Below are 288,358 nucleotides of genomic sequence, written 5' to 3'. Positions count from 1 at the left end.
CCTTTTTAGGGTGTAATATAGAAACGGTGCCCAAAATATATGTGCCAAAAATCGCTAACCCCCCCCTTTCGACCTGCCAAAATTCGCTTGACCCCCCTTTGACATGCCTGCCTAAAACTGTTTCCCACCCCCCCCCCCCCCTTTGGCCTGCCAAAAAATCTTCGCCCCCGCCCCACCATAATTCACCACCCCGGAGTTCACATCAGTATTAAATTGGTTTACAGATTATTTGTACAATAGGAAACAATATGTATATTACAATTCATGTAAATCCAGCTATATGAGCATTTCGTTTGGTGTACCTCAGGGGTCGATTTTAGGCCCATTACTATTCATACTGTATGTTAATGATATTGTAAATACTACCTCTGTTCTAGAATTTGTTTTGTTTGCAGACGACACTACTATTACCTATTCACACCCAGATATTATATCTAAATTTGATCTCATTAACAAGGAACTAGAAGAGGTCAATAATTGGTTTAAAGCAAATAAGCTGTCTGTAAATGCAAGCAAGACAAATTACATGCTACTCGGTACAAGTCGTAAAACATGTATTTATAATGATATTGTTAACATTGTATTGGATAACACGAATTTGGAAAGAGTTAAAAATACAAAATTTCTTGGAGTAACTATTGACGAGAACCTGACATGGAAAAATCATATCGATAACATTGCAAAAAACATGTCTAAGGGTATAGGAATCATTAACAAAATTAAACATTTCGTACCTGAGCATATTCTATATTCATTATATTGTAAACTGATACTACCTTATGTTAATTACGGTATTATAGCATGGGGCAGCACTTGTAAAACATACTTAGATAAACTTTTCAAGCTGCAAAAGAGGGTACTTCGAATTGTATCAAATAGTCATTACCTAAGTCATTCCGCTCCTCTGTTTCAGAACTATAAAGTACTTAATGTCTACGATACCTATGATCTTGAATTAAGTACTTTTATGTATAAACATTTTACAAATTAACTTCCAGAAGCATTTCAAAAGTATTTTGTAAGGCAGAGTACTCTGCACAAGTACCACACGAGAAATAATGAAGATTACCAGGTTTCTAAATCTAAAACGAATTTTGCTCATAAAACCTTAAAAACCGCGGGCCCAATTAAGTGGAATTCACTTGAGAAACATGTAAAGAATATAAAGACGATCAAGCATTTCAAAACCAAAGTGAAAGATAATATTATTCTTAATTACATTTAGTATTTTATCTAATTTCCTTGTACGGCTTAAAGTAATTTAATTGTGTACCGTATTATCTGTAATATAGTTAATGTAGTATTGAATTTATCACGGTAATTTTTTTGCATATTCTTGATCACAAAACAGGCTTTTTTTTTTGGTTTTTGTTAAATGAGGGTAAATGAGGGGGGGTGGTTGTGACATTTTTGCGGTATCTTTTGTTGTTGTTGTTATTTTGAAACTTTTTGTTGTTGTTAGGACAGGGGGTTCTTAATACAGGCCATCCGGCCTTCCGAGAACCTCCTCATTCAATGTATGTGTTTAATTGTTGTGCTGTTATATTTTATATTTGAATATTTGAATGAAATATTGCACCACTCTTGAGTTATGTTGTGAAGAGGACTGAAACAACAACACTTCTGTAAAACGTACATAACTCATTAACAACAATAATAAATCAAGCAAGTTTTTAAGTATAATGATATGTAGAATGAACTTTTGCAAAACTTACAGTTGTTACAATTCATTTTATAGCATTAATGTACGATCTTTTTTCAGAATATACCTTTTTTTTTAAAACCCGATTGTAATACTTACACATGTTCCAACTTACATCTATATGAGCAAACTGTCAAATTCGCCCTATTTGTAGTAAAACGGGATGGTTTCTGTTGGTCCGACTGTGGAGCGTAACCAAACTGGCTGCGTAGGAGACTAACTCTGAGGCCGTACTTGGCGTCCTTATTCAAAAAGTGATTCGAGTGATAGAGGTGAAGTTTATAATGTTGTTTCTTTGCAAATTTCCACTGTTTTTCGCGTCCAAATCTATTGGGAACTTTCATAATGATTGCATATTAACTATTTTATCATTTTTGAAGAAAAAAGACAAATCTAAAAATTTAAAAAGATTTAAGGGATGGGTTTATATGTGTGTAAATGGAGGAGAAATGGGAGGATTTTGGCATGTTTGCTGTGATTGTTTGCCTAGCAATATTGATCACAAGTACACAATTGATGGTGCATATCAAGGACCAAACTCTATAGTTTTATATTTGAGCACGATCACTTCTGTAAGGTCATGGGAAATTATGTAAATCGGCTTTTATATTTGATGTTGCATATCGGCTCACGCACTTTTTTTTGTACCCAGTATTTCACAAAGTCCCTGTACTCTGATGACCCTATGACTTTTTGCTGGTATGTTGAGCACTTTAAACAATTAATTATAGTACTTACCTCCTACTTTAGGAACATGCGTATGCCTTAATGTATGTCGACCATGTCAACAACCCAGTGTAGTTTTACATGGTTGGAAAAGTCTATTTCCTTTCGCTATTTTGCCAATCATAATTCATAAATTGTCCAACTTTTTGACAAAAAGAGTTTTGCAACTATTCCGCCAGCAAGGAAACACAAATTTATGTGTATCCAGTGCGTCCTTTACGTTTAAATAGTTCAGTTTATTGTCAAGTTGTGCTTCTATACGCCATATTTACGAAATTGATGATACGAGCTGATACGGAATTTTTGAACCCAAATTTCTTGAAATATACATTACCTTTTTAACTTCTCGCCACGAAATTGGATTCATAAGAAGGTCAAATACAAGCCTTCCATTATGGCTGGTATCATCATCTCGATTGGTGTCTTGTGTTAGTATTATTCCATATTTTGCTGGTAGAAGTTCAATGAAACCCTCCATAATTCACGACTACTGTCACTTGTGTTATAAACTCGATGTGTTTACTATATTGTCGCTCGGGTCCGCGACTAATCGCAGTGACCGGTCTATCATTAGCTATTCTATACACTTTTCAATAGCCTTATTGTGATGTGTGGGAGTTTTAAAAGCCGAGCCATGAACAAAATATAATGCGAGCACCGGGGGCATCAACTTTAGAGGTGACGGTATGTGCCTGTCAATATATGCCCTCTTTTGAAGCCGACTATACCCGATGACCAGGCACCTTCAGTTTTCAAAATATTATACCCAATGACCCCTTTTTCATTTTGATTGTACATAATGACCCTTTTTTTTAAATAAAAAAACCCAACGTTTTGTACTGATATGCGCCTACTTCGCGACGCTTGTAGGCACATATACCCATCAATTCTAAAGTTGAGTGCCCAGGGCGAGCGCATACTGCGGGCCAATGAACAATGAGATAGTGGCTTTTCTGATATCGGTTTGAGGAACTGTTGAAGTATAAATCAGCCAACGAGTAGGTGTGTCCAAATTGCACATCTTGAATTGAGACCAAGACATGCTGTTATTTCAATTGTTATACCGTTCCGGTTGGTTTATTACCTACCATTGCCTACGAGATGCAGTTCTAAGGTGACAGAGGGACAGGTCTGCAATTCGATTCCACAACCATTCATACCTTTCATCTGTTTTATTGTATTATCGTGCGAATTGCTCCGTGGTATCTTACGGGTACCTGAATTTTATTTGAATGAAGATGACTCTGTCATGCTCGACGTCATATTGCATAATTTCTATACAGTATATGCAATAAACCAACCAGAACAGTATAACAATTGAAATAATAGGCAGTTCTAAGATAGGTTAAGAAGAATATAACGTCACAATTCTGTATTATTATTCAAGGTTGTAACGTGTGTCTATGCTGTCATGTAGGCCTACCTGGCAACAGACACGCCCCAGTACAAACAGATGAAATTTGTAGAAAAGCGTGATTATGACAAAAACATTAAAAATGATACTTTGAGGTATTGTTTTTTTAATTTTTGTATGGCAGATCATACATACACATGTGCTGCGGTCAAAAAGGTAAAAATTTTGTTTTTGACCCCTGACTCACCTGTCATTCCAAACAACCCCTTAAAGCCATATTATAACATTTCCATACAAAATAGATTAGTATTTATTTGCCACAAAATGTCTGGGAGACTGTGGTATGATATTGTGTCGTGCATTTTTAATGATTAAAACATCCCACCTATTTAGATACCTTACCCAGCAAACACAAAAATTATAAAGTTATATTTTGGCTTTTGGTTTAGGTAAAAACGTTTTAATAACATTAAAATGTCGGGTTATATAAAGGTCATGAAAACGTTTTAAAATGTTTTGTATGAAAACACACTACAACAATATTTCTAAAATGTGTTCAAAATGGTATTGTAAACTACTTTTGCAAATATTTTTTGCCAAATATTTTCTCAACCCCCAAATAACATTCTGTTTAGAATGTTTTGAATCAAGTTTTCAACAATGTTTTGGAATGTTATTAAAACATTTTTATACCCTTTATATAACCCGACATTTAAACGATTTCTGTAAAACATTTTGTGTTTGCTGGGCAGTAGATTATGTTTTTTAATGTTTAAATATTTTATACCCTTAATATACCCTTTATATAACCCGACATTTAAACGTTTTCTGACAACCTGTTATAACCTTTTTGCGAATGATGTCGAAAACGTTTTGTGTTTGCTGGGTATATAGGTCCCAAAGAGCAAGAAAAGTCTTGATGGAAAAATCTGAGGTGTGGCAGAGGGCGGCCATCTTGGTTTTTAAAATGGCCGCCGTTTTGATATTCATTTTTAATATAACCTGCGTTGCGAATATCCTATAAGCATAAACATTGTGCCAGCTTGCTATGGAAACAATAAGACTGGCAGCCATCTTGATTTTCAAAATGGCTGCAATTTTAACATTTTTTTGAATTTATTTAGCTTTGTGGGAACTTGAGAGACCTGCTACTTCTCTAATGCAAATGCACCTCATCATAGTCACCGACTCACCGTACTTTTGCCAGTGTCATTCTATGAAATGGCTTTTAGTTGATCTTGTGAATGTGATTGGAGATAAACTATACTGCAACACATTTGGCAGCAGGTATCAGCTTGTTTGGCATAATTGCTTTTGTACCAATTTGCCCAAACAAATTCTTCCTTGTTGCTCCTGCATTTGCTCGTTTGGTAAAAGAAGCAGAGACTGTTGCTGGTATAACCACACCGATAAAGCAAACAACACCATGTACACATCACTGACAGCCAGAATGGAGTCAAGTGACTCTATAAGTGGAGTAAACTAGCACTGACTCTCCAAAGGAGTCACCTGATTATCACAGGAGAGTCAGTTGACTCTACCTGCGGGGTCAATTGACTCTACATTCAGAGTCGTCGACGGAGTCAAGAAACTTATGACACTTCAAGGGAGTCAGACTCTGTAATTGCTTGGCTCTTGACACCAAGGAATGTATATTCTCCCATTCCAAGGGGATAGTGGTAAAGCCAAATTTTTTTCCATCGTGTCGTCTGACAATCGCTAAAACTCAGAGTATTAAAAGATTCTTAGGTCTATACTTTGAATTTTTATCTTGATGCACATCTATGTGTATCTATCATGAAAGTTCATCTGTGTTGGGAATCAAATAAATGAAGAATTGAACTTTTGTTCACAACACATAAAGTTGCTCACCTGAAATTTTCGGTTGTAGTAATAACAACCGAAAATTTCAGGTGAGCAAATATGTGTTGTGAACAAAAGTTCAATTCTTCATTTATCTATATGTATCATTATTTTGTCTTTTTCGGACAGTCGGAGTGACCCTGTAATGGAGTCATGGTGACTCTATTAATGGAGTCTGGGTTACTCTAGGAGCAGAGTCCAGCCACTACGCGACTCTATGTCTAAAATGACTCTATATTGGGAGTCAAATGACTCCTGTGTAGAGTCAATAACAGTGACTCTTCAGCGGAGTCAAGAAATTTATGACTCTTCAATGGAGTCAAATGGAGTCATTTTAGACATAGAGTCGCAGAGTGGCGTACCCAAAGAGGGGGGGGGTTGGGGAGGGGCATATTCACCCCAGTCAGAACTCTTGCCCCCCCCTGTTGCCCCCCCCCAGAAAAAACCCAAAATTACTAAAATATCCACTTTTTACGGTAATTTTGCGCAAACTTTGTTGATTTGCCCCCCCGAAAAAAATTTCCTGGCGCCGACACTGATTCTACATTCTGTATTAATACCACAGCAAATGTTGCCATGACTCTCAAGGTTTATTAACCAGAAACATATATCCTCGCCCTGGCCATTAGCTAGCTGATTAGACGCTACCCAAAAGACTGAAAAGATACCCGTGTTGCAGTCATCGATGGTATGGCAGAGGTTTAGCAGTCATATGGTAGAGCACTCATAAATAGTGGATTTCCTCACAAGGCAAAGCCAATTCTACATTGTATTTAATAATACCACAGTAAATGGTGTCACGTCTCTCAAGGTGTATGCACTTTCACAGCTTGTTATAGCAGAAAGACCATATGAAGCATTTATTTACAAGTTGTATTTGCCTCACACAGATTTAACAAATGTAGCAAATGTTAGGTGGTGGCTCTTGAATAGAAAGGCAGGCGCACTCACTCAGAGGGTCTGCTGCCAACTAAATCTTCACTTGTACCAGCTGTCATGAGAGCGCACTATTTGCTACTACCATGACCCGCAGCATTATGGCTGGGATGCTCAGGCGGCGGATGACATGATCGAGCCGGCAACTCGTGAAACCGCCCGACCGTATGGCATTTTCCATATACTCGGTTAGTTTTGTGGGGTTCATTATCGAACCCCAACGGTTTTAGCTTGTATTTATATTATTTATCAACATAGGCCTATTTGTTTGTGATATTTCAAGCGTTTTAAAATTTCAAAATAATCCCATTCAATAACACGGTTGACGATGAAAATTTACTGAATTTAGGGAATGCACGTCATACACCACCTGGGGATGCTTGATGGAAATTCTGCAGTAATGACCACTATCGCTGCAGGTGCCGAAGAAATTGACCGAACTGTACCGAGCTTTATGGCTGTTCTATTGAGTCAGATGAATGTGAGAATAAGAAAATGTGTTCCTATGAGATGATAATTGTAATGAACTATAATGTGTATGTATATGAATGGGATTAGTTACCATAATACTGTTTTAAGAGACTTACTTGATAAAGCATTATAAAACAAGTTCAGTATTAGAGAAGTGTTCAGTCGGAGTAACTTGCACAAATGACTGAAGTTGCAAAGTGTAAGTAGAATGCCTTTTCAGTTCATTAGTAGTCAATAAGCATTTGAGCACTTTATACAACATTCAGAGCCAGAGGCATTGTTATAAATAGACCATAAATGGCCGCCATTTTAAAATTCCAGATGCCTGTTTATCTCATTGTTCCTCTCGTAATCTGGCATAATGTTTTTTGAACTTGTTGGTATTGATAATGTGGGTATTGTCGCTAAAATGAGACTCATAGGATATTCACAACTCCAGTTATAGTAAAAAATGTTAAAATGGCAGCCATTTTGAAAATAAAGATTGCTGCCAGTCTTATTGTTCCCCTAGCAAGCTGGCTCCATGTTTGTTGGACTCATATGTATTGTAAATGATGTGGGTATTGCCACCAAAATTAGCCTCATAGGATATTCGAAAATCAAGATGGCCGCCCTCTGCCACACCTCAGATTTTTCCATCAAGACTTTTCTTATAAGGTATTTAGATAAAGTGGGATGTTTTAATCATTTAAATCCCACGGCTGACCACAGTCCCCCGGAAACTACAGCACCAATTGTCTTGATTTTTGCAGGGTATGTTAGTTTAATAAAGTACAATATAGTCATGTAAAAAACAGAAAAGCAGTACCACTACAAACCGTCGGTCGCAACACATAGTGGCGTACGTGAAGGACAAAATACGTCTCCGAGCAAACCGTTTTTGAAGGATCTGCTACTAGTAACGGGGTCTATACTTCTCCACTGTTATCTCTCAGTGGCTCGATTCCATTTGAAATTGAAGTTTAAGGTTCAAACTATTAAACTGTGTCTTTAATGGTTAACAAGGAATAACTGTTATAGGATAATAGTTAGCTCTAAAGCTATACGCCACTATGTGAAACGGAAAATTTGGACAATCACTCTACGCCACTATGTGTTGCGACCGACGAAACAACAGCTGGGTTTATAATTCATATTAAATAAAAGCCGTACCAATACATAAAACAGCCGGGTATATGGTGACTTTATTAGATTTCGTTTTTAATTAGTAATGAAAAATATTTTATTCACTCTTACAGGGTGGTATCGTGTTATGCTAATCTATCATGTCTATTGTTATGCCAAGTTTGCTTTTCATCGATTGAGGACATTTCGAATAAAGTCAATAAATATGGCAAAAAAAAAACATGCGGTTTTCAAACGTGCAACACCGTGTAGTGAAATGTTATAAAATCTGTGTTTATATTTTAAAATAGCTCTACCATTTATTGGTATCGAGCACTGTATAGCTGTCTGTGATACTTCTACTTCTTAATATTGTGAATATTATATATTGTCAACATTTAATTTCAGTTATGTAAAATGTTAGGATGGATAACATGCAAATTTCTGATATAATTGTTACAGCTTAAATTATATATAATGGGGTCTGGTAACTCGCCTTATTTCTAAACATGCCAATATGGTGAAACTAGATATTAGACCAAAGTGATAATAATAATAATAATAATAATAATAAAATACATTTATAAAGCGCTATAAACGCAGTTTCAAAGCGCTGTACATTAAAATAACAAAATAAGTTTTACAAATATCAAAAATAATATAACAATTTATAAAACACTATGAACCAGCACAGAAAACTTATTTAAAAATACCCTTTAAAATCAACAATTTATGCACACAAATATACTACTAGTGATCATTGGTAATGTAACCTTACGCAAAACATAATATTTCAGACGCACGACATGTTATGGCGAAAATTATTTGAACAAAATATCCTTTAAAAACAACAGTTTATGCACACAAATGTAACAGTAATGTAACCTTAAACAAAACATATTTCAGACACACGGCAAATAATGTTATGGCGACAAATTATTTGAACAAAAACGTTTTCAATTTAGATTTAAAACTGCCAACCGATGAAGCACCCCGGATTGTCTTTGGGATGTTGTTCCACAATCGGGGTGCTGCGACGGCGAGGGCCCGATCACCGTACTTGGTCTTGGTGCGAGGCCCGGGCCTGAAGAGGAGCTGCGAAGAACTGCGAAGGACTTGATCATTTTGCGTTCCAGACGTCGCTTAACCCGTTTTGCTAACACAACTCCAAGATCTTTGGCAGAATCAGATGCTTTGATATTGGCATCACCAATACATACTGGAGGAAGAGAAGAAGCTGTTCTGTGTTGAGAATGAAAATGCACAATTTCAGTCTTCGCATCGTTCAACATAAGCTTGTTGGTGATAGCCCAAGCTCTTACATCGGCGACACACATTTCAAGTTTATTGACAGCCTCAGAATGTTCACATGATTTCAGGACCATATACACCTGTGTATCATCGGCGTAGATAACATGTTGGATACCACTATGCGCACTTATAACATCACTTAATGGTCCAGTATACAAGATGAAATCCAGAGGACCCTTAACCGATCCTTGAGGAGTACCCCAAGGAAGGGGAAATGTGTCAGAGAGAACTTTGTCCAATACAACAGCTTGAACGCGGTCTTGTAAGTATGACATGAACCAGTTCAGCACTGTTCCTTCTAATCCGTATCTGCTCTGCAAACGTTCGAAGAATATAGAATGGTAAATGGTATCAAATGCCGCTGAGTAGTCTAGCAACACTAACACCGCTTCATTGCCAGCATCAACAGCTAGTAGCAGATCATTCATCACGCGAAGCAGCGCGGTTTCCGTGGAGTGATATTGACGGTACGCCGATTGTGCTGTCGAGAAAAGTTCATTTTCTTGCAGGTAGGTTTTTAGCTGGGATGCTACCACTTTCTCTAGAACTTTAAAGGTGAACATTAAATTTGCCACTGGTCTGTAGTTGTTGAGATCATTTATGGGAAGGTTCTGTTTCTTGATGCACGGTTTTACGTGTGCCGTTTTGTAAATTGATGGCACAACCCCCGATTTCAAAGAACCATTTATGATCTGCGTAATGTATATGGCAGTAATACGTCAATGCAGTCTTTCAGTAGAAATGTCGGTACCGGATCCAAGTCACATGTTGTTGACGCAGATTCTTTGATTATCTTCAGGACAGTCTCTTCCGATACCTGAGAAAACTCTGTAAAATGGCTGCTGCAGCTCTCTGGAATGTCAACACTGATCTTAGGTGGAACGGTTGCATTGAGAGTGTCACTTATTGACTTCACCTTGTCATGGAAAAAAGACACCAAAGTTGTTAGCCAGGGTTTTGGCACAGGTGTGCTCAGGCAACGTTTGTGCAGAGTTGGGAGAACAGAGCTTATTTACACTACGGAAGAGATCTTTGTCATCACTCTCCGAAATTTCAGTCTGGTAATGCCGACATTTGGATTGTTCAATAAGATCTTTATATGTCTTGCATTGTTCCTCATAAAGTTGCTTGTCAATTTCGAGATTGGACTTGATCATTTTGCGTTCCAGACGTCGCTTAACCCGTTTTGCTTCACGAACTTCTTCCGAGTACCATGGTGCGTTTGGTCTCAGTGTAACGTTTTTGGTCTTTTCAGGGGCATGATTATCGAGTAGTTCACGGAGCACCAGGTTAAACTGCTCAGCCAATGCAGATGTATTAGAAGCAGTAGCCAAAGCAAGCGGAGATGATCGAATGTCGTCTTTAAACTGATCAATGTTAATGTCGCGTAGTTTGCGATAAGTCACGCTCTTTCTTGAGGTTGATGGACGAGGAAAGTCAAGCACTGCAAATAATGCAACATGATCCGAGGGTTGACCTTGGAGCTGCTTAGTAGCACAAACAGGGTTTGTGCTACTAGCAACCTTGCGAGTGATTAGGAGATCTAAGGTGTGACCGCCCTTATGAGTAGGTCCTTGGATATGCTGATGGAGATTAGCAGAATCCAGAATGTCTAAAAAAGATATCGCTTCCCTATCGGTATGGTCATCAACATGGACATTGAAGTCCCCAGTCATAATGAAATGACTACATATTGTCATTGTTTCCTCCAATAAAGACGAGAAGTCGCGTAAGAACATTCCAGATGTTAGTTTATTCTCGGTGGAAGGCGGAGGCCTGTATATGGCAAACAGACTCAACACAGATGAATTGTAGGTCACCGAAAGGTCCATATGCTCAAAACTGTTGAACTGTATCGCATCATTCAATGTCACCTTCAAAGCACTTCGGTAAATCACACAAACACCTCGGGCGAGGTACATGGCAGTGTTGGTAGTCTGGCAATGTCGAATTTAAATCTGCAATGATAGTATCATCATAACCATTTCCCCATAACCAAGATTCGGTGATGACAAGGATGTCCAGATCTTTGTCCATGATCAGATCGCATATGGATGTCATTTTCTCGTTCATAGAGCGTGCATTCCAAACACCGATTTGAAGTTTGGGCGCTATTACTGGCTGCTTATGTTTTGATACATGACTATTTGGGCGTGAAACCTCAACCTTGATTACATTAGGTTGCTGGTTATGTTCAATGGGTATTGCATGGGGTTTAATTGAGATACACTTCTAGTCATAGATTTGTATTGAGATGAACGCCGAGTTACGAGATAAGAGGCCGTGTGTCTTGAACTCGCCACCCTTAGCGTTACATGACAAATATTATGAATTTTTACACCAACCGGGTTTCTAGTTAGATTATCTCGACAATCATCAAGACTAAACTAGCAAAAGTATACATTTTTGGAAAGCTGAAGGCATAAGCAATTCAAATATATACATTTCAACTCATTATACAGGGTGACCTGCAAGTTATACAGGGTGGAATAAAAAAGATTTTGATAAAAAATGGGTCACTCAATGCATTGCTTATTACCAGCTTACAGTAATAAACTGGAAGTAAACAACATTCATTTGGTTAGAGGATATGGAGAGCCAACTGACTTTGGAAGAAACCAAAATCGCAGCTGTGTGGTAATCTAGGAATATAGGGTGTCCCAAAGTATGTTAGATTTTTTTACAATTAAACATATTTTGAACCTAAACATTTTCCCCCTAAACCATACAGAAAAAATATGTCCATATTTAGATTCCTCGTCAAATTTCCCTTCAGAAAATCTATACTATACTTTGACTATGATAGGATAAGTAATTAAAATTTTACAGTAACTTTTAGATTTTGAAGACATCTGCATTACTTACTACAGTGTTTAATATGACAACGGGTAGTTTTGTATGGAAAAGTTTGTATTTTCTAGACTAAACCAATCATAAATTATTAAAACAATTAGTAGAATTGTTTAGCTGTAAGGCCATGAGTGTTTTAGATGCTAAATAGAGTCCAAATCCAATTTACAGCCTTTACAGAAGCAGATTACGCACTAAAAATACCAATCCCATAGAGTTTGTGTGTACCACATCCCCCACCACCACATCCCCACCACCGCCACCCTGCCCCTTCTGAATCCTATGAAGCACAGTGTCAGTATTAAAAAGGTTCAAGTATTTCTTTTTACAGGGTTGAAAGTGCATTCTATTTAGCAATAAAATGAGACCACAAGCATGACAATGCCTTCTTGCTTGACAGAGATATCATCATTTGTTTTGAGTCGACTTTGGCAAAATGTAACGTCGCCACCTTGTTTGGTGGCGAGCTCAAGACACACGACCAAGATGCAAAATTGTTATGTCAGATGTTCGGCCAATCAGATGTTGTCGCCAGACGGTTTGTTTAGTGACGGAGGAGCACAAAACGACTGGAACCAAGACTCTCATACTGCAGTTACTGTCCGTTTTCCTATACACAATACACAGTGCTCTCACCATTGACGCGCGACCTTTACAAATAGTGTATGTTTAGAAGTATAGGCATTTGCCTAGTTAACATCACTGTGTGAAAAATAAACGGCCAATATTTAAAGTATTCTCCAAACTTCTAGCAAATATGTTTCTCTAACATGACCTAAAATTACAGCTAGGTTGGATGTTCAGAAATAGTCGCACTTTGGTAAAATATGAGTGAGGGCAAGGCATAGTAGCTAGCTCATAGCTAGCCAACTCCCCGTGTTAATTGAATGGAGATTTGACCGAAAATATTGGTAACGGACCGCTCACTTCTGAAGGATGCCACAAAAAAACAGTACAAGCTACATTTAAAGTATTCTATGAAATTCTAGAAAATATAGTTTTGTAGCATGTCCTAAATTTTAGCTAATTTAGGTGTTTGGAAGTATTCGCACTTTTGTGTTTTAGGAAGGATATGTAAACGACAGATAACACCAAAAAATATGAAGAAATTATTTCCAAACCATGTTAAGTCAACAATCATTATGTTGCTCATTTTCAAGAATACTGGTTAACAATAAGCAGACCATTGTCTCATTTCGTGAACAAAGGCCAACATACCATTGTTACCTTGCGTTTCCTTTATAATCGGTTACCCAACTGAAACTATCATACCAGCTCATTGCGATACCGCACAGGTAAAACAGACACATGTGCACAACCAGAGAAGATCTGATTTAATCAGTTGAGCTGTTTTCAATGAGTGTTATCTTGGTTTAATAGCTTTTAGTGGGGTTTAAGTCCTGCAAAGGTCGTGGTGAATTCTACTGTAGACATGACTGCATTATGTATCTTGATTTTATATACGCCATTTTATTTTTAATTTAGTGAAAATGAAAACTGAAAAGATAGACACGACGAGTGTTAGGACAGACAGAAAGAAACCAGCTGTTACAACAATTACAAACGCTAGCTGATTGATAAATTTTAATCTAGAATTAAAAATGTCGGCGTAGACCCTCTAAAATTAAATATGGACAATAACAGAATATCGCGTTGTTTATTTATTTTGGCAACGTTTATATGTTTTTCCCCGAGAAGACGAATGGTGTATTCTATAGGTTTCAAGATAGTATTATTTACTAAAAATTCAATAAATTATTGTTACTGCGGAAAGACATCTCAACGCGTGTATATTACTTACCTAAAACGTCTCATGTAGTCTGAGATTATATTCCGTTTTGTGTTGTTATTATTCAAAATTGTTGATTTTTATTATTGGCCACAATTTAAACATAATTTCACTCAATAAAATGGTGAACTAAATTTGAACAACTCTCGTAGCTCCTCGTATAGCCTTGAAGGAACGTTAACGCTGGAGGTTCGATGCTAATTTGCAAGTTAGGGTTGAGGGGGTCGTGCGGGGATATCTAGCCTATTAGTTCGAGAGGGTCATTATTCCGAAAAGCGCTAGTTGTTATAGTTTCGTCAATTTACGTTAAAATTAGAGTTAAAATTAGGGTCAGGGTTATGTTCAGTGGGGTCACTAGGGGGGGAGGGAGGGAAAATATTTCTCTTGACTCCCAATTAAATAAATTCATGACCCATTCCTTCCGAAGAAAATGACAGCCCCTAAGTTTCCTATCATCACGTGCAAAAATTATTAAATAACATCATTGGCAGCTACGCAGTTCTGACCTTAATGCCCGTAAGAATCCCATTTCGTCATCAATATGGCCAATTGCCACGCCCATTTAGCACGGAAATAATGAAATATATATTTTTTAATCACCTATATCTAGTTTTTCCGTCGTTAACATTTTTTCCCGTAATGGAAAACCCAAATAAAGAGTTTATGATTCGGGTCAAATTAGTTTGCTCTTTGCAATCAATGCCACTATTTAGCAAGAACAATTTCCTTGCAACCTGTCATTTTCGCCTATACTTTTGCGTGTGGAGTTTGTGTACATCCGGGTACCTTACATCGTTTAACACGGTATGGCGACTTGTAGCAGGTGGTGTATGACGTGCATTCCCTAAATTCAGTAAATTTTCATCGTCAACCGTGTAATTGAATGGGATTATTTTGAAATTTTAAAACGCTTGAAATATCACAAACAAATAGGCCTATGTTGATAAATAATATAAATACAAGCTAAAACCGTTGGGGTTCGATAATGAACCCCACAAAACTAACCGAGTATATGGAAAAAGCCATACGGCCGGGCGGTTTCACGAGTTGCCGGCTCGATCATGTCATCCGCCGCCTGACTTGTAGATGTCACGTACGCATTTATAAAAGCGCATTTATATATATATAATTTGCAAACATTGTGGGATAAATAGGACAAAAAATTTACAAATGGGGACGAAACTTTGGCTTTGCCAGCCCCACCTACCCCAACCGCGACACACACCCCTAAACACGCACCAACACCCCCCCCACACACACACCCCCCACATACTAAAAGGCTGTCTATGCTGCTGCTCCCCGGGGCTTATAATTATTGCCCCTAATGAATGGGGCAAAACTTTATAAATGGAATCAGAAGTACAAATCTTATTTGGTGGAAACATCTTAATTAGCAGCAACGATATAACAAACTAGAGTCTGATCAGTACTAAAATAAATTAAGCCCCGAGCGATGTGATTTTGAATTTATTTTCTACCCCTTTTTAACACATTTAATGGTAATTTAATATGCGTTAAGTTACACACCTGACGTTGTGAGAGTATTAATGATACCCCGTGATGAGTGTATACCAAAGATCTTTTAGTAAAGCTAGATCAGAATTAGTGTACATGTTCACGTAACCTCCTTCAGCTCATTTGCATAGAATTGGATACCAGGATCGTATTCTGATTCGTTGAACGTCTAATTAGCAAAATTTTGGATACCACCATAATTGGGTTTGCCTAATTAATTATTTATAACGATAACGTTGTTTACATCATGACGTCATTAGAGCTTGTCACTCGTCTGATTGACACGAAAAACATGTGCACTTTTCTTTCCATTAATGTTATATCGTGAAACACCATATAGCGGAGGTATTTTTTTTATTTAAGGAAAATATTCCTGGCGATGACCCCATGTTGATAATGGCTAAATATGCTGTATTAGTTCTGGAAAGGTTCCGGCAGGGGCTATTTTAACGTGCCTCCTGGCACGTTCGTGCAGTGATAATAGAAATCCGTGCAGTGAGAAATAAAAATCCGTGCTTGAAATAGTTCTATACTAGTTTCAGCCCGAAAAATGACTAAGAAATTAAAGAAGTTCCTCCACAAAGCAAGTCTGATCTAGTCGGGAAATCCTATATTGTATAGTTTGTGGCGATCAGTCAAACATTCAATTGGCAGGGGAAATCAAGAACAACGCCTCTGGTAACGCCCTCTCCTCCCAATTTTTTGGTCACCGTGGTGCAAAGCCACTGGACGAGAAAATCCGCGACAGGCGTGGGGACAGCTTCATATACCGGACAGAAATGGTCCAGAATTGCCCTGTGCATCTTCTTTTTTAGACCATTAAACACCTTAATTTGGGGCAAAATAGTGTAATGTTGCAAATTACCACAACATATCACCTTTGTTTGCACTAAAATAGTGTAAAATGGAAAGGTTTTGCGCGCTTCGTGCGCAATTGAATATATGAATACAAAAACCACCTAAGTCCATACGTTGGCCAAATTGAGTTAAGCATGGGAAATTGTTGCTATACATAGGCCTGTCATATGCATGAAAGAACAACTCAAATTCATCCTCTGTGTCTATTGGGCATGTGAAAAATAGCATGTATGAAAGAATCACCCAATTCCATGATTTGAGTCTTGTAACACATTGATTGAAATCCAGTATGTATAAAAGTCCACTTGTAACACATTCATTGCTAGAGAATGACTTTTGAACAAAAAATGGGTTTAATAAAGGAAAGTGTGTGGTTTATATTACATGGCAGAATGCTTATCAACATTATACATACCTGTGTGCTTTATTTTGTATTATCTTACTAGTGGTAATCTCATTCTAACATTGTTGTCTTTGTATATGATTCAAAAAACCACCTAAGTCCAAAATTTAAAATGAACCCCACGAAGTCCCTGAAATGCTAATCGTCATACCTAATACAGGTTAATCCACTCATTTGCACGTAAAACTTACCATATTGACCAGGTAAATCTAACTGAAGGAATTAAAATGATACACAGGTTTTTCTCTCAAAATAACTTCGCATGGACTTAGGTGGCTTTTGTATTCATGTATTCAATTGTCCCAATAAAACAGAACAAGAATTATGACCATCAGGAACATTTTCATCGCCACTCACCCCTGATATGCCACCGGGGACACCAATAAAAAAAAGCAAGTGCGCAGCCTATACGGCATACAGATCTGGTAACGGGGGCAACGGGACTTTTTATAATCAAAATTTACAATACTTATGGCCAAATTAATGTGAAAAAGGTTAAAAGCGCGGCTTTTCTCCACATGCTCAAGGAAACCTTTAAAGACCATATAATAACCCTTAAACTTGTATGAGTCATTTTACGGCGATACCCATTTTAACTCTTTGTCCACGAGGCACCATAATTTGAATGAGAGCACACAATGTGAAATAAGGACACCAGATCTTAAACTGGCTTTAACTTAAATCAAGGCTATTTTTTTTTGCGTTCTTTCAATTCCTGTTTTCGGTTCAAACTAACTTTTTAATATTACTTTTAAGTCCTTCATACCTCACCAATTCCCTGTAATGTGTCCAACTTGTACTGGATATTTTGTAATTCACACCACTTCAATTTGCACACATTCCTTTCGACATTTGAAAAACCCGCCCATATATTTCTTTTATAGAGAATGAACATTTTTAATGTACTGGTAAATAGGAAAATAACAACAAATGTTTCCACCAGGGACAATAAAACTTTGGGTGCTCCATTTTACTTCAGTGCCAATAGAAAATGGCAGTTGTTCCAAATAGTATAATAGTATAGTGTGCTGGCATTCAAAGTTTAGATGTCTCGTGGACAAGCATTAAAATTGGGTATCGCTGTAAAATGTGTCATAAAAACAGAACGGCAAGTGCTAATTACTTCGTTTTTTCACACAAGGCCACTAATGAATATATCATGTGTTTTAAATCCTAAAAGTTCAATCTGGTTATAAAATAAAGATGAATTCTTTGCACTATTGCACTTTTGGACTCACCCTGTATATTGCTTGTAGAAAATAAACACCATGTTTATGTACTGAACATCTACTGTTGAGCACTATAGCAGAGTGTGTTTAATCTTTTGTAATGAATTTGTATGCAACTTTTTATGCAATTTGCCGACAACTTATGCACCTTTGCATCACTTAAGTTGCAGAAATTTTATCACATTCACATTGTGAGACTTAACGCTACCCAGCAAACACAAAACGTTTTCGACATCATTCGCAAAAGGTTATAAAAGGTTGTCAGAAAACGTTTAAATGTCGGGTTATATAAAGGGTACATTAATGGTATAAAACGTTTTCATAACATTAGATAACATTTGTTGGTAATTTACTGCACAGCAAACACAAATGTTTTACAGAAAACATTTAAATGTCTGGTTATACAAAGGGTATAAAAATGTTTTAAGAACATTCCAAAAACACTTTTGAAAACTTACTACAAATCATTCTAAACAGAATGTTATTTTGGGGTTGAAAAAACATTTTGCAAAAAATGTTTGCCCAAAATATTTACAATAACGTTTTTAAAATGTTTTCACGACCTTTATATAACCGACATTTAAATGTTATTAAAACGTTTTGTAAAAAACATTTTAAGAACATTTCTGTGTTTGCTGGGTGCAAATATTTTAACATAATGTTATTTAAGTGTTGACAAAATATTTGGCCAAAATGTTTGCAAAAATAGTTTACAATGACATTTCGAAAACATTTTTAAAATATTGCTGTAGTGTGTTTTCATACAAAACGTTTTAAAACGATTTCATGTCCTTTATATAACCCGACATTTTAATGTTATTAAAACGTTTTTACCTAAACCAAAACCCAAAATATAACTTATTTAAAACGTTTTAAAAACGTTTTTGTGTTTGCTGGGTACTGTGCGACAGGTTAAAAGATGGTAGGGACACGTGTCCATTTCATTCAACATTTAATAAAGAGGTTCTGTGTACTTTTATGGAGTTTTCAATAATGACAATTCAATTAAATGGAATTATATTTTAAATGAAACCTATTACCTTTCTATGTAAATCAAAAGGAGTTTTATATTATTATTATATTTTACAGATATTAATTTGTGCAATTGTAGGCACCTGTGCGCATTTTATTCATTTTTGCAGAGATTGTATTCGTTTTTGCATATCAATACCATCAATACCATAAACTTAATAACATTCATGATCCTAGTGTGTACTTTCATGCAGCTGTAGGTAATTAAAAATGAAATTAATTAGTGAAATATATTAGTGAACCAGACATGAATCAATTTTCAACTTTAAGTGCATATCATTAGATTGATAAACTTTACTTCGGGGACTGTTAATGTCAAAATGTAATTTTTTAATATAACTTGTCATAAAATTTGTATTATATCGCAAATTTCAATTTGGTATGTCTGAGTGATGTGCTCTTAGCTCTCAGCCCTTAACGTCAAAAATGAGTCAGTAAAATGCGTGATTGTAACGCGTGATTGGTAAATATTTACAGAACTCAAGGGGAGACAGCCCCCTCTGCAGCAACCCCTTCCCCTAAAGTTTGTCTCCGCTAGCTTATCTTTTAGATTTTACGTTTGCTAACGTGCAGTGACTTTTTTCTTCTAAAATAGCCCCTGGGTTCCGGCGATGGTCCGCCATTGTTTTTCTTCAGATTTTGAGGTCATTTAGTATACTTGCTTACCAGTCGTTTTCATTATCCTATCTACAGTTTGCACATTGAAATGTGAACTTCGACGTACGTGATGCGAAAAATTCTTGCCGTACTAAAAAAAACCCGGCTTTTCGCCAGCCCATAGGGCTGGTATCTAATTCTGAGATGGGATTTGTGTACACTAAAGATTAGCTAAGATTATAGCCTTCTTCTATTGATGAATTTTTTTTTTTACTTCTTGTGGTGGAAATGTTTTTGATGTCTGCTAATTCGATTTGCAAGGAAAAGAAAGTATGTTTTGCCGTTTCAACGAACGAAAACGATTGAGTATTGCCAAAGTTATGTTTGAATTAATTATGACTTAAAAAGTTATCATAGGTTAGGCCTACACATATAAACATAAACTTGTTCAGCAATCAGCATATCAAAAAATGACATGGTCAACAATAATAGTAGGGAATGATCACTGGAACGAGGTCATATCAGTGGACTACTGAGCATAGCATGATGTTTGGTTGCTGTGAGTGCATAATTGATATGTTGATAACAGATCTAATAATGTTGTAGAATCAAAATCTTCATTATATGGCCCACATTCAAGTCAAAGTAATTATCTATCTCTATACTGTATCGATTTATGGATAAAATTGACTCAAAATGTTATTGATGATATTATTGTTATCTTTTACATCAGTTTTGTCTTTTCAACGGGAAAAATCCGATGCAAAATAAAGTTTTAGGGGCTAGCTATAATATTGAACAATATATCCCATATTTTGACATGCACTTATAGAAAATAAATAAATTATTGTCTTGCTTTATAAATTATAAATACTGTAAAATGACACATAACTAAAGTGAGGCCACTTTCTATCTTTTTTATTTGATTCATAAAATAATATAAAATCATTTTAAAATAAAATGTGCATGTAAGTTGAGTTTACATAGTGAACTGCAGTGTATTTCTTGATTTTAATAATAAGCATGGGTAAAAAGCAGTAAAGACAAAAATACAGAACAATTTGGAGTAATGAATTAAAGAGTTGACAGGAGTTATAGGAGTTAATGCTTTTTGCTGTTTCAGTGTGCATGTTCTCACCATTGATGGTTTGGTGAACTGTAAACATGGATGTAAGCGTGATCCTAAAAAATGCCTTTCACGGTGACCCAAACTATTTACAAGACCTCTTCTGCATTGAGGCTGGCCTTCCCTTTATTTTATTCATTTTTCAGCCGCGACGGTTACGTTCTCGGTATACCGATAACCAGTTCTTGTGTATATTAGAATTTTGTGGTGTATACTGGACAAGAGTACTGATCTTTTGGTCATTATCCCAGAGTCTGCATCCTTAATGCAGTATATTCACAGCAACAGTTACAGCCTTCGTTATAATCATAGGAGAAGAATCTGTATCCTAAATATTCCAAAAGCTTCCAGATTCGTTCCCATTCCGAATAACGTACTGGACCCTCCATGCCTGGTATTGGAAGTGGGTTATGCATGTGGAATTCAACGGCGAGTTGATAAGGCAATGCATCCTCAATGGCAAAGCCAGATAGTATTTCATATTCATAACGTTCAATATCCATTTTTAATACATCGAGATGCTGATGTCCAAGTTTTTTCATTATAGTTTTTACGGTGTAAAACTGTCCAGGGGTTTCTTGGTTTTCTGGTTTCATTACCAGCTGTGACATCGGTCTTGATTTCACCTCATCTTTACCGCCAATGCACCAAGGGTAGAAAGTAACTCCTTTTGGAATTTGAATTTTACCCGCATCTCCTACAGTGCAATCAAAAGTAAACACTTTGCATTGGAAACTTTCAATCATTTCGGTCTCAAAATCAAACTCCAAATTTGAGCCCAAAGAGTACACAATGCAACTCCCTGTTTTAATCGCATCAACGCAAATATATTTACCGCCATTTCCCGAACCGCCGATACGTTTCACGTTGTTGCAAGTAGTTTTTAAATCAATGTATTTAGATTTAAATGCATGTCGTAGGAATGTTTCAGCTTCTGATCCAATTTCAACGCAGTTATGATGTTGAATCGCTGATAAATCAGCAGGAAGGTGTTTATTCCAGAGTTGTTCAGTATTATCTGCAAATCTTGCTGCAAAATGACCTTGATCTTTTCTAGGAGTATTAGAAAGAAATGACAAGTATATAAACCATATAAAAAGTGCTGATATTGAAAATATTCCAAAGACAAAACCACGCTTGTTAATATTCATAACATGAATAGCCATGATGCATGCGATTTTCGACAACTATATACATGTAGCTCTGTATACTATTAATAGGATGCCCACTCTCAATACAGTTTCCACTAGAACGATTTTTCATTTACTGTGTGCGTGCACTCACACACGTATAGAGAGTTCCCGTGTTTTCAAGCGGAACGGACTACAATAGTGTTTATAACGTGATTCGAACAGGAGGGTGAAAGTGCATATAGGAACAATGCCAAAAACTACGTCACGCCGGTCACGCTATTGTTCGACTTAAAGTACATCATTCGCCATTTTGTAAATATTAACGCATGATAGTTGCTTTGAAGTTTCCACCGGATAGTCTGTGGATAGCGCAAGAGCATGCTTTGACCATGCGCAAAAAAATGAATATCATGAAGATGTTTAAGATTGATTCTTAGATGTTTCAAAAATTACCGTCATATTGCATAGATTCATCAAAGAATGGTTTGAAGTACTAACCTTATTTAGTAATTTTAAAAAATCGGGAGAATTTTACAAAATCAATGATTTTACCTGCCGGTATTACAACTCGTGAAACACATTAGTGATGTGCCTGGGTGACCTAATCTACTAACCTCCCGACTAACCTTTAACGTTTCCTCTATGAACTCTAACCCTCCTGCAATATGGCGCCTATTGTCTAGAGTTCAAGGGCGTAAACCACCAAATAACTTCTCCATTGAAAAGCACGTAGAAATCCACTTTTTTAAGCGGCGTTTTCTACCAGGCGTGACAATTTTTTTCACTTTTTAACGTCATCCCTGTATTAATTAAGGATTGAAATTTCATTTAAGCTTCAATTTTGGGGAACTTTATAGATTCAGTTTTTTATTAAAAAATGTTGAAAAGCGACGCCGCTATTTCAACGCCAAAACTAGCATTAAAACTTGTTCCGTTAGCAGTAATTCGGACAGGGCCTACTTTTCTTGTGAAATCGATTTGTATAATTTCTTATCTATTTTAGTCATAAATAGGTTAGCATCTTTCATTTAAATCAGAACATGCCAACCTCACGAAGAACATGGTCCCTAAGGACACCGCATTGTCTCCAGTAGCCATATACTTTTAACCGGAACTCATCACCATTGCACCTTTCGCGCAGTGATTTGGTGTCATGCGCCCTTGAACCGCACAAGAGGTTTGAATTTTTTTAACTTTTCTCTATTTTTGGAAACAATAAACCATTCTTAGAAAAAGTGTCACTTCTTTAATTCATACATTACACCAATCTCCTATAAGGGTTCTCTAAACAATTTTTGATACATTGAAAAAACCGCCATTTTGGGTACTTTTGAGCAATTACAGATATAAACAGAGTTTAAAGCAGGTTTGATCGATCTTTAAATACAATAATGACGTCATAATAGTTAAACTTAAACAACATTGAGTCAAATAACTTAAGTTGCACATTACATAAGCAAAATGCACAAAGGTTTCTGAACCCCCCCCATAACAAGCATCATCTCATTGCACGAGTATATGCCAAGGTCGGAAACGTTAGGGGTAGGGGTATAAAGACACGACACCTCCCCACCCTTGAGTGTTTATTTTCTCCCAATGTCTGATAATATTACAATATCTTTAATCAAAGAAACTCATCACAAACTTGATAAATGAATTTCCTCCAGAGAAATGAAAACAGCCGCATTGCAAATAATATCGCCATATACTGACCAAATTTCGTTAAAATTGAGAGGAAAAAAGACACGTCCCCTTAAAACGCTATTGATAAGGCAGTTGGGGGTACTTGGATACCTTTGATGGGATAAATGTTTCCAAGAGTATCTTATAAACACATTTCATGTTCTACATTTTTCAGTTATTATACCATTTTCTTAAACAAAAATTTTAAAAGTTGAATAGTTATTCGATTTTAAGCTCAAAATGGTATATCTGAACAAACATGGCCGCCATTGCCAGCTTTGGTACCAAACCCTGTTTCCAGCGAATTTTCCAGAAATTTATACTCTAAAATCTTGTTTGAAAGCTTCATGATTATATAATAGAATATTCTCATTTCAAAATAAATCAGTTTCAGGGGAAATCTTTCTTTAATAACTTTAAATTCCAAATTTTATAGCTCATTCCACCATTTTTATAACATGCTTTCAAGGGCGTAAACCACCAAATAACTTCTCCATTGAAAAGCACGTAGAAATCCACTTTTTTAAGCGGCGTTTTCTACCAGGCGTGACAATTTTTTCACTTTTTAACGTCATCCCTGTATTAATTAAGGACTGAAATTTCATTTAAGCTTCAATTTTGGGGAACTTTATAGATTCAGTTTTTTATTAAAAAATGTTGAAAAACGACGCCGCTATTTCAACGCCAAAACTAGCATTAAAACTTGTTCCGTTAGCAGTAATTCGGACAGGGCCTACTTTTCTTGTGAAATCGATTTGTATAATTTCTTATCTATTTTAGTCATAAATAGGTTAGCATCTTTCATTTAAATCAGAACATGCCAACCTCACGAAGAACATGGTCCCTAAGGACACCGCATTGTCTCCAGTAGCCATATACTTTTAACCGGAACTCATCACCACCATTGCACCTTTCGCGCAGTGATTTGGTGTCATGCGCCCTTAAACTACACCACATTTCGCCATAATACATTCTAGAAACGCTTGCTGTTAGAATAAGACAAATTTTAATGCTAATTTATTGCACATTCTAGGGAAGCGTGGTTACCTTTTTAAAATAACCGAGTGAGAGGGTTTTCAAGAAAATATTTTTCCTGTCAAAACTGAAGCATCCTCTGTATAAAAGAAAATATGAATATTAACTGCACATCATATATGTGCAGAGCAGTGCACATGCACTCCCTCTGTACCTCTCACAAAAATGTAATTAATCAACTGTTTTTCTTGGAATTCTCTCAGCAAAATTATATTGATATAGAGAGCTAATAGCCTGGAACAGTTTTATCATACTTGGAGATACCAGTCATCTCTTCTTTTGGTGGAATATTTGATTTGATTTGATTTTGTTCTAAATCCAAAGTGTACTGCTGACCTTGCTGGACTTGGACTTGGCTACAGGCATATTATATTACTTGGCTACAGGCATATTATATGCTAGGCTATGCCCTGGGCTACATGTATACATCAACTCATTGTGTGTACGTGTTCCCATAAGGTCAACTCCAAGGTCTTCTTCAACCTAGTTCAGGATTTATACATGCAATATGGCTGAAAAGGATAATACAGATGATAAAAACTTCTACGCTGTGGCTGTTGGGGAGACAATCGGTATTTTTGATAATTGGCCTGATGCTAAAGAAAGTACCAACAAATTTAGTGGCAATCGTCACAAAGGATTTTACACTTTGGAGGAAGCCAAAGCTTGGCTTCAAGAACTGAATATTAAAGACATAACACTTCATTTTAGTGATGACAATGATGGTACCGATACAATCAATGACAATGAAGATGATACCGAAGAGTCCAAGTCTGAGCTTGATGCTGATATTGTCAACGATAGTGTTGTATGCGATTCCACCCAATTTTCGTGCGTGCAGTGTAAGGAGCCAGATCACATGCTCATGCTGAAATGTGACAATTGTGCATCTTGGCTTCACTTTGAGTGCACAAGTCTGCCAGCATATCATTTGTCCATTTTACGGAATACGTCACAAACATTCCGGTGTTCAAACTGTGTGTCTGTAGACAAGGAAATATCGTCTCATCTACAAGGTATCAAATCTAGACATATTGATCAGCCAGCTGATATAAACCCCAACGTGGATACGGCAGATGACTTGCCTCTGTCTGGTGGTAATACTGATCATTCATTATGTATGAGAGCGATTCGTGATCTAGAAACTAACTTAGTGGAAAGGTTGCTGAGAGCAGAAAAAGACTGCTACAATGCTAAGTTGTTAACTCTGAAAGCCGATATAGCCAACCTTCAATCTGAAAATGAATCGTTGAAGAAAGAAGTAGCATCGCTCCAGCCGAATGAAACTGTTAATGACAAGATACATCAGCTACGAACTGATATGGAGAGATCTTTTAAGGATCGACAAGGACAATGGAAGACTGCTATGGATGCGCTCAAGCAGGAACTTGATATCAACGCTAAGCATGCGCATCGTAATGACAACATCCTCCTTGAGAAGGAGCGTCAAATTGGCACATTGCAAGAGGCTTTAAGAGACAAAGAGACCCAGCTGATTCAAGTGCAAGACGAGGTCTATGAAGCTAAACGCACACAGGTTGTCATTGACACTTCTGACTTTACTCCTGTTACTTCTCGATCTAAGTCAAAGGCTGCTCAACAGTACTCGTCTCCACCAAAATTTGCTCCTCCAGGTGTAACAAATGTCTGTACACAAACACCTTCAACTACAATCCATCTGCTCCGCCCATGTCATTGCATGATACTCCTCTGGCATCTTCTGTGCCTAGTACACCATCGGTTTCCGGACCTCATTACAACCAAGATCATGTTAATGAGCCATTATCTAGACACGTGCCGGAACCTCCTCCTACTACTGATTTGCCGCAAGTCTCCCTAAATCATCATATGACTGAATCTGCCATACCTCCTCTTTCACCGAACCCGCATTCATCTTCTCAACACCAATACACTCGTATGAAACGCAAATCTGTCATGGTGATTGGCAATTCTCACCTTTCTGGATTGGATCCTGAACGCTTAATGTCAGAAGCAACTACTTCCAAGATACCCGCATATACAATCCCAGAAGCTGCTCAATGCCTCCTTAACCTGGAAATTATGCCGGACGTTGTTGTTATCCATTTGATAACAAATGATATCAAGCATTTGAAACCTCCGGAATGTGCAGATAGACTATACTCTTTAGTACGTTTTCATGCTAGTAAACACAAGGAGACCTCTTTCATCATTAGTCTGGGCCTGCCCAGAGTTGATCAGTCTAATTTGGCTGTCTTGACGGAGATTACAAATGCCATTCTCAAAGGCATAATTCTGAATGACACCAGTATGAACAATATCCACTTTTGTGATCATACAAACTTTATGCAAAACGGGAAGCCACGTATGCACTTACTAAATAACTCTGATGGATACCATCTTTCGGATAACGGTACCCGCTTGTTAGCAGGCAACATGAGAGGAAAGATTCGGTCAGTTTTACAACTACCGTCGCCACGAGGTCACAGGTTTAGACGTCGAAGGGATGCAGCTCGAAGATAAATGTGAGCTAGTTAATATAGACACTTCATGACCTGTGACTGTGACTTATTATTAATATCGCTATGGCTAATTTAAATACCTCTCTTAACATTGGTGCTTGGAATATTGACAGTCTACATACTTCGATTGCCAATGTCCGTACTTCTAAACTTGACTTTGATCCTGTGGTAAAATTGCTTAGTAGTTTTGATATCTTTTGTTTATCCGAAACTCATTGTTATCCATCAGATATTTTAAATTTGGAGGGATATCATTTTGTGCAGAATTTTAGACCAAAATCACCTCGTGCTCCACGTCCTTTTGGTGGTTTAGCTATTGGTATAAAATTAAGTCTTGTGAAAGGTGTGACATTTATGAAGTCTACACCTTCAGAGTTTATGTGGTTTAAACTAAATAGAAATTTTTCAATATTGATGTGGACATCTATATATGTGCTGCCTATGTTAGCCCTTCCACATCATCTTTCACATCAAAGAGAGAAGATATTTTTGAGCTAATTGAAAGTGATATTGTAAAATATTCAAATCTTGGGAAGTGTTTAATCTTTGGTGATTTTAATGCAAGAACATCTACAGAGGCTGATTATATTGTTAATGATTCCTCCAAGTTCATTAATCTTAATCAAGATTATGTTAGTGATGTACCTCTTTTTCGCAGGAGTTGTGATACTAAGCCAGTTGATACTCATGGTAAGGCTCTTCTTCAATTATGTCAAAGCAGTAACATGCGTATTGTTAATGGTCGTAAGCTAGGTGACTTAGAAGGTAATTTTACCTGTTTCAATCATCGTGGATCACCAAGCATAATTGATTATCTTTTGTGTGATCAAAATTTGTTTGATGCTATTGACATATTTCAAGTTCATGATATAAATCCATACTCTATTAACTGTATGATTTCTTGTAATATTAAAGTAAGTTGGAGTGTATGTGCAGATCTATCTGCTGATGATTTTCCATTGAAAGAAACTCCTGCCATGTATTTGTGGAATGAAAAAAGTGCTGATTTGTGGAAGGCAGCGTTGTATGATCCTAAGGTTCAATCTGTTGTAAATAAATATATTAATGATCCTATGATTGGTCATGATAATGTTGATTACTCTGTTACCAAATGTTATGATCTTTTTAAAGAAATAGGAAATCATGCAGGTCTTAGAAAGAAGAAGCCGGGTAGAAATTCTCGCACAAAAAAGGCTAAGCATAAGAAATGGTATGATGCTGATTGTAAAACATTGTATAAACAAATACAGTCATTAGCTAGATGTATTAGGAAGTATCCAATTGACTTGAATTTAATTCATCAATTTCGCATCATGAAAAAGCGCTATAAAAGGCTTCTCAATAGTAAAAGGTCTACTTTTCGGACTAAAGTTTTTGATATGCTGGATAATGTTCAGACTAATGATCCAAAGGCTATTTGGGATATTTATAATGATCTCTGTGAAAAAAATAAACCTTCTGACAAAAATCCTATTTCAGCTAAACAATGGTGGGAGCACTTCTTTAATCTTATGAACAGAAATCTGCCCGTGTCTGATGATAATTTTGACCGTGTTATTAATTCTTTTTATGACTCTCATTTTATGTCTCAACATGAGCTGGATTTTGATATCACAGTCAATGAAGTTATTAAAGCTGGGCTCAAGTTAAAAAATAAAAAGGCTCCTGGGTTAGATGGTATTAGGAATGAAATGCTTAAGAATGGCGTTGATATACTTGCACCTGCATTAGCTCGTCTTTTTAATTCTATTTATAAAAGTGGCACTTTCCTTCTTCCTGGAGAACTAGTACTTTAACTGTAATACATAAGAAAGGTGCTAAAGATATTGCAAAGAATTACAGGGGCATTGCTGTCTCAAGCAACTTATGTAAACTGTTTTGTTTAATTTTACATGAACGGTTAGTTAATTTTTGTACATTGCATAATATTATTCCACCTGCTCAAATTGGTTTCCGAAAGGGGTCACGTACCAGTGATCACGTTTTAGTTCTCAAGACTATGATTGACAAGTATATTACAAAAGCCGGTAAATCTTATCTATATGTTTGTTTTGTTGATTTTTCGGCAGCATTCGACACTGTTTGGCGTAAAGCACTTTTATATAAATTATATAATTCTGGTATTGATGGACTTTTTCTTAAAATAATTCGTAGTATGTATGAGCATGTCTCATTTGTTATTAAGTATAATGATAAAGTAACAAATGCTTTTCAAACTTCTGTTGGTGTTAAACAAGGATGTATCCTTAGTCCAATGTTTTTAATCTCTTTTGAGTGATCTTCCAGACATCTTTGATAATCATTGTGATCCAGTTCAACTTAATAACTCTAATTTGAATTGTTTGATGTATGCTGATGATTTAGTCATTATTTCACAGAGCGCTAAGGGTTTGCAATGTGCTCTTGATAGACTTTCTAATTAAAAAAAAAATGGAAACTTATGGTAAATACTGATAAATCAAAGGTAATGATATTTAATAAGAGTGGTCGTATTATGTGTAATCATGCTTTTAAGTTTGGTGACTTATTACTTCAAATTGTTGATGAATATAGTTATCTTGGTATTGTTTTTACACCATCTGGGTCATTTACTAAAGCAATGATAAAACTTAAGGAAAAGGCTTCTAAAGCATTTTTCAAAATTAGAAATAATTTATATAATTCTTCTGTTTAAAAATGTAGTTTCCAATTATTTTACTCACTTATTCAACCAATTCTAGCCTATGGATGTGAGGTTTGGGCACCTTATATGCTAAAGAACTTAAAGGATGATAATTTTATTCAATTATGTGATAAATTACCTAGTGAAATTCTACATGTTAAAGTATGTAAGCTTATTTTAGGTGTCCACCGAAAGACTACAAATCATGCTGTAAGGGGTGACTTAGGTAGTTTTCCTCTTTTGATTTTTATGCTTAACCTTTCGGTTAAATACTGGTGGCATTTGAATGATTTATGTATGCAAAATAGTTATAGTAACAAACTAGTTATTGATGCTCTTGTTGAAAACAGAAAACTGTCTAATAATAGCAACAGTTTTACATGGTCACTTGGTATTAAAAAGGTTCTTTCTGTTATCAATAGGGATGATATTTGGGACAAACCCAATGCGTGTAGTTCATCTAGTATTTCTAAAACTATTACCACTGGTCTAGAACTTTTATATAATACTCAGTGGAAATTTGTTACTTCAAATTCTCAACCTAAACTGAGGACTTATTGTACTTTTAAACAACAATTTTGTAAAGAAAATTATACTGTTATGTTTAATCGTAAACGTAGATTAGCATTCACTAACCTTAGAATTAGTTGCCATTCTCTTAGAATTGAGTCAGGTCGACATACCTCGCCAAAAACTTTAATTGAAGACAGACTTTGTGTTCATTGTGACGCAAATAAGATTGAAGATGAATATCATTTTGTTATGGAGTGTGGTCTATACAATGAACAACGTTTGCACTTCCTTTCTAACATGAATAAGATGTTACACTGTAATGATATGTCATTGAATGACATATTCTTGTTAATTATGGGTGCTTCAGATTATGATGTTCTGAAAATAGTAACCAATTTCGTTCAATCATGTTTTGATGTTAGATCTGGTAAAGTATGAGTATTTCTTGAGATATTTACTTCTTATAGTTTATATAGGTCTATTGTACAAGTTTGTGTTATTGTCTTAATTGTTGATTATACCATAATGTTTGGTGATTGTCAATAAACTCTTCTTCTTTTTTTTATAACGATTCGTGATACCCAATTGTGGCACATTTGATGTCGTTTAAGAAGCAGAGAATTTTATTTCAATTTTATATACGCCAAAATATTTTTATAATTGAGCAAGAATAATGTTAGTAAAAACGTTGAAAATCCTATGTGAATATTACATTAGACCCGGCAAAAGATTACTGTTTCGTTTTTATGGTAATCTAATCTTTTATTTCCTGAAAAAACATTTGGGGTCTAAAATGTATTTTTTATGTAGTTGATAAACATCGAACGTGTATACAAGAAAATGGTAGGTTTTCCTCTATAGTATTTTACTGACCATGGAAATGTACTGAGACACAAGCACATGTCAAAATCGATATAATGTATTGTCCATACAGACGCCCAGTTATCATGTTTATTTTTGGATTTTTTTTGTATAAAACACGCAGTTAAACAATAATTGAGCGCTAATAATACACATAAATGTTTTTAGGCAAATAAAATTCCAAAATATGGTACGTTTTCTGCCTTTGTTTGTCACGTGGTAGGCCTATGTTGAAGTTGCGATTATATCTTCAAATAAGTTTCAAATGAATTTCAAGAAGACAAGTGGCCGAGTGGTCTAAGGCGCTGGGTTCATAGAGTGTCCAAAGCAGTCCGCCGCCGTGAGTTCGAACCCCGCCACCGCCAAACTTTAATGAAGTAAAATTAAAATTAAAATTAAAATTTTACTTTAAAAAAATTTCATATTGGGGAAATGTGACTGGCAGAATTTATGTATGGCGTGGAGTGGTGTGGAGTTAAACTACATCTTTCGGTGTGTTACGTAATACTACGATGCCTATCCCATTATATCGATCCCTCAGTGATTCGAACCGCCGTATTCCTCATTCCTTTGATTTGGTCAATGACCCTATTGGTGCTACATTCTACAAAATAACATTTGCTAATTATTGCGCGAGTGTTGGTATTCTGAAAATTGTAAACGGAGTTTAGGTTTCCCTCCAAGATGGCGGGTAACCCAAAACACGGGAACTCTCTATTGTCTATGGAGAAACTGATCGATACAAGAAATCCCAGGCCTGTTAAATGGCGTACATACTTGTTTTGATCCAAATGTAGGCCTATATCAGGGTGTTTCAAGAAATTCCTGATTCCACCAGAAAACATTAACCAAACTTTTTCCTGTTTGGTCAGTAAATAGAGAGGACCTTCCTTCATGAAGAGATCAACTTTTTAATGAAAAATTTAATGAGATGAGAACTACAACAGGTTGAAGTGACACCATTCCGTGCATCAGGTGTTCAAACGCAATTATCTCCGAATTTGGAGTGAATCAGACAAGCAAACTTACATACTCATAAAATTTAACTATTTTTGCAGACAAAATGTACAGGATGTTAAGAAATTTAAGAATGTTTAAGCCTACCGCGGCCCATCTCAAATCATGGACTTCCCGTACACTTCTCACTACCATGTCCATTTCATATGCTATCCATCATCATGTGATCATGGCTTCCATGCACACACAAGTGTATTGCTCAATGTAGTAAAGATAAACCTTTGAGTTGGAGCAAATTTCTCAAAATTGGTAGTGATGCCATGATGAAATATAATAATTTTTGAAGATAAAATGTGCTAACCTTAAAAGATTGAACAATGTTTAAGACTACCGCTATTCATTTGAAATAATGCAGTTATTGTTCATCTCCTCTATGGAGATATTTTCCATGGCGGCCATCTATGATCATGCTTGAGGTTTCACCAAACAAACCATGGGTTTTGAGGTCTTATATTTTTTGTTGTATGTCAACAAAATCGATTAAATTTTCAGGATGATCTTATTTTCATGTTGTTATAAGCAAATATAATGTTCCAGATAACGCTAGTTAATAAATACATTAAGAAAAAGTACCTTAAAGTTGCACTTTCTGTTAGTATTCCTTTTTGGACTTTAACTTTTTAACTTGTTCTAGCAGCCCTATATAAAACCGTGACACTCGAAAGGCCATATCTCTGGAATGAAACGTCCGATTAAGATTATTTAAACGCCAAAATGTTTCTTTCATCAATTCCCAGCCAATAAGTTAGGTCTGAATCAATTTAAAAGTACTTCAATTTTTAGTGGACATGCCTACTATTAACTACTGACCGCGTAATGAACTTCCAATTGTAATTCAAACTAATCGACGTTGAATAGTAGGGAATGACATGACGTTATGCCTGATTATGCTTCGTATCATCAATGATAATAATTATATATTATAATAATTAATTATTATTATTGATTTAATGTGATAATAATTTAAAATAATAATAATAATTTAAATTAAAATAAAAACAATTTTAACAATTTTATTAAATACAAATTTCACATTTTTAATTAAATTTGTTTTTTTAAACTCAACTCATGCAGAACCCCGTGCAGCACATGGTGCAGAACGGAGACCATGACCTCGACATTCAATAAAGCGTGCAGGCCTTACACCTGTTGAGGATTTCCCGCCTTTTCATTCATTCAGGAGCACCGTATGCATCCCTGTTCACATCAATACAGATATACAGTCTGTCCTGACCCACCACCACATAAAGTTCAGAGGCAAAAGCTTCCTTAATAACAATATGGTATGAGTTTATCTTTATCACAATGAATACTCTCTAAAACACTATCAACATGTACATGATAACAGCAGTTTGAGTTCATTTCATGCGGTGCAAAAAGCCACAATAGGTGGAAAAATTAATATGTGTGAGCCTTTCAAGTGCCAAGACTATTATGTGCCTACAATGATAGTATGGTAATCGAAGTTCCCTGCTACAATACTCGGTGTATACGAACAATATTTAACTAGAGCGGTTACCGCACCATAGCTGAACCATGGACCTTCTACTGTCACACGTTTCAAATATTTTTTTCTTTCATATAACATCACGATTTTGTTTTCTTTTTGAGATATATAATGTAGAAAAGACCCAAAATTTGAATATTGACCTGGGTCATATGAGTGCCACACCTGGTGGAGAAAATATTTTTATTAGGGGTTATACCTTATTCAAGTTCAAGTTCAACTTTATTTGTTTTCATTTCATTTCACATCAATGTTAAAACTGGGGGCTTCAAAAAGCTTATGGTTTGCATTTAATTATTTATTTATTTATTTATTTATTTATTTATTTATTTATTTATTTATTTATTTATTTATTTATTTATTTATTTATTTATTTATTTATTTAATTATCAATTAATTAATCAATCTTTGGGTTTTGAAAAAAGACCCAAAATAGAAATATTGAAAAGGGCCCAAAATAGGTCGTCTTCTGGGGAGTGTCACCCCCGGTTGGGAAAATAATTTTAATATATACTTCACTTCTTTCTCTTTCATTTTACACCACTCAGGGGATTATACCTTCTTGGCATTTGAAGATACGAAAAGGACCCAAAACATGTATATTTACCCAGGTCTTATGAGGAATGTCACCCCGATGGGGAAATGATTTTATTATAGTCTTTACTTTGTTCTCTTTTTTTTGACACCACCCGCGGGTCATACCTTCTTGGCATTTCGAGATATGAAAAGGACCTAAAATATGAATAGGCCTATTGACCAAAGTCTTTGAGGAGTGTCACCCCCGGTTGGGAAATTAATTATATTAATATATTAAGAATATTAATTATATTCTTTACTTTTTTCTCTTTCATTTGACACCACTTGGGGGGGGGGGCATTTGGAGATATGAAAAGGACCCATATGAATATTGTCCCGGGTCTTATGATGAGTGGCACCCCGGGTGTGAAAATATTTCTATTATATTCTTTACGTTCTCCTCTTTCATATGACCCCACTCGTTTGGTCATACCTTCGTTACTTTAGAGATATGTCCATTTCAGACAAAAAGCAAGGATTATTAAATCAGGATGTGACACTCCGTAATTTGCATGTGTCCAATTCATATGTTAATAGCATATTGTTATTAAAATGATGGCCTGACCTGGCCAGAGGGCGTTAATATAATAGACGTTTGATCAAGGGACAGAGTAGTTTCCGTTTGTATCGGCTACCGAACGAAACATAATTATTATGCTCATTCCGACCAGACTAGCTTTGCCAGGCAGGGTAGGCCATGACGAATAGGCCTATGTGCCGAACGTACATTTTAAAGTATTTGCATAACTCTTTTGCATGAAACTGTAATTGTCATCTAAAACAAACAAAACAATATTTTAAATTACCCTATTTTACTACGGTCAATTAAGATGGCGGTAATTTACCGACTCACAACACCGACATGAATACAAGTTTTAGTATTATTTAATAATATTATTTCCTCTATCGTTTGATGTACAATGGTACAGGTCGGGGGGCAAAATAGTTTTGTACTTAATATGAGGGTGGGGGTTATAACAGTTTTAGGTCCATTAACTTGTGAGACCGGGGGTCAACAAAGTTTTGGGTTCACGAAGAGGGGATAGGGGGTTAAAATTTGAAACACGAAAAAATATATTGTCCCCCCACCAAAGTATTTCTGAACACTCCCTAAACAAAGTTTGAAATTGAATACCTGAGTAGAAGAAGGGCCCAACTCCATCAAAACTGTTTTTGAGATATTAAGAAAAAACTTAATATTTGGAAAAGTTTTATAGACAGAACGGTTTCATCTTCAGGGGACCTTTAATACATGAACATACAATAGTACATACATTCGAAATTATATTTGATGTTTCCATGGCAGCGGTACAGGTCTTAATACGAGTTGGAGTTGGGCCCTTCTTCCACTAATATACTGCAAGTGCCAGTTCTGTGTTATAAATAGCTACAGAAATTACGTAATCACCATTAATTGCACAAGTAGAACTCATGTAATATGTTAGCAAGAAAATTTATTGCAGTGAAAAGCAGATTTCATGGATGAACAAAATTCCTCTTTAACCCTATATTTGTGGAAGAAGGGCCCAACTCCATGGAGTTGGGCCTTTCTTCCATGAAAACCATGATTAAGTGTACGTGAAAGACTATTTAGAGAGTGGATTTTGGCTCATCTTTCACACACAAGGAAGATCAGTCTGCTGGCAATAAAATGCTGGGTCTAACTCATTTTTGTAAAAAATTGGAGTTGGGCCCTTCTTCCACTCAGGTATTCAATTGTAATTGTTTAATGTAGGCTACTCCCTAACAGAATACGTTTATACGCACGCTGGCGAAGTGACGTACTTAAATCGGATTAACTGCCATAACAATAGATGAATACAATTTTGACTATATCGCCCGCACTCACGTTCATGCGGTAGGACCTACCGATGCATTATGAACCATAGATGTCAAAGAAATGCTAATCACTTGCACCTGTAAGATTAGTCTCTTTGAAAAGAGCGGTATGAACCAACGCACTGAATGGTCTATTGTTCTATTGTGTCCGATTTGAGCGCTGACATATTGGAAAATGTTGCCAATCAATATTCATGAGAGTGTACATTCAACGTCCAATTTTCGAAATTGGGTGACTTGTGCTTGGCAGGTGTAAAATACATCTGACTGGGCGTTTTAAATACGTAACGCATAAAGGCATTGGCATCATCGAATGGCTGCCTATAGTGCTGTTAGTGTTAGGCCTATGTGTGTGTGTGGGCGGGGGGGCTGTGTTTAGTTTCTATAATAATTATTATAAGGCCTACATTTATTTGTCATTCATTTCTTTTCCTTTCTCTGTACTTGCTAAAGTATCACCCCCTCTTCTTATCTCCCTTCCGTTCTCCATCCCCTCTTACGTTTTGTCCCCTCTCATTCCTATCATTTTCCTTACCTTTCTATTTATTTACGTCTATTTATTTATTTTTCTTTATTTCTTCCTCTTTCTCTCTTCCTCCAGTCCCCTCTCATTCTTCATATCCCCTCCTCCACCCTTATCCCCTCCCAAGACCTCTCACAGAAGAGCTGCCCCCCTTCAGTACGCCACTGATTATGACATTCTCCTTCTTAAAATAAAATAAAATAAAATCTCAATTTGTAAAACAACTTTTATATAGGCTTATACCGGTATACTTATTATATGTTACATGTATACGTAGCTCCCGGGACGTAGCTATTTAATACCATTATAGACATGGCAGCCATGATGTGTAATCATCAGCAGGCGCATTCAATTTATTTAAATGAAGCACCTAATGTCAGTGGGGTGACAACGAACTATGCATTAGCGGCTAATGTGTGCCTTTTGTGTTTACGGCTACTCATGCACACCCTTGGGTTTATGTATAACAATAGGTACTTTTCATTCCATTAAGCGCTTTCACGCGACTTGCATTTGATCACTTATTGACAGTAGCCTGCTAGGTAAAGCGTTAATACACTGTCGGGTCAGCTTACCGATTTAATGGTGGAAGCCCTTTGTCCCAAACAAAAGGTACCTTTCGATGAATAGCTTGTCAGATTTCAAATCGGCACAAGGTTTCAATGCGTTACGTAATCTATTTCCTCTCCATCTTATAATAGCTCCATGGTATAAACGGTACACACCGACATCGCCCGGTTAATAATTACATAAGTACATAATAAGTACAGCCAGAGACACTGAAATGAATACACGGGATCGATACACGTAAATGTGCTATGCACGATTGATATTCAGACGATAAATATTTTGATACCGGGGTGGAAAATGATGAATATCTCCCGTAAATGATTTCGTATAAAGAAACCAGATCTGGTTCCTTGCACTTGAACATATATGTTCAACATGTATTATCGTCGTTAGGTTGCGCTTTGAAAAACCAGCGTGCGTCTTGAGCTGAAAAAGTGACCAAAATCATCAGATTTTATATAGCGCAGCGTAGAACCTCGTGGAGGTAGTCTCGGGCCAGACTGTATGTGGCTATCACGAACATACAGGATCGACGAGCGTCAGACCGACTGACACAAACTGACTGTGTAGAAGACTATCGTAAAGGCAGTTAAAAGCATATGACAATGGCGTATGTATGCTCGCTGACCGAACAACCGTACAGAGGTCAGTCACAGGCTAATATGTCATTAGCCTTAGTCGGATGTCCTTCAGCCTATTATGTGTTTTATAAACAGGTGGGAACACCCATTCGTGGCTGTGGATTCACCCTACCATGGCATTTTCTGCCATGAAGATATCGGGGCGATGTCACTGTGCGGTATTGTATTCAATCTATTATATGATTGAAGACAAGTGTACAGACGGCTTGACGTGAGCCTATGATTTTTTTTCTGGGGTCTTGTGGTGTACGATGGTTATCATCGATGTTGAAGTGCCTATAATAGTTCAATGTCAGAAAATGAGCCAATAAACGTGATGAATAAAAGTTAATAAAGATCGGATTTTTGGATTATTAGTGGCGGTATACAATTAAATGTCAAAATTACGGTGCTATTCTACTTTTCAACAAGAATTCATACTGGCAGGCTACACCAATAAGTGTATTAGTGCAGATTGATATTTTTCGGGATTTCCACAGGGAGGAAGCACATGGCAAATACTATTGCCGCGGGCGCCATTTTGGAAGGTCACGTGAAGTGTCAAATGATTTTTTTGACTTCAAATACTTACTGTATTTCATATCTTATGCTTGTCGTATATTTCCTTTGTATTATCGATAGTTAGTCTTAATTTTGACATTATTATACTATATCAACAAGACATTCCCTTATCAAATCAAAAGACTTTCTTTCAGAAACAAATCACTGTGGCCTGATGGGATCATAGTAGTTGACCCACTTCCGCCCGGTCTAACCTTGCTTGGGGGCGCTTTTTACTATCTTCGACAGGTTCGATTCGCTAAATTTACGACACCTTTATGTGGTGACCTCAATCACATGGGCTGAGTAAGAGTTGATGTGAATTATTCATAACCGATCGATACCTTACCTCACTTTGTTGTGAGCAAGCCAACAACATTTGCCATAGGTTTGCGTGGCTAAACAAAAGCCGTGAATTTAGTGTCACCCCCCTGCCAAAAGGTTAGTTAGTAAGCTAGTAAGCTAGTAACATACACTGATATATAGGCCAGTAAATCTAGCACTTTTGGGGGCCAACTAAGGAACTAATTGCAACAGAATTTTTTTCACCACAATGCATTTCCTTGAGGTCCCCAAAGTACCATATTAAAAGTCCCAAAATATCCAAGTATGGGAAAGGTGCCTAATTTGCATAAATCCAAAATGGCCGCTAAAATTTCAGAAAAATCTAAATTTTGATATACCTCTACTTCTAGATGACCTATTACAATGATTTAACATTCTAGGAAGGGGTTTTTGGACACATCGAGTCCAATGTGATATGTTACAAAATGTTTACACAACAGGATCATTAGCATATTTTCAAAATGGCCGCCAAAATGTAAATTATCTGTATTTTACACATGAAACACATCATTTCGTATTGTAGAATAGCTTGCAACAACTGCAACATTGTTTTTTTCACCACAATAATCATTTGAGAACCCTTGAATACTATACTAATAGTACCAAAGTATCCAAGTATCAAAACAGATGATTAATTTGCATAAATCCAAGATGGCCGCCTGCCAAATTTCAGAAAATGTAGACTTTGACATACCTTCACTTCTGGACTATTACACTGATTTAACTTTTTAGGAATGGGTTTGTGGACATAACCCAACCATTCTTATGGAATAGGATATAAACTGACCATAGAGAATGATCACTAGCATATTTCCAAAATGGCCATACGCCTATTTACACAACCATATCACTATGTACAACTACACTTGGAACAAATCAACAGTTTCTTTCAGCTGAATGCAATGTATTTGAGTTCCCTGAACAACATTCTAAAAGTTCTCAAATATATATAGAAAAGTATGGGAAAGATTTATTTGCATAAATCCAATAAATGTACCCAAGATGGCCACCAAAATTACACAATCACAAAGAACACAATCTCATTGTTGGATCGTTACTCTTCCCACGCAAGAAAATCCATAAGTTAACTTGGAATTCTCCCACTGGAAGGACTGTCAACCAAATTGACCATACCTTTATCAACCGGAAATAGCGTAACTCCTTAAAAGACGTTAGAGTGTACAGAAGAACTGATGTTGGAAGTGACCATAACCTGGCAATTACTACCAGTAAACTGCTGGAGAGTGATGTTTTGACATGCTTTAAAAATAAAATCGGTGGAAGGTTTAGTTCCATACTTTAGCTGAATTAGATGCTAATACTGAGGTTGATGAAGAGTGGAATGTATTTGTTGATACCGTAAATAGAGCATCAGTAGAACACCTTGGATTCAGAATGAAGAAGGCAGACTTGATCTCAACCGAGACAAAGGAGCTTATTGACAAGAGATGAACTTGCACATCTATGGCATCCCAAGGAAGATCATCAACATCATAATTAACTCTTATCATGCCACAACATATGCGGTCAAATCAGAGGGCTCCCTTTCCAAATTCTTCAGTATAGTCACTGGCGTAAGACAGACAGGGTGATATTTGGTCACCATGTTCTGCTTTTTGGCCTTGCCATCGACTTTGTATAGAAAGCAAGAAAAGTATAACCATAGATGAACTCCTGGATGGGGCAGCTTTAATTAGCATGAGGCCGCATTGATATGTAAATAGCGTATTGTTATTTAAATTTGCGCCCAGACGTATTGAGGGCGACAGTCATGTTATCCAGACGGAGAATGCTGCATATGCCGGGCATGTCAATTTGCTGAGTGAAGGCTGATAATCTCCTTTCTGTATAGGTAATAAGCTAGTATATTTCGTGTACCAGTTGGTTATAACAAAAAATTAGTATCATATTAAATATATTAACTGTATAAACTTTGAAATTTACATGAATTTGAAGAGCAGAGCTTCGAAATGTAGCTAAGTCAGGTGATGTGAAATTCTGCTGCGTGACCCCTCTGCGTGGTAGAATTATATTCATAAAACATTGAATTTAACAGATATCATGGGTAGCCAACCACGATTTATCAGCATTTAAAATATATGTTAATTAACAAAGATAAATAATAAAGAGTACAAATGGCAATTAACTAGTAAACAAGCCTGAAATCTTAAAATGTTGCCACGTGATTTCCCGAGCACATGATATGTTAACATGTGACCACTATTCAGATTTACCGTAAATATTTGGAGTATGCTTGCACATCATGCACATACACTGTGCATTTCTTTACTTCCGTATAAAATCAATAATTCATGCTGGGAGCCAAGTAACATTGTCTGCTCAGAGCAGAGTGGTATTTTATTTTACTTGAGAGCATAATAGAAATACATAAAGACGAATAAGGCGCCATGATGGAAGGTCAGGTCGGGTATCAAAGGTTATTATAACTTAAATACTACTTGTATTTCCCACCTTGCCTCTGTCACATATTTCCTTCATATTATTGACAGCAAGTCCTAGTTTTGACATTGCTATTGCAAAATGTCATTTCATATCAAATTAGTAGACTTTCTTTGAAAAAACATATCACTGGTGCCTGATGGGAATACCCGTCCGCCATTTCATTAAACTGGATCGTTTTCGCCTGTTTTGTGCCCAGATGTATTGGGGGCGCGCTATACTCTCATTGAACAGGCAAAGTTCGCAAAACTAACAACGTTGTTATTTGCCAAACTCAATTAACATGATCCAAGGGTCGAACATGAATTATTCATAACGAGCTATAACGGATCGATAACTGGCCTCACTTTCTAGCTAGTAAACCAGCTGAATTTTTCATAGATTTTGCGTTGCTAATAGAACAACCGTGAATTTAGTGTCACCCCCTTGGTATAACCCTTCTACCTTCTGCTTGAAGTTTAGCTGATAAGATGCATCAGTAGTTCACATCAATACAAATATACAGTCTGTCTTGACCCACCACCACTTAATAACAATATGGTATGAGTTTATCTTTATCACAATGAATACTCTCTAAAACACTATCAACATGTATATGATAACAGCAGTTTGAGTTCATTTCATGCATAGCCTATACGCTGGCGAAGTTACGTAATTTATCGGATTAATTACCATAGCAATAGGTGAAAACAATTTTGAACATATCGCGCTTCACTACAAGCAGGTTACACTCATCACCTGTGTATGTCTGCAATCATAGATTGAAAACAATACTGGTCTTTTCAAAGATACTAATCTTACAGGTGCAAGTGATCAGCATGATATGGTTCAATGCAGAGGTACCGCGTGAACGTATCAGTGCAGCGCGGTATATTCAAAAATTGTTTTCACCTATTGCTATGGTAGTTAATCCGATTATTACATAACTTCGCCAGCGTATAAGTGTGGTGCAAAAAGCCACAATAGGTGGAAAAATTAGTGTGAGCCTTTCAAGTGCCAAGACTATTATGTGCCTACAATGATAGTATGGTAATCGAAGTTCCCTGCTACAATTCAGTATCGAAGTTACGTAATGTTACTATGTCAACGGGATCACGCGCTAGAGTAATGAACCACGATCGAAATGATCACCACATAAAGTATAAGGCACTCGAAGGCATACCAAAGTAGCGTGATCCGGTAACCAAGAGAATTACGTAACCACTTCGATGCTGAATACTCGGTGTATACGAACAATATTTAACTAGAGCGGTTACCGCACCATAGCTGAACCATGGACCTTCTACTGTCACACGTTTCAGATTTTTTTTTCTTTCATATAACATCACGATTTTGTTTTCTTTTTGAGATATATAATGTAGAAAAGACCCAAAATTTGAATATTGACCTGGGTCATATGAGTGCCACACCTGGTGGAGAAAATATTTTTATTAGGGGTTATACCTTATTCAAGTTCAAGTTCAACTTTATTTGTTTTCATTTCATTTCACATCAATGTTAAAACTGGGGGTTTCAAAAAGCTTATGGTTTGAATTAATTAATTAATTAATTAATTAATTAATTAATTAATTAATTAATTAATTAATTAATTAAATAAATTATTAATTAATTAATTAATCTTTGGGTTTTGAAAAAGACCCAAAATAGAAATATTGAAAAGGGCCCAAAATAGGAATATTGGTCTTCTGGGGAGTGTCACCCCCGGTTGGGAAAATAATTTGAATATATACTTCACTTCTTTCTCTTTCATTTTACACCACTCAGGGGATTATACCTTCTTGGCATTTGAAGATACGAAAAGGACCCAAAACATGTATATTTACCCAGGTCTTATGAGGAATGTCACCCCCGGTGGGGAAATGATTTTTATTATAGTCTTTACTTTGTTCTCTTTCTTTTGACACCACCCGCGGGTCATACCTTCTTGGCATTTCGAGATATGAAAAGGACCTAAAATATGAATAGGCCTATTGACCAAAGTCTTTGAGGAGTGTCACCCCCGGTTGGGAAATTAATTTTATTATATTCTTCACTTTTTTCTCTTTCATTTGACACCACTTGGGGGGGGGGCATTTGGAGATATGAAAAGGACCCATATGAATATTGTCCCGGGTCTTATGATGAGTGGCACCCCGGGTGTGAATATATTTCTATTATATTCTTTATGTTCTCCTCTTTCATATGACCCCACTCGTTTGGTCATACCTTCGTTTAGAGATATGTCCATTTCAGACCAAAAGGTTAGTTAGTAAGCTAGTAACATACACTGATATAGGCTGATACCATTTCATGGTTCAGCAATAATGCGAGAAAAGAATTAGGTATCATTCACTGTTGCTGTTGTCATTCAGCTTTATGTGGCTGTAAATCAGCGTGTGTATAGTGAATATATACCGTATTTTGAGTATACCGTATACGGTATGCCTTGTATATAATACCGAAACTCTTGCTGTTTATAGTGAAATACAGTTACCACACAAATAATATACCGACTAACATTGCAATGACCCAGAGGTTACACGGGGAATGTCTAAATATTGTGGCGCGAGCTATAAACAGTCCATTCAACAGTATGATCATGGCGGCGAACATGTACGTACTGAACTTCTGTAACTCTTGGGGTGAGAAGCGTTCCGAATGTCCTACTCGCATCCTACGCATCATGAAGAAGCTGCTACTTCCGGTAATACAGCACAATGATCCTCATGTGTTTTTGCGTCGTCGTCGATCGGCTGAGTATTCGTGACCTTTCTGATGAAGTTTCTCCACTCATGTCGATATCTTGTACTTTGGTGTAACAGCTGTAAATTGACATTTTGATTAACGAAATAATCCCATCTGTCCACCTGAGTCTATGTCTTCCTCTGCTTCTTTTCCCCACTTTTCCGAACATCACTTTCTCGAGATTGATTCCTTCTCGCCTGGCAACATGTCCAAAATATTGAAGCTTCTGTTTCATCACTGAGTTGACGAGTGAGACTTTCTCTCCTATTTCATGCCGAACACTCTCATTTGTCCTTTTGGCGGTCCATGGTTTTCTCCAGCACCACATCTCAAACGCTTCAATAATCCTTCTCTGATCTGCCGCATTGATCACCCATCACATGCATATGTTGCGATCGGGAAAATCAGAGACGAGTCTAATCTCTTTAACTTGCTGATCCTTCTGTCCTTCCATAACCTGTGCATTGTGCACATTGATGTTTTTGCCATTGCTATGCGACGTCTGAGAGCATCCGCCTTGATTTGAAATCATGGATCCAGGAAGTTGAACTGTTCGATAACCTCAATTGCATATACATTAAACAGATGAGGAGACAAAATGCATCATTGTCTCACCCCTTGCTCGATTTTGAACCAGGAACTGTCACCACATGTTGATATTGATTCCTGATCGTCACAGAGGGTCTTTTTATCTTTTCAGTTTCCGTAAGTCTATTGTTCAGATACGAAAACGCAAGTGATTCAGTAAGTTTACTGTAATCTGACTTCATTGTTAACTTTGAAGTACCAATCAGCTTATTTCAATAGAGGCAGATGAGTCAGATGCCTATGTCAATAACAGCGGGAGAGACATGACCGATGTTTTTAATGGTCTAGCGCCCTCTCGTCTTTGCATTGCTAAATTGATCTATATTAATGTGCACATTATCATTCGGATTGGCATGCATTTTGTCAAATTAATTTGACAAAATGCATGCCAATCCGAATGATAATGTGCACTTTTTTCTGTAAAAACGTTGAAAATAAGCCCTTCAATCACAAAAGGGCCGCTTATGAGCCTGTCGCGCCCCATTGCACTTGTGCAGGGCCACAGTGTCGCCCTTCCCTCGTATCAATGTCTATCTCCCTATTTTGCTTCCTCCTGCCCCCCCCCCCCCATGATCAGGCTCCCCGGTCCCTACCCTCTCCTCTCGAGCTTTCTCTTTCTAGCCTTTCCGTCTCTCCCTCTCCTCTCTTTCTTCCTCACCCCCCACTCTCACTTGTTCAGTCTCAATTATCTCCTCCTCCCTCCCCTTCCTTGCGAAATTTATCAGTATGACTAAAAATAAGCTCTGCAAAAATAAACATTTAAAATAAACCTGAGTCATGCATATAGGCCCAACCAATTATCAGATTAGCTTGCCATTGGTACGAATGAATAGAATACATTATCTTTGCTCCAATGCAATTCTTTTGTATTGCATTTCAATATAAAACATGATAAAACATGATTACCAAATCACCACTTGTACGCGCCTCATTGGGAGATATTTGACTATTTCAGACGCTCGTTTCATCGCCAATAAGAAAGACTTTTGCTTATAACTTGGCAACATGGTTAGTATCTATTTCAATGCAAGACAATTTTTACGAGCCACTTACGTCTAGGCGTAAGTGCATATACACCAAACACAAGTCAATTGAAGCCGTACAATTTACCGCGAATTTAGGACCGTAAAATGTAGACTCTTCTTTTGTCTAGATTAGCACCCAACCGCACATCTCAAGGTTTTATGTAAAAAATCAATCTAACTTACCAAAACGAAAACTGAAATTCACGAGCTTCAAATTTTCAGTAACTAACAAAAGGCTGAATAAAAGATTGGCCACACCTGGGAGACTACCACTTCAGAATAACAATGACTTACAAAAACGGATACGGTTACGGAAACAGAAACTGAAAAGATAAAACGACGGTAAGTGTCCTAAGCTGTTCTACCACATGTTTTGGGAAGCCCATTGATACTGAGTGAGGTGTCCCACATTTTTTGATGTTGAACAGTATCAAACGCTTTTAGTCAATGAAGCACATGTATGTAGACTGGACGGTTGAATTCAATATTTCTGATGTTTGCTATTTGTTCTCTTGTGCTCCTGCCTTCCACAAAACCTCTGCTCTGTGGGAATCTCACGACGCATGTAGCTTTGCTCCAAAGCCAACCTATTTTCCATCCAATTGAAAGAAAAAATGAAAAACCATGCCATATGCCCTCTGACACTAATAGTAAAGACCCTGGCGGCTCGGTGAGTGGGCTTTCGCGGTTGGTGGGTTTGTAGACCAATATCTTAGGGAGACAGTGATCATAGTCTTTACTGCACAGTGGCCATATACTTGTTGGTGACTTTAATGTAGCTTGCCAATAGTGAAGCTTGCCTTCGGCAAGCTCTGTACCATGTACATGTACTGCTGGGAGTGGTATTAATTTTTTACAGAATGGTCTAAACCAGGCAGGGATTATATACATTTTCTTTAAAAATACCCGTCACTTGCTTGGGTTTATTTTACTTGGGGATCACTGGATCTTCTAAGGTACTGCGAGGGCTCTGATCAATTCAGACTCTTTCTGACCGTAGGAAAAATCACAGTGTTAAATTTGCTCAGTCTCTGCCAAAATGTGATCGTACGACCAATCTCATTCCCCCTACAAGGCGTTCTATGCATGGCAGAGAATTGCGCAATTCAAATTCCATCACTCGTTTACCTTGTAGAACTGAGCGGTTCAGAAAGAGTCCAATTCCACACTTCATCAACTTACTTAATGCTTAAAATTGATGTTTTGTTTCACCCATTGATGCAGTTTAACAATTTGATGCAATTTAATTTAATTATTTTGATGTGACAATTTTTATGGTATGGGTATGACAGTGAATATGAGTGTATTGAGTGACTTGGTGTGTATGCATATTATTTAGGGTGACTGTGTTTGGAAGTTCATGTAAGAGGTGCGCTCAAGAGTGAGTGGGGGTGTGTTTGTGAGGATAAGTGTGGATATAAGATTAGTTAAGGGGTTTGCTCTCATAATTATGTGCAATATAATTTTTGTGTTTCTTTTATGCTTTTTTGATGCTTATTTGATTTGGTGTGTGGCGAGTATTATTTGGGGTCACTGTGTTTGGGAGTAAGAGGTGTGCTTAGGGGTGGGTGTGTGTGAGTGTGGTGTGATGGGGTGAGTGTGGAGATAAGCTTTTATAATTATGTGCAATATAATTCTGAATATTATATGTTTTTCTTATGTTTATTTCTTGTAATATGTATTTTAATAACTTTTATGTATAATAATAGTAAATAATTTTTTGATGTTTTAATATATTGTAAAAAGTGACGCAATTTGGCTATTTGCCACGATGTTATTTTCAATAAATATGAAATGAAATGAAATGAAATGAAATGAAATGATCAAGAGCTAGACGCATGTACTGTTTGATCCTCTCAACCACTAATAGTAATGTACAGCATAATCTTCCTTGCATGGGAGATTATGGCCCTTTGTTTTTGCATTCTCTTGTGTCACCCTTTTTGGGGAGTGGTAGGAATATTGATCTGGTCCAGTCTATCGGCCAGCTCTTGTCTTTCCACAGAAGATTGCATAATTTGTGCATCACATCCACTCCTTCGTGTGTTCATATAGTGCAAATATCATCGATATTATGTGCGGTGCATACAAATACGGCTAGTGTTGATAGTGAGCAAGTTTCCGGATAATTTCTGACCGGATAGAAATTATACAGTAATGTACCGCACTACAGGGCGTCCCAGAAAAAAACTGCTTCAATTTTATTAATTTAACTTCTTTTTCTCTCATTCTTGCACCACATATTTTAGACAGATATATATTTAAAAGTAATAATCATGTAACAATATTGGGTATATTGATTTAATTCCAAATTTCAATATTGGGAATAGCTGCTCTGAACCCGATTAATTAAAGTTCTTTTTGGACCAAACTGTAGTTGTGGGAGGACAAGATTCAGCTATCATCTCAATTTTGACCAAATACCTCCTACTTTTTAACCTATTGGAATTTTTCGAACAGTACACTTTTTTGATACACCCGTAAACATTTTCAAACAAAATAGATTAGCATTTCTTTGACATAAAATGTTAGCTTTTACTGTCAACTATATCCCCTTTTATTTTTGAGCCGAACAACTACGGCAAAGCAAAGAAAATTGGAATTTACTACCAGCGCACATGTCGCTAATACGTACCACTCCTTCGGTCATGTTGTGGTACGACCCTTTGTTGTGTATATCACCGTCCCGCACGCCGTGTACGTACTGTGTGTTATGAACATCGTGTATGCGTTCGACTAATAATTCCATCGTAATAATAAAGCGCCGGTTCCGGCGTCTTATTCAAAATCTCGGATTTTGACAAAACTACAGCACCTAGAGTCTTGATTTTTGCAGGGTATATTGGTTTAATAAAGTACAATTTAATCGTGTAAAAAGGAATTTTAAAAGAGGGCGTTTTCCTCAGCAAATGTTATAATATGGCTTTAAATATCGGTCGTGTGAGGTTCATCAGGTCTGGACAGTCAGTGCCTGCCACCTGAGCCTGGCTGCACCGTGCACTGACATCATGCAAATAACCCGAATGGTCGTGATGGTACGAGTAACTTATTGTCAGGCGATAAACAAATAAACTTACAAATAAGAGACGTCAACAAAATGGACTTTGACCTGATACCACTGTTTGATGACTGTGTATAAGATCTGATAATGGGTTAGGTGCAATCAAAACGTTCTGCATGATCATAATATCCGCCTTTTTCGACTTTAACACTATATAAAACACTCGCAATTAAGTCGTATACAGAAAGTAATGAATGACCTGAAGACTGTCAGGAAACCTTTCGAATGACCCAGTATTATGCAATTAAAATAGCACAACTCTAACAATATCGCGTGCAATATTGTCGGTCATTGCCATCATGTGTGCTGATGAGAATATCATTATTTGACAAATCTCTGCTACGGATTGAATTCAGTTACTTTTCTTCTATATTTGTTGCTGTTAAAACTTGAGGTAAGTTAATTAAATCATTTATAAGCTCTCCATATGGATTATAGTGACGGAGGCCTTTTTACATATTAATGCCACTGGATTTTATTAGTGTAATTTAAAGATGGAAAAATCTAATGGCAAAACCATTCTGTTTGAAACGTTTCCTGATCATAAACCATATCATTTAATATTTTAGAAATTCCCTATCGTCTATGTTCTAATACTAAATAATACTATATATAATATATACTATATATATTTGTAATCTTCGGATATACGTGTAATCATATAAATGAAGGAAATTATACTTTCAGAAATCAAAATCCAAGACGCTGAATCTATAATGTATAGGCTATCCAGCTGATTACCTATAAAGGGCCATACAGACTCCGAGTACATGTAGGGCCATACAGACTCCAAGTAATTGACGTATTATTTTGATCATATCCTATTCCCATTATATTTCCAGTAATGTTTAACTTCTAACGAATGCCCGATGACGTAAAATCGATAAATATGTTAAGTAAAATGTCTGGTGAAAGTATAATATCGATTTTACGTCATCAAGTATTCGTTAGAAGTTAAACAATGGAACGGGAATAGATTAAATAACGACGACATGTTACATTAAATATTCTGCATCAACCAAAAATTCTGTAGCGGCCTTAACGCTATAAAGTACTGAAGCGGTTCAATTATTTGAGTTCCAGGTATTATCTGTTAGCAATAGTACTCGTATACGCGGATTTATGGTTTCTCTACCAGAAGTCAATTTGTGTCAAAATTTCTGCAATATGCGTATTTTTGCATATTAACAAAGGAGATGTACAATCTCCAAAATGCGTATATATGGAATACGTCTATTACATTGTAGGGAGGAATTTCGGCACAAATTGACTTCCGGTAGAGAAACCCTAAATCTTGCAAGTGGGTCCCTTATCATGCTTATTAGGATAATAAGGAATAGTCTGCAATAACTGCTTTGTTACCAGGTAACACAGTGAAACGGGTCAATACCCAATGAATCCTATTGCTTGTGACCTATTTTGCTCCCGGGATTTTGCTGTGTTTTCTATAGGTAACCAAATGTCCTAGATAGGGCAAAATTTTCTGTTTTGACCCATGTGTTGCCCAAATGTTGACCTTCGACCTTTTTCCTCATAAGTCCGGAACGATAAGCCGTAGCTAGGTCAAACTATACATTTTTTTGAATCCTTAAACCTGAGGAATATATTTTGGAATAAGTTTTAACGTCGAAATTTGACCCCTGTATAAACTTTGACCTCGTAATTCTGGGGTTGTACAAATGCCTAACATTGGCTAACGTACTATTTTCTAATAAGTGACCCACAAGGAGGATGTCAATTCTGTTGCGTGTATGACCACACTTGTGGCACCAGAATTGATTAATCTCTAGTAGTACTAATATATTTTCGACACAGACAGCATGTTTTCTGCTCATTACAGTGAATATATTCTGGGTCGTTGGTGAGCAGTGTTTGCACTCAAATATTGAGACAAATAAAGCTGACACACAAGTGGAATGACATGGGTTCTATAAACATGATAAAGGCGATCCTATAGGTTTGATATGTTTGACCATGTTCGTGTTTACATATTATTGGCCTTAACTCAACAACACTTATGAAACCATTGTCGTATTTCTTATGAGATCAATGTATTGATAGAGGTATCCGTGTTCTATAAGCTGCATATCCTATCAACGACTGCTTTACCTTGTTTAGGATTTTCAAAAGAAGTACCTGCATGTGCAACCATGACTGTTTCAAAATAGCCCGCCAAAGTCATGCAAGTAACTCCGAGGTCATGCATTGAATTGGTTTGAATGAGGAATATTACGGGACTCGGAACCAGCGCCTTTTTTTAGAAGTCACACATGCATGAGTAACGTGGAAAACCTCTATTATAGTGTTTTAATCAAATGCTAAAATTGGAAGCGCCTGCCTTCACACTCAACATTATTTAAACGTTCAACATACTCGAGCGTAAACCTTGTAATGTTATGAATTATTCTAATTCAAGATCTACAATTAATGTATCATATCAATGCACATTTTGATATTTAATTTCAGATTGTCGAATACAGATAGCACTATGTCGACGGACATTACCAATCTTAGGCGAGTTCTCCTATGGACCATTCCCCGCAGTATCTCCACAGCATTCGAGCGATGCGTTGCAGGGTTGGACAACGTTGCCATCATTCACGAACCATACACCACAGCATACTACTTCGGTCCAGATCGCCAGTACCTGCAGACCCCGTTCCTCCCCGTTGAATATGGCTACAGCTATCAGAATATTAAAGATCAGCTTGAAGGAGACCATAAAGACAAACAACTAGTGTTTTGCAAAGACCATGCGTACAGTCTCGACAAGCGTTATGATAAGATCCCAAGTGGTTTCACTCATACCATTCTGATCCGAGATCCTGCTAAAAGTATGTCTTCCTTCTACGATGTATGTACAATGCCTGTGTGTCTCAACTATGGTCTCTTAAGACATGTCCTACCAGAAGGTTACGCTTTTAAAGAGCTCTATGAGCTGTATGAGTACATTAAGAACAACTTAGGACAAGAACCAACCATAATGGATGCAGATGATCTCATCCAGTATCCAGAACAAATGGTGAGACGTTACTGTGATGCGATTGGTGTTGAATTCACGAACGCCATGCTGGATTGGGATCCATCCACCAGCGTTACTACCACGTGGTCTAGTACCATGAAGCTACTCAAGCAAGTCGGTGTGTATGAGAAGGCTCTTAGTAGCAATGGATTTACCCCAAGGAAGCCGAAGGTCTTGGATTTGTCATCGTTGCCCGAAGATGTCCAAATTGCTGTCAAAATCTGCCAGCCATATTATGACAAACTATATGAGAAGAGGATTGTTCCTGAAAACAGGGAGACTGAAGTATAGACACTATAGTGTGCTAGCGCCCGGGGGATACTAAAGTTTGGTTTTGGTAGGGGTGTGCCGCTGAGAATTTGAAAGCAGACCCATCAATATAGAAAGTCAAAATTTTCGGCTGAATTTAATCCAAATTGTCTTAGTTTTTAAAAAATTTCCCCTAAATTTTGCTAGATTGAGGCAAAATTGGGCTATTTTCTGAAAAAATTGAGAAAATTTCGAAAATGGACCCATCCTTATGTACCAAAATTTGCTTAGAAAAAGGGGTCATTGATATACCAAAAGGCCAAAAATGCTACCAACATTTGCTGCACATATCTGTATTGAGTACCCCACCCCCGGGACTATAACTTATGAGAACAGCTTAGGTTGTCAATGAAAAGTCATTGGATGGCAACCATATGCTTTTCATCTAAGTAAACCGAGATCAGACTCCCAAATTTACCATCCCAAATCAAAGCTATTATTGACAAAAATACTTTTAAATATGCCATAAAAAACACCTTGCCAGAAGTGCGTTAACCCAAGAGTCAGCTGCATTTGTGTAACCTGTTCCTTTCTGTCCTTTTGCTTGTTTTGTCCTCCGTCCCAGGCACCGTCTTGTCTTTATGTAGGACCCCATTGGAAATAAGTTTACACATTTGCAGCTAGACTTTATGGGTTATCCTGGCATTTTGGCTTTTTGGTGTCTTTGCTTGTATCCATGTATTTCATATATGCTTAATTTGTGATAATTTGTGATTGATTATATTTATTGTTCTTGTCGATTTTGCCTAATAAATATGAATGAATGAATGAATGAATGCGCATTAGAAAACTCTAGCGAGTTAGGCAGGCCTGATTATTGTCAAAAAACAATTTCATTTTCCTTTTTTTTTTACTTTTTACCATTGAAAACATGAATACCGCGACCGCGATTTGCAGTTATGCTTAAACAGGTGATTTGTATACCTCCACAGTATAAAATAAAGAACTCAAGATTTAAATCATATGTTTTGTATCTTTGAATTAATACCTTGTGTCACAGTAGCATTATGCGCAATATTACAAGAAAAGTGGGCACCCATATAATGTGTCTCGTCGAGTTGAGAGTATAACGCCATGTTGGATTTCACAGTTACAGATTCGAACCAAGATGCGTTGTCTGTCTTACAAATAGTCAATCACTTGTTCGGATATGTCATTTCAATATCGGGATGATCTTTTTTGTTATTTACACTTGAATGTTCACCCTATTGGTATGTAGATTTTCACCATGTTCACCTTGTTGTTTTGGTGTCTATAGTTTTGTTTTTGATAGATTTTGCTTCTCAAGATCACCAAACTTGTAGCAGTCAAGTTAGCTCAATCGATAAGGCGTTCGACTATGGTGCGAGAGGTTGCGAGTTCGAACCCTGGTGGTGCCTAGTATGCTCTCGTGGAAAAATTGAGTTAGCTTGAAATTCCCTTGGACAAGGAACTCACTGCTAATTTGTCTCGTTGTAACCCGTACGAATCTCGGGGAGCTGATCCTGGTTGCGATGGTTATTTGTGGAATGTCTAGGGTGTGCGCTCTTGAAGCAGCGAAGCCCCTGAATTGTTGTTTAATGGTTTATGGAATGATGTGGGGCCATAGTGGTCAGCGACAACCTGTAAAGTGTGCTGAGGCTTGTGGATCAACGTCTAGGCGTTGTGCCTGTGCGTAGCGCACTATAAATCACTGCGCTTTTTTTTCTTTTTTTCTTCTTTTTTTTGCGTCTCATACTTGAAAGAACCAATGTTTAATTGCAATATTTCGATACTACAAACCAAAACTGGCTGCTATGATGTACGAGATTGGGCTACGAGTATATATTTTACCAAGTTGGCGATAGGAATTTGCTTCATTTTGCATTATGCATGACTTTCTTGTGATGACCTTGACTTGGAAAAGGTTAGACAGATATGAAATGTGCTGGATATGTTCAAGGATGAAAATTGCTGTGGGAATAATCAACGAAATCTGGCGAATGACTCATTTTCAGTCCAGATTGAGAGTATAATAGTACGATGTCCCATCGACGCCAAAAAAAAAAATTCAAAAAAAAAAAAAAAAATTAAAAAAAAAAAAAAAAATATTTTCAAAAAAAAAAAAAAATTCAATATTGGATTAAGTAATTAGTCTTTTTGATTATAATGTGCTTGTAACTAACAGCAAACAATGCATTGCGAATAAATTACAGCATTCCCACTGCTTGTCAATGCAAAATTATGAAATGTGATCTTCATCTATGGCGTTGTCTTTTAAAGGATGTCTCCGGCAATCACAACATTATGCCTTATACGATAGAAAATTAATTATCAAGAACGAATCACGTGGTTTTATTCGAAACAAACTCATATTGACCATAAAAACGAATTAATACAGCAGTCTCTCAACACGCGATATTCAAAATTCCCGGGCGCCGAGATTGTCCAGTGTAATGACGTCCTAGTAATACAATGAAGGCTGGCAACAATTGAGCACAAGTGACCATGACGTCATTGCACTAGACAATTTCGGCGCGGGAATTTTGATTATCGCGTGTTGAGAGCCGGCTTTATTTATTCGTTTTTATGGTCAATTGATATGAGTTTGTTTGAAATAAAACCATGGGATTCTTGCTTGATCATGTTGATAATAATGTTTTTCTAACATAAGGCATAATGTTGCGATCGATTGCCGTAGACATCCTTTAAGACGGTTCTTGTTTGGGGACAACCGGTATTTTACTTCCGCATTTAGAAGATGAGTGCTTGTAAAATGTCAGAGATTGGCTCCGATATGTTATGATATAGACTTTAAAGTTACGTAATGAATACAATTGATTAGATTGTCTCGATTCTCGCTTGGGGTGTGAAAGGTTCCCTGTTCAATTCCCAGTATTAAAAGCGGGATAGAATTTGTGTCTTTTTCTTTGTCCATTTTTAACCCAAATTGTTTACTTTCATGTGTAAATGTACATATTGCACTGTGAAATATATTTTATGTCCATTTTCTGAAACGGTACTGCATATGCATGGGTGCAAAAAAAACCTAGAATGTACGTCGGAAATCGCTTCGTCGGGGAAACTCTTTCTTATTTACATTCAAAGGATTTTAATAAATAAATAAATAAATCTAAATATATTGGTTTATTTCTCGATCGATTGATTGATCGTTTGTTTGATTTACTCGCACAAGTCCGCGAAATGTTGCAAATTTGGGCTAAAAACTCTTTTTTTTCATGCTAAAAGTGAAGATGCAGAAGGCAATTATTGTTTATTTTTACTTCTTTTATGATTTAAGGGGTCCTGACACCGCGTCCCTTCCCGCCCCGCTTCCGCCGCCTATTCAGACAAATACCCAAAATGAGTCGTCCTGTACAAGTCTATGGATACTAGTTTTTGCCCCTTATCTCAAGAACGTCAAATATCGACTATTCAGTGCCAGAAGTGGGTAGTGCAATAGCTGCCCCGTGAACATTTAGCAATTTCCACCGCAACAGTCACCATGTCAATTTGTTTGTCATGGAGGGACAGTATCTTTTCTAGATGCTACATCTGTTATCAGGTTAGAAACATCTCTGGAATACAACAATTGCGCAAAATAACACATTGTTGCCGATTTGATTTGCTGACTAGCTATTCATCGAGAGGTACCTCTTGTTCAGGACAGAAGGGTTCCGTCATTAAATCGGTAACTGGCCCGACAGGTTACTGTCAAGTGATCAAAAGAAAGTCACGTGAAAGCGCCCACTTGAGCGAGAGGTAGCTTTTGTTCTCATACAGCCCACGGGTGTGATTTAGTCTTCGCCAGCACACAAAGGCACACTTTACCGTCGATGTACAGTTATTTACCGCCCACCTTAATTTAGGCGCCTTATTTAAATAAATTGAATAGAGTTGCTGATCGATTATCCGTAACGTGACGTGGCTGCCAGATATAGGTCCATGTATATCTGTGTCACTTTCTATCAATTAACTATTTCGAAGTATAATCTTGTTATCATGGTTATGGTTATAGACCTATTTAATAAAGTCAAACGGGTTTCTTAATATCACAAATATCCATTTTAAAATCCCGGGGCAAGTGGGGAGTGAAGCAGGGGTCGAAAAGAGGAGAAGCGGATGGGCGATCGAGATTGGAGGGGAGGGGAGGAAAACAAAAAGAAAAAGAAAGAAAAAGGGGAGGGAAAAGGGGAGAAGGAGGGCGATGGAGTGATGGGCCCCTAAAGTGTAGGCATAAGATAGAATAAGTGCAGAGAAAGGAAAAGAAAGGAATGGATAAAGAAAATAATTATTAATTATTATCATAGAAACTAAACACATAACAGCACTAGGCAGCCATTAAATAATGCAAAAACCTTTATGCTTTACGTAATATTAAAACACCCAGTCAGATGTATTTCACATCTGCCAAACACAAGTCACCCAATTTCGAAAACTGGACGTTGAATGTACACTCTCATGAATATTGATCGGCAACATTTTCCAATATGTCAGCGCTCTAATCAGCCACAATAGAACAATAAACCCTGCAGTGCGATCGCAGCCAGAGTGCGAGTGCCTTTAAAGGGAATTGTTTTCTGGTTTCATTCCCATTTTCGTGCATGTCTACCCCTGATCGAATCACAATGATCTCATTTCTGATAGCGACCGAGGTTCAATAACCTCCATTCAACAAGCATAGCTCAAAAAGTTGACCTCAAGTTATGGGGGATGAGTTAGTGTACCCAACACACTCGAAGGTTGTTTTGTGCATGCAGAGTTCTATGGGTTAGAGAACTTTGCACTGGTATATAGTGTTGGGTAATGGGTTAATGTTTAACCAGCTTGGTATTGAACTTTGTTCATGTTGCTGGCTCGCTCGCCAGCTCGGTCGACCCTGTCTTCAGGCAGATTTCAACAATATATAGCTTTTAATCAAATAAAAGATATACATGTACCTTGCCTTGTTCCGTACGAGGTAAATCATACAACAGCATTGCACCCAACCTGAACACAACTTAAGGGACGTTTTACAGGCATGCAGCTTTGATGTGATGTAAGAAGAAGAAGAGATCTATACATCCGGGTCATGAGCAAATGAATTTGTAGTGTCATATACTTGACATCATTTCATTTTGAAAGTTGATTTCCTCTATAAAGGTAAGCCTAGCCATGCACCAGAGACTTTATTGCACAATATTATAATTACGACATTATAATTTGATAACTAAATTTTGACATTTTAGATAGCTAAGATGCTGTTTGCGTATAGTTGCACGTATCTTCGTATTAATATACAAAGTTTGTGACATAAAAATAAATACTTCCATAAATGAGAGAAATTCTTCAATTAGAAACTTTTTTATTAACGACATTTTTTTCCGGTATGACCGTACATGTGCGAAGATCATAATTCTCCATTTTTCCGACGGATGAATTCGTAGACTAGCCTTAGACTACGGCAATATTTACCGTGGTCAATAGGGCTATCAATGGATGACCATATTTTGATCACCACATTTCACACCGGTATTTAGCTGTATTTGTGAGCTGTTCCAATAACGGGATAATTATATACATATTCCTGAAAGTATAATAATATATCTTTTATTTCCATGCACTATTTACCGGGGCTAGGGGCAATTTCACGAAAACTTTAAACGCGAATAATTTCAAATGTCCTGGTCGGTACCTAAAATAAGCAGGTATATGGATTATGATAATTGGTTTTCTAAACCCGGGCTCCAAACAATTGCAGTTGAAAACGTAACTTCGTATGCGATAGCCTGAGCCTATCCATATCAGGATATACACAATAAAATTTCACTTAATTTTGAAAATGTGGCCAACGTATAGTAAAAATCATTAAACTCCAAAAGCGAGGTACTGCTCGATGCACAAAAGATCGAATCCCCTGGGTAAATGTGATTTTATTGTAAGCTACTGTATAAGACTAGAAGCTACTAGACTAGGTTTTTCCCTTTGAAACCTTTGAACTGAGGTTTGAAAAAAACATTATTTCACATACTTTATTTAATGTGTTTGCTTTTCCGTATAGCATGAACTATATTGGTGTACAGTGAGTTTTAATACAAGTGGTGAACACATTACTATCAGACTTGACCTTTTGAATAAGGTCGCAAAATCACACACAATGTTCATGTTCCACTCAGGTGGTGGATGACATGATCGAGCCGGCAACTTGTGAAACCGCCCGGCCGTATGGCATTTTCAATATACTTGGTTAGTTTTGTGGGGTTCATTATCGAACCCCAACGGTTTTAGCTTGTATTTATATTACTTATTAACATAGGCCCATTTGTTTGTGATATTTCAAGCGTTTTAAAATTTCAAAATAATCCCATTCAATTACACGGTTGACGATGAAAATTTACTGAATTTAGAGAATGCAATGCGGCCACCACCTGGTTCCACTAGTTCTATATCGGCCAATCATTGCACTGGATGACTCCCGGGGGATGACTGTACATGCAGCTACAGTCAAATTATTGAAACCAGTGTCGTCATTGTGGGGGTGGGTGGGGTGGTGGTTATGATGTTTATAACTACCCCCTCCCTCCATGAGTTGTTAACACAACCCCTGAAATGCAAACACAAAATGTCACCGAAAGAACTCAGTGCTCAAACATAAAGAGTTATGAGTATATAAAATGAATTTATTTTCTCAGCAAAATCAACGAATATAAATCTTCAATATGCAATGCGACTTTAAAAAAATATATATACATATGGGCATACATGTCTACAAGCTCTTACTTACATACATGTATTGCAATGATTGGCTCCGTGAAAAAACGGCTTCCCAATAATTAATTAGCTTAGTCTGGGCCTAATGAACAAAACATTTGAAGCCTAACAGTAATGGTAATGGTATATGATGTTCAAATAAAGCTTCGTTTACGTCAGCATATACGCAAATGAGCTTTATGGTCCAATGAACCACTGTTGGGTCTGTCGTAGCCGCTGTATGCCTACATGTACATCAATAGTGTGCAGCCCGGGGTGGACGGTACCATTGGGGAGGCAAATAGGTCAAGTATACCATTGCATTGAGGCCTATTGACCTTGATCCATTTTGCTGTGTTACCTAGGTAACGAAACATCCAAGATGGTGCAATCCTATCCTTTATATCATTTATTTGAATCGATTTATCAAAACGAACATTTTGACACCTCTTTGGCAAAACGGCGGAGCACTTTGATGTTTTTGACCCCACATAGAGCCAAAAACGTGACCTTTGACCTTTTCGGCTATAACTCAAGAACGGTACGTCCTATATAGGTCAAACTATACATTTTCTGAATCCTTGTGAGTAGAGAAATACACGAATGGTTTTAACACAATTTGAGTAACTTTGAAATTTGACCCTTTGCAAAGTTCGATGACCTTTTCCCGCCAAAAGCTACTCCGGTTCAATTGCTATCATGCATTTTTGTGTAGCTCATGATGTTAACTACCTATGGTAAAAGTGCAGCTTTGCCCCCCCCCCCCAAGTGGTACCGTCCAAAATGAGCTCACACATACCGTAACCACACGCTAAAAAACATACTTTACAGTGGGTTGTACTGACACACCCATCGGATTTAGACTAGTAGCATATTGCTCAATAACATAAATACACTTTTGGAATTATTTGTCATAGTTTTGTTTACCTGTGTTACGAGTCGTACTTGACTCAGGCCTAAATCACCTTTTACCCGAACTCATACGAATGCATAACACAAATACACTGTTTGATTAAGCTAACAAAATCTAAGTCTTTAATCATTTTAATTGAAAACAAAGTATGATTGGTACATATAACAACAATATTGCATATACAATATATAAAATCACACAATCAGTTTTATTCTATCAGTACTTAACCAGCGGTCTTCTTGTTGGTGATCCTAGAGTTCTTGCAATGTTCTGGACGACTGATGTAATATATCCCTATTCACTTGTCCTGCGAAAATCAGCGAAGTCCATTGTACACTTGCGTTTATAAATATCCTTGCGTATGAAATCCTCACACGAAAATGATGCTGCTTTCTCCTATTACTTATCTTCTTGCGCTGCTTTCTCCAAAATATATCTCCTTGCGTTGCTTTCTCCAAAAATAGTGTTTCTTTCACCAATCACTCTTTCTCCAGGGAACAGGCTTCTTTAATACCGTACTGCTCCGCTGTATATGGCAGAAGTGTGGTTTTCATAAACCCAGCAAACTCTAGCAATTCGACAGAAGAACTTTAATCCTTTGATGAGGAAGAGCATATTTATGTGCTCGCAATCTCCTTCGTTGCTGTATTAAAATAGCTCAATTATTGGCTATATAAACTGGTTATCAGGCCTATGTCATTGCTAGCTGCAGTATAATTATTTGAAATTGGATTCTAAATCACGACGAATGGGCACACTGAAATCTTTATGCAAATCGAGAATGAGATTTTTGTGTTGAAACATGCCAAATAAAGCATTATTCTGTGCATGGTGGGCAAAGTTTCCCATCTCTTTCCTAAGCCATGCAAACAATCCTGTCGAAATGGTATCCATGTCTGGCTGCCCCCTTAGCCCGGGTGCCCGAGGTGCGACCCTACCAGAGCGCATAGGAGTTACGCCACTGGCAGTATTCAGTGAGAGCTCCTCTAGCTCCTTACACTTTGTCCTAACATTAACGGTGGGGATATTGTGCCCTCCCATACATTTGATAAAGTTGCTACTCTATATTATGATTACCACCAGCCTTGTCCCTTTAAAAACAATAGGCCATATTATAGACAAAATGCTATAACCTGATTTGCTCTTTTGTATATTTTGTTTTAGATTGGACTGGCTTTTGCAACAACAATGTCACGACGCACCATCAACCAAAGACGGGTGATGCTTTGGACCATTCCCCGCAGCATCTCCACAGCCTTTGAGCGCTGCATAAGTGGTCTTGATGATGTTGCCGTCATCCATGAACCATACACAACAGCTTACTACTTCGGACCAGATCGTCAGTACCTCCAGACCCCATTCCTCCCCGTTGAATTCGGCTATAGTTACCAAAACATCAGAGAGAAATTAGAAGGAGAGTATGCAGACAAGCAACTGGTTTTCTGCAAAGATCACGCGTACAGCCTGGATGGACGCTACGACAAAATCCCCCAAGGTTTCACCCACACCATTCTGATCCGTGCACCAGCAAAAAGCATGTCATCGTTCTACGAAATCTGCACTTCTCCTATTCTTCTCAACTACGGACTCTTGAAACGTGTCATGCCTGAAGGATACGCCTTCAAACAGCTTTATGAGTTGTACGAACATATCAAGACACATTATGGACAAGAGCCTACAATTATTGATGCCGATGATTTGATAGAATACCCAGAGCAGATGGTGAGACGCTACTGTGAAGCCATCGGGGTAGAATTCAAAGATTCCATGTTAGATTGGGACCCTACTGTCAATGTCACGCGTACTTGGTCCAGTACCATGAAGCTCTTACAACATGTCGGTGTCTACGAGAAGGCGTTGAGGAGTGACGGCTTCCATGCTAGTAGACCTAAAGTTGTGGACACCTCGGCACTTCCGGAAGATGTCAAGGATGCTATCAAAGTTTGCCAGCCTTATTATGATAAGCTTTACGAGAATAGATTGATACCTGAAGATAGAGAAACTGAGGTGTAATATTGTAATAGGTGACTTGTACATGTATAGATTGGGCATGACAACATCTTGTCTCTCTTTAATTTTCAGCATTCATTATTTAATCATGACAATAATCATGATCATGAAACTACACTCTCAATTCAGCAATTAATGACGAGGCTAGCGCAATGTAATAGCACAGGTCATGCCTACGTAGCGGCGTTTGTGCATTTTGTAAATACATGGCAACATAATAAAGTAAAGCAATCGTTACGGAGCATGATGGGCAACGGTGGCGCAACGGTCTAACAGACTCTGCCGCAGCAATATTACCTACATGGTGCAGGTGGAGTCTAGTTCATTGGCATTGATAGAGAGATGGGCACTCCCGCACTCCGGCCGGCCTTTGAACATACATATTTCCCCCTCTATCTTTACAGTTCACAGAGCTGCGATGTAAATGGAGTGCATTGTGCATGTGCCACACAACAATTACTAGCATTCCAAGTACTTGTCAATGTAAAATTATGAAACATGATCTTCATCCCGTGGCGTTGTCTTTTGACATTTTTTGTTTAGATTCTTGACATAAGACATAACCCAGTAGGCCTACGTACATGGCGTGCGGGCAGTCGTGACATATCAAAAGAACCGACACGACTCACGTTCTAATGAGTAGTTCGCATTGGCGACATTATGCGCTGGTATTAAATAGCGATATTCTTTGTATTGCCTCGTATGTTTGGACTCAAATTAACAAAGGACATATATGACAGTGAAAACTAACATTTTTACAAAAAATACAATTCTGTTTCTTATGGAAATCATCATAATATGGCTTTAACTTTGATATGACCTTGATGGTTTTTATTACTTACATGTATTTTCTAAACCATTGCATTGGAATCATTCCAATACCACACCACGAAATCATTAATTTTCTAATTTATGAAGAAGTATTTTACGGTCGATTGTATCAAACGCTTTTGATAAGTCTAAGAAAATTCCAATTGTTGTTTTATTTTTTTCCACTGCTGTATTAATTTTATCCACCGGCTGTAATATAGGGTAGAGTGATTGGATCGAAATCCAAATTGTTTCGTGAGTATCTATATTAGTTAACATATTTATCAAATACTTTCTAAAATCTGAAAAACATGGTAAAAGTGACACTGGTCTATAATCTTGATAATTGGAGCAGACACCGGCGTCTTGTTATTGCTACAACATGTACACAAAATGTTCTGAAAATGATATGCATATTAAATAAGTGACCAGAAATTTGACCCTTTCTTAACATGTTTTACCTGATATTTATATTGCTATATAGGCCCTATGGTTAATGGATTGATGGATGTATTTTAACCCTTGGTATGGTTTTGGTGTGTCACGTGTGTGTTGTTATTATCATGGTTATTGTATGTTCAAACGAGCTATTAAAACCAAATGGAATTCTTATTCAGTAGTCATGGTAGTTCTTGTTTCCTTAAAGAATGTATATATTATTTTCGTCATAATATTATCTGCCATAAGTTGGCAAATTTGCCCGAGCATTCTATTCCGTGTCCGCATGATGCAGTCATGTCTACAGTAGAATTCGCCACGACCTTTGCAGGACTTAACCCCCATTAAAAGCTATTAAACCAATATAACACTCATTGAAAACAGCTCAACTGATTAAATCAGATCTTCTCTGGTTGAATCCACACTACACATGTTTCTATTTTACCTGTGCGGTATTGCAATGACCCGGTATTATAGTTTCAGTTGGGAAACCGATTATAAAGCAAACGCAAGGTAACAATACTATGTGTGCCTTTGTTCACGAAATGACACAATAGTCTGCTTATTGTTAACCGGCATTCTTGAAAATGAGAAACATAATGGTTGTTGACTTAACACGGTTTGGAAATAATTTCTTCATATTTTCTGGTGTTATCTGTCGTTTACATATCCTTCCTAAAACACAATTTCCTAAATTAGCTCAAAATTTAGGACATGTTACAAAACTATATTTTCTAGAATTTCAGAGAATACTTTAAACATTGGCTGGTTATTTTTCACACAGTGACGTTAACTAGGCAATGTCCTGGGGGCACTTCCATAACGGATATGCATCATGTGCCTCGGGATTGACCCCCTATTTCATACCGGCTTGTACCTAATGACCCTCTTTTTGTGTTATTGTCCTACCTAATACCCAATGACCCCCTTTAAAAAAAATCAGGTACTCAATGACCCCCCATTTTCTATTTCCTGCTACCCAATGACCCCCTTTTTATTCCCAAAGTTTAGGTGGTATTTGTGTTCTCCTCGTCGAGAAATAATGGGATTTTTCAAATTCAATCATCCATTTGCTTCCAATTGTTAATTGATTCAAGTTCCCAAGGTGGCCAGGTTTCTTTTTCGCAGTTTTGGCAGTTATAAATGTGTACTCAATGACACCTTTTTGGCAATCTTGCACCCAATGACCCTCATTTTACAGTTTGTTACCCCAATGGCCCCCTTTATTTAAAGTTTCGTACCGAATGACCCCATTTTTATTCAGGTTGTGTACTCACATGACCCCATATTTTTGTAATTGTACATTTGACCTGAAAGCCCCCTACTTTTAACATAGCCGAGGCACATCCCTGCCATTTCAGATAGAGAGTGCCTCCCCGGGGGGCAATGTCCTATTACCTATAACATACACTAAAACACCAAAGTACGAATATGTCCAAACACCTAAATCCCGGGGGGCACTTCAATTTGAAATGGATATAAGTGTAGGGCTGGCACTTTCGCACCAAGGGGCATTCGGTGAGAGCAAAATGTAAAAAATATGGGGTCATTGGGTGAGAGCATGATTTTTGGCATTCGGTGAGAGCAAAATGTAAACAATATGGGGTCATTGGGTGAGAACATGACCTTTTTTTTTTATTGGAATCTTTGGGTGAGAACCAAAACAGTGCCACAGAAACGAATTTCCGAGTTCTAAATGGCTTCAAATGTCTTTGTTTTTTCAAAATAAGTAACAAAATCAGTGATAAATGTTGCTGTTCAAATTGAACTTGTAAGGGTCTTTGGGTGACAGATCAAATGGAAAAATAGGGTGTCTTCGGGTGACAGAGGCGTGTCAGAGCATGTGTTCGTAAAAAAATATGGGGTCTTTGGGTGAGAGCGATGCTGAAAAGGGGGGTCTTAACAGCCCTACATACGCGTCACCTCCAAAGTTGGAGTGCCCCCCCCCCCCGGACCTAAATTAGCTAAAAATTTAGGACATGTTACAAAACAATATTTTCTAGAATTTCAGAGAATACTTTAAATATTGGCCGGTTATTTTTCACACAGTGACGTTTCATAGGCAAAATCCTATACTTCTAACATACACTATTTGTAGAGGTCACGCGTCAATGGTGAGAGCACTGTGTATTGTGTATAGGAAAACTGCAGTATGGATGATGGCAAAAGTTTATAGTTAAGGCTTTTTGTCATTTTTTACCCAAATATTACACATTTTAATAATAATAATGATAAAAAATAATTATAATAATGGAAGATATGACATTCAATACATTATTGTGTGATAATACCTGATCTTAGCAGGCGGAGCACAAAGATCTGAGCTTGTGAACAAGTTGTAAATAAGATAAATACGTTGACTAATTAATTATTCATACCTACCATGAACGGTTGGAATACAATACATGAAAAAGAAAGCACTTTTCGGCACCACACGGTAGAGCAGGTTATGAATATTAATGAGGTGTCGGGTTTTCTATCACCCGCGTGTGGCAAATTTGTGTAAGACTGTCTTACATGTTACTAGAGCTAGCTTCCGGGGGGGGGGGGGTACTTCAATTTGAAATGGATATAGGTGTAGGGCTGGCGCTTTCGCACTAAGGGGCATTCGGTGAGAGCAAAATGTAAAAAATATGGGGTCATTGTGAGCTATTGTGTGAGAGCTTGATTTTGGGCATTCGGACGGTGAGAGCAAAATGTAAAAAATATGAGGTCATATTTGGGTGAGAACATTTTTTTAAATGGAATCTTTGGGTGAGAGCCGAAACAGCGCCACAGAAACCTCGAAAATCGAATTTCTAGTTCTAAATGGCTTCAAATTTCTTTGTTTGTTCAAAATAAGTGACAAAATCAGTGATAAATGAAAGTTGCTGTTCAAATTGAACTTGTAAGGGTCTTTGGGTGACAGATCAAATGAAAAAATATAGGGGTCTTCGGGTGAACATGTGTTCGTAAAACAATATGGGGTCTTTGGGTGACAGCGACGCTGAAAAAGGGGGTCTATAACACGGGCTATAACAGCCCTACATACGCGTCACCTCCAAAGTTGGAGTCCCCCCCCCGGAGCTGATTTTGTCACTTATTTTGAAAAAACAAAGAAATTTGAGGCGATTTACAACTAGAAATTCGATTTCGAGGTTTCTGTGGCGCTGTTTCGGCTCACCCAAAGATCAAACATTAAATAAACAAACAGACAAATAAGCACATTGAAAAACAAATTGAAAAACAAATAGATTATGTAAATGTTAGAGTTACTGACAAAAAAGAATGAACTTGGAATTGCTTATTCCAAAAGTAAATCAATCAATAAATAAACAAACCAAAATATCTCAAATATTAAAATTAAAGTAATAATGTCAACTTAGATTTTTTTTAAATAGCACTTTGTAAACAAGTTAAAATCCTCTTTTGAAAAAATGCTTCTTTTATTTATTTATTTATTTATTTATTTATTTATTTATTTATTTATTTATTTATTTATTTATTTATTTCAAATATTAAAATTAAAGTAATAATGTCAACTTAGATTTTTAAAATAGCACTTTGTAAACAAGTTGAAATCCTCTTTTGACATGCTCGGTGCTTCTTTTATTTATTTATTTATTTATTTATTTATTTATTAAATTTAAAGGTGCTAAATGATCCTGTAAAAAGTTAATTCTCTTTTGGCGGGCCAAGAAGGGAGGGGGGGCAAGCGATTTTGGCGAGCCGTTTACCCCCCTAACTCATAATTATTGCACAACCCCTTAGAAGGACGTGTGTCAAAAATCGCTTTCCCTAGCCAAAATTGCTTGCCCCCTCGCGATTAGCCAAAAAATTCTAGCACCCCAATTTTACCCTCCCATAAGTTCGGATGTTTGATGATTAGTTGATTAACTTAACAGTGTCGTAGTGACGGGGGCAGAGGGGGGCAATGGCCAAGTGAGTAAGCCGCCTAGAAACGAAAATCTATTAATCGTGTGATTGATTTATGGCGTAGGCCTATTTGATTGGCTTCATTAATTGATTATTTTAATAATCAAAAACTTAAAAGTTTTTGACCAGGTGAGTGGTTGGGGAGCGTTCATAAATACTTTGGTTGGGGGAGGGGGTGGAAAATATTGGGGGGATCAAAAAAATTTTGGGTCTTAAAAAGGGGGGATCAAAAAAAATTCAGTACTTAATAGGGGGGTCAAAAAAATTTGAGGGTAAAATTCCGGGGTAAAATGTACGAGAAGGTATATACATTCCCAAAAAATTTGCCCGCTACGCGCGCATGAATGTTGAGTATTGAATTTTGTAATCTCAAGCTACAAATCAACAAAATGTGCGCACTTTACAATTGAATATACCTGAGTGGAAGAAGGGCCCAACTCCAATTTTTTACAAAAATGAGTTAGACCCAGCATTTTATTGCCAGCAGATTGTTCTTCCTTATGTGTGAAAGATGAGCCAAAATCCAATCTCTAAATAGTCTTCCACATACACTTAATCATATTTTTATGGAAGAAAGGCCCAACTCCATGGAGTTGGGCCCTTTTTCCACACATATTGGGTTAAAGAGGAATTTTGTTCATCCATGAAATCTGCTTTTCACTACAATGAACTTTCTTGATAACATATGCTTCTACTTGTGCAATTAATGGATATAATTACCAAATTTTTAAAGCTATTTATAACACATCTGCTTACGGAACTGCCACTTGCAGTATATCAGTGGAAGAAGGGCCCAACTCCAGCTCGTAATAAGACCTGTACCGTTGCCATGGAAACAACATTTATAATTTTGATTCTATGTAATATTGTATGTTCATGTATTAAAGGTCCTCTGAAGATGAATACATTCTGTCTATGAAACTTTTCCAAATATTAAGTTTTTTCTTAATATCTCAAAAACAGTTTTGATGGAGTTGGGCCCTTCTTCCACTCAGGTATTCAATTTGGGTGTATCACTACTATGACTCAAGTGAGTAATAACTCCAAACGGTAATTTTAGCTAAGAGTTAATGACCATAGGGGTAGATCCCCAAATATTTTGATAGGGGGATGGTCCATACAATCATCCCCCCAATGTTGATGCCTGTATATGGGTTTCTAACCAAAATTAACCCCATATTTGGTCATTTTAAACTAAAAAGTGCCAATTTTGTTGCGCTTCGCGCAAATTAATTCCAGTTTTGTGCTATAGTTCACAAGTTTAGCTTCAACATGGCAAATATTTTTGCCCGCTTCACGCGCATTTGTACCATGAACTTATTTTGTCGGCAAAAGGTGCTGGATTCACTGGACTTTTGATTGATTGATCGTTTGGGTCGATGGTTTATTGACTGGTGATTCAGTGTGTGTGTAAGTTTCATCTATTGATAGGGATTTTTTTAAATTAATTGATTATATGATTGATTGATGATTGATTGATTGATTGATGATTGATTGATCAAGTACGTTATTGTTTTAAAGTTCGAATAAATAAAAGCTAATAAATATATAAATATAGGCCTATAAGTAAAGCAATAAACCAGGGTTGATCCTTAATTTCTCGTTTGTTTAATTCAAAACTAATCATTAATGATTTATACCGACAATAAAGTTAGCTAAACTTCCGCTAATACAGCTTTTGTATAGCCAAAGAATTCAATTAATTTGTGGTATATTCACGAAACACGGTGCATGACGTCACTTCATTAATATTAATAACCTACTATACGTGGTGCGAAAACTTGCTTCCCCGAAAAACAACATGGCGACTTCCATGGCAAAACACGGGCTCACAATTGCCGTTAATTTACGCCAAAATGCTCATCACATTGGATGTTTACAGGTGGGTACAACATAAAGCCACTATTGAGCACCTTTTGCCACGTATGGGAATCCTCAGTATTTTAGTAGGGCATGCATTATTCAAAATTATCTGTACAACGCGCAACGTTCATGACGTTGGTTTAGACAGAGAAGATGTAATAAAGAGGAGGTTGATCAAGCTATCCTCAAACAAAATATGTGTGAGACCGTTACACTCAAAGTAAATGATGAATCACCCTATTTAGCTGCTTAACAATAGAATACCACAATAGGGTTTGAACCCGGGATGGGTGTGATACACAAGTTGCAGCTAACTGCTTTTAGGGGTAGGTCAGTGTGTGCATGTCATCTAGTCCGAATAATCAGACCCAGAACAAAATATTAATTTCTGACATGATCGTGTACTGGGTCTGAACTGTTTCCATATGAAATCTTGATGGCAAATTGGACAATAGAAGCACATGGTTCTACGTGACAGCTTTTTAATCCCTATTCATGTTACGTGAATCACGCTATTGTGGACCATCCTTCTGATACTTGAGTGTTTGGACACGCGGAACGGTTTTTTGTCTACCTCTCTGTTTGTAAACAAACCAGGAGGTCGAAATCGTCCTCCTCGCCGAATACTAAAGTCAGCGTAATAGTACGGCACTGCATGTCATCATGCTATACATAGGTATCACAGGGAAACCTCAGTTAACACATTTGTTAGTCAGTCAAAATGGCCTAAACCGGCAATACAAATTTACATTGAAATTAAAAAGAAGCTTTTTAAGAAGGAAACCTTCATAAATATGTTGTCTATACTTCACTTGACCCAAATATATGATTTTTTTTTGGTTATGAGTGACTTGCACATGGAATTTTAGAGAGATTTTGATAGCAGTTCCATTAAAAAAGGTGCTATCGTCATGAGACTAAGATCTAGAAACACCCCCGAAATGCTTTTTTTGTGAATTTTGCTAGCTGAATCTTTTTGTTTATTTTCAATCTTTGACTAGATTTAACTTTTCTACGGAAAGTGCTATGACAAAAAGGTTTTCAGTGTTGGCTTTCTTTACTCAAGGGCTTTAATTTGATATATAAAATGATGCAGTTTGATGGCAAATTTGAATTCACCTGGGATACCTACTATACACAGCATGCATGCAGACCCTGTCATCTTGTCAGATTTCAGATAAAATATGACTGAAGTTCTACGGCAAATTATAATTTTTGCTACTTGTTGCCACTTTCAGACTCTATTATAAAGAATGTTATCAATTATCAGAATATCTTTATTAGGTTGGCAGGAAATGACAGGAAAATATATAAAATAATAAAATAGAAATGATCAACAATCATCACCTCTCTAAAAAAATCCTAAAAATTTCTTCTTTAGAAATTTATATCAACAAAAAGCGGTGGATTTGGGGGGAAATTTTACAGCACTCGATTTCTTTCTTGTATTACCCACATGTGGTATCCCATCCAAGCAGCAGGTCCTTAACACACACGTTTCATACTTTTTAACAAATTCTTTATAGAAACATGGGAAATATTTTCAATTCTGAAGTGAAAATTGGTCAACCATGGGCGGTCACACACATAACATCATAGGATATTTCAAGTGGATGTCTAACTACTTGAGAATAAAGGACTATGAATAGATGCGACAGGATTACCTACGGGATTATCTCAAGGATATAATTCCGTTGACCCTCCTCTTTATTACATCTTCTCTGGTTTAGAGTAGTCCGAATAATCAGACTAGCCTAGACTCGCTTGCCAGTCCTATATACGCCGTACCTATGTATATTGAGGACTGGCTTACGCCATTTTGGATGTCAATGGGAAATACACACTTAACGATTTGCGCCGGTTAGAAACTTGAAAAAAATCTTTAAAATGTCATCAATTTTTTAATGTACCGTACTGACGCGAGTATAGTCCCACCTTCGAGTAAACCTTTTTGTAAGTTATTTATTTTTTCGGCTTTGGAGTGTCCCAGGACCTAGACCTAAATACTAGGATCATTCATGGTTGACCTAAAAAAAAAAAAAAAAAAAAATTCAAGATGTTTTGTATTTTTTAATATGAAAATTGATACTTGGTATTCATGTCATAATCTATTAATGATTTCAAAATGCATTCAAATTCAATGCATTTTGAAATCATTAATAGACTATGACATGAATACAAATTATCAATTTTCATATTAATAATACAAAATATCTTGAAATTTTTTTTTTTTTTTTTTTTTTTTGGTCAACCATGAATGATCCTAACATTTAGGTCTAGGTCTAAAGACACTACAAAACCGAAAAAAATAAAAAACTTAAAATTTTTTTTTTTTTTTTTAATTGAGTATAGTCCCACCCCCAATTTTGAAAAATGTTCACCCAAAAAGCGGGGTGGGACTATACTGCGTCATCTGGTATATAAAAGTGGTACCAACCGTATTGTGCTTGCTAATTTAAGACTCGGTTGAAACAAAATTAAGGATCGAAAGCATTTTAGTGTCCAAAAGGCAAAATTATCGTCAAAGTTCTGCGAAATCGGCACCCTTGCGAAGGGTTCAGAATTGAATCGGGACCGAAAATATCCGATCTTTGCGATCAAAAACACAAAATTACAACTTTAAACATACTATTGGCAAAAGACATTATTACCAAACAATACAGAATAGAAAATTTGACATCATTTTCTCAAAATATTGAAAAATTTGCTCACTAGACATCGAAAAAGTCCGCAATCCAATTCCCGTTCAAACGCGTGGGAAACTGAAAGTGCGATAATCGTGACTAGACTAGCCCTAGAACTCTGGCCATAGTATCCGTTTTTACTTCCACTAGGGCCAGAGGCACTTACATTGAAAAAATTGTTGGAGATGGTTGAACGCAACAGAACAAATAAATGATGAAAATTGACCTTTTCATTGTGTTCGTGGGTCACCGCAAGAGCTGTAAATTTCCATTTGAAAAAACATATTTTTCATATTTATGCACACTTTCCCTACCTATTTAAATGAACCTCAATATTGACCATCATATTGTACCCATTTGTGTTACCTTCAATTCGGCGATCCCTGTTGATTTGCCGTGAAAACGCTTGCATTTACTTGAGGAATTGTTCGGTTCTTCCGTTATTTACATCATTGGCATCATTTGACCTCTTGACCTGATGCGAAATCTTCCTATTATTGAAGACCGAATTGAAAAGACTAGTTTGCGTATGACGTCCTGTCAACCAGACCAAAAATGCCGTACTGCGCAGGTCAGTAACCAATCACGTCGCGCCTTTGCCCTGACGTCAGACGCAAACTAGTCTTTTTAATTCGGTCTTCAATTATACCATCATGCAACCGCATCTGACCTCGCCACATCCCGGGTCGTCATGTCCATTTACTTGTGGGGTGGATAAATGACGGAGTAGTGGACTAGGAATAGTAAATTAACATGAAACGTAAAACACCTGTATAAAATGAGAATAACTCACGCATGTCCGACCGGCCGGCCGCCCGTTGGAATAAAAAATACACGCTGGATTGTCTTGGAACTCCAAATGCTTTAGTTACAAACAGAGATTGCGCTAGTAAAAAATGCATTTCAGCCACTGCCAAAGTTCATTTTCGGACTCCCCCGTAAAGTAGAATAGTCCAGATTATCGTAACCTTTGACATTGCCAATATCACACAAATGTCGTCTATTTCATACCGTAAAGAAGTATGAGCAAGTTTCTGAAGAATATTGGTAAGTTTAAAGGCTAGATATCAGGCTAACGAATATGATCTGCAAATATAGAAAGGTCCGAGCGTTGTCCGAACGGCAAAATTCGATAAATGTCAAAGGAAAAATTCTAAGCACGTGAAAGTCGTGAGGTCATTTCTCAACACAATACCTGTCAGAGGATAATTTACATAGGCACAAAAGACCGTGTTCAACGAAGCGTTACTCAGCCAAACATGGCAGAGTAGGTCCCGGATGGTCGTACATGTTCCTATCTCCACAACGTTATACCTTTCCAACAAGGAAAGAGATACAAAAGGCGAACGTCTAAATCAGACCCAGAACAAAATATTAATTTCTGACATGATCGTGTACTGGGTCTGAACTGTTTCCATATGAAATCTTGATGGCAAATTGGACAATAGAAGCACATGGTTCTACGTGACAGCTTTTTAATCCCTATTCAGGTAACGTGAATCACGCTATTGTGGACCATCCTTCTGATACTTGAGTGTTTGGACAAGCGGAACGGTTTTTTGTTTACCTCTCTGTTTGTAAACAAACCAGGAGGTCGAAATCGTCCTCCTCGCCGAATACGAAAGTCAGCGTAATAGTACGGCACTGGGTTTAGAGTAGACGTATAGACCTTTTTCTCAGACGTCACCAATCAATCGATATTGGGGTCCAGCATTCGAGACTAATCAGCGTGGTAAATAAAAAGGCGGGCCCGGGGGCCCATAGCCCGTGAAAATCAATGCGGGCCCGACGAAAATTTGCCATGAGGGCCCGACTGGCCCATGAAAAAAATAAGTAAATAAATAAATAAATAAATAAATTTAAGCTTTTGAATGTGATTATTTTGAAATTTCAAAACGCTTGAAATATCACAAACAAATAGGCCTATGTTGATAAATAATATAAATACAAGCTAAAACCGTTGGGGTTCGATAATGAACCCCACAAAACTAACCCTAGTATATGGAAAATGCCATACGGCCGGGCGGTTTCACGAGTTGCCGGCTCGATCATGTCATCTGCCGCCTGGAACAACTGAATACATAACATACAACGTATGGACCAATACAACGTATGGACCAACATTTTAGGCCTATAACAAAATGTATATTTCGTACAAATTGTACAACTATAGTTTCTACCCTATGACCTATAAAAGTTACCTGTTATCAAAGTGTCCGCAAAAAACTGGTCATCGCAAGTAAGTATCTTTGCCTTTGATGCCGAGCCGGATATTCACGCAGGGGAAACAGGACGGTTCGCACCCTTTCAATTTCGGACCCGTGCACTTTCGCCCCCTTTCAATTTCGCACGATCGAACGCTTCAACTCCCGGCGGTACAGTGGGGTGTTGTATGTGTATAGTATTGGTTGACTGATTAGTGTTGATTGTCTGTGTTTGCAGTACCGGTACTGAGTCCAGCGTGTACAAAGCAAATAGTATGTTTACCCGGGATGCTGATGGACTCTCCGGTTCGATTGAATTTAATAGGCCTATATTATTACAATATATTAAATGTGCTTCGACTGAAGATTGGTATTCATTATGTTTTTGATTTGTTATTTTATTTTACTTAGGCTTATTTTATTTTATTTCATTTCCATTTTATTTTATTTTAGGCCTATTTATTATTTTTTATATAATTATTATTATTATTATTATTATTATTATTAGAATTATGTTACCTTATTAGTACTTTATTAATAGCTATATAATTTAGTGTTAAATTATTTATGGCCTATAAAATTTATATAGGGCCTAATATTGATATGGGGGGTGCAATGAGTTCTGTTTTTTATGGGACACCCTGTAGAGGGCCCAGTATTTTGTATCATTATTTTTTTAATACAGTTGGAGGTAGACATGTTGCAGCAATCCATGGATGCTCTAGCATGGAAATTTCGGCATATCGGTCACTTTTTCTTTGAAAAAGATCGCACAAAATTGAAATATTTTAATCGATCTCATCTTTATGGTGGGTTCAATATTGGCAAAACCTTCATGGGAGGGAGTAATTTACTAATTGCATAAGTGGTCAAAATATTGATCGGATTTATCATATTGAGCAGCACTCTGTATAGAGAGGGTCTACAACATCTCTGAGGTTAAACTGACAAATATTGTGGATTCGTATATGTACATTGCATTTCTATGTACCACTGCAAGACTTCCGGTCTGTAGATGTTAGACATTATGTTTATGATATTTAAAAGCCTTGCTTGCAGTTGCAGGACTATATTTAACCACTAGAATCCTATTAATCGCTACTATCTTTTCCCTATTTTTTGGTCTACAGAATATTTCTGCTTTATTAATGCCACGTTGTGCGGTGCAGACAACATGTCCATTGCGTACCAATTACGCAGATTGGAGAATGAGACGAGATGCAATACGCAGACAATTAACAAAGGAACATAGTCAGGAAAGAAGGCTTCTCAATTGCATCAGGAAAAATACTATACTTCCTGATGAAGTGAAGGTAAGGTTACGTTGAGTCCATGGAGCAGGGGCATAACAGGGTCATCCAGTCAAGGGGGAATAATTGCCAAATTTTCTTCCTGAGCCGCTACTGATATTCCATTTCTGGGAAATGTGTAATTTTAAATCTAAATTCTAAAATGAGCCAAAATGAGGAAATTATTGTGGCTTAAAATCAGGCCAAAAGATACAACTTTTGGTCAGTTTTATTCCAGTTTTTTTCAAGATGAAGGGCAACTTGCTTCCCCGACTCACCGCTCGGTCATTATGCCATAGCCGGGCATGAAGTATTACTAAAACTGATTTTTATGATTTGAGTTATCGCACTGTCACCCAGGGTGGGGGTAGGGACATGTGTAATTTCCAGGTGGATATCATGCTTGTGCAAAAGAACAAGTAAAAGGGTAGTTTTTCACTGTCAAAAAAGGATCAGTGAAATAATTCATTAAAATTGTAGATTGTCTACATTAATTTTATACCAAAATGATAAATTTTGGACTTTAATTTAAAATAAATTACAACCAGGCTGTATGTATGCAGGACTTTTATTTTTTTGGGGGGGGGGGGGTGCAGATTTTGAAAAAGTGGACCTTTTTTCCAGGAGGCATTGTGTTAAAAGTGGATTGTTCTTCGGACCTTTGACCAAAAAAACATTTTAAAAAACCTGATATTTTTGGCCCTTCTACACTCGCAAATTGAAATTTGTTTGGACTTTTTATTCTTTTGCATATGGGGGTGGGGGTACGTACCCCAGCATATGGGCCTAATTACAACTGCATTGTACATGTAACTAAGTTAAAATGAAGCAAGGTGGAGGAGAGAGGACACAATCACAGTACCATGTGAAACATATGTGACTGGACACTACGAATCAGCCGTAAAGTCGGCCCCCGGTCAATTTTGTTTTATTTCATGTTTAGAAAATATATATCATAAGCTTTAAAATAGTATGTCATTTGACTTCAAACGATATCCAGAAGCGGGGTTGTAGTTTGTTGAACTCTACTCCTTCAACAAAATGGTAACTTTTTTTCGGTTCTACGTGTGTCTCTTTTTCCACATTGCTGGTAATAAAGTCATAATTGTCGGTCATTTCAAATCATCGCCAAGTCAACGAGGTTCAGGAATGGCCTCTCATTGTTATTGTTGTTTATACATACCTAGACAAAATAAAATGCAATTGTAACCCACCACTTGAACAGGATTTAGCCAAAGCAAACAAAGACTAGAGCTATTAATGATTAGATTATTATCCTCTTCAGCAATAGGATTATTGATTGGTTTAAACGCTATCAAATGAGAAACATGTCGCGCCTCTATTTCTTATTGAAATGTTACAATATAGCTTTAAAGTCCCTTTGTGGGGTCAAAAAGTCTGATTTACGTTTGTAAAATATCGGTTAAAGTTGATCTTTTGAGTTTGAATTTTCAACATTTCAGACTTACGTTAGAGGGAGGAGGGTCAGCACATGATATCATCAAACCGTTGGTTTATTCCCCTATCATTAAGTCTTTGAATGTTTGTTTTGACAGGTGATGGCAGATCAAGAGATAGCATCACTTCCCGTGATAGCTCCTATGTTAGGATACGTAACCGTTGTGCTATCACGTCCAGATCCAGAGGTGTTGTACAACGCTGGAGACTTAGCCGTATTGTATGGAGGCAAGAGGCAGATGCAAATCACATGTCTGGTGTACAGAGAGCTAAATGGTGAAATAGTTACCTTGGCAAGACTATGATGAATAACAAACTATTTGCAAGAACATGTCTACCTGAATGCAGGTCATATGTCAAAATAATTGCATCTATCAGTCAGATCACAGATTTCCACAGTCTAGGAAGCAGACATAAACTGAAAACCTGCTTTTTATTCAACTACAACCTCGAATCCTCTTAAGATTACCAGAATTTATATTATATATGGTCATTTTCACAGGCTTAAACCTTTTGATTTCTAATAAAAAATTTGACATTTCCATAACATTTTGGTTAAAATATAAGAAAAAATGTATTTTACATAACCTCAGAAAATTATGACATGAAAGCTGGAATACATGTGAAATCCCATTCCAAAGTAAGTCAACAGATAGAAGTTAAATTTTATACCATGTTTTGCTATGTTTGTAATTGCAGTTTTGAAAATTTTAACATCAAGTGTCATTTACAATGGAAATTTGAAACCTTAAACATATTTTTTAAGTTTTAATTGGGTTCCTAAAATAATTTGAATGTCTAACTTCATGCACAAATACTACTTGATGAAAGGAACCTCCCAGCCAAGTTTCACAGAAATTGGAGTTATTTTTTAGAATTGGCAAATCAAGCGATTTGTGTTTCGGAGGCTTCAGTTAACAACACAGGTGATCATAAAAGTAAAATATTTGGCTAACCACTACAAGTTGACATAAAAAATAGGTAAAAAATATCACAATTACCAATTTTCATGCTTTGCTTCTAAGTATTGATTTTCAGTTGTGACAAAAATTAAATTATCACAGCAAGTCATTTTTTTTGTTTCGGAGGCTTCATGTTAACAATTGTTAAACATTGCAGAAGTAGTTTTTTTAAAACAACAGTGTAGGGATCATCTAAGCTGTTATTTTCTTGTGTATTGAATCAATGATTCTATGCGGCAGATATTGTAGATTTATCACATGTTAATTTTTTCACCCATTTGTTAAGTATGGTGTTTTTTGCATGTGAAGCCTCCGAAACAGGCTTTTTGGGTATCAGTATATTTTTCAAACATTAACCATAATGTCAATTTTTTTTAAAATTTATGACATTCTGCACATATCAAGTAATAATTACAATGCAGATATCAGTATGAAACACACCAATTTAGATATGCATAGATGATAATTAATCTTATTGTTGTTTCGGAGGCTTCAATTGTTAACAGAAAGTTTGTATTGGGTCCCATTTTCAAACGGTGATATATATCTCCACGATTTAAAAACATGTGACTTGAGGATCTACTTTGCTACATTTTGATAAATAGATTGGATGAGCTCTTTTATTTATATTTGCACAAGCTTGCTGAACAGTTTGTTTCAGAGGCTTCAAAAAAGTTAACGGAAAAACGGCTCTTTGAAGTCAAGATTTTATAAAAATTTTAAAAGCTTGCAAATCAACTAATTTTTGTTACCCATTTCAAGTTAAGATAACAACTGTTATGAATCAAGAAGAAGTGAAGAAATAACCAAGAATTATGAACCAAAGCTACACCCACAAAGTTTGTTAATTGTTAACGGAAAATGAAGCCTCAAAGCGACAAAATATCGAAGTCCGGTTCTCAAAAATACAGGGCTGTTCACAATTAAATCTAATGTGGCAGTGTTTACTGAACATATGACTGTACTTTCAGGATAAGAAAAATTATCCATGAACTAACTGAAGAAAACACAGGGTTTTACAAAAATGTTACTGTTTTTTATAGTTTTTCAAAATGGCAATATTAAGTACATTTAAGCCTGCTAAAACTGAACGCAGTAACTCCCAAAGCTGATTATGCTACCCAAGGTAGCTGCTAACTAGATTACTTATGTGGCCAAAAATCATGGAATTCTGTGGCTTTATTAGAACACTACGGATTAAAATGTTAAAAATCCAAAGTTACACCCTTTACCGTGAAAATAGAAAGCAAATAAAACTTTTTTATATCAGCCAGTGGCTGATGCAGGCATGGGCATCCCCCCCCCTTTTTTTTTTTTTTTTTTTTTTTTTGCTGGTAAATAAAAAACCCTTAGTTTTGTGTTTCACTTTTACATGTTCTACGGAATATACAAATTGCATCGCATTATGATCAATGATTGACATCCCATGCAGAACCAAATCGCATAATAATAGTGTAAAAATCGAAAATGGTTTCAGTTGGGCCTTCATTTAGATATTTGCTACAAATACTGATGGGGCACATCCACCTCAGACACCCACTGTGTATGTTTTGGTTTCTTTTTAGGACATCCATACACTTTGTTTTAAGCAATGGTCCACGAACTGGCTTCAATTGGGCCTTTATTTTGAAACAATTTCCAATTCTGAGGGCCTCTCCTGCATATGGTTCAAGCAGCGGCCATTTTGGCATTTCTTTTGGACACTCATACACTTAAAAGCAATGATAACAAATATAGTGTGAAAATGACACACAAGATGGCTACAATTAGGCCCCTGGATTGATTGGGCCTTTGTACAACATCATAGTTCAACTGTATTGTGCTGAGGCTTGTGGATCAACATCTAGGTGTTGTGCCTATGCGTAGCGTATTATAAATCGCTGGGCTTTAGATGAGATGATCAAAGTAAGAAAGTAGGAAATTAATGTAATTTTAATTAAAAATGTTATTTTAGAGAAAATGTCAAATAAAAATAAAATAATTAAATATTTTGCTAATCTCAATTTGGGATGGGGGTGGGAAACGGGAACAAGACAGTAGAAACATACACCTCTGTAGCTCAAAAGTGACGTCTCACGTCTGATAGAGCTGCCCTGTTATTTTTTCCTGATATCGCAGGATTTATTATATATACATATTTTAAATATGTTGATATAATATATCTCAATTTAAAGGAATTTTATTCAGCGGTTTTCTTACAACCAAAAAAACCTGTATCGACCTGGTAAGGTGGCAAGTTCCTCTTCCTATTTAGACTGGTTTGCAGTCCTGTTCATTAACAAATCACCCCAGCTGAAGCAGCTCTACAGTACAGTTTTCAGATTCGAGTCCATGGGGGCACTTACATGGTCTGTACGCATGCGTGACCAACAAACAAAACAAGTAAAATAAGGAGTTATTTTAGGCAAGGCAAGTTACGCGCATGACGCATTTAGGGTCTAAAAAATATTGATTTTCAATAGTAATTTTCTGAAACTGAACAATTTGTTTAGGGTACCTTTTCCAATTTTTGGTAAATCACAAGTTCAAATAGGGTACATTTGTTGCATTTTTACTAGCCAGAAACTCAGGGGGTAAATTCTATATTAAATTACTTTATGAAAGGGCTAAATTTACTGGTAGGGTATAACTCGTTAAGGGCTGGGGTATGAACGTTTGGACAGTATTTATTTTGGGACATTAGAGCACATCAGACATATCGAATTGCATTCTGAATATGAAGAATGTCCTTCTGATATCAAATAATTTTGATTTTTGAAATTCGCAATTTAATACACATTTTATGGCAAATCATTAAAATTGATATTTTTGATATTTAACAGTACTAAAGTAAACTTTATAAATCTGATGATTTATACTTGAAGTGCATGTAGGTGGGATGAAAAGACGACAGTCAATTGAAAATTTTGACCTTTCGTATTGAATATATGGATTTTTTTCCAAAAACACCCAAAAAAATTAGGTCTTTTTGGGAAAAAATCCATATCTTCTTCAATATGAAAGGTCAAAATTTTCAATTGACCGTCGGCTTTTCCTCCCAGCTACATACACTTTAAGAATATATCATTAGATTTATATAATTTACTTCGAGGACTGTTATATATCAAAAATTTGAAAAATATCAAATTTTTATAATTTGTCATAAAATTTGTATTATATTGTGATTTTTAAAAATGAAAATTATTTGATATCAGAAAGACATGCTTCAGTATTCAGAATGCAATTCGATAGGTCTGAGGTGCTCTCATGTCCCACAAAAAATACTGTCGAAAAGCAATAAACGCTCATTCTAGATCCCTTAAGAGGGTGTTTGAAAAAATTTGGTCACGCATGCGTACAGTCATATTTGAGTGCCCCCAGGATGCGAGTGGTACTGAACTGGCAATCTGAGACTTGTTGCGACCATTATGAGTTTATATTGAAGTATGCCTGCAGAGATGCCAGTTTTCAGGTTTTAACCTTACATTACGTGACGGGTACACCATGCTCATGTATGGACTCTCGAAACGCACCCTAAACGAGTATTACTCAGCGCGTGCAAAACACCCTAAACAAGTATTTTGCCATTTTGTTAACAATAAAAAAGTAAAAATTCATGTTCAGGTTCTTATATAGTTTGATGTTTCACCCTACAATTTGTTCTGATAGAAGCCAAACATAGCCTAAAAATTGATATTTTTGATATTTATCAGTGCTTGAAGTAAACTATAAATCTGATGATTTATACTTAAGGGGGTACTACACCCCTCGATAAATTTGTGTCTATTTTTGCATTTTTCTCAAAAACTATTAACACAGTGGTAACAAAAGTTACGTATATTATAGGGGCAAGGAATCAAATTACTACACTGGAATTTCAGTGACCCAAGTCAAGCGGTTTGTTATTTATGATAAGAAATAAGGTACCGCTAGATGTACCTCGTTTCTTATCATATATACTGAACCGCTTGTCTTGAGTCAGTGAAATATCAGACTCAGTGTAGTAATTGGATTCCTTGCCCCAATAATATACATAACTTTTGTTACCACTTACCAGTGTGTTATTATTTTTTGAGAAAATTCAAAAATAGTCACAAATTTTCCACATGGGTGTAGTACCCCCTTAAAGTGTATGTAGGTGGGATGAAAAGCCGACGATCAATAGAAAATTTTGACCTTTCGTATTGAAGATATGGATTTTTTTTCCCAAAACACCAACAACAAAAAATTAAGTCTTTTTGGGAAAAAAATCCATATCTTCAATATGAAAGGTCAAAATTTACAATCGTCAGCTTTTCCTCCCAGCTACATACACTTCAGAATATATCATTAGATTTATAAAATTTATTTCGAGGACTGTTATATATCCAAAATTTGAAAAATATCAAATTTTAATTTGTCATATAATTTGTATTAGGCCTATATCGTGAATTTCAAGAAATGAAAATTTGATATCAGAAAGACATGCTTCGTATTCCAGAATGCAATTCGATACGTCTGAGGTGCTCTCATGTCCCACAAAAAATACTATCGAAATGCCATAAACACTCATTCTAGATCCCTTAATAAAGCTCAATATAGGAACATTAAGGGGGTACTACACCCCTGTGGTAAATTTCCGACTATTTTTGCATTTTTCTCAAAAAATAATAACACACTGGTAACAAAAGTTGTGTATATTATTGGGGCAAGGAATCCAATTACTACATTGAAATTCAGTGACTCAAGATAAGCGGTTCAGTATATGATAGGAAATGAGGTACATCCTAGCGGTACCTTATTTTTTATCATATATAACAAACCGCTTGTCTTGGGTCACTGAAATTCCAGTGTAGTAATTGGATACCTTGCCCCTATAATATACGTAACTTTTGTTGCCACTGTGTAATTAGTTTTTGAGAAAAAGGCAAAAATAGACACAAATTTATCGAGGGGTGTAGTACCCCCTTAAATAACATGTTTCTGCTGCGATTATTTTTGAGGTGATATGCCTAGTTCAAGGCAAAAAAAATAAAGTGGTTTGAAAACAAATGCGCAATGCTTTTTTCTTTTCAATTCACAATTTGGTACATTGGTGTATATTTTGAGAAAAAAAATCCAATTTTCGCCGATTTTTTTCTTTTCAAATCCCGCGATTTTACAAATGCGCGCGCAAGCTTTGAGATTAACCTTCAGCCTAAAAATTTGGCCGTTTTCAATTAACTTCTGGGTCGGCCAAATCCTCTACAACGGATCCCAGCAATATAGCATGGGGTCAAATCTGGATTTAAATCCCACAAAAGTATTCCTCTGGTCATAAGGATTCAAAAAAAATTAGTTCGAGCTACCACCAGCAACGTATGGTTCTTTAGTATATTAGTCAAAATGCTCAGATAAAAATTTAACATTTTAAATGTTTTGTTACCTAGGTAATGGGGAGAGGTCAATCCTCTTGTGAGCTCCAATGACTTCACATATTTTACTATGCAACCCCAAATATAAAACATCCTAGATGGCACAAACTTTATTTCAAATGGTTTTACAGGACTTTTTTAGTTAATCGGCACATTTTTGTCTAGCATATAATTCCGAACTGGTGCACGAGGCCAGGCTTGAACCAGCAACTATGAGGATGGAAACGAGGTTTTGAAATTTGAACCATTGCTGGAACCCCGAAGCAGATCGAGTTAGTTGGCTACCCATAGGTTACTGCCCTTGACCCAAATGAAATACCTATATGTGATGCGATCAAGCAAAATCAGTCGGAACTCGGAAATTTTAAATTTTCAGTTTCTTATAGAGTAGTAAAAAGCATTTACAAAGCTGCATTTGCAGCAAACCGTATTGAAATTGAACAACCAGTTCCAAAGATATGAGCAATTAAAGAGTTTTCAAAACAAGAGGAAACAAAAGGAAATACTTCCTTTGGCTAGCGATATCTCAAAATCAATATTTCTGAGTTCCGACTGATTTTGCTTGATCGCATCACATATGCCAACCTTTAATTTTACAAAGTCACTTCAAAGGGCTTGGTGTGTGCACCAAAAACACTTATCTTAAACCTGCTAGACACTTCATATATGGTGTCGAGGACACTTGGGTTGAATAAAAGCGAAAAATTAAATACCTTATTTGCATATTTCATTGGCGGCCATCTTGGATTTTTGGGTGTCTTGATTTCGAAGGAGTCAAATCCAACACCAAAAAATCCAAGATGGCTGGCAATAAAATATGCAAATTGGGAATTTTTTTCATTTATTCAACCAAAGTGTCCATGACACCATAAATGAAGTGTCTAGCACGTTTAATAAGCAAAAAGTGGTTTTGGTGCACACCTTCCCTTAAAGAAAATACAAAAGAATAATGATTCTATTTTTGTATGAAAGGTTAGTCTAACCTTTCGTTTATTTTTTTACATTATAATCCTGCACTTTTACTGTAGTACAACAATTAATACATCACATTGGTTTTCTCCCTTTTCAACAAAAACAAATTATAAATTATTTCCAAAAAAACCAATCCATTCAAATGTAAGTTACTTGTTCTTACCAACCCACTTAAGTTAAAAACACATTTTTTGAGTTAAAGAAACTGCCCTTTTTGAAATATCACTCTCAAAAAGTCTGCTTACAAAGCTGCTTCCTGCAACATTGGCAAGTAATAACTAGCATTTCTTTGCAATATTTGTTTGCTTTGATCTCACAGCAACATAAATAGTTATTAATTTTTTACATTTTGTATAATCAGTGTTTTAGCACTTTTAAGTCTTTCAAAGAGCTAGTATTAATGTTAACTGCAATGCAGTTTGGTTACCTTTATGATATGGCCTTCGGCAGCACCTCAGTTTCATTACCCAAAGAGAAGCCACCCTTGCGAATGCAAAATTGCCTTTTTGCATATCGTGTCAACTCTCAAGTTGAAGTTTTCGCAGTGGCCGTTTCGAATCGCCTGCCGTTACCTAATCCTGGAGAGCGTTGGCGATGAAACCAAACCACGTATACACACAGATGGCACTTCTCAACTTGAGATGAGACTATTTAGCTGCTACTTGTTGGATGTATAATTTGCTCCATATTTTTTTAAGGTTATGAAAATGAGATGTTGGTTTGATCAATTAGGTGTTCTTATGAATTTACTCCTTTTCTCCTGAAGAATTTTCTGTGATAACTACATGTGTTCTGATAGCGAGAGACATGGCCGAAACGACCATGGAAGGTCAACTTTGACATCAACCACTTAGAAGACCTTATTTGATTAAAAACACCTAACATTTTTGGCCATAATGAGATGATGGTATGATGTTGCAGGGGCGTGGCTCGCCATCACTTCTTCTTGGTTGCCTTTGCTGCACTCTTGGTGACCTTGCCGGCTGAATCGGCTTTTTCTACAGATTTGATGACACCGACGGCTACGGTCTGCTTCATGTCACGGACAGCAAAACGACCGAGAGGTGGGAATTCTGAAAAGGACTCCACACACATGGGCTTTGATGGGACCAATGTGATTATAGATGCATCACCAGATTTCACAAATTTAGGGTTGTCTTCAAGCTTCTTGCCGCTACGACGATCAATCTTCTCCTTCAGTTCAGCAAACTTGCAAGCAATGTGAGCAGTATGGCAATCCAGTACTGGTGCGTATCCAGCGTGAATCTGTCCTGGGTGGTTCAAGATGATAACCTACAAGATAAAATAATTACAACAAACAATGAAACAGTAAATTAAGATTTTCTATGACCGATTCAGAAATAGGCATTTCTAGGCTACGGGGAGCTCAGCAACTGTATGACAGATTTCAAAAACATCTCGGCTCCAAAATGACTATGTTGCGAGCAACCTTAAAAGATGCAAGTCATTAGCACGGTCGGTGTGCTTTTTGTTAGCTGGAACTGTGGAGACTGTCACAATTGTACATCTAGTCAAAACTATTCCACACTACTGAATCATGCCTTTATATATGCTAATACAAGCACTGACATAATTTCCTGAAACTGAATTTCCCTATACTTTGCACAGAGCAGATCCAAGCATAATTTCCTATTTACATCCCTGTATGTGCACCTGCTGTACTGATGCCATTGACCAATCATAAAGGAAATTTCTGGGAGAGTTAAGCAAGTCACTGAAAGTCACTTGTATCAGTTATGCAAACACCCTTATCGTTTCTAATGAATCATTATAATTGTTATCAATTCTTTTTGTCCAAAGATTGGTGAATAAATATGTTCATGCATGCTTGAACTATATTTTGTACATGTATTTTTTCTCAGACCGAAAAAAAAAGACCTGGCAATTATCATACCAGGGTGAAGATATAGCAAAATAACGGACGTGGGCATGGTGAAGGAAAAAGCAATATGAAGCAATTTTCATGCTCTTCATAAAAACACTGTATAGGTACTTTCAGTCACCTGGGATTTGTCAAATTATGATTAATTGAACCTGGTCAACCAGAAAAACTCAAGTTTTGACATTGACCATGTTGTCATTTTGGACTGTGAACCCGGTTGGTTTGAATGGGGAGTCAAAGAGGCAGTCTGGGTATGAGCCGAACATCAACAACTGTCCCTCAACAGAAGCCGTAAGATTAAATCTGTCACATCAGCTCATCAAGCAACTTCCTCATCAGATGACCCTAAATCATCCAGCCAACTGAAGGCCAAAGGTTTTTGCCGCAATGTTGGTAATAACATCCAACCAAAAGGCGAGTTTTTCTGGTTAACCAGATTTAATTAATCATAAAGTAGAGGTGACTAACTCCTCATAATAATCTACCTGGGCGTCAAATGACTTGGCTCCTTTGGGTGGGTTAGACTTGGAGTCTCCAGCAACCATACCACGCTTGATGTCTTTCACAGACACGTTCTTGACATTGAATCCAACATTGTCTCCAGGCAAAGCTTCAGTAAGGGCTTCGTGGTGCATTTCTACAGATTTCACCTCAGTGGTAAGTCCAACAGGAGCAAAGGTCACAACCATGTTGGCTTTAATGATTCCAGTCTCCACACGGCCCACAGGGACAGTTCCAATACCTAAAACACGAAATTAAAGACGGGTACATTACTTCACAATAATGAGCATTTCGTTCAGAATCTGGCATGAAATGAATTGAAACGCACCCGTAATAAGGATTTTGTTCCTCTTTCCCAGATCATCTTCTTGCTAATATATAGTTCAACATATTAGAAGGGTAATACCATGAGCAGCCTCGTCTCACTGCCCAGAAGATACCTTACACTTCCCATACTGCCTTTCTCCCATTTCATTTCTTTGTGAATGTGCAACTTGGGTCCATAGCGATGAAATGTTCTTGAATTAACGGAGCATATCGAGATCTTGCAAAATGTTTATTTCTTGACTATCATAACCAGTCTATTCTAACCAAGAAAACAGTGGAAATCTGTACAAAGTAATATGCAACTGATATATCATATTGCAAAAACAGGGATACCAGTGGCCTCCTGAAGTTGGGAAGGAAAAAAATATTTCATAAAATACTAAATGCGAAGCGTAGCGAGCGGAGCTCTCGTCCCTCACAGTGTGGGGTCCAGGGGCAAAGCCCCTGTTGGGGGTCGAGGGGGCAAAGCCCCCCGAAGCCAGATGGTTTCTGCACATTTAGCACCACAGGAAAGGCCATTTCAGAGGGTAAAAAGAACATTTCAAAGCTCCTGGCTTGTTCTACACTTTTAATAAAAAGTGCTTCCTTCTTCCAGAAAACATGCTTTAAAGTTTTGAGTTTCCTATACTTTTATGCACAAGAGACACTCTTAAAAAATGTTTTTTGGCTTTATTACATGACCAATATGGCTGATGATATATGTGAAGCAGAAAAATAAAACAATAATTAACAATTTGTGCTTGGCATCCACTGCCTCCCCCACACCACCCCACCCACCCCCACCTTTTGGTTAAAATTTCAGGATGACAAACATTTAGCAGATTTAGCACCCCAAAATAGACAATTTTTGATAAAAAAACCTGTTTTAGACCTTTTTTGAAAAAATGCTTCCTTCATCCTAAAAAAGTGGTTTTAAATGTTCTGTTTCCTATACTTATGTACATGGGAGACATTCTTCAAAGTGTTTTTTTGGCCTAATAACATGGCCTACATGATTGAAATTGATATATGTAATGCACAATATAAAAACAATGATTCATCAAATTTTTTACCCCCCCCCTTCGGGTATGTGGGAGGGGCCCACATGGGGGGTACTTATGATTGTGCATGAAGAATACATTGTACCCGGACATTGTATGATAAGAGTAATTTGTAAAATTCGGTATGTTAAACATACAGAGACAGAGTGATGTCACTACAAATTGGGACTAAAATAGTAGGCCTAAAAAGGAAATACATAGGCCTACACACACTCAACCACCCCCCCCCAACCTCCCCCCACCCCCATGTTCACAACGACGGCTACACAAAGCCAAAGGATACAGCTAAAAGGTTCATATCAAACCTTTGACCGAAGTTCATTTCCATTTAGACTTAAACATGACTTGATATTAGAGTATACATAGGCCTATACGGCATCAGCATCATCAGTCCAGCATCATCTCAAACGTCATCGTTCATTAATACACATTACATACTTCTTACTTGGGTAATATTTGTTGAGGAAAAAGAGATGAGTTTTTGAACGCAAAAGCCGACACACTCAGTATAATATGCTGGTCCGATAATGGACTAAAATTCATCAATTTTGGGCATGAAAAGGTGTTCTCAATAATATAAAAATTTGACCACATGCATGTTAAATGAGTACCATTATCTAGTTGAGTCATCCAGTCAGGGTTCTAAGGAATTTTCATTTTAAAATTGGAGATTTCCTCAGATTTTTTTCCTTCCAACGGGAGATTTTTTTTGCGACCGGCCGACCGGAATTTTTTTTTAAAAAAACGTGCGGTCCGGATTTCCGGAAATATCCGGAAAACTGGCATCCCTGCAAAAACCATATCTTCTCTGCACAATACCCACCAAACACAAAACGTTATAGAAAGCGTGTAAAATAACCACCAAAATATTTTTGAAAACAAAACACAATGGTAGTTGACCAAAATTTTGAAAAAAGTGACACTTTAATATGATTTAACCAAAAAATATTTTGCAATTCCTTCATATTTTTTTTAATGTATTGTAGTGGTTTTCAAAGAAAACATTTTATAAATGACCTTTACAACCCGACATTGAAATGTTGTTTAATCCGTTTGACCAAAACATGTTTTATACCACAGTATTTTAATCATATGACGTCATCGGCAAGGGATATCCCGATTGTAGACCAGGGGTCCATTTCACTTACGAAATAGGGAGTGACTACAGGGACCATTCGTACAGTTACGTCTAGTATTGGGCATATATAACTTTACGAACATCAAATGGTTATTTGACGGTTGAAAGTTTAGTGAAATGGACACCGAATATCATCACAACATCACCATCTGCTGAAGAAGCTATTGGAACTAGTGAAAACGTTCCAGGTGAGCAACAAATGGTGTAGTGTTGAAGTTAAATCACTGTAGTACTATTTTATTTACTTACCACCAATCTTGTATACATCCTGCAAAGGTAGACGAAGGGGTTTGTCAGTGGGTCTTTTTGGCGCATTGATTGAATCCAGCGCCTGGAAAAGTGTCTTCCCAGATGCCTTTCCACCTTCTTTGGTCTCTTTGTCCCATCCCTTGAACCACTTCATGTTGGCGGACTCCTCCAACATGTTGTCACCATGCCAACCAGAAATTGGCACAAATGCTACAGACTTGGGATTGTAACCAATCTTCTTGATGTAGGTTGATACTTCCTTCTTGATTTCTTCAAACCTAGCCTGGAATAAAATTGTTCAACATTGAAATTTAGTTAACACACTTAAGTAGAATTCGCTATATCTCACTAGGAACATCCACTGCAGATCAGGGGTTAAAATTCGCAATCAATTGCGGGAACCTGTTTAGGTTCTCGCAAAGGGCTTTTGCGAGAACCTTTGGTTCACGTGAACATTGTAGTGCAGGGCAAGCCGATATATTCAAAAATTGAATTCATCTAGTATTCCTATGGTAGTTAATCCTGTTACATCATCATTTCTACGGCGAATAGAACCAAAGGAGACGCTTGGTCGAGTAACATAAACATTGAAAGTGCATGCATGAGCCATGGATTCCCGTTAATGATCGTACAATAAATTGACAGCTTAAATGAAGAAAACTTTGCCTTTTTCCCAACATTTCACAATTATATTTTTGGATAAATGAGATTATTAAATCAATTTCCGTTGCAGTAAGGTAAAATATTACACAACATGCGATCTAAAAATTGGAAGCTTACGAGAACCAATTTTGGTTCTCCTAGTGGTTATCCAGCGAGAACTTTCAGGAGAACCGATTCTCGGGTTCTCCTCGAATTTGGAACCCTGCAGATGCATGCATCCCACGACACTAGGGATTTCTTTAATGTGAAAATAGCACGTACGCGTTAGTGAAAATAGCATATACCTACGCATTCACAAACTTTGCATATACCCCGAAGTGCAACACATACAAAATGTGTTTAAATTGTACAATTTGACATGCCGGCAAGTGACGTAATAAATCGGATTAACTACGATAGCAGAAGGTGTAAACAATTTTGAATATATCGCGCTGCACTACAAGCAGGTTGCACTCATAGATTGAATACAACTTATTTATCTTACAGGTCAGATGCGAGTGATCAGCATATGATTCAATGTAGAGGTACTGTGTGAACGGTATTTTCAAAAATTGTTTTCACCTATTGCTGTGGCAGTTAATCCTATTATTACATCACTTCGCCAGTGTATAGAAATAACCAATAGTTCAGTCTGGTGCCATTTGCAACTAGAATTTTGCGGGTTCTCGATGCAAACCTCAATCTTGATGCACATCATTTTAACCTGTGCAATTTCACTTGACCCAAAAATGACCTTCACATTATCTGCCTCACTAAGGAGGCCTTCCCACCAAATTTCATGAACCTTGGCAGTCTATGTAAATTTGAACCCATATGACCCCAAAATGACCTGACATTTTTGCCTCGTTTCAGTGGTCGTCCCCGCAAATTTCACGAATCTCAGATGACCCAAAAATGACCTGACAAAATGAAATGAAATTGAATACCTTTCAGCAAAACAATGACGCCATCACCGCAAGACGGTCAACATATAGTCCATGCCAATTGAATGAAATCAAATAACTTTTTTTTCAATCTTGACCAACATGCTTTTTATTTGATCCCAAGCTTTTTAGGAACCCATCCTTAAGACACATTTTTCTCCACTTTTCAGAATCTCAAATCCCCAGGCTGTAGAAAGCATGCATTCCAGGGGGTTGTATTTGCTTGGTGACCCAAATCATTTCAAAGATTTGGGTTCCCCTACCAAATACACCTGGCATGTTGCTGTTTAACCACAATCTGGCCCTTGGGCCGCCTGTTGAGAACCCTGGCTCGATTCCTTTTCTATCGGTTAACATACCTCGTCGTAAGGTGGTTGAGTGCTGTCCATCTTGTTGACTGCAACAATAAGTTGTTTCACACCCAGGGTATAGGCAAGGAGGGCATGTTCCCTGGTTTGGCCGTTCTTGGAGATACCAGCTTCAAATTCACCTGTGCCACCAGCAATAATCAGCACAGCACAGTCGGCCTGTAAATATTGGACAGAGAGTGTTATCCATGTGTGTGAACAGATAGTAAATTGGGATATTTTGAATTAATTCAAATCTACGCTTCTTGATGCCTTTGATGATCGTGCCTTTTTGCTTTTAATGTGATATTGGTCTATAAATATAGCAGGTGCAGATCCTGTTATTTGATGAATCCCCCATATTTTGATATAGGCGGGATGGTCTATAGATACAATTACCCCCCCCCCTGCCATTTTGGCACCTATATGTGGGTTTCTCACCAAATTTACCTTGTGTATGACCTGTACCCATGTAATGAGCGTTAAGTTCAGGTGATTCCTAGACCTGTCGAGTTGCTGAACAGTCAACAGTCAAGATGTCTCGGAACCCCTACTTAACACTCATTGTGGGATCAGGGGCCCATTTCACGTAACTCTTCGTAACTCGGCCATTAGTTTGATACAAATAGCCAAACCAATACTAGCTGTCCTTTACAAAGGGTCCCTGTAGTAAGGGTACATTAACTTTGCTAAGCTTAGCGAAATGGACCCCGTGTCGCATGTTTGGCCATTTTAGCCCCAAATTTGTATTTGCACCAAATTCCTAAAATTATTCCACCATTTTGGCTTGGCTTCTTTATGGCAAGGTTTCACACGCATTTGTACTATTAAAATTTAATTGTTGAAAAAGTTGAATTAAAAAAATCCCCCAATGTCAGAAAGAAAACTATGCCGCTGTAAACAATTGGGCAAATAATTTCTTATTTCTTACCTGTGATGTTCCTGTGATCATGTTCTTGATGAAATCACGATGGCCTGGGGCATCAATGACAGTGACGTAGAATTTTTCGGTCTCAAATTTCCACAAGGCAATATCAATGGTAATACCACGTTCACGCTCAGCCTTCAGTTTGTCCAACACCCAGGCATACTTGAAAGAACCTTTGCCCATCTGTAACAAAATGGATTATGTGTTAGTATATGGTACCACCAAAAAAAAAAGATAACTTTATTATTCTTACATTACTTTATGTCAATGTCACCCCAAACTTGCTTATGGTTGGATGTCAGAAGGTGGTGTACCGAACTCGAGTCCCTGCTGTTCATTCATCACAGTCTGTGTTGCTCTGGTTAGAGCGGTCACCCTGCAAGTGAGAGGTCTAGGGTAGTCACCCCACACACGGGGCATTAAGTACCATGGGGCATTAAGGGGGTACTACACCCCTGGCCAATTTTGTACCTATTTTTGCATTTTTCTTGGTGACAGGTAAGGTATGTTTATTATAGGAGCAAAGACTACAATAACTGCACTGAAAATTCTGCAACTCAAGCAAGTTATTGATTTTTGATTGCAACTCCACAACTGTTGTCTGTGCTGAAATAAAATTTCCAGAGCAGTAGTTGTAGTCCTTGCCCCTATAATATCTATACTTTGTCACCAATGCGCTATAATTTTTGACAGAAATGCAAAAATAGGTACAAAATTGGGCAGGGGTGTAGTTTTGCGTTACAAGCACTGATTTTGATCATTTGTCCTCATTTTCACTAAAAATTGATACATGTCTAAAACTATACATCTCACACCAACAAAACTATACATTTTTGGAAAGCTTATGTTCCAAGGAATCCAACAATGCAAAATTGATGTTGGTATACAGGGTGTGTAAGAAAATATATAGGGTGATATCATGAAAAAATTAATTTTACTAGAAAATTGATAATTTATTGCATTTGCTACTGATATGGAATATCTCTAATGTAATCTAATTTTGTGGCAGGCAACACTATGAGCTTTAATAAAATGTATACTTTTGCTATGTTATGATTGACCAAAGTGGTGATACAGGGTGTAAAAATGTACGTAACTTTATGCACCAAATGTTGATTACATATTTGAAAATATTTTCTTTAGAGTGTATCCTACATTTATTTTAACTGCATATTTGGATTCCTGGGGTAAATTGCTTTCCAAAAATGTATACTTTTCCTATCTTCGTGTGTATAATTCTCAAGATACAACAATTTAAAGCCAAAATGCATGTTGTGACTGAAAAGCTTGGCATTTGTGTGTAGTGAATAGGGGAAAATTGTGGGTATTGTGACTTGCGGTTCTCAGTGAATACTTGTAAACATGAAATAGATCAAACTAATAGTTGAATATGAATAATGAATAAACAAGCTTTGATTTGAGATACGATTTGCATGTATAGCACAGAATTTGGCAATGATAAAATTTAAAATTCAAAAAGATATCATGTTTCCACAACATTTCTCATAGAGATTGCACATACTCCTCCACCGCTTATCCTCGTTAACATTTTAATATTTTTCACTAATTAAACAAATGATAATTTCAAATTGTGAAACATATTTGAAAAGTAGAATAATCAAGCTGTATAATGAGCCCAAACTTTATGCAATTGGACAAAGAATAGCTCTGTACCAACAAGTTAAATCTGAAAGAGGAGAGAAAAATGTAACGCCTCCCACTATTTTGGGGTCCCACCATATGACACATGACCGCATACAAAATGGACTGCTCAGTGCCAGAAGTTCAAGTGCAATATTATAATCAAGTGTGATAATCAAGCCTGAAAAGTGTGAAATCGGCCTTATAAAAGCTCAACAGGCAGAAAATAATAATTCAAGTGAAAGCCTGACAATTCTCTTGCATGCCCTGGATAATTGCCAAATGTTCACAGGACAGCTATTGCACTTGTCCACTTCTGGCACTGTGCAGTTAAAATATCGTTTTTACAACTCACCTCAGATGCTTCTTTCTCAAACTTCTCAATGGCACGCTTGTCGATGCCTCCACATTTGTAGATCAGATGGCCAGTTGTTGTGGATTTGCCAGAGTCGACGTGACCAATGACGACAATGTTGATATGGATTTTTTCCTTAGGCATTTTGAAGTGTTTTGCACAGAGTGCTTGATATTTATTGTAACGTTTTCAGGCTGAAAATGATTCAAAAGAAAATGTATCAAAGTTAGTATATTCATTTTGCACAAGTGCTACGTTATTACTCATTCAATGCCATTTCAACAAGGCATGTCACCATCCCTGTTAAGGGTAGAGCGAGGTATTGTTGGTGAAGCAACCTAAAATCTATTTTCATTATCTAGATCACTCTATTATTGAAAATTAACACCTTCATGTTTTGCAAAAGCTCATTCTACAAATCGTATACTTTGCAAACTTCCTTAATTTATTGTTGTTAATTACCATAGTCATGTACGTTTTACAAAAGCTTTACAACGTAACTCAAGAACCGCAGCACCTATAAAAGTATCTGTGATATTTTAATTCTTCTACATGCTCGCTATGAATTGAGCAATGCAGTTTTTGCCAAAGCTCACTACCATTCGTAAGATACTGTGAACTACCTAATCACAACAGTTTAAAATAATTAATAACCTTAACAGTTCTTGAACTTGGTACACTTTATTCGCATTTCGTAGTTATGGTACATCAAAGTTTGCAAGTCCGCATTTAAAGTGTGCAAAACATCCACCTTGTGGGACATAGACCCAGTGGGAATGACCGGAGTGGGACATGGACTAAGTGAGATTGGACTTGCTGGATCTGGCCAAAGTAGGATTTGGACCAAATGGGAATTGGTCATTGAGATTTGCTCCCTCATAGATTTTTAAATGTATGCTTCCCCACACTCGGGTCAACCACATGGATCGTTGTTTTAAGCAATACCCAAATTATTTTTCCAGATTTCGCTTGTTTAACAATGGGGTCACAACTTTTGGTGCATAAACCCCGCCTTTTGAGGAGCGAAAGCAATTGCTCCTCTCTAGTCCCATTTGCAAGAGCGATTTAGCTCCTGGTGATGACTTGACCTTACAAAGAATCTGGGGGAAGGATGTGGCAACCACCTGGTAATGCAAGGGAATAATTTTGACTTTCTGGAATAGATACCCCTGGAAGAGACCAGAATAGCATTCCCACTTTTAGAACTGCCCGTCCATTAAGTGTCGCTCACGTCAAAGGGGCTCAATAATATCCCCATATTCTTTTAGTCCTGTTATGCTGGATCAAGACTTCTGATTTAAAGCCCAGAAATTGCCTAAGGAGGAGCCAAAATGAGCTCCTGGTCCCAAAGATGGCTCCTGGTCTTAGTTTGTAGTGTAAAATCTTAGATACACCAGAAGCCAAAACTGCGCAACCATGAGGTAAAAATCCCCGAGTGCCTGGTTAATACATTGGTTCTGGGTCTAGTAACTTCATCAAATTTTACTCCAGCTGGCGGCAGGTTTCAATTCCTATGAAAGGCTTGGTCTTGCACCGTCTTGGTATCATCTGTTGTAAGCCATGCTTTAAATAGCTTTTCCCATTATTTTGAATTAAGCACAAAAATAATTTTGACACCACTTACAATTGTACAAAATGTTTTTTACCTTTCACATTTTTTTTAATATTTATTTTACATTAGCCTGCAGTAACAGTTTGTAGTACAACAATTAATACATTTCCTTTTATTAATGGACTGCCTTCTATTTATCAAAATAAATAAAAGTTACTCCACAAACTTGCTTTCAGCAAAAAATAAAAATAAGCACATCTGCCCAGTAATCCTGTAATGTCGAGCATTGTTTATTTAATTCTCATGGTTTTTGTATTGAACACCTTTGTTAGTGAGAAACTTCCATTTCCTTTTTACCAGTTTAGCAGACATTATTATACATCAGTAGTCCAGAGAACAAAGTCCCCAAGACCCAATTCTTCTCTCCTGCAACATTACATTGTTACTTCTCTCCACTCCCTGAACAGCAACAATGCAGCCCAGTGAATAACTTGCTGCAAAAGTGGTAATTTTCGTGTGTTTAATTTTCATGCACTTTGATGATTTTGAACTACATTGCTGGTTTTTAATTTCGTAATTTGGAGTGTTCTCACATAGACCTATACATCAAAAGAACATATTTTATTTTCGGACTAGCCGTGTTGCGCACAAAAATTATCTACCGCGGAAATTTCCACTTTAAACAGTACTTACTGATGAGTTGATTTCAGAAGTTCGGTTGTATTTGATAAACACGATCCCATTATTAATGTTGACTGCAACATGCACAGGTGGCTTTAATAAGCGTCTTTAGTTGCCTAATTTAAAGAGCTAGAAAATTTTGCTTTGACCAGTTTGTCTCTCTTTTAAATGTTTGGGTTACTTCGATTGTTAAATTTGATTTATGTTTGTTGGTCATTGAACCTTGGCCTTTACTTTGTATTCGGCACTCAAGGCATTTACTTTAAACCTTTTTTTCTCCTGAGAAACTTTCTGTGACAACTACTAATGTGATACCAATCATACCATGTGTTCTCATAGCGAGAGACCGGACCGAAACGACCATGGAAGGTCAACTTTGACATTGACCACTTAGAAGACTTGACTTTTGAAGACCTAATTTGATTAAAAACACCTAATATTTTTGGCCAAAATGAGATGATGTAATGATGTTGCAGGGGCGTGGCTCGCCATCACTTCTTTTTGCCTGCAGCCTTTGCTGCACTCTTGGTGATCTTTTGAGCCTTCTCCGTTTTTTCAACAGATTTGATGACACCAACAGCTACGGTCTGCTTCATGTCACGGACAGCAAAACGACCAAGAGGAGCGTAGTCAGCGAAGGACTCGACACACATAGGCTTTGACGGAATCAACTCTATCATAGCTGCATCACCAGATTTCACAAACTTTGGGTTGTCTTCAAGCTTCTTGCCGCTACGACGATCTATCTTCTCCTTCAGCTCAGCAAACTTGCAAGCAATGTGAGCAGTATGGCAATCCAGTACTGGCGCATATCCAGCATGAATCTGTCCTGGGTGGTTCAGAATAATGACCTGCAACAAAACAAAATGGCAACAGATATTAGACAAAGCTTCAATGTTTTCTTCAGGATTCCGCATTTACCATATTCATTCCATTAATCGCCCATGCCCCCTGTAAGTGCCCACCCATCGACTTTACTACACACGATCCTCTATCATTATGTGCAGGATCCATGCATATGCAACTGCTCGTGTTATCGAAGTCACAGAGCCATCTACACACTCTTTATTCTGGGGCATTTTTTACATTATGTTATTATGTAAACAATATAAAAAATAAGCACCCACGCAAAATGACTTTGTTAAGCAACCTGGGTGGTAAGAAGAACACGGTACCCCCAGTCGCCTATCAGTGCCACTGAGCCAAAAAAAAAAAAATCCAAATTGCCCTGCTAATTAATCCACTACTTGCATGACTTTGATAGGGACAAATGCGCATACACAAAATTTAGCCTGTTATTTTAATGCTAGCCAAAATGAGAAATTGTGGCCTAAGGACATGCACCAATCAGCACCATGAATTGCGAGCATATCGTGTTGCATGTTTAAAATTTTAAAATATAAAACGGGCTTTCACACATAAGGGCGGAAAGTTTTATTTTGGTTTAAAAAGTCTAAAATTTGCACCTCATTAACATTCTTACATAAAAATCTTCTGCTAAGACCTTTTTAGTAAACTAGACATACCAGCAACCTATCTCAATACCTTGCTGGGTTTTTAAGTTAGGCACTAAAAATCGATCAACTGTAGGTTTTTGAGGTTAACTTACCTGGGCAACAAATGTCTTGGCTTCCTTGGGTGGATCATGCTTGGAGTCCCCAGCAACCATTCCACGCTTGATGTCTTTCACTGACACGTTCTTGACATTGAATCCAACATTGTCTCCAGGCAAAGCTTCCGGAAGGGCTTCATGGTGCATTTCTACAGATTTCACCTCAGTGGTAATTCCAGCAGGAGCAAAGGTCACCACCATGCCTGCTTTAATGATGCCAGTCTCCACACGACCCACAGGGACAGTTCCAATACCTGATGCAAAGAGGAAGAAAATGTTACTTAAGTAAGATTTTGTGCTCAATTTGGCAATCTGCCCTTTCTAAGGTAGAATCACAATCTTTATCTCGGCCAAATATCTGACGGTGTGCACAAATCCATTTTGATTCTTGCAGTCAAATTTTTTGAGATACCTTGATTGAGTCGCTTTGAAAAACAAAGTGTATGATGCATCAAGTAGGCAAACCTTGGTCAAACAGTGCTTCAAACGATCCAATTTTTGGGTGGCCTCTGTCAACTGTTGCCAGTCGGAATCAATTCCACAATGCGACATATGTGATGCGATCAAATCAGTCGGAACTCTGAAATATTTAATTTTCAATTTCTTATAGAATAGTAAAAACCATTTACACAGCTACATTTTGCATAAACCCTCGTTGAAATTGAACAACCAGTTCCAAAGAAACCGACTGATTTTGTTTGATTGCATCACATACATTCCGGCTACTGATGTTTTACTGTTACAAGAATCCATTCCAAAAGTACATAATACCGGCCAGGTGAGAAGACCCACACATAACATTATACAATAATTGTACTTACCACCAATTTTGTATACATCCTGGAGAGGCAGACGGAGGGCTTTATCAGTAGGTCTTGTTGGAGCGTTGATTGCATCCAGCGCATGGAAAAGTGTCTTCCCATTTGCCTTTCCCCCTTCTTTGGTTTCTTTGTTCCATCCCTTGAACCACTTCATGTTGGGTGAATCCTCCAACATGTTGTCACCATGCCAACCAGAAATGGGCACAAATGGTACTGCCTTGGGATTGTAACCAATCTTCTTAATGTAAGCAGATACTTCCTTCACAATCTCATCAAACCTCGACTGCAAAACATAATATTGAAAATGCCGTTATGAAACATCCTGTAATGTGCACAGCCTAAGGGGCTAATTTACGCGTCAGCACTGCGCCCAACAGCGTGCATGCCATTCTATATCAATAGACAGTGTTACGAGTCTTACTTTTTCCGCCTTATATAAACTGAACAAACTTAAGTTGATTCATTTTTGAAAATGGCATTTCATACAAAATAGAATTAGCAATCCATTAACTGAAGACGTATGGTGAGAGGCCACAGACCAATATAGAGGAAATTTGCTCAAAAAAGCTGAAAAACTGTTTAAAACCGGGGCAAAATTGTTAAATATGGGCTGAAAATAAAAAACATACAAAATCAGCTGCAAAGAGGAACTCTCACATCCCTGTATTATAGTTTAAACTTGGAATTTCCATTGGGGACTTCAATTGCTTACCAATTTCCCGGTAAGATCAGATTGAGTAATCAGTGGCACATACATAGTATAAATCGAATGTTAGGCAGTTACATACCGATTTAACATTGATCAGTGTCAGTGCCTCCAGGTTGCTTTGGGGGACTTGCATGGAAGGCTCAATATCCCAATACTTCAAAAATTTCAGTTTTTGCAGACAAGATTTTCAATTGAAGTTTTGGTTTTTTAAAGTACTGCATGCACATTGTGTGTTAACAATCCAAACTTTTCAATTGGAAAGGTTTTAGAATCCGTATCGATAAATCGGGCTTTTCAATATGAAAAAAAACACACCAAAAAACCCCAAGATCTTTAACAATGAACTTTCGATCGAAAAACATGGATTTTTGAATTATTGGACATCGAGCCTTCCACCGACTTGTGGTAGCCTGGTAGAGTATATAACACATCAGGATTTGTCATCTATTGATTTTGGCAAAAAAGTTAACAGTACAGACTACAGTCTGTTGCTTTCAGTGAACAACATACCTCAGAGTAAGGTGGTTGAGTGCTGTCCATCTTGTTGACTGCAACAATAAGTTGTTTCACACCCAGAGTGAAGGCAAGGAGGGCATGTTCCCTGGTTTGGCCGTTCTTGGAGATGCCAGCTTCAAATTCACCTGTACCACCAGCAACGATCAGCACAGCACAGTCAGCCTGTAAATATTGTATATAAGTTTTTATAAATTTAATCAATTCCAAGTATTCAGGGGTAAAATGGCATCACTTACTTCACCCCCTGATAAATTTTATGACAAATTTAGCATTTCTCTCACAAAATAACTACACTGGTAACAAAAGTTATTATTTTTTGAGAAAAATGAAAAATAGTCAAATTTATCACCCTATCATTTATTTATTCAACCAAAATGTTTACAAAATACCGAAATTTCCATTCTATTTGTGAAAGCTTCAGGCATGTGAATGATCAACCATGAAAAAACCTGAAAATTTTGAAAAAGCCTGCGAAATGAGGCTAAAAAGGTCAAAAACTGGCCGAAATTGAAAACTGCACGGAAATTTAGACCACTAAAAAGCAGGAAATCCTACAAAAGCAGGCAAATTCTCATGCCTGAAGCTTACCACGGTCCGCATACGCTCAGTAATTGTCGAAAATGACATCGCAAACCTGGAAATCAGTGATCCAAAGTTAGCTTGCCTCTAATTAACCCCCTTTCGAAATGTCACACCACCAGCGTTTAATAGGTACGGTAGAAAATTATATTACCGGTTCATGAACAAAAAGTGCTTTTTTCAAATTAGTCCCTAGAATATGCCTATGTCAGCATAATTTTTAACCAAAGTGCATGAGACTTTCTGATGGCAGATCAGATAACACTTTGATCAGTACTATAAATAGGCTTAGAGAAAAAACGCAATTTTTTGACCAAAAATGCAAGATGGCAACTTCAAAATGCGAGAAAAAAGCGAGATTTATGCCCAAAAATTGGCGAAAATCAGAAGGTAAAAAAATTGAGTGAGGGCAGGATTTCATTGACTCCATACCCCTGAGTGATACCAAAACAAAGCATGGAAATTGCCGACCGGACTATCAAAAATACAAATTTTGTCCTCATAAATCAGCTTAAAAGGTCAATATACTGCAAGGTTTAAGTAGTAAATAAAGAATATTACTTGTGTTGTTGCTTGAATGTGCCATTAATGTGTTTGTTTTTGTACATTCAGGCTGGAAAATCAGGTCAAACTTACGCTTTTTTAGTTGCAATGGTTGTCGAATTCTGCAACCTTTCGCCACAGAAATAGATTTTCGTGGTAGAAATGAATCCTTTAAAAGCGAGAAAAGCACTAAAAAGCGAGATTCACGGCGAGAAAAGCGAGATTGCGTTTTCTCTCTAAGCCTAACTATAATGTTGCATGTCTACTAATGTCCTAGACAGAATTTTTTGAGTGCATTTTATTCACATTTGTAACTTTTCATTTCATAGTAACGGCCCAAGTGCCCAGGGTATTAATTAAGTCTCGTCAGTCTAATGTATACAGCAATGTAAATGCACTACAAAATTCTTAAATGTCCCGATGCCCTTGGCTTTGCTTTAGTCGAGTGCAAGGGAATTTTCTGAAGTTTATGGTTTGAAAAAAGCACTTGTACTGTCCTCAGACTTCCTTCCATGTTTTAAATGTGCAAATAGCTATCTGCAAATAACTGAAAACATACTAGCTTACCTGTGATGTACCAGTGATCATGTTCTTGATAAAATCACGATGGCCTGGGGCATCAATGACAGTGACGTAGTATTTTTCGGTCTCAAATTTCCACAAGGCAATATCAATGGTGATACCACGTTCACGCTCAGCCTTCAGTTTGTCCAACACCCAGGCATACTTGAAAGAACCTTTGCCCATCTGTAAACAAAAATTTTTTTTAAATGTTTTAATTGATAATTTCATGGATAGGATGAATACAAATATTTGCAGCTCACAATTACAGAATGTTTCACTTAGGGATGTCAGATGCACGGTGCATCATGTGACTTCCAGGGGATGGGCTGGGAAGTTCTTTTAAGAAACTTCCCCATTACAGGTGAAAAAACCCTTCCCCACAAACATGACAAGGGTTGAGAACCAGCAAGCCTCAACTCACTTTTTGGCCAAAATACTCGTGCACAAATTAAGTCGGTACTAAAGAATATCTAAATCTTAAATTCCACTCTTCTTTTAAAATTATAATTGACACTTGTTATGATGTTATCACTCTTAATTATAATTGACATTTGTTAATGTTATAATGAATAGGAAACAACTTTCGGTTATAGGACCAAATTTGATTTCAATTAGACACTTTCACGGAGTATGAGAGTTGTAAACAGATTTAGCTCGCAAAAATATTTTGGCATCGCGAGTTAAGGCTTTATTTCACAAGGAATTTCCTAGGACTTGGAATTGATCAGTCCTGTTGTTGCTATGCGCCTCAGATTGGTTCAAATAGCACCGAGTACTGCATTGACATGCACACACTGAACTGTGTTATAACGTGTCATATTGCATGGCCAAGAACCAATTAGACTGCACGAACTCCCCGCCCCCAAAAAAACCTGTTTCTCTTCCACGCTTGATTTCTTTCGAATTTATTTTATTGAAATCATTTCTGTATTTAGCATTTTATTCTGTGAAACTCACCTCAGCAGCTTCTTTCTCAAACTTCTCAATGGCACGCTTGTCGATGCCACCACACTTGTAGATCAGATGGCCAGTTGTTGTGGATTTGCCAGAGTCGACATGGCCAATGACGACAATGTTGATATGCACTTTTTCCTTACCCATTTTGGAGTGGAAGTGGTTGCAATGAGCACTTACGATTTAGTGTCACGGTATTAGGCTGAAAATATAAAAAAATGTCATTTATTTGTTTTCAAATCATCAGGTCAACTATTCTACAGGCAGTACAACTGAACAGGGCTCAAAATAAATGAGAGCCAAGGGCAATTTTCCCCCAAATTGCCAAAATCAAGGTATTCCCATTACAAGTTACAACTTTTGATCACGAATGCCAATGTTGTTACTGAAAGGGCAATTCAACACCACATTGCAAGTTAGGCTTGCTATATATCCAAATAAATCCAATAATATTTTACTTTAGACACGCCGACATATCTCATTTCATGCGGTTAACATTTCCACATAAATGCGATGTCTTGGTTAGCACTTACACAAGGGCCTACAATTTGTGAAATCAATTTACTATATCCGCTTGCATGGCTAACTTAAATACCCCCCCCAACTAAAACCGCTTTAGCTATTTATTTAATGTCAAGCCATTTTCCTCACCCTCCCTTATTTTTACATGACTAATCTATAAAATCCTTGTGGTTAAAACAATGTGAGCAGAATGTGTGCATTAACATGTCCATATTTTAACAGACGGATGCATGCTTCAACACTCAAACTATGAACAGGCAAATGTATAGGATTAAAAATAAAAACCGGGTACTACACTAGTCTGTATATAACCAAAAATAAAAAACGGGTACTACACTACTACACTAGTGTGTATAACAGATATCAAAGCAGATTTTAAGGCCCATTCAGTGACTGGCTCCTCCGGAGGATCGTAAAAATCATTAAAATTCACATTTTGGCACTTTGGTTAGTGCCATGAGCTAACAGCTTGCTGGGGGGGGGGGGGCAAAATCATGTATTTAAGACAAAATGAGACACTAAAATGAATCTGTAAATACTAAATGAATGTGAATGGGGCTCAACTTTGTCAATACTGCTTATCCTACAATTTTAGGCAATTATAAACCATGATAATTTTAACACCTTCACTGGGATCACTGAATATGCCTTAAATAAGCATTAATAATAATAAGCACAAATTCAGTTCAAAATCGGAACTACATTAATATTTAAAATGCAAAGTCTAAAATGAACTACATAATATGATAGCATGAAAGCCAAGCAGCTTAAATTGGTTTCAGCATCATCCGCAATTCTGTATGGTGTAGCAAAATGTGTACAAGTGCATGGGTATACATGTACAGCTTGTTGGTGAATTGAATGTGTGGCAAGACGAGCAAAACCAAATGCCACAGTACAAGCATCCTTTGATCCGATGTTGACAAAACGTTCCCACATGACACATCCCCATCAGAGATTAAGGGATTCCAAAACCTACAATTATTTTACAATATAGACACTATGAAATTCTGTTCTCACCTTGATTATTGGATGCATTTTCCCAAATGTGCATCAACAGCAAACTGTGCAGCAAACATCAACAGCAACAACATCTCTAAGTCTTTCATCAGCGTGGGTTACAAACATGCAGGAACACACGCATGCATCTCACAGCAAATATAATGTTGCAAAGCAAAAGCAACGATTTCAAGTATTTAGAGCCGAAGTTCTCAGTTTTTTCGAACAGAGAAATTTCACGAATTCCACTTAGTGAAAACAGAAAATAGACTTTTCCAACATTGGCTCATTTCCAATGAACATTCAACAGAATGCAGATATTAAATATTTCCTAAATAAACTTCAAACTTAATCATTACTTGCCTTTAAGGGTCATATATTTGCAGTTTCAGGACTTTAAACATTTAAAAAATGGAGAATTTCGGTCTCTACATTTAATAAAGCAAAAGCATTGAAAGTCAAAGATATACACAAAGGAAGCATGTAATTGAAGCATTCAAGAAATAACGTAATGGCAATAATTTTAATTTTAATGTTGCTCAAAAAATCTATTGAACACACGACTAAACACAGTACAACATTTAGAAAAGTATGTTTTTATTTTATTTCTTCCTTTACAGTGAAACACTTCGTAATCTCATTTTTTTACGCAATAGAATATTATAAAGTGGATCATAAACTTACTATCTTTTAATTAACTTGAAACAAAAGTTGGTTCAGCATTGGATTTACTTGGAAAAATTTGCAGTTATTTTTAATGGCAATGTTCTGAACTCCAGAATCGGCAAGGATTCAACACGCATAGCCTTGAATGGGACAATGATGGCAGCAACACACTTCAATAACTGAATTTGGGATGTTTTTGAGGTTCTTGCTGCAACAAAAATGTGGATCCAATTCTTCTCCTTCAGCTTGTTACAGGGTCAGACATTTGGCGAGAATCCGAGAATCCATTCTCGCAAAGATTCTCGTCAACAAAATTGCAAGAATCTAAATGGATTCTCGTAAATATTGCAGTTTATCATGCAAAGTTATATGGCGAGAATCCATGGCTTCTTGGAAATTTCCACTGGGAGAATCCAAAAGGATTCTTGCACTTGGTTGTGAATTTCTGACCATGTGTTATACTCCAGCAATCTAGTATGTAGTCCTGAGCAAATGTGGTGCACTGTGTGGGTGGTTGGAGATTACCTACAAATCAATTTGAAGAAAAGAGTTGTTAAAATTGTGGATAAAAATGAGCCCAATTACTGGCAGTTAGTGAAAGGAAAATTATAATAGCATCTTTATTACTGGAAAGAAATTTGTTGGTACGTATATCATAGTGTTACTTATAATATTTAAAAAATTGTTTTATGATCTGAGCTTTCGATCCTAGCAGGATCTCAAGGCAAAGAAAATGAAAAAAAAATACTGACTCACCTATGACTGTCGACTCAAACGAAAATTGATGACATCGGTAGCCATGATCCATACTGAAGATGCACAGACAATTCATTATGCGTTCATGTATGAACGTGTTGTTGTGCAATGACACACGCATAACTGCCAGTGCAAGATCGAGAAACGATAGCACGATGATCCCAGGATATTGAAGTGGCAAAATTTTCATGAAGTTCGGAAATGTGTGAACTAGGCCTGTTATCGACATTTTGTTGGGGGAAAAATATGACAATCGACACGCGTCGAAACTTGAAACAAGACAAAATTTGATAGATTTCCGGTGTAAACATACTTCATGGTTCGTTCTACTTCAGGGTTCAGGTCAACTTCGGGAGGTAATTTTTGACTTTCAGATGAAAACATGACCGTACGGTAAGCTTTTTCGGACAAAATTGCATGGAAATTTCATTTTTCCCCTTTTTGATATGCGTCGGAAAGTGTCGAAAAAGGACGATTTATTATGACATGTCGGATTTAGGGTCATATCAACGATAATACGACAGTCGATAACAGACCTATAATACAATTACCGTATTCCATCCAATAACTGCCCATGCCCCAATAAGCGCCCACCCAGGGTATTTTCAATTTGCTTAAGGGGGTACTACACCCATTGGATTTTTTTGCGGGTTTTCTGCATTTTGTGGAGAAATGAGAAAAAAAATTGGTCAAAGTGGTATGCAAAATGAAGGGCAAATCTTCTCGTTCTATTGGTGGCATCGGTATCAATGTAGCTTACATGCTTTTAAAGGTAGAAGCTCGGAAGAGGTACATAGACCTCGATTCACAAAATCGAGTTTCTTTAGAATTTCAGAATTGATACCGTTAATCCAATCACTCACACTTGTTAAGCATTTGTGACAGGCGCTAAAAGTATAAAAATTATTTTTGGGGAAATTAATTAATTATGCACAGCTTTGAAAACATTAATATGCATCAATTTCATGTTATCAATGAAATTAAACTTATTTCCCCCCTTTTAGTTGACAATGATATGCAAAATTTGTGTTCGCAAGGCAGCATATTTGTTTCAGGTTTGATAAGGTTGAAATTAAAGAACAGTAAATGCCTTGGTTTTCAGTATCAGGTGAATTTTTGCTCAGTTTTCTGAGGAAATACTGGCGTATATCTGGGAAGCTTACAAAACATGATTTATAATGCATTTGTAATGTGAATCGGTATGTTCACAATGATAACAGCTAAATGGGACACCCTACTAGTTCACGTGTATTAACAGTTACGTCACTTACCTGTACCGCATGCTGAAATCATTCCACTTTAAGAAAATCCATTATAAATCCAGTATAAATCCATGAAACTCACTGTATTCGCTTGCGAAAGACTTCCGCATACATTTTTGTACAGGCGCCATTTTTTTGTTTTTTCTAGCGGTGGGCGATTCGATACCATTTTGGTATCGGTCAATTTCGATACAATACTTTTATTTTTATGGAGCGTAGGCCTATTGAAAACAAAAATAATTATTCGAAAATTGAAAACAAATATTAAATAAAAATCTTTCATTCTCTATTAGCGACTTCAGGTAGCGAATAAATTGTGTGTGGTAGGCCTATAGGGACCGTCGACCGTTCACAAACACTTGCTGGGGGGGGGGCTGAAGCAAAAAAATTCATCACAAAAAAATTTCGGGGCCCCCTTTAGCCTACAGACCTCCTATCATTCACATTTAAAAGTGTATAGAAACTAGTTTACGCTAGGAATCCTCATTTCATACAATTTTTAACAATGTTTCACACACCCGAAGTTTTCGTGTTCTTGAGCATTGTAAAGTTGCAATGTTCGAAGAAAGTTGTAAAGTTGTTGTATCTTGTTGGTAAAGTGAAGTTTGCTACTGGTTTTATTATTACCTGTGTTGCGATTCGAAATCCCACAAAGAGTAAGTAAGTTAGTTATTAAATGTGGTAGGCCTCAGTACCCCCTCCAATCCCCAACATAGGCCTACACATGGACTCAATTAAAGCGGATTCAGGTGGCTGGACGCCCCCCAAATAAATAAATAAAAGAAGAGAAGGGAAGAAAGGAGAAAAGAGAAGAGAAAATGGAGGAAAGGAGGAGAGAAACTAAATTGCACGTAATTGAGTAGGCCCATGTGTAAATAACCGCACAGTCGGGACGATTGGAAGTATAGGTCCTATAGAGGCCTGCGACTAGGCATTGCTTGAAGGCGGGTCCTCGTCCTAAAAGCACGTGAAAATTACTGCGGGTCCGCCGATATGCAGGGCCCTCACATTTTGCCACCAAAGTCAAAAATTAAGACGGACTCCATAACGACTTCATCGATTTATGCATGCTTTAGTAATTGCCAATCTCAAGTTTTGCAAATTGATTTGGGCCCTTTTTCTGTTTAAAGCAATTGATTCCAATAGTAGTGTAAAAACAATGCACCGAATGGCTTCAATTCGACCTTCATTTTGCAAATTTTTCAAACTTCTCAGGGGGAACATCCCCTCAGACTCCCCTTGCGTAGTGGATAAACATATGATCATTTTCGCTCTTCTTCAAACATTTGCAAATTTAAGCCCAATTTGCGGTATAGGCTTACAGGGAAAACTTGTCCAAGGAAGGTTTCATGGACCATCATTTTACAAATTTGCGGCTTTTTCAAACTAAAATTTTACACACTAGTACCAAAATGGTCCACCAAATCACTTCAATTTAGTCTTCATTTTACCCTCCCCTGCGTAATCGATATACAAGTGGCCATTTTCGCTTCTGCTTTAGCGATTTATGTTTAAAACAATTTATAGGCCTACGATAATAGGGAATTGAAACTTGTCCACGAAAGGCTCTCACAAATTTTCGGCCGCCAAACTAAAATTTTACACTAGTATATAGGCCTTGGCATCATAGGCCTAGTGCCAAAATTGTCCACCAAATCGCTTCAATTAGATCTTCATTTTGCACACGTTTTTTTTTTATTTCTGAGGGGGACACCCTCCTCAGACAACCCCATCGTCGGCATAAGCGCGCTCCATGACCATTTTTTTTTCATTTTGTTTTATTTTTTCTACAAATTTGATACAACCCAAACCCCCTGACTGCTCTAATTACGACAATGGGTACCAAAAGCTGGTATCGCCCATCCCTATGAAGATTGACTACGTACTCTCGCTAAATAAAAATCCCTTAAAAAGGGATGAATAAGCGTCCTTATCAACCAATCAACTTTTAAGACAAATAGGTGGCGATGTTTTTTCATAATTTTTAATTTCACATGATCCGTGCATATATCGCCTAGCTATAAATGAAAAAATATTTTTTTAGACCAATCAAACCAATATATGGGTGTAGTACGCCCTTAAGGGTACTAGTTACCATTAATGTGCTGGGGGATTAGAATTCCTGTGTACACTTGCAGTACATTTTCTGCATCAGGAAAGCTACTATTAACATCTCAAGATCCTTTAAAAACGTACATAAATTCATCTCTAATAAATATGCCTGTTACTAGTGTTAGGAAAAAATGAGGTAAACCATGTAAAAAATAAGCGCCCACCCAAAATGACTTGTTATATAAGTTATTGGAATGAATACGGTATTTCTTGGCCAAACTGGAACATGTGTGTTGCGTCCATGTAGTGTACCAAGAGTGTTCACAGTGTAAGGCATGTGTACGGTACACTTTCTTTTGTACCGCGCTATATATTCGTGTGTTTATAGCGGAGCCACTAGCGTTCACAGACAGTGTCAGTGTTCCAGTTTGGCCACGAAATATTGCACTGGACTGATTTCAAAGTAGCTATTCTTTCAATGTTTTCATTTTCTATAAATTGGTTCACTCCAAGTTTACGGTTGTGATATTAATTTGGCAGTTGCGCCGCAAGCGTGCCAACATCCGTTCTTGTATGCATATATGTGTACCATTTGGTATTGCAACCAGCCAGGGAATGTAGTCACTACCCCCGGGGGGGCCACTTGGACAATTTGGTGTACACATGCGTGAACAAGGGTTTCAATAATACCCCCTAAACAAGTTTGGGACTTCGAGAAAAAACCAACCCTTAACAAGGATTTCTCGTCAAAATTTACCCCCTTTATTCAGGTTTGACTCAAAATGTACCCCCTTTTTTCAGGTTTGACCAAAATATTACCCCCTAAACATGTTTTTCTTACCTATGACTCCCTAAAAAAACACCCCTTTTTGTTGAAAATCAGTGTTTTTAGACCCCTAAACACGGAACGCGCATTACGCGTTCGTCAGAAAAAAGACCCTTTTACGGCGTTTTTTGTTCACGCATGTGTACACCATTATAGCTGAGTGGCCCCCCCGGGTCACTACCAAACTTGAGGTGAACCAAAGGACAATCAAATTTAGCTTGCGACGCAATTTTGCATTTATTCATTTATTTCTTGAAAAACGTGATGTATTTTTCTGCGAAAATTCCCTCATTTCTCTGCTACTTTCCACTCATCTTATCTTTTCATGAAGTGATGCCGATTAAATATTTAATTAAGGTAGGCAGGGTTAATTCAACTTGTGTCGTAGAGCAAAATGCTCCCCATTTTGGACAACCTGCTACATAGCAATAGCAATTTTCACAATGACGTAATTATAAGATTAAGAACATCACAAAAATAAGGTTTTCGCTAAAAAACTGCTACGCACATACTTCAAAGTAAATCGAACCCTGAAGGTAGCCTGTACCTACATTTCATGGTTTGTTTCTTTTCTGGTGTTTTGTTTTTCCATGTTTCGAAACACGTAACTCCAATTGAAAAATTCTGTCGGTCGGACATCCGGGCTATCTCTAGTCTCGGGCCCAAACTGCATGTGGCTCACGGTTTGTTGTGAACAACAGAAACCGGCTGTGAAGGAGGCTACATAGCGATGTTGCTGGAGTGACATTCAATTTCGGAAAAAGCGACACTTTCGACCATGGAATTTAATTTTAAGTTTGTCAGTATATAAGCGGTAAATCAAGTAAGTTTCTTTCACTCTGAAGACTTAGAAGCGGTTGTTTGATTCCACTGACTATTTGCGATCGAAATTTACATTACACCAATGACAGAAATCATCAACAAAAATCGAATCAGGGACTTGTTTTCACTCGAACATCATCAACCGGAAGTGACGTGACTCGGACCGACAGAATAGCCATTTTTTACAAGTTCATGAAGTTGTTTTCAAATAGTTGCTTGGACCTTGTTATTCACCCGGCCCCCCTAAATCTTGATCATTTCCCCCATTTATCGAACCTCTGCATGTCTGCCCTCCTTCCAATACATTTAAAACCTTAACACCAAAGTCAAGTGTTTGGCAAAAGTTTAACCCTGATAACTAAACCTTGGAAGTTGATGCAAAAATTTAGTCCTTATAAAATTATTTAGTCATGATAGTGAAGGTGGTCTAATAAAAGTCAGGGTCGCCAAAATACCAAACCATGAAACGTCAACAAACCATGAAACAGTGTCAGGACTGCCTAAACATTATCACGGAACGGGTTAATTATAATGGTAATCAAAAAGTTATTGAAAATTACAGGTATTTTCACGGCCCGCATGAATGTATGTCGCCACACCCTGACACGATTGCAATGCTTTGTTACATTGTGGTGCAATTTGCCACGCACATGTACACTGGCCGGCGTATTGAAACCAGTCATTATCACCCCAAGTACGTATGATACATTTTAATGATGTTAAATTACGTAAGACGATACTACCATTTACTGTAATAACGACTGCATTTTCATTTTATTGCAGCTTCGACTACAAAAAAATACATTTAGTTGATGTATGACATGTATGCGAATGCAGGCTGCCATATTGCTTACGACGATGTAACATCAGGACATGAAAAATAACTTACAAATTTAACGACATTACGATAGATAAACACAAAAATAACACAACAAAACTGTTTTAGAAGGATAAAACTCTTACAAAGTGTAAAATTTTGTCACAGATGCCCTGAAATTAGACTGATATTAGATGGATTTTATTTCCACCCATGTGATCACTCAGTTCCACTACTTACCGGATGTGCCACGCGTATTGAAAGGACCGATTCACCGGCAGTCATACAGTATTTATATGATTCTTGGAGGGGTCGTGTATATTGACGTCAGTAAGCAATTTAGCTATCCCTTCGGTTTAAATTGCGCAACCAACTTGCCACATGTGTCATTTAAATACCAAGTAGGCTAACAGTACTGTCAGTACATGCAGATTGAGAAGCAGGTGCAGAGCTATGTGCATGCATAGGCTTAGGAACCAAGGGGGGGGGCGTGGAGGGCTCAGCCCCTCAATAATTCAGTTGGTGCGGGGCTGGAATACCTCTCAGCCCAATAATCTTTATAGGACAGGTGAAGTAAAAAATTGTGATGAAATAGAGTGAAACTTGTTGTTTGTGACAACTTCAAGTGTGCCCTTAAAATTCACTCCCCCACATGCCCCAAAAAGTGCGCCCCGAGAATGTGTGCCAAAAATCGCTCAGGCCTACCCCCCCCCCCTAGTCTCGACGGTTAGCCAAAAATTCCTTGCCGCCCCCTTTCGGCTCACCAAAATTTTCGTTGCCCCCCCCCAATTTTACCCCCCCCCCGGGCTCATAATTATTGCACAGCCCCTAAGTGGTGTTGACAATAAAGACACACCTGAAGAGAATGCCACCTTCAGGTTTCACTCAGTCCGGCCCAAATGAACCTGGGGCAAAGCGGATCAACGACTCTTTTCAAGTTCACACCACCATTTCCTATGATTGATCAACTTTAGTAATGTCATTGTTAGTTGCAGTCCTAAGGTAAGATTATAGGTCTATTGCCATTTGGTCTAATACCATTTCGTCTAATTTCCGTTTAGTCTATTACCAGAAAGGCTAATTGCCACTTAGTCTAATAATCATATAGTAAATGTCCATTTAGTCTAATATTGTTTGGTCTAATAACCGGTATGCTACTAACCATATGGGCCTAGTCTAATAACCAAGTTTGGTCTAATACCCATTTGGTCTAATAATCGTAAGGTCTAATATTCGTTTGGTCTAATAATCCAGGTACTATTAAACCGTTCGTTCGTTTTCCTGTCTATTTTTGATTTACAGTAAACACTAATAACACCCAATTTGTTTTATTCTTTTATTCATATGCCTAGAATGTAAACTTAAATTAACCTTTTCTTGAATTCTATTTTGTTATAAATTGCAAAATCAAAAACTGCAATAAGTCGACTTTTTTCAGTTTCATTTACGTTTGTCCTTTTTCCTTTTCACACATTCTTGTGTCGAAAACGGTAAACGACTGGTTATTGTTTTTCATTTTCTTAAATGTTAGAAAAAACAAACCAAGAAATATAACGCTTAGATTTCTGAATTTTGAATTAGGAAAAAAGAAAATAGGTCATTTTCCGTTTTCTTAAGGGCTGGGGTATGAACGTTTGGACAGTATTTATTTTGGGACATTTGAGCACATCAGACATATCGAATTGCATTCTGAATACGAAGAATGTCATTCTGATATCAAATAATTTTGGTTTTTTGAAATTCGCACTTTAATACACATTTTATGGCAAATCATTAAAATTGATATTTTTGATATTTAACAGTACTTGAAGTAAACTTTATAAATCTGATGATTTATACTTAAAGTGTATGTAGGTGGGATGAAAAGCCGACGATCAATTGAAAATTTTGACCTTTCGTATTGAAGATATGGATTTTTTTTCCCAAAACACCAAAAAAAATTAGGTCTTTTTGGGAAAAAATCCATATCTTCAATATGAAAGGTCAAAATTTTCAATTGACCGTCGGCTTTCCTCCTGCTATACACTTTAAGAATATGTCATGAGATTTATATAATTTACTTCGAGGACTGTTATATATCAAAAATTTGAAAAATATCAAATTTTTATAATTTGTCATAAAATTTGAATTATATTGTGATTTTCAAAAATGTAAATTATTTGATATCAGAAAGACATGCTTCGTATTCAGAATGCAATTCGATAGGTCTGAGGTGCTCTCATGTCCCACAAAAAATACTGTCGAAACGCAATAAACGCTCGTTTTAGATCCCTTAATGAAACAGAAAAGCGAAAACAGTCATTTACCATTTTTCTATTTTTATAAATTCAAAATAGGAAAACGGAAAAGGATTGTTTTCCCTTTACCGTTTTGATATGCAAATTTGATATTTTAATGTATAGTGATGAATAATTAACGTAATTGTGTCTGCAAACATTTCACTGCATATACTGGCATATCAGATAACTCGACCTACGTATAACTTGACCTACAGAAAACGGAAATCTATTTGTTTCCTTCTTTCATAATTCAAAATCAGAAGTTAAAATGGTATATTTTTATCTTTTCTCTCACATTTGAAGAAAATAAAAACAGTAAACCACCATTTACCGTTTTTTTGACGTAAAGATATGCGAAAAGGATAAAGAAAACAAACCGAACTTAATCAGAAAAAATCGACTTGTTACTGCTTTTCTTTTGCAGTTTAGACACTAATAAAATGGTTATTTTAAGTTTACATTCTAATCATATCATAAAAGAATAAAACAAATTGTGTGTTTTTAGTTTTTACTTTAAGTAAAAAGAGATAGGAAAACGAACGAACGGTTAGTACCTGGTTTATTAGACCAAATGGCTATTAGGCCTATTAATTATAGACCAAATGGGTATTAGACTAAATGGTTGTTAGACTAAATGGTTTTAGACATATTGGTTATTAGACTAAATGGTTATCGGACCAAATGGTTATTGGACGTAGTGGATATAGACTTAATGGGTTTAGACGAAATGGATGTAGACGAAATGGATGTTATAGACCAAATGGTATTAGACCAAATGGCAAATCCCCAGATTATAAACCTTAAGTTCTGCCTTGTCCTGTTTGGGCTGGACAAAAAAAAAAGGTCCACTTTGCATGCCCTGGTCTCCCCTATGCTCCCTGACTTGATTCCCCTCGGCAGGCTGGCCGCGCTTTATACCCGCTGCCAAAAAATATTGGTGTTGACAAAGTACGGTAGCTTCCAATAGCTGATTGGTGCTGGATTAGCTATCTACTGCTGATATTGGTGTTGATGAAGTAGCTTCCAATACTGCTGATTGGTACCGGTAGCTACCGGTACTGGGTTAGCTATCTACTGCTGATATTGGTGTTGACGAAGTAGCTTCCCATTGCGAATTGCTATGCACCAAGCTGGGTTAGCTATCTACAGCTGATATTGGTGTTAATGAATTAGCTTCAAATTGCTTATTGGTGTTGGGTTATCTATCTACCGCTGATATTGGTGTTGATGAAGTAGCTTCCAATTGCTGATTGGTGCTGGGTTAGCCATCTACTGCTGATATTGGTGTTGACGAAGTAGCTTCCAATTGCTTATTGGTGCTGGGTCAGCCATCTACTGCTGATATTGGTGTTGACGAAGTAGCTTCCAATTGCTTATTGGTGCTGGGTTAGCCATCTACTGCTGATATTGGTGTTGACGAAGTAGCTGGCAATAAAATGCTGCGTCTAACTCATTTTTGTAAAAAATTGGAGTTGGGCCCTTCTTCCACTCAGGTATTCAATTGCTTATTGGTGTTGGGTTGGCTATCTACTATACTGCTGATATTGGTGTTGATGAAGTAGCTTCCAATATTGCTGATTGGTGTTGGGTTAGCCATCTACTGCTGATATTGGTGTTCATGAAGTAGCTTCCAATTGCTTATTGGTGCTGGGTTAGCTATCAACTGCTGATATTGGTGTTGACGAAGTAGCTTCCAATTGCTGATTGGAAGCTGGGTTAGCTATCTACTGCTGATATTGGTGTTGACGAAGTAGCTTCCAATTGCTGATTGGTGCTGGGTTAGCCATCTACTGCTGATATTGGTGTTGATGAAGTACCGTAAACGTTCGCCTAATGGCGCTTTTGGATTCTTAGAAATGTGAGAGCGCCATCCTTGTAAAATCTCAACAGCATTAAGGATACGTGTATGTTAAATTGAGCAACCTGGACATAATGCCTCAGAAAAAATATCGTGACATGACCCAATACTTTAGGTCACTAGGTTAGTTGCTAGTAGCAGCAAATGTTTTGGGGTTTCTTCAGGTATTCTTTCTGAAAGTGCCATTGGACTTAATTTGTAAATCGATTCATACGTTATACCTAAGACGTAGACGTAACTCATTTTGGTAAATCTTTTTATAACATTGTAATTTCTTCATATTTTTTAATATTCTTCAGTTCAAAATTACACCCTTCTATTGTCTGACCGGTTAGCTCAGTCGGTAGAGGGTGCGCCTTGAATGGTGAATGGTACTGGTTCGAATCTTGATTTCTGCCCCCACTTTTATGTGAAGAAGGGTCAAGAAATGTTTTTGGATTTTGTCCCCATTTTACGAACGAATATTGAGAATTTTTTTTAATTAAATTAAATTTTAATGTTCTTATTTTTTTTTAGATAAATAGGCACTGCGAACAAACGGCAACAAAAACCGCTGACAAAATTTGCTCCACCTGCTACCTATCAATGCGTGATATATTCCACTACATTTAACAGCTAAACATGTTAAATGACCTTTGAAAACTAGAACGGCCTCAATGTTTCAAATTGTGTAACTACATTACTTTATTCATTTATGCATTATAAATGATCAGCTATTTTTTCTTTTCTTAAAAGGATCGAACCCAAGTAGATCAGACCATTAATCAGACCACGAAGTAGTTACGTAACTCCGTGATGGTATCGGAACCAAGCACTGTTTGTATGGCAATCATTACGGTCACGCTATTTTGGTATGCCTTTTTTGTGTACTGATTGTTTCGATCGTGGTTCATTACTTAAGTGCGTGATCCCGTTGACATAGTAACATTACGTAACTTCGATACCGGGCTTCGATACTGAATAGTTGTTGAGTGCACATAATATGGAAAGCCATTGGGGTATTGTGTGCCTTCCAAAGCGCCTTATAACATGTTCTCATTGTGTTGTGGAATCCTAGCCAGTATTCAATGATAGCTATAGAGGCCTTGCGTTTATCGATTGGCTCCAAACAAAGGATTTGAACCGGTTTCTTCCCCGTAATCATGGCGCAGTGCAGTCCATTCAATCAAATGTTGTCATCAACCTATTTGATCGTAGTACATTTTGTTATGTGTGTGAGACGAGCTGTCGCGGTAGATGCAATCATGCTTTTGTTGAATGCATTTGAGTAGTCCGCCACTAGATTTACGGGATGATACGTCATATGCACAGCCTCTATTCAGTTGGTCGTTGTATGATTTTGTTCGTTCACTCATTCAAATTTTATTTATATCATTTGAAGACTGAGCCTATTATGATACATCCTCCGTGGAACAGTTTCAAACAAATATAGCTAGGGATTATTGGGGCAGAGGTTATCTTTTGAATCCACTTAGAGGGCTATCATTTTTTTCGGAAGGGGGTCCCAAATTTACAAAAAGTCTCCGTCAATAAAATTGCGCACCCCCTATTTCGGCAACAACAATTTTATGATCCCAAACCCCAAAATTGTATTGAAATCAGTTTTTTTGAATAAAATAACACACTTTCTGTGGTCATTGTGTGACTCCCTACATTTTGGTCATAAAACATTTTATGACCCCTGCTATTATTCTTTCCAAGACTTTATGACCCCCGTATATTCCCCCCCTTCGAATAAAATGATATACCTCTTATGACCACTGATGCATAGGCAAGGACACTCGCGCGAATTGAAAGACTTGTCGCACGGGACAGTTCGTCTCACACACATAACAAATGCCTATATACAATCAAATAGGTTCATTACAACATTGGATTGAATGGACTGAGTTACTCTAAAATGAAACGAAAAAACAAAGAATTATGAAAAAAGACACATACAAGATAAAATTATAAAATTATATAAACAATGTTAAAGATAAAATCAAGAAAATAGAGAATAAAATTTCCGCAAATCAGACAAAAAACATTGACAGACATCATAATCTGTCAAAAGTTACTGCATGAGATTCGAACCATCAATCTTCTCCACAAGTTCTCTTTATCCTCGCACTATAGTCTAATGCTCTGCTCACTGGGCCACAACGTATCAGGTGAATGAGTACCGCATTTCATGAACAAGTTTGTTCGACCTTGCTCATAATAATGTATGTGTTGATAGGTTTCATCCTTTAACTACACGCACCCTTAATGATCAGTGATAATAGTCGGTTTTTACAGGGATGGCGCTCTCTCATTTCCATGAATTCCATACCGCCATTAGGCGAACGTTTACGGTAGCTTCCAATTGCTGATTGGTGCTGGGTTAGCTATCTACTGCTGATATTGGTGTTGATGAAGTAGCTTCCAATATTGCTGATTGGTGCTGGGTTAGCCATCTACTGCTGTTATTGGTGTTGACGAAGTAGCTTCCAATTGCTTATTGGTGATGGGTTATCTATCTACTGCTGATATTGGTGTTGATGAAGTAGCTCCCAATTGCTTATTGGTGTTGGGTTAGCTATATCTACTGCTGATATTGGTGTTGACGAAGTAGCTTCCAATTGCTGATTGGTGCTGGGTTAGCTATCTACTGCTGATATTGGTGTTGATGAAGTAGCTTCCAATTGCTTATTGGTGCTGGGTTAGCTATCTACTGCTGATATTGGTGTTGACGAAGTAGCTTCCAATTGCTGATTGGTGTTGGGTTAGCTATCTACTACTGATATTGGTGTTTACGAAGTAGCTTCCAATTGCTTATTGGTGCTGGGTTAGCTATATACTGCTGATATTGGTGTTGATGAAGTAGCTTCCAATTGCTTATTGGTGCTGGGTTTTGACCTACTAAAATTGGTCATGATGTAATGCATCTTTAAATGGATCTGACTTGTGATTGGTCGCCTAGATCTTGTTATGGTTTTAATCTTCCGGGCACTTGCCATTGCCATTGAATACTACATCGTACACAACTGTGCGGCGCTTAGTTTCATTCATTCATTCATTCATATTTTATTTTCATCAATCATCAAAATGCATGTAATACATAAAAGTCAACAAAGTAATACAAAATATTTGAAGCTAGAATATTAAATACAATCAGGAATCAATGGTATAATCAAGTAGTTGGTGCTGGGTTAGCTATCTACTGCTGATATTGGTGTTGATGAAGTAGCTTCCAATTGCTTCTTGGTGCTGGGTTAGCTATCTACTGCTGATATTGGTGTTGATGAAGTAGCTTCCAATTGCTGATTGGTGCTGGGTTAGCTATCTACTGCTGATATTGGTGTTGACGAAGTAGTTTCCAATTGCTGATTGGTGCTGGGTTAGCTATCTACTGCTGATATTGGTGTTGATGAAGTAGCTTCCAATTGCTTATTGGTGCTGGGTTAGCTATCTACTGCTGATATTGGTGTTGACGAAGTAGCTTCCAATTGCTGATTGGTGTTGGGTTAGCTATCTACTACTGATATTGGTGTTTACGAAGTAGCTTCCAATTGCTTATTGGTGCTGGGTTAGCTATATACTGCTGATATTGGTGTTGATGAAGTAGCTTCCAATTGCTTATTGGTGCTGGGTTTTTGACCTACTAAAATTGGTCATGATGTAATGCATCTTTAAATGGATCTGACTTGTGATTGGTCGCCTAGATCTTGTTATGGTTTTAATCTTCCGGGCACTTGCCATTGCCATTGAATACTACATCGTACACAACTGTGCGGCGCTTAGTTTCATTCATTCATTCATTCATATTTTATTTTCATCAATCATCAAAATGCATGTAATACATAAAAGTCAACAAAGTAATACAAAATATTTGAAGCTAGAATATTAAATACAATCAGGAATCAATGGTATAATCAAGTAGTTACGATTAAATCACTATAATGTAAGTCAATACAGTAATATAATAATGCATGCTTAAGCAGACTACATTTTAAATGGCAGTAATGATAATAATAATAATAATAATGATGATGATGATGATGATGATGATGATGATGATGATGATAATAATAATAACACTAATAATAATAATAATGATTATACAATATAGTACCGCATGATTAATTATTAAAAGCAAGATTAAGCAAGCATTAGATTATACAAAATATATGAATGATCATTGATATAATGAATAGTCAAAATTAATACGAAATATGAGGCAAGAATTAATGGTATAATTATTTATCAATACAATCAATTAGTAACAATTATATCAGTAGGCCTATAATATAAATAAATACAACAACATAATAATGTATGCTTATCAGAATACATTTTAAATGGTCATTGATACAATAAATACAAAGTATAGTAATACAATTCTAGACTAGGTTGTTGAGCAAAGGAAATTGAGAGGGAAAAGAAATGATTGACGAGGACTCTGCTAAACGCGGGGCGTGAGGTGCAGTACTAGGTGCATTAGTGTACTAGGTGCATGCGCGCGCTTTGTACGTCCAAGATTTGTGCTCGTGGTTAAACATGTTAAATTGGATTGATAAACAAGTATGATTGACAGTGTGTGTTCCCGGTGTGTAGCTCTGTGTGTTAGGGACTAAGTCCCCGATCAAAGTCCTATTAAAAATGCATTGTACATAGCAGTAGATAGCCATCTACTGCTGATATTGGTGTTGACGAAGTAGCTTCCAATTGCTTATTGGTGCTGGGTTAGCTATCTACTGCTGATATTGGTATTGACGAAGTAGCTTCCAATTGTTTATTGGAGCTGGGTTAGCTATCTACTGCTGATGTTGGTGTTGATGAAGTAGCTTCCAATATCGCTGATTGGTGCTGGGTTAACCATCTACTGCTGATATTAGTGTTGATGAAGTAGCTTCCAATATTGCTGATTGGTGTTGGGTTAGACACCTACTGCTGATATTGGTGTTGACGAAGTAGCTTCCAATATTGCTCATTGGTGCTGGGTTAGCCATCTACTGCTGATATTGGTGTTGATGAAGTAGCTTCCAAATGGTGCTGGGTTATCTATCTACTGCTGATATTGGTGTTGACGAAGTAGCTTCCAATATTGTTGATTGGTGTTGGGTTAGCTATCTACTGCTGATATTGGTGTTGATAAAGTAGCTTCCAATATTGCTGATTGGTGCTGGGTTAGCCATCTACCGCTGATATTGGTGTTGATGAAGTAGCTTCCAATATTGCTGATTGGTGCTGGGTTAGCCATCTACTGCTGATACTGGTGTTGACGAAGTAGCTTCCAATAATATATTGCTGATTGGTGTTGGGTTAGCCATCTACTGCTGATATTGGTGTTGACGAAGTAGCTTCCAATTGCTAATTGGTGCTGGTTTAGCCATCTACTGCTGATATTGGTGTTGACGAAGTAGCTTCCAATATTGCTAATTGGTGTTGGGTTAGCTATCTACTGCTGATATTGGTGTTGACGAAGTAGCTTCCAATATTGCTGATTGGTGTTGGGTTAGCTATCTACTGCTGATATTGGTGTTGACGAAGTAGCTTCCAATATTGCTGATTGGTGCTGGGTTAGCCATCTACTGCTGATATTGGTGTTGATGAAGTAGCTTCCAATAATTGCTTATTGGTGCTCGGTTAGCTATCTACTGCTGATATTGGTGTTGACGAAGTAGCTTCCAATTGTTGATTGGTGTTGGGTTAGCTATCTACTGCTGATATTGGTGTTGACGAAGTAGCTTCCAATTGCTGATTGGTACTGGGTTAGCTATAGTAGCTTTCAATTGCTGATTGGTGCTGGGTTAGCCATCTACTGCTGATACTGGTGTTGACGAAGTAGCTTCCAATAATATATTGCTGATTGGTGTTGGGTTAGCTATCTACTGCTGATATTGGTGTTGACGAAGTAGCTTCCAATATTGCTGATTGGTGTTGGGTTAGCTATCTACTGCTGATATTGGTGTTGACGAAGTAGCTTCCAATATTGCTGATTGGTGCTGGGTTAGCCATCTACTGCTGATATTGGTGTTGATGAAGTAGCTTCCAATTGCTTATTGGTGCTGGGTTAGCTATCTACTGCTGATATTGGTGTTGACGAAGTATATAGCTTCCAATTGCTGATTGGTGTTGGGTTAGCTATCTACTGCTGATATTGTTGTTAACGAAGTAGCTTCCAATTGCTGATTGGTACTGGGTTAGCTATCTACTGCTGATATTGGTGTTGACGAAGTAGCTTTCAATTGCTGATTGGTGCTGGGTTAGCTATCTACTGCTAATATTGGTGTTGACGAAGTAGCTTCCAATTACTGATTGGTACTGGGTTAGCTATCTACTGCTGATATTGGTGTTGATGAAGTAGCTTCCAATTGCTGATTGGTGCTGGGTTAGCTATCTACTGCTGATATTGGTGTTGACGAAGTAGCTTCCAATTGCTTATTGGTGCTGGGTTAGCCATCTACTGCTGATATTGGTGTTGACGAAGTAGCTTCCAATTGCTGATTGGTGCTGGGTTAGCTATCTACTGCTGATATTGGTGTTGATGAAGTAGCTTCCAATTGCTTATTGGTGCTGGGTTAGCTATCTACTGCTGATATTGGTGTTGACGAAGCAGCTTCCAATTGCTGATTGGTGCTGGGTTAGCCATCTACTGCTGATATTGGTGTTGATGAAGTAGCTTCCAATTGCTGATTGGTGCTGGGTTAGCTATCTACTGCTGATATTGGTGTTGACGAAGTAGCTTCCAAATGCTGATTGTTGCTGGGTTAGCCATCTACTGCTGATATTGGTGTTGATGAAGTAGCTTCCAATTGCTTATTGGTGCTGGGTTAGCCATCTACTGCTGATATTGGTGTTGACGAAGTAGCTTCCAATTGCTGATTGGTGCTGGGTTAGCTATCTACTGCTGATATTGGTGTTGATGAAGTAGCTTCCAATTGCTTATTGGTGCTGGGTTAGCTATCTACTGCTGATATTGGTGTTGACGAAGCAGCTTCCAATTGCTGATTGGTGCTGGGTTAGCCATCTACTGCTGATATTGGTGTTGATGAAGTAGCTTCCAATTGCTGATTGGTGCTGGGTTAGCTATCTACTGCTGATATTGGTGTTGACGAAGTAGCTTCCAAATGCTGATTGTTGCTGGGTTAGCCATCTACTGCTGATATTGGTGTTGATGAAGTAGCTTCCAATTGCTTATTGGTGTTGGGTTAGCTATCTACTGCTGATATTGGTGTTGACGAAGTAGCTTTCAATTTGCTGATTGGTATTGTGTTAGCCATCTACTGCTGATATTAGTATTGATGAAGTAGCTTCCAATATTGCTGAGCATGGGTTAGCCATCTACTGCTGATATTGGTGTTGATAAAGTAGCTTCAATATTGCTGATTGGTGTTGGGTTAGCCATCTACTGTAGACTACTGACTTTGCCTTGCGGTTAAGATTTTTAACACAGGACTCTATGGAGAGTTAGGCCAATTTCTGGCCTAACTAAAATTGGCCATGATGTAATGCATCTTTAAATGGATCTGCCTTGTGATTGGTCGCCCATATCTCGCTATGGTTTAAATCTTCTGGGCCCGCGCCATTACCATTAACTACACCGTACACAACTGTCTGTGGTATTTGCGGCACTTTTGTGTTGACGCGAAAGTTAATCTCTCATCAAACATCTAGCGTATACTTGTGGTTAATGGACTGATAAACAAGTATGCTTGACAGTGTGTTTTAGAGAGCAAAGCCCAGGGGGTAAAGTTCTCCTTACAATTCAAAGTCCATAGTCGAAGTTTCGGGGTTCGCTATCAATAAACTGGTAGATTCCAAAATCAGAATTGTTCAGTATTAAAGTGAGCCATTATAATTATGCAAGATAATGTTGCATTCAATTACTTTTATTGTCACTAATCATCTGATATTTTTAACTCTTTATGACCATTTTTACTATTGAATACTTTAATTTTAATAAACATCAGTATAATTTTGAGTTCAACAAAATGGGTTCATCATGACTAATAATAACATATTTTTAATAAAATTCGACTATGGCATAGTCTACCATCTACTGCTGATATTGGTGTTGACGAAGTAGCTTCCAATTGCTGATTGGTGCTGGGTTAGCTATCTACTGCTGATATTGGTGTTGATGAAGTAGCTTCCAATTGCTTATTGGTGCTGGGTTAGCTATCTACTGCTGATATTGGTGTTGACGAAGTAGCTTCCAATTGCTGATTGGTGTTGGGTTAGCTATCTACTACTGATATTGGTGTTTACGAAGTAGCTTCCAATTGCTTATTGGTGCTGGGTTAGCTATATACTGCTGATATTGGTGTTGATGAAGTAGCTTCCAATTGCTTATTGGTGCTGGGTTTTTGACCTACTAAAATTGGTCATGATGTAATGCATCTTTAAATGGATCTGACTTGTGATTGGTCGCCTAGATCTTGTTATGGTTTTAATCTTCCGGGCACTTGCCATTGCCATTGAATACTACATCGTACACAACTGTGTGGCGCTTAGTTTCATTCATTCATTCATTCATATTTTATTTTCATCAATCATCAAAATGCATGTAATACATAAAAGTCAACAAAGTAATACAAAATATTTGAAGCTAGAATATTAAATACAATCAGGAATCAATGGTATAATCAAGTAGTTGGTGCTGGGTTAGCTATCTACTGCTGATATTGGTGTTGATGAAGTAGCTTCCAATTGCTTATTGGTGCTGGGTTAGCTATCTACTGCTGATATTGGTGTTGATGAAGTAGCTTCCAATTGCTGATTGGTGCTGGGTTAGCTATCTACTGCTGATATTGGTGTTGACGAAGTAGCTTCCAATTGCTGATTGGTGCTGGGTTAGCTATCTACTGCTGATATTGGTGTTGATGAAGTAGCTTCCAATTGCTTATTGGTGCTGGGTTAGCTATCTACTGCTGATATTGGTGTTGACGAAGTAGCTTCCAATTGCTGATTGGTGTTGGGTTAGCTATCTACTACTGATATTGGTGTTTACGAAGTAGCTTCCAATTGCTTATTGGTGCTGGGTTAGCTATATACTGCTGATATTGGTGTTGATGAAGTAGCTTCCAATTGCTTATTGGTGCTGGGTTTTGACCTACTAAAATTGGTCATGATGTAATGCATCTTTAAATGGATCTGACTTGTGATTGGTCGCCTAGATCTTGTTATGGTTTTAATCTTCCGGGCACTTGCCATTGCCATTGAATACTACATCGTACACAACTGTGCGGCGCTTAGTTTCATTCATTCATTCATATTTTATTTTCATCAATCATCAAAATGCATGTAATACATAAAAGTCAACAAAGTAATACAAAATATTTGAAGCTAGAATATTAAATACAATCAGGAATCAATGGTATAATCAAGTAGTTACGATTAAATCACTATAATGTAAGTCAATACAGTAATATAATAATGCATGCTTAAGCAGACTACATTTTAAATGGCAGTAATGATAATAATAATAATAATAATGATGATGATGATGATGATGATGATGATGATGATAATAATAATAATAATAACACTAATAATAATAATAATGATTATACAATATAGTACCGCATGATTAATTATTAAAAGCAAGATTAAGCAAGCATTAGATTATACAAAATATATGAATGATCATTGATATAATGAATAGTCAAAATTAATACGAAATATGAGGCAAGAATTAATGGTATAATTATATATCAATACAATCAATTAGTAACAATTATATCAGTAGGCCTATAATATAAATAAATACAACAACATAATAATGTATGCTTATCAGAATACATTTTAAATGGTCATTGATACAATAAATACAAAGTATAGTAATACAATTCTAGACTAGGTTGTTGAGCAAAGGAAATTGAGAGGAAAAGAAATGATTGACGAGGACTCTGCTAAACGCGGGGCGTGAGGTGCAGTACTAGGTGCATTAGTGTACTAGGTGCATGCGCGCGCTTTGTACGTCCAAGATTTGTGCTCGTGGTTAAACATGTTAAATTGGATTGATAAACAAGTATGATTGACAGTGTGTGTTCCCGGTGTGTAGCTCTGTGTGTTAGGGACTAAGTCCCCGATCAAAGTCCTATTAAAAATGCATTGTACATAGCAGTAGATAGCCATCTACTGCTGATATTGGTGTTGACGAAGTAGCTTCCAATTGCTTATTGGTGCTGGGTTAGCTATCTACTGCTGATATTGGTATTGACGAAGTAGCTTCCAATTGTTTATTGGAGCTGGGTTAGCTATCTACTGCTGATGTTGGTGTTGATGAAGTAGCTTCCAATATCGCTGATTGGTGCTGGGTTAACCATCTACTGCTGATATTAGTGTTGATGAAGTAGCTTTCAATATTGCTGATTGGTGTTGGGTTAGACACCTACTGCTGATATTGGTGTTGACGAAGTAGCTTCCAATATTGCTCATTGGTGCTGGGTTAGCCATCTACTGCTGATATTGGTGTTGATGAAGTAGCTTCCAAATGGTGCTGGGTTATCTATCTACTGCTGATATTGGTGTTGACGAAGTAGCTTCCAATATTGTTGATTGGTGTTGGGTTAGCTATCTACTGCTGATATTGGTGTTGATAAAGTAGCTTCCAATATTGCTGATTGGTGCTGGGTTAGCCATCTACCGCTGATATTGGTGTTGATGAAGTAGCTTCCAATATTGCTGATTGGTGCTGGGTTAGCCATCTACTGCTGATACTGGTGTTGACGAAGTAGCTTCCAATAATATATTGCTGATTGGTGTTGGGTTAGCCATCTACTGCTGATATTGGTGTTGACGAAGTAGCTTCCAATTGCTAATTGGTGCTAGTTTAGCCATCTACTGCTGATATTGGTGTTGACGAAGTAGCTTCCAATATTGCTAATTGGTGTTGGGTTAGCTATCTACTGCTGATATTGGTGTTGACGAAGTAGCTTCCAATATTGCTGATTGGTGTTGGGTTAGCTATCTACTGCTGATATTGGTGTTGACGAAGTAGCTTCCAATATTGCTGATTGGTGCTGGGTTAGCCATCTACTGCTGATATTGGTGTTGATGAAGTAGCTTCCAATAATTGCTTATTGGTGCTCGGTTAGCTATCTACTGCTGATATTGGTGTTGACGAAGTAGCTTCCAATTGTTGATTGGTGTTGGGTTAGCTATCTACTGCTGATATTGGTGTTGACGAAGTAGCTTCCAATTGCTGATTGGTACTGGGTTAGCTATAGTAGCTTTCAATTGCTGATTGGTGCTGGGTTAGCTATCTACTGCTGATATTGGTGTTGACGAAGTAGCTTCCAATATTGCTGATTGGTGTTGGGTTAGCTATCTACTGCTGATATTGGTGTTGACGAAGTAGCTTCCAATATTGCTGATTGGTGCTGGGTTAGCCATCTACTGCTGATATTGGTGTTGATGAAGTAGCTTCCAATTGCTTATTGGTGCTGGGTTAGCTATCTACTGCTGATATTGGTGTTGACGAAGTATATAGCTTCCAATTCGTCGTCTGTATTCCATAGTGGCGTATAGTGGGGCGCCGCGAATAAACAACTTTTCGAGAAAATCGGGTTTGAAGAAATGCCAATTTAAAATCGAGTTGTGTAAATCAGACATTCATTATATTTTGTAAATGATGTGAAATTTCTGTAGTAAACTAAATAGATTTTATTGTTATATATTTTTCAAAAGAAATAAATACATACTATTGCTGGCAAACTGAAAATAAACTATACGTCACTATGGAAAACAAACAAAACGCAATACCCTAACCTAACGTTAACCTTACGCCACCTCGGTCGCCGTGTAATCCCTATGGCGTTACTTTTCGTCGTTCGTATTTCATAGTGGCGTATAGGTCCGATACGTGTACGCCACTATGACATCCGATGTTTTTCATTTTGCCGATATTTCATAATTATAAAATGTGTATAAAAAGTGGAGTATGGTCGATACGCCACTATGGAATACACAAAATGTCACTTTGTAACTATACGCCACATTTAGTTAATTAATTACTAATTAATTAGCTAATTATGACTGATGAGACTTAGTAAAAAGAAAGAGAACATCATTAAAAACGTATGTGCCAATTTTCAAAAAAATGACCAAAAATCACCATACGCCACTATGGAATACAGCCGACGAATTGCTGATTGGTGTTGGGTTAGCTATCTACTGCTGATATTGGTGTTGACGAAGTAGCTTCCAATTGCTGATTGGTACTGGGTTAGCTATCTACTGCTGATATTGGTGTTGACGAAGTAGCTTTCAATTGCTGATTGGTGCTGGGTTAGCTATCTACTGCTAATATTGGTGTTGACGAAGTAGCTTCCAATTGCTGATTGGTACTGGGTTAGCTATCTACTGCTGATATTGGTGTTGATGAAGTAGCTTCCAATTGCTGATTGGTGCTGGGTTAGCTATCTACTGCTGATATTGGTGTTGACGAAGTAGCTTCCAATTGCTTATTGGTGCTGGGTTAGCCATCTACTGCTGATATTGGTGTTGACGAAGTAGCTTCCAATTGCTGATTGGTGCTGGGTTAGCTATCTACTGCTGATATTGGTGTTGATGAAGTAGCTTCCAATTGCTTATTGGTGCTGGGTTAGCTATCTACTGCTGATATTGGTGTTGACGAAGCAGCTTCCAATTGCTGATTGGTGCTGGGTTAGCCATCTACTGCTGATATTGGTGTTGATGAAGTAGCTTCCAATTGCTGATTGGTGCTGGGTTAGCTATCTACTGCTGATATTGGTGTTGACGAAGTAGCTTCCAAATGCTGATTGTTGCTGGGTTAGCCATCTACTGCTGATATTGGTGTTGATGAAGTAGCTTCCAATTGCTTATTGGTGTTGGGTTAGCTATCTACTGCTGATATTGGTGTTGACGAAGTAGCTTTCAATTTGCTGATTGGTATTGTGTTAGCCATCTACTGCTGATATTAGTATTGATGAAGTAGCTTCCAATATTGCTGAGCATGGGTTAGCCATCTACTGCTGATATTGGTGTTGATAAAGTAGCTTCCAATATTGCTGATTGGTGTTGGGTTAGCCATCTACTGTAGACTACTGACTTTGCCTTGCGGTTAAGATTTTTAACACAGGACTCTATGGAGAGTTAGGCCAATTTCTTGCCTAACTAAAATTGGCCATGATGTAATGCATCTTTAAATGGATCTGCCTTGTGATTGGTCGCCCATATCTCGCTATGGTTTAAATCTTCTGGGCCCGCGCCATTACCATTAACTACACCGTACACAACTGTCTGTGGTATTTGCGGCACTTTTGTGTTGACGCGAAAGTTAATCTCTCATCAAACATCTAGCGTATACTTGTGGTTAATGGACTGATAAACAAGTATGCTTGACAGTGTGTTTTAGAGAGCAAAGTCCAGGGGGTAAAGTTCTCCTTACAATTCAAAGTCCATAGTCGAAGTTTCGGGGTTCGCTATCAATAAACTGGTAGATTCCAAAATCAGAATTGTTCAGTATTAAAGTGAGCCATTATAATTATGCAAGATAATGTTGCATTCAATTACTTTTATTGTCACTAATCATCTGATATTTTAACTCTTTATGACTATTTTACTATTGAATACTTTAATTTTAATAAACATCAGTATAATTTTGAGTTCAACAAAATGGGTTCATCATGACTAATAATAACATATTTTTAATAAAATTCGACTATGGCATAGTCTACCATCTACTGCTGATATTGGTGTTGACGAAGTAGCTTCCAATTGCTGATTGGTGCTGGGTTAGCTATCTACTGCTGATATTGGTGTTGATGAAGTAGCTTCCAATTGCTTATTGGTGCTGGGTTAGCTATCTACTGCTGATATTGGTGTTGACGAAGTAGCTTCCAATTGCTGATTGGTGTTGGGTTAGCTATCTACTACTGATATTGGTGTTTACGAAGTAGCTTCCAATTGCTTATTGGTGCTGGGTTAGCTATATACTGCTGATATTGGTGTTGATGAAGTAGCTTCCAATTGCTTATTGGTGCTGGGTTTTGACCTACTAAAATTGGTCATGATGTAATGCATCTTTAAATGGATCTGACTTGTGATTGGTCGCCTAGATCTTGTTATGGTTTTAATCTTCCGGGCACTTGCCATTGCCATTGAATACTACATCGTACACAACTGTGCGGCGCTTAGTTTCATTCATTCATTCATTCATATTTTATTTTCATCAATCATCAAAATGCATGTAATACATAAAAGTCAACAAAGTAATACAAAATATTTGAAGCTAGAATATTAAATACAATCAGGAATCAATGGTATAATCAAGTAGTTGGTGCTGGGTTAGCTATCTACTGCTGATATTGGTGTTGATGAAGTAGCTTCCAATTGCTTATTGGTGCTGGGTTAGCTATCTACCGCTGATATTGGTGTTGATGAAGTAGCTTCCAATTGCTGATTGGTGCTGGGTTAGCTATCTACTGCTGATATTGGTGTTGACGAAGTAGCTTCCAATTGCTGATTGGTGCTGGGTTAGCTATCTACTGCTGATATTGGTGTTGATGAAGTAGCTTCCAATTGCTTATTGGTGCTGGGTTAGCTATCTACTGCTGATATTGGTGTTGACGAAGTAGCTTCCAATTGCTGATTGGTGTTGGGTTAGCTATCTACTACTGATATTGGTGTTTACGAAGTAGCTTCCAATTGCTTATTGGTGCTGGGTTAGCTATATACTGCTGATATTGGTGTTGATGAAGTAGCTTCCAATTGCTTATTGGTGCTGGGTTTTTGACCTACTAAAATTGGTCATGATGTAATGCATCTTTAAATGGATCTGACTTGTGATTGGTCGCCTAGATCTTGTTATGGTTTTAATCTTCCGGGCACTTGCCATTGCCATTGAATACTACATCGTACACAACTGTGCGGCGCTTAGTTTCATTCATTCATTCATATTTTATTTTCATCAATCATCAAAATGCATGTAATACATAAAAGTCAACAAAGTAATACAAAATATTTGAAGCTAGAATATTAAATACAATCAGGAATCAATGGTATAATCAAGTAGTTACGATTAAATCACTATAATGTAAGTCAATACAGTAATATAATAATGCATGCTTAAGCAGACTACATTTTAAATTGCAGTAATGATAATAATAATAATAATAATGATGATGATGATGATGATGATGATGATGATGATGATAATGATGATAATAATAATAATAACACTAATAATAATAATAATGATTATACAATATAGTACCGCATGATTAATTATTAAAAGCAAGATTAAGCAAGCATTAGATTATACAAAATATATGAATGATCATTGATATAATGAATAGTCAAAATTAATACGAAATATGAGGCAAGAATTAATGGTATAATTATATATCAATACAATCAATTAGTAACAATTATATCAGTAGGCCTATAATATAAATAAATACAACAACATAATAATGTATGCTTATCAGAATACATTTTAAATGGTCATTGATACAATAAATACAAAGTATAGTAATACAATTCTAGACTAGGTTGTTGAGCAAAGGAAATTGAGAGGGAAAAGAAATGATTGACGAGGACTCTGCTAAACGCGGGGCGTGAGGTGCAGTACTAGGTGCATTAGTGTACTAGGTGCATGCGCGCGCCTTGTACGTCCAAGATTTGTGCTCGTGGTTAAACATGTTAAATTGGATTGATAAACAAGTATGATTGACAGTGTGTGTTCCCGGTGTGTAGCTCTGTGTGTTAGGGACTAAGTACCCGATCAAAGTCCTAGTAAAAATGCATTGTACATAGTCGATTTTTAACTCGGGCTTTCGCGATTAATGAACTGGTTGATTCTAAAATCAGAATTGTTCAGTATTGAAGTGTCATTATAATATGTTGCATTCAATAAGCTGAATAAGCCTTAACTCTTATGTTACTGTCACTATTATAATTATATAAACTTTTTCATAGCCATTTACTAGCATTTTGATGTAATAAATATCAGTATAATTCAAGTTCAACTGAATGCGTTCATCCTGATTAATAACATATTTTTGTTTATCAAAAACCGACTATGGCATAGTCTACTGCTGATATTGGTGTTCATGAAGTATATCTTCCAATTGCTTATTGGTGCTGGGTTAGTTATCTACTGCTGATATTAGTGTTGATGAAGTAGCTTCCAATATTGCTGATTGGTGTTGGGTTAGCTATCTACTGCTGATATTGGTGTTGACGAAGTAGCTTCCAATATTGCTCATTGGTGCTGGGTTAGCCATCTACTGCTGATATTGGTGTTGATGAAGTAGCTTCCAAATGGTGCTGGGTTATCTATCTACTGCTGATATTGGTGTTGACGAAGTAGCTTCCAATATTGTTGATTGGTGTTGGGTTAGCTATCTACTGCTGATATTGGTGTTGATAAAGTAGCTTCCAATATTGCTGATTGGTGCTGGGTTAGCCATCTACCGCTGATATTGGTGTTGATGAAGTAGCTTCCAATATTGCTGATTGGTGCTGGGTTAGCCATCTACTGCTGATACTGGTGTTGACGAAGTAGCTTCCAATAATATATTGCTGATTGGTGTTGGGTTAGCCATCTACTGCTGATATTGGTGTTGACGAAGTAGCTTCCAATTGCTAATTGGTGCTGGTTTAGCCATCTACTGCTGATATTGGTGTTGACGAAGTAGCTTCCAATATTGCGAATTGGTGTTGGGTTAGCTATCTACTGCTGATATTGGTGTTGACGAAGTAGCTTCCAATATTGCTGATTGGTGTTGGGTTAGCTATCTACTGCTGATATTGGTGTTGACGAAGTAGCTTCCAATATTGCTGATTGGTGCTGGGTTAGCCATCTACTGCTGATATTGGTGTTGATGAAGTAGCTTCCAATAATTGCTTATTGGTGCTCGGTTAGCTATCTACTGCTGATATTGGTGTTGACGAAGTAGCTTCCAATTGTTGATTGGTGTTGGGTTAGCTATCTACTGCTGATATTGGTGTTGACGAAGTAGCTTCCAATTGCTGATTGGTACTGGGTTAGCTATAGTAGCTTTCAATTGCTGATTGGTGCTGGGTTAGCTATCTACTGCTGATATTGGTGTTGACGAAGTAGCTTCCAATATTGCTGATTGGTGTTGGGTTAGCTATCTACTGCTGATATTGGTGTTGACGAAGTAGCTTCCAATATTGCTGATTGGTGCTGGGTTAGCCATCTACTGCTGATATTGGTGTTGATGAAGTAGCTTCCAATTGCTTATTGGTGCTGGGTTAGCTATCTACTGCTGATATTGGTGTTGACGAAGTATATAGCTTCCAATTGCTGATTGGTGTTGGGTTAGCTATCTACTGCTGATATTGGTGTTGACGAAGTAGCTTCCAATTGCTGATTGGTACTGGGTTAGCTATCTACTGCTGATATTGGTGTTGACGAAGTAGCTTTCAATTGCTGATTGGTGCTGGGTTAGCTATCTACTGCTAATATTGGTGTTGACGAAGTAGCTTCCAATTGCTGATTGGTACTGGGTTAGCTATCTACTGCTGATATTGGTGTTGATGAAGTAGCTTCCAATTGCTGATTGGTGCTGGGTTAGCTATCTACTGCTGATATTGGTGTTGACGAAGTAGCTTCCAATTGCTTATTGGTGCTGGGTTAGCCATCTACTGCTGATATTGGTGTTGACGAAGTAGCTTCCAATTGCTGATTGGTGCTGGGTTAGCTATCTACTGCTGATATTGGTGTTGACGAAGTAGCTTCCAATTGCTTATTGGTGCTGGGTTAGCCATCTACTGCTGATATTGGTGTTGACGAAGTAGCTTCCAATTGCTGATTGGTGCTGGGTTAGCTATCTACTGCTGATATTGGTGTTGATGAAGTAGCTTCCAATTGCTTATTGGTGCTGGGTTAGCTATCTACTGCTGATATTGGTGTTGACGAAGCAGCTTCCAATTGCTGATTGGTGCTGGGTTAGCCATCTACTGCTGATATTGGTGTTGATGAAGTAGCTTCCAATTGCTGATTGGTGCTGGGTTAGCTATCTACTGCTGATATTGGTGTTGACGAAGTAGCTTCCAAATGCTGATTGTTGCTGGGTTAGCCATCTACTGCTGATATTGGTGTTGATGAAGTAGCTTCCAATTGCTTATTGGTGTTGGGTTAGCTATCTACTGCTGATATTGGTGTTGACGAAGTAGCTTTCAATTAGCTGATTGGTATTGTGTTAGCCATCTACTGCTGATATTAGTATTGATGAAGTAGCTTCCAATATTGCTGAGCATGGGTTAGCCATCTACTGCTGATATTGGTGTTGATAAAGTAGCTTCCAATATTGCTGATTGGTGTTGGGTTAGCCATCTACTGTAGACTACTGACTTTGCCTTGCGGTTAAGATTTTTAACACAGGACTCTATGGAGAGTTAGGCCAATTTCTGGCCTAACTAAAATTGGCCATGATGTAATGCATCTTTAAATGGATCTGCCTTGTGATTGGTCGCCCATATCTCGCTATGGTTTAAATCTTCTGGGCCCGCGCCATTACCATTAACTACACCGTACACAACTGTCTGTGGTATTTGCGGCACTTTTGTGTTGACGCGAAAGTTAATCTCTCATCAAACATCTAGCGTATACTTGTGGTTAATGGACTGATAAACAAGTATGCTTGACAGTGTGTTTTAGAGAGCAAAGTCCAGGGGTAAAGTTCTCCTTACAATTCAAAGTCCATAGTCGAAGTTTCGGGGTTCGCTATCAATAAACTGGTAGATTCCAAAATCAGAATTGTTCAGTATTAAAGTGAGCCATTATAATTATGCAAGATAATGTTGCATTCAATTACTTTTATTGTCACTAATCATCTGATATTTTTAACTCTTTATGACCATTTTACTATTGAATACTTTAATTTTAATAAACATCAGTATAATTTTGAGTTCAACAAAATGGGTTCATCATGACTAATAATAACATATTTTTAATAAAATTCGACTATGGCATAGTCTACCATCTACTGCTGATATTGGTGTTGACGAAGTAGCTTCCAATTGCTGATTGGTGCTGGGTTAGCTATCTACTGCTGATATTGGTGTTGATGAAGTAGCTTCCAATTGCTTATTGGTGCTGGGTTAGCTATCTACTGCTGATATTGGTGTTGACGAAGTAGCTTCCAATTGCTGATTGGTGTTGGGTTAGCTATCTACTACTGATATTGGTGTTTACGAAGTAGCTTCCAATTGCTTATTGGTGCTGGGTTAGCTATATACTGCTGATATTGGTGTTGATGAAGTAGCTTCCAATTGCTTATTGGTGCTGGGTTAGCTATCTACTGCTGATATTGGTGTTGACGAAGCAGCTTCCAATTGCTGATTGGTGCTGGGTTAGCCATCTACTGCTGATATTGGTGTTGATGAAGTAGCTTCCAATTGCTGATTGGTGCTGGGTTAGCTATCTACTGCTGATATTGGTGTTGACGAAGTAGCTTCCAAATGCTGATTGTTGCTGGGTTAGCCATCTACTGCTGATATTGGTGTTGATGAAGTAGCTTCCAATTGCTTATTGGTGTTGGGTTAGCTATCTACTGCTGATATTGGTGTTGACGAAGTAGCTTTCAATTTGCTGATTGGTATTGTGTTAGCCATCTACTGCTGATATTAGTATTGATGAAGTAGCTTCCAATATTGCTGAGCATGGGTTAGCCATCTACTGCTGATATTGGTGTTGATAAAGTAGCTTCCAATATTGCTGATTGGTGTTGGGTTAGCCATCTACTGTAGACTACTGACTTTGCCTTGCGGTTAAGATTTTTAACACAGGACTCTATGGAGAGTTAGGCCAATTTCTGGCCTAACTAAAATTGGCCATGATGTAATGCATCTTTAAATGGATCTGCCTTGTGATTGGTCGCCCATATCTCGCTATGGTTTAAATCTTCTGGGCCCGCGCCATTACCATTAACTACACCGTACACAACTGTCTGTGGTATTTGCGGCACTTTTGTGTTGACGCGAAAGTTAATCTCTCATCAAACATCTAGCGTATACTTGTGGTTAATGGACTGATAAACAAGTATGCTTGACAGTGTGTTTTAGAGAGCAAAGTCCAGGGGTAAAGTTCTCCTTACAATTCAAAGTCCATAGTCGAAGTTTCGGGGTTCGCTATCAATAAACTGGTAGATTCCAAAATCAGAATTGTTCAGTATTAAAGTGAGCCATTATAATTATGCAAGATAATGTTGCATTCAATTACTTTTATTGTCACTAATCATCTGATATTTTTAACTCTTTATGACCATTTTACTATTGAATACTTTAATTTTAATAAACATCAGTATAATTTTGAGTTCAACAAAATGGGTTCATCATGACTAATAATAACATATTTTTAATAAAATTCGACTATGGCATAGTCTACCATCTACTGCTGATATTGGTGTTGACGAAGTAGCTTCCAATTGCTGATTGGTGCTGGGTTAGCTATCTACTGCTGATATTGGTGTTGATGAAGTAGCTTCCAATTGCTTATTGGTGCTGGGTTAGCTATCTACTGCTGATATTGGTGTTGACGAAGTAGCTTCCAATTGCTGATTGGTGTTGGGTTAGCTATCTACTACTGATATTGGTGTTTACGAAGTAGCTTCCAATTGCTTATTGGTGCTGGGTTAGCTATATACTGCTGATATTGGTGTTGATGAAGTAGCTTCCAATTGCTTATTGGTGCTGGGTTATTGACCTACTAAAATTGGTCATGATGTAATGCATCTTTAAATGGATCTGACTTGTGATTGGTCGCCTAGATCTTGTTATGGTTTTAATCTTCCGGGCACTTGCCATTGCCATTGAATACTACATCGTACACAACTGTGCGGCGCTTAGTTTCATTCATTCATTCATTCATATTTTATTTTCATCAATCATCAAAATGCATGTAATACATAAAAGTCAACAAAGTAATACAAAATATTTGAAGCTAGAATATTAAATACAATCAGGAATCAATGGTATAATCAAGTAGTTGGTGCTGGGTTAGCTATCTACTGCTGATATTGGTGTTGATGAAGTAGCTTCCAATTGCTTATTGGTGCTGGGTTAGCTATCTACTGCTGATATTGGTGTTGACGAAGTAGCTTTCAATTTGCTGATTGGTATTGTGTTAGCCATCTACTGCTGATATTAGTATTGATGAAGTAGCTTCCAATATTGCTGAGCATGGGTTAGCCATCTACTGCTGATATTGGTGTTGATAAAGTAGCTTTCAATATTGCTGATTGGTGTTGGGTTAGCCATCTACTGTAGACTACTGACTTTGCCTTGCGGTTAAGATTTTTAACACAGGACTCTATGGAGAGTTAGGCCAATTTCTGGCCTAACTAAAATTGGCCATGATGTAATGCATCTTTAAATGGATCTGCCTTGTGATTGGTCGCCCATATCTCGCTATGGTTTAAATCTTCTGGGCCCGCGCCATTACCATTAACTACACCGTACACAACTGTCTGTGGTATTTGCGGCACTTTTGTGTTGACGCGAAAGTTAATCTCTCATCAAACATCTAGCGTATACTTGTGGTTAATGGACTGATAAACAAGTATGCTTGACAGTGTGTTTTAGAGAGCAAAGCCCAGGGGGTAAAGTTCTCCTTACAATTCAAAGTCCATAGTCGAAGTTTCGGGGTTCGCTATCAATAAACTGGTAGATTCCAAAATCAGAATTGTTCAGTATTAAAGTGAGCCATTATAATTATGCAAGATAATGTTGCATTCAATTACTTTTATTGTCACTAATCATCTGATATTTTTAACTCTTTATGACCATTTTACTATTGAATACTTTAATTTTAATAAACATCAGTATAATTTTGAGTTCAACAAAATGGGTTCATCATGACTAATAATAACATATTTTTAATAAAATTCGACTATGGCATAGTCTACCATCTACTGCTGATATTGGTGTTGACGAAGTAGCTTCCAATTGCTGATTGGTGCTGGGTTAGCTATCTACTGCTGATATTGGTGTTGATGAAGTAGCTTCCAATTGCTTATTGGTGCTGGGTTAGCTATCTACTGCTGATATTGGTGTTGACGAAGTAGCTTCCAATTGCTGATTGGTGTTGGGTTAGCTATCTACTACTGATATTGGTGTTTACGAAGTAGCTTCCAATTGCTTATTGGTGCTGGGTTAGCTATATACTGCTGATATTGGTGTTGATGAAGTAGCTTCCAATTGCTTATTGGTGCTGGGGTTTTGACCTACTAAAATTGGTCATGATGTAATGCATCTTTAAATGGATCTGACTTGTGATTGGTCGCCTAGATCTTGTTATGGTTTTAATCTTCCGGGCACTTGCCATTGCCATTGAATACTACATCGTACACAACTGTGCGGCGCTTAGTTTCATTCATTCATTCATTCATATTTTATTTTCATCAATCATCAAAATGCATGTAATACATAAAAGTCAACAAAGTAATACAAAATATTTGAAGCTAGAATATTAAATACAATCAGGAATCAATGGTATAATCAAGTAGTTGGTGCTGGGTTAGCTATCTACTGCTGATATTGGTGTTGATGAAGTAGCTTCCAATTGCTTATTGGTGCTGGGTTAGCTATCTACTGCTGATATTGGTGTTGATGAAGTAGCTTCCAATTGCTGATTGGTGCTGGGTTAGCTATCTACTGCTGATATTGGTGTTGACGAAGTAGCTTCCAATTGCTGATTGGTCCTGGGTTAGCTATCTACTGCTGATATTGGTGTTGATGAAGTAGCTTCCAATTGCTTATTGGTGCTGGGTTAGCTATCTACTGCTGATATTGGTGTTGACGAAGTAGCTTCCAATTGCTGATTGGTGTTGGGTTAGCTATCTACTACTGATATTGGTGTTTACGAAGTAGCTTCCAATTGCTTATTGGTGCTGGGTTAGCTATATACTGCTGATATTGGTGTTGATGAAGTAGCTTCCAATTGCTTATTGGTGCTGGGTTTTGACCTACTAAAATTGGTCATGATGTAATGCATCTTTAAATGGATCTGACTTGTGATTGGTCGCCTAGATCTTGTTATGGTTTTAATCTTCCGGGCACTTGCCATTGCCATTGAATACTACATCGTACACAACTGTGCGGCGCTTAGTTTCATTCATTCATTCATATTTTATTTTCATCAATCATCAAAATGCATGTAATACATAAAAGTCAACAAAGTAATACAAAATATTTGAAGCTAGAATATTAAATACAATCAGGAATCAATGGTATAATCAAGTAGTTACGATTAAATCACTATAATGTAAGTCAATACAGTAATATAATAATGCATGCTTAAGCAGACTACATTTTAAATGGCAGTAATGATAATAATAATAATAATAATGATGATGATGATGATGATGATGATGATGATGATGATGATAATGATGATAATAATAATAATAACACTAATAATAATAATAATGATTATACAATATAGTACCGCATGATTAATTATTAAAAGCAAGATTAAGCAAGCATTAGATTATACAAAATATATGAATGATCATTGATATAATGAATAGTCAAAATTAATACGAAATATGAGGCAAGAATTAATGGTATAATTATATATCAATACAATCAATTAGTAACAATTATATCAGTAGGCCTATAATATAAATAAATACAACAACATAATAATGTATGCTTATCAGAATACATTTTAAATGGTCATTGATACAATAAATACAAAGTATAGTAATACAATTCTAGACTAGGTTGTTGAGCAAAGGAAATTGAGAGGGAAAAGAAATGATTGACGAGGACTCTGCTAAACGCGGGGCGTGAGGTGCAGTACTAGGTGCATTAGTGTACTAGGTGCATGCGCGCGCCTTGTACGTCCAAGATTTGTGCTCGTGGTTAAACATGTTAAATTGGATTGATAAACAAGTATGATTGACAGTGTGTGTTCCCGGTGTGTAGCTCTGTGTGTTAGGGACTAAGTACCCGATCAAAGTCCTATTAAAAATGCATTGTACATAGTCGATTTTTAACTCGGGCTTTCGCGATTAATGAACTGGTTGATTCTAAAATCAGAATTGTTCAGTATTGAAGTGTCATTATAATATGTTGCATTCAATAAGCTGAATAAGCCTTAACTCTTATGTTACTGTCACTATTATAATTATATAAACTTTTCATAGCCATTTACTAGCATTTTGATGTAATAAATATCAGTATAATTCAAGTTCAACTGAATGCGTTCATCCTGATTAATAACATATTTTTGTTTATCAAAAACCGACTATGGCATAGTCTACTGCTGATATTGGTGTTCACGAAGTATATCTTCCAATTGCTTATTGGTGCTGGGTTAGTTATCTACTGCTGATATTAGTGTTGATGAAGTAGCTTCCAATATTGCTGATTGGTGTTGGGTTAGCTATCTACTGCTGATATTGGTGTTGACGAAGTAGCTTCCAATATTGCTCATTGGTGCTGGGTTAGCCATCTACTGCTGATATTGGTGTTGATGAAGTAGCTTCCAAATGGTGCTGGGTTATCTATCTACTGCTGATATTGGTGTTGACGAAGTAGCTTCCAATATTGTTGATTGGTGTTGGGTTAGCTATCTACTGCTGATATTGGTGTTGATAAAGTAGCTTCCAATATTGCTGATTGGTGCTGGGTTAGCCATCTACCGCTGATATTGGTGTTGATGAAGTAGCTTCCAATATTGCTGATTGGTGCTGGGTTAGCCATCTACTGCTGATACTGGTGTTGACGAAGTAGCTTCCAATAATATATTGCTGATTGGTGTTGGGTTAGCCATCTACTGCTGATATTGGTGTTGACGAAGTAGCTTCCAATTGCTAATTGGTGCTGGTTTAGCCATCTACTGCTGATATTGGTGTTGACGAAGTAGCTTCCAATATTGCTAATTGGTGTTGGGTTAGCTATCTACTGCTGATATTGGTGTTGACGAAGTAGCTTCCAATATTGCTGATTGGTGTTGGGTTAGCTATCTACTGCTGATATTGGTGTTGACGAAGTAGCTTCCAATATTGCTGATTGGTGCTGGGTTAGCCATCTACTGCTGATATTGGTGTTGATGAAGTAGCTTCCAATAATTGCTTATTGGTGCTCGGTTAGCTATCTACTGCTGATATTGGTGTTGACGAAGTAGCTTCCAATTGTTGATTGGTGTTGGGTTAGCTATCTACTGCTGATATTGGTGTTGACGAAGTAGCTTCCAATTGCTGATTGGTACTGGGTTAGCTATAGTAGCTTTCAATTGCTGATTGGTGCTGGGTTAGCTATCTACTGCTGATATTGGTGTTGACGAAGTAGCTTCCAATATTGCTGATTGGTGCTGGGTTAGCTATCTACTGCTGATATTGGTGTTGACGAAGTAGCTTCCAATATTGCTGATTGGTGCTGGGTTAGCCATCTACTGCTGATATTGGTGTTGATGAAGTAGCTTCCAATTGCTTATTGGTGCTGGGTTAGCTATCTACTGCTGATATTGGTGTTGACGAAGTATATAGCTTCCAATTGCTGATTGGTGTTGGGTTAGCTATCTACTGCTGATATTGGTGTTGACGAAGTAGCTTCCAATTGCTGATTGGTACTGGGTTAGCTATCTACTGCTGATATTGGTGTTGACGAAGTAGCTTTCAATTGCTGATTGGTGCTGGGTTAGCTATCTACTGCTAATATTGGTGTTGACGAAGTAGCTTCCAATTGCTGATTGGTACTGGGTTAGCTATCTACTGCTGATATTGGTGTTGATGAAGTAGCTTCCAATTGCTGATTGGTGCTGGGTTAGCTATCTACTGCTGATATTGGTGTTGACGAAGTAGCTTCCAATTGCTTATTGGTGCTGGGTTAGCCATCTACTGCTGATATTGGTGTTGACGAAGTAGCTTCCAATTGCTGATTGGTGCTGGGTTAGCTATCTACTGCTGATATTGGTGTTGACGAAGTAGCTTCCAATTGCTTATTGGTGCTGGGTTAGCCATCTACTGCTGATATTGGTGTTGACGAAGTAGCTTCCAATTGCTGATTGGTGCTGGGTTAGCTATCTACTGCTGATATTGGTGTTGATGAAATAGCTTCCAATTGCTTATTGGTGCTGGGTTAGCTATCTACTGCTGATATTGGTGTTGACGAAGCAGCTTCCAATTGCTGATTGGTGCTGGGTTAGCCATCTACTGCTGATATTGGTGTTGATGAAGTAGCTTCCAATTGCTGATTGGTGCTGGGTTAGCTATCTACTGCTGATATTGGTGTTGACGAAGTAGCTTCCAAATGCTGATTGTTGCTGGGTTAGCCATCTACTGCTGATATTGGTGTTGATGAAGTAGCTTCCAATTGCTTATTGGTGTTGGGTTAGCTATCTACTGCTGATATTGGTGTTGACGAAGTAGCTTTCAATTAGCTGATTGGTATTGTGTTAGCCATCTACTGCTGATATTAGTATTGATGAGGTAGCTTCCAATATTGCTGAGCATGGGTTAGCCATCTACTGCTGATATTGGTGTTGATAAAGTAGCTTCCAATATTGCTGATTGGTGTTGGGTTAGCCATCTACTGTAGACTACTGACTTTGCCTTGCGGTTAAGATTTTTAACACAGGACTCTATGGAGAGTTAGGCCAATTTCTGGCCTAACTAAAATTGGCCATGATGTAATGCATCTTTAAATGGATCTGCCTTGTGATTGGTCGCCCATATCTTGCTATGGTTTAAATCTTCTGGGCCCGCGCCATTACCATTAACTACACCGTACACAACTGTCTGTGGTATTTGCGGCACTTTTGTGTTGACGCGAAAGTTAATCTCTCATCAAACATCTAGCGTATACTTGTGGTTAATGGACTGATAAACAAGTATGCTTGACAGTGTGTTTTAGAGAGCAAAGTCCAGGGGGTATAGTTCTCCTTACAATTCAAAGTCCATAGTCGAAGTTTCGGGGTTCGCTATCAATAAACTGGTAGATTCCAAAATCAGAATTGTTCAGTATTAAAGTGAGCCATTATAATTATGCAAGATAATGTTGCATTCAATTACTTTTATTGTCACTAATCATCTGATATTTTTAACTCTTTATGACCATTTTACTATTGAATACTTTAATTTTAATAAACATCAGTATAATTTTGAGTTCAACAAAATGGGTTCATCATGACTAATAATAACATATTTTTAATAAAATTCGACTATGGCATAGTCTACCATCTACTGCTGATATTGGTGTTGACGAAGTAGCTTCCAATTGCTGATTGGTGCTGGGTTAGCTATCTACTGCTGATATTGGTGTTGATGAAGTAGCTTCCAATTGCTTATTGGTGCTGGGTTAGCTATCTACTGCTGATATTGGTGTTGACGAAGTAGCTTCCAATTGCTGATTGGTGTTGGGTTAGCTATCTACTACTGATATTGGTGTTTACGAAGTAGCTTCCAATTGCTTATTGGTGCTGGGTTAGCTATATACTGCTGATATTGGTGTTGATGAAGTAGCTTCCAATTGCTTATTGGTGCTGGGTTTTGACCTACTAAAATTGGTCATGATGTAATGCATCTTTAAATGGATCTGACTTGTGATTGGTCGCCTAGATCTTGTTATGGTTTTAATCTTCCGGGCACTTGCCATTGCCATTGAATACTACATCGTACACAACTGTGTGGCGCTTAGTTTCATTCATTCATTCATTCATATTTTATTTTCATCAATCATCAAAATGCATGTAATACATAAAAGTCAACAAAGTAATACAAAATATTTGAAGCTAGAATATTAAATACAATCAGGAATCAATGGTATAATCAAGTAGTTGGTGCTGGGTTAGCTATCTACTGCTGATATTGGTGTTGATGAAGTAGCTTCCAATTGCTTATTGGTGCTGGGTTAGCTATCTACTGCTGATATTGGTGTTGATGAAGTAGCTTCCAATTGCTGATTGGTGCTGGGTTAGCTATCTACTGCTGATATTGGTGTTGACGAAGTAGCTTCCAATTGCTGATTGGTGCTGGGTTAGCTATCTACTGCTGATATTGGTGTTGATGAAGTAGCTTCCAATTGCTTATTGGTGCTGGGTTAGCTATCTACTGCTGATATTGGTGTTGACGAAGTAGCTTCCAATTGCTGATTGGTGTTGGGTTAGCTATCTACTACTGATATTGGTGTTTACGAAGTAGCTTCCAATTGCTTATTGGTGCTGGGTTAGCTATATACTGCTGATATTGGTGTTGATGAAGTAGCTTCCAATTGCTTATTGGTGCTGGGTTTTTGACCTACTAAAATTGGTCATGATGTAATGCATCTTTAAATGGATCTGACTTGTGATTGGTCGCCTAGATCTTGTTATGGTTTTAATCTTCCGGGCACTTGCCATTGCCATTGAATACTACATCGTACACAACTGTGCGGCGCTTAGTTTCATTCATTCATTCATATTTTATTTTCATCAATCATCAAAATGCATGTAATACATAAAAGTCAACAAAGTAATACAAAATATTTGAAGCTAGAATATTAAATACAATCAGGAATCAATGGTATAATCAAGTAGTTACGATTAAATCACTATAATGTAAGTCAATACAGTAATATAATAATGCATGCTTAAGCAGACTACATTTTAAATGGCAGTAATGATAATAATAATAATAATAATAATGATGATGATGATGATGATGATGATGATGATAATGATGATAATAATAATAATAACACTAATAATAATAATAATGATTATACAATATAGTACCGCATGATTAATTATTAAAAGCAAGATTAAGCAAGCATTAGATTATACAAAATATATGAATGATCATTGATATAATGAATAGTCAAAATTAATACGAAATATGAGGCAAGAATTAATGGTATAATTATATATCAATACAATCAATTAGTAACAATTATATCAGTAGGCCTATAATATAAATAAATACAACAACATAATAATGTATGCTTATCAGAATACATTTTAAATGGTCATTGATACAATAAATACAAAGTATAGTAATACAATTCTAGACTAGGTTGTTGAGCAAAGGAAATTGAGAGGGAAAAGAAATGATTGACGAGGACTCTGCTAAACGCGGGGCGTGAGGTGCAGTACTAGGTGCATTAGTGTACTAGGTGCATGCGCGCGCCTTGTACGTCCAAGATTTGTGCTCGTGGTTAAACATGTTAAATTGGATTGATAAACAAGTATGATTGACAGTGTGTGTTCCCGGTGTGTAGCTCTGTGTGTTAGGGACTAAGTACCCGATCAAAGTCCTATTAAAAATGCATTGTACATAGTCGATTTTTAACTCGGGCTTTCGCGATTAATAAACTGGTTGATTCTAAAATCAGAATTGTTCAGTATTGAAGTGTCATTATAATATGTTGCATTCAATAAGCTGAATAAGCCTTAACTCTTATGTTACTGTCACTATTATAATTATATAAACTTTTTCATAGCCATTTACTAGCATTTTGATGTAATAAATATCAGTATAATTCAAGTTCAACTGAATGCGTTCATCCTGATTAATAACATATTTTTGTTTATCAAAAACCGACTATGGCATAGTCTACTGCTGATATTGGTGTTCACGAAGTATATCTTCCAATTGCTTATTGGTGCTGGGTTAGTTATCTACTGCTGATATTGGTGTTGACGAAGTAGCTTCCAATTGCTTAATGGTGTTGGGTTAGCTATCTACTGCTGATATTGGTGTTGACGAAGTAGCTTCGAAAAATAGCTGATTGGTGCTGGGTTAGCCATCTACTGCTGATATTGGTGTTGACGAAGCAGCTTCCAATTGCTTATTGGTACTGGGTTAGCTATCTACTGCTGATATTGGTGTTGATGAAGTAGCTTCCAATATTGCTGATTGGTGCTGGGTTAGCCATCTACTGCTGATATTGGTGTTGATGAAGTAGCTTCCAATTGCTGACTGGTGCTGGGTTAGCTATCTACTGCTGATATTGGTGTTGAGGAAGTAGCTTCCAATTGCTGATTGGTGCTGGGTTAGCCATCTACTGCTGATATTGTTGTTGATGAAGTAGCTTCCAATTGCTGACTGGTGCTGGGTTAGCTATCTACTGCTGATATTGGTGTTGACGAAGTAGCTTCCAATTGCTGATTGGTGCTGGTTTAGCTATCTACTGCTGATATTGGTGTTGATGAAGTAGCTTCCAATTGAATACCTGAGTGAAAGAAGGGCCCAACTCCATCAAAACTGGTTTTGAGATATTTAAGAAAAAACTGAATATTTGGAAAAGTTTTATAGACAGAATGTTTTCATCTTCAGGGGACCTTTAATACATGGACATACATTATTACATACATTCGAAATCATATATGATGTTTCCATGGCAACGGTACGGGTCTTAATACGAGCTGGAGTTGGGCCTTTCTTCCACTACTGCAAGTGCCAGTTCCGTAAGCAGATGTCTTATAAAAAGCTACAGAAATTTGGAAATTATCCATTAAAGGTCTATTGCGAAAACAACATCATATCATTGGCAAGCTAATATTATGAGGACAATGAAAATGACTTCTTTTTTTGAGAAAATAAGACGTTTAAAATTGATATTCCGCCAAAACCAACTTAAGCGATGAGTTCCTTCGAACGAGACAGATTTGGCCAAGAAAAGCGGTGACGTCATGAAATGAGATGTGCCCGCTTTGAGAAAAGGACTATAAACGCTCTCAATGGACAGAACGTATACTGTTGTATATAGATTCCAAATTAAGTATTACAAATTAAATGGTTTTTAAACATATGGATAAAATCAGCCGCTTCTTTTTTTATATAATAGACAATTGTGATATTATGATTCATATGTATATCAATATCATGAGAAATATTAGGCCTAAAAATAAATACATAATTTCAGCTTAGAATTTCATCTGAGACTAGCATATAAACCGTGTTAAGTCCACAAACTCATGTATCTGATTTCCCTGTATGTTGCAATGCTATAGTTTCAGTTGGATGAAATATTACAAATCAAACGCATAGTAACAATAGTGTGCTTGCTTTGTTCCCGAAATGAGAACAATAGTGTACATATTGTTATGCAGCATATTTTGTTATGGTAAGTGATAGTACAACTCTTTGTTGCTAATGTCAAACTTGTCAAAGTGATTGTGATTGTATGATTAGAGCGTGATATAGTGCCCGCTTCATTTACCTACGTCATCATCCAAACGGGGGAGAACACGTACGCTTCAAACGGGGGAAGAACACGTACGAGGCTGAACTTTACCCACACAATTTCTCCTTTTTCAGGAGAAATAGGCACAAAAAAATTGCAACAAGTGTCAAATTGTAATGTAATAATTATTCTCTTCGAATAGAGATAAACTTGTTTTTGCAATAGACCTGCCCTTTAATTGCTCAAGTAGAAGCGTTATATGTTAGCAAGAAAGTTTATTGTAGTGAAAAGCACAATTTCATGGAGGAACAAAATTCCTCTTCAACGCATAATATTTGTGAAGAAGGGCCCAACTCCATGGAGTTGGGCCTTTCTTCCATGAAAACCATGATTAAGTGTATGTGGAAGACTATTTGGAAAGTGGATTTTGGCTCATCTTTCACAGACAAGGAAGAACAGTCTGCTGGCAATAAAATGTTGGGTCTAACTCATTTTTGTAAAAAATTGGAGTTTGGCCCTTCTTCCACTCAGGTATTCAATTGCTTATTGGTGTTGGGTTAGCTATCTACTGCTGATATTGGTGTTGATGAAGTAGCTTCCAATATTGCTGATTGGTGCTGGGTTAGCCATCTACTGCTGATATTGGTGTTGACGAAGTAGCTTCCAATTGCTTATTGGTGCTGGGTTAGCTATCTACTGCTGATATTGGTATTGACGAAGTAGCTTCCAATTGTTTATTGGAGCTGGGTTAGCTATCTACTGTTGATGAAGTAGCTTCCAATATCGCTGATTGGTGCTGGGTTAACCATCTACTGCTGATATTGGTGTTGATGAAGTAGCTTCCAATATTGCTGATTGGTGTTGGGTTAGCCACCTACTGCTGATATTGGTGTTGACGAAGTAGCTTCCAATATTGCTGATTGGTGCTGGGTTAGCCATCTACTGCTGATATTGGTGTTGATGAAGTAGCTTCCAAATGGTGCTGGGTTATCTATCTACTGCTGATATTGGTGTTGACGAAGTAGCTTCCAATATTGTTGATTGGTGTTGGGTTAGCTATCTACTGCTGATATTGGTGTTGATGAAGTAGCTTCCAATATTGCTGATTGGTGCTGGGTTAGCCATCTACTGCTGATATTGGTGTTGACGAAGTAGCTTCCAATTGCTTATTGGTGCTGGGTTAGCTATCTACTGCTGATATTGGTATTGACGAAGTAGCTTCCAATTGTTTATTGGAGCTGGGTTAGCTATCTACTGCTGATGTTGGTGTTGATGAAGTAACTTCCAATATCGCTGATTGGTGCTGGGTTAACCATCTACTGCTGATATTGGTGTTGATGAAGTAGCTTCCAATATTGCTGATTGGTGTTGGGTTAGCCACCTACTGCTGATATTGGTGTTGACGAAGTAGCTTCCAATATTGCTGATTGGTGCTGGGTTAGCCATCTACTGCTGATATTGGTGTTGATGAAGTAGCTTCCAAATGGTGCTGGGTTATCTATCTACTGCTGATATTGGTGTTGACGAAGTAGCTTCCAATATTGTTGATTGGTGTTGGGTTAGCTATCTACTGCTGATATTGGTGTTGATGAAGTAGCTTCCAATATTGCTGATTGGTGCTGGGTTAGCCATCTACCGCTGATATTGGTGTTGATGAAGTAGCTTCCAATATTGCTGATTGGTGCTGGGTTAGCCATCTACTGCTGATACTGGTGTTGACGAAGTAGCTTCCAATAATATATTGCTGATTGGTGTTGGGTTAGCCATCTACTGCTGATATTGGTGTTGACGAAGTAGCTTCCAATTGCTAATTGGTGCTGGTTTAGCTATCTACTGCTGATATTGGTGTTGACGAAGTAGCTTCCAATATTGCTGATTGGTGCTGGGTTAGCCATCTACTGCTGATATTGGTGTTGATGAAGTAGCTTCCAATTGCTGACTGGTGCTGGGTTAGCTATCTACTGCTGATATTGGTGTTGACGAAGTAGCTTCCAATTGCTGATTGGTGCTGGGTTAGCCATCTACTGCTGATATTGTTGTTGATGAAGTAGCTTCCAATTGCTGACTGGTGCTGGGTTAGCTATCTACTGCTGATATTGGTGTTGACGAAGTAGCTTCCAATTGCTGATTGGTGCTGGTTTAGCTATCTACTGCTGATATTGGTGTTGATGAAGTAGCTTCCAATTGAATACCTGAGTGAAAGAAGGGCCCAACTCCATCAAAACTGGTTTTGAGATATTTAAGAAAAAACTGAATATTTGGAAAAGTTTTATAGACAGAATGTTTTCATCTTCAGGGGACCTTTAATACATGGACATACATTATTACATACATTCGAAATCATATATGATGTTTCCATGGCAACGGTACGGGTCTTAATACGAGCTGGAGTTGGGCCTTTCTTCCACTACTGCAAGTGCCAGTTCCGTAAGCAGATGTCTTATAAAAAGCTACAGAAATTTGGAAATTATCCATTAAAGGTCTATTATGAAAACAACATCATATCATTGGCAAGCTAATATTATGAGGACAATGAAAATGACTTCTTTTTTTGAGAAAATAAGACGTTTAAAATTGATATTCCGCCAAAACCAACTTAAGCGATGAGTTCCTTCGAACGAGACAGATTTGGCCAAGAAAAGCGGTGACGTCATGAAATGAGATGTGCCCGCTTTGAGAAAAGGGACTATAAACGCTCTCAATGGACAGAACGTATACTGTTGTATATATATTCCAAATTAAGTATTACAAATTAAATGGTTTTTAAACATATGGATAAAATCAGCCGCTTCTTTTTTTATATAATAGACAATTGTGATATTATGATTCATATGTATATCAATATCATGAGAAATATTAGGCCTAAAAATAAATACATAATTTCAGCTTAGAATTTCATCTGAGACTAGCATATAAACCGTGTTAAGTCCACAAACTCATGTATCTGATTTCCATGTATGTTGCAATGCTATAGTTTCAGTTGGATGAAATATTACAAATCAAACGCATAGTACAATAGTGTGCTTGCTTTGTTCCCGAAATGAGAACAATAGTGTACATATTGTTATGCAGCATATTTTGTTATGGTAAGTGATAGTACAACTCTTTGTTGCTAATGTCAAACTTGTCAAAGTGATTGTGATTGTATGATTAGAGCGTGATATAGTGCCCGCTTCATTTACCTACGTCATCATCCAAACGGGGGGAGAACACGTACGCTTCAAACGGGGGGAAGAACACGTACGAGGCTGAACTTTACCCACACAATTTCTCCTTTTTCAGGAGAAATAGGCACAAAAAAATTGCAACAAGTGTCAAATTGTAATGTAATAATTATTCTCTTCGAATAGAGATAAACTTGTTTTTGCAATAGACCTGCCCTTTAATTGCTCAAGTAGAAGCGTTATATGTTAGCAAGAAAGTTTATTGTAGTGAAAAGCACAATTTCATGGAGGAACAAAATTCCTCTTCAACGCAATATTTGTGAAAGAAGGGCCCAACTCCATGGAGTTGGGCCTTTCTTCCATGAAAACCATGATTAAGTGTATGTGGAAGACTATTTGGAAAGTGGATTTTGGCTCATCTTTCACAGACAAGGAAGAACAGTCTGCTGGCAATAAAATGTTGGGTCTAACACATTTTGTAAAAAATTGGAGTTTGGCCCTTCTTCCACTCAGGTATTCAATTGCTTATTGGTGTTGGGTTAGCTATCTACTGCTGATATTGGTGTTGATGAAGTAGCTTCCAATATTGCTGATTGGTGCTGGGTTAGCCATCTACTGCTGATATTGGTGTTGACGAAGTAGCTTCCAATTGCTTATTGGTGCTGGGTTAGCTATCTACTGCTGATATTGGTATTGACGAAGTAGCTTCCAATTGTTTATTGGAGCTGGGTTAGCTATCTACTGTTGATGAAGTAGCTTCCAATATCGCTGATTGGTGCTGGGTTAACCATCTACTGCTGATATTGGTGTTGATGAAGTAGCTTCCAATATTGCTGATTGGTGTTGGGTTAGCCACCTACTGCTGATATTGGTGTTGACGAAGTAGCTTCCAATATTGCTGATTGGTGCTGGGTTAGCCATCTACTGCTGATATTGGTGTTGATGAAGTAGCTTCCAAATGGTGCTGGGTTATCTATCTACTGCTGATATTGGTGTTGACGAAGTAGCTTCCAATATTGTTGATTGGTGTTGGGTTAGCTATCTACTGCTGATATTGGTGTTGATGAAGTAGCTTCCAATATTGCTGATTGGTGCTGGGTTAGCCATCTACTGCTGATATTGGTGTTGACGAAGTAGCTTCCAATTGCTTATTGGTGCTGGGTTAGCTATCTACTGCTGATATTGGTATTGACGAAGTAGCTTCCAATTGTTTATTGGAGCTGGGTTAGCTATCTACTGCTGATGTTGGTGTTGATGAAGTAGCTTCCAATATCGCTGATTGGTGCTGGGTTAACCATCTACTGCTGATATTGGTGTTGATGAAGTAGCTTCCAATATTGCTGATTGGTGTTGGGTTAGCCACCTACTGCTGATATTGGTGTTGACGAAGTAGCTTCCAATATTGCTGATTGGTGCTGGGTTAGCCATCTACTGCTGATATTGGTGTTGATGAAGTAGCTTCCAAATGGTGCTGGGTTATCTATCTACTGCTGATATTGGTGTTGACGAAGTAGCTTCCAATATTGTTGATTGGTGTTGGGTTAGCTATCTACTGCTGATATTGGTGTTGATGAAGTAGCTTCCAATATTGCTGATTGGTGCTGGGTTAGCCATCTACCGCTGATATTGGTGTTGATGAAGTAGCTTCCAATATTGCTGATTGGTGCTGGGTTAGCCATCTACTGCTGATACTGGTGTTGACGAAGTAGCTTCCAATAATATATTGCTGATTGGTGTTGGGTTAGCCATCTACTGCTGATATTGGTGTTGACGAAGTAGCTTCCAATTGCTAATTGGTGCTGGTTAAGCCATCTACTGCTGATATTGGTGTTGACGAAGTAGCTTCCAATATTGCTAATTGGTGTTGGGTTAGCTATCTACTGCTGATATTGGTGTTGACGAAGTAGCTTCCAATATTGCTGATTGGTGTTGGGTTAGCTATCTACTGCTGATATTGGTGTTGACGAAGTAGCTTCCAATTGCTGATTGGTACTGGGTTAGCTATAGTAGCTTTCAATTGCTGATTGGTGCTGGGTTAGCTATCTACTGCTGATATTGGTGTTGACGAAGTAGCTTCCAATATTGCTGATTGGTGTTGGGTTAGCTATCTACTGCTGATATTGGTGTTGATGAAGTAGCTTCCAATTGCTTATTGGTGCTGGGTTAGCTATCTACTGCTGATATTGGTGTTGACGAAGTAGCTTCCAATTGCTGATTGGTGTTGAGTTAGCTATCTACTGCTGATATTGGTGTTGACGAAGTAGCTTCCAATTGCTGATTGGTACTGGGTTAGCTATCTACTGCTGATATTGGTGTTGACGAAGTAGCTTTCAATTGCTGATTGGTGCTGGGTTAGCTATCTACTGCTGATATTGGTGTTGACGAAGTAGCTTCCAATTGCTGATTGGTACTGGGTTAGCTATCTACTGCTGATATTGGTGTTGATGAAGTAGCTTCCAATTGCTGATTGGTGCTGGGTTAGCTATCTACTGCTGATATTGGTGTTGACGAAGTAGCTTCCAATTGCTTATTGGTGCTGGGTTAGCCATCTACTGCTGATATTGGTGTTGACGAAGTAGCTTCCAATTGCTGATTGGTGCTGGGTTAGCTATCTACTGCTGATATTGGTGTTGATGAAGTAGCTTCCAATTGCTTATTGGTGCTGGGTTAGCTATCTACTGCTGATATTGGTGTTGACGAAGCAGCTTCCAATTGCTGATTGGTGCTGGGTTAGCCATCTACTGCTGATATTGGTGTTGATGAAGTAGCTTCCAATTGCTGATTGGTGCTGGGTTAGCTATCTACTGCTGATATTGGTGTTGACGAAGTAGCTTCCAATTGCTGATTGTTGCTGGGTTAGCCATCTACTGCTGATATTGGTGTTGATGAAGTAGCTTCCAATTGCTTATTGGTGTTGGGTTAGCTATCTACTGCTGATATTGGTGTTGACGAAGTAGCTTTCAATTTGCTGATTGGTATTGTGTTAGCCATCTACTGCTGATATTAGTATTGATGAAGTAGCTTCCAATATTGCTGAGCATGGGTTAGCCATCTACTGCTGATATTGGTGTTGATAAAGTAGCTTCCAATATTGCTGATTGGTGTTGGGTTAGCCATCTACTGTAGACTACTGACTTTGCCTTGCGGTTAAGATTTTTAACACAGGACTCTATGGAGAGTTAGGCCAATTTCTGGCCTAACTAAAATTGGCCATGATGTAATGCATCTTTAAATGGATCTGCCTTGTGATTGGTCGCCCATATCTCGCTATGGTTTAAATCTTCTGGGCCCGCGCCATTACCATTAAGTACACCGTACACAACTGTCTGTGGTATTTGCGGCGCTTTTGTGTTGACGCGAAAGTTAATCTCTCATCAAACATGTAGCGTATACTTGTGGTTAATGGACTGATAAACAAGTATGCTTGACAGTGTGTTTTTAGAGAGTAAAGTCCAGGGGGTAAAGTTCTGCTTACAATTCAAAGTCCATAGTTGAAGTTTCGGGGTTCGCTATCAATAAACTGGTAGATTCCAAAATCAGAATTGTTCAGTATTAAAGTGAGCCATTATAATTATGCAAGATAATGTTGCATTCAATCACTAATCATCTGATATTTTTAACTCTTTATGACCATTTTACTATTGAATACTTTAATTTTAATAAACATCAGTATAATTTTGAGTTCAACAAAATGGGTTCATCATGACTAATAATAACATATTTTTAATAAAATTCGACTATGGCATAGTCTACCATCTACTGCTGATATTGGTGTTGACGAAGTAGCTTCCAATTGCTTATTGGTGCTGGATTAGTAATAAAAAAAAATTAAGCCCTGACAATACTACATTAACGGAATGCAAGAATCCAATCACTCAGTGAACCAAAAGACCACAAAATACCACATCACTACCACAATGGTAAGATATGAATGTAAGTTCTGAATGCAATATAATAATTGCATACGGGTTTGGTTATTTGATTATCAGGCTCGTACAACATCCCTCTATTTGTATCAATTTATGGAATCCGTCAAAATTTCACAACACCAACATGCACATATTTTTTGGGGGGGGGGCTTTGGGGGCGCCAGCCCCCCGGGGTAAAAGCAAGGGGCGGCCAAAATGAAGGGGCGACGGAAGAAGAAGGGGCGGCTAAAATATCACTGAAAGCTTGATAAATCTGGCAAAAATTTGATGAATTTTTGCAAACATATTTGGAAAATGTTCTGAATTTTAAGTAATTGTCAGTCAAAATCAATCAATTTGGTTAATATTACATGAGTTTAGCAACAACAATGTGTACATACACGACTATTATAAATATGAAGTGGCAACACAAGCATCAAAGTTATCGTTTTCATGACTATAGTTCAATTGGCTAAGTCGAGAGAGTGACATCAGTAATTACATCAGAGTTACTTCACACGTGTACAGATGTATGGCCTTTGATCATCAATATTTAAACATGCCAAATTTGAGTCAATGTGCGTGATTTAGTACTGGAGCATGCACTGATGTCACTCTCTTGGGGAAGCCAAATGCACTGACTAGGAAGCCATATATACCAATGCATAGATTGGTCAAACAAGCCACATGTAACAATGAAGCTGAAATTCACACACTGAAGACTAAGAAACAGGAGAGTCTTCCCATGTATCTATATCTAATTATTATTGACATATAGTAAGTAAGCACCTTTTAATACAGTAATGAAGCATGTATGATTCACTTCAGTTTTTCTATCAACTTTGGCTGAGGTCAGTGTCTTTACAGCCACCTGTCCACCCATCATCTTGGACATGGAGTTTACTCCTGGTCTTTGACATAAATGCTAACTGACATTCAAAACTCTTGAAACAGCTGCAAGATCCAATTCCTAAAGGTCATAGTAACCCATTGAGTCCCCGGGAGGCACATCAGAAAATTTTGGTGGGTATGTTCCCCCCGGAATTTTGAGGTGGTGGGTCTTTGGGAGCTGACGTCGTACCGGTAAAAGGGCGTCTTTTAGAGCTGCAAACAAGTAAAATGGGGACTTTTGAAGCAGCGAAAAATTAAAATCAAGGGTCTTTCTTGTTGAAAATCGCCTAAATAAAACCAGAAATACGAGAAATTAGCAATTTTGGGGTCTTTTAGAGCTGAAATGATCAAAATCAAGGGTTTTTCTGAGCTCTATTTTGGTCAAATATAAGGGGTCTTTCGGAGTTGCAAAATCCAAAAAGGGGGGCTTTCCGGGGGAGCATACCTGTATGTTCATTTGTGTTAAGTGCCCCCCTGCCCCCGATTGAGTCCAGTCCCTAGTACTTGGGTACATGTAGTTAACATTTGTACGGTCAAATTTGCACAGACAAATGATGTGCATGCAAACCTCAATTTGTAGCTACTAGTAAGAAAGCTGGCTGAGCTTGGTCATTATGTATGGTGTGAATATCCATAGCAGCTAGCCAAGGTCTTAGCTACAAATTGAGGTTTGCCTGTCATTTGAATAAAATTGCCTGTCCTAATTTGACCTCATTTAAAACATTTACCAGACTTTCACAGCTCATTGGGGGCTCAAACAGTTCAAATATGTGTTGCTATGGCCATGTTTTGCCAATTTGGTCTACAAAAATGGTCAATAGCCTTTCTTAACACCTACAATTATAATGCAGCATCTGTCAAAGGCATTATTTTTGCCCCACAGCCCAGGAGCAAATTTGGGGACGGGCGGGCAGACGGGTGGTTAGTGAAGACATTGCAGCTAGCTCTCATTGTTTTCAAGTGTCCATGATCCATTCTTATTACCTGTTGGAGTTCCAAGATTTCTATATTCCTCCTAGTATAGCATATGTGTGAAATACATTAGGACAGTGCACTCAGATTAATCAACCTTAACCCTACTCCCAATTCCAATTCATTTTTGGGATAAAAAATATTATCATGTTTAGCCAAATGAAACATAGCTAAATCCTAATCCTTAATTAAAATTTGACTTTCATTGCCAGTTAAAACTAACCAAAGGATTAGGATTTAACTATGCTTCATTGGGCAAAACAGGATAATATTTTTTAATCACCAAAAGTTAGTGCCATATTTTTCAGGAATTGGGAGTATATCTTTTTTTTTTTTTTACATTTGTACTGTAATGCCTGGAATATATGTGACACAATCTGGTCCATGGGAACCGAAAGGCAGCAAATTTGAAATTAAGATAAAGGCAAAAATATGGAATACAAAAACAATAAATGACATTGTCATCACAAAACTTTAGAACCAAGTATGCTAGACCTTTGGTGTTTTTATGCTAGCCTAATGTTAGCATAAGGTAATAGTTATAGTAACTCAATTTTCAAAAATGCCTGCTTTGCCCCCCATGGAGCAGATATGTTTCATATATGCAGCGTTCAAATAGGGCCGGTCAGCCGCCATTGGCCTGTAACTTTTTGGCCAGGCCGGTAACTTTCGTGACTAGCAGTTCTAGTTGCCGGCCAGGCTGGCCGTAACTTTTAAAGGTCAAAGTTTTAGTTTTTAAACATAATTCATGAATAATGCATCTTTTATCTGTCATTATTTTATTAAATCACTTACGAAGCATGGTATAAATAAATTTAATAGTTTCAATCCGACAAAATGCAGTCCCGATCTTGCCAGAAACATTTACGATTCAACCACCGCTTCGACCAGCCTAAGTTTTATTCTGTGTTTTATTATATTAGTCCGAGTCTGACTTTGGAGTCTCTGACATCAGTAATGTGGATCATGATTCAGTTGTGTATGAAGTTTACGGTGGAGGGGACGTACTCGAATTACATTTTGATAGGGTGTGCCGCTGGAACTCTGAAACCCCTACCTGTATTAAAACGACTGATTAGACAGTTGTTGACAAATTTTTCTCAAATTAGGATCCTACATGTTGAGGGATTTTTTCTCAAATCGGGACCCATGTTTAGGGATTTGTTGCAGTTGCCACTTTAGTTTAGACTCATAAAACTTACAGCTGGGACAAATTCCGGGAACTGGGGTAAAATTACCGCAGTAACCTACACGTCCCTATTTTGTACCTATTCAGAATTATTATTATAATTATACAGTTCATTTTAAATATGCATGACAAATAATTCCTTGGTTTAAAACGTCACTATTGAGGAGAGACCCGCAGCCCAAAATCAACACCTCGCAGGGGTACGAACTATCTCCAGTTTACAACAGCTTGCTGAAATCAGTGAAACCAACTGGCAACTCTAGTAGAAGATCTTCTAGAAACACTGATTTCAGCAACATCTCACACACCATCACCCACTGAGGAAGGAACCAGTTGGTTCTGAAATATTTGGGAAAAATAACCTGGTGAGTGCAGTTGAAAGTTTTAATCTTTTTACTTCCTACTATTGAACTTGTTGTAACATTTAATTGACAGAAATAATTCAATATGTGTTCCAGCTTATAATTTCACGTTTCAAAGCTCAAAACGTTTTGGCCGGTAACTTTTCACCTGGGTCGGCAACTTTTCAGAGGCCTGTAACTTTTTGAGGCATATTTCGAACACTGCATATATGACATGCAAACTCAGCTACAAGTAACAACTTTTAATGATGGTGAATGTGCTATGTATAAAACAGTGTTGTAAGTTTGCTTTTACGCTTAAAATATAACGTTAAAGCCATAATGTGCAATTTGCTCACAGCGATGCCCTGCATTTTACTTGAATTTCAATTATTTTGCACAATTGTAATCTTCAATGAGATCTTTTAAGTAAACTTATACAGTTAAAGTAGGATTGATAAAAAAACCTGATGATCCTGGTTTTATTCGCCAAAGCATTGATACAAATAGTGCACGACAATCACAACATTGGCGCTGGAATGGAGTATCAATTTTCTCTGTTTAATCCACAGAATTAAAACCAGAGAACCAGGTCTTGACAGTCATCTTGATACACGCATGGAGCAAAAAGATTTGCTTTCGCTCAGAATAGGCTGCAAGCAATCATTGTCATGTGAGGGCGGCATGGATGATGGGTGCATTTGAGAGACTTGTTGCAACCTGCAAGAGATACCTAAACGCTTCAGATGAGATGCACAATTGTTCCTGCTCACAGTCGGCAAAGACCCCAATACCCTCAATTTTCTGATGCCGATATAGTGTGTGGTGGTACAGGGAGTCCGGGTTCTCTTCCCCTCTGGTTTTAATTCTGTGGTTTTACCTCAATTGTCTACCCAAAATAAAAACATCTGACAGTGAAAACAAACAGTATTCGAGTAAAAAACAAATCTATATTTAATGCAAATCACACATTATTGCTTGAAATAACTGCACCTCCTGAAATTGATCTAGGTCTAGGTCAATCACGGATTCAAGTGCTTGTAGACAGAGAGACATTTCAATCATTCAAGGCTATAAATATAATCACAACAACCATTTAATATACCGAGCTGACACCTACTTTCACAGTAGAGTTTTCATTACATTCTACTGTTCATATTTTAACAGCTTGATGGTTTGGTTTTGTCATGTTTGTTGTCATACTGTAACTTCCAACACAGAAACTTTTACTCTTTGAGGCAGTTAAGCTTGTGCCACGTATCCTGCCTCCGATAATCAGGCCCTGCCACTCCACAAAAGTTTCTCACCACATACGTCAACATTCACTTTTCAAAGGGCAAACTGTTCTTAAAAAAAAAAAAACGACTAGTAAAAAAGTCTACTAAATGATCTCAAAAGGTCAAGTCGTCCATAAAAATTAGAAAGGTGAAAGTGTGACAAGAACTGTCAGTGGCTGTCACCCTTGTGAATGACAATATAGCTTATTTAGCCAGTGTCAACATGGTGTCATCGGTCTATTTCCTAACATATTGCACTAACACCACAGCTATATGGTTCTTCACAATATAATACTAATGGAAAGGAAAGTGCTAATGCTCGATATTTTTCGGCACAAATAATTTTGTTAACAAATGATGTCACAGGTTTGAACATCAATCTCCTAATTTGCATATAGCCGCCATTCCTCCAGCTAGCTTGTCCCGTGATTGGTCCATTAGCTATCTAGGTTTGTATCTGTGTCACAGTGTCAGGACCTGACTGGCCAGAATTATGAGCAATCAATAAATGCATGCCGTGCACAATATCATAAAGCTCTGTAACTACTTGCTAGTCTGAAACAATTGCTATTTCAGGGTCCGATTCTAAATGTGGATGGTCATGGGCTTTCCATATCAAATATGTGTTCCAGAAAACGGCTACAACCTGTGCAACTAAAACCCTGAAATAAAAAATAAAACAGAATGACAAGTTATTTACATGAAAAAATAAAACTATAAACAAAATATAAAATAATGATCAAAATTAATATTGTGAGAATGTGAGATATGAAAAAATGATCCAAGTAAATAAAATAATCTAAAAAATTAAATCTACTGACTATGCAGGGTCTATGCAGTGTCAAGTGTGACTCAATTAATGTCTGAGATTGTATGTGCATGGTGCTTGGTTATCATTCCTCATTAAATTAACTGAGGGCAAAGAATTCTACGTACCTGTAATATAATGGTACTAAATAGAAGTTGAACATCTGTACAGCAGGCCATATCTGTAAAATTGGGTACACATAAGTATAGTAATTTAAATGCTAAAACTCCACATTAGTAATGCACACACACACCCACCTACAGTTTGTTTGGCTAATAAATATAATTAGTGAATAACATGGTGTACTGATATAAAATGGCATGCTTACACTAGTTGTACACTGCGTAATAAAAGGACCTTTTTTGTAATTAGTAATAGCGAACCTCAGAGATAGCGAACCTTAGAGATAGCGAACCTTAGAGATAGCGAACCTTAGAGATAGCGAACCTTAGAGATAGCGAACCTTAGAGATAGCGAACCTTAGAGATAGCGAACATTAGAGATATCGAACCTTAGAGATAGCGAACCTTAGAGATAGCGAACCTTAGAGATAGCGAACCTTAGAGATAGCGAACCTTAGAGAAAGCGAACCTTAGAGATAGTGAACCTTAGAGATAGCGAACCTTAGAGATAGAGAACCTTAGAGATAGCGAACCTTAGAGATAGCGAACCTTAGAGAAAGCGAACCTTAGAGATAGCGAACCTTAGAGATAGCGTACCTTAGAGAAAGCGAACCTTAGAGATAGCGAACCTTAGAGATAGCGAACCTTAGAGATAGCGAACCTTAGAGAAAGCGAACCTTAGAGATAGCGAACCTTAGAGATAGCAAACTTTAGAGATAGCGAACCTTAGAGATAGCAAACCTTAGAGATAGCGAACCTTAGAGAAAGCGAACCTTAGAGATAGCGAACCTTAGAGATAGCGAACCTTAGAGATAGCGAACCTTAAGAGATAGCGAACCTTAGAGATAGCGAACCTTAGAGATAGCGAACCTTAGAGATAGCGAACCTTAGAGATAGCGAACCTTAGAGATAGTGAACCTTAGAACTGTCACCATAGTTACTGCACAAAACAGATGTTGGCTACCTCCCTGGACAGACTGCCTGTTATTCTTCCTCTCTCATATGCTTCAGCATATATACCATTATCCACAAGCTTAAATAAATAATCCTAATGACTTGTTACACAGTCAATTGGAGTCCTTTGTCAAGACCAAAAGAAATTTAAGAAAAACTTGTTTTTCTGCATACAGCTTCACCAGAAGACTTAAGGCTATACACAATCTTGAACTGTTGCGATTTGGTAGTTCACAGCATCTTGCGAATGGTAGTGAGCTTTGGCAAAAATTGCATTGCTCAATTCTTAGTGAGTGTGTAGAAGAATTCAAATATCACAGATATACTTTTGTAGGTCCTGTGGTTCTTGAGTTATGTTGTAAAGAGGGCTGAAACAACAACACTTTTGCAAAAAGTACATAACTCATTAACAATAATAAATTAAGCACGTTTTCAAAGCATATGATTTGAAGAATGACCTTTTGCAAAACATCAAAGTGTTATTTTTCAATAATGTATTGATTTAGACAATGAAAATAGATTTTTTGGCTGCTTCGACCAACAATACCGCATCTACCCTTAAGTCAAAGCAATTAGGATGTTATTCATCCATCTGCTTTGGAGTGACAAAGTTGATTGCCAAGTTTTGGTTTTACCTTTGGTCTTCATAAATAACTCTTATCAACTGATTAATAAACATCTTAAATCATAATGACCTACCTTATAATTTGTAATTAATGTTGGAATGTAATTCTGCAAAATAATACACAAACAACAATTATTAGCTTTCTAATCTAGATCTAAATTCCGAGATTTAGATTTATAAATATGCAAATATTAACCTGACAAAAATGTATACAGCACAAGAGGTGATCATAGTCTATCATCATACCATGTAAGAAATCTTGCTGTGCCAAAAATGAGATTCTGAAAATGAGTGAACGACCCCAACATAATTATACCAAATGAGAATGCGACCGCATAATATGAAGCTTAATTGGCCAATACTCTGGACACATTTTGCAACATTTTAATTAACAAGTAATAACAATCCTCCTACCCACCTTTCCACATTACCATTACAGCATAATGATGACCACCTACAATTTGTGTTTTGCTTGGCAAAGTGCATGTTAGCACTGTAGTTTCCAACACAGCCACAGATTCCACTCACTCCAAATGAACCACATGCCATCCTTTTTGATTGGCTAAATTCTTTCCTGCACGTCATCAAGCATGACTTATAATGACTTGTAATGAGTCGCAATCATAGTCACATGGAGTCAACCTCCACTGAACTCAAACATACATTTCCGTTTGAAGAAGTCCCGGATCCAACTACATGTACATGTAATTAAACAGTGTGTAAAGAACGAGCAGAATCAAACTAGAGGTTGAAGAGACTAGGAAGTGCTTGTGTATTGAACCTTGCATGTACAAACTATTTTGTGTTGCAAGTGAAATTTACAATATCTTCTTTCTTCATTCGATTGAAGAAAGGACATTATCACAAATTACACATAAAAGAAACAATGATATACATGTATTTCAAATAAAAGATCAAGTAGTACTTCTGCACCATTTCAATTGATAATATAATCAACATTCCAAATGCAATTGATTTTGTATTTTTCATATTTTCTTGAAAGTTACTAATAAATTTCTTGGTACATTACTTTGATACAGTCTGTCTATCTGCTATCTGTAAAAGCTCTCCTAATAACTCGGCTAGCATTTTTATAAATAATTTTATGCATTGCCATGATGACACATACCTTTGATAATATTTCTTTTATGTGTTTTGGTGGCATCCCTGTTAAAACACCATTCACTGTAAAGAAGAGGGCTATAAATGGCGGAGCGAAGAGCAGCTGAAATAAAAGACAATAAAAAACAATTAAGACTTGTCATGAATGTGTGCATACAAGGGTTGCAAGACTTCAACATTTTTTAGTCCTTGACACCAAAAAGTCACAACTAGTTGACTAATCACGACTACAATGTAGATAATCAAAAATAATTAGACTTGTTAGGAGTGCATGCATCAAAATCTCAGTACAATTGATTTTTGCTATTTCATAACAAAACTCTAAATAGATTCATCAGGTTTACTGGTAAACATTATAAATGATTTCATTTGTACAAAACCAAAATGTAACTCACTATTGAGTCACTGTTTCGCCTATCATGGTCAGTAGGCATCATCAGAATGATGGTTGTAGATGGATACGTCCAACCGGAAGTAAGGATCTACAACATTCATCCTGATGATGCCTATCGACTCATGATAGGTGAAACAAATCAATAGTGAGTTACATTTTGGTTTTGTACAAATGAAGTCATTTATAATATAACAAAACTGTCACTAAAATGTTGGAAAATACAAGCAAATATAAATGCATCAACCTGCAAGAAAAAGGAACATAGGCCTATATTTGAAAACCCCTGCACGTACTACGCGCCTGTGCAATTACACAATGTTTATGCACACCTTGTATTTTACTAACATTTACTCTGATTAGTTCTTACTATCTAAGTCCCTGTGTTGTTTGTTAAATGGTCTGTGGAATGATGTGGGCCGTAGTGGTCAGCGACAATCTGTAAAGTGTGCTGAGGCTTGTGGATCAACGTCTAGGCATTGTGCCTGTGCGTCGCGCACTATAAATCACTGCGCTTTTTTTTCCTTTAGTGTATGAAGGTCAAATAAAAGGCTGCCGACTTACAAGAGTAAAATGGCAAATGACTACACAAATTTGTGTAATAAGTCATAATTCCACAACCAGGATTGTGATTATTCTTGTTAACTTACCTGATCAGCAGCGACTTTCTTCAGAAGGGCAATTTTGGGGGCTCCTTTAAATACTCTGTCCACTGTACGGTACCAAACTGTCAAAGTTGGACCCTGATTACAAATAAATCATGAGAAAACAAAGAGTAAACTTTACTTGATCTGATGGATGTGACCTCTTTTCTATTTAAAACAAAAATGCCTTGAAAGGTGAACAAAGGGTAAGGACTAACCTTAGGTCTGATACAGCGGCGGTATATTGAAATGATGCCTAAGTTGATTAAATTATAATAAACCATGTGAGAGAAAAGAATTTCATGAACTTATATATTCTACATCCAAACCATGTCCACTATGGAAGGCTTTTTGCATATAGGCAACAAGATTCTGAAGCAATAAAGCTTGATTTTGAGGAAATCCGCAATGTGAATTGTGAGGAGTCCAATCCCAAATTAAAGTACATGTCTGTCCTCAAATGTACCCAACACATGTAGGGGTCATGATTTCTCAAAAGCTCTCAAAGTAATCCTTGGAATACCGCTGTGTGAACGAGTCATATATGAAGCTTAACATATGAATTAATTATTTTCATGCCACTATAAATGTAGGCCACAGCTTCCGCTTGAAACACTGCAAAACTCAACGATAAATGGCAATTAGAGAGATGCCCATCTCCAGGCACAGACTTAGGTTTCAGTTTTCTACTGGCAAAAAAAAAAAAAAAGACCTAATTTTTTGTGTGTGTTTTGGGGAAAAATCTATATCAATTTTTAATCATTTGGCATAAAATGTGTATTATGTCACGAATTTCAAAAAATCCAAATTATTTGACATTAGAAGGACATTCCTCGTTTCAAAAATGCAATTTGATATGTCTGATGTGCTCTCAGGTCCCACAAAAATATGTGGAAACGTCGCTATCCGAGCCCTTAACAGTGGCGTGTCAGCTCGTGTCCAGGGGCAGGTGGTGAGCGCTGTACATTCTCTAAATTCAGTACATTTCCGCCGTCAACCGTGTAATTGAATGGGATTATTTTGACATTTTAAAATGACAAAAAAGTAGGCCTATGTCAATAAATAATATTAATACAAGCTAAAACCGTTGGGGTTCGATAATGAACCCCGCAAAACTAACCGAGTGTATGGAAAATCCCATACAGCTGAGCGGTTTTGCCGGCTCTCTCCATCCATCATGCCACTCGCAGCCTGTCCAGGGGGGTGCTTTGGGGGCTGAAGCCCCACTGCACTTTTAGGCGGAGCAGAAACTGTGTACATAATGGCCATATCACTAATCATATCTCAAAATCTAGTGGCCCGCGGGCCAGCATTATTGGAAGTTTACTACCCGACGTAAAAGCCACTGGCGCGGGGCCACCGCTTAAATCCATCGCTGCCCATCTCCAAGAATTTGATGACCCTCTGACTACATGTGGTAACATTATACTTACCACCAAGAAGAAGCCTATCAAAGCTTGCCGACATGTCCTTGCGAAGTCATGCCCTTTCCAGCCACGTCTATCCACAACTTGTTGAGCGAAAATATCAGAAAAGAGCATGATTGTACCTATAGTGGATGAAATTGTAAGGCAATGATAATAATAACTCAAACTGTAGTGTTAAAGCATGGAAGAAAGAGATAAGAAGGAACCACAACGAACACATTCACTTTGTCCACTCCCTTTACCGACATTTAATTGACATTGTTATTCATGAGGATTTACTTTGATCAATACCCTGCGTTAAATAGGTGATTGGTATTGTACTCTATGTATTTGCATGTCTTCTGGAGCGTGTCTGAAGGATGATTTGAACTAATGACCTTCCGTGCAAGCACTCTATAGGATTTTCTCTGGTGCCGTGATCATCGGTCATTGATGGCCTACATCTTTTTCTTCCATTTCGCCCAATTTTCCCGAACTTTGATGACTTTTTTCTCAGAGTTGGCAGTCTTTGGCACTGAAACGAAGTTAGCTAGTTACGATTATACACATATAAACTATTAAATTAAACAGGTTTCATGTACCGGACTCAACCGAAACATTGTGCATTATTTAAGAACATTTTGCATCTATTTTTCATCGAAAAAGTCACCAAAATCTTACCTTATTTGCTAAAGATGAAACTCAGCAAATAAACGGCCGATTTTGATGACCTTTTCGATGTGTTTTAAAAAGGACATTTTCTACACAACACGATCAAGAAAACAGTTTGATTGTAGATCCCAAAACAAAGCTACTATACATGTTCAGAGCATCAGTGAAATTCCATAATCTTACTTCTGGGTAGCGTTTGTTTGTTCTTGGATGGGTTTGTTATAGTTTTTTTTTCCAGTAATGATTTCGCCAAGCATCGATCGCGGTAAATGGATCATACATGAAAGTAAGTACCATTGATAGCTTTTCTTTTCATGCGCCAATGGATAAGCGGATTAAAACTTGGCCGATCGAAGTCGTTGTGGTTCCTTCTCATCTCTTTCTTCCATGGTTAAAGAGAGAAAAACACATTATTGGCTGTATTTCCAACCCAAGGGTTATGATATTTTATGATTCGGGGGAGACTTTGGCTTATTAAAGGCCCATTCAGTGATTTGCTCATCCGGACAATCATAAAAATCATCAAAATTCAGATTTTGGTACCTTTTGTCATTGTCATAGATTTGCTAACATAGCCAAAGTCTGTACAAAATAATGCATTCACATGAATCTGTAATTTATATAGACCTACAGTCAGTATATAAATTAGCTACATGTATTTATATGTGGCTTCAGTTTGTCAAATTTTTCATTTCAAAAATACCAAATGACAATTGGAATGACTTTTCCTTCACTTTTAAGCAATTTATAGACAATTTTAATTTGTTCACTGGCATCACTGAATGGGACTTTAACCCTAGAACTACTGAGCCATATTTTGTAACACGAACTACAAAGAGGAGGGGGTGGGGTTGTTGCGACCCTCCTCCTGAAATTTCAATTATAAACGTCATATACCATTATATTTGGTACTAATGTATAGCTATGGGTAATTGGGTATCCTCTATCCAGTAATCATGGTAATAACAAAATAAATACAAACATTCCATACATAATGTCGCAAGTAAAACAAGTAAAAAGTCATAAAGGATGGGGGGGGGTGGGTGGTACAACCCCCTCCTTCGTAGTTCTAAAGGGTTAATCATTAACATGAAGTTTGATCATTTTCTGATGTCTATTTACAATGTATGGGTATGAAGGGAGGTCTGAAAATTAATTAAATGGTATTTTTACGGAACAAAGAAGTTTTAAGAGACCCATAAGTAGCTGAGAGTACACTGCTGAGGCTAGATTCTCCTTCTTTGGATGAAAATCATCCAAAATAACAATTTTCAACTTTATATTATCTTTTTTTCTCAAATCAAAATACGAGTGTCAGCAAAATCTGAAGACTTTGAGCAAATTTGTTGATTTGGCATGGAATAGCTTGGAATGGCCCTCATCATTGGTTCTAGACACAGATTCATGTATACACATGTACTTGAAACTGTTGTTGACAGCACAATGTATACTAAAATAGAAGACATTGAGTATAATATAATAAATTTAAACTGGATTAGGTTCTGGATGGTTGCAGCAACAAATTTTATTAAATATTTGATCAGATTTTGACATTTTAACCAAGCAAAAGTGATTTTTCTAGATTTTTCACTTCTTCACAAAAAAAGAAACAAAAAAAAGCAGACCCAAGATTTTGCCAAAATTGGGTTGGGTTGGGTATAGTAACACAGCAATTTATTTCTTGCCTGTAAAATGATAAAAAATGTGTGAGACATACCTGTGGAGACAACTTGTGTCTTGAAAGGATGTGCATTGAGTATCCTGTTATATGCCCTGAACAGAGATGCCATTGTGACAGCCCATTCACCACAGGATGTCCTATTGTGTAGGGCTATGCTCTATATGGTACACCACTGCACCTTATCTGCTACAAATTAATCCCGAGGAAATTAATACTGTCATTCAGTCTGAAAAAAAAAAACTCACTGAACTAAATTTCACTTTCATATCATTGTCTATACTGTTGATCATAAATAGCTTTTAATCTATAAACTAGGTAGCCCCCAGAGGTTGATTAAATGTAATCCCAGCATGCAGTATGATATTGCAATGTAATAAAGGAGCCATTTCAACACCATTTCACATTCAAATATATGTGCAAAATAAGAACCAGTAGTTTTGATGGAATATTCATCGCGACTTTTATGTTTTGAATTGGGTACGGGTAATGTTTGTTGATACATTGCTACCAAGAAAGTTTTTTAAACAATTTTATATATTTTATATGCTTGGGAAAAGGAGATGGCATCAGCAAAGTTCTCTTGCACATGCATGCATGCAGACGCATAGCTTTAATATCTTGTTGTATAACAACCTTGACCATGCACAGCAGGAGCCCAGCGTGATGTTTTAATTCTGAAAATAACCATGTGTTTCTCAAACATATGCTGTCAGTGGCTGCAATGTATTCTGGGCTTACATTTAATCAGGGCTGTCAACTTTTTGGAATTGATTGGCGTGAGCCAGAGGCGTACCGGGATTTGCCGACTCCAATGTTCATTTTGTACCATGATTATTTGAGCCACGGCGCTCAGGAATGTGAAAAGCGGGGGGGGGTAGGAGCAACAAATTATTCATGACGATGCGTGAGATTTTACTCATTTTCCAGCTTTTTGCGTGAGATTTACTACCTAGGCGTGAGATTATACTACTTGGCGTGAGACAGTGAGAAAGTGACCCAATGCGTGAGACTCACGGCCAATGCGTGAGAGTTGACAGCCCTGTTTAATCAACCTCTGGGTAGCCCCTGTCCAGGGCTGGGCCTTAACTGTTTCGGCCCTAGCCAGTCAGGCTAGTCAGGCTTGTGACTAAAGTTACAGGCCAGACAGAAATTTTAAAAGACACAATTTTTTACCAATAATATTAATAACGAAATGCAATAGATGATTCAGCGCCCCTACATGTAGAGTGACTCTGCACACCTTTCAAGCGGTGAAAGTCTGAATTCTTGCGTGCATGTCAACAGAAGTAGTAATTTGGTGCTACTCTGGCAATGTGATTCATAGTCGGCTCCGAGTCCTCCTCGAGTCCGGCAAAATAGGGTCTTTTTAGGTCTTTCATTGTCAACTTCCTTGCTTGATCAATGATCACATCACGTGATTACTTTATGTAAGTTTGCATGCAAATAAATTCAGTTTGTAAATAAAAGTACAACCAAAAAGCAAGATTGCTTTCAGTTATCTTTATAAATGGTATTTAATCATAATAAATTGGGGGTAAGAATTTTTTGGCCGATCGAAAGGGAGGGTGGAAGCCATTTTTGGCAAACCAAGAATTTTTGGCACATAGGGCCTACGGGGCTCCTTTCCAATAAAACGCTCTAAAATGCTTATAGAAAACAGTACGGAAACGCTTGTGCATATGCACATTTCCCTGCTCTCTGCGCTCGCGACATAATCTAAACCATTAAGGTTTGTAAATTGGAATCCTAAAAAATGGCATGTGCAAAGGGGGGGGGTGTGCAAAGATTTTTGGCAAGCTGGGAGGGGGGACAAGCGATTTTTGGCAGACCGAGAGGGGATAAGCATTTGTGCAATTTCACCCCTCCCCGGGCTCCGCATAATTATTGCACAGCCCCCAAACAATACTAGGCATGCTAGGTGGGACGAGCAAATTACCGGTATGTATTTACAAGAAAATAATATAGACCTAAAATTCTGGTTAAGTATAGGCCTACATTGACAAAGTGTTGGTAAAAACCCCAGGGCTTGAATTTGATACATAAGGACTCGGACTCGAACATTGAGGACTCTGACTCAGACTCGGACATCAGAAATTGGCAGGGACTCGGGACTCGGACACCATGGACTCGGATGATGAGGACTCGACTACAACACTGGGTGTCAAGCCATCTTCATGGTTAAAATAGTGTTTGAATCGCTCATTGAAATACACAGTAAATTGATGAACTTTGCATTCTGGGTATTAGAACATTAATGTCAATTACTGTGTATTTCAATGCGATCTCCAAACAGTCATTTAACCATGAAAAATTTCATTTGTGTCTACGCTAATTATGTTTACACAACATGAACTCACATGTTTTCAAGCAAATTCACCGATAATAGGTGATCAAAAGTGATCAGAATGTTACAAAAGTACAGATCACATTCAGCTTACTTCATATGAGTCTGAGATGATCTTTGGAAAAATACGGCATAATTTGTCTTGGTGCTTGCGGAATGCCATGCAGTAAAATATTAAAACGTTGCGGCAATTCATGATTGACAACTAACAATCGGTGTGTCCTTCGTGTCCTCCGCTGTCAATTTCTTATCCACTCACTAATCCTCACAAAAGCTTTGTGTTGATTACATAAAGTGTGGAGGCAAATTGCAATAAGTACAATGAAATAATGAGTAGGGCGGGCTCCGAGGCGGGTTTCTTCTTCATCTTACCAGGAAAGTTTAACTTTCCTGATCTTACGTAACAGTATTGTTCTCCAAAAAAACCCGGAAGCTTGTCGTCTGGCGCTCTAGCTGAAATACAGCAAGATAATGTAAGATAGTAAATGTAAACCTGTATTTTAGCTAGAGTTTCTCGAGCTAGCTAGCTTCACCGATAGTGATACCAAAATTTTGATGGGGTAGGTAAATTAGAGAATAAACGATAGGAATTTTTATTTTGCCTATTCTCTACACCGTGTGATAGACGACAGGCAGGTCCAATATTTTGAGTACCGGTAGTAGATGCCGGCGCATAAAAATACTGGACCTGCCTGTCGTCTATCATAGGTAGAGGATAGGCAAAAAAATAAAAATTCCTAGTGTTTATTCTCATTCTCAGTCAGTTAAATATTATTTTAATAACTGTTAACATTTTTTTTAAGCATAAACTAAGTTACCGACATAAAAACTCCCTCATTATAAAATGAACGAAACTTGTTTACAACTTCACGTATTCTGTTGCGCTGTACTGCTAGCGCGTTCGCGTATTCCGCACTAGTTCACGCATCCAGCGCGATACATACGCCAAGCACTCTCTACACGCGTGTTACGCATTATCAAGACGCATGATGACGTGGGGTCGTCTGCGGCCTGATAGACGGCACCCGAAATCATGCGATTGTCCAATCAGAAATGTGTCTACGAAATAGACCACTCCCACTTGCTCGAGATACTCTAGCTAAAATACAGGTTTACATTTACTATCTTACATTATCTTGCTGTATTTCAGCTAGAGCGCCAGACGACAAGCTTCCGGGTTTTTTTGGAGAACAATACTGTTACGTAAGATGAAGAAGAAACCCGCGTCGGAGCCCGCCCTACTCATTCATTATTTCATTGTACTTATTGCAATTTGCCTCCATATATATTACGTAATCAACACAAAGCTTTTGTGAGGATTAATGAGTGGATAAGAAATTGACAGCGGAGGATACGAAGGACACGCCGATTGTTAGTTGTCAATCATGAATTGCCGCAACGTTTTAATATTTTCCTGCATGGCATTCCGCAAACACCAAGACAAATTGTGCCGTATTTTTCCAAAGATCATCTCATATGAAATAAGCTGAATGCGATCTGTACTTTTGTAACATTCCGATCGCTTTTGATCACCTATTTATCGGCGAATTTGATTGAAAACACGTGAGTTCATGTTGTGTAAACATATTTAGCATAGACACAAATGAAATTACGATGCAATACAATGCAATCTGAATGCGCAGCAGATCTATAGAAATAAGGCTGCCCGGTTTTATGCAGAATTAGACCCGGGTCCACGTCTGACTCCCACTGTCCCAGTCCTAGTTCTAGTAATATAACTCAGCATACTCAGGTCCGTAGATGTCATTATGTTTAGGATAAAGACTGAAGTCTTGCTGGCAAGACTATCCCAGTCCACACTGACTAGACGTTCGCTTTTCGTATCTCTTTCCTTGTTGGAAAGGTATAACGTTGACGAGATAGGAACATGTACCATTATCCGGGACCTACTCTGCCATGTTTGGCTGAGTAACGGTACATGAACACGGTCTTTTGTGCCTATGTAAATTAGTCATTGTGTAAAGATGTGTTTATACCCATGGGTTGCTCATCATCAGACTGAATCCTTGACCGACAGAGGGTGTCAATATAGGCCTACGTGTCGCTTTTGAAAAACAGCAATTCATGCGCATGCTCAGCAGGCAAATACGACGGCGATTTAGTACACTGATCATGCGTGCGATTCAGATTTCTGCAAAAGCGATTGAGTATAAATGCGTCTTTAGAAATGACTGGCGATTGTGTGTTCTCAAGTGGGTTTTATCATGTTAATTAGTGACCTGACACACATTTGTATTGGTTCGATCAAGCATTGATTTTTTGTACTGGATCGTCCAAGCATGGAGGTATATAAATAAATGGAGAATGATCGCCAGAATTCTAATCTCCTAAGTGGAGATTATCCCGTTACCTCTATTCAATGAGTCACCAAACTTGAATTGACCAGCCACTTCAGCCAAGCTATTGATCTCCACGATGGTTATGAGCCTCTACCATGGTTCATTGATTGTCACTCCCAAAATTTCCTCATAGGAATTGACCCTACATTGACCCGCACGGAAGCCTTGTAAAAGAGACTGTATAATGACGTCAGCTAGTCAATCAGCTAGTTCAAAGTCACCAGTTTTGATAGCTTATAGTTTCAATGTATGATCGATGCGAAAACCCGAAGAAATTCGGATGTTCTGTTCTCAAGTTATGAAACTGTTTTCTACACTAGTTGTGCCGTAACTTGACAAATATACTTAGTTTTCATGTTCATATATTAAGCTTTTAAGGGGTCTGAGGGAGTTCAAATATAGTGCAAATGAAAGCAAAACATTTGTACCTTCCGATTGTGAAAAAATTATGTTGGGCCAATTTGGGCCATTTGAGTTACTGAGCGAGCAAAATTTACGGAAGTACTTGAATTCAAGCAAAAGTGATGATCAGACAATCTTTTCTAGAGAGAAATTGATATACGGAATGTATAGGCCCTACATACTTTGTTTAAACAGTTTCTCATAGTTTAGTGTATGATAACCGTGATTTTGGTTGAAGCTTTGGGTCAAATTGATTGATTGAGTGCCATGACGGATATGTCATGTTATTGTTTTTAAACTTTTAATTCTGTTTTGTCATGAAATCGTATAGGCCGCCTAAATCATCATCATTAAACTTCTCATTGTATAATAAATAATTATCAGTATTTAGGCCTAAATGATTATTAATATTATTAGGAGGCTATCATTTTCTTTGGAGGAGGGGTTCCAAATATAATGGGGGTCATAACCTTTTGGAAAAAAAAGTCATAATTCAATTTTCATGACCAAAATGTAGGGAGTCACAAGATGACAACAGATAAGGTGTTTATTTTTTAAAAAAGACTGATTTCTTGATGCAATTTAAGCACTCAATTTTTGGCGAAAATGAGATTTTGATATCAAAATTTTATGAAACATGAGCACTTTCCAATAAGTATAAACTTCATTTTACCCCCATTGAAATCAATGACCAGTGAAACAGACTTCACAATGTAATCAGCTTAGCATAATCAATATAAACCTGAAATTCAAATTGCCTATTCAACAATAATTGGTCATAACCAACGTAGTACAAAAGAGGCTTGGCTGGATCATTCTCCATTTATTTATATACCTCCATGGTCCAAGCATCTCAAACAAATTTTTCAATGTAAGTGCCTCTGGCCCTTGTTAGGGACAGGCACATCTGAGCGAGGGCGCTATTTATTTTACTTGATAATAAAGCCCTATGTAAATCTGTGCCATTTTGTGCCACTGAAAATACCATTTTTGGAGAAAATGATGAATAAAACCAAAATTAATCTGTTTCAGGTGCTCTAGTTTGCATTGACAACAGTTTCAATGCTTTAGGAAGCAGAATGCAACATTGACTTCACTTTTGAATATTTTTTTCTGTGAGATATGCCTTGGTGAAAATCACCGTTTTGGTCAAAAAGGGCCAAAAAGGGGCATTTTGGGAAAAAATTCTATTTTGACCCAAAATTCATCTTCTGACAAAAGGGAAACATGGTTTGACAAAAACTTTCATCCTTTTCACATAACAATTCCAGTTTACATATTTGCTGGGAGAAAGCACTTTTTGTTATCGCTGGGAAAAATCATTGTTTTTGCCTAAAATGGGCCCAAAATGGCAAAATTTGACCAAAATTAGCACAAAAATCACTTTTTTACCACCTTAAAATTTGAATTTTCATACAAAATTTCACAGATGTGTTGAAAATGATAATGTTTATAATATTCAGTAAAAATTAGATTAAATTACAGTGAAAACAAAAAATTGACAGGGGGCACAAAATTATCAAGTCCCCCATGCACTCCTATGGTAAGTCTTATCAGAGAAAATGGCCCAATGTTCCGACAGTAATTTCGTCATAACTTCACTTAGCAATACAGTAGAAGATTGGTTTTGGTGTCAAATTGTTTCTGAGAAGTTCTCTCTTCCAATAAACAACAATTCATGTTAATAGAATTAATTTATAATTTTTATGACTGTCCCTACCCTTGTGGAAGTATTAAAAACGGATACTATGGCCAGAGTTCTAGGGCTAACATAGTCCGAGGTGCTCTGACGATAACACTCCGATCGCCAGGCAATCTACGTTATTATTGTAGTAGGCCAGTGGGACAACGAAAACGCTACGTGAACGAGCTAGGGCTAACACTGATAAAGTCAAGTGCAAGTGAGTGGATGAGCATGATGAGGTTGTCAATCAGGTTACCCACACACTGAAGACACCCTATCCAATGGCACCTCTTACAACTTGAGAACAAGTCCTCAAACGTTCGAAATTTGTAGTTACTACAACTGACTCTTAATCAATACCTTCACTGCTGACTTGCATTGCATATTTGTAAGCTTACTGCTCAGACAAATCAAAACAGGCGCATGCTTAACCTCTGACTTCCTCAATTCTAGAACCGCAGCGTTGAGAAAGGACCGTGTGCCTATGCTGCCGGGTGAAGGGTGTATCTCGGTATGAGGTTACCATTAACCTGGGTCAGAGGTCAAATAGGTTTTTAGCCGAGAAGAATGCTATTTTTCTATTGGTCGAAAGTTGTATTTTGCATATGCAGATGTATGGCGGGAAATTCTATTGTGATCGGAGGGGTGGGAGTGGCAAGAATGGTAGGTAGCAGTCATTGACCGTTTGCACATCACAGACTTCAGTCGCTGGCTACGCTTTTGAATTTATTTTATCATTACAAAAACTTATCACTGATAAAGTTTTATGGAGTTATTATTTTCAGTTTCCGTGGAATTGGAGGATCAATCGCAACAAGAAAACTTCAGAATGAAGGAGCTGTATGCGAGGGATTTTTGGAAAATGAAGAGGTGGGAGGTGGTGAGTGGAAAGGGCTTAACTTTGGAATAAGTAAGTATACCATCGGGTCATGTATGTGCTGGTGTTCACTGGAACCATGAGCATCATACCGCCCTCATCAAGCGAGCCAACTACTGAATTCGTCTAAGGGGAAACTACTGAATTCGTCGTGCAGTCCGGTGTTCCCCAAAGGACCATAAGGTCGGTGTGTTATGTTGTATATATGTGCGCAAAAGGAGCGATGAGTTAAATAGAAAATCATTTATTTTCGGCTGAGCATGCGCGAAAGAGAAAATAAAGCAGATTTAGATTACAACTCAGCTTTACTTTATTGCCAAATTATAAGCTTACTTCTAGATACTAGGTTTGAAATTAAGAGCGCAATGTGGTCTAGACTGTGTGATTAAAACCATGATATACGCACGGCAGTAGCAAATGAAGTTTCCAGTAAAGTGATTGATGAATTTCTGGTAAGCATTTCAATTTTCATGATTGATGATGCATTGGATTGCATGCAATCAATGCCATGACATGATGATGATGATGAAGTAAACTGCAGAGTCAGACAAGACATTGAATGCTTAATATTAATTATTATACATGTAGTTAGCAGTATTATTAACATGATTAAAGGATTATTTTGTGATCCCAGCATCCTCTCTCTTTTTATGACATTTTTCAGTAGTTATCCACAAAAAAAGCTTATTCCCAAAATATACTTCTACTTCTACTTGGTTACTCGTCAAAGCCTTTTCAGCATCTAGACGAGGCTACTTCTACTTGGTTACTCGTCAAAGCCTTTTCAGCATCTAGACGAGGCTACTTCTACTTGGTTACTCGTCAAAGCCTTTTCAGCAGGTATATAGGTAACCCAGGCAAACCTTAGCTTAGTTAACACATTTGCTGGTCAGCCAAATTCGCCGACAATGTCAATGCCATTTTACATAGAAATTTAAAACTTGTGCCCGAAGAAAGAAACCTACATAAATATGTTTTCTATACTTCACTTGACCCAAATATATAATTTTTTATGGTGATAAGTCACCAGCACATGGAATTTCAGAGGGATTTTGATAGCAGTTCCCATTAAAAAAAGATGCTAACGCCATGAGACTTAAGATCTAGAAAAACCCCGAAATGCCGTTTTGGGGAATTTTGCTAGATGAATCTTTTTGATGAAAGTCAGGCTTTGACAAGATGTAACTTTGCTACGGAAAGTGCTATGAAAAAAAGGTTTTCAGTTTTGGCTTTGTTTACTCAAGGGCTTTAATTTGATATATAAAATGATGCAGTTTGATGGCAAATTTGAATTCACCTAGGATACCTACAAAATATCAGTTGATTCTGATTTTGCGTAACTGTCTTAAACTTGCGAGTTTAATTAATACATACTGTACGGAATATACACATTTATACTTTAGTTGACAAAAATTCTGCAATCTCATTGGTCAAATGATGCAAGCAGTGCCAGTGTCCGAAATAAAGGAAAATATGGAGGTTGTCCCGAGGACAAATAACTAAAGCATGAATTCTGCTTGTCCTCAAAACATTTTGGTTGTCCCCAAAATATTTACCGTATGTCATGTTTTTGAGTGCATTAAGAATCAAAATAGTGGTTGTCCAGGGGATAAGTACATACTAGTTCAATATGATAGGGCGAGATGGCAGAGTGGTTAAGGCGTTGCGCTGCCGGCCGGGAGATACGATCGACGAGGGTTCGAGCCTTGGGCTTGCCTTAGGTGAAAATTCTCTTCCCTCCCCAAAAAATTTCAGAATTTAATTGAAGAATTTCTTCTCGCCCCCATACACTGCTTAGCACGTGCAGATATAGGTAGTGTATGTGCTTCGTCCGTGATTCGGAAGTCACGTAAAGCCGTTGGTCCCGTGATCAGGAGGACTCATCCCTGTGCATGTTAAAGTGTCAGAGCTATTCAAAAAGAGAAGGGGGATCATCCCCGCAGAACAAAAAAAAATGCAATATTTCCCGGGAACATCATCCAAATTTCCCTCCAAGTTTGCCAAATTTCCCTCCAGTATTGAAAATGTTCCCATTATTTCTTATGTATTTCTTTGTTTAGAAGACACAAATTTCCCTCCAAATAGCAAAATTTCCTGGGAACATGGTTCCCAAGTTCCCCACTTTTTCCAGGCATGCATCCCCGGTTCTGATATCTGCACTCAACCCTCTAGGTTCAAGAGGACAAGATGGGCGCGATACAAGAATTTACAACTGTACATAGGTTGTCTACCCATAAAATCCTGTAGAATGATTGTCCCCAGACTCAGTGATTTTTGGACAAGAGGATAAGTGATAATTTCAAACACTGGATGCAAGCGCCACTTGGATAAAAATCAGTAATTACCTGAGCTGCTATACGTACAGGCAGGTATTAATTAGGCCTGGCATTTTCGGGTAATTTTGTACCCGGTACCCCAGATTTTTCGGGCGGGTAACGGAATTACCGAATTGCATTAAAAAAAAATATTTTTTTAAATTTATTTTTTTAAGTTTTTTATTTTTTCGGTTTTGTAGTGTCCCATGGCTGCACAAAGAAGAAAATGGCCTACTTTTCAGTAAGATAATCAAATTAAATCAGGAAAACCATTAATGCAAAATAGGTCTGGTTTGGCCTATTACGATGAAAATACATCTCAGCAAAGCAAAACAGCATTCGAATCAAAATTACTAGACCCTGCAGACCTACAATCTATAGATTTAGCCTACTGATAATTATAGCAGCAGCTAGCAGCATTACATAAAAGCCCACCATAAAAACAACCCCACAAGAATATTTTTTTTCAGTGCCGAAAAGAAAAACATTTTGACTACATTGAACTGCATGAGATGATTGAGTGAAGTGTGCAGAATTTGACAGCCATTTCACTAGACCAGTAGATCGTAAATTCACTGTTGCCAGCTGCAAGGATGTGTACCGGTACATAATTATTTGAGGTACTTTTCCTCATATTTGGCAATTTTATTCCCAAAAGAGATCTCAAAATCATTTATTTCTAGCAAAATGTTCATCAGCTGAAGGCGTCGGCAGCAAGGTCTTAGCCAGCCATGCGTCCACCCGTCTTTAAGACGGGTTAAAATCTAATTTTAGACGGGTGGATTTTATGGATTTTACAGATGTGATAGCTCTAAAACAGATGATTTTAAGGTTATATGAACTTGAGACTAATTCAGAGTGCCATGTAAAGGCCAAATCAGGACATATTTGACCCCAGTGACCCTTCCATGGGTATAGACAAGTTGTTTTATATTTGAGGGTCAAATTTTGGTATCTGCTTGGACGGGTGGTTTCTGATTTCTGGCTAAGACTCTGGTCGGCAGGCACTCGGTAGTGCTGCAACAAATATTGTTCTATTGTGTCCGATTTGAGCGCTGACATATTGGAAAATGTTGCCAATCAATATTCATGAGAGTGTATATTCAACGTCCAATTTTCGAAATTGGGTGACTTGTGCTTGGCAGGTGTAAAATACATCTGACTGCGCGTTTTAAATATGTAACGCATTTAAGGCATTGACATCATCGAATGGCTGCCTATAGTGCTGTCAGTGTTAGGCCTATGGGGGGGGGGCTGTGTTTAGTTTCTATAATAATTATTACTAGGCGGTTACCAGTATTTCGCGGTTCTCGGCTGTCATAGTTATTGGCTTTTGCAGATCTCAAAATCGTTGACCATGGATGACCTAACAAACGCAAACCTGGGCTTCCTTGGCCAAAGTTACACCCACCCACCAAGTTTGAGCTCCATGAGCAATTTGAAATCTTTGTTTTTTGACCTTTGTCCTCGCAACCGTAGGTCTGAAAAAAGGTCACCATGGAACTTTTGTCTCTTAGTCCAATTTCCACCTACCCACCAAGTATGAGCTCCGGCATAGGCAAATTTGAAATTTTTACCTTTTTTACCTTTGACCTCTTAACCGTAGGTCTGAAGAAAAGATCATTGTGGAAACTTTTGTTTGTTAGTCCAAGGTCTACCCACCAACCAAGTTTGAGTCCCAGAGGTGCAATTTGAAAATTGAAATTTTGACCTTTCTTGACCTATGACCTCTTAACCGTAGGTCTGACGAAAAGGTCACCGTGGAAACTTTTGTTTGTTAGTCCAAGGTCCACCCACCTATCAAGTTTGAGCTCCATAGGGACAATTGAAAATGTTGACCTTTCTTGACCTATGACCTCTTAACCGTAGGTCTGACGAAAAGGTCACCGTGGAAACTTTTGTTTGTTAGTTCAAGGTCCACCCACCCACCAAGTTTGAGATCAATGGGAGCAATTTGAAATTGTTACCTTTCTTGACCTATGACCTCTTAACCGTAGGTATGACGAAGTCCAAGGTCAACACAATGGCATGGCTAGATTTGCCATTTAAAGTATTTGAAATTAGACTTCAATTGAACTTGACCTCGTCCTTGACCTTTGACCTTAAAAAATATAAACTTGTTCTTCCTCATACCAAGCTGCACCCACCCACCAAGTTTGAGCCCCGTGCGACCTACGACGGCCTCACATTAGCAGTCACAGACAAACAGACAGAGAATAGCGTATTATATAGATAAGGCCTACATTTACTTGTCATTCCTTTCTTTTCCTTTCTCTGTACATATTCTTTACTTGCTAAAGTATCGCTCCCTCTTCTTATCTCCCTTCCCTTCTCTACCCCCTCTTACTGTCAGGCCAGCTTAAGTTACTGATGAATATGACCTTCGTACACATTTTACACCGTAACTCAGAATACAATTTAGGGAATTTACGGCTCGTTTGTGCTGCCGGGTCACATTTAGAATGGCAAAGACTTGATAAGTTCATCTGTGAGGTCAAATTTGGGCCAAAATGCCATTTTTGGCCCCAAATCCCCAAAATAACTGTTATTGGCCCACTTCTTTATCGTGCAACGAAACAAAAAAATTCTTGGGCCAAATTTTTTTTTTATTAATTTTTAAAAACTAGATCAAAATATCTAGTAGGGCCTACTCGTTTTTTCATTTTTTTGAATTTCAACCAACTTTGAGAAATTTGCATCAAAAATGGTCAAAAAATGCTGAAAAATGAAAAAACAGGTCCTAGATATTTTGATCTAGTTTTTAAAATTAATAAAAAAAAAAAATTTTGGCCCAAGAATTTTTTTGTTAGGATGCACTAAAAGAAGTGGGCCAAAACTGTTATTTTAGATTTTAAGCCAAAAAAATGGCATTTTGGCCCAAATTAGACCTCACAGATGAACTTTTATATACTTTAGACAAACCTGAAAGTTTCCATAATTCCAGGGTTCAGACCAACCTTAAAGGGACATTTTCTAGGGTGAAATTTGGTGTAGAAACTGAATCTGACATAAAAAATGTATAATTATCAACTTGAAAATTTTTCCCATAGCAATGTACAGGCATATTTCTGCCCGAAGTCCTCAAATTTGAGTGAAAATTGGCGCAAAAAAAAGTCCTTCAAAACTGGACTCTCAGGGCTAAAACAAATATAAACTTGCTCTAGATCAGGCCTTCTCAACTAGTTTATTTGAAGCACCAACTGGAAAATTTCTGTGATCATGAAGTGCCAAAATGTTAAGGGCGCCTGAGGACTTTGTGAGTTAGAGCGGGCGCATAGCGGGTACGGTGCAGTGATGAAGATTTATCGGGGGTCCAGGGGGCGCATGGATTTTAAGGTTTTTTAAAGGCCCAGAACGAGTATTTTCACCTATTTTTTGTTCAAGATGTTCTCAAAATCAGTGAAAAATAAGGCGTTTTATAAGTGCCAAAATCTGAAAATATGTGACATTTTACCCCTAGAAACATTAAAGTTTATCAAGAATTTTGACTGTTTTCACCCCTAAATATTTTTTTCACAAGCCAAAGGTAAGTCAAAGCTTGAACGCTGTCATAGGCAAATCTTGCTCAAAAGACTCATCAAAATAACTTGCGTCCAAATTTCAACATTTACCGGTAATAACAGAATTCAGAATAAATAACCTCCGGTGCAAAAAATTGCATTGCTGTCTGACCGAAATACCATACATGTATGATGTAGCAAAGCACTCTGGCATCGAATGCGTAACTATAGTGTGCAAATTCGAAGCTCGAGTTCTCGAGGAAGACGGAAGTGAAAATAAGACTTTTAAAAGAAAACATATTTGGTGCATGTGTAAAAATTTGGGGTACATTTGAAGACTGTAAAATGGCCAAATTTATGACCGTAGCGATCGTCACCATAACAAAATTTAATGTCACATAGAAATAACACGGTTTACTCAAGAACTCCAGCTTCGAATTTGCACACAATAGTTACGCATTCGATGCTAGAGTGCTTTGCTATGGTTTTTCGGGCGGACAGCGGTGCAATTTTTTGCACCGGAGGTTATTTAAGCTGTTAATGTTGAAATTTGGATGAAAGTTATTTCGATGAGTCAACTGTATCTTTTGAGCAAGATTTGCCTATTTTGCACAGTCTAAAATTTTGCTGTTGGTCGCATGTCATAAGTTCGGTATGCTAAAAGGGTGGAGGGATTACACAAGTTTACAATTGCGATACAAATTTGATTGGCTTTCCGTAACCCCATATCCTACAGCAGTGGTTGATACCTCATTATAAGCCTAATATTATACTCTTTCAGTCTACTGAAGCATATAATTATACATTATTCAGCAAAAAAATCACATCAGTTGAAATGAAAAATGCCAGGGGTGGAGGAGCAGGCGGATGTGGAGCAGGCGGATGCGGGAGTGTGCAATAGGGCCTATGTGAAAATTCACATGTCAGCATGTTACTTTTTCAAATCTAGGGAGGGTATGATGTATTGACAGCTCTGAATCTTTAATTTGTACAACTAAAACAATGACTGACTACTTAAGGGCAGAGTAATGGGAGAGAACACGGACCTTTTTGAGCATCATTATTTTTGAATTGTATGTCCAAAGTAGGCCCTATATAAAATTATACATTTTTGGAAAGGAAATGAGTCAAGGAATCCCATGGTGACGTCACATTTGTTCAAAAATCTCGAGTTTTTGAAAAAATCACAAAAATGCACTTTTTTACCCCAATTTTTTTTTTTGTGACAACTTAAAAGTTCGGAGTAAAAAAAAATTAGTTAGTTTTTCATGGAGAAGAGACGTGAACTTAGGGAAGGTTTTTTATTTTTTTGAAATTTGTCTTATTTTTCAAATATTGCAAAAAATATGTGAAAAAAGCAATTTTGTCACTCTATTAAGCTAAAAATTGCACATAATGGTGTATATTTTTGTTCAAAACAAATATTTTGAAAAAATGAGAAAACCTTCCCTAGACTTTGATGTGCTCTAAACGATAGTGCAAACGGTTTACCTTTTGCTTGCATATTTTTCGAGTTATCTTGTCACAAAAATCGTACAATATTGTTAAAAATGAACTCTGAGAAATCAACGTTTTAGTAAAAAAATGTCAAAATTATGCACAAAACGTCCTTATATTTTAAAACGTCAAGACTTTCACGCTTGTAAAAGCTGTATCTTGTGTATGGTCTAAATATGCATCTTTTTGCACCAATGAATCTATAATGTCTGTTTTTAGTGCGCCTAAATCCAAAATAATAAAAAAATCTAAGTGGCTTTTTTACTGCAAATTTTTGTTTTGTTTACATCACATTTGCTGGCGTTAACAACATACCAAATGCGCCTTTGACTGCGTTGGACATACGCCGCAGAGTTGCGCAAGGCGTCATGCGACGCGAATCGCGCGCGTAATAACAATATTTCGCATTCGCGCATTGCCGACTCATTATTTCCCGCCAATTTACTAAGCTGTCTTGAGCCATGTGACTCTTTCGAGTTGAAAAGAGTGAAATAAATCAAGCAAAAATACAAGTAAATATTAGGAAGTTGTATTTTTATCAATTTCAAGTGAAAGAATACATCTTAGTGTTGATAAATATCAAGAAATCTCATATTCGGGTGTGGACGAATGTGTCTCCCCTTACTCTGGCCTTAAGGTGGTACTACACCCCCTGATAAATTTTTTGACTCATTTTGCATTTTTCTCAAAAAGTAACTACACACTGGTAACAAAAGTTATGTATATTTTAGGGGCAAATTAAGGAATCCAATTACATCACAGAAATTTCAGTGATTCAAGACAAGGGGTTCATTATATATGTTAAAGAAATGCATTGTCCATTCTAGCGGTACCTCTTTTCTTATCAAAAATAACGTACCGCTTGTCTTGAGTCACTGAAATTCCAGTAGTAACTGGATTCCTTACCCCTATAATATACATAACTTTTGTTACCAGTGTGATTTTATTTTTGAGAAAAATGCAAAAATAGTCACAAATTTATCAAGGTGTGTAGTACCACCTTAAACGGTTATATGTTCCGTTTTTTCATTTTTAATGAAATCCTAGTTGAATTTCAGTATTTTTAGCCATATGCTAATGTACATTTCTCTTCATGATATTCATTTCCTCAATAATAAAATACCCATCTCGCTAATTAGTGGTAAAAAGGTCATTGACCTTCACAATCTAATTAACATACGTACAATTATTTTAAATAGTTCATTTGAAGCATTAATGTATTGAGAACATATCCTCCAAATCTGATGACATTCTTGTATAAAATAAAAATTTTACAGTCATTTTTGTAACTGAGGTCCGATTTGAGAAAAACGCATTTGACTTCTCGAGCAACGGACGCCGGCGGCCTGTTTTTTGTTTGAAAGTCAAGGTTTTTCGACCCTGTACATTGCACAAACAAATGTTGATTGTTGAACATTGCAGACAGCCCGTTTTTTGCAAGTGGCTCCACTTCTTCGATCTTGAGCGCAAGCCTTGCATGCAACCACTAGCAACACAACAGTTGATTTTCAGCTATGTTTCAACAATTTTTCAAATTTGATTTCATCTAGGGACAAGCAGCTCCAAGTGAAATCACCTTCGTAAAAAGGAATAGCATCAAAGTGGAGCGTGGCATTGCAATAATTGTAGCTGACTGACGCTTTGTATATAATAGAACCAGACAATGTCTAGTTCATTCACTAATTATCTACGAGTTTCTTTTTAAATATTCTTTCCAGATGTGTACCAGTATAGCAAATCTACTTGCAACAACTGTAAACCACAACTCTTCTCCCTGAATCTGATGTAATCAAAAATGGATGAGAAAACATTTAACTCTTGGCTGGATGCAGTCACCAAGACATTTACATCAGAGGTCAGTGATCAACAAAGGTGTGTAGTACTAGACAGACTCATCAGCAATTGTGGCGGTGTGCAACTGCGACATCTATCCACAAAGTTAGAGGATCTGGTGAAGAGAGACTTCTTGCGATTGTTGCCTACTGAGCTGGGACATTATTTGCTGTCATGGCTTGATGCAGAATCACTGTGCCAGTGTTGTCTTGTAAACCGCCACTGGAACAAGATGGTGAACGAATGTGCACAAGCATGGCAGAGGGCGTGCCGTTTGTTAGGAATGAACATTGTGGAGCAGGAAAATCTTCCTGAACAGAATGGTGTGGAGTGGAAGACTGTATATAGGAGAACTAGACTAAGACTACGACAGATGAAGGAGGGACTTGCATTTGATAGTGCAACCCTGCATGGACATTCTGCTAGAGTTTATGCATTACATTACAGAGAAGGAAAATTAGCATCTGGTAAGTCACTGTGACCTTGTTTTGTTACAAAAGTCTTAATGGGCTTTTTTTCCCCAAAATAAGAGCCTCACAGATTAATTGATCATGCCGGAGAAAGCCAGGCAGTGGCAGGAACATCAAGGTTGTCCGAATTTGCCCATATTTGGTGTAGTAGGGGTGTTTGATGAAACATTCTCACTGAAACTTTTTCAGGATTCTGACCCCCCTTGTTAAGGGTTTATAGCCCTTATTTGTTTTGGTACAATCTACACCCTTAAAAATGGATGAATTTTTTAATTTAAGCCAATTTTGTATTCTCATTTTTTCACAAGTGGTTGAAGTTATTTAGTAAATTAAGTATTTGTAGGAAACATCTACCCCGGGCATTACAGGGAACAATTGACATTCAACCAACCCCTATCATTTGGCTCTAGGGGTGTCTAAACATACCCCCGCCTCAAAATGTCTTAAAAATTGAATTTTAGTTGATGAATTCAAATGCAAATATAAAAAATATACATCAAAATTTTGAATTTTTGTTGGTGTCATTAGAGTGACCCAACATGTGGCTGTGAGAAACAAATTAGAATATCTTGGGGCGGTGTTGCTTTTTTAAGAAAATACAGTGTTTCTATGTGGTATTTTTAGCAATATTACAAACTGAAAATATTGTAATATTAATGAAATATGTGATTATTTCAACTACATACTTTATTTAGAGCTGGTTATTATGTGGTGTAAGGTTTTAAACTTTAATATCATGGATAACAAAAGCAAAATGTTACTAAAATGTAAGTGTTTCTAGATTTTATTTGATCTAAAATGAGAAAAACCTAAAATACTTGGTCAAACACTCAGGAATTTTAAAGAACAGTTTGATTGAACAAACCGTTTATGAACAGATTCAAACAAAAGTAAGAAATAAACAATTATTTGGTAACGGCAGCACTCCTTAGGAATTAAATCATGATCATACAACATTATTTAGCATCAACATATAAATATGAGTTATTATAGACCTAGCAATTCAGTTTTTTATTAGTGCATAATCATGATGACACTTTGCATGTTACCGTTCTTTTCGACGCCTAATTGTACTACATGTAGCTGAGGACAGGCAAGTGTCAAAATGATATTCTAGCTTACACATAAGAAGTTGTATGGAACTGAAAGTGCAATGTTGCTTTGAGGAATCGCTACATTAAGATCCATGTATTGCTGTTTTCACGCTGCTTTTGGAAATGTTGATAACGATCGAAGCCTTCTCAAATTGTCACAACGTAGACCATGCCTTATTTGCTTTGTTTTTAACGATTGTAATAAACAATATAATTGTAATACAAAAATTATTACCTCATTATACCTCATACATTCTAGTGAACATTATAGTTAACAAATAATAATTCAAGCATCCCCCATAATCATTTGGCCTCCCTCAGAACTTCTTTAAAATTTTTATTAAATGAATTCACAAGCATTCTATAGAATATACATCCAAATTTTGTTTTGTTTTGATCTTCCTCCAAATGAACCAACCTTAGGCTGTAGGCCTAGTCTGTGGGAAACAAATCAGATTATCTTTGGATGGTGTTGCTTGGTTTAATAGAAAATTCAGTGTTTCTATAATATTTTAGCAAGATCACAAAACTGAAAATCTCCGTTAAGGAAGCACATATTTCTTCATTATAAAGTTGACTAAAGTTACCAAACTGATAATAAATGGAAAATTAAACATTACTAAACCTTTAAAATGTAGATGTTTCTATATATATCTCATTTAATTAAACAATCATAAAGCTGAAAGATATCGTATGTCTTTCATGCATTATGCCATGTTGCACGTATACTAAAATCGAATGAACATGATGTATGCCAGAATCTTATGCAAGAATAGTATCATAAGAATAAATATTCTTATGTAGATCTTGAGGTTCATTTGCTTCAGCAACAAGTGTCAACATTATTTTCGAGTTGACTTGACATCTAAAGATCTTGTTTGAAGCTGAAAGTGCAAAGTTACATTCCTCTAAGCCATCTACAAATTGTCACAACGTAGATTGGCTGTGCACTTATTTGTTTTGTTTACAAATATCACAATCAGCCTATAAATAATATAATGTAAGAAAACAAAATGTTACCTCATACTAGTGTTTGAAATACAATTATCGTGGCATTGTTGAAAATGTCTATTAACAAGTTACAAAGTAACCACAAAAGAAAAAAAAAAAAGCAGGATACTCGCAATATTAATTTTGGGTATCTCAAATGAAAATCTGTTACTTTTTGTTGGACATTGCAAAAAAGACAAGATTCTTGGATTTTACTCTCAATCGTCCATTGATATTTTTGATCCTGATAATCATGATAATATAGAACAACTTTTTGCTCAATTTTTTATTGAAAAGTATACAATTTTATACCTCAAATATTTCAAGTACAATCTAAGTATTCCAGCAAGAATAGATACTTTGATTAAATCATATACATCAAACATGTTATTTTATTCGCAGGAACAAATAACATAACATGTCTGATATCATGATGTTCCAAGAAGTTTGCTTTTTTAAACAAAATATGGATTGGTACCAATCGTTTTAATACAACCTGTATATCTCGCATGTAAATGTAGGCCTATGAATTACATTCCAGACAGATGTCCAAAAATACATTTCTAAAATTTGACCTCTGCATGACCTTTGACCTGACCGTGCAAAATGTTCCTCTGGTCATGAGGTTTGTTGTCACTGAGTTTGAGCCCCATACCCCTTACAGATGTCCAGAAAAAGAAATGATAAGATTTGACCCCAGATAACCTTTGACCTGACCCCTGCAAAGTGTTCCAAAATATTCCCCTAGTCATTAAGTTTGTTGTCACAGAGTTTGAGTTCCCGTACCCCGTACAGATGTACAGAAAATGCATTTTTAAAATTTGCCCTCTGCATGACCTTTGCCCTGACCCCTGTAAAATGTTCTCCTGGTCATGAGATTTGTTGTCACCGAGTTTGAGCCCCATATCCCTTACGGATGTTGAGATAATGCAATTATAAGATTTTACCCCCTTAATGACCTTTGACCTCAATTCTTTGTTCAACTTTTAGACATTAGCTAAAGCCGATGCAGATATTCACGTGACGTCATTGTGTTATGTAATTTGTGGAAGATGAAGCATTTTGAGTGAAAATCACATTTTGGCCATAATGACCTATGGATGACCTTTGACCCCGAGTTGGTCATGTAACATTTGTGCCCCACCCATTGGTCCTTGTGACCAAATATGGTTACATTGGCCTATAGCATATGGCCGATGGCTCATTACATGTTTGACAGAAGAAAAAAGAAGAACTGTCCAAAAAACAGTACAATCGTTTTGCGATTGTAATTGAATAAAATCCTGTTTTGATTGAGTGAATATTTCAGTATTTATAAGGCAGTTGCAGTTCAAGCAGTATAGCATGAAATTGAAGATCATAAAATACCATATCTGCCCCCGCTACTAGCTAGGCCTACTAGAACTACATCCTATGGCTAAAAGTCTTGGGCACTTGCAGTATAGTGTTTCTAGAATAATTATTTGTGAATGTAAACTGTGATCCAATTTATTAGAAACGATTAACTTACTCCTTTATAAACTCTTGTGATTTATGTTAGTTATCAGCTATTATAGCCAACTAATATCATAGTTTCTTACTCATAACATTGAAGGCTTTTAGGCATACTTTTTATTAATATATAAAAACAATATTATGATATAATTAAAAATGCATACACAATAGGCCTACACAATGGACCTACATATATATTGCAATTTTGTTCATCATGGTTTATCACAAGGTAGTCTTGTATTCAGTATTTCTGTTTTGTATTTTACTAAGAGAGCTCAATATGAATTGTTTTGTATTTAGAAACACTTCTGCAGACTTGACATGATTCTGTTTAGAAAAATCTAAAACAATGTCACCATATGAAAACATTTTAAGCATTTTAAGACTAAAAATAGAATTGTCACATTCAGTTTCCTCCCATTTTTAGACTTACAATATCATTTTCAAGAAATTTATTAGGCGAAAATACTGTCTAGAAACACCAATTTTATGCAAATTAGATTACACCCGAATCTACCATTTATTGTTTGGAGTAGACCAATATAGCCTCAAAATGTTGACATTAAAAAAAATCAATATTTAAGATGTATATTTTCATAAAAGGGCTTTAAAAATTACACTTTTTTCACATTTTTTAAAAATGCTAAAGAGGGGTAACATTGATGACCCCCTCCTGAAAACCCAAGACCCCAATCATTGCAATTTTAAGTTCTATATTACAAATAAACTATGCTCTTGACAAATATTTCAAAATAAAATCCAATCGAAAAGTTGCTGATAGAAAAATAACTTCATAAACTTTGCCATTTTTCAACTGTTTTCACAGCAATTTACCTGTGTCAAAAGCCCCAAATTAGGGGTACCCATATCTCCCTACCCAGGGGGGTCAGGTGGGTCTAGTCTGGCATGTGAAAATATGTCATCCAGTACATCAATCTTACAAAGTATGAACCGATTTGGCCAACCTTCATGTTCCCAGATTTTGTCATATTGCCTGGATCTCTCTGGCATGGACAATTTTAAATCAATTTTAAGCCCAGTATTAAAAATAGTACCGCTTTCGGTGATTGCATGTTATTGCTGTTTCTTCTCTGATGGTCTCTAGATATTGGTAAGTCTGATTCATGATATTTATGAACCAGAAACAGATTGCACATGCCAAACTTGTAAAAGATTTTAGTACTGGAAGAGCTAGATGGTAGGACACTTTAATATTGTAGACAGTTAACCATGTTTTGATTTGTACATTATTTGTACAATATCCATTGTAATAGCCTAGGCAACAGCCACAATCATTGATGATGCTATCTTTTCTTACCAGGCTCAGATGATTTGACAGTGCGACTTTGGGATGTGAGAACGGGGCAGTGTCAGAGAGTTCTCCAGACTCACACAGTAGCTGATATCAAGTTTGATAGTTCTAAAGTACTCACTGCATCATTTGATAACACTGTTGCATGCTGGGATTGGAATACAGGAGAGAGGAAACAGCAGTTTGTGGGTCATACAGGTGCAGGTAGGTATATAGTTAGGAAGCTAGGACTCTTGTTGAAATCCTCCTTAGACAGTGACATTGCACATCACATACAATGTAGTGCTGTTGTTTCCATCCCATGGAGGCAGTGATATTGTCACAGAGGTATAAGTGCATTAGTGTCATAGACCAGACAGGCAAGTCCTTATATGGTCTACACACAAGCCCGCTCACCTTGCGTGTTTGAGGCCCGACAGTACCGGAAGTGGCTCAAACATGGCACAGGATACTTCTTTGAGCAGTTTGTGATAGAAATGGTGGTAGCGTGGATCCATCCATTGTTAAAGGGTTAAGGGTTCATAAAATGGCTGGTTGAATTCATGAAGTATTAGGTGCGAGGATGCGCCATAGGAGGAGGGTGAGCTTTGTCACAGAGTGTGACAGTATATCATAAACCAGACAGGGAATCCCTCTCTTTGTCTATACTCACGCTCGTCTTTTTCACAGCCGTGGGGAATGTATGGATTTCAAATGGAATGGCGCATTCTTGTATGGGTGCTTCAGGTACATTAACATCATGCAGGAATTACTTCTTCCCCCCTCCCTTGGGTAGAATTTTGTTTCACATTGCGAGGCTCAAAGATTCTGTTGAGGAAAATCTTACTGACAATGGATTCTAGGCATCTTTCTGAGCCACCTTTTGTATAGCCAATGAGTGTGATGAATAATCTGCTTTTATCTTGAATCGATGAATAATCTGCTTTCAAAGTTTCATCTTATTTTCAGTGTGTTCTTTAAACCAACTCGCACACTAAGATAAATCCTTGTGTCATCCAAGGACAAGACAGAAATGAAGGACATTACAGGTTTGGTTTATTACATCCCTTGCCAGGGCAAAACTGTAACGGACAGTGCAAAGAAGCTTATATTGGTGAAGCTGAACGCTCCTTGAAAACACGGTTTCAGGAACATAGGAGGCCCAGTAGTACAGCATCAGAGGTCTCAAATCATATCCACATAGAGTCTCCGGGACATTTTGTGGACTTGGATAAAGTTCACTTACTCGACACGGACAGCAGGTGGTTACAATGTGGAGTCAAGGAAGCAGTTCACATCAAAGCCAACCAACCAGCTCTCAACAAAGACGGGCCAGTTCAAACTCTCAGGAGTCTACGAGTCTGTTATCATGTTTAAGGTCAGAAAGATCACGACCTGATACAGTCACTCACTCGCTGATGAAAGATGGAGTACCATCTGAAAATTCCGAGGTAGGAATTAATTCCTTGTGTTTGGATCAAACGTTTAAATCAAAATCATCTTGTTTATTTGTTCAGTTTTCAGTGTGGAGTATGTAGATGAATTAGACCTTCTTATAAGTGGATCAGCAGACACAACAGTGAAGATCTGGCAGTTAAGTAGCGGCAATCTCATCAATACATTGCATGGACATACAGACTGGGTCACACAGGTATGCAGTAGATAGGGTGATACACAATTGAATACAAAAGTTTGGATTTTTTAACGGACCAACCTCTAATATTGTTGTTGGGGTAAAATACATCATGTAAAATTTCATTAAATTTAGATAAACTTTTAAGGGTGCACCTGGGTTTTGTGTGTGAAGTCTTTGAGGATTTGTAGTGATTTTCACTCAAACATCAAAATGTAATATGGGTCAGTCCATACCAAATCAAGGTGGATTCCCACCTGATCACCTCTTGCTTTATATTTTACTCAAATGTTGTACCTGTAGAAATATTAAAAGCCTGCCAGTTCGAGGTCTGTAGCTCTTTCTGTAGCAGCCACTTAAAGTTGGGGGAGGGAGGGTCTAAATTTGGACCCTAAAGCTGCCCTTTAAATAAATTTCATCTTTGGGAACTTATACCTTTCTTATAAAGAGGAAGAGAGAGAGAGAGTTCCGAGACTTTGTATACACACTAATTGACTTTGTTCATCTTCTCTATTCCTGTCTTATTTCCTTCTTTTCGGATAAAGACATTTGATGAGACAGACGCCCTGTAATCAGTGGTAGATCTGAGTTGTACTGATTTTAGCTTCGTTGGCTGCATTTTTTGTGCATATCCACAAACCTCTGCCAGTGAATGGAATATATCTAATGACATCAGAAGTGACAGCATGGCTGAAACCTACATGTACATGTAGTATATAATCAAATTCCAATACATACAGTTATACTGTACGCTCTGAAAGGAATAAGGCAACAAATTTTTTGTACATCTATTTAAATTAAAAAGCCCAGTTGTCAAATATGAGCTGACATATACCTTACCTGTATGACATTGCCATAAAGTAGCTGGTCAGCACAAGGCTTCACTTAAGGGCTGGGGTATGAACGTTTGGACAGTATTTATTTTGGGACATTAGAGCACATCAGACATATCGAATTGCATTCTGAATACGAAGAATGTCATTCTGATATCAAATAATTTCGATTTTTTGAAATTCGCAATTTAATACACATTTTATGGCAAATCATTAAAAATTGATATTTTTGATATTTAACAGTACTTGAAGTAAAATTTATAAATCTGATGATTTATACTTAAAGTGTATGTAGGTGGGATGAAAAGCCGACGATCAATTGAAAATTTTGACCTTTCGTATTGAAGATATGGATTTTTTTCCCAAAACACCAAAAAAAATTAGGTCTTTTTGGGAAAAAATTCCATATCTTCAATATGAAAGGTCAAAATTTTCAATTGACCGTCGGCATTTCCTCCCTGCTACATACACTTTAAGAATATATCATTAGATTTATATAATTTACTTCGAGGACTGTTATATATCAAAAATTTAAAAAATATCAAATTTTATAATTTGTCATAAAATTTGTATTATATTGTGATTTTAAAAAATGAAAATTATTTGATATCAGAAAGACATGCTTCGTATTCAGAATGCAATTCGATAGGTCTGAGGTGCTCTCATGTCCCACAAAAATACTGTCGAAACGCAATAAACGCTCATTTTGGATCCCTTAAGCGCTTGTAATATGTATGTATGTATGCATGTGTTTAAATACTAAGGGCTTGTATGTTTGCTTGTATGTGTTCTAAGGGTTTGTATGCTTGTTTGCTTGTTTGCTTTGTTTCTTGCAGGTCTTAATTCAGCCCTGCAGAGTAGATTCAGATACATTTAGTAAGGGAGACCAAGTATTATTAAGTATGGATAAATCAGAAATAAGGGTAAGTTCATTTTCATGGAAATAGAAGCCGTCAGCGTGACGTCATATGCCGCCATCTTGTGGGTACACGCTGTAATGGTCGTTCGATCTCCATGCGTGAGCAGCAAAATCATCGCGTTGAGGCGCGATAACAGCTGCGTGGCAAACTGCTCCCTGCGCGTAATGTCCGACGCATGAACACACAGATCATTTGTACCCACAAGATGGCGAAAGGCTGACAGCCTCTATTGTTTTCTTTTGAGGCTGGTAAGTAAAGTGTCGTTTTTACCATAGATTCAGTTTTAGGTGGGTGGTCCCATTTTTTTCCACATTGTGTTTTCTACCTTGAGGCCTACCATAATGTATGAGTGCACAAACCAGGCTCACTCTAGTGGGGCTGCCTCACTCTGACCCAGATATTTACAAAACAAATGGTGAATGGTGGGTATTTACAAAACAAAATCATACAGTATTTACTCAAGTGGCATTGATACCTGCATGCCAACACCATTTGGCCCCACTCTGGCCGCAGTCTTCAATATATTATGTAGTACCACCCAGGGTGAGGCCAAACTGGGAGCTCATGTCATGTGACCAGAGTGTGCCATATGGTGTTGGGATGCCTGTATGAATTCCTCTTGGGAAACTACTGTATGATTTGTTTTGTAAATATCTACACTCACATTTGAGTGGGTGGCCCAAGTTAATTGAGACCTGTCTGTGCGTGCACTCATGCCTAAAACAATCTGTTACCAAAGTTTGAATTATATTGCTCTGGTGATTTGGATATTAAAAGCAAAAGAGTGTATAACACTATGCCCATAACTAGTACTACACAACTATATATGTACCTTTTTTGTTCACAGCATTTAAACCAATTGTATCTTCACAGTTCAATTTTTTGGATCAGTTATTGAGAATGACACATGATCTAATAGTCCTCCAATCAAATAACATGGGTCTGTTTAGATCAATGTTACACACAATTTGATGTATTCAAATTTGGAATGTGTTCAAATATTGCTATAAAATGTGGTAGGTCCAACGATATTAGATATGATAAGTTCATGAAAATATGATAAAGTACCAGAACCATGCAGGTATTCAGCATCGTGGGGTGACATTCAAAATCAATCATAGCCAGGTCAACTGGTTCACACTAAGTGTGTTCAGAACCACAATCAAAATGATCACAACACAAAGTCAATGCTAACAGTTGTGTGTGCAAACCAAGAGTGAACCAGTAATCTCAGCTTTTTCAAAACATTCTGGAAACAATGTTACACCCGGCTATAAGCCCAGAAGTAATGTTGGCCAAGTTTGTAAATCAAACCAGGGCTTTGCTATTAAATTCTCTCACATTTACAAGCAAATCCAAAAAAATGTCAGTTAAAAATTGACAGTGACAGAGATGTCACATTGACAGAGATGATAGAAATTACTGCTACATTAGGCATGAATGTCATACAAATTTGAAATATTTTTTTAATCAAGCACTAGCCCAGTTTTGGCATGAGGGGGGGGGGGGGCTTATACCGGGATGGTTACGGTAGTTAATTGTAAATGATTGCAAGTGAATTTGATCTCAGTTGAATATTGTTTACTACCATGATTTTGACAGGTATGGTGTGTGTGGCCTGAAGTGAACACTAGTAGTATGAAGACATTGACCTACCCAACCTCCATCCCTAGGGGTCAGTCATTCCTGCCAAGGTTACAGTTTGATGGTGCCTGTGTTGTATGTGCATCTGATATTGGCATTCTCGTCTGGAATTTCAAAACTTATGATCTTCTAAGGTAAGGTATCATCATAGTTTCACTTAAAAAGCTAATTCAGTTTAAAGTTGTTGGGTGTAGAGGTGTGTGTTCGTTTATAAAATGTGTAAAACTGGGATAACCCCCTATGCCTAATAGATAAACAGGGATATCCATATTACTATGCTATTAGAAATTAAAAAACCTAGAGGGTGCAAAATGCAGGAGTTAGACATGATGTCCCCTATTGCAGAGTAAAGAATTAGACTATTAATTTGGGGATACACACATGTGATAAACACCATATGAAAGTGAGGATGAGACCCCACTTTCTCAGCATCAAATATCATTCACAGTTTCATAGTTATTGACACGCATATGAATGCAGTGTCGCTGTTCTACAACAAGAATGGGTTTGTCTGATACATACATATTTCCCATCAACATTGTTTTCCCTGTGCTCTGCTGTGACTTACAGTTTCCATCTCTCACACTTATTTTTTGGTTCTGCTTCTCAGCAAAAATTAAATTGCCACTGCGATTGCCACAATGACAAGCCCGTACACAAATGATGACCTTATAGCAAATCTTGGGAAATAAGTCCCACAAACAGGGCTTGATATACTGCACAGCAATTTTTAGGGATAACATCATTTAGGTTATATTTTTATGATAATAGCGTATAAGTTTGCATTGTAACAAATTGTTTGTTCATGATAACCACATGCAGTCTGGGCCTGTAACTAATCTGTCCAGCTGAAACATTACAAGCCAAAATTTAAATCTGTTCTCACCAAATGAGCACATAAAATTCATCATGCCTGGAACTTGTGTGCGTATACATGCTTCAACGTTTAATTCATTATTTTGGAGGAAGCTGCTTAAGGGATCTAAAACGAAGCGTTTATTGCGTTTCGACAGTATTTTTTGTGGGACATGAGGCGCCTCAGACCTATCGAATTGCATTCTGAATCTGAAGCATGTCTTTCTGATATCAAATAATTTTCATTTTTGAAAATTACAATAAAATATAAATTTTATGACAAATTATAAAAATTTGATATTTTTCAAATTTTGGATATATAACAGTCCTCGAAGTAAATTATATAAATCTAATGATATATTCTTAAAGTGTATGTAGCAGGGAGGAAAAGCCGACGGTCAATTGAAAATTTTGACCTTTCATATTGAAGATATGGATTTTTTCCCCAAAAGGCCTAATTTTTTTTTTGGTGTTTTGGGAAAAAATCCATATCTTCAATCTGAAAAGGTCAAAATTTTCAATTGATCGTCGGCTTTTCATCCCACCTACATACACTTTAAGTATAAATCATCAGATTTATAAAGTTTACTTCAAGTACTGTTAAATATCAAAAATATCAATTTTAATGATTTGCCATAAAATGTGTATTAAATTGTGAATTTCAAAAAATCAAAATTATTTGATATCAGAATGACATTCTTCGTATTCAGAATGGAATTCGATATGTCTGATGTGCTCTAATGTCCCAAAATAAATACTGTCCAAACGTTCATACCCCAGCCCTTAACATTGCTATTTTATTTTGTAGTTTCATTGTTGATATCAAGAGAGAAATCATTGATCTACCTGTAATGTTGAGTGCTAATGACTAAACTGACATTCCTCATAAAATAATTATATTATATAATCTGTAACCTGTTTTCGTTGTTGAAAGGGAGTCAATCATGTTGTACCATTGCTCATCACCATTTAACTACCTGTGTCTATGCAGAACGACACAGACTCGCTGTTGTTAATTTTAGCTACCCGAGTGAAGTAAACCATGCAGACGCACCGGACACGAGTTGTTAAACAGTGATGAACAGCGGGAAACATGATTGAATCCATTTCAACAATTAAACAAGCTAAAGATCATCTAATTCACATTTCATAACAAATGTCAGTTAGTCAGTGCCACTCAACCTTACAAGAAGATTTATGATTTCAGCAATAAAACTACAGAATAAAATGGCAATGTTAAGGGGCTACCTCCAACTGTATTCAACATAAATTATAAAAACATAAGTTCCAGGCATGACAAATTTTACACACTTGCATGTAACGCTTATGCACATTTCCTTTAACTTGCTTTCGCATAGATATGCTTCTGGAAAAGTGTGAATTCATCACAGATTAACAATGTTTTAGTGCCTGTACAAAGGTATAGGAAGAGTTGTTGAAACAGTGATGAATAATGGTGAAACATGATTGAATTCCTAATTTTAATGTGATTATTTTCTTCTTTTCTAGGTTGATTCCCCACACAGACTACACCAATTTAGTTCTCCTAGGCTACGGTACAACCTTCATGCTCTTCTTAGATCAAAAAAGCCTCAATATCCTCAACACTCAGACACATGAAAGCATTTCCTCATGGCGTCTCCCGACCTATCGTCGCTCCAAACGGGGTTCTAATTTTGTTGCTGGCAGCATTGAATGGCTGGATGGGTTTGGTTTGGATGAAGAAGAAGGACTTGTGTTTGCTACTAGTATGCCAGATTATAGCTTGCATCTTGTCAGATGGAGGGGTGTGCCCATTAAGAGGTGATACCACATGTGTTGATGTATGTGGCCTATGGACCATATTATTTATTTGGAATATGTCACGACCATGTACAACTCATTCACAACAGTCCACTTAATCTCATTATCTCATGTACAGGATTCTGCACTCCAGTACAAAATGTACAATTCCCAGTTATCTTTGACCTAGTGTAACAGTGCATAGTATGAAAGCATGATGCATTACCAATATCGCTGAATATGGTCAAGATTATAAGCCGTATTAATATACATGTACCGTATTGTTTGTAATAAACGCTCCCCCTCTAATAAACGCCCCCCTCCAATTTTTGTGTGAAAAATTGACAAAAATGCAAACATTTCCATGCCATATCGTGTAGGTAAGCTTAAAACTTGCATCAGTAATGGCAGTCACGATCGCTAAATTGCATGGAAAAACCTATTTTGACTCAACTCCCATCCATTCATTGCCTAATTATGGTAAAATTTCACTAATTCCATGCACTTACAGGTGTAATTTTGTTGTATTTCCCACTTAAATTGTAATTTTCAGTGGGCGCCGCCATCTTGTATGGTCGTAAATCCCTCCTTTTAACAGGAGCACCATCGGGAAATTGAACCCGATTTTTAAGCTTTTTTCACTCACAATTCACTTCCAATAAACGCCCCCCATTTGGAAAAATGCAACGCCCCCGGGGCGTTTATTACAAACAATACGGTATACACATATTGTGTGATGAGTCATTGAAATATTTGCTGATGACATCAGTTAAGATTTCAATCACCCACCCGTAGGTACTAAAATACAAGTAAAGTGTCTGTACTATATAAATTCATTACTCATTTGATTTGTCAAGTGATAGTCTGCTGGTAAAAACCCAGTACATATGTAAAAAAGCAACACATAGCAGATATTATGTAACACATAAAAATATTTCTGTCATGTCATTCGCGGATACCAAGGCTCCTGCTAAGCCACATCCGTTCATCCAGGACATGATTTTCCTGCATCAATGCATTACGTCGGTATGGACGCAAGTGAATTTCGTAACACTATCAAGCTAGTTTAAGCTTACTCAATTATTTCCCATGAACTGAAATTGCCAAATCTCCATCGTACATAAATAAATATTAAATTAGCAACATAGACCAATCAGTAAACAAGTTAGAATTGTTGACTTTATTTTGCGACAACTTCCAGGTCAAGAACGTCAATGGAAATTCTCATAGTAGGACGACATGTGAATCACTTATTCTTAAAGGGGAAAATTGGTTAGACAGTCTGAAGAATAAAGTCCACTGTCATGCATGTTTACTGTGTCATATCACTTCCACCAATTACAAAATATAAACAATGCCAACGCGAATTGACAACTGAAGGACAAAAGTATACATACACACTGGTCTAGTAGCCTTGGTCTTGGGACAAATATGACATACCACACGTCCACAAAATTTTAAGTACATCTATTAAAAGGCAGTAAAATGTTACTCCTGTTGACAGATGTGTCAATTCCCCTTTAAGCTCAAAACATGAGAGCAGAAATTCAAATTTCTTAATTATCGTCCAGTGTCAGCAAGTTTGCATTCACGTAATTTGTTACAGAGAATTATATACATATATCTTTAAAATCTCATCAGGAAAATGGAAGAAAATATCAAATATTTGCATCAAACTGAAACCGGCAATCAGGAGCCCTGTCAAATGGCATTGCCTGTTGCCCAATACATCAACATATGTACTGACGCTGCGCACAAAAAAAAATTGTGGGACGTACATTTCATGACCAGGTTTTACAGTTGTGTGTCCAGTCGGACGCAGAGCTTTCTAAGGCTAGCGGGAGCCCTGGCGGATACTATATTACGTGACATGAAATAATACTATTTCCTGGATATTTCACTGGGACAGAGTAAAAGAGTACTATTGACCGGTGATGAAGTCACAGCCGGTCATTAGCACTTTTTATGGGAACTTTTTACCCTGCATTGCATATCAGCATCTTGCTTAGGCATTGTCAAAACGGACGGTGTTTCAAGCAGCAAATCTTAGTCTGTAATTTATGTAAAGGAGGTCGCAATTCCATTTTAGATTTGGAATTAATTAAGGATAACCTTCACAGATTCAGTGAGTAAAAACTTCTTTTTCATAGAGCTCTGTAACAACATGCCTATGCCATGATCGACCATGACCTAGCCTAGCCTTAGCAATAAGCTAATTAAATTGTAGGCCTAAGCTTATGATGACAGGATTCAGAAACATCTTTATGTGTTATATAAAACAAATATCAACTGCTCTTTATTTATGAAATGGTGCTCATGTGAAAATATTAGGTCTACAGTCCACAGTCATTTTGGGTAGTTCTTTTGCACCATTACCTTCATATGAGCAGTCAATATTTGTATACTGTATTTTTACTTGGGATGGGGGCATTCCAGGTGAAATCCATACACCCCCTATGGAAGACATGACCTTAATCTCTCACACAGGGGGTGTAGATTTCAAAAGGAGTCACCCATTCAGGTAACCCTATTTGAAATTCACACTCCCTGTGTGGTAGATTAAGGGAATGTCATCCATATGGGGTGTATATGTTTCAACTGGAATAGCACACTGCAGGTGTTTTGAATTAGTCTGCTTTCAAAATGAGTATGTGAGTCCCACAATCTGCTCCATGGGGGCCAAAGGAGTTACTGTGATTATTACATTATACATACAAAAAACCCAAAGGTCTAGCATACTTGGTTCTTAAGTTATGAAGATTTTCTTATGTATTTCATTGTTTTTTTACCCATATTTTTACCTTTATCTCAGTTTCAAATTTGCCGCCTTTGGCCCCCATGGACCAGATCGTGTCACAAATTAGTATCATCACATGTATTGTTTGTGAATTAGCATGTTCTCAAAGTCAAACAATGTATATACATGTGTGTAATTAATTTCTAAATCAGATATACTCTTTGTACATGGGGCATACATGTAGCGTGGTATGTAGCATTTGAACACAACCCTGTTCTCTCTCTCACATGTCAATTGCTGACTCTCAAGTCTGTCCGTCTGTCTGTCATCAGGCAGGGCTGTCAACTGGCAATGGGACACTCACATATCCTGGCAAAGTTGCCAAAGTAGTAAAATGGCACGAAGCGTCAAAACTCCAAATATTACATGAAAATAACCAATAATGGTCTAAAATGGCACACCAAGTGCCAGCTGAGGATTTATCCACCCCCCCCCAGACACACCAGTGAAGAGCGGTGCTGATGCGTCAAATACAAATATTTAATCAACTTGTGTCATTTTGTACAATATCTGTTGCAAAGCAATTCCAAAAAGATGACAGCCCTGCATGAGGTAAACTTTGTTTAGCTTATAATTGGTGAAAATGATTATAGACTCTTAACATTGTGTATTGATATAGGATGGGATGAATGCAGTTGAGTGAAGCACTTTAAATGCTAGTTGCGTTTATTTTAATTCATGTGAGTATAAGTTGGTACTTTATTGATGCACAAAGTAGCAAAACCCAAATAATTTTGACCAATTATAAGCCATACAAAGTGTAGACTGGTGCACACCGGTTCTTGTGAGGAGCTTGTAGTAGTGACACAGCCTCTACTCATGAAGCTTGTATTCATTCCATCAGTATGTATCAAGTATTTATTGACTCACTGTATTACAACTCTTTAACATAAATAGAATGGAGGTGAAAAAAAATATCTATACTAATTCTACCAATTTGCATATGACCTGAGCGAGAAGATGGACTCAATTCAGCCCATGTGTATTTTATATCCCTGGTGTAACACAATAGAAAAAAGTATACCTCTGGCATGTTTTGGCACTGAATGAATGGATTTGTTTACTCATGCAAGACTATGTTATTGGTACAATTACATGATATGCAGGTTTGACTACAACATACACTCACAAAATTTCAAAATTTCTTTGCAGTCAATCATGTTTGGAGAGTTTATTTACATAGTCTAAGAGATTGCATGTAGTGGTCACAGAGTACCAAGGGGCACTCCTTCCTTCCTTCCCATTTTACTTAATGTAATGTCAGGATCACATCCTGATCCGAATGCGACAGTCACTGCTGTTGGGCAAAATGATTTTGCTGTGAATCGGCGATTTCCCATGCAGGCCAGCAAACTTAATGGCATATGAAGTTGTTCTGTATCTGTTCCCTCAGAGATTGTTCCATATGGCGACTTAAAGTGTCACAAACAGCTCACACAATAGTCTATGTGGAATAGATTTCTGGATGTACACCTTTAAACAGTCAATAGGGTCAACAAATTTGTTTCCTGCAGGGGGAATGGTCACAAGGTATCCTTTGCGATGGATATTATTTTTGATGCTAAAGACACAAGACAAAGTTAGATGATGTGTCAAAGGTCATGACACAACATCCAAACCTCAAAGGGTGCTAATCTATTGTAACTACAGTTATTATTAGCTGTATGAAGGGTAATCTTCCCAATCCAGAGGTACATTATTATCCTTTCCATGATTGATATCCAAATGGAATCAGCGCCTTGGATCTACTTTTATGATTTAATCGGGCCCATACACAGGATTTATGTTGGGGGTTCAGGACTTCCAAAAAGTAGACCCTTTTCAAAATAAAAGTGCCCTTGCACAAGTTGACCTTCCCCTGAAATTGCCCTTTTTTGGACCTTGTGAATGCCAAATAATTGCATTCTGTTCATTTTCTCACTTTCGGACTTATATTCGTAAGTTGAATTAAAGAATATATATATACTAGGCGGTTACCCGTATTTCGCGGTTCTCGGCTGTCATAGTTATTGGTCTGACAAAAAGGTCACAATGGAACTTTTGTTTGTTAGTCCAATTTCCACCTACCCACCAAGTATGAGCTCCATAGAGAATTTGAAATGTTTACCTGTTTGACCTCTTCTGAAGAAAAGATCACCATGGAAACTTTTGTTTGTTAGTCCAAGGTCCACCCACCCACCAAGTTTGAGTTCCAGAGGGGCAATTTGAAATTTTGACCTTTCTTGACCTATGACCTCTTAACCGTAGGTCTGACGAAAAGGTCACCGTGTAAACTTTTGTTTGTTAGTCCAAGGTCCACCCACCTACCAAGTTTGAGATCCATAGGGACAGTTGAACATTTTGACCTTTCTTGACCTATGACCTCTTAACCGTAGGTCTGACGAAAAGATCACCGTGGAAACTTTTGTTTGTTATTCCAAGGTCCACCCACCCACCAAGTTTGGGCGCAATGGGAGCAATTTGAAATTGTTATCTTTCTTGACCTATGACCTCTTAACCGTAGGTATGACGAAAAGATCACTGTGGAAACTTTTGTTTGTTAGTCCAAGGTCCACCCACCCACCAAGTTTGAGCTCCATAGGAGCAATTTGAATTTGTTAGCTTTCTTGACCTATGACCTCTTAACCGTAGGTATGATGAAAAGGTCACCGTGGAAACTTTTGTTTGTTAGTCCAAGGTCCACCCACCCACTAAGTTTGAGCTTCATAGGGGCAGTTTGAAATTTTTACCTTTCTTGACCTTTGACCTCTTAACCGTTGGTCTGACGAAAAGGTCACCGTGGAAACTTTTGTTTGATAGTCCAAGGTCAACACAATGGCATGGCTAGATTTGCTATTTAAAGTATTTGAAATTATACTTCAATTGAACTTGACCCCGTCCTTGACCTTTGACCTTAAAAAATATAAAGCTGCATTATATGCCTGGATTACATGTTGTTACACTTGCTCACATTCACTCCTCAAAATGAAGTCACTATTACTGTGGTGGATTTATTTCCCCAAAGTTCATTTGCAAAGTTTCTTGCAATATAGACTGGAACCTAGAGAGAGATACAGTATCTGAGCATGAAGACAACTATAGTGTGGAGAAAATTAGAACATGTACATGGAGCACATGTATCAGAACCCAAAGTAGGCCCTACTGTGTGTGTACAATGTAGTGTGTGTGTAAGTTTATGACTCATTGTTTATGAAGTGGCACTGACCCAAAGGTCAAGAGGATGAACTCAGTATTGACCAATCAGAAACCTGTGTCCTATTCAGATGCAGCGTGCAAAGAAAAAAATGTTTGATGGTAAGAAAGAATGAGTAAAACAAAAAAACCCGCACTCCAAGAACTACACAATAAATCACTACATAGCAAAAAAGGAAAATGAGTCCCTGATGTAGGACTACACACAGTAAAGAAATTCCCCTAAATGACTTCCACGACGACAGTTTTTAGTAATTTGAACTCAGGTGACCTCGGATGACCCCGAAATGACCTTCCAAATATAAATGTGGACTGCACCCTCCAAGTTTCATGCCCATACGACAGTTTTTAGTAGTTTGACCTCAGATGACACCTGGATGACCTCTGGATAATCTTCCAAAAATTTGACTCTAAATATTGAGTGCACCCACCAAGTTTCATGCCCATACGACAGTTTTTAGTAATTTGACCTCAAATGACCCCGAAATGACCTTTGGATGACCCCGAAACGACCTTCCAAAAATGTGACTCTCAATGTTGACTGCACCCACCAAGTTTCATGCCCATACAACAGTTTTTGCTAATTTGACCTCAGCTGACCCCTGGATGACCCCCAAATGACCTTCGAAAAATTTGACTCTAAATGTTGAGTGCACCCACCAAGTTTCATGCCCATACGACAGTTTTAAGTAATTTGACCTCAGATGACCCCGGATGACCCCAAAACGACCTTCCAAAAATTTGACTCTCAATGTTGACTGCACCCACCAAATTTCATGCCCATACAACAGTTTCTGCTAATTTGACCTCAAATGACCCCTGGAGGGGGCCCCAAGGTCGGACGACTTAACAAATATAAACTTCTTCTTGCCAGGACAGAACTACACCCACCCACCAAGTTTGAGCCCCGTATGAGACCTACGACTGCCTCACACGACAGTTTTTAGTCATTTGACCTCAGATGACCCCTGGGAGGGGGACCCGGGGTCAGATGACTTAACGAACATAAACTTCTTCTTACCGGGACAGAACTACACCCACCCACCAAGTTTGGGCCCCGTACGACCTACAACGGCCTCACATTAGCAGTCACAGACAGACAAACAGACAGAGAGACAGAGGGACAGAGAGACAGAGAATAGCGTATTATTATATAGACTAGGCGGTTACCCGTATTTCGCGGTTCTCGGCTGTCATAGTTATTGGCTTTTGCAGGTCTCAAAATCGTTGACCATGGATGACCTAACAAACACAAACCTGGGCTTCCTTGGCCAAAGTTACACCCACCGACCAAGTTTGAGCACCATGAGCAATTTGAACTCTTTTTTTTTTGACCTATGACCTCTCAACCGTAAGTCTGACAAAAAAGGTCACAATGGAACTTTTGTTTGTTAGTCCAATTTCCACCTACCCACCAAGTATGAGCTCCATAGGCAATTTGAAATTTTTACCTTTTTGACCTTTGACCTCTTAAACGTAGGTCTGCCGAAAAGGTCACCGTGGAAACTTTTGTTTGTTACTCCAAGGTCCACCCACCCACCAAGTTTGAGCTCCATAGGGGCAGTTTGAAATTGTTACCTTTGTTGACCTATGACCTCTTAGCCGTAGGTCTGACGAAAAGGTCACCGTGGAAACTTTTGTTTGTTATTCCAAGTTCCATCCACCCACCAAGTTTGAGCTCCATAGGCGCAGTTTGAAATTTTTACCTTTGTTGACCTATGACCTCTTAACCGTAAGTCTGACGAAAAGGTCACCATGGAAACTTTTGTTTGTTAGTCCAAGTTCCATCCACCCACCAAGTTTGAGCTTCATAGGGGCAGTTTGAAATTTTTACCTTTCTTGACCTATGACCTCTTAACCGTAGGGTATGATTTGAAAAAGGTCACCGTGGAAACTTTTGTTTGTTATTCCATGTTCCATCCACCCACCAAGTTTGAGCTTCATAGGGGCAGTTTGAAATTTTACCTTTCTTGACCTTTGACCTCTTAACCGTTGGTCTCTGTGAAAAGGTCACCGTGGAAACTTTTGTTTGATAGTCCAAGGTCAACACAATGGCATGGCTAGATTTGCCATTTAAAGTATTTGAAATTAGACTTCAATTGAACTTGACCCGTCCTTGACCTTTGACCTTAAAAAATATAAACTCGTTCGGTCTCATACCAAGCTGCACCCACCCACCAAGTTTGAGCCCCGTATGACCTACGGCGGCCTCACATTAGCAGTCACAGATCTACAGATCTACAGACAGAGAATAGCGTATTATTATATAGATATTAATCATGCTTTGTTTAAAAAGTAGCATGTCATATGCAAGCAACAAAAACTTAGGTCTCATTTACAGAGTATCCCAAATTCCTCATATAAATTGAATCACATTTGCTGAAGAATCAAATATCTTATCATGTGACTGTGGCAAGACTCAATACTGTCTAATGGTAAACAGGCCAGGAGGCACATGCAAAAGTCTGCCGACAATTGAAGTTAATTGATTCAAGTCAGGATAACAAGAAAATAATGCTATTTATGGTTGCTTCAAGAGTAGTGCGGTATTACAGAGATTGTACAAACTGTATGTGCAGCCTATGACATAATGATGTGATGCTTAGGGGAGGGAAGAGAAGTATTTTTCCCTTCCAATGCCTAAGCATAACAGCCCTTTAAAGTTTCACTTACTGTATGGTTTCCAAATATTATATTATACTTTAACAAATTCAAAAATATCAGATATCATTTTTTACCATATTTTGATTTATCTTTGATATTTAGTAGCTAGGTTATGACTCCTACAGTATGTTTTTTCAACTGTTAACAAAGATAACAACTCTTACAATGTATATTCAAATTGGTTTCAGTTTTCTTGTTTGGTTTTATCACTCTATTGGTGTATAGTGTTGTAGTTCACATAATATTGAAGTCTGTATTCATGGATCTTGTACTAAAATGGGTTATTCCAGTTGAAAGATATATGACTTTAATCTCCCACACAGGGGGTGTGAAGATTTCAAATGGAGTCACCATCGAGCTAACCCTATTTGAAATTCACACTCCCTGTATGGAAGATTAAGGTCATGTCTTCTATAAGGGGTGTATGGATTTCAACTGGAATAGCCTCCTTTGATCTCAACTTTCTACTTTGCCTCTGTTACCATTGGACATTGTTAGACACAAAAAAATATAAAGTTTGTCTCAGAAGTTTTTTTGTGCATTTTTTTAAGGTTTTTGCTTTTTTTACCTTTTTTTAGTCATCAGAAAAAAAGTAAAGAAATCTGTCTGCGAAGTAGGTCGATAAATGTAATAAAGAATTTGAACAACTATTTCACATAGCTTTTTTCAACCAAATGTTTTTTTTCATTTTCTTTGTTCTTCTTTTTCTGGTATTATAAATTACATACATGTGATGTGATGTCTTCAAATTGCTTTTACTAAAAGAGCATACTGTAAGCATACATCATGTTGTCATGCAGTGCACGTGCACCTGATAGGCCGATAGCTTGCAACAGTGTATAGAGTACACATACTGAAACATTAAGTGGGGGGATGAGGCTGTCAATCGGGTCACCTACCTTTAAAACTGTATTACTTGTTGCTCGGCATATTGGACAAATCAGCTGTGCACTTGTGCTAAAAGTTGGTATTTGGCGCCCCTGCAGGATTTGTGCATTAGACACATCAACATCTCGGCACACATTGGCCAATTTCTCTCTCTCTCTCTCTCTAAACAAGTAATAATTAATTTTGCAGATTTTAACATCATCAGATTTTAACATCATTACTTCCATCTTGTTAATGCAATTTTTTTCAAGGATAGATATAATCCAATTATACAACTGTAAACCAGTTTTCATAATTTGAGTAATCTGGACAGCAAGCCTCCAGGTAGGTGCAGACATAGAAATCTATGGAGCTGCAAGAAAATTAATTGGGATCACTAAATTGAAAGTATTTTTCAGTATCTACCACAAATTAATGAATGGTGTTTTTGATATGCTAAAAAAACATTGCTGTAGGGTGTCATTCAGAAAGGTGTAGCCCCTACCAATGTAACCTTTGAGCTTTAGGAATACAGTCCAGGTCCAGGGCAATCAATTCATCAGTACTTGTTATAAAATTTATCTAGGAATAAAACAATGATAAATTGGATTTATTACAAACTGAAAATTGGGGACAAGCACTTGAACGGTCTTGGTGGTTCTTTACTGCAGAGCCGCATTGTAATAGATGTCAGTCAGGTCTGGAAAGTGTAGGGGATCTTGGGGTTAAAATGTTTTTACAATCAATGTGTTAGATGTTTGTTTGGGGCTGTGAATTTAATAAGAAGTATGCCCCGCTAGTGTAGTATACTGCGCCAAAAAAAGTATCTTTACACTTGGAAAAATAATCACAATTTCCTAACTGAACCATATTTGTTTCAATAGATGCGCTATTTAATGCTGCACATTATGACACCACATTGAATCCAATGTGACCTCAAGACGTAAAGTTACAAGCAATTGAATAGGTGAAGGTCTAGTTTCAAAAGTGACAAACTGGCCTATACAAGGCGCAAAAAGATTCCAACAAGCGCAACATAGAGACAACACAGTTTCTTCAATGAAGCATTATTAAAAGCAGTTTTTATTTTAGTAATTTACTTCTCTGTACTTTTCATGCATAACTTTTATTTGTCATCTCTTTTGTTTCAGTTTTCTTTTGTTCGTTTTGTTTTCAATTAAAGGCACACACAAATTAGCCATTCACCACTCGCACACAAATTAGCCATTCACCAGATGTCTAGTCTGTGGAGTTTTGAATAGGCCAGTTTGTCACTTTTAAACTGGACCTTTGTCTAATCAAATGCTTGTAACTTTGCTTCATTGGATTCAATGGGGTGTCATAATATACCGGATTAGATAGTGCATTTATTAAAAAACAAAGTTACCCCAATATGGTTCAGTTTTGAAATTGTGATTATTTTGTAAGTACAGGGTGTCCCAAAAAAAAAGAGGCCCCTCATTGCGCCCTCTTTTTCTCCTATTTCTGAAAAGTAGATTAAATATATTTTGGTATGTAAAGAAACCATTGATCGTTAGCTTTAATAAACCAAAACAATTATTTCAATCGGATCACAACTTTTGAAGATATGCCCTGTTTCTCACTCTGTCCACGGATAGCAAACTGAGTGGTTGGGATGGCTCATGCTGTGGAGTGGCCTGCACGATCACCCCACCTCACACCACTTTTTCCTTTGTGGCAAAATCTAAGATCTTCGCAAACGTATTACTGAATGCATTCGCAAGTATCCGGCGCACAAGGATGATGCATACGCAACGCAATTGACTTAATGAGGACCAGGGCTGAAACCTGTATTCGCCAAGGAGGCAACCAGGTAGAGGGCAGAGCAGCACAGTAAACTCACTTCAGAAGAACCAAAGACAAACCAAACAGCCTTTTAGGGCTACCTTTTATCCTAAAAAGAGAAATGACTTATGTTGTAAATAAAAAAAGAAAGCTAGAAACAACATAGTAAGAAAATAAGAAACATAATAAAACAAAAAGGCATAAATAACCAAGAAAAAATAAGTAATTGCAAGTAAAGCAAAAGAAGTCGATTCGCATCCATTTTACCAACAAATTAATGACACTATTAACAAAATCCATTGCCCATAAACCCACCGGTAAAGCCCATTCGATAAATAAAGTTATTTTATAAAGTTATCATTGAGGAATGTTTGATATTCATGCATGGTATGTGTACTCCTTTTCAATCTTTGAAGTAGCCAAACCTTCTCCGTGGACAGAGTGAAAACGGGTACATTTCTTTAAAAGAGCATATCTTCAAAAGTTGTGAGCCGATTGATATAATTGTTTTGGTTTATTAAACCTAACGACTCAAGGTTTCTTTACATACCAAAGTATATTTGATCAACTTTTCAAAAATAGGAGAAAAAGAGGGCGCAACGAGGGGCCTCTTTTTTTTTGGACACCCTGTATGTGTAAGGATACTTTTCTGGCGCAGTATACATGTAGGCCTACACAACAGTGCACTCTATGGCAGGCACTATTATGCTATAGCAATTCAAGCCTGTTTGATTTTCAAACGACGCACGGTACTGATCAACAAAACACATAGCCCGGGCATGTAGCAAGTTTGGGTAACCATCATCATGCTTTCTAAGCCTCTGTAACCAAACTTTTTTCTTCCTATTTGTTTTCAATAATAAGTTTGGTATCAATATAATAAAAAAATAATAATAAAAATCAGGCCTGGGATTATTATAGCATATCATATTACCACTGTCAGTAATATAATCATTAAGCAATTATACACATGTACATTGTACAGTTCTATTTAAACATCAGTCATATCTTTTCAATTTTATGAAGAGGTGAATTAAAACTCGTAATATGACATCAATGTTGTCTTGTGTGTTTTCTTGATTAATCATAGTTCAAAGTCGCATAGCTATCTCTAGGTTAGTATAACTATATATGTTGCATTTATAAAAGGATAATATTAAATTAACAAGTCTCCAGAATACACTGTAAAGGCCTCCCTAACACATCCATTATAAATATTCATTTAACTTCAGAGCTATTAATCGTATTCACAATATTTTAACATAAAAAGAAAAATGGTTTATCAACGCACTTCATGATATCCCATTTGTCCACTGTTGTACATCAATATTATTATTAACGACACGGTACAGGGTCTTAGCTAGGGATTTGCCAGTGCTCATCATTTTCACTCAAACTGCTTTCCCCAATTTTGACCCTTAAATACAAAACCAGACCTGTGCCCCTTCCAGGGGGTACTGTGATCTAGTGATACACCGACTTTAAATATAAGCTGGTTCAAACCCTAATGCTTGAAAGGTAATGAACATGTTTTGAGGGAGGAGTGTCGATCCCTAATGTTTTGCTATTCACCTGCAAAACACCAAAAATGGGTCTATTTCCAACATCTTTTTGAAAAAAGCGATATTTTTTCTGAAGGTAGCACCTTATAAGAGGACATAGCCAGGTCCATAATGTTTTAGCATTGATTATTTTGTTGGTTGACATGGAAGTTGAAAATGAATGGTGAAATCAAGTCTCAATTAATGTTTGGTGTAAGAAAAGTTGTGTTTTATGCCTTATCATGGTTTGTCTTCTGCAGGAGGATATTGAAAGATTTCAAGAGCCTGTTATTATCTATTCTATTACCCCCACGACCCATTATTCAAAATCGCGCACTGTGATTTGTTGAAACGCGTCACGTGAAAGACCATTAATTAGCAATAAAGTGGCCAGGGCAACAAACTGTATGTTCATCTCGCATCACAGCAAAGCGCGATGCAGTATATTAGCGTCGTTACGCATTCTACGCAAAGCATTACGCTTGGTTACGCGTTCTGCAATACTCGCTATCACTTAAGCTTTGGCTACGCGTAGGCGCTCCACATTGAGGTAAACAACTTGAAATTATTTGGGCAAAAAATGTGACATTTTCTCTTTAAATCGCACTATTTTGTGGTAATAGAATAGAAATAAGGGTGCAGCATTATCCTTTACACGCAAATAATGTGTCCTCGGCAGTAAAAGCGTTTAAATAATGGGTTCGCCTGCGTCTCACCCATTATTTACGTTTTTACTGCATCGGACACATTATTTTCATGTAAAGGATAATGCATTACCCTTTATTTCTTAAATATAAGCCATTTAGGGTAGCTTTTGCATGTACTGTATCATTTAGGAGTATAAAGTTGATTATGTGTGATACAGTTGTGTTTGGATGCAGATGGGTTTGTAGCTCTTGTCTGTCACAGGGCATACAAGCTGTATCAAAATGATTGATACACATTAGTTTTCATTGATTATTGAACATAAGATCCAAACTATTTGTAGATTAATTGTATAACAAGTCCTAAACTTGTTAGTATAGACTATTCCAATTTCACGCATTCCTACACCTCGATGGCAGCCATAGCCATAGGCCATAGCCATTCTGAACATTTCAACAAGAGTATCCAGTGTTGCATTTGGAAGAGGCAGACATTTCAATAAACATAAATAATTATGTGTACCAATCATTTTGTTACAGCCTGTACACCCCACAACATCATTTAGGTGGTGCAATAATTATGTGTACCCCCGTGGTGGTGAATTATAGGGGGGGGCAAAGATTTTTTGGCAGGCCAAAGGGAGGCAAGCATTTTTGGCAGGTCAAAAGGGGGAGGGTCAGCGAGTTTGGCATATATATTTTGGGTACCGTTTCTATATGTACGCCTTAAAAAGGTATAGGAAAACATCAGGAACACTTTCAAATATGCAAAATTTCCTGCTCGCTGCGTTCGCAGTATAGACAAATCCAATTTCACGCATTCCTACACCTCAATGGCAGCCATAGCTGGGTCCCCATTGCCTCCATCTCACCTAAAATTGTGAAATGATGCGGCCTTGTATTGTATTTTAACTGCATTCTATCACCCATCTTAAACAAAGACAAAAGAATGATGACAGTTTACAACACAAAAGAATCTAACATCGAATTTTAAGTGGCTTTAATCCATCCAATTGGGCAGTCACAACACCAGTTTGGTGCTGCGGGGACCCAGTATTAATGGCCGACCAAATCCCGACCATGACTTGGCTCATTGGATTCGTCTATATGATAAGACAATTTAACGTTTTAAATTTGGGATCCCTAAAATTAGATTTTGTTTAGATAGATTTAAATGTTTTTTGGCACATCAAAATGGAAGGAAAAGATTTTTTGGCACGGCCAAAGGGGGGCAAGCGATTTTTGGCAGACCACTTTGAGAATTCACCACCCGGGGGTACACATAATTATTGCACAGCCCCTTATTCACGGAGGAGCCTAGCCCCATAAGTCACTTCAAAAGAGAGATGGGCACTCCATCTCTTCATGCCTGTAGCAGGCATGAACCTTTACATTTTACAAAAAACAATTCAATAACAACAAGTTTGAAAACTGTATTACAAGTGATGAGAGTATTTTAATACTATTTAAAATTCTTTTATTGCACAAACTTGAAAGAATACAGGCCTATGAACGAGATTTAAAACTGGACACTGCCTACAAGTCACAGGCAGTGTATCTTAACCCACCTGTGATAGGCAAAATCCATACACCCCATATGCAGTGGCAGCGCCACGGGGTGGCATGAGGGGGCAAATGCCCCCCTAAGTCAGAACTCTTGAGTCTTGTCCCCCCTGTTGCCCCTCAGTGAAAACCCAAAATTACGAAAATTTCACCTTTTTGTAGTAATTTTGCGCAAAATTTGTTGATTTTGCCCCCCTCCCCTGAAATTCACTTTGCCCCTCAATGCCCCCCGGACAAAAATTCCTGGCGCCGCCACTGCCCATATGGAAGACATGATCATAATCTCCCACACAGGGAGTGTAGATTTCAAATGGGGTTGCCCATTCAGGTAACCCCATGTAAAATTCATACACTCTGTGTGGAAGATTAAGGCCATGTCTTCCATACGGGTGTATTGATTTCAACTGAATTATCAAAAACACTTAACCTGGTCTGTTCCAGGTAGCTATCTACAGCCCTGTTATTCCCCCTGCCCAACTTAAAAGCATTACTGTTGACCAAGTCCCTTGAAAGTTGATTGCGAGTTTCCAGCGCCGAGTGATGAAGTGACTCATTCATTATTTATCACAAATATCAGACTTTTTAATGGTAACCAACAAAACAACAAAGGCAAGAAAATGTTGGGTCAATATATTATACTAGTTATTATAATAATGAACTCTATACATTGTTTGCAGAGGTATTAGTTTACAATTACGAGAGTGTCAAAAGTAGAAAAAAGTCTGAAATTCTCCAATTCTTCAATAAACATGTAAAATAATGAATTATTCTTGCAAAATGACTTTCTGACATGGCATAAAAATTCATTTTATAAAAAGTTATAAAATTAACCACAACCAGGCACAAAAATACTAAATTTCCCATTATTTTCTTATACGTTTCTTATTCTGAGGACAAAATCAGGTGGTGTATGACGTGCAGTCCCTAAATTCAGTAAATTTTCATCGTCAACCGTGTAATTGAATGGGATTATTTTGAAATTTTAAAACGCTTGAAATATCACAAACAAATAAGCCTATGTTGATAAATAATATAAATACAAGCTAAAACCGTTGGGGTTCGATAATGAACCCCACAAAACTAACGAGTATATGGAAAATGCCATACGGCCGGGCGGTTTCACGAGTTGCCGGCTCGATCATGTCATCCGCCGCCTGGACAAAATGTTTCTCCTGATACCAAAATCTTAGATAAAAGAATTTGCTCATTTCTAGCCTTGCCCACCACACAGGTTGATACCTACACACCAATCAAGACCTTTTTACGAAACAAGTGACCCCAAATAAGTGGCAGTCACTGCATCCATATCTTACATATTTTTAGCTTAGTAGTGTTCAATAAAGAGAGTCCCAACACCAAGTCAACAGGAGCCTGTACGAGGGGGTATCCAAAAGATTTTGACATCACACAGAAGTGAAAGTGCTATACCGATGAAATTTTGTCAGTGTAATCACTGGTCTTTATGTACATTATGGTCCAAAAATGGTCTCATAAGTATGTTTACTTTCTTCACAGGTGGCGCTAGATGGGAAGTAGGCGCATAACCTTTTCGTGATAAGATCCTCCACTTTCTTGAGTTTTTTTCACTGTGGCGCATCATCCGTAAGTGATGGACGCCCACTTCTTGGCTCATCTGTGAGGGACATGTGGCCAGTTTGGAAATTCCTTTTTCAAAAAGCAATAGTGCCATATGATGGGCAATCATCAACGTAGATTGCTTTAATTTCATCCTAGATTTTCTGAGCATTGTAGGCCTAACCCTTCAAATGCAGGAACTTAATCATGATGCGTGCCTCAATTTTCACCATATTGCAGGTTATCGCCTACTGCCCATCTAGTGCCCCATGTAAAGAAAGTAAACATACTTATGAGACCATTTTTGGACCATAATGTACATAAGGACCAGTGATTACACTGACAAAATTTCATCAATATAGCTCTTTTCCTTCTGGGTGATGTCAAAAACTTTTCCACCCCCTCGTATATACATATAGTTCAATGTTTTATAATACATTTTACTTTGCAACAAACAATGGTTGTTCCACGAAATATTTTAGGTCTTTGGGGGAAAAATGTGTATCTTAAATACAAAAGGTCAACATTTTTAAATGATCGTCGGCTTTTCCTCCCAGTTACATACACTTTTTGTACATTACATATTTGATTATAAAGTTTACTTCGAGGACAGTTAAAGCCTTAATGTATGATTTCCATCAAATTTGATATTTGTTATTGTATACTCAAAATGCTGAAATAATGCTAGTAATAATAATCGGGACGGGTTTCTGTCCATTTTGAGCTGAAATAACAAGGTAAAGTGAAAATTAAAGAAACCCTGCTGGTTATTTTGGCCGTTTAACACGCAATTCTATAGGAGGATTTTAATGTCATAATTCTTTGTATTACGACATTATGTCGAAATTTGCTCTGTTGACCTACAAACACAACAAATTTGGCTGATTCCAATAGGTGCAAGTTGGGACATGTGTAAACATTACAAATATGCCAAAAAATCAGGTTTAAAAAAAAATTAACCAATTTCATAATTATAAGATCGTACATTATGGCTTTAAATATCAAAAATATTAATTTTTAATAATTTGCCATAACATTTGTATATCGCAAATTAAAAAAACAAAATCATAATTATTTGATATCAGGAGGACATCCCTCGTATTAAGAATGCAATTTAATGTGTCTGAAGTGCTCTCAAATGTCCCAGAAAAATACTATGAAAAAGTTACTATCTGAGCCCTTAAAAATAAAATACAGTAAGTAACTTTTACTCTTCATGCTGAACAAGTTACATTAAGTAGTACTGATAGTGAATATATAATTTATACAAATATTTTGGGTGCAAGAACACTAGGCAATAATAGTGTGCATCATATCATATTAAACATTTCACATTTAATACTATTACTAGGAAACAACAAAAAAGGTTTGTCTCAGCTAAAAAGTTGTGTCTAAGCTTCCATTGGCCAAAAACCCAAAGTGCTACACTTTTTTTTAGTTAAAAAGGCTACGCGGACAAGAAATTACATTTTTTTATTTAAAACAAAATTCCCCTTATTATTCTGATTATATAAAAGGAATGTGCTAAAATGCAAATTTGACAACCACTGCAAGGGGTCAAGCTGAAACAAGATTTCTTTCAGTTATTTCCAATGCATGCACATGTGGAAAATAATTAAACTTTGGATAATATTCATGACTTAAAATATAAATAGTGAGTTCCTATATGTAAGCTTCACAGTTGACACTCAGAAGGGCTCTTGTTTTGAGTTAGAGTGTAGAACCATTTTGCACATTTTGATACACAAAGTCAGTGTTCTGAGTAAGTGTTAAATTCGAACAAAGAAATATTATCTATATTTTTTGGTCCTTAGTATACATGTACACAAACTTCCAGTCTGGGAAATTTGAATGAAATTGTTTTAAAAATTTAACCATGGATAAACCATGAATCCAAAAATAACATGCATAAAACAAGTTGTTTTTAGGCAAGTAGTCATGTGATATAGACAGCTGTGTATGACATTGTAGCAGAAGCGTAGCCAGCGGGGGGCAGAGTGCCCCCTGACAAAAAAAAAATGAAAGAAAAAGTGCCCTCTGACAAAAAAATGAAAGAGAAAATCAGGAGGGCAAAGGAAAAGAAAAGGGCAAGGAGCCCTTTTCTAGCAAAATTCAGGGCCAAAATAGTGTACAATACAAAATTTTTCCACGCTACGCGCACACATTGTAACAATAAAGCCCTTTTTAGCAGGATAATGGGCGAAAATAGTGTAAAATACCATTTTTCGCGCTACACACGCACATCATCCCAATAAGGCCCTTTACGGGAAGCTCGAAGACATACAGTCTAGAGCTATGTATTGTATGATGCAACTGCAATTTTTTTCGTCTGTGCCTCCAAAATTTTTCTTGGTCAGGGACCAAGAAAGCTGGCTACGCCCCTGCATTGTAGGCACAATAATAAGTCGGTGGTTTGAGTTCATCAAATGGAATCCCATCACCAAAGCATTCTTATTCCAAGTTTTGAGTTTTTTGGATGTATGAGAAGCAAATAAATATGACAAATTCGAGAATAAATGATAGACATTTTTTGTTTTTACTATCTCTATTGGCATTACCAAAAACGTATTATGCTCTAGGCATATAATTATAATGCGCTACATACCTCCGCCATGACAAGCATGTTGCGCAACAACACAGCCACTGCTGTCTATCACCTGATAGACCGCACACATGAACCAACCAAATTTAGCACTTAAGCTAAACCACACTCACCCGCTGACTAAGAATGCAGAGTTTGTGATACAATTTGACAAAAGTATCTATATCTCAATGCTATAATTGACTTCTCTACATAAAGATCAAATCCTACATCTACTTCATTTTATTGGCTAGATTTTTATTAAATAATCTATGAGTAAAATATAAAAGGAAGCTCTACAATACCTCTTTGCACAATATATAATTATAATTGTTGGCCATTTTCAGTGGCAGGCCAAGTCATGATTCTAATAATTCCCTCATAATTGTATACATGAAAGACATTGTTTGGTCCATTTGGTACATTTTAAACAAAACTAGGTAATTTAAGCGATATTTTCTTATCAACTAAAAAACCCCAAAGTGCATTTTGTGACATAAAGCCTAACCCTGTTTTAAAATTGTGTTGTACCAACTTTGTGGGCTTGAATGGCAATAAGATTGATATTGTCATAATTACATCTGTGACAGTGTCGGGTTCTTAACAAATATCTATGAGAAACCCAACAAAACAAAGGAGAATAATTTAATGGACAATATGGAATGTGAAAGTTTAAACTTATGTACTTCTTTGGAGCATTCTGTGTAAAATATTACCCACCTATTCCCAGGTGGAATATTTCAGTTATCTGGTATAATTCTACTGAGAGTTATAAGTACCTCAACGTATCTTCAATACACATTCCCCAATTAATTGTAAGACACTAAATCATAGCCAAGCAGAGCATCAGAAATGGCATCACACAGTGACAGCAACTTAAATGGTGCATGCTTGGCTATTTCTGTCGCATGGGGAATGGAGTCAGTTATCCAGAAGAACTTCATGTCTATCTTAGATTTGTCAGTGAATGCCTCCCATGATTCCTGAGGGAACACTGCGTGAGTCACATAGGCACTGACAGACGCGGCATCCTGATCTAGAAGTGCCTGTCATGAAATCAATAATGAAACAAAGAAAATAAATATGTGTTAGTTATTGTAAACAATATGGACAGTATGTACACTCAACATAATAACAAATTGTCATTGATCACTGTGGTAGTGTGTTACATTGAAAGAGATTATTACACCCAAAGAATACCTACTCAAATGGCCGTGTGTGTGTGTGATATGGTATATCTGTCAGTTTGGTTTGTCACTCATGGAGGCCAAATTATAGTGTACCTCCTGCATTTATCGGTAAGAACTCAAAATCGTTTGGTTTGTCACTCATGGAGGCCAAATTATAGCGTACCTCCTGCATTTATCGGTAAGAACCCAAAATCGAATGATAATTTGCATCTTTATGCTTGAGTGTAACTTTTGTGTTACACACAGAACACAAACAACCATGCAAACCCCCATTTTCAAACAATGCATCTCAACTTCAAAACTAAGGTACAATTTCACAACATTAGTTAATAGTTATCAAGTTATTTTGAGGATTGGCTGCTATTTATAGATCAGTTAATGCTAAAGAATGCATCTAGTATGCAGAGATGCCACTCTTAAACAGAGACTAACATAACAGACAAGGGGCAGTCTTCAGTAAACGGCTCTTTTCAGAGCCACCAAAACCTTTCAAATTAGCAGATAGGCGAGATCTGCTTGTTCTCTGTTGACAAGGGACAGTCTTCAGTGAACGGCTCTTTTCAGAGCCATCAGTAGGCAAGGAGCGGTCTACATGTCTCATTCTTAGGTACTTTGTTCTTGTCCTGAAGAAGTCAGAGCTACTCCTGACGAAAGCTTGACAGTTTTAAACTTGTCCAACGGGTGAACCCGCTAAAAACCCACTAATTGTTATGAACAGGGTTTACTTAAACGCACAAAACACGCGTATTTACGCGTTCAGGTACTTTGCGGACCCCTTCAAATCCAAAGTCCCAAACTCCAACGCATATAAAATCTTGAAAACGTACACGTTCAAATCTGGCAAGAATTGAATAGAGAAACACTTGATATTGTGCATTTATTCTCTGCTTTTGACATTTAGGACCTACTCCTGATATGCAGGGCCCATCACATTTAGGGATTGGGAGTCTAAAGACTTATAATAGTGTCAGTTTGAAATTTTGCAAATTGAGTTCGGGTCTTTTTTTTCTGTTTAAATGATGCACCAAATGGCTTCAATTTGACTTAAATTGTGCAAAATTGTCCCTCTAAGGGGGGAACACCCCCTCAGACACCCCAATGCGTAGTGGATAAACAAGTGACCATTTTCGCTTCTGCTTTCGACATTTGCCAATTTAGGCTCTATGTTGAACACAATTTATAGGCCTACAATAATAGGGAAAACGTGACAACGAAAGGCTTCACGGATTGTCATTTCACAAATTTTCGGCTTTTTCAACTCTTCAAACTTAAATTTTACACAGTAATAGTACCAAAATGGTCCACCAAATCGCTTCAATTAGGTCTTCATTTTGCAAACGTTTGTTACTTCTCAGGGCTTTTTTTACATTTTATTATTTTCTTCTAAAATTGCCCCCCCCCCCTTCTGACTGCTCTAGATCCGCCACTGCTCCAAAAACCCACACATTGTCTTCAAAAATAATATTATAAAAATACCCCTTGGGCAATGTTTTTGACCCCGTCAGAGGAAAAATTCACACTTGAAAGGGTCCAAAAAAAATTGAAAATACCCTTTCAGCAAAATACTTTTAAAAAAAACCTGGTTATGAATTCCTGTCGTAAAAGCCTATCCCACAATTTGTATTATTAATGTTTATTTCATATCGCTATCCCAAGATGATATTACATTTGATTCTTCTTTGGCCAAGTTCAACAACCCAATATGTCAGCTATGACATAGCATTACCCCTGTGGTTTTGTGCCTTGTCACCTACTTACCTTTGCACAGTTGATCAGTGTTCCACCAGTCTGAACAAGATCATCTACTATAATAACATGCCGACCTTTTGGATTACCTGTTGGCAAACAAAGCAAACATACTCATTTTTTTATCTTGAAACAAATTCATCAGGATCGTTCATAGCTAATTAAAGTAGAAAAGGTTCTTTTTCAGATCCAAGTAATCTGGTACTCACTCAGAAATATTTCAATTATTTCTATCCTTGATCACTCTGTTGTGGTGTTTTTAGTTTGTTTAATTTGATGAAAAGGCAATTCACCCGCTCTCCAATAAGAGGTCGAGGACAACCAAACAATAATTTTTTTGGCCTAAGTCATGTGGCCAGAATTATATATAATGACTAAAATAAAATATTTAGCAGACCAATATTTAGCTGTTCAATATTAATGGAGCACTTATGTTACCAGAAACATATAAACATTTTTGTTTGGCCTTGTGGGTCCAGAATGCAAATTCTTAACTGATTTGGTTGCAGTTTGCTTATTTTTATTACCGTATTTGTTCCATTAACTGCCCATGCTCTTATAAGCACCCACCCAGCGACTTCATATGATTCTCTATCTTTATGTGCAGGATCCAGCTACACATGTATCAAACACAGAACCAACTACAGTTTATTCTACACATAAAATCCATATTGTGGGCCACTTTTTACATATGCAATTATGTAAAAAATAAGCGCCCATTCACGATGACTTTGTTTTAAAGCACCCTGGGCCGAATACGGTATGTATAAGTTACAGATTGGGTCAAATATGGCTGAAAATGGTCAAATGTGGTTATCAATATCAAAGTATTTGTTAAGATCCAAGTTTATCAAGACAAGGTGGATTATGACAAACATTTTTAAGGCAATGGACATCAACACATCTACCTATATAATGAACACAATCAAAGACACAATGAGTTGGAGAACTTAAATGGTTTGGTACTTCTTATGGCTAGCAAATCTATGATAAATCAGGCCCAGGATGTATTTCACCCAAAAGTACAGACTCAAAATTGCCCTGCGTGTACTGTTATGGTAAATCCCATGTATTGATTTATTGTTACTGGATGGGCAAATATTAATAGTGAACCTCCAGTATTTTTCGGCAAGACCTCGAAACAATAACTTTTAAGCTTAGGTGTTACAAAGGTTTGTGCATGCAGTGCTTGTGCATGTTTTTGGCACAACATGTTACAATGCAGAACCGCAAAAGAAAGCACACACTTTGAAACAAAATGCGGAAGTACACTTTATATACCTCCATGACTGAGCGACACACAAACATGGTGGAGTTGGTACTCTTTGGTTCTACCTCAATGGACACACCTACCTTCCTTGACAGTGACAATACGTTTATCTCCATCTCGCACCTTTGTGCATGTCACAATGGGGTATTTCTTAATAGTGCCATCATCAGGGGATCCAATAGGGGAGTCTCCAAACATGCTGCCAAATCTCTTAGTAGCGCCCTCATCAGGGAATGCAATTGTTATTTTTGATTTCATCTCATCAGGAAGGGTAAGTATCTCCCTCAATAGAAGCGGGATGGCCGATTCCAGCCTGCAGGACATTAACATCATAGTATACATGTAGCAGCTTTACTTTGTATGGGTTCTAGCTTAATTATCAACAAATTAATTAGAGAATAAATGATACTACGATAGTCATCTTAGTCAGTTGAATATTATTTGAATAATTAAAACACAGTTTTATTTAGCAAAAATATTTTCCTGTCATGAAAACTCCCCTTTTGATGAAATGAACGAAACTTGTTTACCGTTTTAGTTGCGTGTACTACAATCTTGTTCGCGTATTATTATAGAACATCCTACATACTCGCTCTTCGACAAGCGTCTTATGCGACGACGCGATTGCTGCCGATCTAATCAAACCAAAGTTGGCAATAATGAAAAGGTGCAAATTAACCATAAAAAACATAAGGCATACAATAAACTTTTCAACCAAGTATGCCAGGGACCAGGGCCGTTCCTAGGGATTTTGCCGCCCTAGGCAAAGCCTCTCCCTGCCGCCCCACCAGAGCATACCAAAAAAGTGTTAAGGGGTTACCCCTTGAAAACTCATCAGTTTTTTCCAGTGACAGAGCTAGGCTTTGAGGCGCCCAGTGCTAAGGATACATAATTCTTGACACAATTGCGAGAGGAGTGAGCAAAAATGTGCACAAATATAGGGCTTACCACTAATTAATTTGGGTTATAATGATTTTGTGCGAAAATTTAGACTTTCATCACTTGGAGGGGCGCAGAATCACTCCTGAATTGATCAATTTGGCGCCCCTTAAGGGAGGCGCTGTCATTTTTTCTTCCCTTTCTTTCTCCATTCCTGTTTTTTTTTTTGCGCCTTTTTGCGCCTCTATGTTTGCCGCCCTAGGCGACCGCCTTACCTGGCCCAATGGTCGGAACGGCCCTGCCAGGGACTTTAAGGATTTCAAATTCAATAAGCTAAGGTACTTAACAAGTTTATAAGTTCAAAAATTCTTCTAATTAAGTTTAATAGCAATCAATGGTATAATGTTCAAATGGTCTAAGTGGATCAGACTGTGCCACGTATAATCAGGGCTCGCATTAACCTTAAGACTTGGCATTTGATGCCTCAGAACTGCTTCAAGTTTCAAAGCATTCTTCAGCACTAAATGACATTGATGCCTTGCCCTTCAAAATTCCTAATTCGTGCCCTGCGTATAATATACTGTAGATAGTTTGTATTACCTTGGTATGACTTGATCCGTGAAGTAGAATCTTTCCTGTAAGGCATGTATATCAAACATGACAATCTGTGCTGGTCCTCTGGTTGTAGTTGGGATGGAGGACAACATAGTAGCCAATACCTAGAGAAGATATTCAAATTATATTAACTATAATCACTATTTATCTGACATTTACTAACACAATCTTACATTTGTACAAGACACATTTCTGTATCATGCATGTTAAAGAAAACAATTACCATGGAGATCTGCAGCTTTCAAGTGCTCTGCCCTTGGATCTAAAAGGTGTTAACCCTGCACACAGTACTAGCATAGCATCATAGGGACACCCCGCCCCCCATCAAAGCAAACTTTTTAAAAATCTCATTGAAAATTGAGGATCCTAGATCAAAAGGGGGTTAAGTCACAAAATCATGAAAATGAAGCTAGTGTCAGTTTCTGCTACAAGAGTGGGGGGGGGGGAACATACATTATACATGATGTAGTACCGTGGGCTTTGGGTGGATTTTTTAATTTTTTTTACTCTGTTGACCTACAAACGCACCAAATTTGGCTGATTCCATTTAGGTGCAAGTTATGAGTGAACATTACAAATATGCCAAAAAATCTGGTTTGAAAAAAACTAACCAATTTCATATTATAAGATCAAAACATTATCAGTTGTATTTGAATGTATAAGTTTACCTTTGCAGTAGCCACTTGACCTTCTGTATCCACCCTTTCCATGGTACTGGTTGGAAAATATGGCAGGATAAACTTGAAAGACCTCACAAGGTATCTGTTGATATGAATTAAACAAGTAGATTAGTCAATTATGCCCGGTGGTGCATTAAATGTGTCCCCACCAAAAGGCGATTTTCATAACTGGGGTTTGAACTGGCTTTTGCAGCTTGTTAAAAAATTGAGAGAAACATACATGTACCCCCGAATACCCTTTGATGAGGCTGTTGTGGCTCTTAATAACAAAATTTTTTTTAAAAACATCTTTGTAAAATGTCCCGCTGAAAACAACATTGATCCTGGGAGTAAAAGTGCCAAGATGCAAAAGCTGAAGTCATGAGTAAAATTTCTGGCTTGTCAATCAAAAATATGCAATATTATGATATACAATCCTACTGATGAATTTGTTTATGGTACACATTAATATTACTGTACACAATATATATATGAATTTAAACGAATCTGGTCAAGCGGTTTTGCAAAAATCAGGCCTCCAGAAAATTTTCTGCTGTCTGGGAACTTAATGACAAGTGCGAAATCCTAACGGCCGGGGTCCAGGGCCCGCTTAAGGGCCCTGGAAGCTCTCAGGGTTTAGATGCTCTCTCGTGCAATCTGAGCCTTATTTTGGAACAGTTTTCTATAAAATTTACATTCTTTTTTACAAAAAAAACACAACTTAAAATCAAAGTATTACTGTCAAAACTCAAAACAATTTTTTATTTATTTTTTAACATTTTTTTAGAAGTATTTTGCAACTTTGAAGAACCACTGGACCTATTCTGAAGGGTTAGGATTATTCACAGATAATTTGGAAAAAAAATGGAAAAAAATGACGAAAAAATTACAGTTTGTTATCCTTAATATGCAAACCATTAACTTGTGTTTACCTCTTCATCTATCACATATTATAAATGCATGGAAAACCAATGCATCTATAATATGTGATAGATGAAGAAATAAACATTAGTTAATGGTTTGCATAAACAGGATAACAAACTGTAATTTTTTCGTAATTTTTTTTCTGATTTTTTCCCCTTTTTTTTTAAATTAACTGTGAATGATCCTGAAGTTTCATAATATTAATAGGTCCAGTGGTTCTCCAAGGTTTTTTTTTTTGCAATTTTTTTTTCTGTGACCTCTGTGACCTTTCTGGGAACGCCGTTCCCGCGGTTTTTGGAGGCCTGTTTGCAATATGGTCATTTTCACAGTAAAGGGTGTAACTTTTGATTTTTAGGGTCAAAATTTCAAACCACTTAAATATGTTTCTGTTTACTGAAATTATGCATAGAAGCAACTTAAATTCCAGTAAAATAATGTTTCAAGGCTTAAACCTTTTGATTTCTGATAAAAAATCTGACATTTCCATAACATTTTGGTTAAAATCTAAGAAAAAATGTATTTTACATGTAAGCTCAGAAAATTATGACATGAAAGCTGGAATACATGTGAAATCCCATTCCAAAGTAAGTCAACAGATATACGTTAAATTTTACACCATGTTTTGCTATGTTTGTAATTGCAGTTTTGAAAATTTTTTACATCAAGTGTCATTTGCAATGGAAATTTCCCAACCTTAAACATTTTTTTAAAGTTTTAATTAGGTTCCTAAAATAATTTGAATGTCTAACTTCATGTACAAATACTACTTGATGAAAGGAACCTCCCAGCCAAGTTTCACAGAAATTGGAGTTATTTTTTAGAATTGGCAATTCAAGCGATTTGTGTTTCGGAGGCTTCAGTTAACAACACAGGTGATCATAAAAGTAAAATATTTGGCTAACTACTACAAGTTGACATGAAAAAATAGGCAAAAAATATCACAATTACCAATTTTCATGCATTGCTTCTAAGTATTGAATTTCAGTTGTGACAAAAATTGAATTATCACAGCAAGTCATTTTTTTTGTTTCGGAGGCTTCATGTTAACAATGGTTAAACATTGCAGAAGTAGATTTTTTGAAAACAACACTGTTGGGATCATCTAAGCTGTTATTTTCTTGTGTGTATTGAATCAGTGATTCTATGTGGCAGATATTGTAGATTTATCACATGTTAATTTTTTCACCCATTTGTTAAGTATGGTGTTAATTTGCATGTGAAGCCTCCGAAACAGGCTTTTTGGGGTATCAGTATATTTTTCAAACATTAACCATAATATCAATTTTTTTTAAATTTATGACATTCTGCACATATCAAGTAACAATTACAATGCAGATATCAGTATGAAACACACCAATTTAGATATGCATAGATGATAATTAACCTTATTGTTGTTTTGGAGGCTTCATTTGTTTCGGAGGCTTCAATTGTTAACGGAAAGTTTGTACTGGGTCCCATTTTCAAACGGTGATATATATCTCCACGATTTAAAAACAAGTGACTTGAGGATCTACTTTGCTACATTTTGATAAATAGATTGGATGAGCTCTTTTATTTATATTTGCCCAAGCTTGCTGAACAGTTTGTTTCGGAGGCTTCAAAAAGTTAACGGAAAATCGGCTCTTTGAAGTCAAGATTTTATAAAAATTTTAAAAGCTTGCAAATCGACTAATTTTTGTTACCCATTTCAAGTTAAGATATCAACTGTTATGAATCAAGAAGAAGTGAAGAAATAACCAAGAATTATGAACCAAAGCTATACCCACAAAGTTTGTTAACAATTGTTAACGGAAAATGAAGCCTCGAAGCGACAAATATCGAAGTCCGGTTCTCAAAAATACAGGGCTGTTCACAATTAAATCTAATGTGGCAGTGTTTACTGAACATATGACCGTACTTTCAGGATAAGAAAAATTATCCATGAACTAACTGAAGAAAACACAGGGTTTTACAAAAATGTTACTGTTTTTTATAGTTTTTCAAAATGGCAATATTAAGTAGGCCTACATTTAAGCCTGCTAAAACTGAACGCAGTAACTCCCGAAGATGATTATGATACCAAACGTAGCTGCTTACTAGATGAATTATGTGGCCAAAAATCATGGAATTCTGTGGCTTTATTAGAACACTACGGATCAAAATGTTAAAAATCCAAAGTTACACCCTTTACCGTGAAAATGATCATATCCAAAAAACCTTAAGCCCTGATGGTGGTATGGGGCTGTACAATTCACATAAATGTAATCAAGATTTGTGTGAAATAAGATTTTTTTAATACAGTGAAGCCTACCTTGGCATTGTGTACAGAATGGAGAGTTGTTCAAAGACTACATCCTGAGAATGAAAACTTCCAACAAATATCACTGTAAAAAAAGAAGAAATTATGGTTACCCCTTCATGTAAGAAATCACCAAAAACTAGTTTAGGCCGTATAAAATTAATGTTTTGGTTCTCGCCCAGAGGATTTTCATGAATTGATGAGGGAGGGAGGTGTTTTTTTTTTTTTTTTTTTTTTTTTCAGTGTAAAATTAGCATTGTCAGTAGTTTTCGGTCTTCTCCAACAGTGCTAGAGGAAACGATGAGGCCCTTTTTTTTTTTTTTTTCAAATGTGAGATTCTGAGGATAAACCCCTAGAGTACCACAAAAAGACTTGGAAGTGATGCTTGTTCTCTAATAAACTTATTTATATGTATGAAGATTTCATAAATCATTCCAAAGTCTAAAAAATTGAAAAATCTAAAAAAATCAAAAAAATCTGACAAATCCCAGAAATTGAGGAGGGAGGGGACGAGAACCAAAATATTAATTTTACACGGCCTTAGATGCAAACTTTATTGAGTGAGCTTTATTCAGTGATCGGTGTAATCCCTCAATTAAAGGCCCATTCAGTGATTTGCTCATCCGGAGGATCATCAAAATCCAGATTTTGGTACCTTTGTCGTTGTCATAGATGTGCTAACATAGCCTGCTAGTGGTTCAGCCGAAAGCTGGGTATTTAACTTAAGACAAAATAAGACATTTTACATGAATCTGTAATTTATACTGACAGTACCGTATTTCCTTGAAGAGTCCCCCCCCCCCTCAAATAAACTCCTCCACCACTTTTTCAACCAAGATGTTTCAAAAATGCATATATATTCCATGCTATCTTGTGTAGTAAGCTTACCAAGTCTTTACCCTATACTAGGATTTTCAATTGAATGAACACAGCTTTCAACAGCTATACATAATCCAACCGCGACTGTACATCGCATATATATTTCAAATTAAACTACAACACAAACACACAACCTTGGATACAATATACTACTCAATCACAAGTGCCTTGGCATGGTTGGATTCACTTCTGCGTTACGCACACATAGTCGCACACCCTGTTGTACATAGCACAGTGTACAAAATCATCACGCTATGTCAGGCTGTGTTCATTCAATTCAAAAATTTCCACTGTAGTCTAACTCTGCATGTCTTACACTGTAGTCTAACTCTGCATGTCTTACATGAAGGACACACCAAAATTATAAATGATTAATTTCATAAAAAATGTTAATAAACCAGAAGACATGGACATCCTAAATACACAATGGTTTAAGCTAGCAAGGGTGAGGATAAAACAACACATCTACAATGTACATTGTTGCAATAATCCAGATCTCAACAGGGGCTGCCAATACTTATATTATAATTTATAGATAAATTCAAGACAGTGCACTGATTACCATCCAATATTTTTACTATCAACCAATGGCATTTGATAGTTTTACAGATCTAAACAACACTTCTGCACATTAGTCATAGTACAGTATATGCTATGTGCGCATGCAGGAAACAGATTACATGTAGCGCAATCTGCCCTATACACTGGCTCTTACATGTAGACTCACTGATTTAGTTGTGGGTAATTAATGATTGGAAATATTTTTTTTTTTTAACAGCAAAACTTGTTTTGCGTTGTCATATGAGTATAAATTATTTTTGAAAAGTTGTAGAATCGAGAGTGATTTAAAATAAACATTATTAACTGTCTGAAGTTGGTAGAAATATCACTCAGTGAAAGATGTATAGTTCCATTCCACTTAGCTGGTGAAACAAGATCTTTCTCCTCATGATAATATTTCGACCATCACACTCGACTCATTAGACAGTTATTAATATTTATTTACCAGCGGTCTACCAACTCAACATCACGTAATGCAATGCATGCATGTCATGTGATTCTGATGAGGTTATCAAAGTCACATGACCAAAACCCTGCTTCATTCAACTATGATCTCTTGGACAACATTTCCAGTATTTCCCAAATGACCCAGTATAAAATGAAGAGTTGGGCGACTAAGTCGCCAATAGTCGTTAGTCGACGACTACGACTATTGAAAACCAAAAGTCGACTAATGCAAGTATATTTTTGTGTTAAAAAATTACTTTAAAAGTGGCAGTTATTCGCACCAAAACCAACCAAATACTAACATATAAACTGCGAAAAATGTGAAAAAATGTTAGTCATTGTCTTACCAATAGTAACACTAACCAACAAGTAATCATAAAGTCCATAAATCATCATTAAATTGGTGTTATTGACTTGTTGTCGAACTACTTTCCCACAAGATAAAAGCCGTCAAAAACTCAAATTACTTAGAACTGTCGAACATCTCATTATGATTATAATTTATGCAGCGATAACAGGTGTAGCAGCGTCATAGCGTGCATGTACAGACCCAGGTTGGGTGTTTGTACCAACTACTGAAGGTATGAGATTATTTTAACTTTGGAAAGAAACAGCGAGAACTTCCGAGAAGTGTTTTCCAAAAGGGAAAATTTAGGAAAATATTATTAGATTAGAAGTACTTTTCACATAATTTCAAAAATCTATGCTTATTGTGGTAACAGAATATTTAGAAAGCAACAGGAAAATAAACAAATTAGCTGACAAACAGTCGTAATGTTGCAATGCCACCCCTGCAGTAGTCTAGATGAGGTCAGGTGACGTAGGTCGGAGGTGAAAGTTAATCGTACATGCACGATGCAACACGTTCAAGAGCATACCATGGAAAATATGCACTGCCGCACCGGCATGTTTACATATTTTCATGCACAGCAAAACATGGAAACGAACAAAGATCGCTATTGGAATATTGAAGGTTTGAGAAATTATATGAAGTTTCTTGTGCTGTTGCTGGAAAGTGGCAAGTGAATTTAATTGAACAGAAAAGTTAGGCCTATATTACAGCATTTTACAGTCAAATATTTGCATCGCAAACGCATGCGATACAGTGTAGCAATTTGTATCGCAACAGTGCTGGTTTGTGTAGCAAACTGTGATGCGATGCCGGCAATCACGGGTCCTGTAATCATGCATTATAAATACTAAATTGCCACCAATCTTTCACCCGATTTTTCAGCCCAATTTTAACCACAGATAGTCGCGACTATAGTCGTAGTCGCGACTATTTGCTGCCGACTAGTCGACTAGGAAAAAAGTGATAGTCGCCCAACTCTAATAAAATGTACTTCAATGATCAGCGTTAGCAATTAAAATTAGTTAAAACATTATTTAGGTGATGTTCTTATGGTATTAGGCTCATATAGGCCTATGTTTAATTTGTTATTAATTAAAATATGCTGTACAAGCTGTTATTTGTGTAGCAGGTTGTCCAAAATGAGGAGCATTTTGCTCTGCTACACCAAGTAAATTGAATGCTGCCAATATGATGATACATATTTTTGATTGAAAAATGAAATAACAGTACAATAAAGGTATGGGTTTCCAACTGAAAACTTGTGAGGCATTTCACTTCTAAGTTCTTACAATGGGCCATCATCAGCATCTATATAAGTTGTGTTGTTTATTTTGCACCCTATGAACAAAATCCACATTTCCACATATATACACATTTTGCACCATGGACAAAATCCACAGATACCGGGTACACATTGTATAAAGTTGTTTGCCTATTAAACCCCCAGATTAAACCATTCCAAGAACTTAATCAGCATCATCAATATTAAATTTAAATTTGTTATATATATATCATATGTTGAGTCAAATACGATTTATTAACTTTTTCCATTTGGTTTTGGAGATTTGCAAATTTTTATCTTTTGCTTTTCTTGATTTATTTTTCTGCATTGATTGGGTCCTTTGGACTGAAAAGCCCTACATAGAAATTAATAATATTTGTATACTTTGATAGTACATATACCCATTCCCCTTTCCAAATTAATGGCTCTATCAGCTTTAAATGTAGGACTGAAAGAAAAAACACAGGCCCATAATATCCATAAATGCTTATTTGCTTACCATCTCTTCCAGCATAGCTTTTGACTTTATCAATGAACAAATTAGGCCAGTTATCTTTGAAGCGGTCCCACTTGATGGTCTTGCAGAATTGCACTGGCTGCTGAAGTTTACGATAAACTTTGGATGTGCTTGGATCCGTAAAATTTGGTGGTGAATTTTCCTGGAGTACGGTATGGAGAAAGAAAACTAGCATTTAGTATTATCCCAAAAACTACCAAACATGAAAAAAGTAACTGACAGGCAGTGGCAACCTAAGCATCCTGCATGATCTGATAGTGCAATGAGATGGAGACTGAGTGCCACAACCCTGATCAAAATTATGCAGATGGACACTCCCTGTACCCCATATAAATTTGAGACATGTAGCAGTCCTTTATTTTTGAAGAGTGTGATGGCGCGGCAGGCGCTCCTACTGCGCATAGTCGGGAGCGTAAATAACAGCGCTCCTTATTTTGGAATTACGATCATTTCAAATAAAATGTCAAAAATAAATTACTCCAAGAACTGAAGATCAATCATTCTGAATAATAATAATAACGATCTATTGAAACAACATGTTAGTAAAGGCTCTGCGAACGAAATAGTGTGGCAATCGACTTGAGAAACAATAACAAATCATGTCGGGTCATTGGGTCATCTCATCGTTCCAAAAATACAAGTGCGAAGATCGTTTCTCCACAAGAATGATAGGTACATGTAGTGCTCGGAGGCATGGGTCGGGAATCGCACATACAACCATTTTGTTTTTGGTTTGCGTGCGTGTTTTGAAAATCGGTCGATGTAATAATGACTGGGCAGAGATATTGAAAAGGAAATTCTGAATTGTACAGTGCAGTAAACATTGTTAAAACAAGTGAGATTTAAACTTAAAAGGACAGATTGTTGCCCGTTTTGGTAAATAATAATGTCTGAAAGAGAAATCGGAAGGCATTTAGGAATTTCCGAATGAGCAGTATTTTCAACTTGCAGATACTATGACTGTTAAAAACCACCGACATGACCTACACGGTATGTAACATTTATCGCCCGTTGCATGGTTGGATTCCAAATTGAGCTCCTCAAAAATCAACAAAACCGGGAGTGTGATTGATGGAGCTCCACCAATGTGAAGGCCTGAGGTAGAACTTAATAACCATGTCAGTATTCGTGTCTATGGCCCCAGAGAACAACTGGTGATTTTTCATGAGGGTTCATTGTTTTTTTTAGTATTAGTTCAGGAATGATTGGGGAAGGGGGGGGGGAGCAGGACATGCTGCATGAAATCTCCCGATACTACATTTGTAACTGTTTATTAGCCAGAATTCACAAAACCATGATCACAATCATTTGGTGCACAGCATGCGACTATACTACCAGTAATAGTTGCGACTATTGGCGACTCAGTCGCCCAAGCCTATGAGGCTACGATCCCTGAGCATAAGGCCCTTCGCACTTGATTATTAGTTTCCTGTTTACCGCCCGCGTCCAAAATTGAAAATCTCAAAATAATTATATTTTATTTTTATTTCTAATTTTCCCCTTTAAAATAACTTTCAACTACTTCTACATGTACTTGCCATTTTCTGACTTTAAGGGGTACTACACCCCTGCCCAATTTTGTGCCTATTTTTGCATTTTTCTCAAAAATGATAGCGCATTGGGTACAAGTAAGATATGTATATTATAGGGGCAAGGACTACAACTACTGCACTGGAAATTTTATTTCAGCAAAGGCAACAGTTGTGGAGTTACAGTCAAAAATGAGGGAAAACCAATATTTGATCAATAAATCAATACCTACTTGCCTTGAGTTGCTGAATTTTCTGTGCAGTAATTGTAGTCTTTGCCCCTATAATATACATATCTTACTTATCACCAATGCGCTATAACTTTTGAGAAAAACGCAAAAATAAGCAAAACATTGTCTAGGGGTGTAGTACCCCCTTAATAATATATCACCAATAATGATGAATGACCAAAGAGTACAACTCCACCTTCACTTTATTTGTAAAATCAAATATGAAATTAAAAATGCCCGCTCTAGTCAAAATGAGTCAATAGTTGCTTGTAAGGCCAAGTAAAAAATAAAACATGTTTCACATCCCAAAAAAAAAAAAAAAAAGGAGGAGGGGGCTTTTTATTTTCTATTTTTTATCGCAAAATTGGTGTAAATACCCATACTTAGAGCTGTTTTAGCGTATACAATAATGCCTGGAAAAAGAAGGAGGCCCTTCTTTATTTGTTAATTGTTCTGAGAGTTACACCCCTCCAATGATCACAAAACCTTCCTAAAATGTTTCTTGTATCTTAAGGAGGCACACAGGATCACTAATTATCCATTATTATTCACCTCATAACTCGAAAACTATTTATGTAAAGTATATAAAAGTATACATTTTTTTAAGGAAATGAGCTCATAAATCCATTTAAAATGTCAGTTTTGGATCAAAAAGTACAATTTTCGAGAAAATCCAAAAAAACGGCTTTTTTGACCAAAAATTTTTGGTCCGCCATAAAAAAATTATTTGAAAATCAAAAACTGTAAAACATGAATTTTATTAATTTAGACAAATAAATCTAGAAAGTGTTTTTTATTTTTTGAAATTTTGCTTAGTTTTTAAAATATAGGCAAAAAATCAGTAAAAACGTGTGACCCGTGTTCAAATATTTGAATCATGGGTGATAAAAAAAGTTCTAGGCCCTAATTTAGGGGTGGTGCAATAATTATGTACCCGGGGTGAATTCTCAAAATGGTCTGCCAAAATCGCTTGCCCCCCCCCTTTGGTCGTGCTAAAAACCTTTGCCCCCCCTTTCGACTGCGTGCAAAAACCTTTGCCCCCTTTTGACGTGCCAAAAATCTTTGCCCCCCCTTACACATGCAAGATTTTGGGGAACCCAAATTTAAAACCTTAAATAGTCTTAACATATAATGCGAGCGAAGCGAGCAGGAAATTTTGCATATTTGAACGTGTTCGTAACGTTTTCCTACGCCTTTTTAGGGCGTAATATAGAAACGGTGCCCAAAATATCTGTGCCAAAAATTGCTTGCCCCCCCTTTCGACCTGCCAAAAAATCGCTTGACCCCCCCTTTCGACCTGCCAAAAATGCTTGCCCCCTTTTGGCCTGCCAAAAATCTTTGCCCCCCTATAATTCACCCGGGGTACACATAATTATTGCACCACCCTTAAAAAAATGAAAAAAACACTATCTAGATTTTGGCCATATCTAAACGCTTGACTTAAAAACTTACCTCAGTGATGCTTCATTTAGACGCTATGGCGGACCAAAATGGTAAAAAGTGGTCAAAAGTGAACTTGCGAAAATCGCGATTTAGAAAAATACAGCGGATTTTAGGTCCATTTTTGAAGATTATTCCATAAATATATAATCCGGTGACTTGTGACGTTTGGTCAAGTTAGAAAATGAGAAGGCGTCCAACTGCAGCAGATTGGCATTTTTTGGTGATTTAGAAGGTAAAATATACAATATGACAAAATTATCCGTGCACCTTCGGCAGATGTTTATCCACATGGAGTAGCCATTTTATTTACTTCAGTCTTGTTTCCATGGTGCAGCAGAGCGTCCGACAAGGCCGCGGCGTCGCGTCGGCGTTTGAGGAGCGACTGGGCGCGCGGACAGACAGACAGGTTACGCGAACGAAACCATATTAATTTAAGCACAATTTTGTCCTGTTCCGTATCATGCTCTGTATTAAAATTTGCGGACATCAGAACATTAAAAGTAGCATAGAATAACTGACAAGTAATTATTTTAGCAGATAATCAGGAAGTTTTATGAAATGAAGAATAAATTGAGACATAATCATGATAATTGCCATTTCTGTTTTTTTCATAATTTTCATAATTTTGCTTTAAAAATGCAATGATTTTAATTTATCGCTTTTGGTGATTTTCTTTTCTTTTTTTCTTTTTTTTTTTCTTTTTTTTTTGTGTTGACAAATATTGCATTTTTATGTTCATTGTCCTTTTCTGAACCATAAACATGATGTTGTTACTACTCCGTGCTTTTTTCTTGAGAGGCACCACCGCTGCCCGTCTGCGCCAAAGATAGGGGCCTAGGCATTTGAACGCCCGTTATATAGCTAGGCCTACCTACATCACAGGAATTCCAAGTAAAATTTTAAAAGATTCTGATGTGTCGCATTACTCAATATTCCGCTTTTTGTTATTGTAATTGTTTGTTGTTATCATATTTTATTTTTAACTTTTACGGAATATCAAACACGCATACAAAAGTCATAGGCCTATTATAGGCCTAAAGCCACAATAAAGTTGTAAAATATTTTGTACCGCATAAAAAGTGAATAAAATACAACAACAAAAAAAAGTGTGTCTGTTGTTGTTTTCAATCAAATAAACGTGTAAAAGGTGGGGTAAAAGTTATAATATGTCTTGAATAAACTTCTTGTAAAACGGACAAAAAGTAGGCCTATTATATATGTTAAACGGGCAAAACACGGAGAGGTCACAAGAAAACTAAAAAACACGGAAATTGACATAGCCTAATTTCAAAAGTAGAAAACGGAACACTTATGGCTTTAAATTAGATTGTGGTTTATGCAGTAGGCCACCGTATATAGGCATCATGCTATAAAGAGCGTTTTAAAACACTGCATGAAAACATTCACGAAAAAATGCTTTAAAGCAGTTTACCTTTTAAAGTAGGCCTATACAGAAAACATTATAAACGTGAAAGTTGAAAGCCAGACAAACATTGCAAATAAAAAGGCATTCGCCAAAACATTCACACAAAAGTGTTGTAAAACCAAAAGCCTTTATCGCAATCATGGTATATGGTAAACCTAATAGGCCTACTAATGGAAATGTAGTTAAAATGGGTTATGAAAAAAGTATGAATTTGCGTTTTCGATTATACTTCTCATTTGAAATTATTATTTAGCATTAAAACATTCATGAAAATGCTTTCATAAACGCGTGCTCGCTATGCCGATTTCAAATATTGACATTTTTGACATAGAGTTGTAGGCCTATACCTAGTATGATACTGAAATGTCAACGTTTTTTGACATTGCGTTAATGGTCAATCAGGAGTAGAGAACGTTTGAAAGCGAATCTTAAATCCGTGTTTTAATAACACTTTGAAACATTATTCAGGGCCTTAGGTATCTAATATAGGCCTACCGGTAGTAACTGCTTGCCTATTTTTTATGGTCTTCAAAATTAAGACGAGACTGAACGACCGCAGAGGACAGGCTGGGACTGCATAACATATAAGCTATAGGCCTATATTCTTGTCCAACTACACCAACTTGGTAAATCAAATAATAACAATGAAATGAAATGAATGAATGAATGAATGAATGAATGAATGAATGAATGAATGAATGAATGAATGAATGAATGAATGAATGAAATAAAACAATTTTTTTAAACATAAAATAATAAGCCTAATGATGTATACATGTGCGGGCTAAGTCTAGCCTACTAGCAAAATATTTAGGGCCTACGTTTTCTATCTATCTACCAGATTGCGTCATCATTACAGGGCTTCTTACGGGTAGCTTACGGGTAACTACTTCTTACAGATAAATTTCATCTTTTCAAGTTCAGAATGAAACTTGAAAAACAAAACAAAAACAAATAAAAAATTCACTATTATGTTCATATAAAAATAAAAACACTTTATACCACTATATCAGCACTTTTTTTGGCGCTAAATTTATCGAGTAGGCCTACTGATTCTGGGACGGGACGGTGGTGGTCTGTCGGCCCGCAGTTTCAAGAATGAAATGGTGCAAGCTTTACTATACCTTGAAGAGATCAATACCGACGATAAACGGTAGTGATCGCGATTAGCGACTCCAGTGCCTCAATCAGCAATCACCTCGCCCATCCAGTTTACCATGTGTGCGTGTCTTTGCGACTGGCTGTATCGCCGCAGTGCTTGGCGTTTAGAACGCGATCTATTATGGAAAACAATGATTTATTTGCTTTTGCATTTTGACGAATTTTTAATGAAAAAGGGTCTTCAAAATAGCTTTTCTTATGGTTCAAATTTTAAGATTTCTTTAAAATCTATTAATGACATGATAAAATACGGTTTGAAGATGACATTAGTGGTGAAAACTCAATTTTGGCCATGTAACACTTCAGTGATCCTGTGTGCATCCTTAACAAGGCTATAGAAAGCATTCCAACTTCCTAGACATATTTTTTGAAAAGTTATAGCTGAATTTCAAAACATAAAAATATATTTGAAGGAAACCTAAAAAAAGGAAGCGGGAGGGGATGTGAAACATGTTTATTTTTTATTTTGCCTAATAGTTCTACAGGGGTGTGATTGGTGCTTTAAGAAAGGCCCGCTTAAGGGCCCCTGGTGGGGTCCAGGGGCAATGCCCCAGTGGGGGTCGAGAGGGCGAAGCTCCCCTAAGGCAGAGGGGTTTTACACACTTGAGCACTACTGGAGATGCAATTTCATGGGGTAAAATGAGAAACTGTTAAAATACTTCACTTTATAGTATAAAAACATTTTATTATCTGTGAATTAATACATACTTCCAGTATCATATCATTCACATACACATGAGAAATTGCATCACCTTTTTTGCACAGTTCAGTGTGTCTATAAATCATCCAGTCAGGGTTCATTTTAAAATTGGAGATTTTCTCATATCTGGAAACTGAAAATTCCGGAAATGTGACATCTCTGTTAAGCATTTAGCTCTTGGTCCAGGGCCACTCCAAAAGCGACAAAAAAAAAAATCCGGAAAAATCACACCCCTGAAACTAAGATACCGGGTAATTAATAATTAATTAATTAAAAGTCAACTTGTCCCTTTTTCAAAATCTTTAACAGGAAACTCAAGTGCGAAGGGCCTAATACATGATGCGCGCGCAATCCGCGCATACTGCCAGGCAAAAAACAATGGAAATTGTGATGATGCGTGCGCATACTGCCAAGCATTGACGTCCAGGGTTCGATTTACTTTGAAAAACTTGCATAGCAATTTTTAGCGAAAAAATATTATTTAGGTGATGTTCTTATAATATTTATTAATTAGCATACATTTTGCATGTTTACATTGTGAAATATTGCTATATTAGTGTAGCAGGTTGTCCAAAATGGGGAGCATTTTGCTACATGTAAATCGAACCCTGTTGACATCTACTCTAGACTGCTGCCCTCAGTCATCAACCGTCTGGATCTGGATTGACGACTGAGAAAACTACATGGAAAAAAAGTGATGGATTTTGCAACAGAATTCCTGTGGCATAGAGCATGTGCAGTTGGGTCCAAATTGACATTAAATGATAGAGTTTGTTGTAGAACTTCAGAGCGCGATCTTGTAATGCTTCCGTCAATTGCAAGCCCGGCTACCAGGGACCCGGGCACAGCGGGGAGATTACCAAAGGCAATTGTAATAATTCCCGCTATGCCCCGGGTATTGTCCCGGGTACCGGGGCACAAATTGTGGGTGAAACCCCAGGTACTGTCCCCGCCCATGCCAGCCGGGTTTCAAAGTGCTGTATTCATTTTCAATGTTTTTAATCAGCAAATTTTTTATCCAAAATTTAAGTATTTTTATGGCCCCGCTACCGGGACGACTGATTGTACATCCCGGGTACAGTCCGGGGTACCGGGGACGTACTTTCTGGTAATTTCAGGGTGACAGTCCCAGGTATTGTGTCTACAGTGCCCGGGTCCCTGGTAGCCGGGCTTGCAATTGACGGAAGCATAAGAGAGAGTGAAGGTTTGGTAGGGTATTAGAGAGAGTGTGGGCCAGTCTGGTGGTGTTTTAGAGAGAATGGGTGTATAGTGGGGTGTAAGAGAGAGTGAAGGCTTGGTGGGGTACTATTAGAGAGAGTGTGGGCCAGTCTGGTGGTGTTTTAGAGAGAGTGAGTGTATATTGGGGTATAAGAGAGAGTGAAGGCTTGGTGGGGTATTAGAGAGAGTAGGGCCAGCCTGGTGGTGTTTTAGAGCGAGTGAGTGTCTGGTGGAGTATAGGAGAGAATGAGGGTCTGGTGGGGTATTAGAGAGAGTATGGTCCAGTCTGGTGGTGTTTTAGAGCGATTGATGGTCTCATGGGGTATAAAAGAGAGTGAAGGCATGGTGGGGTATTAGAGAGAGTAGGGCCAGCCTGGTGGTGTTTTAGAGCGAGTGAGTGTCTGGTGGAGTATAAGAGAGTGATGGTCTGGTGGGGTGTTAGAGAGAGTGTGGGCCACGGGCATAGATATTCGTGTTTGGTCAAACACAACTGTGGTTTCTAGTTTTCAATGTTTTTAATCAGCAAATCCAAAATTTAAGTATTTTTATGGCCCCGCCACCGGGGACGACTGATTGTACATCCGGTATAGTACAGTCCCGGTACCGGGACGTACTTTCTGGTAATTTCAGGGTGACAGTCCATCCCGGGTATTGTGTCTACAGTGCCCGGGTCCCTGGTAGCCGGGCTTGCAATTGACGGAAGCATAATACAACACAACAGCGGTGCGGACTGCGGTACAGCGATGCGTCAGTCGCGCTAGTCGGCGCACGTCACAAAACGTTCAAACCTGACTCGTAGCCTATTATTATTATAATTTATAAGTGGGATTATTTTCCCTGGATGACAAGATCATGTGTCAATAGATTGTGGCCAATTGACTTGTCCATAAATCAATACCCATTGATCATCTCTGACAAAATGTTTATGGTGTCATTAGATAGAGATTAGAGGTTACTAAAAATGTTACTAAATAGATGATATGAAAATACTAAAAATTAATATAAAAACAATACAAATTGAAATAGGGGCCTATTATATAAAAAATTAATAAGCAAATATAAATGAAAGAAACAAAGATTAAATAAACATTGCAGAGCAGCATATACATGTACATGAGCATAGACCCATGTTTAAATGTTTAGACTAGAAGTTTCAAGTACAACTTTTCACAGTATAATAAGTAACAAGGCTGCAAGGAGTAGTATAGGCCTAAATAAATAAATAAATATTTACAAATAAATTAATAAATTAATTTATCAATGAATAAATAAATTCAGTTAGATTTAGATTCAGTTAGATTGAAATAGGCCTACATAAATAAATAAAAATTAATAAGCAAATAAATGAAACAAACAAAGATTAAATAAACATTGTAGAGTACCGGAGCGGAGCATAGGCCTATAAGTATTGAAACTAATATTGAATACCAAAAATAATCATAAAGAAACAATATAGTCAGCCCCAATTAAAAACAAATTTACCTAATAAATTTATAAATGAATAAATAAACAAACAAACAAACAAACAAACAAACAAACAAACAAACAATCAATCAATCAATCAATCAATCAATCAATCAATCAATAAATAAATAAATAAATAAATAAATAAATAAATAAATAAATAAATAAATAAATAAATAAATTCGCTCCTGTCTGACTCGACGCCCGACCCGCACATGCGATGAGTCAGCTGATCATGTCCATCGGAGCTGAATGCACTGCCTGCTGTATCCTCTATCGATACGATCAATATAACGGTAAATCGTAGAGTCGGCCGTCCTTTAGAACTTCCTGTAAGAGCTCTTTAAGGGATTATCTTACGAAGACTACTTTATTATAATATGAAAGGATGACATTATAATAACAATAGGCTACGAGTCAGGTTTGAACGTTTTGTCGCACGTCCAAGGGCAAGGTCACAAAGAAAATTGAATATTTTTCAGAAGTGCGTCACGATATGGACTGTAAGATAATCAGTCGTCACTACGAAGCATAATGCAGTACATGCGAAGTGTAGAAGGCTGATTGGAATTTAATAGTCACCTTTGAAGGTTCAATGATGATTTTATTGTGGTGCTCCACATTCAAAGAGGAATTGAGCCCGGCCCGCAATTCCCTTCCGAATTTGGCACCACATAATTTTAATCCCATTCAAAGGCATATACAAGAAAAATTACCGGTAAAGTTGAGCCAATAGGTGTCGCCGGAGTTGTTAAGGGTATGTGGAGCTGATGAGAACATCTCTTTGCTATTTCATCCGCTAAAGCTTCCATTGAAGGGTGGCAAAATAACAACGCTGGCGTAACACCCGCCATCTTTTTTTCTTGATTGGACTAATCCACTTAAATAATGGGGGAGAGTCATCATTGATCTCCTGAAATTACTTAAATTTTAAGGCTATTTGTGACGTTATTTTTGTAAAATGTATATCATGTCAAAGATTCAATAGTTATTATATATGCAGACTGGTCAATAAATTAAATTTACATTTTCCTACAAGTCTGATACAATAATTAATACATCACACAGGTATCTATCCTTTGTAAAAATGGTATAAACCATCGCCGGGTGTTGATCGAAAAAGCGGAGGTGCACAAACGAACACTGTGAAAAAATTGAAGTAAGATTCTGAATTTTAATGTAGTTATGCAGACAAATGACATTCTAATTGGATTGTATTATGAAGTATGCATGTGGAGTGAACATTTATAGATTTGATCGTTGACATTCGCGTGAAATTATGGTACTTTTAGTAATTTGAATTTTGATTGTGATTTTGGCCTAAGCTTTTGGCCTCGGCTTTGTTGTGCAGTGGCTTGCACTTTTTGTCAGTTCACACATATGCACAGAACACAATCTATGCGTATAACATCCCAATGTATGGACCAAAGATTTTGTGCACATGACTTCATTTGGCTGTAATTGATTGCCTAAATAGCAATATAAAATTAAAATGAAAAATTGATCACCATAGCATAGCCACCATAATTTGTTGCCTGTGTCATGTAAAAGATTATGTACGGTAATATTGAAATAGAGAAATTGTGTGTAAATTTTTGGTTGCTCACCGGACAACAATCCCGCACCATTCAAGGCGCTCGAAAATCGCGCTTACAAGTTACATATGATAAGCAATTAAGGTGGTACTACACCCCTACATACAATCTTGGCCTAGGCATGTTCATAAAATTTTGAAATTTAATAAATTCATCTAAAATTGCTTTCATTAAAAAGAGAATCATTTAACTTAAAAAATGAGGGGTCAATCATGTATGTAGGCCTACAATTGGCAATGTTATGAGGAAAAGTAGCTCGCCTGAAATTCCCAAATTGTGTGTCCCAGCATTAGGCCAATGGAACTCGATTATTAGTTTCCGATTGGATGTTTAAAAAAAAGGATGAGGTCGCTATTTCATTATTCATTATTCGGTCTCTTTTCATTATCCATTATGTCAACAAAATCAATGATTTTATGACCAGCTTTTTCCAAATTTAGGTACCCCACCAGTACCAAAGTACATATTGTTGATGAAAGACCATCTCAAAACAGGTATTAATGCTTAGATCATCTTTACAGACATTTTGCAACAGATTGAGAAAAAATTTGAATTTGTTTTCATAAAAATGAAAAGAAATTAGCAATTTTTGTAATCACTAGAAACATGATGAGGTAATCCTTAAATTTCCATTATTTACTACATCCTCTACCCCTACAACTAAGAAAAAGTGCTGATTATGATCAGCAGGGGATGTCAGACATTTTGAGAGTTTCAATTTTGATTATTTCCATCTCAATTTTCAGATAATTGACTTTTTTATGAAAATAATGAAAGTTTTGGTCAAATTGAAAAAGTGATGCGGGCGGTCAATCGGAAACTAACAATCGAGTTCCATTAGCCTTATCAATATCAATGAATGGCTTCCTATGTCATAACATGTGTGTATGTATTTTAGGGCCAAATTTTTGCATGGGGTATATTCTTCTTCCACGGTAAACCAAACAGCTTCCGTGGTAAACCTTATAGCGCCATCACTTGGTGAAAGTACGTTATTAGTAGGCGTGAGTTAAAAGCTATCTGGGCTAGAACTATTGCGACTGTAGGGGTGAGCTTGTCTACAGGTAAAAAAAAATACTATATTATGCGCCTAGTTTAGGGCAACGGGGAGGCTAGGCCTACTACGGGATGTGCGACAGATTCGGGATGCGTTTTGGTTTATTGATGGCACTCAATTTCATGAAAATTTGGTTTAAGAAAGATTGTTTTTATTTATTTTTTTTAAAATTAATTTGTTTCCCAAATTAAAGTTTAAAACGTTCTTCCAATATTAAAACTATTATTTAATCCCTAACATCTCAGACAACAAGCCCCCCCCCCCAACACACACACACCTACACCAACAACCACATGCCAAGTCTTGGCGAAAGTCTACCTTGTAGCCTACATATCGTGCAACCGCGAGTGCACCATCCAGCATTGCCCCGCTAAAATACACTACCCTATTACGAGCAATGGAATAGCCCGTCAATCATGCACAGTGGTTGCTCCTGGAAGGAAGATTATACCCGATATGACGCGGTTGCTCATGGAAGACAAGAAGGATTATACCCCTTTTCAATTTTTGAGCACGCAGGGCCATTTTACAAAAATGTGCTAATGTTTCATGAAATGTGGCTTTCACTACTTGATAGTAAGTAGTATTCCACAGATGCATTTTTACTAAAAATCATGCTAGGTTGGAGCATGGTTGGAGTTTTGAGGGTCAAAATCCAAATTTTCTTCATTTTCCTATTGGATTACACAGTTAAGGCAGGATCTTGGTGCACATGAAGCTTAATGAAGCCCGCCCTCACATGTTAAAATGTGACCATGGCTAATCTTGCTATTCTCGTCGTGAATCTCACTTTTTAGTGCTTTTCTCGCTTTTAAAAGATTCATTTCTACCACGAAAATCTATTTCTGTGGCAATGGTTGCAGAATTCGTCAACCATTGCAACTAAAAAAGCTTAAGTTTGACCTGATTTTCCAGCCTGAATGTACAAAAACGGTCCATTTTCTGGCACATCCAAGCAACAACACAAGTAATATTCTTTATTTACTACCCAAACCTTGCAGTATATTGATCTTTTAAGCTGATTTATGAGGACAAAATTTGTGTATTTTTGATGACAGTCCGGTCGGCAATTTTCATGCTTTGTTTTGGTATCACTCAGGGGTATAGAGTTAATGAAATACTGCCCTCAATAGTCAATTTTAATTTTTTTTTTTAACATCAATTTTTGGGCATAAATCTCGCTTTTTTCTCACATTTTGAAGTTGCCATCTCGCATTTTTGGTCAAAAAATTGTGTTTTTTTCTCTAAGCCTATCATGTATATATTATAGGGGCAAGGAATCCAGTTAATAGGCCTACACTGGAATTTCAGTGACTCAAGACAAGCAGTACCGGTACATTATTTATGATAGGATAGAGGTAGTCAGGTACCGTTAGAATGTACCTCATTTCTTAATAATGAACCACTTGTTTTGAATCACTAAAATTTAAGTGAAGTAATTGGATTTGTTGCCCCTGTAATATACGTAACTTTTGTTACCAGTGTGTAGTTATTTTTTGAGAAAAATGCAAAATTAGTCACAACATTTTTCAGGGGGTGTAGTATCACCCTAAGGGGCGCCATGAGCGCTTGATCAATCGCGCGCTTCTCAAACGGCAGTCTGTGGTCCAGCATGCAGTATACAGCTTACTCGAGATTCGAGAACTCTAGCTTCAAATTTGCACACAATAGTTACGCATTTGATGCTAGAGTGCGTTGCTATTGTTTTTCGGTCGGACAGTGGTGCAATTTTTTGCAACAGAGGTTATTGTTTTGTTAATGTTGAAATTTGAATGAAAGTTATCCACCCGAAATCCCCACTCAACACTGAATTGTGTATTATTGAACAGAATGTCTTTGGCGGCAAAAAAACAAAATACACAAGTTCCCGGGTTCAGTTTCATTCAACATATTTTGTGTAGAATGAAAGTTCATCTGTGTTGGTAGTAAACATAATTTAGTGGTTTAAACCTTTGATCACAACAATATCATTTGCATACCTGGAATTTTCAATCAACACTTTGACTTCCATCAGCAGACTGGCAACCCAAATTAGAGGTCAGCGACCTTTCGGACACTTGACCCAAAAATAGGGTCATAGTATAGACCACTTGGTATGTGACGTCATTGCCCGGCAGTATGCGCGCGCGTTATGGCAATTTCCATTATTCTTTGCCCTGCAGTGTGCGTACGCATCGTAGTTTGCTAAGGGCACATGCATGCATTTTAAATCGCCCGCCACATTTCATATCTAAGCCATTGAACAGTGTAGCGGCTCGTTGAAGCATATCAATAGACGAGTCCCTCGCCTTTGTTGATAAACAGTGATGTCAAGTGGTCTATAGACTCCTGATAGCTTGTATCAACCCCCGTCTCTGTTCAGCGATGGCTGGTTCACTCTGATATAGGCTGGGAGACTCGAAGTGTCGACTAAAAATTCCAGTACACAAATTTTTGTGTTGTGATCAAAGGTTTAAACCACAAAATTATATTATTATAAGAATATAAATATCACAGATATACTTTCATAGGTCCTGTGGTTCTTGAGTAAATGTAAAAGAGGGCTGAAACAACAACACTTTTGTAAAACGCATGTATTATTTTTCAATAATATATCGATTTTTTGGCTGTTTCGACCAACAGTACCTCACATGTACCCGTAAGTAATGTGAATCTATCCATAGCTACCAATATTTAAGTGGCTGTAATTTATACATTTGTTATGGAGCTAGCAGATACACTGTGATGCATGATGGGATACTCCCTTCAGTGGTGTGGTGTTCTCCTGCCATTTCTGGTTTGTGGTTGCATTCACATGATTTAAATGTTTTATTGCAGTGACTAATTCTTACTGGTGACAGAATGGACAGTGATGAAGAGTACGACAGGCGGAGGGGACGGGACAAGTTTCGTCGTGAGCGTAGTGACTACAATGACAGGAGGGAAAGAGATGACAGAAGGAGAGGTGGTGAAGACTGGGGAGACAGGTAAGTGTATGATGACGACAAAATACAAACTTGCGACGACATACATGTATTATTAACCACTCAAATGACAGATTTTGTTGATTAATTTAAGTGTTTTTTGAGCGTAGGTTCAAGAATTAATTCTGCAAGTCTACCAAAATAGGAATTCCAGTTTTAGATTTATACCCAAATTCAACTAGATGACTGAGAATGTTCACTGATTTGATATTAAAAGTTGTTCCAACATGTTTGAATGTTTGCAGGAGGAGAGACAGAGGAGAGGTGCGTCGTGACTGGAATCGTAGAGACTACAATGACTATGACAGAGGTGGTAGAAGGGACAGATATAGCCCACCAAGGGGTCGAGATATGAGTCCTCCAAATAAGCGAATGAGAAGGGATTGGTAAGAGAAATGTATACCGGGTAATAGAGATAAATGATAGATGATAGGCATGTCCAATATTTTATGCCAGCTCCGATAAACTATTGGATCTGCCTGTCGTCTGTCACAAGGTAGAGGATAGTAAAAATAAAAATTCATATCGTTTATTCTTATTTAGTTAAATATTATTTAACAAAAATTAAGTTACCGCCATGAAAACACCTCTTTTTCTGAAATAAAGAAACTTGTTTACCATTTTAGTTGGAGGTACTGCGATCTCGTTGGCGTATTATGCTCCAGAATGCACTATATACTCACATCTTAGCATAGCTGTCTACCGTGTGATTGACAGCATGCAGAAACCAATGAAATTCAACACTAACAAGCTATATAAGCCACATCTTTGCCATGCCAATGTCAAATATTTTGAGGTTAGCAGTCTGCCCCTTTTTAACCCATAACTTACGCCCCTGGACCTGTCATTGACATGCATCCACTATTGTAACATTTTTTTCAGGGGTGATGGAGGAGGATACCAAGGTGGTTTTAATGACATGGGATATGGTGGAGGACCAGGAGGAGGATTTGGTGGAGGACAACAAGGAGGATGGGGACAAGGCAGGGGAAGGTAGGAAGGAGATTTATAAGAATATCTTGCATGGAGGCAAAAGGATATTTGTTTAGTAGTGTTGTTTTCCTCATCTTTTTCCAGGCAAACCGAATTCATTTTTCAGTCAAAATTTCCACAACTTAATTGAAAGACTCATTCAGTGATCCCAGCCAGATGATGGTGGATGCGATATCGTCATTTTTGAGGTCGCCATTGGATTAACACTTAATCATGAAATCTTCACAAACAATTCTAAATTTGTTATGTGATGTCAAAGCAAAATTATCTTACTCTAAAACAGTTGGGGTACGACAATGTACCACACTGTAAGTATGTTGTTTTTCAATTTATAACTGCTAACCGTATAATTTGAATGGGGCTGTCAGCCTTGTATTTTTGCCAGCCTCGAAAGTCACGTGTTGCGTGTCCTATGAGGCCTGATCCCAGCGAAAGTGTAAAAACATTAAAATTGTTTATAAATTGCTTAAAAGTGAAGGATAAGTCATTCAAATTGTCATTTGCTATTTTTGAAATGAAAAATTTGGCAATACACAAAGAAAACAGCAGTATTAACGAGTATTATTAAGTTGAAGCTAATTTAGATACTGTCAGTATCTAAATTACAGATTTATGTAAATTCCTTATTTTTGTCTTAAATACATGGCTTTTGGCTGAAACACTAGCAGGCTATGTTTATATATTTATTTATGACAATGACAAAGGTACCAAAATCTGAATTTTGATGATTTTTACGATCGTCCGGATGAGCAAATCACTGAATGGGCCTTTAATTTCAGCCTATTTTTGGTGCTTTTTGCCCAATTTCACACACATTTTCATGTTTTCTCAAAATTACCTTTTGCTCCATCTTTTGAATTTTCAAAATGTCTGACATTTGGTCTCAGATTGTGTCACATTTACCAGGCTTGTTGACAAAAAATGTCTCAAGTTGGTTTTCAGTAAATTTGATGTTTGGCCATTTACTGCACCCCACACGTCAAGTTACATCAAAGTTAATTTTACACAACACATATATGTTTTGAAATCAAGCGAATAAAAGCATCCAAAACACTGCCTGTATGTATAGTAAGCCTCATGGTACTTTTGTGATAACATTAACAAGGGCTGTTTTGAACAGATTGTACCGAAAGTAGGCCTCGTGTATGCTTATTACCATAGACGGATATTTGTCACAGGAACTATTTCGTGAATTTGTTTGATCTTGACTAGAAAAAAACTGTTCTAGTTCTACAACCCTGACTGACCCATATTGTGCAATTGCATTTTGGAGATTTTTTGAGCCAGATGAAATTTAAAATGGCTGGTTTTTGGTAGAAGTGGATTCATTTTGAGACAAAAATTCAGAAAATTTTTCATATTTGCAACAAAAACAAACAAACAGATTTTTAAAGTGTTTTATGATTTTTTTAGGGTCATTTACTAGTATATAGCATCTTCCAGGATAAAAGAAATCCAGACCGACCGTACTTGGCAAGTCAGGCCGCCTGTAGAACAGGCTATCTTCCATCGCCTAGCCCTCATTTATTTTGAGCCCTGCTGTGTAGCATTTATTACCATCCAATTAGTATGAGTATGCCATTTGTTTGTTTTTTATTCAGAAATCGTGGGCGAGGTGGTGGTCCTGATATAGATCCCACAGGCCCCATGATGAGCTTCAAGGCGTTCTTGGCTGCTCAAGATGACAATATAGCGACCAGGAAGCTGCAAAGCATAAATACAACGAATACAAGATGGAGTATAAGAAAGCACAACTTAGTGAATTCTTTTTGGCACATAAAGATGAAGAATGGTAAGCATATTGGTCTTGAATGTGACTTAGATTTCTTGCTAATTGAATTGAATAATGAATGAGATTATCCAAAATTTGATAATGAAGCAGTTGGTGACAGAGGATACACTTAGTTTTTGAGGTATTTAACATCCTTTTCAAAGTCAAACTTGATTACTAGAGGCACAAAACAAGCTACCTTTGTTTAAAGCAGCGGAACATTTTATAATTCAAAGGATGATTAGAGCCAAATTTTTGGAAGGTCATTTTGGGATCATCCAAGGTCACCCAGGGGTCATCTGAGGTCAAATTACTTAAAACTGTCGTATGGGCATGAAACTTGGTGGCTACAGTCAACATTTAGAGTCAATTTTTTTGGAAAGTCTCATTTCGGGGTCATCCAAGGTCACCCAGGGTCATCTGAGGTCAAATTACTAAAAACTGTCGTATGGGCACGACACTTAATGGTTACAGTCAACATTAAGAGTCAAATTTTTGGAAGGGCATTTCGGGGTCGCCCAGGGGTCATCTGAGATCAAATTACTAAAAACTGTTGTATGGGCATGAAACTTGGTGGGTACAGTCAACATTTAGAGCCAAATTTTTGGAAGGTCATTTTGGGATCATCCAAGGTCATCCATAGGCATGACACTTGGTGGTTACAGTCAACAATTAAAGTCAATTTTTTGGAAGGTCAATTCAGGGACATCTGAGGTCACCCATGGGTCATTTGTGGTCAAATTTCTAAAAACTGTCACAGGGGCATGAAACTTGGTGGGTACAGTCATCATTTAGAGACAAATTTTTGGACAGTCATTGCAACTTGCAAGGTCATCTGAGGTCACTCAGAGGTCATCTGAGGTCAAATGACTAAAAACTGTTGTATGGTCATGAAACTTGGTGGGTACAGTCACCATCAGCCAGGTAATTGTGCCCATCTGAGACCCACCAAAATTTAGGGATCAAAGGTCAAATTCCAATATTGGTCCAGTCAAGCTCAAATTGAACAGGCAAATCGCCATGGGTTGTTGCAGGTTCATTTACTTCTACCAAAAGTAATCGCAAAAGCAGGCGGTTGCGAAAGCAGGCGGTTGCGAAAGCAGGCGAGACTCATGGTTCGAGAACCGCCTTGTATAATTCAAAGGATGAATGTGATAATTCAAAGGACAGAGTCTTAAATGTGAATTATTGCATAACATACATCTATGTTTGATGAAAAACAAAAATGCTTGTTTTTTTTTTAATTTGTGGGCATTTTGGGGAAAAGAGTATTTACATCAGGGTTCATGTGTAAGTCTGTGGAGAGCGTGGTTATTGAGAGCACTATCACTTGTTGTTGAACAGTATTACTCTTGTACATGTATTAAAAAATGAGTTTTTTAGTTTTTCATAACATTTATAGAATACAGTTCGATGGCACTCATAATTCACGGACGTCTCTGATATCAAATACTCTTGAAGCATCATGTCACATAACAGTACCATATTTCAGAGACGTCACATAAATCACATACTCCCTAGTTTCAAAACCCAGTCGCAAACGATATTAGTAATTTTGGTGAACGTGCCAGCGCAGTGGGAATAATTTTGTGAGTAGGCCTTATCAGGGTTGTAGCTAGCCCAAGTTGAGTGCCTGCTAATTTTACTATCCAATTCATGAATTAGAGCGCAGGCTCTGGTACTCTTGGGATTTCTTTACTTCAAAACATTTGATTTTGGCCATTGCAATCCAAATGTGTTCTGGGACCATTTGTCAGAATTTGCACAGCTAGATATAATTTTTGCACAGGTAGATATTTGTTAAACATAGGAAAGTTTATTTTAATACACTCAGCTTCGTTCCGATGTGCTGCATCGAGTGCCCAGCTGTCAACAAAGCTCGACGTATGTGATATCACAGACCCCCGTAAGTGAAATCACTGCCCGTCTTTGAAATCAGAGACGTCCATGAATTATGAGTGCCCCTGAACTGAATATGTGCTTCAAACATAGTGATATGTCATGCAGTAGTCCACTTAAATACCACTTATTAGAAGACCATTTAGTTAGAAAAAAAATGTTTTTGTTCGAAAAGGAAGCAAACATTTACATTTAAATCAAACTAAAACAAAGCATTATCCATAAGATCATCATTGATTTGCCAACAATTAAAAACAGTAAAAAGTGACTGACCCATATGGTTAGCAAGATTATGTCTGTTTCTCACCCGTGGTTTCAAATTTATTTTATCTTCAAGAATTGATAAAGCAGTTAATAAACTTAAATTGTTATTTTTGAAGGGTTTGCTATATGCGTTTACTTACTTGATATTGTATTCTGTGTGTAATTGTTGTGTACAGGCCAACCTCTCTTATCCTGGACCTCTTTATCTCTCTGTTATCTGGATATGTTATCTTCATTTAATGCAGAATTGCACATAATTCATTATGCGGATATTTGACTTCCGTCTATTCAATGGTCCCATAGTGGCCGGATACAAGAGGTTGGACTGTATTTGTGAAAGTGTATACATAGGGATTGAAAAGTTAATTTTATGATCCTGAAAACTGTGTCAGTAAATTAATGATGCAGGATTTCTGCCGTATGCAAGAATTGTATCAATTTAATTTTTCAATCCCCACACTATGCACTTCAATAACATGTAACAAAATTCCCCTCCACAGCACAGATGTTGTTACCTGTCCCGCAATGGAACAGTTCATGGATCTACGGCGAATCACAAGCTTAGTTGTTAGGGCCACACTGCGCAAAAGCAGTGTTAGTTTTTAGGCCATTCATGACTCAAAACAAGGAGTCAAATGATAGGATTAGTCGCTAGGAAAATATATGTACTTCCCCTTCTCGCGAGAATATTTTACATACCGAAGCAGCTGCCGCTGAGAGATAAGATTATTTTTAAAAAACGACAGCTAAGATAGTTTCATCGTGTGAATCCATGCAGCGAGATCAGATGGGTTACAAATTCGCCAGGAGGGAAGTTACTCCACTCATAAGTATATTATGATGGAGATAGCAAACTAACTTAATACTTTTGCAGGAGGTAGGAGGTCGGTATGACTTTGGAGTGAGAGAGAAAGAGAGAGTGGGTAAAGTTGGGCTTATTTCACTTTCTTACAGCTTATTTGTTAAGAGTCATTTCCCATTTTACCTTCTATATGTTCATTTTTATGTTCCTCACATGGGAAGCAGTGGCATTGGTTTCTTTCATTGTGTCATTTCAAATTAAGACCATGTGGATTTTGGAACCCTTGTTTGATGGTAACAGGAATCTTGGTCACACTATATTAAGAACCAGTTGGAAATTATATTACCATTTTTTTCACATCAGACTTTATTTTTGGAAAGATTTTTTACCATATTCAAGATCAAGAGTTTCTCATATTCAGTGAATGTGTTCTGGAATATGAAATTTGAATGACAGGAAAAAATATAAACACACATTTTGAAATGAAAGAGGTATCAAAAGATGAAGTATTATATTAATTACAATTAAATAAAATAAAAATTATTTGCACACATTTGAGAGTTATAAAAGATCAAAATGAAACAAGAATGCCAGCTTTCATGCAATGATATAATTGCGCTCATCAATATCCGTACGTCAGCCTGGTTTGCAATTTTGTAAAGTGGCATTTTATGAACAAACTTTCCACAAGTGATCTTGTTTCATTGTTAACGAACAGTCATGATGGCATTCACTCTTCTGTCATCATATGTTTTGCACAAGTTGGCAATCTTGTTTCATGCTCTCAAGTTATACGGTTTGTTGAAATTTTAAAAGACATGCCTGAGGAATGCCATCTGTCATCAGACATGCATGCATTTTTTGGTGAATATTTTCCTCTTTTGTGTGGTGATGTGGGCTGTGGTTAGCATTCTTACTTTTCAGCAAAGACTTAACCACTGCCTTGTGTGTAATGCTTTCTTTGTTTGCTTGCATCCTTTTTCCTTGATGATACCACTAGGTTTCGTTTCAAGTATTATCCAGATGAGGCTGAGAAACGCCACCAAGAAACACTGGCTGCAGTGCACCACCGTTTAGTTGTGTTTCTAGATGTGTTTCAGAGAGGTCTTGTGGATGAGGCCAAAGCTGATGCAGATACTTCACAACAGATCATTAAACTTCTTGATGCTGGTAAGCTTTGAAGCCCTAATAGGTCTAGATTTGCACAGTGCTTCGGTTTTCAATTTGAAGCTTGGTCATGACCTTAAAACCTTAATGTACCGTATTCATTCCAATAAGCGCCCATGCCCCAATAAGCGCCCACCAAGGGTATTTTGAATTTGCTAAAGGGTACCATTAATGTTTAAGTGACAGATAGACGTTGATGCAGTGAAATAGCTGGAGGACTGCACATCCTGTGTAAACTTGCAATGCATTTTCAACATCAGAAAAGCTACTAGAACGTGTCAGGGCCCTTTTATAACATACGTAAATTGGTCTCTAATAAACGCCCCTCACAAAAAATTAGGTAAACCAGGTAAAAAATAAGCGCCCACCCAAAATGACTTGTTAAGCGCCTTGGGCGCTTATTGGAATGAATACGGTACAATCTTTTTGAATTTTTAGATTTTTCTTTTTTTCTTCCAAAATGATAAAATAGTTAATATGCAATCATTATCAAAGTTCCCAATACATTTGGACGTGAAAAACATTGGAAATTTGCAAAGAAACATCATAGTATACTTATCACGCGAAATATCTCACACTTTTTGAATTAGGACGACGAGTGCGGCCTCAGAGTTAGTCTCCTATGCAGCCAGTTTGGTTATGCTCCCTTTACATGTTGGAGGGAGCATAACCGAACTGGCTTCGTTGGAGACTAAGATTTGCGATTATGATAATATGTCAGACCAACAGAAAATCATCGGTTTTGAAGAAAATAAAGGTATATAAAAGATCATACATTAAGGCTGTAAGTTAACTCACTACCCAGATTGCTGCATTCCTACAAATTCAGCTCAATTTGTTTAGTTGGCAGTGACTAGGGCTAATTACACTGCTAGTTGCCCAAACTGTACATATGTATGCATATTATTTGCAGTTTGTTTATATTTTGACAAAGTGGTCCTTGCACGTATAATATTAGTGTTTTTTTTTCTATCTTTAAATAGTTTTGGTTTAACATAAATTAATATGCAAACAGGTCAACAATGATGCAAGAATTGTTTGAAAACTTGCAATCATGCCACACTGCATGTGATAGCAGTAAGGGTCCTAGGTATGGAGACAGTATAACTTGCAATCATGCCACACTGCATGTGGTAGCAGTAAGGGTCCTAGGTATGGAGACAGTATAACTTGCAATCATGCCACACTGCATGTGATAGCAGTAAGGGTCCTAGGTATGGAGACAGTATAACTTGCAATCATGCCACACTGCATGTGATAGCAGTAAGGGTCCTAGGTATGGAGACAGTATAACTTGCAATCATGCCACACTGCATGTGGTAGCAGTAAGGGTCCTAGGTATGGAGACAGTATAACTTGCAATCATGCCACACTGCATGTGGTAGCAGTAAGGGTCCTAGGTATGGAGACAGTATAACTTGCAATCATGCCACACTGCATGTGGTAGCAGTAAGGGTCCTAGGTATGGAGACAGTATAACTTGCAATCATGCCACACTGCATGTGGTAGCAGTAAGGGTCCTAGGTATGGAGACAGTATAACTTGCAATCATGCCACACTGCATGTGGTAGCAGTAAGGGTCCTAGGTATGGAGACAGTATAACTTGCAATCATGCCACACTGCATGTGGTAGCAGTAAGGGTCCTAGGTATGGAGACAGTATAACTTGTAATCATGCCACACTGCATGTGGTAGCAGTAAGGGTCCTAGGTATGGAGACAGTATAACTTGCAATCATGCCACACTGCATGTGGTAGCAGTAAGGGTCCTAGGTATGGAGACAGTATAACTTGTAATCATGCCACACTGCATGTGGTAGCAGTAAGGGTCCTAGGTATGGAGACAGTATAACTTGCAATCATGCCACACTGCATGTGGTAGCAGTAAGGGTCCTAGGTATGGAGACAGTATAACTTGCAATCATGCCACACTGCATGTGGTAGCAGTAAGGGTCCTAGGTATGGAGACAGTATAACTTGCAATCATGCCACACTGCATGTGGTAGCAGTAAGGGTCCTAGGTATGGAGACAGTATAACTTGCAATCATGCCACACTGCATGTGGTAGCAGTAAGGGTCCTAGGTATGGAGACAGTATAACTTGCAATCATGCCACACTGCATGTGGTAGCAGTAAGGGTCCTAGGTATGGAGACAGTATAACTTGCAATCATGCCACACTGCATGTGGTAGCAGTAAGGGTCCTAGGTATGGAGACAGTATAACTTGCAATCATGCCACACTGCATGTGGTAGCAGTAAGGGTCCTAGGTATGGAGACAGTATAACTTGCAATCATGCCACACTGCATGTGGTAGCAGTAAGGGTCCTAGGTATGGAGACAGTATAACTTGCAATCATGCCACACTGCATGTGGTAGCAGTAAGGGTCCTAGGTATGGAGACAGTATAACTTGCAATCATGCCACACTGCATGTGGTAGCAGTAAGGGTCCTAGGTATGGAGACAGTATAACTTGCAATCATGCCACACTGCATGTGGTAGCAGTAAGGGTCCTAGGTATGGAGACAGTATAACTTGCAATCATGCCACACTGCATGTGGTAGCAGTAAGGGTCCTAGGTATGGAGACAGTATAACTTGCAATCATGCCACACTGCATGTGGTAGCAGTAAGGGTCCTAGGTATGGAGACAGTATAACTTGTAATCATGCCACACTGCATGTGGTAGCAGTAAGGGTCCTAGGTATGGAGACAGTATAACTTGCAATCATGCCACACTGCATGTGGTAGCAGTAAGGGTCCTAGGTATGGAGACAGTATAACTTGCAATCATGCCACACTGCATGTGGTAGCAGTATTAGGGTCCTAGGTATGGAGACAGTATAACTTACAATCATGCCACACTGCATGTGGTAGCAGTAAGGGTCCTAGGTATGGAGACAGTATAACTTGCAATCATGCCACACTGCATGTGGTAGCAGTAAGGGTCCTAGGTATGGAGACAGTATAACTTGCAATCATGCCACACTGCATGTGGTAGCAGTAAGGGTCCTAGGTATGGAGACAGTATGGTCAGGTTCAATCTCGCTTCATACTTAGGTAGATTCTAGGGGTGTAAATTAACGGATATTAGTAGATTCCCCCATAGAGTGTTAAGTGTGTGAACTAATTTAACCCCAAAGACTGAAGCAGTGTGTGTTTCTATTCTTAGAGCTATAATTAATCTCTGCCTTAGAAAATTGAACTTTTTTCTTTTGAACATTTTCAATACATTTTACATAAGAAAAGAACACTTTAACTTACACAGTGTGTTACCAATAGAAATTTAAAGGCTAGCAAAATCAGCAAGTGCCGGTGTAAACCCCGGAATAAAAATCACAATGCACTAACACAGGAATCGAACCTGCCACTTTGCAGACCACTAAATCATCAACAACTTGCTCATTATGATAAACAGGGCTGACCCCCTGCACTGGTACACTGTTGCCAAGGTACTTGACTGGTGTACACAAAGTATCCACATAGTACCAATCCTGCACAAGACCCACCAGCAGCAGTACTGCACTGGTACTACACAGTACCAACCAAGTGGCGATGGTGAACATGTGCAGGCAGCCCCAATATGAATCTTGTAGTATACATGTGTTGGCCCAAATTTTAAACATGGTGCATGTTGTGTTTTATATATACATATAGCTGTGATAAAGATGGAAGGTGGTACAGAGCTTGACATGACTATCCTAGATCAGCCTCCTTCACCAAAGTCAACACCAAGCCGACAGCGTAGTACCTCAGAGAGGTCAAGAAGAGCATCAGAGATGTCAGAGAAAGGACCTAAAGGTTCTGAAGATAAGAAAGCTGCTACTGATGGAGAGGATGGAGAATTAAAGGAAGAAGATGAACAGGATGAGAAGAAAGAGTAAGAGACAACTACTTGTTGTAGCCCTGGCCGGGATAGTAAGGCAACAAAAAGATCCCAAACGTTCCGACTGAAAACCTTTTCTGAAAGACCTTCTTTTTGTGCTATTTTCATCAAAAATCTTGAATTATTTCATGGAATAAAATCCTACATGAAGAAACTCAAAAAGTTGTATTCTGTGTTTCAAAATTCCTGTTCCCCAAAAGTTCATGTTCGCCACTGTCTGATACACCAAATTGATAAAATCTGCATGTCACTTTATAAATATACTGGTCTTTTTTACTGTATCAGAAAGTTTTTAGCTGTTGACACCCTGAAGTTGTTGTATACATCCGTTGTTTTACCTAAAGTTGATTATTGTGATCTAATTTGGTCAAATGCAAGCTTAACTCTCCTGAACAGGTTGGATCACCATCAAAAACGTCTCGGTAGAGCAATCATTGGCGTCCCAATGCGCACTCCAACTCATTTTGTCTTTGATTCCCTAAACTGGGAAACTTTTTCTGATCGTCAGTAAATATCATATCTGTCTCAATGTTTTTAAATGTCTTGGGGGGGGGCTGGTACCCCCAACCTGTACAATATTTTCACCAAGTGTATTGATGCTTATAGCAATTATACTCTCAGATCATCGACCTCTGGGAATCTGGTTATAAATAAGATGTGCACTGAGACTGGCAAGAGAACTTTCCTGTTCAGGGGGGCTAAGGCCTGGAATGATCTTCCCGAAACATCAAAAATCCCTTCCTGTCAATGCAAATGTCTTCAAGAACATATATATACTAACTTGCAATAATATCTATTTTATGTAGCACATTGTAAATGTAATTATCATGTTATTTAAATTTCTTGTACGTAGTATGTATATATTATATGGTGTTAATTTTATACATATTTTTAAATACTTTTAAATACATGTTTGTTGTGTATCTGTGTTGTATCCTGGGCAGCAAGGGAGAACAGTGCTGGTCACTGATTGCATGTCCCAGGTTAAAGAAGAAATAAATAAATAAAACCATTATATCAGGACTGTAGCATCACGTCGCTTCAATTTGCAATAGAATTGGAAGTGTCAGGTCATGCCTCCGGTCCTAAGAGAGTTGTAGATCTGAGTGAGAATGTATGCTGGTCACTTTTTGGGGGAGGGGGTGGGGGGCTTTTACCATCCAAACGACCAATCTATTGTTTCAATGGGAAGGGGCGTTTATTTAATTCAATTTTTCAAAAAGATTGGAGGGGCGTTTATTAGAGGATTAGAGTTAGTGGATGCATTAAACAGTCCTTTGATCTGTTCTTACATATATCAAATAGGTTCAATTAATGCAAATCCGATTATTTTCAGGAAAACGGATGAGGAGAAAAAGGATGAAGAACCTGAAAAGGAGAAGAAGGAAGAAGATGAAGAAAAGAAGGAAGAACCTACCGACCAGAATGGAGACAAAGAAGATGGAGAGGAGAAAGAGGAAGACGAGAAAGAGAAAGATGAGAGTAAGGAAAAAGAAGAGAAATCAAAGGAGGAGAAAGATGAGGAAGAAAAGAAAGAAGACACACCTGCAGAACCAAAGGAAACTCCTCAGGAGCCTGTTGCTGAGAAACAGAAAGGACCAACATTGGAAGAGGTATGTATCACAGTGTCAGATATGATCCTGTGTCATATACTGGGGTACACAAAAAGGTGGCTTTGTTACATTTTGATGTGCAGTTTGGATTTCAAAACACTGTCTCTTGAGTATTCCTTCACTTAGAAGATTCAATTAGGTCTTAAATTGAGGCTAATTTATTCTATATTACTCATGTTTTTATCCTGTTTTCAAACATTTTTCAATTATTTTCTTATGACGTTTGGCATGAAATGTGCCAAGGGTGGCTGAGGATTAGGGGGAGGGGGATTAGGGGGAGGGATTCATATTGTAAATTTGATTTAAAACCCCCTTTAAAAATTTGAATCTAGTAAAACAATGTCTAAATGAACTCCCAGACATCTAAACCAAGTGAATAAATACAAAAGTTCATTTAAAAGACCAATACTTGCTCAGAATGATTGTAAATGTGGAAAAAAGAGGTGGGGTTACATCCTCCCTACTTTGTGATTGTTTTTGCCCGCACTCTCTCATTTTTTAACCGATTTCCATAAAAAGGTGTCAAAATGCTCAGAAGGATGAACCACTTCAAATGAGATGTGTAGGTAAAATGTATGAACCATTTCATTTTTTTACTATGTAACACAAAGGTACCCCAGGTTGTGACACAGGACCATATAGTAAACTGGTATGATGCATGTAACTTGCTTAGCTGAAGGTAACTGATTCTTCCTGATAACGCAGATTATCTTCACTATAGGATTGTCGTGAACCAAGCACTGAAAAGTTGCCAGATATGATATAAGTGCAGTAATTACCCCCTTGTTCTAGACTTTATCTGTGTGGCATAAATGTGGATAATAATATTAGCCTAACATGTACAGTGTCTCAAGTTCATGCTTAGGTAGCTTCCCAAAAAGGTTTAACCATCTTGGCCAGGATCAGTTCCCATACTTTCGTACGGGTAGACCAGGACAGTTTAGTAGTAAGTTCCTTGTCCAGGAGTATTTCAAACAAGCCAAATTGTCCACAAGAATAGAAATAACACTGCAGAGGCTTGAACTCTTGTCGAGAGTATAGCGCCCTACCGATTGAGCTTACAAGTTGAATTTAGACTCAATCACTTCTGCTGAAAAGCGAATTGCATGCTTGCTCTGTGTTTACTTCTTGTTCTTTGAAAACATGCTCTTGGAGCTCCTACTGCAGATGCTCGAATTGCAGGCTTATTTAATTTGGGATGAGGCTGTGATGGGTTTTTTTCCCAATAATTTGTTTTCAAAAATCGAAAGGTGGGATGGTCCTAGAGGTGATTTTGCACCTGTTTGTCCCATTCTTTTCGCTGGCATTTTATTCTTTACTTTGTCTTGATTATTAGTATGTGCAATATTTATATAATATATTTATCTTTGTAATTGTATTTGAGCCAGTGATGAAGCATAATAAATAAATAAATAAATAAATAAATAAATAAATAAATTTTTTAGAGCGTCAAACCGATAAATTGATACTTGTCTCTTTTATAAAGACTATGTCAATTTTGCAAGTTGAAGAAAATTCAACTCCCCAGCGATTTGGCTTGTCACATAAATGCATCAAACAATCATTTTATATCAAATGCATCTATTATTTTGCTAATTAACTTATTTTTCTTGCTCATTATAAATTCAAAACAATAATTATTGACAGCAATGGATGTTCTAAAAATGTATTTTTTGTGGCATTTTGAATATTATTTTAATTGTCATCTGCAATTGTGATTGCTGTGATGAGTATTAATGAAAAAGCTTTCAGTTGCTCTGTGAAATGACATAAATACAAATGATGTTCTAATATCTCCTTGAGGTAACATTCATAACAAGTGCTATTGAGCTGGATTCGGCCAGAGTCTATAACCACTGATATTTAAACTCATTTTGTTGTGTTCCTTTTGATAGAAAAAGCAACAGCATTCTGTGTCTGAGGTGTTGAAGAAGCTGATGATGGGAGGGCACAAGGTAAGCCAGCATGTTATTCTGCTCCATGTGATGATGATTGGTAAAGGTTAGAAGTAACAGAATGTGTGACCATCCATCACAAATGGGCTGTAATGTTAGCATTTTGATATATGGTCAATTGAACCTTCTAAAAACATTAGAAAACAAGGTTTTCCCAACCCATTTATTGATTTCTACTCCCTTGCAAACAAGCAATAGGAGCATGTAATATATCACTGTAAAGCTTATTTTGAAGAGCATTTGGGTTGATCCTTCATGTAAGCTAATCCTAACCCTAACCTAATCCTTATCATAACCATGATCCTAACCTTAACCCTAATTTTATGTAAAATTACATGGAGTAACCAGAATTTACTTGCCCAATATCTCACAAAATGACATGCTGACATTACATCCCATTTGTGGTGGACGGTCACAGACTAGCTTAGTGAGGTAGGCGGGGCTTTTCAGAGACTTTTAAAGGGAGGGTGGCAAGATTCATCAAAATTTGCTAAAAATCTGACAAATATCGGCAGCTAATATCCCACGCCTCCACTAGATGAAAACTTCGACTAAATTAAATATCTTCATGATTTAAATGCCAGTTTTGTTTGTGTCTGTTTACAGGCGGACAAGGACAAGGAGCGCAGCCCGGTAAGATAATGTTGCTTGATTTAATTGTATACTTCAATTAGTCTTTTGTTTTCTTTGTTTGCTGTTTAATATCCTTTTCTGTGATAACTTCTTTTTTGTGTATTGTAACATGAGAACTAAGTTTGAGGTATTTAACCTTTGATGAAAGTTGTGCATCAGTTTGCACCAATTTGATCACATGTTGTGTTCCAAAATTTTATCTTATTCAAAATTATCTGCAGAATTCAAAATTAATTTCTTACTTACAAAAGCATTGGCCATAGGTGGAGAAGTGTCAATCAAATGTCTTTTGGATTTTTGAAGAATAAGCTGATGGACTATATATAATAGCAAGGAAACAGTATACTAGGCTTTAAAATGTGAATTGAATTCCTGTTAATGATTTGCTGATTGCAAAGAGTATCAATCAGATCTTGCTCCTTTGTCTTCAATTTGCATGACAGAGGCATGACAGGAAAAGAAAACGCAAGCGAGACTACAGCTCAGATGAGAGCCACAGTGGTAGTAGCAGTGACAGCTTTACAAGCAGTAGTAGTGGCAGCAGTAGCGACTCATCAGATTCTGAAGATGAGAGGCATGATCGCGACACAAAAAGTGAGTTTTAAACATCATCTTTGGGAAATTATGAAGTGTTGAGATACTATTGTGACAGGGCTTGTTGAGATTTTAATTCTGTTTAGGTATTTCTGAAGTACCTTAACTCATTTGTATGCCGCCACATCCAATGCATTTTAAAATGGGCTTCAACTATAGTAAGAATTCCAATTGAATGAACGCAGCGTTCAACAGCTGCACTCGATACAACCGCGATCGTATATTGCGTATTTTAAACTACAACGCGAACGCACGACCTTGGATACAATGCTAACCAATCACGAGTGCGTTGGCCTGGTTGGATTCACTTCCGCGTTACTCACGCACAGTCGCACACTGCACACACTGGCGTACATCGCGCAGTGTACGCAAAAATTCGTCACGCTATTGAAAGCTGCGTTCATTCAATTGGAATTCCCACTATAGGAAATTTGGAAATCAAGTGCATTAAAGGAATAATCCATGATTTTCTGTACAAAATGTTTTATTTAACTGCAGCACGAAACAATCAATTATATATAGGCAGATTTGACCATAATATTTTGTGTCTATATCATGAATTTGACAACCTCACTTGCAAGATAGAGAAATGCAGAAAAAAAATGGCAGCATCACCAGAAGAAAGGTAACAATTATGACTAGGGATGGGAGATGATAGACAAACTATGTATTTGTCCTCTTCTAGGCAAGAAACACAGAAAGAATTCCAAAGCATCAGAAGGCAAACCAACCGACAAGGAAAGTGGAGAAATCAAAGATGGGAAAGAAGAAGGAGAAGAGAAGGAAGAAGGAGAGAAAGAACCAGAGGAACCAAAAGCTAGGGCACTACACAAAACATACTCCCTCTTTGTTCGCAATGTTGCACCGGTTATTACAAAGGCAGAAATCATGGCAGTAAGTTCACATGTTCTGAAATTCATGTTGTGCCTCCAACCAAGTGGAAGAAGGTCACAATTTTTACAAAAATAAGGTAGACCCAGCATTTTATTGCCAGCAGATTGTTCTTCCATGTGTGTGAAATATGAGTCCAAATCCACTCTCTAAATAGTCTTCCACATACACTTACAGGCATGAGAATTTTCAGTTTAAAAACTGAATTCAGTTTTTTTTATAGTCAAAATTTCCGCAACTTTATTTAATTTCAGCCTGTTTTTGGCACTTTTGCCCAATTTCACGCATTTTCATTTTCAGTTTTTTTTTTTTAGGAAAGTGCAGTCTCATGCCTGCACTTAATAATGGTTTTCATGGAAGAAAGGCCCATGGACTTGGGCCCTTCTTCCACAACTATTGGGTTAAATAGGAATTTTGTTCATGCATGAAGCACATATTATTTTGAGCAAGTACAGATGGTATACACTAGACATCGCACGAGGACTACGTTTGAAAGGAATTGAGATTTTCGTTATCTTTCCCCCATTGTCATGACTTGTTTTAAAACAAACAAAAAAGAGAGATTTTGATTTAAACTTATAGCTTGTAATATCTAAACTGTTGAGTTTAGATTTGCCAAGTATAAAATGAAGACCATAGAATCTCAGCCCTAGGAGCCCACTTTGCATTTAATATTGCCTATCTCACACACTGCAAGTTTTTACAATAAAAATTGTCTATGAGAAGAAAAGAACTCGCCCAAATATGCAATACAAAAACACACATGCCTAAATGGACCAGGTGCATGCATGCCGAGTGCACCAGTGTATGTAACATGATGTCCAGATATTTAATATTTTGATTGAGATGTGTAAAAATGACTGCATTTATATGGTATGAGCTTGAAGAGTACAATAACTTTACCATATTTACCAGATATGCAATATACCTGAGCATATAATTCATGTCATCATACGTACACTTCAAAATACAAAACATGGTAGATCTAAAATATAAATAATATGTGATGCGATCAAGCAAAATCAGTCAGAACTCGGAAATATTGATTTTGAGATATAGCCAAACAAAAGAGACATTTCCTGTTGTTTCCTCCTGTTTTGGAAACTCTTTAGTTGGTCAAATCTTTGGAACTGGTTGTTCAATTTGAATGGGGTTTTCTGCAAAATGCAGCTTTTTTGTAAATGCTTTTTATTATCCTATAAGAAACTGGAAATTTCATATTTCCGAGTTCTGACTGAGTTTGCTTGATCGATCGCATCACATATCAGTTTGTGAGCATCTTTAGTGGCACTGTAAACACAGCCTGTAGGTGCATTATCAGGTAACCTTGACAATGTCCTTTTATCCACCAGTTGTGCAAGCGTTATCCAGGCTTCATGAGAGTAGCTTTAGCTGAGCCACAGGCAGAGAGGAACTTTCAGCGCCATGGCTGGATCACCTTTGATAGAAGCGTCAACATCAAGGAAATCTGCTGGAATCTTAGCAGTATTCGGGTAGGTCAGATGACCAGCCTTGGGTCAATTTCACATACAGTTGGGATGTCCTTTAAGTCTAAACCCACCGTACATCTACTATATATAAATCCTATGGAAAAGTTACAATGACTTACAGACAGCCCTCGAATTAACCCACGGCACCCATGGCATTTTGCCGTGGGTGCCCAACCCCACTGCCGTAATGCCCTCAAAATATGTCCTTTACCCAAGGCAGTTACTTGCTGCGCTCTCTAATGAAGTTGTCGTAGGTGCCCAAGCCCTGCCCCTTCATTATAAAATCATCTATCTATATGTTTGTGTGTGTTTTCTACACTTTTGAGAAATTGCCTTGGTGCCCTTCTCAAATTTTCAACAGTTGCCATGATGCCCTCTTGAAATATTACAAACTGCTGTGCTGCCTTGCCTTTTAGTGAAAATCCAAGGCAATTATCAACTTGCCCTAAAAAAGTTGCCGTGCCCCTTCAGATCCTTAATTCGAGGGCTGCTTACAGACTTTTGATTAGTCTGGGACTTACAATGCATCATAAATGTTAGTGAAATTGACCCCAGGATGGTTAAACTTGTAGAAGATATGCTTAAAAATGTTATTTAAAGGAATAATCTTCTGGTAAGTCTAACAAGAGTTTTTATTTCATACTTCCGTAACTTTTCAAAAGTGAATTGCATTGCACATTATGAAACATTAACAATGTTATCTTTTTACAGTTACGGGATTGTGAGCTTAGTCCTGTGGTGAATAGAGAGCTGTCCAACCGTGTGAGGTCAGTATCTGGAATTACAGCACACAAAACAGTGATTAGGTCTGACCTCAAGTTGGCTGCTAGGCTGGTACAGCAGCTAGATGATAAGAATAAGCTATGGAGAGATGACTTTGTTAGCAAGGAGAAAGAAAAGAAAGACAAAGAATTGAAGGAGAAAGAAGGAGAAGAACAACAAAAGGTAAATATGATTGTTGATATAAAACCCTCTGAATAACAAACTTGAAAAGATTATTTACCAAACCAATCTTGAGTAATGAGTATTTATATAGTCTTACACTTTTTAACTGAAATTTTGATGTGGGGTTGTGATCAGATGTGTAACTGAAATGACACTCACAAGCACAAAATGATGGCTGACTTTGATATCTTCTGTCAATCTTAGCTTTGAAATGTGTATGATTATGTTAACAGTACTAACAATTGCATCAAGATTATCATAAACACATTACTTTCATCCATTTTAATTCTTTTTTTTAAATAAAGGGGGGAAACCCTGTCACATATTTGCCTTGTGGGAATTTCTTAAGATTGTGTTTCCAAATAAGAATTTTCTTCATAAAGATCATATTTGGTGTAAAAACATCAAAAACAGCATGCATTTTGCCTTTTTTTTTACCTGACAGCAGCATTAGAGGACAGAAGGTGAATTATTACAGCTCAACTGATCATACTTTTCCTACATTCGACCTTGCATGATTTTTGAGTTGACACAGTCATGAAAATAACTATAGATACTTGACAGACCATTAGTAGCCCAGTTCTGAACCTTTTCATTGATCATTCATAACAATAGGTATCTGATGGATCAGTGAAGATAAGAAGGGATTATAATATATCCGTAACCTTGATATTATAGTACATCTCGAGGAAAAAGTGCAATAGACATGTTTTCATTTTATGTTTCAAATATCCCCGCATGAAAATTTAGTATTTAACCCAAAATGGAAAATGGGACAATTTATTGGAAATCTGTTTTAACAGATTTTTTTGACATCTTTTTCTGCACTGTATTATACCTAAATTAAGAAATTTGATAAATATTCAAAGAAAATATAGGTCATCCAAAAATGTTGATTTTTACACATTTTGGGGCAAAAAAGGAAAAATAAGCAAAAATATCAAAATCTGTTTTAACAGCTTCATTCATCAAGTCATAACAAACGGCCTACATGCTTAATTTCTAATAAGATATTGAAATTGTGAAAAATATAGGTATTTATTGATTTTCATGTTTTTTCTTGCAAATATGCTAATAATATGCAAATTATGAAATTGCAAAATAAAGTTTCTACATAGCATACATCTTTCAAGTGTGATGTTCAAAATGACAGACATCAAGAGATTCGATGAAATGTAAAGGTGTAGTAACAATTTTGGCATGGACTGTCTGGTTAGGAAAAGTACGGTAAGTTGAGCTGTACCTACTTTGTTTTAAACAATATGAGCAACTTGATTATAATAATCCTGATCATTCAAGTCAGACTTTCTATAAGACTATTTTCTACATTTGTTCTGTTCCTGTCTTTGTATTTTTCCTTGTATGTGAATTCCACTATAATCCAGGGCTTCAAGCAGTCGGATATTTCCTATAATGTTCAAATTAACTTTATTTCTTTTCTTACAGGAGGAGCCTTCAGAAGATCTTGTAGCCAAATTTAAGCGTAACCCTGTGTTGGATAACATCACTGAATACCTTGTGGAGGAGGCTAGTGCTGAGGAAGAGGTGCTGCTGGGAGCCTCTGCTGATCCTTCTGACCTGGATTCCAGTAAAGACAGCACTGCAGAGGTGACATTTGAGAAAGATGACGAATTGAACAAAGTAAACAAAAATTTCACATTCACAGTCTTGAAAAACGAAACCTGTTTTATAGGCCTACAATGTAATTAGGTTAATAATAAAGCCTAAATTGGTGCGAATTGCAATATTTCTGTACTATATCGTTTCATTCAAACAGTTTATTGAAACAAACTTTTCAGGATGTCAACATTTTGAAAGATACATGTAACCTTTTTATTTGATATTTACAAAATTAGAGTTTGGTATTCTTTTATACAGTAAAAAAGACATATTTTTAAGATTAGGGTCAGTTGGGCAAAGAAAAGCAAACAATTTATTGGCCTTATCAGTACGTCATTTATATATCATGCTTGTAGATGTTCACCTGGGATACCTGAGAACTTGGGTACCCACCCGTCCTTAAGCTTCCTGATATGAGTTATCCGTGGGTCATTATTGATTTTATGTACAAGCCTTGTTTTTGAAAAAAGCTTCTGTGAAAAGTTCAATGGCACCAATGAGGTGGTCCCCAGCCACAACACCCAATTACAAGAAGCCAGAGTTCAATTCCTGACATCAACAAACGATAATTTGAAGAGCAAACCATGTCAAATAATATATTTGCTTTCAAAAAATATTTTGCAGGTATTTTGTACTATCGTTGCTACTTACAAGCAGCTGTTTGGAGACAATTTATAAACTATTCAGGGTGAAAACTTTTCCACTCCACTTTGACCTGATGGGTGGTGATACAGGTACTGGGTACCCGCCGTAAATTACACACAATTAACCGATAAGTGGCACCCCTACATACTGTTGAAATCTTACCCTACTATTTTATTTATATCTTGCAGGTTCTAGATCGTTTATTATTCTACCTTCGTATCGTGCATTCCGTGGATTACTACACAGGTAGTCAGTACCACATAGAGGATGAAATGCCTAATAGATGTGGCATCATGCATGTCAGGGGCTCCAATCCACCCAATAGAATCACAGAAAAAGATTGTAAGTTGACTTTTGTTCTTTTGCTAAAAAAGTTACCATTTCAGAGTTTGTGTTAAAGCAATATTATAACATTATCATACAAAATAGATTAGCATTTCTTTGACATAAAATGTTAGTTTTACTGTCAGATTTATCCCCTTTTATTTTTGAGCCGAACAACTACGTCAAAGCAAAGAAAATTGGAATTTACTACCAGCGCCAGATATCGCCAATACGTACCACTCCTTCGGTCATGTTATGGTACGACCCTTTGTTGTGTAGATCACCGTCCCGCACTGTGTGTTATGAACATCGTATGCGTTCGACTAATAATTCCATCGTAATAATAAGCGCCTGTTCCGGCGCTTTATTCAAAATATCGGATTTTGACAAAACTACAGCACCTAGAGTCTTGATTTTTGCAGGGTATATTGGTTTAATAAAGTACAATATAATTGTGTAAAAAAATGAATTTGAAAAAATCAGTGAGGGCGTCCTCAACAGCAAATGTTATAATATGGCTTTAAGCAGCTTGCGACCCCATCACAGCATCAGCATTGTGTTAACAATCCTCCGGTCACCTTGTGGGTGGTCAAGTAGCTGCACAACGTTGTATCCGGCATCCGTTTTGAGTGTAGGTTTTTGTGTCTTGATCACCATGGCTTCCCTGATCTTCCTGAACATTCTAAAAATGATCTTCCCTGTTTATAACCTGCACATTGTCCAAACTGATGTTATGTGTCCTTGGGATGGAGTGAGAAGGATCTGATGATATTGACCACCAGTTTATGATAGTCTTGTGCCAGGAAGACCAATATGAAGCAGAATGACTTGGGGAGAGCTTGTACATGTAAGTGCTCTGACCAGGGCCCTTTGGTGCTCAAGATGGTGGTCAGAGGTTTTTCTCTAATTATGGCAATTTTTCGCCTGGAACGGTTTCCGGCGTAATTAAATGTCCGCAGTTTGAATGTGATCAATTTATGTTGCGGGTGAAAAACCCCCACCTCGCATGTACACACAAATATGCTTGTACACAAATAAATGCATCCATAGATAGATGTTTAATACTAACACTTTGAGTAACGTATTATGTATGTTTGACTATTACAGTGGACAACTGGGAGAAGCATTTTGAAGGCAAATTGGCATCACTCCTGAATACAGCCAGTGACCTGCCAGATGATGAAGTCTTCCAGTTGGGCAAGAAAGATCAAGAAGCATATCCTTTGTAAATTAAGACTTGACTTGTCCACTCTTTACCCCCCCCCCCTCCCCCAGCTTTACCCCCAATCAGATGTGGCCCATCACATCAGGCAGTTGTTGGAACCCCCTTATAAAGATAATAAAAAAATATGTATGAAAATAAAATAAAAAAGGAATTGTTGTTATGTCACATAAAATCAATATTATCTCAATCCCATACCAATTCCTTAATATTAAATGGCTACGAAGACTAAATTCTCATTTTCAAAGACAATGGTCATGTTTAGGTGTAGCAGGTCAGAAATGGAGATTTGCTATCTAATTATATCTCCAGTCATTTACAATATATCAATATTATGTTCCATAAAACAGCCCAAGTAAATCTTTATGAAAGTGTACATTAGTCTATCATGATGCCCTCTGTATGCATACATGAATTGGACTGTCGTGGTTGTACTGATTTGTTGTCACCGGAGACGCAAATTGAGCAATTTGTTACTTGAATGTGCACCAAAATGTTGCTTCCTGCGTAGTCATCACGCTGTACAAGGGTTAAAACATGATGATAAACATTGCACAAAAATGAAACAAGGTTTACGAGTTACTCACATTTATTAGACAAAATGTTAATAAGGCCAAAAAAAAAAAATTGTTGTGGTGCCCTCAACCGTCCGACCCTAAATCCTAAAAAATCAGGGGTGCAATTTTTTTTTTTTGAATGATGATTTTTACAGATTTGTTCACTTAAGGGCAGAGTAACGGGAGAGAACATGGACCTTTTCGAGCTTCATTATTTCTGAATTGTATGTCCAAAGTATATAAAACTATACATTTTTGGAAAGGAAATGAGTCAAGAAATCCCATGGTGACGTCAGATTTGTTCAAAAATCTCAAGTTTTGAAGAAATCACAAAATTCACTTTTTACCCCAATTTTTTGTGACAACTTAGAAAAAAATCCGTTCGAAGTAAAAAAAATTCAGTTAGCTTTTCATGAAGAAGAGACATGAACTTAGGGAAGGCTTTTTTCTTTTTTTGAAATTCGTCTCTTTTTTCGAAATATTAAAAAAAACATGTGAAAAAAGCCATTTTGTCACTCTATTAAGCTAAAAATGGCACATAATGGTGTATATTTTTGTTTAAAACAAATATTTTGAAAAAATGAAAAAACCTTCCCTAGACTTTGATGTACTCTAAAGGATAGTGCAAAAAGTTTACCCTTTGCTTTCATATTTTTCGAAGTTATCTTGTCACAAAAATCGCATAATATTGTCAAAAGTGAACTCTGAGAAATCGACGTTTTAGTAAAAAATGTCAAAATTATGCACAAAACGTCCTTAAATTTTAAAACGGTAAGACTTTCACACTTGTAAAAGCTGTATCTGGTGCACGGTCTAAATATGCATCTTTTTGCACCAATGAATCTATAATCTCTGCTTTCAGTGCGCCAAAATTCAAAATAATTAAGAAATCTAAGTGGCATTTTGACTGCAAATTTTTGTTTTGTTTACACCACATTTGCTGGCGTTAACAACATACCGAATGCGCCTTGACTGCGTTGGACATACGCGCAAGCAGAGTTATGGCGTCACTTGACGCGATTGTGGCTGTAATCACAATATTCGCAGATTCGCAAGCATTGCTGACTCATTATTTCCGCCAATTTACTAAGCTAGTCTTGAGCCATGTGACTTTTTAGAGTTGAAAAGAGTGAAATAAATCAAGCAAAAATACGAATAAATATTGTAAGTTGTATTTTATCAGTTTCAAGTGAAAGAATACATCTTAGTGTTGATAAATATCAAAAATCTCAAATTCGGTCGTGGACGAATGTGTCTTCCATTACTCTGGCCTTAAAATTAATATTTTATTGAAAGACTAGTCTTTAATTGATGTCTAACAGGTACCCAGATGTCAAAAATGACAAATGTCCCCTAATTGAAGAAGCATTATTTAATATTTGAGGGGATTTTTTAAAAACTGAAGGTTAAAAAAAAAAAAAAAAAAAAATCAAACCGTCCACCCAAATTTCCCATTTTCCCACTTAAGGGCAACACAACAATTTTTTTTTTGGCCTAATGGATGACTAATAGTTACAGAAAACTGGACTGCATGGAATCCAGAACCATAATGATGTACATCAGGGGTCAATTTAGCCGCTGGCCCTAGCCAGTAGTTTTCTCGTAAGGCCAGGAGATTTCCCCGTCTGGGATTTTGGCATAGTTCTGAATTTATGAAATGTTACAATATTAACAACAAATCTGGGCCAGTGGATTTGCCCTTGGGCCAGCTGGAAACCTTCTCAACTGGGCCAAAGGGCCAAGTGATTATTGCTCCTTATGTCTACCCCTGACATGATAGTCATTATCCTGATTTTACTCTCCTAGAATGATTTTGAATGTTAAAACATACCGAATATGAATAATATCAGTTAGAAAATGTAGGAGGGAGGCAAGGTGTAGCTCAAAATGCAGAACATCAATGCCAATGGTATAGCTTATGTTCCTTAACTGCATCTCCTCACTGAAGTGGAAAAGTTTGTGAAGGCTAATACACAAGAACTAGGCAAGGACAAATGGTTGTGTCCTCTCAGTGGTAAGAAGTTCAAAGGTCCTGAGTTTGTCAGGAAGCACATCTTCAACAAGCATGGCGACAAAGTGGAAGACGTCAAAAAAGAGGTATGTGAACTAACAAGACCAAAATAAAAGAAAAATATCTCTTAAGGGGGTACTACACCCCATGATAAATTTGTGTCTATTTTTGCATTTTTCTCAAAAACTAATAACACAGTGGTAACAAAAATTACGTATATTATAGGGGCAAAGAATCTAATTACTACACTGGAATTTCGGTGACCCATGACAAGCGGTTCGTTATTTATGATAAGAAATAAGATACCGCTAGTATGTACCTCATTTCCAATCATATATACTGAACCGCTTGTCTTGAGTCACTGAAATTTCAGTGAAGTAATTGGATTCCTTGCCCCAATAATATACACAACTTTTGTTACCAGTGTTTTATTATTTTTTGAGAAAAATGCAAAAATAGTCACAAATTTACCACAGGGGTATAGTACCCCCTTAATTTATTATTGATTCCAAAATAATGCAGCACTAAATGTCAGAAATAAAGGGTGGTGCAGTTATGTTTTTCCTGCAGAGAGTACATTATTTAGAGGTTAATAACTCTGCATTGGTTATTTGGAGGGCATTGTGAAAGAGCTAAACATTTTGCCTTTAATTTGGAACCGAGGAATATTCCGAGGTCCAAATTAAAGCAAAATGTTTAGATTTTTCACAATGCCCGACATATTACTAGTGCAAAGTTATTAACTGCCTTTATCTTTATAAGCATTGCTTTCATCTCTTCACTTTAAAAAATAACACAAAATTTTCCTCAAAAAATAAACAATTTTTACATTTTGCCTTTCTTGTGCCCTTTTGAAAATGTTATGCAATGTTTTGTGTTTGCTGGGCAGTCTGGTTATATCTAAAGGATTATAATTGTACTTCATTTAAAACAATTCCCATCTGCAATTTTTTTTAAATTAAATATTTTTTGATGGTCATGTGTCATTAAAAAAATTAGTTTCAAAAGCAATCTTTTAATATACTAAAAGACAAGAAAAAGTAGTAGTGTATTTTTCTGGAATTGGGGAGTAGGATTTGCGGATTGTGGGGTAGGTCTTGAAGCTGTAACATTACTATATAGTTCTAAACCATTGAATAACTTGAATAAGGTTCATTTCAGCAGTGTCAACTCTTGACAGCGAATATACTGTCAAATGACTTTTGGAGTAAGCATTCAGCCATCTAATATTCAGCTGTTATTTTGATTACAAGTTGAATACATGTACAGCTACTATTATTAAACATATTTGTTGTTCCATGAATGTCCTAATTGCCTTTTCATGCTTAATTGATAGGTAACATTTTTCAACAACTACTTGAAGGACCCTCGTAGACCACATCTACCTGACCCCCAGTCCAATAAGCCTACAGGCAACCAACAAGGAGGTCCAGGAGGAGGGCCTGAGCAGAGACAAGGAGGTGGTAGCTGGGGTTCTGGTGGATTCAATCAACAGTCAGGATATGGTGGTGGTTACAACCAGCAAGGTGGACGTGGAGGTTTCAACCAAGGTGAGAATATATAATACACATTCAACAACTCCTCCTATACCTTTGTACAGGAGCCAACCGTTGTTATTCCGTGATGAATCCACACTTTTACTGTAGCGTATACGCGAACGCGAGCGAGACTACGCGTTACGCGAGAGCGCGTAAAATTCGTCATGCCTGGAACCTTTATGCGTATGCAAGCTTACAAGTTGAATTCAGTATTTTTCAGGTAGCGGCTAGACTGCCGTTTTATTCTGTAGTTTTATTGCTGATATCAACAGAGAAATCATTGAAGATTTGTAAGGCTGAGTGACAATGATTAATTGACATTTCCTCGTGAAATAATCGTGAATTATACGATCTTTAGCCGGGATCTTTAGCTTCTTTTCGTTGTTGAAAGGGATTCAATAATGTTTCACCGTTGTTCATCACCATTTAACAACTCGCGTCCGGTGCATCTGTGTGGTTTACTTCGCTCGGGCAGCTAAAGCTGCCCTCGCGAAGTAAACCACGCAGACGACGCGGCCGCATCGTTGTTAAACGGTGATGAACAACGGTGAAACATGATTGAATCCCTAAATGTTTTGTTTTAATTTGAGATGGGCTTAGCATGACATCAGCCTGTTTATGTGGTTGCGTCACCAGCGTATGGACAAATCGCTTCTCTACACATTCTAATATGCCCCACAGGATTAGTGTCAGTGAACATTAATATTTCAACAACTCCTCCTATACCTTTGTACAGGAGGCAACCATTGTTAATCCGTGATGAATCCACACTTTTACTGTAGCGTATACGTGAACTCGAGCGAGACTACGCGTTACGCGAGAGCGCGTAAAATTCGTCATGCCTGGAACCTTTGTGCGTATGCAAGTTTACAAGTTGAATTCAGTATTTTTCAGGTAGCAGTTAAACTTTGCCGTTTTATTCTGTAGTTTTATTGCTGATATTAACAGAGAAATCATCGAAGTTTTTGTAAGACTTAGTGACAATGATTAACTGACATTTCCTCGTGAATTATCGATCTTTAGCTTCTTTTCGTTGTTGAAAGGATTCAATCATGTTTCACCGTTGTTCATCACCGTTTAACAACTCGCGTCCGGCGCGTCTGCGTGGCAGCTAAAGCTGCCCTCGCATGAAATAAACTCACGCAGACGACGCGGCCGCATCGTTGTTAAACGGTGATGAACAACGGTGAAACATGATTGAATCCCTAAAGCAATCTATAGCCTACAGTGTCAAATGTAGGTAGAGAATATTCCTGTAATAGTGCACATTTTTGCGCTACATTTATTTTTGTGTTGCAAGCTTCTACCACCAAATATAACAATGCTCAAAATATATTCCTTGTGTGTATAGGTCAATGTAAGGAAACTTAAAACCATGAATTTAAAAACAAGGGAAACAATTCAGAATTGTTAATTCAGAAAAGTAATCGCACAAAAATTGCCACTTTTAGAGTAATACAGGAATCAAACTTGCTGGCACGCCTTTAATTGGAAAAGTGTTTTATTTCCCAGGATTTTTCAACAAAAGTAGCAATAGTTCCCACAAGTTATGTGTTTCTTTATTTGAGGAAACAAATTTCCTTGCAAAGAGCTTCCTGGATTCCACATTTGTGACCGTCCACGGCGAATGAGCCGTAAATTCCTCCCCCGGTCAATTTTGTTTTATTTCGAGGTTAAAAAATAAACATCATAAACTTAAAAATGGTATATCATTTGACTTCAAACGATATCCAGAATTGACGAAGCGGGGTTATGGTTTGTTAAACTTTGCTCCTTCAACAAAATTATAGATTTTTACATGTGTCTCTTTTTCCACATTGTTGGCAATAAATATCAAACAGTCATAATTGGCGGTCATTTCAAATCATCCCCAAGTCAACGAGGTTTAAGAAAGTTCTCTCATTGTTAATTGTTGGTTATGCATACCTGTACAAAATACAATGCCTGGTAACCCACCACTTGAACAGGATTTTGCAATATAAGCAAACAAAGACCAGAGCTATTAAAAGTTCTATAGCCATCTAAGGTAGAAGCTTATTATCCACTTCAACAATAGGATTATTGATTAGTTTTTGACTATCGAAATGAGACGGATGTCGGGCCAGCTTAAGTTACCGATGAATATGACCTTCGTACACATTTTACACCGTAACTCAGAATACAATTTAGGGAATTTACGGCTCATTTGTGCTGCCGGGTCACATTTGTTAAGGCATGCTTACTGATATCTATAAAGTTAAAATCAATGACATTTTTGCTCCTTTTTGTTGTTATTGTTCACTTCAGGACAAGCACAGGGTCATGGTGGCCAGCAGAATTTTTCCAACAGAGGATTCAATCAGCGCTATAACCAGGGAGGCCAATCTCATGGTGCAGATCGTAATACTAGGCCAAGGTATGTCTGTTATCCTGTAGCAATTACTCTGAAATACACAATCTGTTAAGTAAAATTATAAGGAAAAGAAAACTGGTAAAATCTAGTCCTCCCCAACGCCATCTCTATCCCCACAAATATGTAGCCAGTCATATCAAAAGGGAGGTAGGAATCAAATTTGAGATATTACTTACATGCTTATCCCAATTGCAAGGGGAATAATAGGGAATCTCAAATATAAAACAACCAACATAAATTCCAGTCTGTCTGCTCCATGTTTGATTCTGCCCAAAATTAAGAGTGTTGGATGAACAATGGCTTTGCCTACTTAGTGCTTGTGGTGTTAAAAAAATGAAATTAGATGTTGGGACAATTTTTATTTTATTCCTATGATGCACAAAATTTTTCAAAATTTCAGTGCAATTTTCAGGAGAGAAAGGCAAAGATAAAAGTTGATCCAACACTTTGCTACCTTGTTTTGTCATTCAGTAAACATTTACCATTATATATCTGTACACATGTAAACACTTGGAAGTACACCAATATTCAAGTCTGCAACTACCATGCTATAAATGATATATGATAAAGACAACATTGAGAAGTAAAGTGTATTGCTCATCTAGTGTGGTTGTTAAAGTCCAGACATACAAATATGACATCATTTTGTAAATTATTAAGATAGATTTTCCATGCACATATTAGTTGTAACTATTTGTATGGCATGATGAGTGGTAAGATTTCATGCTAGTTAACGATATATTGTGGTGTGTTTATGTTGACTGAATGACGCCATCCTTGTATTATTATTACAGTCGTGGTAACTCAGGAAGAGGCCGATCCAGGTATGAATCTAAATTGGACTTTCCACTTTTCAAAATGACCAATTTTAATTGTTATCTCTTTGTTTGTATTTTGCTTATTGTAATCTTATAATTGTTTAAATAAATTCTATCTTTGTACACACATTATTGAAAAGAGGAAAGTCTGTCAAAGCTTACACTAACAAGGTGTACAGGGTGCGTTCAAATGGTGTGTATTGTGTACCTAACTAAAGAAAATCTATTCAAAATTGCAGGATTAGCTTGACTGGTATGTTATCTATTGTATAATTGTCCGGTTTACAGGCTTAATGAGTACCTCTTTCAGTCTCCAAAATAACGTCCCCAAAACAAGTTACACACAGATGTTCAAGAGATATAATGACATGTGTAATGTACTACAATCATTCAATATGATACCTGAAAGTGCTTTTAGTGTTATTTTCGATCAAAATAGCTTGATTAAGCACAATGGATACCCATTTTTGTAAAAAATCAAACAAAAACAGTCATCTCTCAACATGCGATATTCAAAATTCCATGGCTGAAATTGTGTAGGGCAATGACGTCATGGTTATTTGTGCTCAACTATCGCCAGCCTCCATTGTATTATTGGGACGTCATTGCACCAGACGATTTCGGCGCACTGGAATTTTGAATATCGCGTGTTGAGACATGCCTGTTTTTATTCGTATGCGATTTGTGCTTGACAATAATTCTTCTAACATATAAGGCATAATGTTGTGATTGCTGGAGACTTCCTTTAATATTAGTTTATTCAAGGTGTCCAGTCCAAGATAACAAAGATAACAAAAAAAATATTCACAATGTCCAAAAGCCCAGAAAAAACTGTTAAGCTGGGTACAGATCATTTCAACGCACCCTGTATTATAGGTCTTATGCTGCAGTGACAACCTGATCATTTCATATAATTAACAACCTTTGACATGAAAATCACAGGGGGGGGGGAATGACATAGGGAAATAAGAATAAGAACAAAATAGAATGTGTATATATATATCTTGCTGAATGATACCTTCTTGTTGTGAACTATGCTTTGAAAAAGTTTACCATATGCATCTTCAGTGATTCTATTGCATGTGATTCAGGGTTAGTTGGGTATTTCTGAGTGCTCTGCTGAAGAATTTTGTTTTTCTAAAATGTAACTTTTTTATTATTGCCTTGTATATCTTCTGTTTTTTTGGAATTACATTTGATTTGGTGGTGTGATTTTCATTTGATAAGATGACCCAACAAAGTCTCTTACAAAGCTTATTTCCATTGGGATTCATTTGCACAGTAGGACGGATTGGGAACAGTCAGGGGTTAACATCCTACTCTTTTCGAAACTGACTGCAAGTTACATGTACAGGCGTGGCTCTCCTGTATACGGGACCGACAGCTTACATCCCCTCTGAAGGACAGAATTATCTCATGGTTTATACCAAACTCTAATACACCATGGGAGGAGCGGAAGTTTGAGTTAAATTAAATTGCCAATTATTCAGACTTGGTTTTGCCATGTCATAGGGATCGAACCTGCGAACTGCACCAGAAGCAAGAATTCTAAATACTAACCAATGAGCCAAGCCGAATCTTAATATTTAATTGACTTGACTCTGTTTGTAATCAAGGCATTCATTTATTTGTGAAATCTTTATTGAGGGATTTAAACTACTTCAGTGGCAAGCACTGCTTTCCAAGCAGGCCCTCATACAATGATATTTACAACATTTTTACAGATTATTTACAAAATAACATGATATTTAGTAATTTATACAAAAACATCAATAATAAGTGTGAAAGAAAATAAATGTATCTCAAGTACATGAACGATATAAATCTAAAAATACATACAATATAAATGATTATAATTCAGCAGTAGTAATGATGCTTGTCTTGAATTGATGCAAAGACATAGTTTCAAGGTTTACACGACATGATGATGGCAAATTGTTCCATAAGTTTGCAGCTCTTACAATAAATGTACGTTTACCACTGTTAGAATTATATTTAGGCACGATCAATGTGTTAGAAGAATGACTCCTTGTAATGTGATCATGAGCTTTATGAACAAAGTCAAATTGATTACATAAATATTCAGGGCACATATTTTTGATACATTTAAAGGTAAGAAAAATCATGTGATTAGACCATCTATCAGAAAGTCTAATCCAATTTAAAGAATTTAACATTTCATCTACTGGTGTTCTAATATCAGCAAAGAGAATTGTTCTAGCTAATCTGTTGTGAAGTACTTGAAGCATTCAATATGGCCTAAATGTGCCTGAGTGGGAAATGATGTCACTAAGGGAAAAAAGTCATTGCTAATATCTGCTGTGTGTGGGCTAACTGTAGTTGTGCGGTGCGGTGAGGGTGAAGGTGCTTGTAGTTTCATGTTAATGGTTTGGGGTGAGAAACCAGGGTGAAATTAACAGCTTTTCTTCCAGATGGAACCAGGATTTACTTTGAGCGTTCCATAACTTGGGCACTTTAGAATATAGAGATACTTATTGAGAAATACTTTATGTATTTGGAAACCCCATGGCCAGCATTGCTGAAATTCAAGAAGGGGGTTGTGCTGGAGATCAGGCAATTTGCACATGTAGACAAGCTTAAACAAGGCATAATACTGCCATATAATGACCCTTGAAGGCAAATAACAAAAAAAGGTAGTGAAATATCAGTTGTTACTGCATTTTGTTGAAAGAACATCGGAAATGGCCAATAATTTGAGTGAAAATGAGCTTGATTTTTTTCTCAGTTCCATTAAGTATTTTCTAAATTCTATCATATGCCACTACAGGCCTTGCTTCGGAATAAAAAGTATTGCTTGGTCCGTTGTTGTTGTTTCGTCACAAGCGATGTTAGGCAAGTTACATGTGTGGAGCGACAGCCATCGCCCATATAGATTCACCTTCGGTTAAGAAAGAATATAACATATTGGGTTGCGTGCACATTTGTACCAACTCCCAACCAAGCATCTATCTTACACACCCGCATTCGCTTTGTACAACTGCAGAATCACGATAACTATGGACCGTGGGTGCTCTGTTTGAGAGGGCTTAATCAAAGTTCTTCATTTGTAATATAATGTGTGTGGGTGTGTGTGGTGGGGGGTGACTTGGTAGATACATTATGTAACTGGAGACACACAACACACATGTAGGTCCACCCCTCTTACCACGGGAGACTCAAAATAGCATAAAGAATGCTTTGAAATATAAGTCCCTCACAGGCAGCTACAACACAGTGTTATTGGCAGGATTACAAATTGCGGCACATATTGATGTTCCAATAGTGTTTCCACACTTCATGCAGTATACACATATTAATAGGTGTGTGAACAGATATGTGGTGTGCATGAGGGGGGGTGTAGTGTGGGTGTGTGGGGTGTGTTGGTGCGTTTGCATTACAAATACTTCCGAGGACTCTGACATAACAACACACCGACACACGAGGACATTTTTTTACCGAGGACCTAAACACTGGCGTCCTCGCTCACATAAAAACCTTGTTAAGCGGTGAAAAATGAGGTATTATACCCTACTGCCCCTCTATAGCTTAATGTCCTCGTAGTATTAACACTTGACATAACAACCTACCGACACACCGAGGACACACACACATTTGGACTTTCAGGTCCTCGGAAGTATTTGTAATTCACGGGGGTGGGTGGGTGTGTATACGGATTTCTCAACTGGTTTTGATACATGTAATAAATCTGTCTATAAGTTTGCCAAAATATAGTAGACTGCTATTGAATGTTCCATGCCTGTGCTCTCTAGATAGGGGTGTAAATCTTCAGGAAATCCCCTGATTTCAGGAAATCTTCCCTGTACAAAGTATAGGGAAATACACATTTTCAGGAAATGTTTAAGTAGTTTCAGGAAATTATGTCAGTGCTTGTTTTCATGCCTGTCTCTAAGCATACTTGAATACAGCTGATGCCGGTACAGCATTTGGACCTGGCAACATCGCTCATCTGAGTGTACACAGCTTGTCAATGCTTATGCGTGAAATCTCTTTTGTGTACGCTTACACTGTTTGGGCTATTTTTTAGTTTGCTAACACACCCTTTCCTTATCATTGAACCCATGGGCATCATGCTTACCTACCGCGATATGGGAAATACAAATAAGAAGTGTTTTTGTGTCACTTGTTGTTGAATGTGTCTAATGAAGTTTTTAACAACTAATGTTTATAATGATTAATGTAATCATTACGGCATTTTGTTCCACCTTTTTTCATTCACTTGATGTAGCTCATTTATTTCAGCATTTTGCTGCACATTCACTAATATGCTAAAACTAACCATCATTGCATGAGTAGAACATTGAAAAGTTCAGTTGAAGACCCTTTCATTTCCAAAGAAATAAAATAGATACACTGATTCTATCACTCCTCTAATTTCCAAGGCAGTGAGTGAGGTTCTATTATTTTGAGGTCTTGTTCCATCAAGGATGGGTTAGAATGCATGAGATCTTCTTAAGCTACATTATTTGGTATACAGACCAGGGAGATGGGGGGTTGTCCCCAACTCCAAATACTGGGCCAAATATCTTGCTTGCTGCGCCTTATCGCATGATAAGACAATTTCAGATTTAAAGTAAAAAAATGCAGCATGTATGAAGAGACGGAGAGTACACATGACTCAGGCTACTTTTCAAAGAATTTGTTCAAAATAGCCTTGTAAAATGTTCATGCAATTCATCATCATCATGGTAACTGGTTCATAAGGTAAAATACTCACAACTTGCACATCTCGTGACTTGTTAATGATTATGATAGATTGCTCAGCATTCATTTCTTGTATATAATAGCTTGGCTATGAATCAAGTTATGAATGAATAATATCGGCAGGTAATTAAGGGGCATGTTTCATCTGCTATTGCATCAAGTGCATGCACCATTTTGAAATGAATAATTAAATCACCTTTTTAAGCAGCCAGGCTACCTGACTACTATAGACCTTTTTCCAGAGACGTCACTTCATCAATATAAGCAAACAATATGTGTGTTTCCGGAGTGAATGCAATGTTAAAATACCTTGCACTGCAATTTTTCCGCCGCGGTTTTGTCTTTAACCTCAGCTTCCACAAAATAATTGTTTAAAGGTGAACTGTAATTGTTTACGAGGGGGTATCCAAAAGTTTTTGACATCACCCAGAAGGAAAAGAGCTATATTGATGAAATTTTGTCAGTGTAATCACTAGTCCTTATGTACATTATGGTCCAAAAATGGTCTCATAAGTATGTTTAATTTTTTACAGGTGGCGTTATGATGGTCAGTAGGCGCATAACCTTTTCATGATAAGATCCTCCACTTTCTTGAGTTTCTTTACTGTGGCCACATCATCCGTAAATGATTGACGTCCACTTCTTGGCTCATCTGTGAGGGACATGTGGCCAGTTTGGAAATTCCTTTTTCAAAAAGCAACAGTGCCATATGATGGGCAATCATGAATCATCACCGTAGATAGCTTTCATTTCATCATAGATTTTCTGAGCATTGTAGGCCTGCCCTAACCCTCCAAATGCAGGAACTTAATCACGCTGCATGCCTCAATTTTCACCATTTGCAGGTTATGCGCCTACTGCCCATCTAGCGCCACATATAAAGAAAGTAAACATACTTAGGAGACCATTTTTGGACCATAATGTACATAAGGAACAGTGATTACACTGACAAAATTTCATGAATATAGCTCTTTTCCTTCTGTGTGATGTCAAAAACTTTTGGATACCCCCTCGTACATACATGTACCTTTGTTTGAGCTTGTTTTATATCTTGAAGTAAAAAATGTGATGCTGTTTGGAAATCAATCTTCGTTACTTTATATGTTGTGAGGAACTCACGCGCATGACACACTGGTTACTATGCGTAGTGTGTCATGCAAAGTTGTCACGCAGGCACATATTTGCGTTTAGAAGCGAATATCAATTGACAGGTGACTACTGGGGCAAAGGTCTATAGTATACTAAAAGTAGGGATAACCATCAAAATTTCATGTTGTCCCTATTGCTACAAAAGATTGTTTTCTGGATAGAACTCATCAACAGAAGTATTTTGGTGGTTAAATGGTCAAAATCGGTCAAAAACTTTTTCGAATTATGAATTTTAAAGTTTCCCATTCTGACCGGTCATTGGAGCGAAATAAAATGACATGGTCCAAAAATAGCAATTGGGAGCAAAATTGGCATAAACATATATTTACCTTTATATATTTCTTTATTTTAACATATATGCAAACATGAAACAAGCATATTGTGAAAGTATCAAAGGGTTTCTTATGAAATGGCACTTTACTAGTCAATGGCATAAAGTATTTTTTCAAACCGAGGCATTGAAATCATGCATTTAGAGAACATTTGCCAAAAATCATCCAAGATGGCTGATATGGCACAAAATCAAAATTGCACTTAGTCTAGGTGAACTTTTTGTTCACCATGTTCTAACCAAAAATTTCAATGTTATTGGGTTTAATATGACCAATTAGTAGGTGTATGCAAACAAAATCTTAAAGTGTCATTGAAGGTCATTGACTCATTCACAACAATAGAGGTATGCACTTCACTCATCATGCTCATGTGTGACCTCTAACAAAAGGTGCTGGTTCCGTAGTATTCTTCATTCAAACCAATTCAATGCATGACCTCGGAGTCACCTGCATGACTTTCGCGGGCTATTTTAAAACAGTTATGGTTGCACATTCAGGTATTTCTTTTGAAAGTTCTAAACAAGGTATAGCCAGCAGCAAGTTGTAGATGGTATAGGCCTAAATATAAGAAAACGTTTAGGGTTGAAATCAGGTGAAAAATACATCGAATGAGCACGAAACTTCACATTTATGTTCAGAAAGGTGTCTTCTTAGCATGATTCGAAAGGAGTATGGAAATTCCAAAGGGAAGCTGGTGATTTAATTTGTAACTCGAGATCTACTTGTTCATATTTTTTTCCTTTTTACAGAGGGTATGATAGAGGTATTACTGTCAACTCTGCCAAATTACAGCTCAGTAGGCCACGTTTTTCACCTGATATTATTAATCTGAATATTTTGTGCCATTCTTGAGCAGTGCTGAACTCAGCCGCTGGCAATTAAACGCACTGTGGCGATGGACCAATTTTGACTCGCACTTATAGGAAAATGAAATAAGTTGTGTTGCTGTAATTTGCAAGATAGTTACAAAATATAATTGGCATTCACTTTCCCAATTTTTACAGAAAAATATTGATAAATAAAAGAATGAGATCGATTTAGAAATGTCTGTGCAAGCAGTGCACAGTTGAGCTCCTTGCATGTCTATGGGAGCGTTCTAATCAAGTTGATGGTTCATTGGTCATCCCTACTAAAAGGCAGCAAACCTTTGACGAGCGCGACTACCGTGATGTTGCAAATTCGGCGCTAACAACGCGTACGGCGCACAGTTCATTCATAAATTTCCACTTGGCAACAACAGATCGCCTCAGCAGCCAATCAGAGACAAGTGCGTGCAGCGCAGTAAATACGCGATGTATCCTTACAATACGCGCTCGTCAAAGGTTTACTGCATTTTAGTATAGTTGTGGATACTAATCAAATACAAACTGGTCATTATTTGTGATCAATTGGTGTGATGGTGATTTTGGGCGTTAATAGATAAATTAAAATGCCCACACCAAGATGAGTCAGATACAGACCTTCAATTAAAGCTATATTGCATCACAATAGCGCACCAAATTGTGCATGTTGCGATACAACTTTCAAAGTGGGGTGCAGAATTGTGATATAACTTCTGTTGCACTCAACTCTCCCATTATCAAACCACATTGCTGCTCCGTAAAAAGTAGCTACAGGAGTTAGAAAGTTTCTAATTGTGAGGCCAGGAGTCTATTTCACAAAAGGTTGTATCTCAAGTAAATGTTCACAAGTTACGAATACCCTTTTACTAGACAAAACTTAATAACAAAGGGTCCCTGTAGTAAATCCCCATTACTCATGAAGGGTACCAATTGTATGTTATGTTAGTGAAATGGATTGTACGATGTGTCGTGAGTTACGATTGATTTTGAGACTTATGAAGCTTCATAAAGTTTAGTGAAATGGTCAGATATCAACCAAAATCTATTTTCACTTGTATATTATCACTTTTATTTTCACTTTTATTTTCACTTTTATATTATATTAACAACATTATCATAACCTGTTTTATAAGTTCAATGTAGAGACAGCCCAATTAGAATTAATCTTCATTGGGTAACATGTTTTTTTGACACCTTCATTTCATGTTTTGAAGCATAGAAGTTGCATAAATCTTTTCAAATACTATCTTCCAGTGTTGTTATTGTATTGGCCTTGGGCACTTATGTCAGGGGATTTATTAAACTGATGAAATGCAAGTCAAAATTGAGAATTTTAAACACACACATTATGTTGATCTGTAAAATACAGTGTATCTGATGCCGGAAAGTTAAGATGGTGATTTTATTTAGATATTTGATGGAAATGAGTTGTACAAGTGCATTTAGAAGAGTGTGCTTACGCAACTGCCACTTGTATAATTCCATAGGGAGCGCTTATTATGGCAGTGGTGCTTATTAGGTGGAATAAGATACCCCATATTAAGTAATCTTTTGTTCCAATTGTAGCATTCAATCAGCCCAGTAACTAGGGGGAAATTGCCCCCACCCCCATCGCTAAAGGCAAAGAAAGTCCCCATTTTGTGACCCAAAAACTCCCCATTTGTGAGCGTAGCAAGCCAAAAAAAAAGGTTTTTTATGCCCTTTTTGTAAAAAAAAATCCAATTTTTTTCAAAATCTGCCCCAGTCCACTTTTTCAAAATCACCCCCCAATATATCCTGGTTACAGGTCTGTATTCAATGCAGAATTACACATAATTCTACTTTTTCTGACTTTACTCCTAATGGACCAATACATACTCCAATTATGGCCGGATAAAAGACGCAGAACTGTATTCATTTTCAAATTTAGTACTAAACCGAAGGTGTGACTGAAATCATGCACGTCAGCCATGTACCTAATTGCTTTTTGCAATCACCTGATTAAAGAATTTAAATATTAAATACCTGTCATGCTTGTCTGCACCATGCAATCACTTAACAATGATAACAACAAAAGCAAAATGTAGTGGATATCAAATTAATATCGTTAACACGCTACATTAAATATCATGTTCAATGGATGATCCATGACATCCGCCTCGGGACAGGTTATTAATCTGCACTATGCGCCACCATTCAATGTCATCAACAGGTTTTTAGAAAATAACAAGTATCAAATTGTACAATGAAATTAAAATTTCATTTGTTTGAAATTTATTGAAAAATTGATTGAGTTGAGTATAAACATACCTAGTATTGGGTCGGTGGTTCTTGAACTTGTCCTCAGTATTTTGGGAAGAATGTTTCACAATTGGATGATTTGTTGACAATTAAATGTTAACACCTTGAGCAAGTAGTAACAATGGAGCCAGCCAGCCAATTTGCCTGTAGTTTGTGATTAGTTGGTGGCAGGCAATTGTCAAGTATTGGATGCAATAGGCCAGCCAGGGTAATAAATTTAGTGTAACCCGATGAAGGTGTGTAAGATTAGTATAAGATGACGACAGATAACAGTCAACATGATATGCTGGTGATAGGAAGCATGAGATGTGATTAGCTTTATACTGGCTAGAAATGAATCAATTATTGGATTACTTTAAGGCAGTTGGGATGGCAGCAGCCATATTTAGCCATTTAACTCAAACACTGTAGTGTACTTGTTCACTCTAGTCGACGCGGATGTCGACTGCAGACGACATGTTTTTAAAAAAAACCAAAATTCAAAAATTTCAGAAATTTAAATTTTCATGATCATATTTGGAATCAGCATGAAAAATGCATTAAAATGAGTACAAACAAGCCTAGTATTGGTTCAGTAGTTCTTAAGATAGCTCTTGGTATTTTGAGAAAATATTTCAAAACTTAAACTTTTTCCGTTGAAGGGCATGGCTAGCACGCAGAGCATTAATACATCATCATGATCATCTTATAGGAAATAAGCCAATGAAGTCAATAACCATGTTTATATTTACACAAGCTTTGTGGTTCTTGAGTTAAGGCCAATAATATAATTATATCAAAACTAAAGTGTTGGGCACCCCCCCCCCCCCAAGAAAACTACAGCACATGGGGCAGAAATGTGTCTTGGGATCTTCCCTTACCATTCTTCTTGTGTGTCAAATGAGTGCAAACACTGTTACATCATGTTCTTCTCTGACCCACCTTAAAGGGATGATGACAATTTCTAACACTGATACAGTTGCTGTGTAAGGTGGTGTTTGTGTGAAGAGTATAGAACATTATTTATATCTCAATGCCAGTAAGTGGATCATGGTACATTACATCTGATTTATGTGATTAAAATATTTCACAAGATCATTTTGTAATAATGATGCCTGTTTCATCTTAATCCATAATTACTGAGTTTCCTGACTTTAAGGGAAGATGAGTCCCTGGAGTAGTGGAGAATCGATCACCCCAAGTTATGTATATGTCGATCACTGATAATTCTTGAATCAGCCGATGTTTATCCCAATTCTGATCCAGTTGTTTATGAAAGGAAATTACTTATCTTAAGGGGGTACTACACCCCTGTGGTAAATTTGTGACTATTTTGCATTTTTATAAAAAAATGATAACACACTGGTAACAAAAGTTATGTATATTATTGGGGCAAGGAATCCAATTACTACACTGAAATTTCAGTGACTCAAGACAAGCGGTTCAGTATATATGATAGTAAATGAGGTCCATCTTTGCGGTACCTTATTTCTTATCATAAATAACGAACCGCTTGTCTTGGTTTACTGAAATTCCAGTGTATTAATTGGATTCCTTGCCACTATAATATACATAACTTTTGTTACCACTGTGTTATTAGTTTTTGAGAAAAATGCAAAAATAGACACATATTTATCGAGGGGTGTAGTACCCCCTTAAAGCCTTAATGTACAATTTTTTTTCAGAATATACCTTTATTTTTTTCAAAACCAATTTTTTGTTGTTGGCATATTTGTAATACTTACACATGTTCCAACTTGCATGAGCAAACTGTCAAATTCCCCCGGATGATTTTCTGTTGGTCCGACATATTATCATAATTGTCAGATTATGATAATATGTCAGAACGATCGCAAATCTTAATCTCCTACGAAGCCAGTTTGGTTACGCTCCCTCCACACATAACCAAACTGACTGCGTAGGAGACTAACTCTGAAGCCGCACACATCAATCCAAAAAGTGCGAGATATTTCGAGTGATAGAGCATGAAGTTTATGATGTTGTTTATTTGCAAATTTCCGATGTTCTTCGCGTCCAAATGTATTGGGAACTTTATCATTTGGGAAGAAAAAGAAAAATCTAAAAATTTAAAAAGATCAGTTTGAACTCAACATCAATTATATATATTTATAAGAGCAAAAATAGAAATCACCGGGCCTCAACAACCACCCCCTACCCTTGATTGACAAGTGACCACCCCAATCTGGGAAAGGTTGTATGTAAAATAAGAAATGAGCACAAGTCATCAGAGCATTGATTCAAGCATTTTAGGGTATTAAGAACAAATATGTTGGTAAGAAAAGGGTTAATATAAAAGAATTTGCCAACTTTCCTCAGAGCGGAGCCCATCTTAAATACAAGTGGCAGCATTCAACACATGTTTACTTCTTTTGGGAGGGGTCATTTTGATCTGCAGTGAGTCTATACTGAAACAACCACATTGTATTGGGAGATGGCTTTCTTACTTTTCAATGGGGGTATTTAGCAACTATTTTGTGTAAATTAAGAGCCTATCATACTAGGCAATTGCAAGGAGTGATTGCTGATACCTGATCATAAGTGTCTAGCATTTCCTACATGTAGCGTCAAGTCGCAAGCAGTTGACTTGTAGGTAACTATGTCGCTGACCACAACTAGATGCTTGTAGCAACTGTAAAAACGCTTCCAGTGTTTGATACTTTGATTACTAGCAATTTTTTTTTAAAGTAGTATGATATGCTCTTAAATTAGCAAATAAAAAAGTTTTTCTAATCCTTTTGTCTAGGTAGACTTTATGAATAGATAAGTTTTTCTAATCTTATTTGATATTGTTTTATTTCTTTGCAGAGGTGACCCAAGACCACTTATCCAGTACAGGGATCTGGATGCGCCAGATGACAACGATTTCTTCTAAATGGACACTCAAAACCAGTACATGTAAAAATGTGTTTTTAAACATGAGAATTCCATGAATGTTGGATGACTTATATTGTCTGTTTTAATATCAATGTCTGTGCCAATGGAACAAAGGTGCATGTTGTTGACAAAATGTCATTTACATGGGCTATGGAAATTTCAACCATTTGTTTTTCAATGAAAATATAGATAATGCTCAAATTGCTACATCAAATTGCCAGAACATGCTGTGAGTAACATCTAGTTACCAATCAAAGAATATTGAATTTTATTATTACAAGTAAAATTTCAGTAAAACATGTTTATTCACTTCTAACAACAAACAAAGGGTCCTGATAACAACCCCTCAACAAAAATGCAACACCACTATGCTTTTATCGTATGTATTATAGACAATATGGAAAATGTGGTGTAATCCCAGGGGGGTCTTCAAACAATTTAGTATGTGGATGTGCCACGCAGACTGACTTTCTCTATACCTACGTTTTGCTGTTTTTGCAACCCATCAGTATACCGATTGTCACAAAAAGCACACAAATAGCACTCAGATGTACCTAAATTGGGGTGATTTTAAAGGTAATTTTGCCCAAATGTGCCCAATTGGGAGCATTGCTCTTCTGATAAAACCCACCCATTGATATGTTTGTGAAGGTTGTCATTCATCCAGGTATAATCAAGTATAAAATTAGACTTGTTAAAACTATTCAACTGGACTCACGGTTTTGAGAGCAACGGTTTCACACCTTATCCTAGGTGCATCTTCAGTCCGTCTGTTGGTCTGTCGGCAATTGGTCACTGACCAGTGGCGAGATGGTGTTGCCAGAGGTCATAGATTTAGAGCCAAACTTCTTTGGAATGTTCTTATAACGGAATTGTAGGCCCCCGCCAAGTTGTGACGCAGGCCGCCTCCTCTGTTGAGTGAAGGCTGTTCTTTCTTGACATAGATCGCTTCTTTTGGCTCTAAATCTACTACCTCTGGCAACACCATCTTTTCACTGTTCAGTGACCAATTGCCGACAGACCAATAGATGGCCTGAAGATGCACCTAGGATACGGTGTGAAACCGTTGCTTCTCAAAACCGTGAGTCCAGTTGAATAGTTTTAACGAGTCTAATTTTACACCCATTGATATGCCAAAATCACTGACCCCAAAACTGTGGCACATCCCAGTATACTTTCAGCCAGGGAGAACCCCCTCTGGGGTGTAGTATTGAAGTTTGTACATCAAACAAAAATAATGTGGTAATGATATATTCCTGTTCCATAACATTAAGTGATCATTAGAATGATAAGTTGATTTTAAGGTTGGCAAAACTAAAACTATAAAACAGACGGTTATCAATAACATTGACAATAACATACTTACAGTGGCGTTTGTTGTTGAGCTCCATTGGTTTTAGAAAAACAGATGCATTGACAATACATATTGAAGATGCCATGTTTACTTGTTAATCCACTGACAGTCAGAATTAATAGGTAAATTTTCACGGGAAAATTTTCTGGACACGTGACACCCATGGGCGCAGACATATTAGCATTATGGAATGTGACCCCGAGCACAGCGGGTGTTCTTCCAATGTATTTGAATAGGAAGAATTCTTCCTTTGAGGCAAAATAAGTTACTTGTCGCAAGTTAATAATGTTATGGTAAGAGTTTCCGTAGATAAATATTTTTTTTCGTAGATAGATATTTTTGAAATTACGTTTTGATGATATTGTGAAAAAATTAAGATAACATAATATTCAAAAAATTTGCAATGCACAAATTTCTATCAAAATTGCGGTCAAAAATACTATTCCAATTCAAAATTACTAAGACTGGAATAGCCAGGTCACCGCCGGGGGTCAGAGATCAGGCTCGAGGTTAAACTCACATTGATACGCGTTGGTAACGTGTCCCAGAAAATTTTCCCGTGAAAATTTACCTATTAATGTTGACTGACTGACATGTCAAAAATGGCAATATCGTACCCAGCTCACCCTGGTCAGTTTGACAATAAATAGAAAATGGGTAGTATGTTTGAATTTCAGTGCTCTGTAATAAGTGTTGCCTGCTTGCATACATTGACTGCTCAGTGCCAGAAGTGGGTAAGTGCAATAGCTGCCCTGTGAACATTTGGCAATTTACACAGTATATTGTACTCATCTACACATGGTAGCTACACATGGCAGCTATTGCACTTCTTTCTGGCACTGAACAGTAGACATGTACGTATGTGTATAATATAAAGCAGTTTTTACATCATGTGACTGGTCCAATCAAATTGACAGAACATGAGTCAACAATAGAGGTTATCCGTGTTCTATAAGCTGCATATCCTACCAGCGACTCCTATACCTTGTTTAGGACTTTCAAAAGAAGTACCTGCATGTGCAACCATGACTATTTCAAAATATGCCCGCCAAAGTCATGCAGGTAACTCCGAGGTCGTGCATTGAATTAGTTTGAATGAGGAATACTACGGGAACCAGCGCCT

At 37.2% G+C, this 288,358-nt stretch overlaps 8 protein-coding genes across 13 annotated transcripts; 5 read left to right on the top strand and 3 right to left on the bottom strand.

The window, feature by feature from the left end:
- Positions 1-48,937: 48,937 nt before the first annotated feature.
- LOC140149769 (uncharacterized) lies at positions 48,938-52,674 on the top strand. The gene is made up of 2 exons (XM_072171816.1): positions 48,938-49,064; positions 51,137-52,674. The coding sequence occupies exon 2, from the start codon at positions 51,159-51,161 to the stop codon at positions 51,981-51,983; it is 825 nt and encodes a 274-aa protein (XP_072027917.1). The 5' UTR covers positions 48,938-49,064; positions 51,137-51,158; the 3' UTR covers positions 51,984-52,674.
- Positions 52,675-56,832: 4,158 nt separating this feature from the next.
- On the top strand, positions 56,833-63,033 carry LOC140150799 (uncharacterized). Its single transcript, XM_072172928.1, has 2 exons — positions 56,833-57,101; positions 60,766-63,033. The coding sequence occupies exon 2, from the start codon at positions 60,790-60,792 to the stop codon at positions 61,612-61,614; it is 825 nt and encodes a 274-aa protein (XP_072029029.1). The 5' UTR covers positions 56,833-57,101; positions 60,766-60,789; the 3' UTR covers positions 61,615-63,033.
- A 5,516-nt stretch (positions 63,034-68,549) lies between these two features.
- Positions 68,550-78,099, top strand: LOC140150798 (uncharacterized). The gene is made up of 3 exons (XM_072172927.1): positions 68,550-68,656; positions 74,656-74,838; positions 76,371-78,099. Exons 1-3 carry the CDS (start codon positions 68,576-68,578, stop codon positions 76,575-76,577), a joined length of 471 nt encoding a protein of 156 aa, XP_072029028.1. The 5' UTR covers positions 68,550-68,575; the 3' UTR covers positions 76,578-78,099.
- Positions 78,100-83,559: 5,460 nt separating this feature from the next.
- Positions 83,560-111,233, bottom strand: LOC140150797 (elongation factor 1-alpha-like). Of its 2 annotated transcripts, none has more exons than XM_072172926.1 (7): positions 111,087-111,233; positions 93,594-93,787; positions 91,601-91,780; positions 90,682-90,849; positions 88,737-89,019; positions 85,967-86,223; positions 83,560-84,871 (listed from the first exon to the last, which is right to left on the bottom strand). In XM_072172926.1, exons 2-7 carry the CDS (start codon positions 93,735-93,737, stop codon positions 84,515-84,517), a joined length of 1,389 nt encoding a protein of 462 aa, XP_072029027.1. In that variant the 5' UTR covers positions 93,738-93,787; positions 111,087-111,233; the 3' UTR covers positions 83,560-84,514. The 2 variants fall into 2 exon arrangements, with proteins under 2 accessions (XP_072029027.1, XP_072029026.1); XM_072172925.1 differs by lacking the exons at positions 83,560-84,871; positions 85,967-86,223; positions 88,737-89,019; ... (1 more) ...; positions 91,601-91,780; positions 93,594-93,787 and adding exons at positions 95,230-96,677; positions 97,436-97,692; positions 98,260-98,542; ... (1 more) ...; positions 101,174-101,353; positions 102,128-102,326 and having other exon boundaries at positions 111,087-111,179.
- A 45,626-nt stretch (positions 111,234-156,859) lies between these two features.
- Positions 156,860-173,489, bottom strand: LOC140150796 (mitochondrial inner membrane protein Mpv17-like). 5 transcript variants are annotated; one of them, XM_072172919.1, is made up of 8 exons: positions 173,372-173,489; positions 166,258-166,447; positions 163,896-164,011; positions 162,469-162,561; positions 161,435-161,530; positions 160,380-160,412; positions 158,733-158,785; positions 156,860-158,458 (listed from the first exon to the last, which is right to left on the bottom strand). In XM_072172919.1, exons 2-8 carry the CDS (start codon positions 166,328-166,330, stop codon positions 158,347-158,349), a joined length of 576 nt encoding a protein of 191 aa, XP_072029020.1. In that variant the 5' UTR covers positions 166,331-166,447; positions 173,372-173,489; the 3' UTR covers positions 156,860-158,346. The 5 variants fall into 5 exon arrangements, with proteins under 5 accessions (XP_072029020.1, XP_072029021.1, XP_072029023.1 ...); XM_072172920.1 differs by having other exon boundaries at positions 173,268-173,374; XM_072172922.1 differs by lacking the exon at positions 173,372-173,489 and adding an exon at positions 173,272-173,370.
- Positions 173,490-174,166: 677 nt separating this feature from the next.
- On the top strand, positions 174,167-197,788 carry LOC140150795 (F-box/WD repeat-containing protein 2-like). The gene is made up of 7 exons (XM_072172918.1): positions 174,167-174,340; positions 182,919-183,500; positions 188,403-188,597; positions 189,890-190,023; positions 191,675-191,761; positions 193,361-193,536; positions 195,767-197,788. Exons 2-7 carry the CDS (start codon positions 182,996-182,998, stop codon positions 196,062-196,064), a joined length of 1,395 nt encoding a protein of 464 aa, XP_072029019.1. The 5' UTR covers positions 174,167-174,340; positions 182,919-182,995; the 3' UTR covers positions 196,065-197,788.
- Positions 197,789-215,537: 17,749 nt separating this feature from the next.
- LOC140150794 (uncharacterized) lies at positions 215,538-239,028 on the bottom strand. Its single transcript, XM_072172917.1, has 8 exons — positions 238,756-239,028; positions 228,851-229,010; positions 224,843-224,915; positions 221,638-221,731; positions 220,955-221,073; positions 219,559-219,788; positions 218,218-218,294; positions 215,538-216,315 (listed from the first exon to the last, which is right to left on the bottom strand). Exons 1-8 carry the CDS (start codon positions 238,891-238,893, stop codon positions 216,079-216,081), a joined length of 1,128 nt encoding a protein of 375 aa, XP_072029018.1. The 5' UTR covers positions 238,894-239,028; the 3' UTR covers positions 215,538-216,078.
- Positions 239,029-239,109: 81 nt separating this feature from the next.
- LOC140150791 (serrate RNA effector molecule homolog) lies at positions 239,110-287,872 on the top strand. The gene is given in 23 exon segments (XM_072172915.1): positions 239,110-239,198; positions 243,509-243,657; positions 243,900-244,040; positions 244,537-244,647; positions 246,249-246,339; positions 246,342-246,439; positions 250,384-250,553; positions 254,206-254,428; positions 255,771-256,047; positions 257,943-258,002; positions 258,609-258,635; positions 259,079-259,229; positions 259,915-260,123; positions 261,473-261,613; positions 262,322-262,555; positions 264,002-264,196; positions 265,009-265,162; positions 266,252-266,360; positions 268,867-269,020; positions 270,271-270,484; positions 272,759-272,867; positions 273,659-273,688; positions 285,813-287,872. Coding segments are annotated over 22 exon segments (3,090 nt in total). The 5' UTR covers positions 239,110-239,198; positions 243,509-243,532; the 3' UTR covers positions 285,880-287,872.
- Positions 287,873-288,358: the final 486 nt, after the last annotated feature.

This window comes from Amphiura filiformis, chromosome 4 (assembly GCF_039555335.1).
Source record: "Amphiura filiformis chromosome 4, Afil_fr2py, whole genome shotgun sequence".
In the NCBI taxonomy this organism is placed as follows: Eukaryota; Metazoa; Echinodermata; class Ophiuroidea; order Amphilepidida; family Amphiuridae; genus Amphiura; species Amphiura filiformis.
Note: the sequence above shows the minus strand (reverse complement) of the source record. Positions and strands in the feature narration are given on the sequence as shown.

What these genes read in the sequence shown, in the direction of transcription:
- LOC140150799 (XM_072172928.1), top strand. Translation starts at nt 60,790, where the DNA reads ATGTCACGACGCACCATCAACCAAAGACGGGTGATGCTTTGGACCATT.
- LOC140150798 (XM_072172927.1), top strand. Translation starts at nt 68,576, where the DNA reads ATGGCGACTTCCATGGCAAAACACGGGCTCACAATTGCCGTTAATTTA. An exon ending in ATCACATTGGATGTTTACAG is followed by an intron (nt 68,657 to 74,655) that starts GTGGGTACAACA and finishes TTTGGTCTACAG; the next exon opens with AATATTTCTGCTTTATTAAT. An exon ending in TACTTCCTGATGAAGTGAAG is followed by an intron (nt 74,839 to 76,370) that starts GTAAGGTTACGT and finishes TTGTTTTGACAG; the next exon opens with GTGATGGCAGATCAAGAGAT.
- LOC140150797 (XM_072172925.1), bottom strand. Translation starts at nt 102,271, where the DNA reads ATGGGTAAGGAAAAAGTGCATATCAACATTGTCGTCATTGGCCATGTC. An exon ending in TTGAGAAAGAAGCTGCTGAG is followed by an intron (nt 101,354 to 102,127) that starts GTGAGTTTCACA and finishes TTTTGTTTACAG; the next exon opens with ATGGGCAAAGGTTCTTTCAA. An exon ending in TGATCACTGGTACATCACAG is followed by an intron (nt 99,647 to 101,173) that starts GTAAGCTAGTAT and finishes CAATATTTACAG; the next exon opens with GCTGACTGTGCTGTGCTGAT.
- LOC140150796 (XM_072172919.1), bottom strand. Translation starts at nt 166,330, where the DNA reads ATGGCATCTCTGTTCAGGGCATATAACAGGATACTCAATGCACATCCT. An exon ending in CATTAATTACAAATTATAAG is followed by an intron (nt 158,786 to 160,379) that starts GTAGGTCATTAT and finishes CCAATTTTACAG; the next exon opens with ATATGGCCTGCTGTACAGAT. An exon ending in TTAGTACCATTATATTACAG is followed by an intron (nt 158,459 to 158,732) that starts GTACGTAGAATT and finishes TTTTTATTTCAG; the next exon opens with GGTTTTAGTTGCACAGGTTG.
- LOC140149769 (XM_072171816.1), top strand. Translation starts at nt 51,159, where the DNA reads ATGTCGACGGACATTACCAATCTTAGGCGAGTTCTCCTATGGACCATT.
- LOC140150794 (XM_072172917.1), bottom strand. Translation starts at nt 238,893, where the DNA reads ATGGCGGGTGTTACGCCAGCGTTGTTATTTTGCCACCCTTCAATGGAA. An exon ending in AAGCTATGCTGGAAGAGATG is followed by an intron (nt 224,916 to 228,850) that starts GTAAGCAAATAA and finishes CTTTTTTTACAG; the next exon opens with TGATATTTGTTGGAAGTTTT. An exon ending in CACTGATCAACTGTGCAAAG is followed by an intron (nt 216,316 to 218,217) that starts GTAAGTAGGTGA and finishes ATTTCATGACAG; the next exon opens with GCACTTCTAGATCAGGATGC.
- LOC140150795 (XM_072172918.1), top strand. Translation starts at nt 182,996, where the DNA reads ATGGATGAGAAAACATTTAACTCTTGGCTGGATGCAGTCACCAAGACA. An exon ending in TGTGGGTCATACAGGTGCAG is followed by an intron (nt 188,598 to 189,889) that starts GTAGGTATATAG and finishes TTATTTGTTCAG; the next exon opens with TTTTCAGTGTGGAGTATGTA. An exon ending in ATACAGACTGGGTCACACAG is followed by an intron (nt 190,024 to 191,674) that starts GTATGCAGTAGA and finishes TGTTTCTTGCAG; the next exon opens with GTCTTAATTCAGCCCTGCAG.